Source organism: Chiloscyllium punctatum, chromosome 48, assembly GCF_047496795.1.
Source record: "Chiloscyllium punctatum isolate Juve2018m chromosome 48, sChiPun1.3, whole genome shotgun sequence".
In the NCBI taxonomy this organism is placed as follows: Eukaryota; Metazoa; Chordata; class Chondrichthyes; order Orectolobiformes; family Hemiscylliidae; genus Chiloscyllium; species Chiloscyllium punctatum.
This window is the reverse complement of record NC_092786.1, coordinates 84,018-351,294: the sequence shown is the minus strand read 5'-3', so window position 1 is coordinate 351,294 and position 267,277 is coordinate 84,018.

Here is a 267,277-nt window from a genome sequence, read left to right as displayed (position 1 = left end):
GCCCTCTGATTCAGACCCTCTGTTTCAGCCCCTCTGTTTCAGACCCTCTGTTTCAGACCCTTTGTTTCAGACCCTCTGTTTCTCGCCCTCTGTTTCTCGCCCTCTGTTTCGCGCCCTCTGTTTCCCGCCATCTGTTTCAGACCCTCTGTTTCGCGCCCTCTGTTTCAGCCCCTCTGTTTCAGACCCTCAGTTTCGCGCCCTCTGTTTCAGCCCCTCTGTTTCAGACCGTCTGTTTCAGACCCCCTGTTTCAGACCCTCTGTTTCGCACCCTCTGTTTCAGACCCTCTGTTTCAGACCCTCTGTTTCAGCGCCTCTGTTTTGCGCCCTCTGTTTCGCGCCCTCTGTTTCAGACCCTCTGTTTCGCGCCCTCTGTTTCAGCCCCTCTGTTTCAGACCCTCTGTTTAGCGCCCTCTGTTTCAGACCCTCTGTTTCAGACCCTCTATTTCAGACCCTCTGTTTCTCGCCCTCTGTTTCAGCCCCTCTGTTTCAGACCCTCTGTTTCAGACAGTCTGTTTCAGCCCCTCTGTTTCAGACCCTCTGTTTCGCACCCTCTGTTTCAGCCCCTCTGTTTCAGACCCTCTGTTTCAGCCCCTCTGTTTCAGCCCCTCAGTTTCAGACCCTCTATTTCGCGCCCTCTTTTTCAGACCCTCTGTTTCAGACCCTCTGTTTCTCGCCCTCTGTTTCGCGCCCTATGTTTCAGCCCCTCTGTTTCAGACCCTCTGTTTCAGCCCCTCTGTTTCAGCCCCTCTGTTTCAGACCCTCTGTTTTGCGCCCTCGGTTTCGCGCCCTCTGTTTCAGACCCTCTGTTTCGCGCCGTCTGTTTCGCGCCCTCTGTTTCAGACACTCTGTTTCGCGCCCTCTGTTTCTGACTCTCTGTTTCAGACCCTTTGTTTCAGGCCCACTGTTTCAGACCCTCTGTTTCTCGCCCTCTGTTTCGGCCGCTCTGTTTCAGACCCTCTGTTTCTCACCCTCTGTTTCGGCCCCTCTGTTTCAGACCCTCTGTTTCAGACCCTCTGTTTCAGACCCTCTGTTTCTCGCCCTCTGTTTCGGCCCCTCTGTTTCTCGCCCTCTGTTTCAGACCCTCTGTTTCTCGCCCTCTGTTTCAGCCCCTCTGTTTCAGCCCCTCTGTTTCAGACCCTCTGTTTCTCGCCCTCTGTTTCTCGCCCTCTGTTTCTCACCCTCTGTTTCTCGCCCTCTGTTTCAGCCCCTCTGTTTCAGACCCGCTGTTTCAGACCCTCTGTTTCTCGCCCTCTGTTTCAGCCCCTCTGTATCAGCCCCTCTGTTTCAGACCCTCTGTTTCTCACCCTCTGTTTCTCGCCCTCTGTTTCTCGCCCTGTGTTTCTCGCCCTCTGTTTCAGCCCCTCTGTTTCAGGCCCTCTGTTTCAGACCCTCTGTTTCTCGCCCTCTGTTTCAGACCCTCTGTTTCAGACCGTCTGTTTCAGACCCTGTGTTTCAGGCCCTCTATTTCACGCCCTCTGTTTCAGACCCTCTTTTTCTCGCCCTCTATTTCGCGCCCTCTGTTTCTCGCCCTCTGTTTCAGCCCCTCTGTTTCAGGCCCTCTGTTTCAGACCCTCTGTTTCTCGCCCTCTGTTTCAGACCCTCTGTTTCAGACCCTGTGTTTCAGGCCCACTATTTCACGCCCTCTGTTTCAGACCCTCTGTTTCTCGCCCTCTGATTCAGACCCTCTGTTTCAGCCCCTCTGTTTCAGACCCTCTGTTTCAGACCCTTTGTTTCAGACCCTCTGTTTCTCGCCCTCTGTTTCTCGCCCTCTGTTTCGCGCCCTCTGTTTCCCGCCATCTGTTTCAGACCCTCTGTTTCGCGCCCTCTGTTTCAGCCCCTCTGTTTCAGACCCTCAGTTTCGCGCCCTCTGTTTCAGCCCCTCTGTTTCAGACCCTCTGTTTCAGACCCGCTGTTTCAGACCCTCTGTTTCGCGCCCTCTGTTTCAGAACCTCTGTTTCAGACCCTCTGTTTCAGCCCCTCTGTTTTGCGCCCTCTGTTTCGCGCCCTCTGTTTCGCGCCCTCTGTTTCAGACCCTCTGTTTCGCGCCCTCTGTTTCAGCCCCTCTGTTTCAGACCCTCTGTTTAGCGCCCTCTGTTTCAGACCCTCTGTTACAGACCCTCTATTTCAGACCCTCTGTTTCTCGCCCTCTGTTTCGGCCCCTCTGTTCCAGACACTCTGTTTCAGACCCTTTGTTTCAGACCCTCTGTTTCGCGCCCTCTGTTTCAGCCCCTCTGTTTCGCGCCCTATGTTTCAGCCCCTCTGTTTCAGCCCCTCAGTTTCAGACCCTCTATTTCGCGCCCTCTTCTTCAGACCCTCTGTTTCAGACCCTCTGTTTCTCGCCCTCTGTTTCGCGCCCTATGTTTCAGCCCCTCTGTTTCAGACCCTCTGTTTCAGACCCTCAGTTTCAGACCCTCTGTTTCAGACTCTCTGTTACTCGCCCTCTGTTTCAGCCCCTCTGTTTCTCGCCCTCTGTTTCAGCCCCTCTGTTTCAGCCCCTCTCTTTCAGACCCTCAGTTTCAGACCCTCTGTTTCAGACTCTCTGTTACTCGCCCTCTGTTTCAGCCCCTCTGTTTCGCGCCCTCTGTTTCGCGCCCTCTGTTTCAGACCCTCTGTTTCAGACCCTCTGTTTCAGACCCTCAGTTTCAGACCCTCTGTTTCAGACTCTCTGTTACTCGCCCTCTGTTTCAGCCCCTCTCTTCGCGCCCTCTGTTTCGCGCCCTCTGTTTCAGACCCTCTTTTCCAGACCCTCTGTTTCTCGCCCTCTGTTTCAGCCCCTCTGTTTCGCGCCCTCTCTTTCAGACCCTCTGTTTCAGCCCCTCTGTTTCAGACCCTCTCTTTCAGACCCTCTGTTTCAGACCCTCTGTTTCAGACCCTCTGTTTCAGACGCTCTGTTTCTCGCCCTCTGTTTCAACCCGTCTGTTTCAGACCCTCTGTTTCTCGCCCTCTGTTTCTCGCCGCCTGTTTCGGCCCCTCTGTTTCTCGCCCTCTGTTTCGGCCCCTCTGTTTCGCGCCCTCTGTTTCAGCCCCTCTGTTTCAGACCCTCTGTTTCAGACCCTCTGTTTCAGACCCTCTGTTTCTCGCCCTCTATTTCGGCCCCTCTGTTTCTCGCCGTCTGTTTCAGCCCCTCTGTTTCTCGCCCTCTGTTTCGGCCCCTCTGTTTCTCGCCCTCTGTTTCCGACCCTCTGTTTCGCACACTCTGTTTCAGCCCCGTGTTTCAGCCCCTCTGTTTCAGCTCCTCTGTTTCTCGCCCTCTGTTTCAGACCCTCTGTTTCGTGCCCTCTGTTTCGTGCCCTCTGTTTCAGCCCCTCTGTTTCAGCCCCTCTGTTTCAGCCCCTCTGTTTCTCGCCCTCAGTTTCAGCCCCTCTGTTTCAGCCCCTCTGTTTCAGCCCCTCTGTTTCTCGCCCTCTGTTTCTCACCCTCTGTTTCAGACCCTCTGTTTCAGCCCCTCTGTTTCAGACCCTCTGTTTCAGACCCTCTGTTTCTCGCCCTCTGTTTCAGCCCCTCTGTTTCAGACCCTCTGTTTCAGACCCTCTGTTTCGGCCCCTCTGTTTCTCGCCCTCTGTTTCGTGCCCTCTGTTTCGCGCCCTCTGTTTCAGACACTCTGTTTCGGCCCCTCTGTTAGCCGCCCTCTGTTTTCGCCCCTCTGTTTCGCGCCCTCTGTTTCGCGCCCTCTGTTTCAGAACCTCTGTTTCAGACCCTCTGTTTCTCGCCCTCTGTTTCAGACCTTCTGTTTCGCCCCCACTGTTTCAGCCCCTCTGTTTCAGCCCCTCTGTTTCTCGCACTCTGATTCAGCCCCTCTGTTTCAGCCCCTCTGTTTCAGACCCTCTGTTTCAGACCCTCTGTTTCAGACCCTCTGTTTCTCGCCCTCTGTTTCAGACCCTCTGATTCAGCCCCTCTGTTTCAGCCCCTCTGTTTCAGACCCTCTGTTTCAGACCCTTTGTTTCAGGCCCTCTGTTTCGCGCACTCTGTTTCTCGCCCTCTGTTTCGCGCCCTCTGTTTCCCGCCATCTGTTTCAGACACTCTGTTTCGCGCCCTCTGTTTCAGCCCCTCTGTTTCAGACCCTCTGTTTCAAACCCTCTATTTCAGCCCCTCTGTTTCAGCCCCTCTGTTTCAGACCCTCTGTTTCGCGCCCTCTGTTTCGGCCCCTCTGTTTCAGACCCTCTGTTTCAGACCCTCTGTTTCAGCCCCTCTGTTTCAGACCCTCTGTTTCGCGCCCTCTGTTTCAGCCCCTCTGTTTCAGCCCCTCTGTTTCAGCCCCTCTGTTTCAGACCCTCTATTTTGCGCCCTCTTTTTCAGACCCTCTGTTTCAGACCCTCTGTTTCTCGCCCTCTGTTTCGCGCCCTATGTTTCAGCCCCTCTGTTTCAGACCCTCTGTTTCAACCCCTCTGTTTCAGCCCCTCTGTTTCAGACCCTCTGTTTTGCGCCCTCTGTTTCGCGCCCTCTGTTTCAGACCCTCTGTTTCGCGCCCTCTGTTTCGCGCCCTCTGTTTCAGACCCTCTGTTTCGCGCCCTCTGTTTCAGACCCTCTGTTTCAGACCCTCTGTTTCAGGCCCTCTGTTTCAGACCCTCTGTTTCTCGCCCTCTGTTTCGGCCGCTCTGTTTCAGACCCTCTGTTTCTCACCCTCTGTTTCGGCCCCTCTGTTTCAGACCCTCTGTTTCAGACCCTCTGTTTCCGACCCTCTGTTTCTCGCCCTCTGTTTCGGTCCCTCTGTTTCTCGCACTCTGTTTCAGACCCTCTGTTTCTCGCCCTCTGTTTCAGAACCTCTGTTACAGACCCTCAATTTCAGACCCTCTGTTTCTCGCCCTCTGTTTCGGCCCCTCTGTTTCAGACCCTCTGTTTAGCGCCCTCTGTTTCAGAACCTCTGTTACAGACCCTCAATTTCAGACCCTCTGTTTCTCGCCCTCTGTTTCGGCCCCTCTGTTTCAGACCCTCTGTTTCAGACCCTCTGTTTCAGACCCTCTGTTTCGCGCCCTCTGTTTCAGCCCCTCTGTTTCAGACCCTCTGTTTCAGCCCCTCTGTTTCAGCCCCTCAGTTTCAGACCCTCTATTTCGCGCCCTCTTTTTCAGACCCTCTGTTTCAGACCCTTTGTTTCTCGCCCTCTGTTTCGCGCCCTATGTTTCAGCCCCTCTGTTTCAGCCCCTCAGTTTCAGACCCTCTATTTCGCGCCCTCTTCTTCAGACCCTCTGTTTCAGACCCTCTGTTTCTCGCCCTCTGTTTCGCGCCCTATGTTTCAGCCCCTCTGTTTCAGACCCTCTGTTTCAGACCCTCTGTTTCAGACCCACTGTTTCAGACCCTCTGTTACTCGCCCTCTGTTTCAGCCCCTGTGTTTCTCGCCCTCTGTTTCAGCCCCTCTGTTTCAGCCCCTCTATTTCAGACCCTATGTTTCAGACCCTCTGTTTCGCGCCCTCTGTTTCGCGCCCACTGTTTCAGACCCTCTGTTTCAGACCCTCTATTTCTCGCCCTCTCTTTCAGACCCTCTGTTTCAGCCCCTCTGTTTCGCGCCCTCTGTTTCGCGCCCACTGTTTCAGACCCTCTGTTTCAGCCCCTCTGTTTCGCGCCCTCTCTTTCAGACCCTCTGTTTCAGCCCCTCTGTTTCAGACCCTCTGTTTCAGACCCTCTGTATCTCGCCGTCTGTTTCGGCCCCTCAGTTTCTCGCCCTCTGTTTCGGCCCCTCTGTTTCGCGCCCTCTGTTTCAGAACCTCTGTTTCAGTCCCTCTGTTTCAGACGCTCTGTTTCTCGCCCTCTGTTTCAACCCCTCTGTTTCAGACCCTCTGTTTCTCGCCCTCTGTTTCTTGCCGTCTGTTTCGGCCCCTCTGTTTCCCGCCATCTGTTTCAGACCCTCTGTTTCGCGCCCTCTGTTTCAGCCCCTCTGTTTCAGACACTCAGTTTCGCGCCCTCTGTTTCAGACCCTCTGTTTCAGACCCTCTGTTTCAGACCCGTTGTTTCAGACCCTCTGTTTCGCGCCCTCTGTTTCAGACCCTCTGATTCAGACCCTCTGTTTCAGACCCTCTGTTTTGCGCCCTCTGTTTCGCGCCCTCTGTTTCAGACCATCTGTTTCGCGCCCTCTGTTTCAGCCCCTCTGTTTTAGACCCTCTGTTTAGCGCCCTCTGTTTCAGACCCTCTGTTTCAGACCCTCTATTTCAGACCCTCTGTTTCTCGCCCTCTGTTTCGGCCCCTCTGTTTCAGACCCTCTGTTTCAGACCCTCTGTTTCAGCCCCTCTGTTTCAGACCCTCTGTTTCGCGCCCTCTGTTTCAGCCCCTCTGTTTCAGACCCTCTGTTTCAGCCCCTCTGTTTCAGACCCTGTATTTCGCGCCCTCTTTTTCTGACCCTCTGTTTCAGACCCTCTGTTTCTCGCCCTCTGTTTCGCGCCCTATGTTTCAGCCCCTCTGTTTCAGACCCTCTGTTTCAGCCCCTCTGTTTCAGCCCCTCTGTTTCAGACCCTCTGTTTTGCGCCCTCTGTTTCGCGCCCTCTGTTTCAGACCCTCTGTTTCGCGCCCTCTGTTTCGCGCCCTCTGTTTCAGACCCTCTGTTTCGCGCCCTCTGTTTCAGACCCTCTGTTTCAGACCCTCTGTTTCAGGCCCTCTGTTTCAGACCCTCTGATTCAGACAGTCTGTTTCGGCCGCTCTGTTTCAGACCCTCTGTTTCTCAACCTCTGTTTCGGCCCCTCTGTTTCAGACCCTCTGTTTCAGACCCTCTGTTTCCGACCCTCTGTTTCTCGCCCTCTGTTTCGGCCCCTCTGTTTCTCGCCCTCTGTTTCAGACCCTCTGTTTCTCGCCCTCTGTTTCAGCCCCTCTGTTTCAGCCCCTCTGTTTCAGACCCTCTGTTTCAGACCCTCTGTTTCTCGCCCTCTGTTTCAGACCCTCTGTTTCAGACCGTCTGTTTCAGACCCTGTGTTTCAGGCCCTCTATTTCACGCCCTCTGTTTCAGACCCTCTGTTTCTCGCCCTCTGGTTCGCGCCCTCTTTTTCGCTCCCTCTGTTTCAGACCCACTGTTTCAGACCCTCTGTTTCAGACCCTCTGTTTCTCGCCCTCTGTTTCGGCCACTCTGTTTCTCACCCTCTGTTTCGGCCCCTCTGTTTCTCGCCCTCTGTTTCAGACCCTCTTTTTCCCGCCCTCTGTTTCAGCCCCTCTGTTTCAGACCCTCTGTTTCAGACCCTCTGTTTCTCGCCCTCTGTTTCGCGCCTTCTGTTTCGCGCCCTCTGTTTCGCGCCCTCTGTTTCACCCTCTCTGTTTTATCCCCTCTGTTTCAGACCCTCTGTTTCTCGCCCTCTGTTTCGCCCCCTATGTTTCGCGCCCTCTGTTTCGCGCCCTCTGTTTCAGACCCTCTGTTTCGGCCCGTCTGTTTCTCGCCCTCTGTTTCAGACCCTCTGTTTCGTGCCCTCTGTTTCAGCCCCTCTGTTTCAGCCCCTCTGTTTCAGCCCCTCTGTTTCAGCCCCTCTGTTTCTCGCCCTCAGTTTCAGCCCCTCTGTTTCAGCCCCTCTGTTTCAGCCCCTCTGTTTCTCGCCCTCTGTTTCTCACCCACTGTTTCAGACCCTCTGTTTCAGCCCCGCTGTTTCAGACCCTCTGTTTCTCGCCCTCTGTTTCGGCCCCTCTGTTTCAGACCCTCTGTTTCAGACCCTCTGTTTCAGACCCTCTGTTTCAGACCCTCTGTTTCGCGCCCTCTGTTTCAGCCCCTCTGTTTCAGACCCTCTGTTTCAGCCCCTCTGTTTCAGCCCCTCAGTTTCAGACCCTCTATTTCGCGCCCTCTTTTTCAGACCCTCTGTTTCAGACCCTTTGTTTCTCGCCCTCTGTTTCGCGCCCTATGTTTCAGCCCCTCTGTTTCAGCCCCTCAGTTTCAGACCCTCTATTTCGCGCCCTCTTCTTCAGACCCTCTGTTTCAGACCCTCTGTTTCTCGCCCTCTGTTTCGCGCCCTATGTTTCAGCCCCTCTGTTTCAGACCCTCTGTTTCAGACCCTATGTTTCAGACCCTCTGTTTCAGACCCTCTGTTACTCACCCTCTGTTTCAGCCCCTGTGTTTCTCGCCCTCTGTTTCAGCCCCTCTGTTTCAGCCCCTCTATTTCAGACCCTATGTTTCAGACCCTCTGTTTCGCGCCCTCTGTTTCGCGCCCACTGTTTCAGACCCTCTGTTTCAGACCCTCTATTTCTCGCCCTCTGTTTCAGCCCCTCTGTTTCAGACCCTCTGTTTCTCGCCCTCTGTTTCGCGCCCTATGTTTCAGCCCCTCTGTTTCAGACCCTCTGTTTCAGCCCCTCTGTTTCAGCCCCTCTGTTTCAGACCCTCTGTTTTGCGCCCTCTGTTTCGCGCCCTCTGTTTCAGACCCTCTGTTTCGCGCCCTCTGTTTCGCGCCCTCTGTTTCAGACCCTCTGTTTCGCGCCCTCTGTTTCAGACCCTCTGTTTCAGACCCTCTGTTTCAGGCCCTCTGTTTCAGACCCTCTGTTTCAGACAGTCTGTTTCGGCCGCTCTGTTTCAGACCCTCTGTTTCTCAACCTCTGTTTCGGCCCCTCTGTTTCAGACCCTCTGTTTCAGACCCTCTGTTTCCGACCCTCTGTTTCTCGCCCTCTGTTTCGGCCCCTCTGTTTCTCGCCCTCTGTTTCAGACCCTCTGTTTCTCGCCCTCTGTTTCAGCCCCTCTGTTTCAGCCCCTCTGTTTCAGACCCTCTGTTTCAGACCCTCTGTTTCTCGCCCTCTGTTTCAGACCCTCTGTTTCAGACCGTCTGTTTCAGACCCTGTGTTTCAGGCCCTCTATTTCACGCCCTCTGTTTCAGACCCTCTGTTTCTCGCCCTCTGGTTCGCGCCCTCTTTTTCGCTCCCTCTGTTTCAGACCCACTGTTTCAGACCCTCTGTTTCAGACCCTCTGTTTCTCGCCCTCTGTTTCGGCCACTCTGTTTCTCACCCTCTGTTTCGGCCCCTCTGTTTCTCGCCCTCTGTTTCAGACCCTCTTTTTCCCGCCCTCTGTTTCAGCCCCTCTGTTTCAGACCCTCTGTTTCAGACCCTCTGTTTCTCGCCCTCGGTTTCGCGCCTTCTGTTTCGCGCCCTCTGTTTCGCGCCCTCTGTTTCACCCTCTCTGTTTTATCCCCTCTGTTTCAGACCCTCTGTTTCTCGCCCTCTGTTTCGCCCCCTATGTTTCGCGCCCTCTGTTTCGCGCCCTCTGTTTCAGACCCTCTGTTTCGGCCCGTCTGTTTCTCGCCCTCTGTTTCAGACCCTCTGTTTCGTGCCCTCTGTTTCAGCCCCTCTGTTTCAGCCCCTCTGTTTCAGCCCCTCTGTTTCAGCCCCTCTGTTTCTCGCCCTCAGTTTCAGCCCCTCTGTTTCAGCCCCTCTGTTTCAGCCCCTCTGTTTCTCGCCCTCTGTTTCTCACCCTCTGTTTCAGACCCTCTGTTTCAGCCCCGCTGTTTCAGACCCTCTGTTTCGCGCCCTCTGTTTCAGACCCTCTGTTTCGCGCCCTCTGTTTCGCGCCCTCTGTTTCAGACCCTCTGTTTAGCGCCCTCTGTTTCAGAACCTCTGTTACAGACCCTCAATTTCAGACCCTCTGTTTCTCGCCCTCTGTTTCGGCCCCTCTGTTTCAGACCCTCTGTTTCAGACCCTCTGTTTCAGACCCTCAGTTTCAGACCCTCTGTTTCGCGCCCTCTGTTTCAGCCCCTCTGTTTCAGACCCTCTGTTTCAGCCCCTCTGTTTCAGCCCCTCAGTTTCAGACCCTCTATTTCGCGCCCTCTTTTTCAGACCCTCTGTTTCAGACCCTTTGTTTCTCGCCCTCTGTTTCGCGCCCTATGTTTCAGCCCCTCTGTTTCAGCCCCTCAGTTTCAGACCCTCTATTTCGCGCCCTCTTCTTCAGACCCTCTGTTTCAGACCCTCTGTTACTCGCCCTCTGTTTCAGCCCCTGTGTTTCTCGCCCTCTGTTTCAGCCCCTCTGTTTCAGCCCCTCTATTTCAGACCCTATGTTTCAGACCCTCTGTTTCGCGCCCTCTGTTTCGCGCCCACTGTTTCAGACCCTCTGTTTCAGACCCTCTATTTCTCGCCCTCTGTTTCAGCCCCTCTGTTTCGCGCCCTCTCTTTCAGACCCTCTGTTTCAGCCCCTCTGTTTCAGACCCTCTGTTTCAGACCCTCTGTTTCTCGCCGTCTGTTTCGGCCACTCTGTTTCTCGCCCTCTGTATCGGCCCCTCTGTTTCGCGCCCTCTGTTTCAGACCCTCTGTTTCAGACCCTCTGTTTCAGACGCTCTGTTTCTCGCCCTCTGTTTCAACCCGTCTGTTTCAGACCCTCTGTTTCTCGCCCTCTGTTTCTCGCCGTCTGTTTCGGCCCCTCTGTTTCTCGCCCTCTGTTTCGGCCCCTCTGTTTCGCGCCCTCTGTTTCAGAACCTCTGTTTCAGACCCTCTGTTTCAGACGCTCTGTTTCTCGCCCTCTGTTTCAACCCCTCTGTTTCAGACCCTCTGTTTCTCGCCCTCTGTTTCCTGCCGTCTGTTTCGGCCCCTCTGTTTCCCGCCATCTGTTTCAGACCCACTGTTTCGCGCCCTCTGTTTCAGCCCCTCTGTTTCAGACACTCAGTTTCGCGCCCTCTGTTTCAGACCCTCTGTTTCAGACCCTCTGTTTCAGACCCGCTGTTTCAGACCCTCTGTTTTGCGCCCTCTGTTTCAGACCCTCTGATTCAGACCCTCTGTTTCAGACCCTCTCTTTTGCGACCTCTGTTTCGCGCCCTCTGTTTCAGACCCTCTGTTTCGCGCCCTCTGTTTCAGCCCCTCTGTTTTTGACCCTCTGTTTAGCGCCCTCTGTTTCAGACCCTCTGTTTCAGACCCTCTATTTCAGACCCTCTGTTTCTCGCCCTCTGTTTCGGCCCCTCTGTTTCAGACCCTCTGTTTCAGACCCTCTGTTTCAGCCCCTCTGTTTCAGACCCTCTGTTTCGCGCCCTCTGTTTCAGCCCCTCTGTTTCAGACCCTCTGTTTCAGCCCCTCTGTTTCAGACCCTCTATTTCGCGCCCTCTTTTTCTGACCCTCTGTTTCAGACCCTCTGTTTCTCGCCCTCTGTTTCGCGCCCTATGTTTCAGCCCCTCTGTTTCAGACCCTCTGTTTCAGCCCCTCTGTTTCAGCCCCTCTGTTTCAGACCCTCTGTTTTGCGCCCTCTGTTTCGCGCCCTCTGTTTCAGACCCTCTGTTTCGCGCCCTCTGTTTCGCGCCCTCTGTTTCAGACCCTCTGTTTCGCGCCCTCTGTTTCAGACCCTCTGTTTCAGACCCTCTGTTTCAGGCCCTCTGTTTCAGACCCTCTGTTTCAGACAGTCTGTTTCGGCCGCTCTGTTTCAGACCCTCTGTTTCTCACCCTCTGTTTCGGCCCCTCTGTTTCAGACCCTCTGTTTCAGACCCTCTGTTTCCGACCCTCTGTTTCTCGCCCTCTGTTTCAGACCCTCTTTTTCCCGCCCTCTGTTTCAGCCCCTCTGTTTCAGACCCTCTGTTTCAGACCCTCTGTTTCTCGCCCTCGGTTTCGCGCCTTCTGTTTCGCGCCCTCTGTTTCGCGCCCTCTGTTTCACCCTCTCTGTTTTATCCCCTCTGTTTCAGACCCTCTGTTTCTCGCCCTCTGTTTCGCCCCCTATGTTTCGCGCCCTCTGTTTCGCGCCCTCTGTTTCAGACCCTCTGTTTCGGCCCGTCTGTTTCTCGCCCTCTGTTTCAGACCCTCTGTTTCGTGCCCTCTGTTTCAGCCCCTCTGTTTCAGCCCCTCTGTTTCAGCCCCTCTGTTTCAGCCCCTCTGTTTCTCGCCCTCAGTTTCAGCCCCTCTGTTTCAGCCCCTCTGTTTCAGCCACTCTGTTTCTCGCCCTCTGTTTCTCACCCTCTGTTTCAGACCCTCTGTTTCAGCCCCGCTGTTTCAGACCCTCTGTTTCGCGCCCTCTGTTTCAGACCCTCTGTTTCGCGCCCTCTGTTTCGCGCCCTCTGTTTCAGACCCTCTGTTTAGCGCCCTCTGTTTCAGAACCTCTGTTACAGACCCTCAATTTCAGACCCTCTGTTTCTCGCCCTCTGTTTCGGCCCCTCTGTTTCAGACCCTCTGTTTCAGACCCTCTGTTTCAGACCCTCTGTTTCAGACCCTCTGTTTCGCGCCCTCTGTTTCAGCCCCTCTGTTTCAGACCCTCTGTTTCAGCCCCTCTGTTTCAGCCCCTCAGTTTCAGACCCTCTATTTCGCGCCCTCTTTTTCAGACCCTCTGTTTCAGACCCTTTGTTTCTCGCCCTCTGTTTCGCGCCCTATGTTTCAGCCCCTCTGTTTCAGCCCCTCAGTTTCAGACCCTCTATTTCGCGCCCTCTTCTTCAGACCCTCTGTTTCAGACCCTCTGTTACTCGCCCTCTGTTTCAGCCCCTGTGTTTCTCGCCCTCTGTTTCAGCCCCTCTGTTTCAGCCCCTCTATTTCAGACCCTATGTTTCAGACCCTCTGTTTCGCGCCCTCTGTTTCGCGCCCACTGTTTCAGACCCTCTGTTTCAGACCCTCTATTTCTCGCCCTCTGTTTCAGCCCCTCTGTTTCGCGCCCTCTCTTTCAGACCCTCTGTTTCAGCCCCTCTGTTTCAGACCCTCTGTTTCAGACCCTCTGTTTCTCGCCGTCTGTTTCGGCCACTCTGTTTCTCGCCCTCTGTATCGGCCCCTCTGTTTCGCGCCCTCTGTTTCAGACCCTCTGTTTCAGACCCTCTGTTTCAGACGCTCTGTTTCTCGCCCTCTGTTTCAACCCGTCTGTTTCAGACCCTCTGTTTCTCGCCCTCTGTTTCTCGCCGTCTGTTTCGGCCCCTCTGTTTCTCGCCCTCTGTTTCGGCCCCTCTGTTTCGCGCCCTCTGTTTCAGAACCTCTGTTTCAGACCCTCTGTTTCAGACGCTCTGTTTCTCGCCCTCTGTTTCAACCCCTCTGTTTCAGACCCTCTGTTTCTCGCCCTCTGTTTCCTGCCGTCTGTTTCGGCCCCTCTGTTTCCCGCCATCTGTTTCAGACCCACTGTTTCGCGCCCTCTGTTTCAGCCCCTCTGTTTCAGACACTCAGTTTCGCGCCCTCTGTTTCAGACCCTCTGTTTCAGACCCTCTGTTTCAGACCCGCTGTTTCAGACCCTCTGTTTTGCGCCCTCTGTTTCAGACCCTCTGATTCAGACCCTCTGTTTCAGACCCTCTCTTTTGCGACCTCTGTTTCGCGCCCTCTGTTTCAGACCCTCTGTTTCGCGCCCTCTGTTTCAGCCCCTCTGTTTTTGACCCTCTGTTTGGCGCCCTCTGTTTCAGACCCTCTGTTTCAGACCCTCTATTTCAGACCCTCTGTTTCTCGCCCTCTGTTTCGGCCCCTCTGTTTCAGACCCTCTGTTTCAGACCCTCTGTTTCAGCCCCTCTGTTTCAGACCCTCTGTTTCGCGCCCTCTGTTTCAGCCCCTCTGTTTCAGACCCTCTGTTTCAGCCCCTCTGTTTCAGACCCTCTATTTCGCGCCCTCTTTTTCTGACCCTCTGTTTCAGACCCTCTGTTTCTCGCCCTCTGTTTCGCGCCCTATGTTTCAGCCCCTCTGTTTCAGACCCTCTGTTTCAGCCCCTCTGTTTCAGCCCCTCTGTTTCAGACCCTCTGTTTTGCGCCCTCTGTTTCGCGCCCTCTGTTTCAGACCCTCTGTTTCGCGCCCTCTGTTTCGCGCCCTCTGTTTCAGACCCTCTGTTTCGCGCCCTCTGTTTCAGACCCTCTGTTTCAGACCCTCTGTTTCAGGCCCTCTGTTTCAGACCCTCTGTTTCAGACAGTCTGTTTCGGCCGCTCTGTTTCAGACCCTCTGTTTCTCACCCTCTGTTTCGGCCCCTCTGTTTCAGACCCTCTGTTTCAGACCCTCTGTTTCCGACCCTCTGTTTCTCGCCCTCTGTTTCGGCCCCTCTGTTTCTCGCCCTCTGTTTCAGACCCTCTGTTTCTCGCCCTCTGTTTCAGCCCCTCTGTTTCAGCCCCTCTGTTTCAGACCCTCTGTTTCAGACCCTCTGTTTCTCGCCCTCTGTTTCAGACCCTCTGTTTCAGACCGTCTGTTTCAGACCCTGTGTTTCAGGCCCTCTATTTCACGCCCTCTGTTTCAGACCCGCTGTTTCTCGCCCTCTGGTTCGCGCCCTCTTTTTCGCTCCCTCTGTTTCAGACCCACTGTTTCAGACCCTCTGTTTCAGACCCTCTGTTTCTCGCCCTCTGTTTCGGCCACTCTGTTTCTCACCCTCTGTTTCGGCCCCTCTGTTTCTCGCCCTCTGTTTCAGACCCTCTTTTTCTCGCCCTCTGTTTCAGCCCCTCTGTTTCAGACCCTCTGTTTCAGACCCTCTGTTTCTCGCCCTCTGTTTCGCGCCTTCTGTTTCGCGCCCTCTGTTTCGCGCGCTCTGTTTCACCCTCTCTGTTTTAGCCCCTCTGTTTCAGACCCTCTGTTTCTCGCCCTCTGTTTCGCCCCCTATGTTTCGCGCCCTCTGTTTCGCGCCCTCTGTTTCAGACCCTCTGTTTCGGCCCCTCTGTTTCTCGCCCTCTGTTTCAGACCCTCTGTTTCAGCCCCTCTGTTTCAGCCCCTCTGTTTCTCGCCCTCAGTTTCAGCCCCTCTGTTTCAGCCCCTCTGTTTCAGCCACTCTGTTTCTCGCCCTCTGTTTCTCACCCTCTGTTTCAGACCCTCTGTTTCAGCCCCTCTGTTTCAGACCCTCTGTTTCAGACCCTCTGTTTCTCGCCCTCTGTTTCAGCCCCTCTGTTTCAGACCCACTGTTTCAGACCCTCTGTTTCGGCCCCTCTGTTTCTCGCCCTCTGTTTCGTGCCCTCTGTTTCGCGCCCTCTGTTTCAGACACTCTGTTTCGGCCCCTGTGTTTGCCGCCCTCTGTTTCGGCCCCTCTGTTTCGCGCCCTCTGTTTCGCTCCCTCTGTTTCAGAACCTCTGTTTCAGACCCTCTGTTTCTCGCCCTCTGTTTCTCGCCCTCTGTTTCAGCCCCTCTGTTTCAGACCCATGTTTCAGACCCTCTGTTTCGGCCCCTCTGTTTCTCGCCCTCTGTTTCGTGCCCTCTGTTTCGCGCCCTCTGTTTCAGACACTCTGTTTCGGCCCCTCTGTTTGCCGCCCTCTGTTTCGGCCCCTCTGTTTCGCGCCTCTGTTTCGCTCCCTCTGTTTCAGAACCTCTGTTTCAGACCCTCTGTTTCTCGCCCTCTGTTTCTCGCCCTCTGATTCAGCCCCTCTGTTTCAGCCCCTCTGTTTCAGACCCTCTGTTTCAGACCCTTTGTTTCAGACCCTCTGTTTTGCGCCCTCAGTTTCTCGCCCTCTGTTTCGCGCCCTCTGTTTCCCGCCATCTGTTTCAGACCCTCTGTTTCGCGCCCTCTGTTTCAGCCCCTCTGTTTCAGACCCTCAGTTTCGCGCCCTCTGTTTCAGCCCCTCTGTTTCAGACCCTCTGTTTCAGACCCCCTTGTTTCAGACCCTCTGTTTCGCACCCTCTGTTTCAGACCCTCTGTTTCAGACCCTCTGTTTCAGCCCCTCTGTTTTGCGCCCTCTGTTTCGCGCCCTCTGTTTCAGACCCTCTGTTTCGCGACCTCTGTTTCAGCCCCTCTGTTTCAGACCCTCTGTTTAGCGCCCTCTGTTTCAGACACTCTGTTTCAGACCCTCTATTTCAGACCCTCTGTTTCTCGCCCTCTGTTTCAGCCCCTCTGTTTCAGACCCTCTGTTTCAGACAGTCTGTTTCAGCCCCTCTGTTTCAGACCCTCTGTTTCGCACCCTCTGTTTCAGCCCCTCTGTTTCAGACCCTCTGTTTCAGCCCCTCTGTTTCAGCCCCTCAGTTTCAGACCCTCTATATCGCGCCCTCTTTTTCAGACCCTCTGTTTCAGACCCTCTGTTTCTCGCCCTCTGTTTCGCGCCCTATGTTTCAGCCCCTCTGTTTCAGACCCTCTGTTTCAGCCCCTCTGTTTCAGCCCCTCTGTTTCAGACCCTCTGTTTTGCGCCCTCGGTTTCGCGCCCTCTGTTTCAGACCCTCTGTTTCGCGCCGTCTGTTTCGCGCCCTCTGTTTCAGACACTCTGTTTCGCGCCCTCTGTTTCTGACCCTCTGTTTCAGACCCTCTGTTTCAGGCCCACTGTTTCAGACCCTCTGTTTCTCGCCCTCTGTTTCGGCCCCTCTGTTTCTCGCCCTCTGTTTCAGACCCTCTGTTTCTCGCCCTCTGTTTCAGCCCCTCTGTTTCAGCCCCTCTGTTTCAGACCCTCTGTTTCTCGCCCTCTGTTTCTCGCCCTCTGTTTCTCGCCCTCTGTTTCAGCCCCTCTGTTTCAGACCCTCTGTTTCAGACCCTCTGTTTCTCGCCCTCTGTTTCAGCCCCTCTGTATCAGCCCCTCTGTTTCAGACCCTCTGTTTCTCACCCTCTGTTTCTCGCCCTCTGTTTCTCGCCCTGTGTTTCTCGCCCTCTGTTTCAGCCCCTCTGTTTCAGGCCCTCTGTTTCAGACCCTCTGTTTCTCGCCCTCTGTTTCAGACCCTCTGTTTCAGACCGTCTGTTTCAGACCCTGTGTTTCAGACCCTCTATTTCACGCCCTCTGTTTCAGACCCTCTTTTTCTCACCCTCTATTTCGCGCCCTCTGTTTCTCGCCCTCTGTTTCAGCCCCTCTGTTTCAGGCCCTCTGTTTCAGACCCTCTGTTTCTCGCCCTCTGTTTCAGACCCTCTGTTTCAGACCGTCTGTTTCAGACCCTGTGTTTCAGGCCCGCTAATTCACGCCCTCTGTTTCAGACCCTCTGTTTCTCGCCCTCTGATTCAGACCCTCTGTTTCAGACCCTCTGTTTCAGACCCTCTGTTTCAGACCCTTTGTTTCAGACCCTCTGTTTCTCGCCCTCTGTTTCTCGCCCTCTGTTTCGCGCCCTCTGTTTCCCGCCATCTGTTTCAGACCCTCTGTTTCGCGCCCTCTGTTTCAGCCCCTCTGTTTCAGACCCTCAGTTTCGCGCCCTCTGTTTCAGCCCCTCTGTTTCAGACCCTCTGTTTCAGCCCCGCCGTTTCAGACCCTCTGTTTCGCGCCCTCTGTTTCAGACCCTATGTTTCAGACCCTCTGTTTCAGCCCCTCTGTTTTGCGCCCTCTGTTTCGCGCCCTCTGTTTCAGACCCTCTGTTTCGCGCCCTCTGTTTCAGCCCCTCTGTTTCAGACCCTCTGTTTAGCGCCCTCTGTTTCAGACCCTCTGTTACAGACCCTCTATTTCAGACCCTCTGTTTCTCGCCCTCTCTTTCGGCCCCTCTGTTCCAGACCCTCTGTTTCAGACCCTCTGTTTCAGACCCTCTGTTTCGCGCCCTCTGTTTCAGCCCCTCTGTTTCGCGCCCTATGTTTCAGCCCCTCTGTTTCAGCCCCTCAGTTTCAGACCCTCTATTTCGCGCCCTCTTCTTCAGACCCTCTGTTTCAGACCCTCTGTTTCTCGCCCTCTGTTTTGCGCCCTATGTTTCAGCCCCTCTGTTTCAGACCCTCTGTTTCAGACCCTCAGTTTCAGACCCTCTGTTTCAGACTCTCTGTTACTCGCCCTCTGTTTCAGCCCCTCTGTTTCTCGCCCTCTGTTTCAGCCCCTCTGTTTCAGCCCCTCTCTTTCAGACCCTATGTTTCAGACCCTCTGTTTCGCGCCCTCTGTTTCGCGCCCTCTGTTTCAGACCCTCTTTTCCAGACCCTCTGTTTCTCGCCCTCTGTTTCAGCCCCTCTGTTTCGCGCCCTCTCGTTCAGACCCTCTGTTTCAGCCCCTCTGTTTCAGACCCTCTCTTTCAGACCCTCTGTTTCAGACCCTCTGTTTCAGACCCTCTGTTTCAGACGCTCTGTTTCTCGCCCTCTGTTTCAACCCGTCTGTTTCAGACCCTCTGTTTCTCGCCCTCTGTTTCTCGCCGCCTGTTTCGGCCCCTCTGTTTCTCGCCCTCTGTTTCGGCCCCTCTGTTTCGCGCCCTCTGTTTCAGCCCCTCTGTTTCAGACCCTCTGTTTCAGACCCTCTGTTTCAGACCCTCTGTTTCTCGCCCTCTATTTCGGCCCCTCTGTTTCTCGCCGTCTGTTTCGGCCCCTCTGTTTCTCGCCCTCTGTTTCGGCCCCTCTGTTTCTCGCCCTCTGTTTCCGACCCTCTGTTTCGCCCACTCTGTTTCAGCCCCTGTGTTTCAGCCCCTCTGTTTCAGCTCCTCTGTTTCTCGCCCTCTGTTTCAGACCCTCTGTTTCGTGCCCTCTGTTTCAGCCCCTCTGTTTCAGCCCCTCTGTTTCAGCCCCTCTGTTTCAGCCCCTCTGTTTCTCGCCCTCAGTTTCAGCCCCTCTGTTTCAGCCCCTCTGTTTCAGCCCCCTCTGTTTCTCGCCCTCTGTTTCTCATCCTCTGTTTCAGACCCTCTGTTTCAGCCCCTCTGTTTCAGACCCTCTGTTTCAGACCCTCTGTTTCTCGCCCTCTGTTTCAGCCCCTCTGTTTCAGACCCTCTGTTTCAGACCCTCTGTTTCGGCCCCTCTGTTTCTCGCCCTCTGTTTCGTGCCCTCTGTTTCGCGCCCTCTGTTTCAGACACTCTGTTTCGTCCCCTCTGTTAGCCGCCCTCTGTTTCGGCCCCTCTGTTTCGCGCCCTCTGTTTCGCGCCCTCTGTTTCAGAACCTATGTTTCAGACCCTCTGTTTCTCGCCCTCTGTTTCTCGCCCTCTGTTTCAACCCGTCTGTTTCAGACCCTCTGTTTCTCGCCCTCTGTTTCTCGCCGCCTGTTTCGGCCCCTCTGTTTCTCGCCATCTGTTTCGGCCCCTCTGTTTCGCGCCCTCTGTTTCAGCCCCTCTGTTTCAGACCCTCTGTTTCAGACCCTCTGTTTCAGACCCTCTGTTTCTCGCCCTCTATTTCGGCCCCTCTGTTTCTCGCCGTCTGTTTCGGCCCCTCTGTTTCTCGCCCTCTGTTTCGGCCCCTCTGTTTCTCGCCCTCTGTTTCCGACCCTCTGTTTCGCCCACTCTGTTTCAGCCCCTGTGTTTCAGCCCCTCTGTTTCAGCTCCTCTGTTTCTCGCCCTCTGTTTCAGACCCTCTGTTTCTTGCCCTCTGTTTCAGCCCCTCTGTTTCGCGCCCTATGTTTCAGCCCCTCTGTTTCAGCCCCTCAGTTTCAGACCCTCTATTTCGCGCCCTATGTTTCAGCCCCTCTGTTTCAGACCCTCTGTTTCAGACCCTCTGTTTCAGACCCTCAGTTTCAGACCCTCTGTTTCAGACTCTCTGTTACTCGCCCTCTGTTTCAGCCCCTCTGTTTCTCGCCCTCTGTTTCAGCCCCTCTGTTTCAGCCCCTCTGTTTCAGACCCTATGTTTCAGACCCTCTGTTTCGCGCCCTCTGTTTCGCGCCCTCTGTTTCAGACCCTCTTTTCCAGACCCTCTGTTTCTCGCCCTCTGTTTCAGCCCCTCTGTTTCAGCCCCTCAGTTTCAGACCCTCTATTTCGCGCCCTATGTTTCAGCCCCTCTGTTTCAGACCCTCTGTTTCAGACCCTCTGTTTCAGACCCTCAGTTTCAGACCCTCTGTTTCAGACTCTCTGTTACTCGCCCTCTGTTTCAGCCCCTCTGTTTCTCGCCCTCTGTTTCAGCCCCTCTGTTTCAGCCCCTCTGTTTCAGACCCTATGTTTCAGACCCTCTGTTTCGCGCCCTCTGTTTCGCGCCCTATGTTTCAGCCCCTCTGTTTCAGCCCCTCAGTTTCTCGCCCTCAGTTTCAGCCCCTCTGTTTCAGCCCCTCTGTTTCAGCCCCTCTGTTTCTCACCCTCTGTTTCAGACCCTCTGTTTCAGCCCCTCTGTTTCAGACCCTCTGTTTCAGACCCTCTGTTTCTCGCCCTCTGTTTCAGCCCCTCTGTTTCAGACCCTCTGTTTCAGACCCTCTGTTTCGGCCCCTCTGTTTCTCGCCCTCTGTTTCGTGCCCTCTGTTTCGCGCCCTCTGTTTCAGACACTCTGTTTCGGCCCCTCTGTTAGCCGCCCTCTGTTTTCGCCCCTCTGTTTCGCGCCCTCTGTTTCGCGCCCTCTGTTTCAGAACCTCTGTTTCAGACCCTCTGTTTCTCGCCCTCTGTTTCAGACCTTCTGTTTCGCCCCCTCTGTTTCAGCCCCTCTGTTTCAGCCCCTCTGTTTCTCGCCCTCTGATTCAGCCCCTCTGTTTCAGCCCCTCTGTTTCAGACCCTCTGTTTCAGACCCTCTGTTTCAGACCCTCTGTTTCTCGCCCTCTGTTTCAGACCCTCTGATTCAGCCCCTCTGTTTCAGCCCCTCTGTTTCAGACCCTCTGTTTCGCGCCCTCTGTTTCAGCCCCTCTGTTTCAGACCCTCTGTTTCAGACCCTCTGTTTCTCGCCCTCTGTTTCAGACCCTCTGATTCAGCCCCTCTGTTTCAGCCCCTCTGTTTCAGACCCTCTGTTTCGCGCCCTCTGTTTCAGACCCTTTGTTTCAGGCCCTCTGTTTCGCGCACTCTGTTTCTCGCCCTCTGTTTCGCGCCCTCTGTTTCCCGCCATCTGTTTCAGACACTCTGTTTCGCGCCCTCTGTTTCAGCCCCTCTGTTTCAGACCCTCTGTTTCAGACCCTCTATATCAGACCCTCTGTTTCAGCCCCTCTGTTTCAGACCCTCTGTTTCGCGCCCTCTGTTTCGGCCCCTCTGTTTCAGACCCTCTGTTTCAGACCCTCTGTTTCAGCCCCTCTGTTTCAGACCCTCTGTTTCGCGCCCTCTGTTTCAGCCCCTCTGTTTCAGACCCTCTGTTTCAGCCCCTCTGTTTCAGACCCTCTATTTTGCGCCCTCTTTTTCAGACCCTCTGTTTCAGACCCTCTGTTTCTCGCCCTCTGTTTCGCGCCCTATGTTTCAGCCCCTCTGTTTCAGACCCTCTGTTTCAACCCCTCTGTTTCAGCCCCTCTGTTTCAGACCCTTTGTTTTGCGCCCTCTGTTTCGCGCCCTCTGTTTCAGACCCTCTGTTTCGCGCCCTCTGTTTCGCGCCCTCTGTTTCAGACCCTCTGTTTCGCGCCCTCTGTTTCAGACCCTCTGTTTCAGACCCTCTGTTTCAGGCCCTCTGTTTCAGACCCTCTGTTTCTCGCCGTCTGTTTCGGCCGCTCTGTTTCAGACCCTCTGTTTCTCACCCTCTGTTTCGGCCCCTCTGTTTCAGACCCTCTGTTTCAGACCCTCAGTTTCAGACCCTCTGTTTCAGACTCTCTGTTACTCGCCCTCTGTTTCAGCCCCTCTGTTTCTCGCCCTCTGTTTCAGCCCCTCTGTTTCAGCCCCTCTCTTTCAGACCCTATGTTTCAGACCCTCTGTTTCGCGCCCTCTGTTTCGCGCCCTCTGTTTCAGACCCTCTTTTCCAGACCCTCTGTTTCTCGCCCTCTGTTTCAGCCCCTCTGTTTCGCGCCCTCTCTTTCAGACCCTCTGTTTCAGCCCCTCTGTTTCAGACCCTCTCTTTCAGACCCTCTGTTTCAGACCCTCTGTTTCAGACCCTCTGTTTCAGACGCTCTGTTTCTCGCCCTCTGTTTCAACCCGTCTGTTTCAGACCCTCTGTTTCTCGCCCTCTGTTTCTCGCCGCCTGTTTCGGCCCCTCTGTTTCTCGTCCTCTGTTTCGGGCCTGAAACAGAGGGGCTGAAACAGAGGGCGAGAAACAGAGGGCGCGAAATAGAGGGCGAGAAAAAGAGGGTCTGAAACAGAGGGCGTGAAATAGAGGGCCTGAAACACAGGGTCTGAAACAGACGGTCTGAAACAGAGGGTCTGAAACAGAGGGCGAGAAACAGAGGGTCTGAAACAGAAGGCCTGAAACAGAGGGGCTGAAACAGAGGGCGAGAAACACAGGGCGAGAAACAGAGGGCGAGAAACAGAGGGTGAGAAACAGAGGGTCTGAAACAGAGGGGCTGATACAGAGGGGCTGAAACAGAGGGCGAGAAACAGAGGGTCTGAAACAGAGGGTCTGAAACAGAGGGGCTGAAACAGAGGGCACGAAACAGAGGGCGAGAAACAGAGGGTCTGAAACAGACGGCCTCTGTTTCTCGCCCTCTGTTTCAGACCCTCTGTTTCAGACCGTCTGTTTCAGACCCTGTGTTTCAGGCCCTCAATTTCACGCCCTCTGTTTCAGACCCTCTGTTTCTCGCCCTCTGATTCAGACCCTCTGTTTCAGCCCCTCTGTTTCAGACCCTCTGTTTCAGACCCTTTGTTTCAGACCCTCTGTTTCTCGCCCTCTGTTTCTCGCCCTCTGTTTCGCGCCCTCTGTTTCCCGCCATCTGTTTCAGACCCTCTGTTTCGCGCCCTCTGTTTCAGCCCCTCTGTTTCAGGCCCTCAGTTTCGCGCCCTCTGTTTCAGCCCCTCTGTTTCAGACCCTCTGTTTCAGACCCGCTGTTTCAGACCCTCTGTTTCGCGCCCTCTGTTTCAGACCCTCTGTTTCAGACGCTCTGTTTCAGCCCCTCTGTTTTGCGCCCTCTGTTTCGCGCCCTCTGTTTCAGACCCTCTGTTTCGCGCCCTCTGTTTCAGCCCCTCTGTTTCAGACCCTCTGTTTAGCGCCCTCTGTTTCAGACCCTCTGTTACAGACCCTCTATTTCAGACCCTCTGTTTCTCGCCCTCTGTTTCGGCCCCTCTGTTCCAGACCCTCTGTTTCAGACCCTCTGTTTCAGACCCTCTGTTTCGCGCCCTCTGTTTCAGCCCCTCTGTTTCGCGCCCTATGTTTCAGCCCCTCTGTTTCAGCCCCTCAGTTTCAGACCCTCTATTTCGCGCCCTCTTCTTCAGACCCTCTGTTTCAGACCCTCTGTTTCTCGCCCTCTGTTTTGCGCCCTATGTTTCAGCCCCTCTGTTTCAGACCCTCTGTTTCAGACCCTCAGTTTCAGACCCTCTGTTTCAGACTCTCTGTTACTCGCCCTCTGTTTCAGCCCCTCTGTTTCTCGCCCTCTGTTTCAGCCCCTCTGTTTCAGCCCCTCTCTTTCAGACCCTATGTTTCAGACCCTCTGTTTCGCGCCCTCTGTTTCGCGCCCTCTGTTTCAGACCCTCTTTTCCAGACCCTCTGTTTCTCGCCCTCTGTTTCAGCCCCTCTGTTTCGCGCCCTCTCTTTCAAACCCTCTGTTTCAGCCCCTCTGTTTCAGACCCTCTCTTTCAGACCCTCTGTTTCAGACCCTCTGTTTCAGACCCTCTGTTTCAGACGCTCTGTTTCTCGCCCTCTGTTTCAACCCGTCTGTTTCAGACCCTCTGTTTCTCGCCCTCTGTTTCGTGCCCTCTGTTTCGCGCCCTCTGTTTCAGACACTCTGTTTCGGCCCCTCTGTTTCGCGCCCTCTGTTTCAGCCCCTCTGTTTCAGACCCTCTGTTTCAGACCCTCTGTTTCAGACCCTCTGTTTCTCGCCCTCTATTTCGGCCCCTCTGTTTCTCGCCGTCTGTTTCGGCCCCTCTGTTTCTCGCCCTCTGTTTCGGCCCCTCTGTTTCTCGCCCTCTGTTTCCGACCCTCTGTTTCGCCCACTCTGTTTCAGCCCCTGTGTTTCAGCCCCTCTGTTTCAGCTCCTCTGTTTCTCGCCCTCTGTTTCAGACCCTCTGTTTCGTGCCCTCTGTTTCAGCCCCTCTGTTTCAGCCCCTCTGTTTCAGCCCCTCTGTTTCAGCCCCTCTGTTTCTCGCCCTCAGTTTCAGCCCCTCTGTTTCAGCCCCTCTGTTTCAGCCCCCTCTGTTTCTCGCCCTCTGTTTCTCACCCTCTGTTTCAGACCCTCTGTTTCAGCCCCTCTGTTTCAGACCCTCTGTTTCAGACCCTCTGTTTCTCGCCCTCTGTTTCAGCCCCTCTGTTTCAGACCCTCTGTTTGAGACCCTCTGTTTCGGCCCCTCTGTTTCTCGCCCTCTGTTTCGTGCCCTCTGTTTCGCGCCCTCTGTTTCAGACACTCTGTTTCGGCCCCTCTGTTAGCCGCCCTCTGTTTCGGCCCCTCTGTTTCGCGCCCTCTGTTTCGCGCCCTCTGTTTCAGAACCTATGTTTCAGACCCTCTGTTTCTCGCCCTCTGTTTCTCGCCCTCTGTTTCAACCCGTCTGTTTCAGACCCTCTGTTTCAGACCCTCTATATCAGACCCTCTGTTTCAGCCCCTCTGTTTCAGACCCTCTGTTTCGCGCCCTCTGTTTCGGCCCCTCTGTTTCAGACCCTCTGTTTCAGACCCTCTGTTTCAGCCCCTCTGTTTCAGACCCTCTGTTTCGCGCCCTCTGTTTCAGCCCCTCTGTTTCAGACCCTCTGTTTCAGCCCCTCTGTTTCAGACCCTCTATTTTGCGCCCTCTTTTTCAGACCCTCTGTTTCAGACCCTCTGTTTCTCGCCCTCTGTTTCGCGCCCTATGTTTCAGCCCCTCTGTTTCAGACCCTCTGTTTCAACCCCTCTGTTTCAGCCCCTCTGTTTCAGACCCTTTGTTTTGCGCCCTCTGTTTCGCGCCCTCTGTTTCAGACCCTCTGTTTCGCGCCCTCTGTTTCGCGCCCTCTGTTTCAGACCCTCTGTTTCGCGCCCTCTGTTTCAGACCCTCTGTTTCAGACCCTCTGTTTCAGGCCCTCTGTTTCAGACCCTCTGTTTCTCGCCCTCTGTTTCGGCCGCTCTGTTTCAGACCCTCTGTTTCTCACCCTCTGTTTCTGCCCCTCTGTTTCAGACCCTCTGTTTCAGACCCTCAGTTTCAGACCCTCTGTTTCAGACTCTCTGTTACTCGCCCTCTGTTTCAGCCCCTCTGTTTCTCGCCCTCTGTTTCAGCCCCTCTGTTTCAGCCCCTCTCTTTCAGACCCTATGTTTCAGACCCTCTGTTTCGCGCCCTCTGTTTCGCGCCCTCTGTTTCAGACCCTCTTTTCCAGACCCTCTGTTTCTCGCCCTCTGTTTCAGCCCCTCTGTTTCGCGCCCTCTCTTTCAGACCCTCTGTTTCAGCCCCTCTGTTTCAGACCCTCTCTTTCAGACCCTCTGTTTCAGACCCTCTGTTTCAGACCCTCTGTTTCAGACGCTCTGTTTCTCGCCCTCTGTTTCAACCCGTCTGTTTCAGACCCTCTGTTTCTCGCCCTCTGTTTCTCGCCGCCTGTTTCGGCCCCTCTGTTTCTCGTCCTCTGTTTCGGGCCTGAAACAGAGGGGCTGAAACAGAGGGCGAGAAACAGAGGGCGCGAAATAGAGGGCGAGAAAAAGAGGGTCTGAAACAGAGGGCGTGAAATAGAGGGCCTGAAACACAGGGTCTGAAACAGACGGTCTGAAACAGAGGGTCTGAAACAGAGGGCGAGAAACAGAGGGTCTGAAACAGAGGGCCTGAAACAGAGGGGCTGAAACAGAGGGCGAGAAACACAGGGCGAGAAACAGAGGGCGAGAAACAGAGGGTGAGAAACAGAGGGTCTGAAACAGAGGGGCTGATACAGAGGGGCTGAAACAGAGGGCGAGAAACAGAGGGTCTGAAACAGAGGGTCTGAAACATTGGGGCTGAAACAGAGGGCACGAAACAGAGGGCGAGAAACAGAGGGTCTGAAACAGACGGCCTCTGTTTCTCGCCCTCTGTTTCAGACCCTCTGTTTCAGACCGTCTGTTTCAGACCCTGTGTTTCAGGCCCTCAATTTCACGCCCTCTGTTTCAGACCCTCTGTTTCTCGCCCTCTGATTCAGACCCTCTGTTTCAGCCCCTCTGTTTCAGACCCTCTGTTTCAGACCCTTTGTTTCAGACCCTCTGTTTCTCGCCCTCTGTTTCTCGCCCTCTGTTTCGCGCCCTCTGTTTCCCGCCATCTGTTTCAGACCCTCTGTTTCGCGCCCTCTGTTTCAGCCCCTCTGTTTCAGGCCCTCAGTTTCGCGCCCTCTGTTTCAGCCCCTCTGTTTCAGACCCTCTGTTTCAGACCCGCTGTTTCAGACCCTCTGTTTCGCGCCCTCTGTTTCAGACCCTCTGTTTCAGACGCTCTGTTTCAGCCCCTCTGTTTTGCGCCCTCTGTTTCGCGCCCTCTGTTTCAGACCCTCTGTTTCGCGCCCTCTGTTTCAGCCCCTCTGTTTCAGACCCTCTGTTTAGCGCCCTCTGTTTCAGACCCTCTGTTACAGACCCTCTATTTCAGACCCTCTGTTTCTCGCCCTCTGTTTCGGCCCCTCTGTTCCAGACCCTCTGTTTCAGACCCTCTGTTTCAGACCCTCTGTTTCGCGCCCTCTGTTTCAGCCCCTCTGTTTCGCGCCCTATGTTTCAGCCCCACTGTTTCAGCCCCTCAGTTTCAGACCCTCTATTTCGCGCCCTCTTCTTCAGACCCTCTGTTTCAGACCCTCTGTTTCTCGCCCTCTGTTTTGCGCCCTATGTTTCAGCCCCTCTGTTTCAGACCCTCTGTTTCAGACCCTCAGTTTCAGACCCTCTGTTTCAGACTCTCTGTTACTCGCCCTCTGTTTCAGCCCCTCTGTTTCTCGCCCTCTGTTTCAGCCCCTCTGTTTCAGCCCCTCTCTTTCAGACCCTATGTTTCAGACCCTCTGTTTCGCGCCCTCTGTTTCGCGCCCTCTGTTTCAGACCCTCTTTTCCAGACCCTCTGTTTCTCGCCCTCTGTTTCAGCCCCTCTGTTTCGCGCCCTCTCTTTCAGACCCTCTGTTTCAGCCCCTCTGTTTCAGACCCTCTCTTTCAGACCCTCTGTTTCAGACCCTCTGTTTCAGACCCTCTGTTTCAGACGCTCTGTTTCTCGCCCTCTGTTTCAACCCGTCTGTTTCAGACCCTCTGTTTCTCGCCCTCTGTTTCTCGCCGCCTGTTTCGGCCCCTCTGTTTCTCGCCCTCTGTTTCGGCCCCTCTGTTTCGCGCCCTCTGTTTCAGCCCCTCTGTTTCAGACCCTCTGTTTCAGACCCTCTGTTTCAGACCCTCTGTTTCTCGCCCTCTATTTCGGCCCCTCTGTTTCTCGCCGTCTGTTTCGGCCCCTCTGTTTCTCGCCCTCTGTTTCGGCCCCTCTGTTTCTCGCCCTCTGTTTCCGACCCTCTGTTTCGCCCACTCTGTTTCAGCCCCTGTGTTTCAGCCCCTCTGTTTCAGCTCCTCTGTTTCTCGCCCTCTGTTTCAGACACTCTGTTTCGGCCCCTCTGTTAGCCGCCCTCTGTTTCGGCCCCTCTGTTTCAGCCCCCTCTGTTTCTCGCCCTCTGTTTCTCACCCTCTGTTTCAGACCCTCTGTTTCAGCCCCTCTGTTTCAGACCCTCTGTTTCAGACCCTCTGTTTCTCGCCCTCTGTTTCAGCCCCTCTGTTTCAGACCCTCTGTTTCAGACCCTCTGTTTCGGCCCCTCTGTTTCTCGCCCTCTGTTTCGTGCCCTCTGTTTCGCGCCCTCTGTTTCAGACACTCTGTTTCGGCCCCTCTGTTAGCCGCCCTCTGTTTCGGCCCCTCTGTTTCGCGCCCTCTGTTTCGCGCCCTCTGTTTCAGAACCTATGTTTCAGACCCTCTGTTTCTCGCCCTCTGTTTCTCGCCCTCTGTTTCAACCCGTCTGTTTCAGACCCTCTGTTTCTCGCCCTCTGTTTCTCGCCGCCTGTTTCGGCCCCTCTGTTTCTCGCCCTCTGTTTCGGCCCCTCTGTTTCGCGCCCTCTGTTTCAGCCCCTCTGTTTCAGACCCTCTGTTTCAGACCCTCTGTTTCAGACCCTCTGTTTCTCGCCCTCTATTTCGGCCCCTCTGTTTCTCGCCGTCTGTTTCGGCCCCTCTGTTTCTCGCCCTCTGTTTCGGCCCCTCTGTTTCTCGCCCTCTGTTTCCGACCCTCTGTTTCGCCCACTCTGTTTCAGCCCCTGTGTTTCAGCCCCTCTGTTTCAGCTCCTCTGTTTCTCGCCCTCTGTTTCAGACCCTCTGTTTCTTGCCCTCTGTTTCAGCCCCTCTGTTTCGCGCCCTATGTTTCAGCCCCTCTGTTTCAGCCCCTCAGTTTCAGACCCTCTATTTCGCGCCCTATGTTTCAGCCCCTCTGTTTCAGACCCTCTGTTTCAGACCCTCTGTTTCAGACCCTCAGTTTCAGACCCTCTGTTTCAGACTCTCTGTTACTCGCCCTCTGTTTCAGCCCCTCTGTTTCTCGCCCTCTGTTTCAGCCCCTCTGTTTCAGCCCCTCTCTTTCAGACCCTATGTTTCAGACCCTCTGTTTCGCGCCCTCTGTTTCGCGCCCTCTGTTTCAGACCCTCTTTTCCAGACCCTCTGTTTCTCGCCCTCTGTTTCAGCCCCTCTGTTTCGCGCCCTCTCTTTCAGACCCTCTGTTTCAGCCCCTCTGTTTCAGACCCTCTCTTTCAGACCCTCTGTTTCAGACCCTCTGTTTCAGACCCTCTGTTTCAGACGCTCTGTTTCTCGCCCTCTGTTTCAACCCGTCTGTTTCAGACCCTCTGTTTCTCGCCCTCTGTTTCGTGCCCTCTGTTTCGCGCCCTCTGTTTCAGACACTCTGTTTCGGCCCCACTGTTAGCCGCCCTCTGTTTCGGCCCCTCTGTTTCGCGCCCTCTGTTTCGGCCCCTCTGTTTCGCGCCCTCTGTTTCAGCCCCTCTGTTTCAGACCCTCTGTTTCAGACCCTCTGTTTCAGACCCTCTGTTTCTCGCCCTCTATTTCGGCCCCTCTGTTTCTCGCCGTCTGTTTCGGCCCCTCTGTTTCTCGCCCTCTGTTTCGGCCCCTCTGTTTCTCGCCCTCTGTTTCCACCCTCTGTTTCGCCCACTCTGTTTCAGCCCCTGTGTTTCAGCCCCTCTGTTTCAGCTCCTCTGTTTCTCGCCCTCTGTTTCAGACCCTCTGTTTCGTGCCCTCTGTTTCAGCCCCTCTGTTTCAGCCCCTCTGTTTCAGCCCCTCTGTTTCAGCCCCTCTGTTTCTCGCCCTCAGTTTCAGCCCCTCTGTTTCAGCCCCTCTGTTTCAGCCCCCTCTGTTTCTCGCCCTCTGTTTCTCACCCTCTGTTTCAGACCCTCTGTTTCAGCCCCTCTGTTTCAGACCCTCTGTTTCAGACCCTCTGTTTCTCGCCCTCTGTTTCAGCCCCTCTGTTTCAGACCCTCTGTTTCAGACCCTCTGTTTCGGCCCCTCTGTTTCTCGCCCTCTGTTTCGTGCCCTCTGTTTCGCGCCCTCTGTTTCAGACACTCTGTTTCGGCCCCTCTGTTAGCCGCCCTCTGTTTCGGCCCCTCTGTTTCGCGCCCTCTGTTTCGCGCCCTCTGTTTCAGAACCTATGTTTCAGACCCTCTGTTTCTCGCCCTCTGTTTCTCGCCCTCTGTTTCAACCCGTCTGTTTCAGACCCTCTGTTTCTCGCCCTCTGTTTCTCGCCGCCTGTTTCGGCCCCTCTGTTTCTCGCCCTCTGTTTCGGCCCCTCTGTTTCGCGCCCTCTGTTTCAGCCCCTCTGTTTCAGACCCTCTGTTTCAGACCCTCTGTTTCAGACCCTCTGTTTCTCGCCCTCTATTTCGGCCCCTCTGTTTCTCGCCGTCTGTTTCGGCCCCTCTGTTTCTCGCCCTCTGTTTCGGCCCCTCTGTTTCTCGCCCTCTGTTTCCGACCCTCTGTTTCGCCCACTCTGTTTCAGCCCCTGTGTTTCAGCCCCTCTGTTTCAGCTCCTCTGTTTCTCGCCCTCTGTTTCAGACCCTCTGTTTCTTGCCCTCTGTTTCAGCCCCTCTGTTTCGCGCCCTATGTTTCAGCCCCTCTGTTTCAGCCCCTCAGTTTCAGACCCTCTATTTCGCGCCCTATGTTTCAGCCCCTCTGTTTCAGACCCTCTGTTTCAGACCCTCTGTTTCAGACCCTCAGTTTCAGACCCTCTGTTTCAGACTCTCTGTTACTCGCCCTCTGTTTCAGCCCCTCTGTTTCTCGCCCTCTGTTTCAGCCCCTCTGTTTCAGCCCCTCTCTTTCAGACCCTATGTTTCAGACCCTCTGTTTCGCGCCCTCTGTTTCGCGCCCTCTGTTTCAGACCCTCTTTTCCAGACCCTCTGTTTCTCGCCCTCTGTTTCAGCCCCTCTGTTTCGCGCCCTCTCTTTCAGACCCTCTGTTTCAGCCCCTCTGTTTCAGACCCTCTCTTTCAGACCCTCTGTTTCAGACCCTCTGTTTCAGACCCTCTGTTTCAGACGCTCTGTTTCTCGCCCTCTGTTTCAACCCGTCTGTTTCAGACCCTCTGTTTCTCGCCCTCTGTTTCGTGCCCTCTGTTTCGCGCCCTCTGTTTCAGACACTCTGTTTCGGCCCCACTGTTAGCCGCCCTCTGTTTCGGCCCCTCTGTTTCGCGCCCTCTGTTTCGCGCCCTCTGTTTCAGAACCTCTGTTTCAGACCCTCTGTTTCTCGCCTTCTGTTTCTCGCCCTCTGTTTCAACCCGTCTGTTTCAGACCCTCTGTTTCTCGCCCTCTGTTTCTCGCCGCCTGTTTCGGCCCCTCTGTTTCTCGCCCTCTGTTTCGGCCCCTCTGTTTCGCGCCCTCTGTTTCAGCCCCTCTGTTTCAGACCCTCTGTTTCAGACCCTCTGTTTCAGACCCTCTGTTTCTCGCCCTCTATTTCGGCCCCTCTGTTTCTCGCCGTCTGTTTCGGCCCCTCTGTTTCTCGCCCTCTGTTTCGGCCCCTCTGTTTCTCGCCCTCTGTTTCCGACCCTCTGTTTCGCCCACTCTGTTTCAGCCCCTGTGTTTCAGCCCCTCTGTTTCAGCTCCTCTGTTTCTCGCCCTCTGTTTCAGACCCTCTGTTTCGTGCCCTCTGTTTCAGCCCCTCTGTTTCGCGCCCTATGTTTCAGCCCCTCTGTTTCAGCCCCTCAGTTTCAGACCCTCTATTTCGCGCCCTCTTCTTCAGACCCTCTGTTTCAGACCCTCTGTTTCTCGCCCTCTGTTTCGCGCCCTATGTTTCAGCCCCTCTGTTTCAGACCCTCTGTTTCAGACCCTCAGTTTCAGACCCTCTGTTTCAGACTCTCTGTTACTCGCCCTCTGTTTCAGCCCCTCTGTTTCTCGCCCTCTGTTTCAGCCCCTCTGTTTCAGCCCCTCTGTTTCAGACCCTATGTTTCAGATCCTCTGTTTCGCGCCCTCTGTTTCGCGCCCTCTGTTTCAGACCCTCTTTTCCAGACCCTCTGTTTCTCGCCCTCTGTTTCAGCCCCTCTGTTTCGCGCCCTCTCTTTCAGACCCTCTGTTTCAGCCCCTCTGTTTCAGACCCTCTGTTTCAGACCCTCTGTTTCAGACCCTCTGTTTCAGACCCTCTGTTTCAGACGCTCTGTTTCTCGCCCTCTGTTTCAACCCGTCTGTTTCAGACCCTCTGTTTCTCGCCCTCTGTTTCTCGCCGCCTGTTTCGGCCCCTCTGTTTCTCGTCCTCTGTTTCGGGCCTGAAACAGAGGGGCTGAAACAGAGGGCGAGAAACAGAGGGCGCGAAATAGAGGGCGAGAAAAAGAGGGTCTGAAACAGAGGGCGTGAAATAGAGGGCCTGAAACACAGGGTCTGAAACAGACGGTCTGAAACAGAGGGTCTGAAACAGAGGGCGAGAAACAGAGGGTCTGAAACAGAGGGCCTGAAACAGGGGGGCTGAAACAGAGGGCGAGAAACACAGGGCGAGAAACAGAGGGCGAGAAACAGAGGGTGAGAAACAGAGGGTCTGAAACAGAGGGGCTGATACAGAGGGGCTGAAACAGAGGGCGAGAAACAGAGGGTCTGAAACAGAGGGTCTGAAACAGAGGGGCTGAAACAGAGGGCACGAAACAGAGGGCGAGAAACAGAGGGTCTGAAACAGACGGCCTCTGTTTCTCGCCCTCTGTTTCAGACCGTCTGTTTCAGACCCTGTGTTTCAGGCCCTCAATTTCACGCCCTCTGTTTCAGACCCTCTGTTTCTCGCCCTCTGATTCAGACCCTCTGTTTCAGCCCCTCTGTTTCAGACCCTCTGTTTCAGACCCTTTGTTTCAGACCCTCTGTTTCTCGCCCTCTGTTTCTCGCCCTCTGTTTCGCGCCCTCTGTTTCCCGCCATCTGTTTCAGACCCTCTGTTTCGCGCCCTCTGTTTCAGCCCCTCTGTTTCAGGCCCTCAGTTTCGCGCCCTCTGTTTCAGCCCCTCTGTTTCAGACCCTCTGTTTCAGACCCGCTGTTTCAGACCCTCTGTTTCGCGCCCTCTGTTTCAGACCCTCTGTTTCAGACGCTCTGTTTCAGCCCCTCTGTTTTGCGCCCTCTGTTTCGCGCCCTCTGTTTCAGACCCTCTGTTTCGCGCCCTCTGTTTCAGCCCCTCTGTTTCAGACCCTCTGTTTAGCGCCCTCTGTTTCAGACCCTCTGTTACAGACCCTCTATTTCAGACCCTCTGTTTCTCGCCCTCTGTTTCGGCCCCTCTGTTCCAGACCCTCTGTTTCAGACCCTCTGTTTCAGACCCTCTGTTTCGCGCCCTCTGTTTCAGCCCCTCTGTTTCGCGCCCTATGTTTCAGCCCCTCTGTTTCAGCCCCTCAGTTTCAGACCCTCTATTTCGCGCCCTCTTCTTCAGACCCTCTGTTTCAGACCCTCTGTTTCTCGCCCTCTGTTTTGCGCCCTATGTTTCAGCCCCTCTGTTTCAGACCCTCTGTTTCAGACCCTCAGTTTCAGACCCTCTGTTTCAGACTCTCTGTTACTCGCCCTCTGTTTCAGCCCCTCTGTTTCTCGCCCTCTGTTTCAGCCCCTCTGTTTCAGCCCCTCTCTTTCAGACCCTATGTTTCAGACCCTCTGTTTCGCGCCCTCTGTTTCGCGCCCTCTGTTTCAGACCCTCTTTTCCAGACCCTCTGTTTCTCGCCCTCTGTTTCAGCCCCTCTGTTTCGCGCCCTCTCTTTCAGACCCTCTGTTTCAGCCCCTCTGTTTCAGACCCTCTCTTTCAGACCCTCTGTTTCAGACCCTCTGTTTCAGACCCTCTGTTTCAGACGCTCTGTTTCTCGCCCTCTGTTTCAACCCGTCTGTTTCAGACCCTCTGTTTCTCGCCCTCTGTTTCTCGCCGCCTGTTTCGGCCCCTCTGTTTCTCGCCCTCTGTTTCGGCCCCTCTGTTTCGCGCCCTCTGTTTCAGCCCCTCTGTTTCAGACCCTCTGTTTCAGACCCTCTGTTTCAGACCCTCTGTTTCTCGCCCTCTATTTCGGCCCCTCTGTTTCTCGCCGTCTGTTTCGGCCCCTCTGTTTCTCGCCCTCTGTTTCGGCCCCTCTGTTTCTCGCCCTCTGTTTCCGACCCTCTGTTTCGCCCACTCTGTTTCAGCCCCTGTGTTTCAGCCCCTCTGTTTCAGCTCCTCTGTTTCTCGCCCTCTGTTTCAGACCCTCTGTTTCGTGCCCTCTGTTTCAGCCCCTCTGTTTCAGCCCCTCTGTTTCAGCCCCTCTGTTTCAGCCCCTCTGTTTCTCGCCCTCAGTTTCAGCCCCTCTGTTTCAGCCCCTCTGTTTCAGCCCCCTCTGTTTCTCGCCCTCTGTTTCTCATCCTCTGTTTCAGACCCTCTGTTTCAGCCCCTCTGTTTCAGACCCTCTGTTTCAGACCCTCTGTTTCTCGCCCTCTGTTTCAGCCCCTCTGTTTCAGACCCTCTGTTTCAGACCCTCTGTTTCGGCCCCTCTGTTTCTCGCCCTCTGTTTCGTGCCCTCTGTTTCGCGCCCTCTGTTTCAGACACTCTGTTTCGGCCCCTCTGTTAGCCGCCCTCTGTTTCGGCCCCTCTGTTTCGCGCCCTCTGTTTCGCGCCCTCTGTTTCAGAACCTATGTTTCAGACCCTCTGTTTCTCGCCCTCTGTTTCTCGCCCTCTGTTTCAACCCGTCTGTTTCAGACCCTCTGTTTCTCGCCCTCTGTTTCTCGCCGCCTGTTTCGGCCCCTCTGTTTCTCGCCATCTGTTTCGGCCCCTCTGTTTCGCGCCCTCTGTTTCAGCCCCTCTGTTTCAGACCCTCTGTTTCAGACCCTCTGTTTCAGACCCTCTGTTTCTCGCCCTCTATTTCGGCCCCTCTGTTTCTCGCCGTCTGTTTCGGCCCCTCTGTTTCTCGCCCTCTGTTTCGGCCCCTCTGTTTCTCGCCCTCTGTTTCCGACCCTCTGTTTCGCCCACTCTGTTTCAGCCCCTGTGTTTCAGCCCCTCTGTTTCAGCTCCTCTGTTTCTCGCCCTCTGTTTCAGACCCTCTGTTTCTTGCCCTCTGTTTCAGCCCCTCTGTTTCGCGCCCTATGTTTCAGCCCCTCTGTTTCAGCCCCTCAGTTTCAGACCCTCTATTTCGCGCCCTATGTTTCAGCCCCTCTGTTTCAGACCCTCTGTTTCAGACCCTCTGTTTCAGACCCTCAGTTTCAGACCCTCTGTTTCAGACTCTCTGTTACTCGCCCTCTGTTTCAGCCCCTCTGTTTCTCGCCCTCTGTTTCAGCCCCTCTGTTTCAGCCCCTCTGTTTCAGAACCTATGTTTCAGACCCTCTGTTTCGCGCCCTCTGTTTCGCGCCCTCTGTTTCAGACCCTCTTTTCCAGACCCTCTGTTTCTCGCCCTCTGTTTCAGCCCCTCTGTTTCGCGCCCTCTCTTTCAGACCCTCTGTTTCAGCCCCTCTGTTTCAGACCCTCTCTTTCAGACCCTCTGTTTCAGACCCTCTGTTTCAGACCCTCTGTTTCAGACGCTCTGTTTCTCGCCCTCTGTTTCAACCCGTCTGTTTCAGACCCTCTGTTTCTCGCCCTCTGTTTCGTGCCCTCTGTTGCGCGCCCTCTGTTTCAGACACTCTGTTTCGGCCCCTCTGTTAGCCGCCCTCTGTTTCGGCCCCTCTGTTTCGCGCCCTCTGTTTCGCGCCCTCTGTTTCAGAACCTCTGTTTCAGACCCTCTGTTTCTCGCCTTCTGTTTCTCGCCCTCTGTTTCAACCCGTCTGTTTCAGACCCTCTGTTTCTCGCCCTCTGTTTCTCGCCGCCTGTTTCGGCCCCTCTGTTTCTCGCCCTCTGTTTCGGCCCCTCTGTTTCGCGCCCTCTGTTTCAGCCCCTCTGTTTCAGACCCTCTGTTTCAGACCCTCTGTTTCAGACCCTCTGTTTCTCGCCCTCTATTTCGGCCCCTCTGTTTCTCGCCGTCTGTTTCGGCCCCTCTGTTTCTCGCCCTCTGTTTCGGCCCCTCTGTTTCTCGCCCTCTGTTTCCGACCCTCTGTTTCGCCCACTCTGTTTCAGCCCCTGTGTTTCAGCCCCTCTGTTTCAGCTCCTCTGTTTCTCGCCCTCTGTTTCAGACCCTCTGTTTCGTGCCCTCTGTTTCAGCCCCTCTGTTTCGCGCCCTATGTTTCAGCCCCTCTGTTTCAGCCCCTCAGTTTCAGACCCTCTATTTCGCGCCCTCTTCTTCAGACCCTCTGTTTCAGACCCTCTGTTTCTCGCCCTCTGTTTCGCGCCCTATGTTTCAGCCCCTCTGTTTCAGACCCTCTGTTTCAGACCCTCAGTTTCAGACCCTCTGTTTCAGACTCTCTGTTACTCGCCCTCTGTTTCAGCCCCTCTGTTTCTCGCCCTCTGTTTCAGCCCCTCTGTTTCAGCCCCTCTGTTTCCGACCCTATGTTTCAGATCCTCTGTTTCGCGCCCTCTGTTTCGCGCCCTCTGTTTCAGACCCTCTTTTCCAGACCCTCTGTTTCTCGCCCTCTGTTTCAGCCCCTCTGTTTCGCGCCCTCTCTTTCAGACCCTCTGTTTCAGCCCCTGTGTTTCAGCCCCTCTGTTTCAGCTCCTCTGTTTCTCGCCCTCTGTTTCAGACCCTCTGTTTCGTGCCCTCTGTTTCAGCCCCTCTGTTTCAGCCCCTCTGTTTCAGCCCCTCTGTTTCAGCCCCTCTGTTTCTCGCCCTCAGTTTCAGCCCCTCAGTTTCAGCCCCTCTGTTTCAGCCCCTCTGTTTCTCGCCCTCTGTTTCTCACCCTCTTTTTCAGACCCTCTGTTTCAGCCCCTCTGTTTCAGACCCTCTGTTTCAGACCCTCTGTTTCTCGCCCTCTGTTTCAGCCCCTCTGTTTCAGACCCTCTGTTTCAGACCCTCTGTTTCGGCCCCTCTGTTTCTCGCCCTCTGTTTCGTGCCCTCTGTTTCGCGCCCTCTGTTTCAGACACTCTGTTTCGGCCCCTCTGTTAGCCGACCTCTGTTTCGGCCCCTCTGTTTCGCGCCCTCTGTTTCGCGCCCTCTGTTTCAGAACCTCTGTTTCAGACCCTCTGTTTCTCGCCCTCTGTTTCTCGCCCTCTGTTTCAGACCTTCTGTTTCGCCCCCTCTGTTTCAGCCCCTCTGTTTCAGCCCCTCTGTTTCTCGCCCTCTGATTCAGCCCCTCTGTTTCAGCCCCTCTGTTTCAGACCCTCTGTTTCAGACCCTCTGTTTCAGACCCTCTGTTTCTCGCCCTCTGCTTCAGACCCTCTGATTCAGCCCCTCTGTTTCAGCCCCTCTGTTTCAGACCCTCTGTTTCAGACCCTTTGTTTCAGGCCCTCTGTTTCGCACACTCTGTTTCTCGCCCTCTGTTTCGCGCCCTCTGTTTCCCGCCATCTGTTTCAGCCCCTCTGTTTCAGACCCTCTGTTTCAGACCCTCTATTTCAGACCCTCTGTTTCTCGCCCTCTGTTTCGGCCCCTCTGTTTCAGACCCTCTGTTTCAGACCCTCTGTTTCAGCCCCTCTGTTTCAGACCCTCTGTTTCGCGCCCTCTGTTTCAGCCCCTCTGTTTCAGACCCTCTGTTTCAGTCCCTCTGTTTCAGACCCTCTATTTTGCGCCCTCTTTTTCAGACCCTCTGTTTCAGACCCTCTGTTTCTCGCCCTCTGTTTCGCGCCCTATGTTTCAGCCCCTCTGTTTCAGACCCTCTGTTTCAACCCATCTGTTTCAGCCCCTCTGTTTCAGACCCTCTGTTTTGCGCCCTCTGTTTCGCGCCCTCTGTTTCAGACCCTCTGTTTCGCGCCCTCTGTTTCGCGCCTTCTGTTTCAGACCCTCTGTTTCGCGCCCTCTGTTTCAGACCCTCTGTTTCAGACCCTCTGTTTCAGGCCCTCTGTTTCAGACCCTCTGTTTCTCGCCCTCTGTTTCGGCCGCTCTGTTTCAGACCCTCTGTTTCTCACCCTCTGTTTCGGCCCCTCTGTTTCAGACCCTCTGTTTCAGACCCTCTGTTTCCGACCCTCTGTTTCTCGCCCTCTGTTTCGGTCCCTCTGTTTCTCGCACTCTGTTTCAGACCCTCTGTTTCTCGCCCTCTGTTTCAGCCCCTCTGTTTCAGCCCCACTGTTTCAGACCCTCTGTTTCTCGCCCTCTGTTTCTCGCCCTCTGTTTCTCGCCCTCTGTTTCTCGCCCTCTGTTTCAGCCCCTCTGTTTCAGACCCTCTGTTTCAGACCCTCTGTTTCTCGCCCTCTGTTTCAGCCCCTCTGTTTCAGCCCCTCTGTTTCAGACCCTCTGTTTCTCACCCTCTGTTTCTCGCCCTCTGTTTCTCGCCCTCTGTTTCTCGCCCTCTGTTTCAGCCCCTCTGTTTCAGACCCTCTGTTTCAGACCCTCTGTTTCTCGCCCTCTGTTTCAGACCCTCTGTTTCAGACCGTCTGTTTCAGACCCTGTGTTTCAGGCCCTCTATTTCACGCCCTCTGTTTCAGACCCTCTGTTTCTCGCCCTCTGGTTCGCGCCCTCTTTTTCGCGCCCTCTGTTTCAGACCCACTGTTTCAGAACCTCTGTTTCAGACCCTCTGTTTCTCGCCCTCTGTTTCGGCCACTCTGTTTCTCACCCTCTGTTTCGGCCCCTCTGTTTCTCGCCCTCTGTTTCAGACCCTCTGTTTCTCGCCCTCTGTTTCAGCCCCTCTGTTTCAGACCCTCTGTTTCAGACCCTCTGTTTCTCGCCCTCTGTTTCGCGCCTTCTGTTTCGCGCCCTCTGTTTCGCGCCCTCTGTTTCACCCCCTCTGTTTTAGCCCCTCTGTTTCAGACTCTCTGTTTCTCGCCCTCAGTTTCGCCCCCTATGTTTCGCGCCCTCTGTTTCGCGCCCTCTGTTTCAGACCCTCTGTTTCTCGCCCTCTGTTTCAGACCCTCTGTTTCGTGCCCTCTGTTTCAGCCCCTCTGTTTCAGCCCCTCTGTTTCAGCCCCTCTGTTTCTCGCCCTCAGTTTCAGCCCCTCTGTTTCAGCCCCTCTGTTTCAGCCCCTCTGTTTCTCGCCCTCTGTTTCTCACCCTCTGTTTCAGACCCTCTGTTTCAGCCCCTCTGTTTCAGACCCTCTGTTTCGCGCCCTCTGTTTCGGCCCCTCTGTTTCTCGCCCTCTGTTTCGTGCCCTCTGTTTCGCGCCCTCAGTTTCAGACACTCTGTTTCGGCCCCTCTGTTTGCCGCCCTCTGTTTCGGCCCCTCTGTTCCGCGCCCTCTGTTTCGCTCCCTCTGTTTCAGAACCTCTGTTTCAGACCCTCTGTTTCTCGCCCTCTGTTTCTCGCCCTCTGATTCAGCCCCTCTGTTTCAGCCCCTCTGTTTCAGACCCTCTGTTTCAGACCCTTTGTTTCAGACCCACTGTTTCGCGCCCTCTGTTTCTCGCCCTCTGTTTTGCGCCCTCTGTTTCCCGCCATCTGTTTCAGACCCTCTGTTTCGCGCCCTCTGTTTCAGCCCCTCTGTTTCAGACCCTCAGTTTCGCGCCCTCTGTTTCAGCCCCTCTGTTTCAGACCCTCTGTTTCAGACCCCCTGTTTCAGACCCTCTGTTTCGCGCCCTCTGTTTCAGACCCTCTGTTTCAGACCCTCCTTTTCAGCCCCTCTGTTTTGCGCCCTCTGTTTCGCGCCCTCTGTTTCAGACCCTCTGTTTCGCGCCCTCTGTTTCAGCCCCTCTGTTTCAGCCCCTCTGTTTCTCGCCCTCTGTTTGAGCCCCTCTGTTTCAGACCCTCTGTTTCAGCCCCTCTGTTTCAGCCCCTCTGTTTCAGCCCCTCTGTTTCAGCCCCTCTGTTTCTCGCCCTCTGTTTCTCACCCTCTGCTTCAGACCCTCTGTTTCAGACCCTCTGTTTCAGCCCCTCTGTTTCTCGCCCTCTTTTTGGCCCCTCTGTCTCTCGCCCTCTGTTTCAGACCCTCTGTTTCTCGCCCTCTGTTTCAGCCCCTCTGTTTCAGCCCCTCTGTTTCAGCCCCTCTGTTTCTCGCCCTCAGTTTCAGCCCCTCTGTTTCAGCCCCTCTGTTTCGGCACCTCTGTTTCTCGCCCTCTGTTTCTCACCCTCTGCTTCAGACCCTCTGTTTAAGCCCCTCTGTTTCAGACCCTCTGTTTCAGACCCTCTGTTTCAGACCCTCTGTTTCTCGCCCTCTGTTTCAGCCCCTCTGTTTCAGATCCTCTGTTTCAGACCCTCTGTTTCAGACCCTCTGTTTCTCGCACTCTGTTTCGTGCCCTTTGTTTCGCGCCCTCTGTTTCAGACACTCTGTTTCGGCCCCTCTGTTTGCCGCCCTCTGTTTCGGCCCCTCTGTTTCGCGCCCTCTGTTTCAGAACCTCTGTTTCAGCCCCTCTGTTTCTCGCCCTCTGTTTCAGCCCCTCTGTTTCTCGCCCTCTGTTTCAGCCCTTCTGTTTCAGACCCTCTGTTTCAGACCCTCTGTTTCAGACCCTCTGTTTCGCGCCCTCTGTTTCACGCCATCTGTTTCAGACCCTCTGTTTCAGACCCTGTATTTCTCGCCCTCTGTTTCAGCCCCTCTGTTTCGCGCCCTCTCTTTCAGACGCTCTGTTTCACCCCCTCTGTTTCAGACCCTCTGTTTCAGACCCTCTGTTTCACGCCCTCTGTTTCAGACCCTCTGTTTCAGACCCTCTGTTTCTCGCCCTCTGTTTTGTGCCCTCTGTTTCGCGCCCTCTGTTTCAGCCCCTCTGTTTCAGACCCTCTGTTTCAGACCCTCTGTTTCAGACCCTCTGATTCTTGCCCTCTGATTCGGACCCTCTGTTTCTCACCCTCTGTTTCAGCCCCTCTGTTTCAGCCCCTCTGTTTAAGACCCTCTGTTTGTCGCCCTCTGTGTCGGCCCCTCTGTTTCTCGCCCTCTTTTCGGCCCCTCTGTCTCTCGCCCTCTGTTTCAGACCCTCTGTTTCTCGCCCTCTGTTTCAGACCCTCTGTTTCAGACCCTCTGTTTGAGACCCTCTGTTTCAGCCCCTCTGTTTCAGCCCCTCTGTTTCTCGCCCTCTGTTTCAGCCCCTCTGTTTGAGACCCTCTGTTTCAGCCGCTCTGTTTCAGCCCCTCTGTTTCAGACCCTCTGTTTCTCGCCCTCTGTTTAGCGCCCTCTGTTTCGCGCTCTCTGTTTCAGCCCCTCTGTTTCAGACCCTCTGTTTCAGACCCTCTGTTTCTCGCCCTCTGTTTCAGCCCCTCTGTTTCTCGCCCTCTGTTTCGCGCCCTCTGTTTCGCGCCCTCTGTTTCAGCCCCTCTATTTCAGACCCTCTGTTTCAGACCCTCTGTTTCAGACCCTCTGTTTCAGACCCTATGTTTCTCGCCCTCTGTTTCAGCCCCTCTGTTTCTCGCCCTCTGTTTCAGCCTCTCCGTTTCAGACCCTCTGTTTCAGCCCCTCTGTTTCAGACCCTCTGTTTCAGACCCTCTGTTTCAGCCCCTCTGTTTCTCGCCCTCTGTTTCAGCCCCTCTGTTTCAGACCCTCTGTTTCTCGCCCTCTGTTTCAGCCCCTCTGTTTCAGACCCTCTGTTTCGCAACCTCTGTTTCAGACCCTCTGTTTCAGACCCTCTGTTTCAGACCCTCTGTTTCTCGCCCTCTGTTTCAGCCCCTCTGTTTCTCGCCCTCTGTTTGAGCCCCTCTGTTTCAGACCCTCTGTTTCAGCCCCTCTGTTTCAGCCCCTCTGTTTCAGACCCTCTGTTTCGCAACCTCTGTTTCAGACCCTCTGTTTCAGACCCTCTGTTTCAGACCCTCTGTTTCTCGCCCTCTGTTTCAGCCCCTCTGTTTCTCGCCCTCTGTTTGAGCCCCTCTATTTCAGACACTCTGTTTCAGCCCCTCTGTTTCAGCCCCTTTGTTTCAGACCCTCTGTTTCTCGCCCTCTTTTTCGCGCCCTCTGTTTCAGACCCTCTGTTTCGCGCCCTCTGTTTCAGCCCCTCTGTTTCAGCCCCTCTGATTCAGCCCCTCTGTTTCAGCCCCTCTGTTTCTTGCCCTCTGTTTCGCGCCCTCTATTTCGCGCCCTCTGTTTCAGCCCCTCTGTTTAAGACCCTCTGTTTCAGACCCTCTGTTTCTCGCCCTCTGTTTCGGCCCCTCTGTTTCAGACCTTCTGTTTCGCGCGCTCTGTTTCGCGCCCTCTGTTTCAGCCCCTCTGTTTCAGACCCTCTGTTTCTCGCCCTCTGTTTCAGCCCCTCTGTTTCTCGCCCTCTGTTTCAGCCCCTCTGTTTCAGACCCTCTGTTTCAGCACCTCTGTTTCAGCCCCTCTGTTTCAGACCCTCTGTTTCAGACCCTCTGTTTCTCGCCGTCTGTTTCGGCCCCTCTGTTTCTCGCCCTCTGTTTCGCGCCCTCTGTTTCGCGCCCTCTGTTTCTCGCCCTCTGTTTCAGCCCCTCTGTTTCAGACCCTCTGTTTCAGCCCCTCTGTTTCAGACCCTCTGTTTCTCGCCCTCTGTTTCAGCCCCTCTGTTTCTCGCCCTCTGTTTCAGCCCCTCTGGTTCTTGCCCTCTGTTTCGTGCCCTCTGTTTCGCGCCCTCTGTTTCAGCCCCACTGTTTCAGACCCTCTGTTTCAGACCCTCTGTTTCTCGCCCTCTGTTTCGGCCCCTCTGTTTCAGACCCTCTGTTTCGCGCGCTCTGTTTCGCGCCCTCTGTTTCAGCCCCTCTGTTTCAGACCCTCTGTTTCTCGCCCTCTGTTTCAGCCCCTCTGTTTCTCACCCTCTGTTTCAGCCCCTCTGTTTCAGACCCTCTGTTTCGCGCCCTCTGTTTCAGCCCCTCTGTTTCAGACCCTCTGTTTCAGACCTTCTTTTTCTCGCCGTCTGTTTCGGCCCCTCTGTTTCTCGCCCTCTGTTTCGGCCCCTCAGTTTCGCGCCCTCTGTTTCAGACCCTCTGTTTCAGACCCTCTGTTTCAGACCCTCTGTTTCTCGTCCCCTCTTACAGACCCTCTGTTTCAGACACTCTGTTTCTCGTCCTCTGTTTCAGCCCCTCTGTTTCAGACCCTCTGTTTTGCGCCTCTGTTTCGTGCCCTCTGTTTCAGACCCTCTGTTTCAGACCCTCTGTTTCTCGCCCTCTGTTTCAGCCCCTCTGTTTCTCACCCTCTGTTTCAGCCACTCTGTTTCAGACCCTCTGTTTCAGCCCCTCTGTTTCAGACCCTCTGTTTCAGACCCTCTGTTTCTCGCCCTCTGTTTCGCGCCTTCTGTTTCAGCCCCTCTGTTTCTCGCCCTCTGTTTCAGCCCCTCTGTTTCGCGCCCTCTGTTTCAGACACACTGTTTCAGACCCGCTGTTTCTCGCCCTCTGTTTCAGCCCCTCTGTTTCAGACCCTCTGTTTAAGCCCCTCTGTTTCAGCCCCTCTGTTTCAGCCCCTCTCTTTCTCGCCCTCTGTTTCAGCCCCTCTGTTTCAGACCGTCTGTTTCAGCCCCTCTGTTTCAGCCCCTCTGTTTCAGACCCTCTGTTTCTCGCCCTCTGTTTTGTGCCCTCTGTTTCGCACCCTCTGTTTCAGCCCCTCTGTTTCTCGCCCTCTGTTTCAGCCCCTCTGTTTCAGATCCTCTGTTTCAGACCCTCTGTTTCAGACCCTCTGTTTCTCGCCCTCTGTTTCAGCCCCACTGTTTCTCGCCCTCTGTTTCGGCCCCTCTGTTTCTCGCCCTCTGTTTCAGACCCTCTGTTTCCGACCCTCTGTTTCAGACCCTCTGTTTCTCGCCCTCTGTTTCAGCCTCTCTGTTTCTCGCCCTCTGTTTCAGCCCCTCTGTTTCAGACCCTCTGTTTCAGCCCCTCTGTCTCAGACCCTCTGTTTCAGACCCTCTGTTTCAGATCCTCTGTTTCTCGCCCTCTGTTTCAGACCCTCTGTCTCGCGCCCTCTGTTTCAGCCCCTCTGTTTCAGCCCCTCTGTTTCAGCCCCTCTGTTTCAGCCCCTCTGTTTCTCGCCCTCTCTTTCTCACCCTCTGTTTCAGACCCTCTGTTTCAGCCCCTCTGTTTCAGCCCCTCTGTTTCTCGCCCTCTGTTTCAGCCCCTCTGTTTCAGACCCTCTGTTTCAGCACCTCTGTTTCAGCCCCTCTGTTTCAGCCCCTCTGTTTCTCGCCCTCTGTTTCTCGCCGTCAGTTTCGGCCCCTCTGTTTCTCGCCCTCTGTTTCGCGCCCTCTGTTTCTCGCCCTCTGTTTCGGCCCCTCTGTTTCAGACCCTCCGTTTCGCGCGCTCTGTTTCGCGCCCTCTGTTTCAGACCCTCTGTTTCAGACCCTCTGTTTCTCGCCCAATGTTTCAGCCCCTCTGTTTCTCGCCCTCTGTTTCAGCCCCTCTGGTTCTTGCCCTCTGTTTCGTGCCCTCTGTTTCGCGCCCTCTGTTTCAGCCCCACTGTTTCAGACCCTCTGTTTCTCGCCCTCTGTTTCGGCCCCTCTGTTTCAGACCCTCTGTTTCGCGCGCTCTGATTCGCGCCCTCTGTTTCAGCCCCTCTGTTTCAGACCCTCTGTTTCTCGCCCTCTGTTTCAGCCCCTCTGTTTCTCGCCCTCTGTTTCAGCCCCTCTGTTTCAGACCCTCTGTTTCAGCCCCTCTGTTTCAGTCCCTCTGTTTCAGACCCTCTGTTTCAGACCTTCTGTTTCTCGCCGTCTGTTTCGGCCCCTCTGTTTCTCGCCCTCTGTTTCGGCCCCTCAGTTTCGCACCCTCTGTTTCAGACCCTCTGTTTCAGACCCTCTGTTTCAGACCCTCTGTTTCTCGTCCCCTGTTACAGACCCTCTGTTTCAGACACTCTGTTTCTCGTCCTCTGTTTCAGCCCCTCTGTTTCAGACCCTCTGTTTTGCGCCTCTGTTTCGTGCCCTCTGTTTCAGACCCTCTGTTTCAGACCCTCTGTTTCTCGCCCTCTGTTTCAGCCCCTCTGTTTCTCGCCCTCTGTTTCAGCCCCTCTGTTTCAGACCCTCTGTTTCAGCCCCTCTGTTTCAGACCCTCTGTTTCAGACCCTCTGTTTCTCGCCCTCTGTTTCGCGCCTTCTGTTTCAGCCCCTCTGTTTCTCGTCCACTGTTTCTCGCCCTCTGTTTTGCACCCTCTGTTTCAGCCCCTCTGTTTCTCGCCCTCTGTTTCAGCCCCACTGTTTCAGATCCTCTGTTTCAGACCATCTGTTTCAGACCCTCTGTTTCTCGCCCTCTGTTTCAGCCCCACTGTTTCTCGCCCTCTGTTTCGGCCCCTCTGTTTCTCGCCCTCTGTTTCAGACCCTCTGTTTCCGACCCTCTGTTGCAGACCCTCTGTTTCTCGCCCTCTGTTTCAGCGTCTCTGTTTCTCGCCCTCTGTTTCAGCCCCTCTGTTTCAGACCCTCTGTTTCAGCCCCTCTGTCTCAGACCCTCTGTTTCAGACCCTCTGTTTCAGACCCTCTGTTTCTCGCCCTCTGTTTCAGACCCTCTGTTTCGCGCCCTCTGTTTCAGACCCTCTGTTTCAGACCCTCTGTTTCTCGCCCTCTTTTCGGCCCCTCTGTCTCTCGCCCTCTGTTTCAGACCCTCTGTTTCTCGCCCTCTGTTTCAGCCCCTCTGTTTCAGCCCCTCTGTTTTAGCCCCTCTGTTTCAGCCCCTCTGTTTCTCGCCCTCAGTTTCAGCCCCTCTGTTTCAGCCCCTCTGTTTCAGCCCCTATGTTTCTCGCCCTCTGTTTCTCACCCTCTGCTTCAGACCCTCTGTTTCAGCCCCTCTGTTTCAGACCCTCTGTTTCAGACCCTCTGTTTCTCGCCCTCTGTTTCAGCCCCTCTGTTTCAGATCCTCTGTTTCAGACCCTCTGTTTCAGACCCTCTGTTTCTCGCCCTCTGTTTCGTGCCCTCTGTTTCGCGCCCTCTGTTTCAGACACTCTGTTTCGGCCCCTCTGTTTGCCGCCCTCTGTTTCGGCCCCTCTGTTTCGCGCCCCTGTTTCGCGCCCTCTGTTTCAGAACCTCTGTTACAGCCCCTCTGTTTCTCGCCCTCTGTTTCAGCCCCTCTGTTTCTCGCCCTCTGTTTCAGCCCCTCTGTTTCAGCCCCTCTGTTTCAGCCCCTCTGTTTCAGACCCTCTGTTTCGCGCCCTCTGTTTCGCGCCATCTGGTTCAGACCCTCTGTTTCAGACCCTCTATTTCTCGCCCTCTGTTTCAGCCCCTCTGTTTCGCGCCCTCTCTTTCAGACGCTCTGTTTCACCCCCTCTGTTTCAGACCCTCTGTTTCAGACCCTCTGTTTGTCGACCTCTGTGTCGGCCCCTCTTTTTCTCGCCCTCTTTTCGGCCCCTCTGTCTCTTTCCCTCTGTTTCAGACCCTCTGTTTCTCGCCCTCTGTTTCAGACCCTCTGTTTCAGACCCTCTGTTTCAGACCCTCTGTTTCGCGCCCTCTGTTTCACGCCATCTGTTTCAGACCCTCTGTTTCAGACCCTGTATTTCTCGCCCTCTGTTTCAGCCCCTCTGTTTCGCGCCCTGTCTTTCAGACGCTCTGTTTCAGCCCCTCTGTTTCAGACCCTCTGTTTCAGACCCTCTGTTTCACGCCCTCTGTTTCAGACCCTCTGTTTCAGACCCTCTGTTTCTCGCCCTCTGTTTCGTGCCCTCTGTTTCGCGCCCTCTGTTTCAGCCCCTCTGTTTCAGACCCTCTGTTTCAGACCCTCTGTTTCAGACCCTCTGTTTCTCGCCCTCTGATTCGGACCCTCTGTTTCTCACCCTCTGTTTCAGCCCCTCTGTTTCAGCCCCTCTGTTTAAGACCCTCTGTTTGTCGCCCTCTGTGTCGGCCCCTCTGTTTCTCGCCCTCTTTTCGGCCCCTCTGTCTCTCGCCCTCTGTTTCAGACCCTCTGTTTCTCGCCCTCTGTTTCAGACCCTCTGTTTCAGACCCTCTGTTTGAGACCCTCTGTTTCAGCCCCTCTGTTTCAGCCCATCTGTTTCGCGCCCTCTCTTTCAGACCCTCTGTTTCAGCCCCTCTGTTTCAGACCCTCTCTTTCAGACCCTCTGTTTCAGACCCTCTGTTTCAGACCCTCTGTTTCAGACGCTCTGTTTCTCGCCCTCTGTTTCAACCCGTCTGTTTCAGACCCTCTGTTTCTCGCCCTCTGTTTCGTGCCCTCTGTTTCGCGCCCTCTGTTTCAGACACTCTGTTTCGGCCCCACTGTTAGCCGCCCTCTGTTTCGGCCCCTCTGTTTCGCGCCCTCTGTTTCGCGCCCTCTGTTTCAGAACCTCTGTTTCAGTCCCTCTGTTTCTCGCCTTCTGTTTCTCGCCCTCTGTTTCAACCCGTCTGTTTCAGACCCTCTGTTTCTCGCCCTCTGTTTCTCGCCGCCTGTTTCGGCCCCTCTGTTTCTCGCCCTCTGTTTCGGCCCCTCTGTTTCGCGCCCTCTGTTTCAGCCCCTCTGTTTCAGACCCTCTGTTTCAGACCCTCTGTTTCAGACCCTCTGTTTCTCGCCCTCTATTTCGGCCCCTCTGTTTCTCGCCGTCTGTTTCGGCCCCTCTGTTTCTCGCCCTCTGTTTCGGCCCCTCTGTTTCTCGCCCTCTGTTTCCGACCCTCTGTTTCGCCCACTCTGTTTCAGCCCCTGTGTTTCAGCCCCTCTGTTTCAGCTCCTCTGTTTCTCGCCCTCTGTTTCAGACCCTCTGTTTCGTGCCCTCTGTTTCAGCCCCTCTGTTTCGCGCCCTATGTTTCAGCCCCTCTGTTTCAGCCCCTCAGTTTCAGACCCTCTATTTCGCGCCCTCTTCTTCAGACCCTCTGTTTCTCGCCCTCTGTTTCGCGCCCTATGTTTCAGCCCCTCTGTTTCAGACCCTCTGTTTCAGACCCTCAGTTTCAGACCCTCTGTTTCAGACTCTCTGTTACTCGCCCTCTGTTTCAGCCCCTCTGTTTCTCGCCCTCTGTTTCAGCCCCTCTGTTTCAGCCCCTCTGTTTCAGACCCTATGTTTCAGATCCTCTGTTTCGCGCCCTCTGTTTCGCGCCCTCTGTTTCAGACCCTCTTTTCCAGACCCTCTGTTTCTCGCCCTCTGTTTCAGCCCCTCTGTTTCGCGCCCTCTCTTTCAGACCCTCTGTTTCAGCCCCTGTGTTTCAGCCCCTCTGTTTCAGCTCCTCTGTTTCTCGCCCTCTGTTTCAGACCCTCTGTTTCGTGCCCTCTGTTTCAGCCCCTCTGTTTCAGCCCCTCTGTTTCAGCCCCTCTGTTTCTCGCCCTCAGTTTCAGCCCCTCTGTTTCAGCCCCTCTGTTTCAGCCCCTCTGTTTCTCGCCCTCTGTTTCTCACCCTCTTTTTCAGACCCTCTGTTTCAGCCCCTCTGTTTCAGACCCTCTGTTTCAGACCCTCTGTTTCTCGCCCTCTGTTTCAGCCCCTCTGTTTCAGACCCTCTGTTTCAGACCCTCTGTTTCGGCCCCTCTGTTTCTCGCCCTCTGTTTCGTGCCCTCTGTTTCGCGCCCTCTCTTTCAGACACTCTGTTTCGGCCCCTCTGTTAGCCGACCTCTGTTTCGGCCCCTCTGTTTCGCGCCCTCTGTTTCGCGCCCTCTGTTTCAGAACCTCTGTTTCAGACCCTCTGTTTCTCGCCCTCTGTTTCTCGCCCTCTGTTTCAGACCTTCTGTTTCGCCCCCTCTGTTTCAGCCCCTCTGTTTCAGCCCCTCTGTTTCTCGCCCTCTGATTCAGCCCCTCTGTTTCAGCCCCTCTGTTTCAGACCCTCTGTTTCAGACCCTCTGTTTCAGACCCTCTGTTTCTCGCCCTCTGCTTCAGACCCTCTGATTCAGCCCCTCTGTTTCAGCCCCTCTGTTTCAGACCCTCTGTTTCAGACCCTTTGTTTCAGGCCCTCTGTTTCGCACACTCTGTTTCTCGCCCTCTGTTTCGCGCCCTCTGTTTCCGGCCATCTGTTTCAGCCCCTCTGTTTCAGACCCTCTGTTTCAGACCCTCTATTTCAGACCCTCTGTTTCTCGCCCTCTGTTTCGGCCCCTCTGTTTCAGACCCTCTGTTTCAGACCCTCTGTTTCAGACCCCCTGTTTCTCGCCCTCTGTTTCGTGCCCTCTGTTTCGCGCCCTCTGTTTCAGACACTCTGTTTCAGACCCTCTGTTTCAGCCCCTCTGTTTCTCGCCCTCTGTTTCTCACCCTCTTTTTCAGACCCTCTGTTTCAGCCCCTCTGTTTCAGCCCCTCTGTTTCAGACCCTCTGTTTCTCGCCCTCTGTTTCAGCCCCTCTGTTTCAGACCCTCTGTTTCAGACCCTCTGTTTCGGCCCCTCTGTTTCTCGCCCTCTGTTTCGTGCCCTCTGTTTCGCGCCCTCTGTTTCAGACACTCTGTTTCGGCCCCTCTGTTAGCCGACCTCTGTTTCGGCCCCACTGTTTCGCGCCCTCTGTTTCGGGCCCTCTGTTTCAGAACCTCTGTTTCAGACCCTCTGTTTCTCGCCCTCTGTTTCTCGCCCTCTGTTTCAGACCTTCTGTTTCGCCCCCTCTGTTTCAGCCCCTCTGTTTCAGCCCCTCTGTTTCTCGCCCTCTGATTCAGCCCCTCTGTTTCAGCCCCTCTGTTTCAGACCCTCTGTTTCAGACCCTCTGTTTCAGACCCTCTGTTTCTCGCCCTCTGCTTCAGACCCTCTGATTCAGCCCCTCTGTTTCAGCCCCTCTGTTTCAGACCCTCTGTTTCAGACCCTTTGTTTCAGGCCCTCTGTTTCGCACACTCTGTTTCTCGCCCTCTGTTTCGCGCCCTCTGTTTCCCGCCATCTGTTTCAGCCCCTCTGTTTCAGACCCTCTGTTTCAGACCCTCTATTTCAGACCCTCTGTTTCTCGCCCTCTGTTTCGGCCCCTCTGTTTCAGACCCTCTGTTTCAGACCCTCTGTTTCAGCCCCTCTGTTTCAGCCCCTCTGTTTCGCGCCCTCTGTTTCAGCACCTCTGTTTCAGACCCTCTGTTTCAGTCCCTCTGTTTCAGACCCTCTATTTTGCGCCCTCTTTTTCAGACCCTCTGTTTCAGACCCTCTGTTTCTCGCCCTCTGTTTCGCGCCCTATGTTTCAGCCCCTCTGTTTCAGACCCTCTGTTTCAACCCATCTGTTTCAGCCCCTCTGTTTCAGACCGTCTGTTTTGCGCCCTCTGTTTCGCGCCCTCTGTTTCAGACCCTCTGTTTCGCGCCCTCTGTTTCGCGCCTTCTGTTTCAGACCCTCTGTTTCGCGCCCTCTGTTTCAGACCCTCTGTTTCAGACCCTCTGTTTCAGGCCCTCTGTTTCAGACCCTCTGTTTCTCGCCCTCTGTTTCGGCCGCTCTGTTTCAGACCCTCTGTTTCTCACCCTCTGTTTCGGCCCCTCTGTTTCAGACCCTCTGTTTCAGACCCTCTGTTTCCGACCCTCTGTTTCTCGCCCTCTGTTTCGGTCCCTCTGTTTCTCGCACTCTGTTTCAGACCCTCTGTTTCTCGCCCTCTGTTTCAGCCCCTCTGTTTCAGCCCGTCTGTTTCAGACCCTCTGTTTCTCGCCCTCTGTTTCTCGCCCTCTGTTTCTCGCCCTCTGTTTCTCGCCCTCTGTTTCAGCCCCTCTGTTTCAGACCCTCTGTTTCAGACCCTCTGTTTCTCGCCCTCTGTTTCAGCCCCTCTGTTTCAGCCCCTCTGTTTCAGACCCTCTGTTTCTCACCCTCTGTTTCTCGCCCTCTGTTTCTCGCCCTCTGTTTCTCGCCCTCTGTTTCAGCCCCTCTGTTTCAGACCCTCTGTTTCAGACCCTCTGTTTCTCGCCCTCTGTTTCAGACCCTCTGTTTCAGACCGTCTGTTTCAGACCCTGTGTTTCAGGCCCTCTATTTCACGCCCTCTGTTTCAGACCCTCTGTTTCTCGCCCTCTGGTTCGCGCCCTCTTTTTCGCGCCCTCTGTTTCAGACCCACTGTTTCAGAACCTCTGTTTCAGACCCTCTGTTTCTCGCCCTCTGTTTCGGCCACTCTGTTTCTCACCCTCTGTTTCGGCCCCTCTGTTTCTCGCCCTCTGTTTCAGACCCTCTGTTTCTCGCCCTCTGTTTCAGCCCCTCTGTTTCAGACCCTCTGTTTCAGACCCTCTGTTTCTCGCCCTCTGTTTCGCGCCTTCTGTTTCGCGCCCTCTGTTTCACCCCCTCTGTTTTAGCCCCTCTGTTTCAGACTCTCTGTTTCTCGCCCTCAGTTTCGCCCCCTATGTTTCGCGCCCTCTGTTTCGCGCCCTCTGTTTCAGACCCTCTGTTTCGGCCCCTCTGTTTCTCGCCCTCTGTTTCAGACCCTCTGTTTCGTGCCCTCTGTTTCAGCCCCTCTGTTTCAGCCCCTCTGTTTCAGCCCCTCTGTTTCTCGCCCTCAGTTTCAGCCCCTCTGTTTCAGCCCCTCTGTTTCAGCCCCTCTGTTTCTCGCCCTCTGTTTCTCACCCTCTGTTTCAGACACTCTGTTTCAGGCCCTCTGTTTCAGACCCTCTGTTTCAGACCCTCTGTTTCTCGCCCTCTGTTTCAGCCCCTCTGTTTCAGACCCTCTGTTTCAGACCCTCTGTTTCGGCCCCTCTGTTTCTCGCCCTCTGTTTCGTGCCCTCTGTTTCGCGCCCTCAGTTTCAGACACTCTGTTTCGGCCCTCTGTTTCGGCCCCTCTGTTCCGCGCCCTCTGTTTCGCTCCCTCTGTTTCAGAACCTCTGTTTCAGACCCTCTGTTTCTCGCCCTCTGTTTCTCGCCCTCTGATTCAGCCCCTCTGTTTCAGCCCCTCTGTTTCAGACCCTCTGTTTCAGACCCTTTGTTTCAGACCCTCTGTTTCGCGCCCTCTGTTTCCCGCCATCTGTTTCAGACCCTCTGTTTCGCGCCTCTGTTTCAGCCCCTCTGTTTCAGACCCTCAGTTTCGCGCCCTCTGTTTCAGCCCCACGTTTCAGACCCTCTGTTTCAGACCCCCTGTTTCAGACCCTCTGTTTCGCGCCCTCTGTTTCAGACCCTCTGTTTCAGACCCTCCTTTTCAGCCCCTCTGTTTTGCGCCCTCTGTTTCGCGCCCTCTGTTTCAGACCCTCTGTTTCGCGCCCTCTGTTTCAGCCCCTCTGTTTCAGCCCCTCTGTTTCTCGCCCTCTGTTTGAGCCCCTCTGTTTCAGACCCTCTGTTTCAGCCCCTCTGTTTCAGCCCCTCTGTTTCAGCCCCTCTGTTTCTCGCCCTCTGTTTCTCACCCTCTGCTTCAGACCCTCTGTTTCAGACCCTCTGTTTCAGCCCCTCTGTTTCTCGCCCTCTTTTTGGCACCTCTGTCTCTCGCCCTCTGTTTCAGACCCTCTGTTTCTCGCCCTCTGTTTCAGCCCCTCTGTTTCAGCCCCTCTGTTTCAGCCCCTCTGTTTCTCGCCCTCAGTTTCAGCCCCTCTGTTTCAGCCCCTCTGTTTCAGCACCTCTGTTTCTCGCCCTCTGTTTCTCACCCTCTGCTTCAGACCCTCTGTTTAAGCCCCTCTGTTTCAGACCCTCTGTTTCAGACCCTCTGTTTCAGACCCTCTGTTTCTCGCCCTCTGTTTCAGCCCCTCTGTTTCAGATCCTCTGTTTCAGACCCTCTGTTTCAGACCCTCTGTTTCTCGCCCTCTGTTTCGTGCCCTTTGTTTCGCGCCCTCTGTTTCAGACACTCTGTTTCGGCCCCTCTGTTTGCCGCCCTCTGTTTCGGCCCCTCTGTTTCGCGCCCTCTGTTTCAGAACCTCTGTTTCAGCCCCTCTGTTTCTCGCCCTCTGTTTCAGCCCCTCTGTTTCTCGCCCTCTGTTTCAGCCCTTCTGTTTCAGACCCTCTGTTTCAGACCCTCTGTTTCAGACCCTCTGTTTCGCGCCCTCTGTTTCACGCCATCTGTTTCAGACCCTCTGTTTCAGACCCTGTATTTCTCGCCCTCTGTTTCAGCCCCTCTGTTTCGCGCCCTCTCTTTCAGACGCTCTGTTTCACCCCCTCTGTTTCAGACCCTCTGTTTCAGACCCTCTGTTTCACGCCCTCTGTTTCAGACCCTCTGTTTCAGACCCTCTGTTTCTCGCCCTCTGTTTCGTGCCCTCTGTTTCGCGCCCTCTGTTTCAGCCCCTCTGTTTCAGACCCTCTGTTTCAGACCCTCTGTTTCAGACCCTCAGATTCTTGCCCTCTGATTCGGACCCTCTGTTTCTCACCCTCTGTTTCAGCCCCTCTGTTTCAGCCCCTCTGTTTAAGACCCTCTGTTTGTCGCCCTCTGTGTCGGCCCCTCTGTTTCTCGCCCTCTTTTCGGCCCCTCTGTCTCTCGCCCTCTGTTTCAGACCCTCTGTTTCTCGCCCTCTGTTTCAGACCCTCTGTTTCAGACCCTCTGTTTGAGACCCTCTGTTTCAGCCCCTCTGTTTCAGCCCCTCTGTTTCTCGCCCTCTGTTTCAGCCCCTCTGTTTGAGACCCTCTGTTTCAGCCGCTCTGTTTCAGCCCCTCTGTTTCAGACCCTCTGTTTCTCGCCCTCTGTTTCGCGCCCTCTGTTTCGCGCTCTCTGTTTCAGCCCCTCTGTTTCAGACCCTCTGTTTCAGCCCCTCTGTTTCTCGCCCTCTGTTTCAGCCCCTCTGTTTCTCGCCCTCTGTTTCGCGCCCTCTGTTTCGCGCCCTCTGTTTCAGCCCCTCTATTTCAGACCCTCTGTTTCAGACCCTCTGTTTCAGACCCCCTGTTTCAGACCCTATGTTTCTCGCCCTCTGTTTCAGCCCCTCTGTTTCTCGCCCTCTGTTTCATCCTCTCCGTTTCAGACCCTCTGTTTCAGCCCCTCTGTTTCAGACCCTCTGTTTCAGACCCTCTGTTTCAGCCCCTCTGTTTCTCGCCCTCTGTTTCAGCCCCTCTGTTTCAGACCCTCTGTTTCTCGCCCTCTGTTTCAGCCCCTCTGTTTCAGACCCTCTGTTTCGCAACCTCTGTTTCAGACCCTCTGTTTCAGACCCTCTGTTTCAGACCCTCTGTTTCTCGCCCTCTGTTTCAGCCCCTCTGTTTCTCGCCCTCTGTTTGAGCCCCTCTGTTTCAGACCCTCTGTTTCAGCCCCTCTGTTTCAGCCCCTCTGTTTCAGACCCTCTGTTTCGCAACCTCTGTTTCAGACCCTCTGTTTCAGACCCTCTGTTTCAGACCCTCTGTTTCTCGCCCTCTGTTTCAGCCCCTCTGTTTCTCGCCCTCTGTTTGAGCCCCTCTATTTCAGACACTCTGTTTCAGCCCCTCTGTTTCAAACCCTTTGTTTCAGACCCTCTGTTTCTCGCCCTCTTTTTCGCGCCCTCTGTTTCAGACCCTCTGTTTCGCGCCCTCTGTTTCAGCCCCTCTGTTTCAGACCCTCTGTTTCAGCCCCTCTGTCTCAGACCCTCTGTTTCAGACCCTCTGTTTCAGATCCTCTGTTTCTCGCCCTCTGTTTCAGACCCTCTGTCTCGCGCCCTCTGTTTCAGCCCCTCTGTTTCAGCCCCTCTGTTTCAGCCCCTCTGTTTCAGCCCCTCTGTTTCTCGCCCTCTCTTTCTCACCCTCTGTTTCAGACCCTCTGTTTCAGCCCCTCTGTTTCAGCCCCTCTGTTTCTCGCCCTCTGTTTCAGCCCCTCTGTTTCAGACCCTCTGTTTCAGCACCTCTGTTTCAGCCCCTCTGTTTCAGCCCCTCTGTTTCTCGCCCTCTGTTTCTCGCCGTCAGTTTCGGCCCCTCTGTTTCTCGCCCTCTGTTTCGCGCTCTCTGTTTCTCGCCCTCTGTTTCGGCCCCTCTGTTTCAGACCCTCCGTTTCGCGCGCTCTGTTTCGCGCACTCTGTTTCAGACCCTCTGTTTCAGACCCTCTGTTTCTCGCCCAATGTTTCAGCCCCTCTGGTTCTTGCCCTCTGTTTCGTGCCCTCTGTTTCGCGCCCTCTGTTTCAGCCCCACTGTTTCAGACCCTCTGTTTCAGATCCTCTGTTTCTCGCCCTCTGTTTCGGCCCCTCTGTTTCAGACCCTCTGTTTCGCGCGCTCTGATTCGCGCCCTCTGTTTCAGCCCCTCTGTTTCAGACCCTCTGTTTCTCGCACTCTGTTTCAGCCCCTCTGTTTCTCGCCCTCTGTTTCAGCCCCTCTGTTTCAGACCCTCTGTTTCAGCCCCTCTGTTTCAGTCCCTCTGTTTCAGACCCTCTGTTTCAGACCTTCTGTTTCTCGCCGTCTGTTTCGGCCCCTCTGTTTCTCGCCCTCTGTTTCGGCCCCTCAGTTTCGCACCCTCTGTTTCAGACCCTCTGTTTCAGACCCTCTGTTTCAGACCCTCTGTTTCTCGTCCCCTGTTACAGACCCTCTGTTTCAGACACTCTGTTTCTCGTCCTCTGTTTCAGCCCCTCTGTTTCAGACCCTCTGTTTTGCGCCTCTGTTTCGTGCCCTCTGTTTCAGACCCTCTGTTTCAGACCCTCTGTTTCTCGCCCTCTGTTTCAGCCCCTCTGTTTCTCGCCCTCTGTTTCAGCCCCTCTGTTTCAGACCCTCTGTTTCAGCCCCTCTGTTTCAGACCCTCTGTTTCAGACCCTCTGTTTCTCGCCCTCTGTTTCGCGCCTTCTGTTTCAGCCCCTCTGTTTCTCGTCCACTGTTTCTCGCCCTCTGTTTTGCACCCTCTGTTTCAGCCCCTCTGTTTCTCGCCCTCTGTTTCAGCCCCACTGTTTCAGATCCTCTGTTTCAGACCATCTGTTTCAGACCCTCTGTTTCTCGCCCTCTGTTTCAGCCCCACTGTTTCTCGCCCTCTGTTTCGGCCCCTCTGTTTCTCGCCCTCTGTTTCAGACCCTCTGTTTCCGACCCTCTGTTTCAGACCCTCTGTTTCTCGCCCTCTGTTTCAGCCTCTCTGTTTCTCGCCCTCTGTTTCAGCCCCTCTGTTTCAGACCCTCTGTTTCAGCCCCTCTGTCTCAGACCCTCTGTTTCAGACCCTCTGTTTCAGACCCTCTGTTTCTCGCCCTCTGTTTCAGATCCTCTGTTTCGCGCCCTCTGTTTCAGACCCTCTGTTTCAGACCCTCTGTTTCAGCCCCTCTGTTTCTCGCCCTCTTTTCGGCCCCTCTGTCTCTCGCCCTCTGTTTCAGACCCTCTGTTTCTCGCCCTCTGTTTCAGCCCCTCTGTTTCAGCCCCTCTGTTTCAGCCCCTCTGTTTCAGCCCCTCTGTTTCTCGCCCTCAGTTTCAGCCCCTCTGTTTCAGCCCCTCTGTTTCAGCCCCTATGTTTCTCGCCCTCTGTTTCTCACCCTCTGTTTCAGACCCTCTGTTTCAGCCCCTCTGTTTCAGACCCTCTGTTTCAGACCCTCTGTTTCTCGCCCTCTGTTTCAGCCCCTCTGTTTCAGACCCTCTGTTTCAGACCCTCTGTTTCGGCCCCTCTGTTTCTCGCCCTCTGTTTCGTGCCCTCTGTTTCGCGCCCTCTGTTTCAGACACTCTGTTTCGGCCCCTCTGTTTGCCGCCCTCTGTTTCGGCCCCTCTGTTTCGCGCCCCTGTTTCGCGCCCTCTGTTTCAGAACCTCTGTTACAGCCCCTCTGTTTCTCGCCCTCTGTTTCAGCCCCTCTGTTTCTCGCCCTCTGTTTCAGCCCCTCTGTTTCAGCCCCTCTGTTTCAGCCCCTCTGTTTCAGACCCTCTGTTTCGCGCCCTCTGTTTCGCGCCATCTGGTTCAGACCCTCTGTTTCAGACCCTCTATTTCTCGCCCTCTGTTTCAGCCCCTCTGTTTCGCGCCCTCTCTTTCAGACGCTCTGTTTCACCCCCTCTGTTTCAGACCCTCTGTTTCAGACCCTCTGTTTGTCGCCCTCTGTGTCGGCCCCTCTGTTTCTCGCCCTCTTTTCAGCCCCTCTGTCTCTTTCCCTCTGTTTCAGACCCTCTGTTTCTCGCCCTCTGTTTCAGACCCTCTGTTTCAGACCCTCTGTTTCAGACCCTCTGTTTCGCGCCCTCTGTTTCACGCCATCTGTTTCAGACCCTCTGTTTCAGACCCTCTGTTTCAGACCCTCTGTTTCTCGCCCTCTGTTTCAGATCCTCTGTTTCGCGCCCTCTGTTTCAGACCCTCTGTTTCAGACCCTCTGTTTCAGCCCCTCTGTTTCTCGCCCTCTTTTCGGCCCCTCTGTCTCTCGCCCTCTGTTTCAGACCCTCTGTTTCTCGCCCTCTGTTTCAGCCCCTCTGTTTCAGCCCCTCTGTTTCAGCCCCTCTGTTTCAGCCCCTCTGTTTCTCGCCCTCAGTTTCAGCCCCTCTGTTTCAGCCCCTCTGTTTCAGCCCCTATGTTTCTCGCCCTCTGTTTCTCACCCTCTGCTTCAGACCCTCTGTTTCAGCCCCTCTGTTTCAGACCCTCTGTTTCAGACCCTCTGTTTCTCGCCCTCTGTTTCAGCCCCTCTGTTTCAGATCCTCTGTTTCAGACCCTCTGTTTCAGACCCTCTGTTTCTCGCCCTCTGTTTCGTGCCCTCTGTTTCGCGCCCTCTGTTTCAGACACTCTGTTTCGGCCCCTCTGTTTGCCGCCCTCTGTTTCGGCCCCTCTGTTTCGCGCCCCTGTTTCGCGCCCTCTGTTTCAGAACCTCTGTTACAGCCCCTCTGTTTCTCGCCCTCTGTTTCAGCCCCTCTGTTTCTCGCCCTCTGTTTCAGCCCCTCTGTTTCAGCCCCTCTGTTTCAGCCCCTCTGTTTCAGACCCTCTGTTTCGCGCCCTCTGTTTCGCGCCATCTGGTTCAGACCCTCTGTTTCAGACCCTCTATTTCTCGCCCTCTGTTTCAGCCCCTCTGTTTCGCGCCCTCTCTTTCAGACGCTCTGTTTCACCCCCTCTGTTTCAGACCCTCTGTTTCAGACCCTCTGTTTGTCGCCCTCTGTGTCGGCCCCTCTGTTTCTCGCCCTCTTTTCGGCCCCTCTGTCTCTTTCCCTCTGTTTCAGACCCTCTGTTTCTCGCCCTCTGTTTCAGACCCTCTGTTTCAGACCCTCTGTTTCAGACCCTCTGTTTCGCGCCCTCTGTTTCACGCCATCTGTTTCAGACCCTCTGTTTCAGACCCTGTATTTCTCGCCCTCTGTTTCAGCCCCTCTGTTTCGCGCCCTCTCTTTCAGACGCTCTGTTTCAGCCCCTCTGTTTCAGACCCTCTGTTTCAGACCCTCTGTTTCACGCCCTCTGTTTCAGACCCTCTGTTTCAGACCCTCTGTTTCTCGCCCTCTGTTTCGTGCCCTCTGTTTCGCGCCCTCTGTTTCAGCCCCTCTGTTTCAGACCCTCTGTTTCAGACCCTCTGTTTCAGACCCTCTGTTTCTCGCCCTCTGATTCGGACCCTCTGTTTCTCACCCTCTGTTTCAGCCCCTCTGTTTCAGCCCCTCTGTTTAAGACCCTCTGTTTGTCGCCCTCTGTGTCGGCCCCTCTGTTTCTCGCCCTCTTTTCGGCCCCTCTGTCTCTCGCCCTCTGTTTCAGACCCTCTGTTTCTCGCCCTCTGTTTCAGACCCTCTGTTTCAGACCCTCTGTTTGAGACCCTCTGTTTCAGCCCCTCTGTTTCAGCCCATCTGTTTCGCGCCCTCTCTTTCAGACCCTCTGTTTCAGCCCCTCTGTTTCAGACCCTCTCTTTCAGACCCTCTGTTTCAGACCCTCTGTTTCAGACCCTCTGTTTCAGACGCTCTGTTTCTCGCCCTCTGTTTCAACCCGTCTGTTTCAGACCCTCTGTTTCTCGCCCTCTGTTTCGTGCCCTCTGTTTCGCGCCCTCTGTTTCAGACACTCTGTTTCGGCCCCTCTGTTAGCCGCCCTCTGTTTCGGCCCCTCTGTTTCGCGCCCTCTGTTTCGCGCCCTCTGTTTCAGAACCTCTGTTTCAGTCCCTCTGTTTCTCGCCTTCTGTTTCTCGCCCTCTGTTTCAACCCGTCTGTTTCAGACCCTCTGTTTCTCGCCCTCTGTTTCTCGCCGCCTGTTTCGGCCCCTCTGTTTCTCGCCCTCTGTTTCGGCCCCTCTGTTTCGCGCCCTCTGTTTCAGCCCCTCTGTTTCAGACCCTCTGTTTCAGACCCTCTGTTTCAGACCCTCTGTTTCTCGCCCTCTATTTCGGCCCCTCTGTTTCTCGCCGTCTGTTTCGGCCCCTCTGTTTCTCGCCCTCTGTTTCGGCCCCTCTGTTTCTCGCCCTCTGTTTCCGACCCTCTGTTTCGCCCACTCTGTTTCAGCCCCTGTGTTTCAGCCCCTCTGTTTCAGCTCCTCTGTTTCTCGCCCTCTGTTTCAGACCCTCTGTTTCGTGCCCTCTGTTTCAGCCCCTCTGTTTCGCGCCCTATGTTTCAGCCCCTCTGTTTCAGCCCCTCAGTTTCAGACCCTCTATTTCGCGCCCTCTTCTTCAGACCCTCTGTTTCTCGCCCTCTGTTTCGCGCCCTATGTTTCAGCCCCTCTGTTTCAGACCCTCTGTTTCAGACCCTCAGTTTCAGACCCTCTGTTTCAGACTCTCTGTTACTCGCCCTCTGTTTCAGCCCCTCTGTTTCTCGCCCTCTGTTTCAGCCCCTCTGTTTCAGCCCCTCTGTTTCAGACCCTATGTTTCAGATCCTCTGTTTCGCGCCCTCTGTTTCGCGCCCTCTGTTTCAGACCCTCTTTTCCAGACCCTCTGTTTCTCGCCCTCTGTTTCAGCCCCTCTGTTTCGCGCCCTCTCTTTCAGACCCTCTGTTTCAGCCCCTGTGTTTCAGCCCCTCTGTTTCAGCTCCTCTGTTTCTCGCCCTCTGTTTCAGACCCTCTGTTTCATGCCCTCTGTTTCAGCCCCTCTGTTTCAGCCCCTCTGTTTCAGCCCCTCTGTTTCTCGCCCTCAGTTTCAGCCCCTCTGTTTCAGCCCCTCTGTTTCAGCCCCTCTGTTTCTCGCCCTCTGTTTCTCACCCTCTTTTTCAGACCCTCTGTTTCAGCCCCTCTGTTTCAGACCCTCTGTTTCAGACCCTCTGTTTCTCGCCCTCTGTTTCAGCCCCTCTGTTTCAGACCCTCTGTTTCAGACCCTCTGTTTCGGCCCCTCTGTTTCTCGCCCTCTGTTTCGTGCCCTCTGTTTCGCGCCCTCTGTTTCAGACAATCTGTTTCGGCCCCTCTGTTAGCCGACCTCTGTTTCGGGCCCTCTGTTTCGCGCCCTCTGTTTCGCGCCCTCTGTTTCAGAACCTCTGTTTCAGACCCTCTGTTTCTCGCCCTCTGTTTCTCGCCCTCTGTTTCAGACCTTCTGTTTCGCCCCCTCTGTTTCAGCCCCTCTGTTTCAGCCCCTCTGTTTCTCGCCCTCTGATTCAGCCCCTCTGTTTCAGCCCCTCTGTTTCAGACCCTCTGTTTCAGACCCTCTGTTTCAGACCCTCTGTTTCTCGCCCTCTGCTTCAGACCCTCTGATTCAGCCCCTCTGTTTCAGCCCCTCTGTTTCAGACCCTCTGTTTCAGACCCTTTGTTTCAGGCCCTCTGTTTCGCACACTCTGTTTCTCGCCCTCTGTTTCGCGCCCTCTGTTTCCCGCCATCTGTTTCAGCCCCTCTGTTTCAGACCCTCTGTTTCAGACCCTCTATTTCAGACCCTCTGTTTCTCGCCCTCTGTTTCGGCCCCTCTGTTTCAGACCCTCTGTTTCAGACCCTCTGTTTCAGCCCCTCTGTTTCAGACCCTCTGTTTCGCGCCCTCTGTTTCAGCACCTCTGTTTCAGAACCTCTGTTTCAGTCCCTCTGTTTCAGACCCTCTATTTTGCGCCCTCTTTTTCAGACCCTCTGTTTCAGACCCTCTGTTTCTCGCCCTCTGTTTCGCGCCCTATGTTTCAGCCCCTCTGTTTCAGACCCTCTGTTTCAACCCATCTGTTTCAGCCCCTCTGTTTCAGACCGTCTGTTTTGCGCCCTCTGTTTCGCGCCCTCTGTTTCAGACCCTCTGTTTCGCGCCCTCTGTTTCGCGCCTTCTGTTTCAGACCCTCTGTTTCGCGCCCTCTGTTTCAGACCCTCTGTTTCAGACCCTCTGTTTCAGGCCCTCTGTTTCAGACCCTCTGTTTCTCGCCCTCTGTTTCGGCCGCTCTGTTTCAGACCCTCTGTTTCTCACCCTCTGTTTCGGCCCCTCTGTTTCAGACCCTCTGTTTCAGACCCTCTGTTTCCGACCCTCTGTTTCTCGCCCTCTGTTTCGGTCCCTCTGTTTCTCGCACTCTGTTTCAGACCCTCTGTTTCTCGCCCTCTGTTTCAGCCCCTCTGTTTCAGCCCCTCTGTTTCAGACCCTCTGTTTCTCGCCCTCTGTTTCTCGCCCTCTGTTTCTCGCCCTCTGTTTCTCGCCCTCTGTTTCAGCCCCTCTGTTTCAGACCCTCTGTTTCAGACCCTCTGTTTCTCGCCGTCTGTTTCAGCCCCTCTGTTTCAGCCCCTCTGTTTCAGACCCTCTGTTTCTCACCCTCTGTTTCTCGCCCTCTGTTTCTCGCCCTCTGTTTCTCGCCCTCTGTTTCAGCCCCTCTGTTTCAGCCCCTCTGTTTCAGACCCTCTGTTTCAGACCCTCTGTTTCTCGCCCTCTGTTTCAGACCCTCTGTTTCAGACCGTCTGTTTCAGACCCTGTGTTTCAGGCCCTCTATTTCACGCCCTCTGTTTCAGACCCTCTGTTTCTCGCCCTCTGGTTCGCGCCCTCTTTTTCGCGCCCTCTGTTTCAGACCCACTGTTTCAGAACCTCTGTTTCAGACCCTCTGTTTCTCGCCCTCTGTTTCGGCCACTCTGTTTCTCACCCTCTGTTTCGGCCCCTCTGTTTCTCGCCCTCTGTTTCAGACCCTCTGTTTCTCGCCCTCTGTTTCAGCCCCTCTGTTTCAGACCCTCTGTTTCAGACCCTCTGTTTCTCGCCCTCTGTTTCGCGCCTTCTGTTTCGCGCCCTCTGTTTCGCGCCCTCTGTTTCACCCCCTCTGTTTTAGCCCCTCTGTTTCAGACTCTCTGTTTCTCGCCCTCAGTTTCGCCCCCTATGTTTCGCGCCCTCTGTTTCGCGCCCTCTGTTTCAGACCCTCTGTTTCGGCCCCTCTGTTTCTCGCCCTCTGTTTCAGCCCCTCTGTTTCAGCCCCTCTGTTTCTCGCCCTCTGTTTCTCACCCTCTGTTTCAGACACTCTGTTTCAGGCCCTCTGTTTCAGACCCTCTGTTTCAGACCCTCTGTTTCTCGCCCTCTGTTTCAGCCCCTCTGTTTCAGACCCTCTGTTTCAGACCCTCTGTTTCGGCCCCTCTGTTTCTCGCCCTCTGTTTCGTGCCCTCTGTTTCGCGCCCTCAGTTTCAGACACTCTGTTTCGGCCCTCTGTTTCGGCCCCTCTGTTCCGCGCCCTCTGTTTCGCTCCCTCTGTTTCAGAACCTCTGTTTCAGACCCTCTGTTTCTCGCCCTCTGTTTCTCGCCCTCTGATTCAGCCCCTCTGTTTCAGCCCCTCTGTTTCAGACCCTCTGTTTCAGACCCTTTGTTTCAGACCCTCTGTTTCGCGCCCTCTGTTTCCCGCCATCTGTTTCAGACCCTCTGTTTCGCGCCTCTGTTTCAGCCCCTCTGTTTCAGACCCTCAGTTTCGCGCCCTCTGTTTCAGCCCCTCTGTTTCAGACCCTCTGTTTCAGACCCCCTGTTTCAGACCCTCTGTTTCGCGCCCTCTGTTTCAGACCCTCTGTTTCAGACCCTCCTTTTCAGCCCCTCTGTTTTGCGCCCTCTGTTTCGCGCCCTCTGTTTCAGACCCTCTGTTTCGCGCCCTCTGTTTCAGCCCCTCTGTTTCAGCCCCTCTGTTTCTCGCCCTCTGTTTGAGCCCCTCTGTTTCAGACCCTCTGTTTCAGCCCCTCTGTTTCAGCCCCTCTGTTTCAGCCCCTCTGTTTCTCGCCCTCTGTTTCTCACCCTCTGCTTCAGACCCTCTGTTTCAGACCCTCTGTTTCAGCCCCTCTGTTTCTCGCCCTCTTTTTGGCACCTCTGTCTCTCGCCCTCTGTTTCAGACCCTCTGTTTCTCGCCCTCTGTTTCAGCCCCTCTGTTTCAGCCCCTCTGTTTCAGCCCCTCTGTTTCTCGCCCTCAGTTTCAGCCCCTCTGTTTCAGCCCCTCTGTTTCAGCACCTCTGTTTCTCGCCCTCTGTTTCTCACCCTCTGCTTCAGACCCTCTGTTTAAGCCCCTCTGTTTCAGACCCTCTGTTTCAGACCCTCTGTTTCAGACCCTCTGTTTCTCGCCCTCTGTTTCAGCCCCTCTGTTTCAGATCCTCTGTTTCAGACCCTCTGTTTCAGACCCTCTGTTTCTCGCCCTCTGTTTCGTGCCCTTTGTTTCGCGCCCTCTGTTTCAGACACTCTGTTTCGGCCCCTCTGTTTGCCGCCCTCTGTTTCGGCCCCTCTGTTTCGCGCCCTCTGTTTCAGAACCTCTGTTTCAGCCCCTCTGTTTCTCGCCCTCTGTTTCAGCCCCTCTGTTTCTCGCCCTCTGTTTCAGCCCTTCTGTTTCAGACCCTCTGTTTCAGACCCTCTGTTTCAGACCCTCTGTTTCGCGCCCTCTGTTTCACGCCATCTGTTTCAGACCCTCTGTTTCAGACCCTGTATTTCTCGCCCTCTGTTTCAGCCCCTCTGTTTCGCGCCCTCTCTTTCAGACGCTCTGTTTCACCCCCTCTGTTTCAGACCCTCTGTTTCAGACCCTCTGTTTCACGCCCTCTGTTTCAGACCCTCTGTTTCAGACCCTCTGTTTCTCGCCCTCTGTTTCGTGCCCTCTGTTTCGCGCCCTCTGTTTCAGCCCCTCTGTTTCAGACCCTCTGTTTCAGACCCTCTGTTTCAGACCCTCAGATTCTTGCCCTCTGATTCGGACCCTCTGTTTCTCACCCTCTGTTTCAGCCCCTCTGTTTCAGCCCCTCTGTTTAAGACCCTCTGTTTGTCGCCCTCTGTGTCGGCCCCTCTGTTTCTCGCCCTCTTTTCGGCCCCTCTGTCTCTCGCCCTCTGTTTCAGACCCTCTGTATCTCGCCCTCTGTTTCAGACCCTCTGTTTCAGACCCTCTGTTTGAGACCCTCTGTTTCAGCCCCTCTGTTTCAGCCCCTCTGTTTCTCGCCCTCTGTTTCAGCCCCTCTGTTTGAGACCCTCTGTTTCAGCCGCTCTGTTTCAGCCCCTCTGTTTCAGACCCTCTGTTTCTCGCCCTCTGTTTCGCGCCCTCTGTTTCGCGCTCTCTGTTTCAGCCCCTCTGTTTCAGACCCTCTGTTTCAGACCCTCTGTTTCTCGCCCTCTGTTTCAGCCCCTCTGTTTCTCGCCCTCTGTTTCGCGCCCTCTGTTTCGCGCCCTCTGTTTCAGCCCCTCTATTTCAGACCCTCTGTTTCAGACCCTCTGTTTCAGACCCTCTGTTTCAGACCCTATGTTTCTCGCCCTCTGTTTCAGCCCCTCTGTTTCTCGCCCTCTGTTTCAGCCTCTCCGTTTCAGACCCTCTGTTTCAGCCCCTCTGTTTCAGACCCTCTGTTTCAGACCCTCTGTTTCAGCCCCTCTGTTTCTCGCCCTCTGTTTCAGCCCCTCTGTTTCAGACCCTCTGTTTCTCGCCCTCTGTTTCAGCCCCTCTGTTTCAGACCCTCTGTTTCGCAACCTCTGTTTCAGACCCTCTGTTTCAGACCCTCTGTTTCAGACCCTCTGTTTCTCGCCCTCTGTTTCAGCCCCTCTGTTTCTCGCCCTCTGTTTGAGCCCCTCTGTTTCAGACCCTCTGTTTCAGCCCCTCTGTTTCAGCCCCTCTGTTTCAGACCCTCTGTTTCGCAACCTCTGTTTCAGACCCTCTGTTTCAGACCCTCTGTTTCAGACCCTCTGTTTCTCGCCCTCTGTTTCAGCCCCTCTGTTTCTCGCCCTCTGTTTGAGCCCCTCTATTTCAGACACTCTGTTTCAGCCCCTCTGTTTCAAACCCTTTGTTTCAGACCCTCTGTTTCTCGCCCTCTTTTTCGCGCCCTCTGTTTCAGACCCTCTGTTTCGCGCCCTCTGTTTCAGCCCCTCTGATTCAGCCCCTCTGTTTCAGCCCCTCTGTTTCTTGCCCTCTGTTTCGCCCCCTCTGTTTCGCGCCCTCTGTTTCAGCCCCTCTGTTTCAGACCCTCTGTTTCAGACCCTATGTTTCTCGCCCTCTGTTTCGGCCCCTCTGTTTCAGACCTTCTGTTTCGCGCGCTCTGTTTCGCGCCCTCTGTTTCAGCCCCTCTGTTTCAGACCCTCTGTTTCTCGCCCTCTGTTTCAGCCCCTCTGTTTCTCGCCCTCTGTTTCAGCCCCTCTGTTTCAGACCCTCTGTTTCAGCACCTCTGTTTCAGCACCTCTGTTTCAGACCCTCTGTTTCAGACCCTCTGTTTCTCGCCGTCTGTTTCGGCCCCTCTGTTTCTCGCCCTCTGTTTCGCGCCCTCTGTTTCGCGCCCTCTGTTTCTCGCCCTCTGTTTCAGCCCCTCTGTTTCAGACCCTCTGTTTCAGACCCTCTGTTTCAGACCCTCTGTTTCTCGCCCTCTGTTTCAGCCCCTCTGTTTCAGCCCCTCTGTTTCAGCCCCTCTGGTTCTTGCCCTCTGTTTCGTGCCCTCTGTTTCGCGCCCTCTGTTTCAGCCCCACTGTTTCAGACCCTCTGTTTCAGACCCTCTGTTTCTCGCCCTCTGTTTCGGCCCCTCTGTTTCAGACCCTCTGTTTCGCGCGCTCTGTTTCGCGCCCTCTGTTTCAGCCCCTCTGTTTCAGACCCTCTGTTTCTCGCCCTCTGTTTCAGCCCCTCTGTTTCTCACCCTCTGTTTCAGCCCCTCTGTTTCAGACCCTCTGTTTCGCGCCCTCTGTTTCAGCCCCACTGTTTCAGACCCTCTGTTTCAGACCTTCTGTTTCTCGCCGTCTGTTTCGGCCCCTCTGTTTCTCGCCCTCTGTTTCGGCCCCTCAGTTTCGCGCCCTCTGTTTCAGACCCTCTGTTTCAGACCCTCTGTTTCAGACCCTCTGTTTCTCGTCCCCTGTTACAGACCCTCTGTTTCAGACACTCTGTTTCTCGTCCTCTGTTTCAGCCCCTCTGTTTCAGACCCTCTGTTTTGCGCCTCTGTTTCGTGCCCTCTGTTTCAGACCCTCTGTTTCAGACCCTCTGTTTCTCGCCCTCTGTTTCAGCCCCTCTGTTTCTCGCCCTCTGTTTCAGCCCCTCTGTTTCAGACCCTCTGTTTCAGCCCCTCTGTTTCAGACCCTCTGTTTCAGACCCTCTGTTTCTCGCCCTCTGTTTCGCGCCTTCTGTTTCAGCCCCTCTGTTTCTCGCCCTCTGTTTCAGCCCCTCTGTTTCGCGCCCTCAGTTTCAGACACACTGTTTCAGACCCGCTGTTTCTCGCCCTCTGTTTCAGCCCCTCTGTTTCAGACCCTCTGTTTAAGCCCCTCTGTTTCAGCCCCTCTGTTTCAGCCCCTCTCTTTCTCGCCCTCTGTTTCAGCCCCTCTGTTTCAGACCGTCTGTTTCAGCCCCTCTGTTTCAGCCCCTCTGTTTCAGACCCTCTGTTTCTCGCCCTCTGTTTTGTGCCCTCTGTTTCGCACCCTCTGTTTCAGCCCCTCTGTTTCTCGCCCTCTGTTTCAGCCCCTCTGTTTCAGATCCTCTGTTTCAGACCCTCTGTTTCAGACCCTCTGTTTCTCGCCCTCTGTTTCAGCCCCACTGTTTCTCGCCCTCTGTTTCGGCCCCTCTGTTTCTCGCCCTCTGTTTCAGACCCTCTGTTTCCGACCCTCTGTTTCAGACCCTCTGTTTCTCGCCCTCTGTTTCAGCCTCTCTGTTTCTCGCCCTCTGTTTCAGCCCCTCTGTTTCAGACCCTCTGTTTCAGCCCCTCTGTCTCAGACCCTCTGTTTCAGACCCTCTGTTTCAGACCCTCTGTTTCTCGCCCTCTGTTTCAGACCCTCTGTCTCGCGCCCTCTGTTTCAAACCGTCTGTTTCAGCCCCTCTGTTTCTCGCCCTCTGATTCAGCCCCTCTGTTTCAGCCCCTCTGTTTCAGACCCTCTGTTTCAGACCCTCTGTTTCAGACCCTCTGTTTCTCGCCCTCTGCTTCAGACCCTCTGATTCAGCCCCTCTGTTTCAGACCCTCTGTTTCAGACCCTCTGTTTCAGACCCTTTGTTTCAGGCCCTCTGTTTCGCACACTCTGTTTCTCGCCCTCTGTTTCGGCCCCTCTGTTTCAGACCCTCTGTTTCAGACCCTCTGTTTCAGCCCCTCTGTTTCAGACCCTCTGTTTCGCGCCCTCTGTTTCAGCCCCTCTGTTTCAGACCCTCTGTTTCAGTCCCTCTGTTTCAGACCCTCTATTTTGCGCCCTCTTTTTCAGACCCTCTGTTTCAGACCCTCTGTTTCTCGCCCTCTGTTTCGCGCCATATGTTTCAGCCCCTCTGTTTCAGACCCTCTGTTTCAACCCATCTGTTTCAGCCCCTCTGTTTCAGACCCTCTGTTTTGCGCCCTCTGTTTCGCGCCCTCTGTTTCAGACCCTCTGTTTCGCGCCCGCTGTTTCGCGCCTTCTGTTTCAGACCCTCTGTTTCGCGCCCTCTGTTTCAGACCCTCTGTTTCAGACCCTCTGTTTCAGGCCCTCTGTTTCAGACCCTCTGTTTCTCGCCCTCTGTTTCGGCCGCTCTGTTTCAGACCCTCTGTTTCTCACCCTCTGTTTCGGCCCCTCTGTTTCAGAACCTCTGTTTCAGACCCTCTGTTTCCGACCCTCTGTTTCTCGCCCTCTGTTTCGGTCCCCCTGTTTCTCGCACTCTGTTTCAGACCCTCTGTTTCTCGCCCTCTGTTTCAGCCCCTCTGTTTCAGCCCCTCTGTTTCAGACCCTCTGTTTCTCGCCCTCTGTTTCTCGCCCTCTGTTTCTCGCCCTCTGTTTCTCGCCCTCTGTTTCAGCCCCTCTGTTTCAGACCCTCTGTTTCAGACCCTCTGTTTCTCGCCCTCTGTTTCAGCCCCTCTGTTTCAGCCCCTCTGTTTCAGACCCTCTGTTTCTCACCCTCTGTTTCTCGCCCTCTGTTTCTCGCCCTCTGTTTCTCGCCCTCTGTTTCAGCCCCTCTGTTTCAGACCCTCTGTTTCAGACCCTCTGTTTCTCGCCCTCTGTTTCAGACCCTCTGTTTCAGACCGTCTGTTTCAGACCCTGTGTTTCAGGCCCTCTATTTCACGCCCTCTGTTTCAGACCCTCTGTTTCTCGCCCTCTGGTTCGCGCCCTCTTTTTCGCGCCCTCTGTTTCAGACCCACTGTTTCAGAACCTCTGTTTCAGACCCTCTGTTTCTCGCCCTCTGTTTCGGCCACTCTGTTTCTCACCCTCTGTTTCGGCCCCTCTGTTTCTCGCCCTCTGTTTCAGACCCTCTGTTTCTCGCACTCTGTTTCAGCCCCTCTGTTTCAGACCCTCTGTTTCAGACCCTCTGTTTCTCGCCCTCTGTTTCGCGCCTTCTGTTTCGCGCCCTCTGTTTCGCGCCCTCTGTTTCACCCCCTCTGTTTTAGCCCCTCTGTTTCAGACTCTCTGTTTCTCGCCCTCAGTTTCGCCCCCTATGTTTCGCGCCCTCTGTTTCGCGCCCTCTGTTTCAGACCCTCTGTTTCGGCACCTCTGTTTCTCGCCCTCTGTTTCAGACCCTCTGTTTCGTGCCCTCTTTTTCAGCCCCTCTGTTTCAGCCCCTCTGTTTCAGCCCCTCTGTTTCTCGCCCTCAGTTTCAGCCCCTCTGTTTCAGCCCCTCTGTTTCAGCCCCTCTGTTTCTCGCCCTCTGTTTCTCACCCTCTGTTTCAGACATTCTGTTTCAGGCCCTCTGTTTCAGACCCTCTGTTTCAGACCCTCTGTTTCTCGCCCTCTGTTTCAGCCCCTCTGTTTCAGACCCTCTGTTTCAGACCCTCTGTTTCGGCCCCTCTGTTTCTCGCCCTCTGTTTCGTGCCCTCTGTTTCGCGCCCTCAGTTTCAGACACTCTGTTTCGGCCCTCTGTTTCGGCCCCTCTGTTCCGCGCCCTCTGTTTCGCTCCCTCTGTTTCAGAACCTCTGTTTCAGACCCTCTGTTTCTCGCCCTCTGTTTCTCGCCCTCTGATTCAGCCCCTCTGTTTCAGCCCCTCTGTTTCAGACCCTCTGTTTCAGACCCTTTGTTTCAGACCCTCTGTTTCGCGCCCTCTGTTTCCCGCCATCTGTTTCAGACCCTCTGTTTCGCGCCCTCTGTTTCAGCCCCTCTGTTTCAGACCCTCAGTTTCGCGCCCTCTGTTTCAGCCCCTCTGTTTCAGACCCTCTGTTTCAGACCCCCTGTTTCAGACCCTCTGTTTCGCGCCCTCTGTTTCAGACCCTCTGTTTCAGACCCTCCTTTTCAGACCCTCTGTTTTGCGCCCTCTGTTTCGCGCCCTCTGTTTCAGACCCTCTGTTTCGCGCCCTCTGTTTCAGCCCCTCTGTTTCAGCCCCTCTGTTTCTCGCCCTCTGTTTGAGCCCCTCTGTTTCAGACCCTCTGTTTCAGCCCCTCTGTTTCAGCCCCTCTGTTTCAGCCCCTCTGTTTCAGCACCTCTGTTTCTCGCCCTCTGTTTCTCACCCTCTGCTTCAGACCCTCTGTTTCAGACCCTCTGTTTCAGCCCCTCTGTTTCTCGCCCTCTTTTTGGCCCCTCTGTCTCTCGCCCTCTGTTTCAGACCCTCTGTTTCTCGCCCTCTGTTTCAGCCCCTCTGTTTCAGCCCCTCTGTTTCAGCCCCTCTGTTTCTCGCCCTCAGTTTCAGCCCCTCTGTTTCAGCCCCTCTGTTTCAGCACCTCTGTTTCTCGCCCTCTGTTTCTCACCCTCTGCTTCAGACCCTCTGTTTAAGCCCCTCTGTTTCAGACCCTCTGTTTCAGACCCTCTGATTCAGACCCTCTGTTTCTCGCCCTCTGTTTCAGCCCCTCTGTTTCAGATCCTCTGTTTCAGATCCTCTGTTTCAGACCCTCTGTTTCTCGCCCTCTGTTTCGTGCCCTTTGTTTCGCGCCCTCTGTTTCAGACACTCTGTTTCGGCCCCTCTGTTTGCCGCCCTCTGTTTCGGCCCCTCTGTTTCGCGCCCTCTGTTTCAGAACCTCTGTTTCAGCCCCTCTGTTTCTCGCCCTCTGTTTCAGCCCCTCTGTTTCTCGCCCTCTGTTTCAGCCCTTCTGTTTCAGACCCTCTGTTTCAGACCCTCTGTTTCGCGCCCTCTGTTTCACGCCATCTGTTTCAGACCCTCTGTTTCAGACCCTGTATTTCTCGCCCTCTGTTTCAGCCCCTCTGTTTCGCGCCCTCTCTTTCAGACGCTCTGTTTCACCCCATCTGTTTCAGACCCTCTGTTTCAGACCCTCTGTTTCACGCCCTCTGTTTCAGACCCTCTGTTTCAGACCCTCTGTTTCTCGCCCTCTGTTTCGTGCCCTCTGTTTCGCGCCCTCTGTTTCAGCCCCTCTGTTTCAGACCCTCTGTTTCAGACCCTCTGTTTCAGACCCTCTGATTCTTGCCCTCTGATTCGGACCCTCTGTTTCTCACCCTCTGTTTCAGCCCCTCTGTTTCAGCCCCTCTGTTTAAGACCCTCTGTTTGTCGCCCTCTGTGTCGGCCCCTCTGTTTCTCGCCCTCTTTTCGGCCCCTCTGTCTCTCGCCCTCTGTTTCAGACCCTCTGTTTCTCGCCCTCTGTTTCAGACCCTCTGTTTCAGACCCTCTGTTTGAGACCCTCTGTTACAGCCCCACTGTTTCAGCCCCTCTGTTTCTCGCCCTCTGTTTCAGCCCCTCTGTTTGAGACCCTCTGTTTCAGCCGCTCTGTTTCAGCCCCTCTGTTTCAGACCCTCTGTTTCTCGCCCTCTGTTTCGCGCCCTCTGTTTCGCGCTCTCTGTTTCAGCCCCTCTGTTTCAGACCCTCTGTTTCAGACCCTCTGTTTCTCGCCCTCTGTTTCAGCCCCTCTGTTTCTCGCCCTCTGTTTCGCGCACGGTTTCGCGCCCTCTGCTTCAGCCCCTCTATTTCAGACCCTCTGTTTCAGACCCTCTGTTTCAGACCCTCTGTTTCAGACCCTATGTTTCTCGCCCTCTGTTTCAGCCCCTCTGTTTCTAGCCCTCTGTTTCAGCCTCTCCGTTTCAGACCCTCTGTTTCAGCCCCTCTGTTTCAGACCCTCTGTTTCAGACCCTCTGTTTCAGCCCCTCTGTTTCTCGCCCTCTGTTTCAGCCCCTCTGTTTCAGACCCTCTGTTTCTCGCCCTCTGTTTCAGCCCCTCTGTTTCAGACCCTCTGTTTCGCAACCTCTGTTTCAGACCCTCTGTTTCAGACCCTCTGTTTCAGACCCTCTGTTTCTCGCCCTCTGTTTCAGCCCCTCTGTTTCTCGCCCTCTGTTTGAGCCCCTCTGTTTCAGACCCTCTGTTTCAGCCCCTCTGTTTCAGCCCCTCTGTTTCAGACCCTCTGTTTCGCAACCTCTGTTTCAGACCCTCTGTTTCAGACCCTCTGTTTCAGACCCTCTGTTTCTCGCCCTCTGTTTCAGCCCCTCTGTTTCTCGCCCTCTGTTTGAGCCCCTCTATTTCAGACACTCTGTTTCAGCCCCTCTGTTTCAAACCCTTTGTTTCAGACCCTCTGTTTCTCGCCCTCTTTTTCGCGCCCTCTGTTTCAGACCCTCTGTTTCGCGCCCTCTGTTTCAGCCCCTCTGATTCAGCCCCTCTGTTTCAGCCCCTCTGTTTCTTGCCCTCTGTTTCGCGCCCTCTGTTTCGCGCCCTCTGTTTCAGCCCCTCTGTTTCAGACCCTCTGTTTCAGACCCTCTGTTTCTCGCCCTCTGTTTCGGCCCCTCTGTTTCAGACCTTCTGTTTCGCGCGCTCTGTTTCGCGCCCTCTGTTTCAGCCCCTCTGTTTCAGACCCTCTGTTTCTCGCCCTCTGTTTCAGCCCCTCTGTTTCTCGCCCTCTGTTTCAGCCCCTCTGTTTCAGACCCTCTGTTTCAGCACCTCTGTTTCAGCACCTCTGTTTCAGACCCTCTGTTTCAGACCCTCTGTTTCTCGCCGTCTGTTTCGGCCCCTCTGTTTCTCGCCCTCTGTTTCGCGCCCTCTGTTTCGCGCCCTCTGTTTCTCGCCCTCTGTTTCAGCCCCTCTGTTTCAGACCCTCTGTTTCAGCCCCTCTGTTTCAGACCCTCTGTTTCTCGCCCTCTGTTTCAGCCCCTCTGTTTCAGCACCTCTGTTTCAGCCCCTCTGGTTCTTGCCCTCTGTTTCGTGCCCTCTGTTTCGCGCCCTCTGTTTCAGCCCCACTGTTTCAGACCCTCTGTTTCAGACCCTCTGTTTCTCGCCCTCTGTTTCGGCCCCTCTGTTTCAGACCCTCTGTTTCGCGCGCTCTGTTTCGCGCCCTCTGTTTCAGCCCCTCTGTTTCAGACCCTCTGTTTCTCGCCCTCTGTTTCAGCCCCTCTGTTTCTCACCCTCTGTTTCAGCCCCTCTGTTTCAGACCCTCTGTTTCGCGCCCTCTGTTTCAGCCCCTCTGTTTCAGACCCTCTGTTTCAGACCTTCTGTTTCTCGCCGTCTGTTTCGGCCCCTCTGTTTCTCGCCCTCTGTTTCGGCCCCTCAGTTTCGCGCCCTCTGTTTCAGACCCTCTGTTTCAGACCCTCTGTTTCAGACCCTCTGTTTCTCGTCCCCTGTTACAGACCCTCTGTTTCAGACACTCTGTTTCTCGTCCTCTGTTTCAGCCCCTCTGTTTCAGACCCTCTGTTTTGTGCCTCTGTTTCGTGCCCTCTGTTTCAGACCCTCTGTTTCAGACCCTCTGTTTCTCGCCCTCTGTTTCAGCCCCTCTGTTTCTCGCCCTCTGTTTCAGCCCCTCTGTTTCAGACCCTCTGTTTCAGCCCCTCTGTTTAAGACCCTCTGTTTCAGACCCTCTGTTTCTCGCCCTCTGTTTCGCGCCTTCTGTTTCAGCCCCTCTGTTTCTCGCCCTCTGTTTCAGCCCCTCTGTTTCGCGCCCTCAGTTTCAGACACACTGTTTCAGACCCGCTGTTTCTCGCCCTCTGTTTCAGCCCCTCTGTTTCAGACCCTCTGTTTAAGCCCCTCTGTTTCAGCCCCTCTGTTTCAGCCCCTCTCTTTCTCGCCCTCTGTTTCAGCCCCTCTGTTTCAGACCGTCTGTTTCAGCCCCTCTGTTTCAGCCCCTCTGTTTCAGACCCTCTGTTTCTCGCCCTCTGTTTTGTGCCCTCTGTTTCGCACCCTCTGTTTCAGCCCCTCTGTTTCTCGCCCTCTGTTTCAGCCCCTCTGTTTCAGATCCTCTGTTTCAGACCCTCTGTTTCAGACCCTCTGTTTCTCGCCCTCTGTTTCAGCCCCACTGTTTCTCGCCCTCTGTTTCGGCCCCTCTGTTTCTCGCCCTCTGTTTCAGACCCTCTGTTTCCGACCCTCTGTTTCAGACCCTCTGTTTCTCGCCCTCTGTTTCAGCCTCTCTGTTTCTCGCCCTCTGTTTCAGCCCCTCTGTTTCAGACCCTCTGTTTCAGCCCCTCTGTCTCAGACCCTCTGTTTCAGACCCTCTGTTTCAGACCCTCTGTTTCTCGCCCTCTGTTTCAGACCCTCTGTCTCGCGCCCTCTGTTTCAGCCCCTCTGTTTCAGCCCCTCTGTTTCAGCCCCTCTGTTTCAGCCCCTCTGTTTCTCGCCCTCTCTTTCTCACCCTCTGTTTCAGACCCTCTGTTTCAGCCCCTCTGTTTCAGCCCCTCTGTTTCTCGCCCTCTGTTTCAGCCCCTCTGTTTCAGACCCTCTGTTTCAGCACCTCTGTTTCAGCCCCTCTGTTTCAGACCCTCTGTTTCTCGCCCTCTGTTTCTCGCCGTCAGTTTCGGCCCCTCTGTTTCTCGCCCTCTGTTTCGCGCCCTCTGTTTCTCGCCCTCTGTTTCGGCCCCTCTGTTTCAGACCCTCCGTTTCGCGCGCTCTGTTTCGCGCCCTCTGTTTCAGACCCTCTGTTTCTCGCCCTCTGTTTCAGCCCCTCTGTTTCTCGCCCTCTGTTTCAGCCCCTCTGGTTCTTGCCCTCTGTTTCGTGCCCTCTGTTTCGCGCCCTCTGTTTCAGCCCCACTGTTTCAGACCCTCTGTTTCAGACCCTCTGTTTCTCGCCCTCTGTTTCGGCCCCTCTGTTTCAGACCCTCTGTTTCGCGCGCTCTGTTTCGCGCCCTCTGTTTCAGCCCCTCTGTTTCAGACCCCCTGTTTCTCGCCCTCTGTTTCAGCCCCTCTGTTTCTCGCCCTCTGTTTCAGCCCCTCTGTTTCAGACCCTCTGTTTCAGCCCCTCTGTTTCAGTCCCTCTGTTTCAGACCCTCTGTTTCAGACCTTCTGTTTCTCGACGTCTGTTTCGGCCCCTCTGTTTCGCGCCCTCTGTTTCGGCCCCTCAGTTTCGCGCCCTCTGTTTCAGACCCTCTGTTTCAGACCCTCTGTTTCAGACCCTCTGTTTCTCGTCCCCTGTTACAGACCCTCTGTTTCAGACACTCTGTTTCTCGTCCTCTGTTTCAGCCCCTCTGTTTCAGACCCTCTGTTTTGCGCCTCTGTTTCGTGCCCTCTGTTTCAGACCCTCTGTTTCAGACCCTCTGTTTCTCGCCCTCTGTTTCAGCCCCTCTGTTTCTCGCCCTCTGTTTCAGCCCCTCTGTTTCAGACCCTCTGTTTCAGCCCCTCTGTTTCAGACCCTCTGTTTCAGACCCTCTGTTTCTCGCCCTCTGTTTCGCGCCTTCTGTTTCAGCCCCTCTGTTTCTCGTCCACTGTTTCTCGCCCTCTGTTTTGCACCCTCTGTTTCAGCCCCTCTGTTTCTCGCCCTCTGTTTCAGCCCCACTGTTTCAGATCCTCTGTTTCAGACCATCTGTTTCAGACCCTCTGTTTCTCGCCCTCTGTTTCAGCCCCACTGTTTCTCGCCCTCTGTTTCGGCCCCTCTGTTTCTCGCCCTCTGTTTCAGACCCTCTGTTTCCGACCCTCTGTTTCAGACCCTCTGTTTCTCGCCCTCTGTTTCAGCCTCTCTGTTTCTCGCCCTCTGTTTCAGCCCCTCTGTTTCAGACCCTCTGTTTCAGCCCCTCTGTCTCAGACCCTCTGTTTCAGACCCTCTGTTTCAGACCCTCTGTTTCTCGCCCTCTGTTTCAGACCCTCTGTTTCACGCCCTCTGTTTCAGACCCTCTGTTTCAGACCCTCTGTTTCAGCCCCTCTGTTTCTCGCCCTCTTTTCGGCCCCTCTGTCTCTCGCCCTCTGTTTCAGACCCTCTGTTTCTCGCCCTCTGTTTCAGCCCCTCTGTTTCAGCCCCTCTGTTTCAGCCCCTCTGTTTCAGCCCCTCTGTTTCTCGCCCTCAGTTTCAGCCCCTCTGTTTCAGCCCCTCTGTTTCAGCCCCTATGTTTCTCGCCCTCTGTTTCTCACCCTCTGCTTCAGACCCTCTGTTTCAGCCCCTCTGTTTCAGACCCTCTGTTTCAGACCCTCTGTTTCTCGCCCTCTGTTTCAGCCCCTCTGTTTCAGATCCTCTGTTTCAGACCCTCTGTTTCAGACCCTCTGTTTCTCGCCCTCTGTTTCGTGCCCTCTGTTTCGCGCCCTCTGTTTCAGACACTCTGTTTCGGCCCCTCTGTTTGCCGCCCTCTGTTTCGGCCCCTCTGTTTCGCGCCCCTGTTTCGCGCCCTCTGTTTCAGAACCTCTGTTACAGCCCCTCTGTTTCTCGCCCTCTGTTTCAGCCCCTCTGTTTCTCGCCCTCTGTTTCAGCCCCTCTGTTTCAGCCCCTCTGTTTCAGCCCCTCTGTTTCAGACCCTCTGTTTCGCGCCCTCTGTTTCGCGCCATCTGGTTCAGACCCTCTGTTTCAGACCCTCTATTTCTCGCCCTCTGTTTCAGCCCCTCTGTTTCGCGCCCTCTCTTTCAGACGCTCTGTTTCACCCCCTCTGTTTCAGACCCTCTGTTTCAGACCCTCTGTTTGTCGCCCTCTGTGTCGGCCCCTCTGTTTCTCGCCCTCTTTTCGGCCCCTCTGTCTCTTTCCCTCTGTTTCAGACCCTCTGTTTCTCGCCCTCTGTTTCAGACCCTCTGTTTCAGACCCTCTGTTTCAGACCCTCTGTTTCAGACCCTCTGTTTCGCGCCCTCTGTTTCACGCCATCTGTTTCAGACCCTCTGTTTCAGACCCTGTATTTCTCGCCCTCTGTTTCAGCCCCTCTGTTTCGCGCCCTCTCTTTCAGACGCTCTGTTTCAGCCCCTCTGTTTCAGACCCTCTGTTTCAGACCCTCTGTTTCACGCCCTCTGTTTCAGACCCTCTGTTTCAGACCCTCTGTTTCTCGCCCTCTGTTTCGTGCCCTCTGTTTCGCGCCCTCTGTTTCAGCCCCTCTGTTTCAGACCCTCTGTTTCAGACCCTCTGTTTCAGACCCTCTGTTTCTCGCCCTCTGATTCGGACCCTCTGTTTCTCACCCTCTGTTTCAGCCCCTCTGTTTCAGCCTCTCTGTTTAAGACCCTCTGTTTGTCGCCCTCTGTGTCGGCCCCTCTGTTTCTCGCCGTCTTTTCGGCCCCTTTGTCTCTCGCCCTCTGTTTCAGACCCTCTGTTTCTCGCCCTCTGTTTCAGACCCTCTGTTTCAGACCCTCTGTTTGAGACCCTCTGTTTCAGCCCCTCTGTTTCAGCCCCTCTGTTTCTCGCCCTCTGTTTCAGCCCCTCTGTTTCAGACCCTCTGTTTCTCGCCCTCTGTTTCGCGCCCTCTGTTTCGCGCCCTCTGTTTCAGCCCCTCTGTTTCAGACCCTCTGTTTCAGACCCTCTGTTTCTCGCCCTCTGTTTCAGCCCCTCTGTTTCTCGCCCTCTGTTTCGCGCCCTCTGTTTCGCGCCCTCTGTTTCAGCCCCTCTATTTCAGACCCTCTGTTTCTCGCCCTCTTTTTCAGCCCCTCTGTTTCAGACCCTCTGTTTCAGCCCCTCTGTTTCAGACCCTCTGTTTCAGACCCTCTGTAACAGCCCCTCTGTTTCTCGCCCTCTGTTTCAGCCCCTCTGTTTCAGACCCTCTGTTTCTCGCCCTCTGTTTCAGCCCCTCTGTTTCAGACCCTCTGTTTCGCAACCTCTGTTTCAGACCCTCTGTTTCAGACCCTCTGTTTCAGACCCTCTGTTTCTCGCCCTCTGTTTCAGCCCCTCTGTTTCTCGCCCTCTGTTTGAGCCCCTCTGTTTCAGACCCTCTGTTTCAGCCCCTCTGTTTCAGCCCCTCTGTTTCAGACCCTCTGTTTCGCAACCTCTGTTTCAGACCCTCTGTTTCAGACCCTCTGTTTCAGACCCTCTGTTTCTCGCCCTCTGTTTCAGCCCCTCTGTTTCTCGCCCTCTGTTTGAGCCCCTCTGTTTCAGACCCTCTGTTTCAGCCCCTCTGTTTATAACCCTTTGTTTCAGACCCTCTGTTTCTCGCCCTCTTTTTCGTGCACTCTGTTTCAGACCCTCTGTTTCGCGCCCTCTGTTTCAGCCCCTCTGTTTCAGCCCCTCTGATTCAGCCCCTCTGTTTCATCCCCTCTGTTTCTTGCCCTCTGTTTCGCGCCCTCTGTTTCGCGCCCTCTGTTTCAGCCCCTCTGTTTCAGACCCTCTGTTTCAGACCCTCTGTTTCTCGCCCTCTGTTTCGGCCCCTCTGTTTCAGACCTTCTGTTTCGCGCGCTCTGTTTCGCGCCCTCTGTTTCAGCCCCTCTGTTTCAGACCCTCTGTTTCGCGCCCTCTGTTTCAGCCCCTCTGTTTCTCGCCCTCTGTTTCAGCCCCTCTGTTTCAGACCCTCTGTTTCAGCACCTCTGTTTCAGACCCTCTGTTTAAGCCCCTCTGTTTCAGCCCCTCTGTTTCAGCCCCTCTGCTTCTCGCCCTCTGTTTCAGCCCCTCTGTTTCAGACCGTCTGTTTCAACCCCTCTGTTTCAACCCCTCTGTTTCAGAGCCTCTGTTTCTCGCTCTCTGTTTTGTGCCCTCTGTTTCGCACCCTCTGTTTCAGCCCCTCTGTTTCTCGCCCTCTGTTTCAGCCCCTCTGTTTCAGATCCTCTGTTTCAGACCCTCTGTTTCAGAACCTCTGTTTCTCGCCCTCTGTTTCAGCACCACTGTTTCTCGCCCTCTGTTTCGGCCCCTCTGTTTCTCGCCCTCTGTTTCAAACCCTCTGTTTCCGACCCTCTGTTTCAGACCCTCTGTTTCTCGCCCTCTGTTTCAGCCTCTCTGTTTCTCGCCCTCTGTTTCAGCCCCTCTGTTTCAGACCCTCTGTTTCAGCCCCTCTGTCTCAGACCCTCTGTTTCAGACCCTCTGTTTCAGACCTTCTGTTTCTCGCCCTCTGTTTCAGACCCTCTGTTTTGCGCCCTCTGTTTCAGCCCCTCTGTTTCAGCCCCTCTGTTTCAGCCCCTCTGTTTCAGCCCCTCTGTTTCTCGCCCTCTCTTTCTCACCCTCTGTTTCAGACCCTCTGTTTCAGCCCCTCTGTTTCAGCCCCACTGTTTCTCGCCCTCTGTTTCAGCCCCTCTGTTTCAGACCCTCTGTTTCAGCACCTCTGTTTCAGCCCCTCTGTTTCAGACCCTCTGTTTCAGACCCTCTGTTTCTCGCCGTCAGTTTCGGCCCCTCTGTTTCTCGCCCTCTGTTTCGCGCCCTCTGTTTCGCGCCCTCTGTTTCTCCACCTCTGTATCAGCCCCTCTGTTTCAGACCCTCTGTTTCAGACCCTCTGTTTCAGCTCCTCTGTTTCAGACCCTCTGTTTCAGACCCTCTGTTTCTCGCCGTCTGTTTCGGCCCCTCTGTTTCTCGCCCTCTGTTTCGCGCCCTCTGTTTCTCGCCCTCTGTTTCGGCCCCTCTGTTTCAGACCCTCCGTTTCGCGCGCTCTGTTTCGCGCCCTCTGTTTCAGACCCTCTGTTTCAGACCCTCTGTTTCTCGCCCTCTGTTTCAGCCCCTCTGTTTCTCGCCCTCTGTTTCAGCCCCTCTGGTTCTTGCCCTCTGTTTCGTGCCCTCTGTTTCGCGCCCTCTGTTTCAGCCCCACTGTTTCAGACCCTCTGTTTCAGACCCTCTGTTTCTCGCCCTCTGTTTCGGCCCCTCTGTTTCAGACCCTCTGTTTCGCGCGCTCTGTTTCGCGCCCTCTGTTTCAGCCCCTCTGTTTCAGACCCTCTGTTTCTCGCCCTCTGTTTCAGCCCCTCTGTTTCTCGCCCTCTGTTTCAGCCCCTCTGTTTCAGACCCTCTGTTTCAGCCCCTCTGTTTCAGTCCCTCTGTTTCAGACCCTCTGTTTGAGACCTTCTGTTTCTCGCCGTCTGTTTCGGCCCCTCTGTTTCTCGCCCTCTGTTTCGGCCCCTCAGTTTCGCGCCCTCTGTTTAAAACCCTCTGTTTCAGACCCTCTGTTTCAGACCCTCTTTTTCTCGTCCCCTGTTACAGACCCTCTGTTTCAGACACTCTGTCTCTCGTCCTCTGTTTCAGCCCCTCTGTGTCAGACCCTCTGTTTTGCGCCTCTGTTTCGTGCCCTCTGTTTCAGACCCTCTGTTTCAGACCCTCTTTTTTCTCGCCCTCTGTTTCAGCCCCTCTGTTTCTCGCCCTCTGTTTCAGCCCCTCTGTTTCAGACACTCTGTTTCAGCCCCTCTGTTTCAGACCCTCTGTTTCTGACCCTCTGTTTCTCGCCCTCTGTTTCGCGCCTTCTGTTTCAGCCCCTCTGTTTCTCGTCCACTGTTTCTCGCCCTCTGTTTTGCACCCTCTGTTTCAGCCCCTCTGTTTCTCGCCCTCTGTTTCAGCTCCTCTGTTTCAGATCCTCTGTTTCAGACCCTCTGTTTCAGACCCTCTGTTTCTCGCCCTCTGTTTCAGCCCCACTGTTTCTCGCCCTCTGTTTCGGCCCCTCTGTTTCTCGCCCTCTGTTTCAGACCCTCTGTTTCCGACCCTCTGTTTCAGACCCTCTGTTTCTCACCCTCTGTTTCAGCCTCTCTGTTTCTCGCCCTCAGTTTCAGCCCCTCTGTTTCAGACCCTCTGTTTCAGCCCCTCTGTCTCAGACCCTCTGTTTCAGACCCTCTGTTTCTCGCCCTCTGTTTCAGCCCCTCTGTTTCAGCCCCTCTGTTTCAGCCCCTCTGTTTCAGCCCCTCTGTTTCTCGCCCTCAGTTTCAGCCCCTCTGTTTCAGCCCCTCTGTTTCAGCCCCTATGTTTCTCGCCCTCTGTTTCTCACCCTCTGCTTCAGACCCTCCGTTTCAGCCCCTCTGTTTCAGACCCTCTGTTTCAGCCCCTCTGTCTCAGACCCTCTGTTTCAGACCCTCTGTTTCTCGCCCTCTGTTTCAGCCCCTCTGTTTCAGCCCCTCTGTTTCAGCCCCTCTGTTTCAGCCCCTCTGTTTCTCGCCCTCTGTTTCAGCCCCTCTGTTTCAGCCCCTATGTTTCTCGCCCTCTGTTTCTCACCCTCTGTTTCAGACCCTCTGTTTCTCGCCCTCTGTTTCAGCCTCTCTGTTTCTCGCCCTCTGTTTCAGCCCCTCTGTTTCAGACCCTCTGTTTCAGCCCCTCTGTCTCAGACCCTCTGTTTCAGACCCTCTGTTTCAGACCCTCTGTTTCTGCCCTCTGTTTCAGACCCTCTGTTTCGCGCCCTCTGTTTCAGACCCTCTGTTTCAGACCCTCTGTTTCAGCCCCTCTGTTTCTCGCCCACTTTTCGGCCCCTCTGTCTCTCGCCCTCTGTTTCAGACCCTCTGTTTCTCGCCCTCTGTTTCAGCCCCTCTGTTTCAGCCCCTCTGTTTCAGCCCCTCTGTTTCAGCCCCTCTGTTTCTCGCCCTCAGTTTCAGCCCCTCTGTTTCAGCCCCTCTGTTTCAGCCCCTATGTTTCTCGCCCTCTGTTTCTCACCCTCTGCTTCAGACCCTCCGTTTCAGCCCCTCTGTTTCAGACCCTCTGTTTCAGACCCTCTGTTTCTCGCCCTCTGTTTCAGCCCCTCTGTTTCAGATCCTCTGTTTCAGACCCTCTGTTTCAGACCCTCTGTTTCTCGCCCTCTGTTTCGTGCCCTCTGTTTCGCGCCCTCTGTTTCAGACACTCTGTTTCGGCCCCTCTGTTTGCCGCCCTCTGTTTCGGCCCCTCTGTTTCGCGCCCTCTGTTTCGCGCCCTCTGTTTCAGAACCTCTGTTACAGCCCCTCTGTTTCTCGCCCTCTGTTTCAGCCCCTCTGTTTCTCGCCCTCTGTTTCAGACACTCTGTTTCAGACCCTCTGTTTCTCGCCGTCAGTTTCGGCCCCTCTGTTTCTCGCCCTCTGTTTCGCGCCCTCTGTTTCGCGCCCTCTGTTTCTCCACCTCTGTATCAGCCCCTCTGTTTCAGACCCTCTGTTTCAGACCCTCTGTTTCAGCCCCTCTGTTTCAGACCCTCTGTTTCAGACCCTCTGTTTCAGATCCTCTGTTTCAGACCCTCTGTTTCAGACCCTCTGTTTGTCGCCCTCTGTGTCGGCCCCTCTGTTTCTCGCCCACTTTTCGGCCCCTCTGTCTCTCGCCCTCTGTTTCAGACCCTCTGTTTCTCGCCCTCTGTTTCAGACCCTCTGATTCAGACCCTCTGTTTGAGACCCTCTGTTTCAGCCCCTCTGTTTCAGCCCCTCTGTTTCTCCCCCTCTGTTTCGTGCCCTCTGTTTCGCGCCCTCTGTTTCAGACACTCTGTTTCGGCCCCTCTGTTTGCCGCCCTCTGTTTCGGCCCCTCTGTTTCGCGCCCTCTGTTTCGCGCCCTCTGTTTCAGAACCTCTGTTACAGCCCCTCTGTTTCTCGCCCTCTGTTTCAGCCCCTCTGTTTCTCGCCCTCTGTTTCAGCCCCTCTGTTTCAGCCCCTCTGTTTCAGCCCCTCTGTTTCAGACCCTCTGTTTCGCGCCCTCTGTTTCCCGCCATCTGGTTCAGACCCTCTGTTTCAGACCCTCTATTTCTCGCCCTCTGTTTCAGCCCCTCTGTTTCGCGCCCTCTCTTTCAGACGCTCTGTTTCACCCCCTCTGTTTCAGACCCTCTGTTTCAGACCCTCTGTTTCACGCCCTCTGTTTCAGACCCTCTGTTTCAGACCCTCTGTTTCTCGCCCTCTGTTTCTCGCCCTCTGTTTTGCGCCCTCTGTTTCAGCCCCTCTGTTTCAGACCCTCTGTTTCAGACCCTCTGTTTCAGACCCTCTGTTTCTCGCCCTCTGATTCGGCCTCTCTGTTTCTCACCCTCTGTTTCAGCCCCTCTGTTTCAGCCCCTCTGTTTAAGACCCTCTGTTTGTCGCCCTCTGTGTCGGCCCCTCTGTTTCTCGCCCACTTTTCGGCCCCTCTGTCTCTCGCCCTCTGTTTCAGACCCTCTGTTTCTCGCCCTCTGTTTCAGACCCTCTGATTCAGACCCTCTGTTTGAGACCCTCTGTTTCAGCCCCTCTGTTTCAGACCCTCTGTTTCTCCCCCTCTGTTTCGCGCCCTCTGTTTCGCGCCCTCTGTTTCGCGCCCTCTGTTTCTCGTCCTCTGTTTCGGCCCCTCAGTTTCGCGCCCTCTGTTTAAAACCCTCTGTTTCAGACCCTCTGTTTCAGACCCTCTGTTTCTCGTCCCCTGTTACAGACCCTCTGTTTCAGACACTCTGTTTCTCGTCCTCTGTTTCAGCCCCTCTGTTTCAGACCCTCTGTTTTGCGCCTCTGTTTCGTGCCCTCTGTTTCAGACCCTCTGTTTCAGACCCTCTTTTTTCTCGCCCTCTGTTTCAGCCCCTCTGTTTCTCGCCCTCTGTTTCAGCCCCTCTGTTTCAGACACTCTGTTTCAGCCCCTCTGTTTCAGACCCTCGGTTTCAGACCCTCTGTTTCTCGCCCTCTGCTTCGCGCCTTCTGTTTCAGACCCTCTGTTTCTCGTCCACTGTTTCTCGCCCTCTGTTTTGCACCCTCTGTTTCAGCCCCTCTGTTTCTCGCCCTCTGTTTCAGCTCCTCTGTTTCAGATCCTCTGTTTCAGACCCTCTGTTTCAGACCCTCTGTTTCTCGCCCTCTGTTTCAGCCCCACTGTTTCTCGCCCTCTGTTTCGGCCCCTCTGTTTCTCGCCCTCTGTTTCAGACCCTCTGTTTCCGACCCTCTGTTTCAGACCCTCTGTTTCTCACCCTCTGTTTCAGCCTCTCTGTTTCTCGCCCTCAGTTTCAGCCCCTCTGTTTCAGACCCTCTGTTTCAGCCCCTCTGTCTCAGACCCTCTGTTTCAGACCCTCTGTTTCAGACCCTCTGTTTCTCGCCCTCTGTTTCAGACCCTCTGTTTCGCGCCCTCTGTTTCAGACCCTCTGTTTCAGACCCTCTGTTTCAGCCCCTCTGTTTCTCGCCCACTTTTCGGCCCCTCTGTCTCTCGCCCTCTGTTTCAGACCCTCTGTTTCTCGCCCTCTGTTTCAGCCCCTCTGTTTCAGCCCCTCTGTTTCAGCCCCTCTGTTTCAGCCCCTCTGTTTCTCGCCCTCAGTTTCAGCCCCTCTGTTTCAGCCCCTCTGTTTCAGCCCCTATGTTTCTCGCCCTCTGTTTCTCACCCTCTGCTTCAGACCCTCCGTTTCAGCCCCTCTGTTTCAGACCCTCTGTTTCAGACCCTCTGTTTCTCGCCCTCTGTTTCAGCCCCTCTGTTTCAGATCCTCTGTTTCAGACCCTCTGTTTCAGACCCTCTGTTTCTCGCCCTCTGTTTCGTGCCCTCTGTTTCGCGCCCTCTGTTTCAGACACTCTGTTTCGGCCCCTCTGTTTGCCGCCCTCTGTTTCGGCCCCTCTGTTTCGCGCCCTCTGTTTCGCGCCCTCTGTTTCAGAACCTCTGTTACAGACCCTCTGTTTCTCGCCCTCTGTTTCAGCCCCTCTGTTTCTCGCCCTCTGTTTCAGCCTCTCTGTTTCAGCCCCTCTGTTTCAGCCCCTCTGTTTCAGACCCTCTGTTTCGCGCCCTCTGTTTCCCGCCATCTGGTTCAGACCCTCTGTTTCAGACCCTCTATTTCTCGCCCTCTGTTTCAGCCCCTCTGTTTCGCGCCCTCTCTTTCAGACGCTCTGTTTCACCCCCTCTGTTTCAGACCCTCTGTTTCAGACCCTCTGTTTCACGCCCTCTGTTTCAGACCCTCTGTTTCAGACCCTCTGTTTCTCGCCCTCTGTTTCTCGCCCTCTGTTTTGCGCCCTCTGTTTCAGCCCCTCTGTTTCAGACCCTCTGTTTCAGACCCTCTGTTTCAGACCCTCTGTTTCTCGCCCTCTGATTCGGCCTCTCTGTTTCTCACCCTCTGTTTCAGCCCCTCTGTTTCAGCCCCTCTGTTTAAGACCCTCTGTTTGTCGCCCTCTGTGTCGGCCCCTCTGTTTCTCGCCCTCTGTTTCAGACCCTCTGATTCAGACCCTCTGTTTGAGACCCTCTGTTTCAGCCCCTCTGTTTCAGCCCCTCTGTTTCTCGCCCTCAGTTTCAGCCCCTCTGTTTCAGACCCTCTGTTTCAGCCCCTCTGTTTCAGCCCCTCTGTTTCAGACCCTCTGTTTCTCCCCCTCTGTTTCGCGCCCTCTGTTTCGCGCCCTCTGTTTCAGCCCCTCTGTTTCAGACCCTCTGTTTCAGACCCTCTGTTTCAGACCCTCTGTTTCTCGCCCTCTGTTTCAGCCCCTCTGTTTCTCGCCCTCTGTTTCGCGCCCTCTGTTTCGCGCCCTCTGTTTCAGCCCCACTATTTCAGACCCTCTGTTTCAGACCCTCTGTTTCAGACCCTCTGTTTCAGACCCTATGTTTCTCGCCCTCTGTTTCAGCCACTCTGTTTCTCGCCCTCTGTTTCAGCCCCTCTGTTTCAGACCCTCTGTTTCAGCCCCTCTGTTTCAGACCCTCTGTTTCAGACCCTCTGTTTCAGCCCCTCTGTTTCTCGCCCTCTGTTTCAGCCCCTCTGTTTCAGACCCTCTGTTTCTCGCCCTCTGTTTCAGCCCCTCTGTTTCAGACCCTCTGTTTCGCAACCTCTGTTTCAGACCCTCTGTTTCAGACCCTCTGTTTCAGACCCTCTGTTTCTCGCCCGCTGTTTCAGCCCCTCTGTTTCTCGCCCTCTGTTTCAGCCCCTCTGTTTCAGACCCTCTGTTTCAGCCCCTCTGTTTCAGCCCCTCTGTTTCAGACCCTCTGTTTCGCAACCTCTGTTTCAGACCCTCTGTTTCAGACCCTCTGTTTCAGACCCTCTGTTTCTCGCCCTCTGTTTCAGCCCCTCTGTTTCTCGCCCTCTGTTTCAGCCCCTCTGTTTCAGACCCTCTGTTTCGCAACCTCTGTTTCAGACCCTCTGTTTCAGACCCTCTGTTTCAGACCCTCTGTTTCTCGCCCTCTGTTTCAGACCCTCTGTTTCTCGCCCTCTTTTTCGCGCCCTCTGTTTCAGACCCTCTGTTTCGCGCCCTCTGTTTCAGACCCTCTGTTTCGGCCCCTCTGTTTCAGACCTTCTGTTTCGCGCGCTCTGTTTCGCGCCCTCTGTTTCAGCCCCTCTGTTTCAGACCCTCTGTTTCTCGCCCTCTGTTTCAGACCCTCTGTTTCTCGCCCTCTGTTTCAGCCCCTCTGTTTCAGACCCTCTGTTTCAGCACCTCTGTTTCAGCCCCTCTGTTTCGGCCCCTCTGTTTCTCGCCCTCTGTTTCGCGCCCTCTGTTTCGCGCCCTCTGTTTCTCGCCCTCTGTTTCAGCCCCTCTGTTTCAGACCCTCTGTTTCAGCCCCTCTGTTTCAGACCCTCTGTTTCTCGCCCTCTGTTTCAGCCCCTCTGTTTCTCGCCCTCTGTTTCAGCCCCTCTGGTTCTTGCCCTCTGTTTCGTGCCCTCTGTTTCGCGCCCTCTGTTTCAGCCCCACTGTTTCAGACCCTCTGTTTCTCGCCCTCTGTTTCGGCCCCTCTGTTTCAGACCCTCTGTTTCGCGCGCTCTGTTTCGCGCCCTCTGTTTCAGCCCCTCTGTTTCAGACCCTCTGTTTCTCGCCCTCTGTTTCAGCCCCTCTGTTTCTCACCCTCTGTTTCAGCCCCTCTGTTTCAGACCCTCTGTTTCGCGCCCTCTGTTTCAGCCCCTCTGTTTCAGACCCTCTGTTTCAGACCTTCTGTTTCTCGCCGTCTGTTTCGGCCCCTCTGTTTCTCGCCCTCTGTTTCGGCCCCTCAGTTTCGCGCCCTCTGTTTCAGACCCTGTGTTTCAGACCCTCTGTTTCAGACCCTCTGTTTCTCGTCCCCTGTTACAGACCCTCTGTTTCAGACACTCTGTTTCTCGACCTCTGTTTCAGCCCCTCTGTTTCAGACCCTCTGTTTTGCGCCTCTGTTTCGTGCCCTCTGTTTCAGACCCTCTGTTTTAGACCCTCTGTTTCTCGCCCTCTGTTTCAGCCCCTCTGTTTCTCGCCCTCTGTTTCAGCCCCTCTGTTTCAGACCCTCTGTTTCAGCCCCTCTGTTTCAGACCCTCTGTTTCAGACCCTCTGTTTCTCGCCCTCTGTTTCGCGCCTTCTGTTTCAGCCCCTCTGTTTCTCGCCCTCTGTTTCAGCCCCTCTGTTTCGCGCCCTCTGTTTCAGACACACTGTTTCAGACCCGCTGTTTCTCGCCCTCTGTTTCAGCCCCTCTGTTTCAGACCCTCTGTTTAAGCCCCTCTGTTTCAGCCCCTCTGTTTCAGCCCCTCTGTTTCTCGCCCTCTGTTTCAGCCCCTCTGTTTCAGACCGTCTGTTTCAGCCCCTCTGTTTCAGCCCCTATGTTTCAGACCCTCTGTTTCTCGCCCTCTGTTTTGTGCCCTCTGTTTCGCACCCTCTGTTTCAGCCCCTCTGTTTCTCGCCCTCTGTTTCAGCCCCTCTGTTTCAGATCCTCTGTTTCAGACCCTCTGTTTCAGACCCTCTGTTTCTCGCCCTCTGTTTCAGCCCCACTGTTTCTCGCCCTCTGTTTCGGCCCCTCTGTTTCTCGCCCTCTGTTTCAGACCCTCTGTTTCCGACCCTCTGTTTCAGACCCTCTGTTTCTCGCCCTCTGTTTCAGCCTCTCTGTTTCTCGCCCTCTGTTTCAGCCCCTCTGTTTCAGCCCCTCTGTTTCAGCCCCTCTGTCTCAGACCCTCTGTTTCAGACCCTCTGTTTCAGACCCTCTGTTTCTCGCCCTCTGTTTCAGACCCTCTGTTTCGCGCCCTCTGTTTCAGCCCCTCTGTTTCAGCCCCTCTGTTTCAGCCCCTCTGTTTCAGCCCCTCTGTTTCTCGCCCTCTCTTTCTCACCCTCTGTTTCAGAGCCTCTGTTTCAGCCCCTCTGTTTCAGCCCCTCTGTTTCTCGCCCTCTGTTTCAGCCCCTCTGTTTCAGACCCTCTGTTTCAGCACCTCTGTTTCAGCCCCTCTGTTTCAGCCCCTCTGTTTCAGACCCTCTGTTCCTCGCCGTCAGTTTCGGCCCCTCTGTTTCTCGCCCTCTGTTTCGCGCCCTCTGTTTCTCGCCCTCTGTTTCGGCCCCTCTGTTTCAGACCCTCCGTTTCGCGCGCTCTGTTTCGCGCCCTCTGTTTCAGACCCTCTGTTTCAGACCCTCTGTTTCTCGCCCTCTGTTTCAGCCCCTCTGTTTCTCGCCCTCTGTTTCAGCCACTCTGGTTCTTGCCCTCTGTTTCGTGCCCTCTGTTTCGCGCCCTCTGTTTCAGCCCCACTGTTTCAGACCCTCTGTTTCAGACCCTCTGTTTCTCGCCCTCTGTTTCGGCCCCTCTGTTTCAGACCCTCTGTTTCGCGCGCTCTGTTTCGCGCCCTCTGTTTCAGCCCCTCTGTTTCAGACCCTCTGTTTCTCGCCCTCTGTTTCAGCCCCTCTGTTTCTCGCCCTCTGTTTCAGCCCCTATGTTTCAGACCCTCTGTTTCAGCCCCTCTGTTTCAGTCCCTCTGTTTCAGACCCTCTGTTTCAGACCTTCTGTTTCTCGCCGTCTGTTTCGGCCCCTCTGTTTCTCGCCCTCTGTTTCGGCCCCTCTGTTTCTCGCCCTCTGTTTCGGCCCCTCAGTTTCGCGCCCTCTGTTTCAGACCCTCTGTTTCAGACCCTCTGTTTCAGACCCTCTGTTTCTCGTCCCCTGTTACAGACCCTCTGTTTCAGACACTCTGTTTCTCGTCCTCTGTTTCAGCCCCTCTGTTTCAGACCCTCTGTTTTGCGCCTCTGTTTCGTGCCCTCTGTTTCAGACCCTCTGTTTCAGACCCTCTGTTTCTCGCCCTCTGTTTCAGCCCCTCTGTTTCTCGCCCTCTGTTTCAGCCCCTCTGTTTCAGACCCTCTGTTTCAGCCCCTCTGTTTCAGACCCTCTGTTTCAGACCCTCTGTTTCTCGCCCTCTGTTTCGCGCCTTCTGTTTCAGCCCCTCTGTTTCTCGTCCACTGTTTCTCGCCCTCTGTTTTGCACCCTCTGTTTCAGCCCCTCTGTTTCTCGCCCTCTGTTTCAGCCCCACTGTTTCAGATCCTCTGTTTCAGACCCTCTGTTTCAGACCCTCTGTTTCTCGCCCTCTGTTTCAGCCCCACTGTTTCTCGCCCTCTGTTTCGGCCCCTCTGTTTCTCGCCCTCTGTTTCAGACCCTCTGTTTCCGACCCTCTGTTTCAGACCCTCTGTTTCTCGCCCTCTGTTTCAGCCTCTCTGTTTCTCACCCTCTGTTTCAGCCCCTCTGTTTCAGACCCTCTGTTTCAGCCCCTCTGTCTCAGACCCTCTGTTTCAGACCCTCTGTTTCAGACCCTCTGTTTCTCGCCCTCTGTTTCAGGCCCTCTGTTTCGCGCCCTCTGTTTCAGACCCTCTGTTTCAGACCCTCTGTTTCAGCCCCTCTGTTTCTCGCCCTCTTTTCGGCCCCTCTGTCTCTCGCCCTCTGTTTCAGACCCTCTGTTTCTCGCCCTCTGTTTCAGCCCCTCTGTTTCAGCCCCTCTGTTTCAGCCCCTCTGTTTCTCGCCCTCAGTTTCAGCCCCTCTGTTTCAGCCCCTCTGTTTCAGCCCCTATGTTTCTCGCCCTCTGTTTCTCACCCTCTGCTTCAGACCCTCTGTTTCAGCCCCTCTGTTTCAGACCCTCTGTTTCAGACCCTCTGTTTCTCGCCCTCTGTTTCAGCCCCTCTGTTTCAGATCCTCTGTTTCAGACCCTCTGTTTCAGACCCTCTGTTTCTCGCCCTCTGTTTCGTGCCCTCTGTTTCGCGCCCTCTGTTTCAGACACTCTGTTTCGGCCCCTCTGTTTGCCGCCCTCTGTTTCGGCCCCTCTGTTTCGTGCCCTCTGTTTCGCGCCCTCTGTTTCAGAACCTCTGTTACAGCCCCTCTGTTTCTCGCCCTCTGTTTCAGCCCCTCTGTTTCTCGCCCTCTGTTTCAGCCCCTCTGTTTCAGCCCCTCTGTTTCAGACCCTCTGTTTCGCGCCCTCTGTTTCGCGCCATCTGGTTCAGACCCTCTGTTTCAGACCCTCTATTTCTCGCCCTCTGTTTCAGCCCCTCTGTTTCGCGCCCTCTCTTTCAGACGCTCTGTTTCACCCCCTCTATTTCAGACCCTCTGTTTCAGACCCTCTGTTTGTCGCCCTCTGTGTCGGCCCCTCTCTTTCAGACGCTCTGTTTCACCCCCTCTGTTTCAGACCCTCTGTTTCAGACCCTCTGTTTCTCGCCCTCTGTTTCAGACCCTCTGTTTCAGACCCTCTGTTTCAGACCCTCTGTTTCGCGCCCTCTGTTTCGCGCCATCTGTTTCAGACCCTCTGTTTCAGACCCTGTATTTCTCGCCCTCAGTTTCAGCCCCTCTGTTTCGCGCCCTCTCTTTCAGACGCTCTGTTTCAGCCCCTCTGTTTCAGACCCTCTGTTTCAGACCCTCTGTTTCACGCCCTCTGTTTCAGACCCTCTGTTTCAGACCCTCTGTTTCTCGCCCTCTGTTTCGTGCCCTCTGTTTCGCGCCCTCTGATTCAGCCCCTCTGTTTCAGCCCCTCTGTTTCAGACCCTCTGTTTCTCGCCCTCTGATTCGGACCCTCTGTTTCTCACCCTCTGTTTCAGCCCCTCTGTTTCAGCCCCTCTGTTTAAGACCCTCTGTTTGTCGCCCTCTGTGTCGGCCCCTCTGTTTCTCGCCCTCTTTTCGGCCCCTCTGTCTCTCGCCCTCTGTTTCAGACCCTCTGTTTCTCGCCCTCTGTTTCAGACCCTCTGTTTCAGACCCTCTGTTTGAGACCCTCTGTTTCAGCCCCTCTGTTTCAGCCCCTCTGTTTCTCGCCCTCTGTTTCAGCCCCTCTGTTTCAGACCCTCTGTTTCTCGCCCTCTGTTTCGCGCCCTCTGTTTCGCGCCCTCTGTTTCAGCCCCTCTGTTTCAGACCCTCTGTTTCAGACCCTCTGTTTCTCGCCCTCTGTTTCAGCCCCTCTGTTTCTCGCCCTCTGTTTCGCGCCCTCTGTTTCGCGCCCTCTGTTTCAGCCCCTCTATTTCAGACCCTCTGTTTCAGACCCTCTGTTTCAGACCCTCTGTTTCAGACCCTATGTTTCTCGCCCTCTGTTTCAGCCCCTCTGTTTCTCGCCCTCTGTTTCAGCCCCTCTGTTTCAGACCCTCTGTTTCAGCCCCTCTGTTTCAGACCCTCTGTTTCAGACCCTCTGTAACAGCCCCTCTGTTTCTCGCCCTCTGTTTCAGCCCCTCTGTTTCAGACCCTCTGTTTCTCGCCCTCTGTTTCAGCCCCTCTGTTTCAGACCCTCTGTTTCGCAACCTCTGTTTCAGACCCTCTGTTTCAGACCCTCTGTTTCAGCCCCTCTGTTTCTCGCCCTCTGTTTGAGCCCCTCTGTTTCAGACCCTCTGTTTCAGCCCCTCTGTTTCAGCCCCTCTGTTTCAGACCCTCTGTTTCGCAACCTCTGTTTCAGACCCTCTGTTTCAGACCCTCTGTTTCAGCCCCTCTGTTTCAGACCCTCTGTTTCAGACCCTCTGTAACAGCCCCTCTGTTTCTCGCCCTCTGTTTCAGCCCCTCTGTTTCAGACCCTCTGTTTCTCGCCCTCTGTTTCAGCCCCTCTGTTTCAGACCCTCTGTTTCGCAACCTCTGTTTCAGACCCTCTGTTTCAGACCCTCTGTTTCAGACCCTCTGTTTCTCGCCCTCTGTTTGAGCCCCTCTGTTTCAGACCCTCTGTTTCAGCCCCTCTGTTTCAGCCCCTCTGTTTCAGACCCTCTGTTTCGCAACCTCTGTTTCAGACCCTCTGTTTCAGACCCTCTGTTTCAGACCCTCTGTTTCTCGCCCTCTGATTCAGCCCCTCTGTTTCTCGCCCTCTGTTTGAGCCCCTCTGTTTCAGACCCTCTGTTTCAGCCCCTCTGTTTATAACCCTTTGTTTCAGACCCTCTGTTTCTCGCCCTCTTTTTCGTGCCCTCTGTTTCAGACCCTCTGTTTCGCGCCCTCTGTTTCAGCCCCTCTGTTTCAGCCCCTCTGATTCAGCCCCTCTGTTTCAGCCCCTCTGTTTCTTGCCCTCTGTTTCGCGCCCTCTGTTTCGCGCCCTCTGTTTCAGCCCCTCTGTTTCAGCCCCTCTGTTTCAGACCCTCTGTTTCTCGCCCTCTGTTTCGGCCCCTCTGTTTCAGACCTTCTGTTTCGCGCGCTCTGTTTCGCGCCCTCTGTTTCAGCCCCTCTGTTTCAGGCCCTCTGTTTCTCGCCCTCTGTTTCAGCCCCTCTGTTTCTCGCCCTCTGTTTCAGCCCCTCTGTTTCAGACCCTCTGTTTCAGCACCTCTGTTTCAGACCCTCTGTTTAAGCCCCTCTGTTTCAGCCCCTCTGTTTCAGCCCCTCTGTTTCTCGCCCTCTGTTTCAACCCCTCTGTTTCAGACCGTCTGTTTCAGCCCCTCTGTTTCAACCCCTCTGTTTCAGAGCCTCTGTTTCTCGCTCTCTGTTTTGTGCCCTCTGTTTCGCACCCTCTGTTTCAGCCCCTCTGTTTCTCGCCCTCTGTTTCAGCCCCTCTGTTTCAGATCCTCTGTTTCAGACCCTCTGTTTCAGACCCTCTGTTTCTCGCCCTCTGTTTCAGCCCCACTGTTTCTCGCCCTCTGTTTCGGCCCCTCTGTTTCTCGCCCTCTGTTTCAGACCCTCTGTTCCGACCCTCTGTTTCAGACCCTCTGTTTCTCGCCCTCTGTTTCAGCCTCTCTGTTTCTCGCCCTCTGTTTCAGCCCCTCTGTTTCAGACCCTCTGTTTCGGCCCCTCTGTCTCAGACCCTCTGTTTCAGACCCTCTGTTTCAGACCCTCTGTTTCTCGCCCTCTGTTTCAGACCCTCTGTTTCGCGCCCTCTGTTTCAGCCCCTCTGTTTCAGCCCCTCTGTTTCAGCCCCTCTGTTTCTCGCCCTCTCTTTCTCACCCTCTGTTTCAGACCCTCTGTTTCAGCCCCTCTGTTTCAGCCCCACTGTTTCTCGCCCTCTGTTTCAGCCCCTCTGTTTCAGACCCTCTGTTTCAGCACCTCTGTTTCAGCCCCTCTGTTTCAGACCCTCTGTTTCAGACCCTCTGTTTCTCGCCGTCAGTTTCGGCCCCTCTGTTTCTCGCCCTCTGTTTCGCGCCCTCTGTTTCGCGCCCTCTGTTTCTCCACCTCTGTATCAGCCCCTCTGTTTCAGACCCTCTGTTTCAGACCATCTGTTGCAGCCCCTCTGTTTCAGACCCTCTGTTTCAGACCCTCTGTTTCTCGCCGTCTGTTTCGGCCCCTCTGTTTCTCGCCCTCTGTTTCGCGCCCTCTGTTTCTCGCCCTCTGTTTCGGCCCCTCTGTTTCAGACCCTCCGTTTCGCGCGCTCTGTTTCGCGCCCTCTGTTTCAGACCCTCTGTTTCAGACCCTCTGTTTCTCGCCCTCTGTTTCAGCCCCTCTGTTTCTCGCCCTCTGTTTCAGCCCCTCTGGTTCTTGCCCTCTGTTTCGTGCCCTCTGTTTCGCGCCCTCTGTTTCAGCCCCACTGTTTCAGACCCTCTGTTTCAGACCCTCTGTTTCTCGCCCTCTGTTTCGGCCCCTCTGTTTCAGACCCTCTGTTTCGCGCGCTCTGTTTCGCGCCCTCTGTTTCAGCCCCTCTGTTTCAGACCCTCTGTTTCTCGCCCTCTGTTTCAGCCCCTCTGTTTCTCGCCCTCTGTTTCAGCCCCTCTGTTTCAGACCCTCTGTTTCAGCCCCTCTGTTTCAGTCCCTCTGTTTCAGACCCTCTGTTTCAGACCCTCTGTTTCTCGTCCCCTGTTACAGACCCTCTGTTTCAGACACTCTGTTTCTCGTCCTCTGTTTCAGCCCCTCTGTTTCAGACCCTCTGTTTTGCGCCTCTGTTTCGTGCCCTCTGTTTCAGACCCTCTGTTTCAGCCCCTCTGTTTCTCGCCCTCTGTTTCAGCCCCTCTGTTTCAGACCCTCTGTTTCAGCCCCTCTGTTTCAGACCCTCTGTTTCAGACCCTCTGTTTCTCGCCCTCTGTTTCGCGCCTTCTGTTTCAGCCCCTCTGTTTCTCGTCCACTGTTTCTCGCCCTCTGTTTTGCACCCTCTGTTTCAGCCCCTCTGTTTCTCGCCCTCTGTTTCAGCCCCTCTGTTTCAGATCCTCTGTTTCAGACCCTCTGTTTCAGACCCTCTGTTTCTCGCCCTCTGTTTCAGCCCCACTGTTTCTCGCCCTCTGTTTCGGCCCCTCTGTTTCTCGCCCTCTGTTTCAGACCCTCTGTTTCCGACCCTCTGTTTCAGACCCTCTGTTTCTCACCCTCTGTTTCAGCCTCTCTGTTTCTCGCCCTCTGTTTCAGCCCCTCTGTTTCAGACCCTCTGTTTCAGCCCCTCTGTCTCAGACCCTCTGTTTCAGACCCTCTGTTTCAGACCCTCTGTTTATCGCCCTCTGTTTCAGACCCTCTGTTTCGCGCCCTCTGTTTCAGACCCTCTGTTTCAGACCCTCTGTTTCAGCCCCTCTGTTTCTCGCCCACTTTTCGGCCCCTCTGTCTCTCGCCCTCTGTTTCAGACCCTCTGTTTCTCGCCCTCTGTTTCAGCCCCTCTGTTTCAGCCCCTCTGTTTCAGCCCCTCTGTTTCAGCCCCTCTGTTTCTCGCCCTCAGTTTCAGCCCCTCTGTTTCAGCCCCTCTGTTTCAGCCCCTATGTTTCTCGCCCTCTGTTTCTCACCCTCTGCTTCAGACCCTCCGTTTCAGCCCCTCTGTTTCAGACCCTCTGTTTCAGACCCTCTGTTTCTCGCCCTCTGTTTCAGATCCTCTGTTTCAGACCCTCTGTTTCAGACCCTCTGTTTCTCGCCCTCTGTTTCGTGCCCTCTGTTTCGCGCCCTCTGTTTCAGACACTCTGTTTCGGCCCCTCTGTTTGCCGCCCTCTGTTTCGGCCCCTCTGTTTCGCGCCCTCTGTTTCGCGCCCTCTGTTTCAGAACCTCTGTTACAGCCCCTCTGTTTCTCGCCCTCTGTTTCAGCCCCTCTGTTTCTCGCCCTCTGTTTCAGCCCCTATGTTTCAGCCCCTCTGTTTCAGCCCCTCTGTTTCAGACCCTCTGTTTCGTGCCCTCTGTTTCGCGCCATCTGGTTCAGACCCTCTGTTTCAGACCCTCTATTTCTCGCCCTCTGTTTCAGCCCCTCTGTTTCGCGCCCTCTCTTTCAGACGCTCTGTTTCACCCCCTCTGTTTCAGCCCCTCTGTTTCAGACCCTCTGTTTCAGACCCTCTGTTTCAGACCCTCTGTTTCTCGCACTCTGATTCAGCCCCTCTGTTTCTCACCCTCTGTTTCAGCCCCTCTGTTTAAGACCCTCTGTTTGTCGCCCTCTGTGTCGGCCCCTCTGATCCTCGCTCACTTTTCGGCCCCTCTGTCTCTCGCCCTCTGTTTCAGACCCTCTGTTTCTCGCCCTCTGTTTCAGACCCTCTGATTCAGACCCTCTGTTTGAGACCCTCTGTTTCCGCCCCTCTGTTTCAGCCCCTCTGTTTCTCGCCCTCTGTTTCAGCCCCTCTGTTTCAGACCCTCTGTTTCAGCCCCTCTGTTTCAGCCCCTCTGTTTCAGACCCTCTGTTTCTCGCCCTCTGTTTCGCGCCCTCTGTTTCGCGCCCTCTGTTTCAGCCCCTCTGTTTCAGACCCTCTGTTTCAGACCCTCTGTTTCAGACCCTCTGTTTCTCGCCCTCTGTTTCAGCCCCTCTGTTTCTCGCGCTCTGTTTCGCGCCCTCTGTTTCGCGCCCTCTGTTTCAGCCCCACTATTTCAGACCCTCTGTTTCAGACCCTCTGTTTCAGACCCTCTGTTTCAGACCCTATGTTTCTCGCCCTCTGTTTCAGCCACTCTGTTTCTCGCCCTCTGTTTCAGCCCCTCTGTTTCAGACCCTCTGTTTCAGCCCCTCTGTTTCAGACCCTCTGTTTCAGACCCTCTGTTTCAGCCCCTCTGTTTCTCGCCCTCTGTTTCAGCCCCTCTGTTTCAGACCCACTGTTTCGCAACCTCTGTTTCAGACCCTCTGTTTCAGACCCTCTGTTTCAGACCCTCTGTTTCTCGCCCTCTGTTTCAGCCCCTCTGTTTCTCGCCCTCTGTTTCAGCCCCTCTGTTTCAGCCCCTCTGTTTCAGCCCCTCTGTTTCAGCCCCTCTGTTTCGGACCCTCTGTTTCGCAACCTCTGTTTCAGACCCTCTGTTTCAGACCCTCTGTTTCTCGCCCTCTGTTTCAGCCCCTCTGTTTCTCGCCCTCTGTTTCAGCCCCTCTGTTTCAGACCCTCTGTTTCGCAACCTCTGTTTCAGACCCTCTGTTTCAGACCCTCTGTTTCAGACCCTCTGTTTCTCGCCCTCTGTTTCAGACCCTCTGTTTCTCGCCCTATTTTTCGCGCCCTCTGTTTCAGACCCTCTGTTTCGCGCCCTCTGTTTCAGACCCTCTGTTTCGGCCCCTCTGTTTCAGACCTTCTGTTTCGCGCGCTCTGTTTCGCGCCCTCTGTTTCAGCCCCTCTGTTTCAGACCCTCTGTTTCTCGCCCTCTGTTTCAGCACCTCTGTTTCTCGCCCTCTGTTTCAGCCCCTCTGTTTCAGACCCTCTGTTTCAGCACCTCTGTTTCAGCCCCTCTGTTTCAGACCCTCTGTTTCAGACCCTCTGTTTCTCGCCGTCTGTTTCGGCCCCTCTGTTTCTCGCCCTCTGTTTCGCGCCCTCTGTTTCGCGCCCTCTGTTTCTCGCCCTCTGTTTCAGCCCCTCTGTTTCAGACCCTCTGTTTCAGCCCCTCTGTTTCAGACCCTCTGTTTCTCGCCCTCTGTTTCAGCCCCTCTGTTTCTCGCCCTCTGTTTCAGCCCCTCTGGTTCTTGCCCTCTGTTTCGTGCCCTCTGTTTCGCGCCCTCTGTTTCAGCCCCACTGTTTCAGACCCTCTGTTTCAGACCCTCTGTTTCTCGCCCTCTGTTTCGGCCCCTCTGTTTCAGACCCTCTGTTTCGCGCGCTCTGTTTCGCGCCCTCTGTTTCAGCCCCTCTGTTTCAGACCCTCTGTTTCTCGCCCTCTGTTTCAGCCCCTCTGTTTCTCACCCTCTGTTTCAGCCCCTCTGTTTCAGACCCTCTGTTTCGCGCCCTCTGTTTCAGCCCCTCTGTTTCAGACCCTCTGTTTCAGACCTTCTGTTTCTCGCCGTCTGTTTCGGCCCCTCTGTTTCTCGCCCTCTGTTTCGGCCCCTCAGTTGCGCGCCCTCTGTTTCAGACCCTCTGTTTCAGACCCTCTGTTTCAGACCCTCTGTTTCTCGTCCCCTGTTACAGACCCTCTGTTTCAGACACTCTGTTTCTCGCCCTCTGTTTCAGCCCCTCTGTTTCAGACCCTCTGTTTTGCGCCTCTGTTTCGTGCCCTCTGTTTCAGACCCTCTGTTTCAGACCCTCTGTTTCTCGCCCTCTGTTTCAGCCCCTCTGTTTCTCGCCCTCTGTTTCAGCCCCTCTGTTTCAGACCCTCTGTTTCAGCCCCTCTGTTTCAGACCCTCTGTTTCAGACCCTCTGTTTCTCGCCCTCTGTTTCGCGCCTTCTGTTTCAGCCCCTCTGTTTCTCGCCCTCTGTTTCAGCCCCTCTGTTTCGCGCCCTCTGTTTCAGACACACTGTTTCAGACCCGCTGTTTCTCGCCCTCTGTTTCAGCCCCACTGTTTCAGACCCTCTGTTTAAGCCCCTCTGTTTCAGCCCCTCTGTTTCAGCCCCTCTGTTTCTCGCCCTCTGTTTCAGCCCCTCTGTTTCAGACCGTCTGTTTCAGACCCTCTGTTTCCGACCCTCTGTTTCAGACCCTCTGTTTCTCGCCCTCTGTTTCAGCCTCTCTGTTTCTCGCCCTCTGTTTCAGCCCCTCTGTTTCAGACCCTCTGTTTCAGCCCCTCTGTCTCAGACCCTCTGTTTCAGACCCTCTGTTTCAGACCCTCTGTTTCTCGCCCTCTGTTTCAGACCCTCTGTTTCGCGCCCTCTGTTTCAGACCCTCTGTTTCAGACCCTCTGTTTCAGCCCCTCTGTTTCTCGCCCTCTTTTCGGCCCCTCTGTCTCTCGCCCTCTGTTTCAGACCCTCTGTTTCCTGCCCTCTGTTTCAGCCCCTCTGTTTCAGCCCCTCTGTTTCAGCCCCTCTGTTTCTCGCCCTCAGTTTCAGCCCCTCTGTTTCAGCCCCTCTGTTTCAGCCCCTATGTTTCTCGCCCTCTGTTTCTCACCCTCTGCTTCAGACCCTCTGTTTCAGCCCCTCTGTTTCAGACCCTCTGTTTCAGACCCTCTGTTTCTCGCCCTCTGTTTCAGCCCCTCTGTTTCAGATCCTCTGTTTCAGACCCTCTGTTTCAGACCCTCTGTTTCTCGCCCTCTGTTTCGTGCCCTCTGTTTCGCGCCCTCTGTTTCAGACACTCTGTTTCGGCCCCTCTGTTTGCCGCCCTCTGTTTCGGCCCCTCTGTTTCGCGCCCTCTGTTTCGCACCCTCTGTTTCAGAACCTCTGTTACAGCCCCTCTGTTTCTCGCCCTCTGTTTCAGCCCCTCTGTTTCAGACCCTCTGTTTCAGCCCCTCTGTTTCAGACCCTCTGTTTCAGACCCTCTGTTTCTCGCCCTCTGTTTCGCGCCTTCTGTTTCAGCCCCTCTGTTTCTCGCCCTCTGTTTCAGCCCCTCTGTTTCGCGCCCTCTGTTTCAGACACACTGTTTCAGACCCGCTGTTTCTCGCCCTCTGTTTCAGCCCCACTGTTTCAGACCCTCTGTTTAAGCCCCTCTGTTTCAGCCCCTCTGTTTCAGCCCCTCTGTTTCTCGCCCTCTGTTTCAGCCCCTCTGTTTCAGACCGTCTGTTTCAGACCCTCTGTTTCCGACCCTCTGTTTCAGACCCTCTGTTTCTCGCCCTCTGTTTCAGCCTCTCTGTTTCTCGCCCTCTGTTTCAGCCCCTCTGTTTCAGACCCTCTGTTTCAGCCCCTCTGTCTCAGACCCTCTGTTTCAGACCCTCTGTTTCAGACCCTCTGTTTCTCGCCCTCTGTTTCAGACCCTCTGTTTCGCGCCCTCTGTTTCAGACCCTCTGTTTCAGACCCTCTGTTTCAGCCCCTCTGTTTCTCGCCCTCTTTTCGGCCCCTCTGTCTCTCGCCCTCTGTTTCAGACCCTCTGTTTCTCGCCCTCTGTTTCAGCCCCTCTGTTTCAGCCCCTCTGTTTCTCGCCCTCAGTTTCAGCCCCTCTGTTTCAGCCCCTCTGTTTCAGCCCCTATGTTTCTCGCCCTCTGTTTCTCACCCTCTGCTTCAGACCCTCTGTTTCAGCCCCTCTGTTTCAGACCCTCTGTTTCAGACCCTCTGTTTCTCGCCCTCTGTTTCAGCCCCTCTGTTTCAGATCCTCTGTTTCAGACCCTCTGTTTCAGACCCTCTGTTTCTCGCCCTCTGTTTCGTGCCCTCTGTTTCGCGCCCTCTGTTTCAGACACTCTGTTTCGGCCCCTCTGTTTGCCGCCCTCTGTTTCGGCCCCTCTGTTTCGCGCCCTCTGTTTCGCACCCTCTGTTTCAGAACCTCTGTTACAGCCCCTCTGTTTCTCGCCCTCTGTTTCAGCCCCTCTGTTTCTCGCCCTCTGTTTCAGCCCCTCTGTTTCAGCCCCTCTGTTTCAGCCCCTCTGTTTCAGACCCTCTGTTTCGCGCCCTCTGTTTCGCGCCATCTGGTTCAGACCCTCTGTTTCAGACCCTCTATTTCTCGCCCTCTGTTTCAGCCCCTCTGTTTCGCGCCCTCTCTTTCAGACGCTCTGTTTCACCCCCTCAGTTTCAGACCCTCTGTTTCAGACCCTCTGTTTGTCGCCCTCTGTGTCGGCCCCTCTGTTTCTCGCCCTCTTTTCGGCCCCTCTGTCTCTTTCCCTCTGTTTCAGACCCTCTGTTTCTCGCCCTCTGTTTCAGACCCTCTGTTTCAGACCCTCTGTTTCAGACCCTCTGTTTCAGACCCTCTGTTTCGCGCCCTCTGTTTCACGCCATCTGTTTCAGACCCTCTGTTTCAGACCCTGTATTTCTCGCCCTCTGTTTCAGCCCCTCTGTTTCGCGCCCTCTCTTTCAGACGCTCTGTTTCAGCCCCTCTGTTTCAGACCCTCTGTTTCAGACCCTCTGTTTCACGCCCTCTGTTTCAGACCCTCTGTTTCAGACCCTCTGTTTCTCGCCCTCTGTTTCGTGCCCTCTGTTTCGCGCCCTCTGTTTCAGCCCCTCTGTTTCAGACCCTCTGTTTCAGACCCTCTGTTTCAGACCCTCTGTTTCTCGCCCTCTGATTCGGACCCTCTGTTTATCACCCTCTGTTTCAGCCCCTCTGTTTCAGCCCCTCTGTTTAAGACCCTCTGTTTGTCGCCCTCTGTGTCGGCCCCTCTGTTTCTCGCCCTCTTTTCGGCCCCTCTGTCTCTCGCCCTCTGTTTCAGACCCTCTGTTTCTTGCCCTCTGTTTCAGACCCTCTGTTTCAGACCCTCTGTTTGAGACCCTCTGTTTCAGCCCCTCTGTTTCAGCCCCTCTGTTTCTCGCCCTCTGTTTCAGCCCCTCTGTTTCAGACCCTCTGTTTCTCGCCCTCTGTTTCGCGCCTTCTGTTTCGCGCCCTCTGTTTCAGCCCCTCTGTTTCAGACCCTCTGTTTCAGACCCTCTGTTTCTCGCCCTCTGTTTCAGCCCATCTGTTTCTCGCCCTCTGTTTCGCGCCCTCTGTTTCGCGCCCTCTGTTTCAGCCCCTCTATTTCAGACCCTCTGTTTCAGACCCTCTGTTTCAGACCCTCTGTTTCAGACCTTATGTTTCTCGCCCTCTGTTTCAGCCCCTCTGTTTCTCGCCCTCTGTTTCAGCCCCTCTGTTTCAGACCCTCTGTTTTAGCCCCTCTGTTTCAGACCCTCTGTTTCAGACCCTCTGTAACAGCCCCTCTGTTTCTCGCCCTCTGTTTCAGCCCCTCTGTTTCAGACCCTCTGTTTCTCGCCCTCTGTTTCAGCCCCTCTGTTTCAGACCCTCTGTTTCGCAACCTCTGTTTCAGACCCTCTGTTTCAGACCCTCTGTTTCAGACCCTCTGTTTCTCGCCCTCTGTTTCAGCCCCTCTGTTTCTCGCCCTCTGTTTGAGCCCCTCTGTTTCAGACCCTCTGTTTCAGCCCCTCTGTTTCAGCCCCTCTGTTTCAAACCCTCTGTTTCGCAACCTCTGTTTCAGACCCTCTGTTTCAGACCCTCTGTTTCAGCCCCTCTGTTTCTCGCCCTCTCTTTCTCACCCTCTGTTTCAGACCCTCTGTTTCCGACCCTCTGTTTCAGACCCTCTGTTTCTCACCCTCTGTTTCAGCCTCTCTGTTTCTCGCCCTCTCTTTCTCACCCTCTGTTTCAGACCCTCTGTTTCCGACCCTCTGTTTCAGACCCTCTGTTTCTCGCCCTCTGTTTCAGCCCCTCTGTTTCAGACCCTCTGTTTCAGCACCTCTGTTTCAGACCCTCTGTTTAAGCCCCTCTGTTTCAGCCCCTCTGTTTCAGCCCCTCTGTTTCTCGCCCTCTGTTTCAACCCCTCTGTTTCAGACCGTCTGTTTCAGCCCCTCTGTTTCAACCCCTCTGTTTCAGAGCCTCTGTTTCTCGCTCTCTGTTTTGTGCCCTCTGTTTCGCACCCTCTGTTTCAGCCCCTCTGTTTCTCGCCCTCTGTTTCAGCCCCTCTGTTTCAGATCCTCTGTTTCAGACCCTCTGTTTCAGACCCTCTGTTTCTCGCCCTCTGTTTCAGCCCCACTGTTTCTCGCCCTCTGTTTCGGCCCCTCTGTTTCTCGCCCTCTGTTTCAGACCCTCTGTTCCGACCCTCTGTTTCAGACCCTCTGTTTCTCGCCCTCTGTTTCAGCCTCTCTGTTTCTCGCCCTCTGTTTCAGCCCCTCTGTTTCAGACGCTCTGTTTCGGCCCCTCTGTCTCAGACCCTCTGTTTCAGACCCTCTGTTTCAGACCCTCTGTTTCTCGCCCTCTGTTTCAGACCCTCTGTTTCGCGCCCTCTGTTTCAGCCCCTCTGTTTCAGCCCCTCTGTTTCAGCCCCTCTGTTTCTCGCCCTCTCTTTCTCACCCTCTGTTTCAGACCCTCTGTTTCAGCCCCTCTGTTTCAGCCCCACTGTTTCTCGCCCTCTGTTTCAGCCCCTCTGTTTCAGACCCTCTGTTTCAGCACCTCTGTTTCAGCCCCTCTGTTTCAGACCCTCTGTTTCAGACCCTCTGTTTCTCGCCGTCAGTTTCGGCCCCTCTGTTTCTCGCCCTCTGTTTCGCGCCCTCTGTTTCGCGCCCTCTGTTTCTCCACCTCTGTATCAGCCCCTCTGTTTCAGACCCTCTGTTTCAGACCATCTGTTGCAGCCCCTCTGTTTCAGACCCTCTGTTTCAGACCCTCTGTTTCTCGCTGTCTGTTTCGGCCCCTCTGTTTCTCGCCCTCTGTTTCAGCCCCTCTGTTTCAGACCCTCTGTTTTGCGCCTCTGTTTCGTGCCCTCTGTTTCAGACCCTCTGTTTCAGACCCTCTGTTTCTCGCCCTCTGTTTCAGCCCCTCTGTTTCTCGCCCTCTGTTTCAGCCCCTCTGTTTCAGACCCTCTGTTTCAGCCCCTCTGTTTCAGACCCTCTGTTTCAGACCCTCTGTTTCTCGCCCTCTGTTTCGCGCCTTCTGTTTCAGCCCCTCTGTTTCTCGTCCACTGTTATTCGCCCTCTGTTTTGCACCCTCTGTTTCAGCCCCTCTGTTTCTCGCCCTCTGTTTCAGCCCCTCTGTTTCAGATCCTCTGTTTCAGACCCTCTGTTTCAGACCCTCTGTTTCTCGCCCTCTGTTTCAGCCCCACTGTTTCTCGCCCTCTGTTTCGGCCCCTCTGTTTCTCGCCCTCTGTTTCAGACCCTCTGTTTCCGACCCTCTGTTTCAGACCCTCTGTTTCTCACCCTCTGTTTCAGCCTCTCTGTTTCTCGCCCTCTGTTTCAGCCCCTCTGTTTCAGACCCTCTGTTTCAGCCCCTCTGTCTCAGACCCTCTGTTTCAGACCCTCTGTTTCAGACCCTCTGTTTCTCGCCCTCTGTTTCAGACCCTCTGTTTCGCGCCCTCTGTTTCAGACCCTCTGTTTCAGACCCTCTGTTTCAGCCCCTCTGTTTCTCGCCCACTTTTCGGCCCCTCTGTCTCTCGCCCTCTGTTTCAGCCCCTCTGTCTCAGACCCTCTGTTTCAGCCCCTCTGTTTCAGCCCCTCTGTTTCAGCCCCTCTGTTTCAGCCCCTCTGTTTCTCGCCCTCAGTTTCAGCCCCTCTGTTTCAGCCCCTCTGTTTCAGCCCCTATGTTTCTCGCCCTCTGTTTCTCACCCTCTGCTTCAGACCCTCCGTTTCAGCCCCTCTGTTTCAGACCCTCTGTTTCAGACCCTCTGTTTCTCGCCCTCTGTTTCAGATCCTCTGTTTCAGACCCTCTGTTTCAGACCCTCTGTTTCTCGCCCTCTGTTTCGTGCCCTCTGTTTCGCGCCCTCTGTTTCAGACACTCTGTTTCGGCCCCTCTGTTTGCCGCCCTCTGTTTCGGCCCCTCTGTTTCGCGCCCTCTGTTTCGCGCCCTCTGTTTCAGAACCTCTGTTACAGCCCCTCTGTTTCTCGCCCTCTGTTTCAGCCCCTCTGTTTCTCGCCCTCTGTTTCAGCCCCTATGTTTCAGCCCCTCTGTTTCAGCCCCTCTGTTTCAGACCCTCTGTTTCGTGCCCTCTGTTTCGCGCCATCTGGTTCAGACCCTCTGTTTCAGACCCTCTATTTCTCGCCCTCTGTTTCAGCCCCTCTGTTTCGCGCCCTCTCTTTCAGACGCTCTGTTTCACCCCCTCTGTTTCAGCCCCTCTGTTTCAGACCCTCTGTTTCAGACCCTCTGTTTCACGCCCTCTGTTTCAGACCCTCTGTTTCAGACCCTCTGTTTCTCGCCCTCTGTTTCGTGCCCTCTGTTTCGCGCCCTCTGTTTCAGCCCCTCTGTTTCAGCCCCTCTGTTTCAGACCCTCTGTTTCAGACCCTCTGTTTCTCGCCCTCTGATTCGGACCCTCTGTTTATCACCCTCTGTTTCAGCCCCTCTGTTTCAGCCCCTCTGTTTAAGACCCTCTGTTTGTCGCCCTCTGTGTCGGCCCCTCTGTTTCTCGCCCTCTTTTCGGCCCCTCTGTCTCTCGCCCTCTGTTTCAGACCCTCTGTTTCTTGCCCTCTGTTTCAGACCCTCTGTTTCAGACCCTCTGTTTGAGACCCTCTGTTTCAGCCCCTCTGTTTCAGCCCCTCTGTTTCTCGCCCTCTGTTTCAGCCCCTCTGTTTCAGACCCTCTGTTTCTCGCCCTCTGTTTCGCGCCTTCTGTTTCGCGCCCTCTGTTTCAGCCCCTCTGTTTCAGACCCTCTGTTTCAGACCCTCTGTTTCTCGCCCTCTGTTTCAGCCCATCTGTTTCTCGCCCTCTGTTTCGCGCCCTCTGTTTCGCGCCCTCTGTTTCAGCCCCTCTATTTCAGACCCTCTGTTTCAGACCCTCTGTTTCAGACCCTCTGTTTCAGACCTTATGTTTCTCGCCCTCTGTTTCAGCCCCTCTGTTTCTCGCCCTCTGTTTCAGCCCCTCTGTTTCAGACCCTCTGTTTTAGCCCCTCTGTTTCAGACCCTCTGTTTCAGACCCTCTGTAACAGCCCCTCTGTTTCTCGCCCTCTGTTTCAGCCCCTCTGTTTCAGACCCTCTGTTTCTCGCCCTCTGTTTCAGCCCCTCTGTTTCAGACCCTCTGTTTCGCAACCTCTGTTTCAGACCCTCTGTTTCAGACCCTCTGTTTCAGACCCTCTGTTTCTCGCCCTCTGTTTCAGCCCCTCTGTTTCTCGCCCTCTGTTTGAGCCCCTCTGTTTCAGACCCTCTGTTTCAGCCCCTCTGTTTCAGCCCCTCTGTTTCAAACCCTCTGTTTCGCAACCTCTGTTTCAGACCCTCTGTTTCAGACCCTCTGTTTCAGCCCCTCTGTTTCTCGCCCTCTCTTTCTCACCCTCTGTTTCAGACCCTCTGTTTCCGACCCTCTGTTTCAGACCCTCTGTTTCTCACCCTCTGTTTCAGCCTCTCTGTTTCTCGCCCTCTCTTTCTCACCCTCTGTTTCAGACCCTCTGTTTCCGACCCTCTGTTTCAGACCCTCTGTTTCTCGCCCTCTGTTTCAGCCCCTCTGTTTCAGACCCTCTGTTTCAGCACCTCTGTTTCAGACCCTCTGTTTAAGCCCCTCTGTTTCAGCCCCTCTGTTTCAGCCCCTCTGTTTCTCGCCCTCTGTTTCAACCCCTCTGTTTCAGACCGTCTGTTTCAGCCCCTCTGTTTCAACCCCTCTGTTTCAGAGCCTCTGTTTCTCGCTCTCTGTTTTGTGCCCTCTGTTTCGCACCCTCTGTTTCAGCCCCTCTGTTTCTCGCCCTCTGTTTCAGCCCCTCTGTTTCAGATCCTCTGTTTCAGACCCTCTGTTTCAGACCCTCTGTTTCTCGCCCTCTGTTTCAGCCCCACTGTTTCTCGCCCTCTGTTTCGGCCCCTCTGTTTCTCGCCCTCTGTTTCAGACCCTCTGTTCCGACCCTCTGTTTCAGACCCTCTGTTTCTCGCCCTCTGTTTCAGCCTCTCTGTTTCTCGCCCTCTGTTTCAGCCCCTCTGTTTCAGACGCTCTGTTTCGGCCCCTCTGTCTCAGACCCTCTGTTTCAGACCCTCTGTTTCAGACCCTCTGTTTCTCGCCCTCTGTTTCAGACCCTCTGTTTCGCGCCCTCTGTTTCAGCCCCTCTGTTTCAGCCCCTCTGTTTCAGCCCCTCTGTTTCTCGCCCTCTCTTTCTCACCCTCTGTTTCAGACCCTCTGTTTCAGCCCCTCTGTTTCAGCCCCACTGTTTCTCGCCCTCTGTTTCAGCCCCTCTGTTTCAGACCCTCTGTTTCAGCACCTCTGTTTCAGCCCCTCTGTTTCAGACCCTCTGTTTCAGACCCTCTGTTTCTCGCCGTCAGTTTCGGCCCCTCTGTTTCTCGCCCTCTGTTTCGCGCCCTCTGTTTCGCGCCCTCTGTTTCTCCACCTCTGTATCAGCCCCTCTGTTTCAGACCCTCTGTTTCAGACCATCTGTTGCAGCCCCTCTGTTTCAGACCCTCTGTTTCAGACCCTCTGTTTCTCGCTGTCTGTTTCGGCCCCTCTGTTTCTCGCCCTCTGTTTCAGCCCCTCTGTTTCAGACCCTCTGTTTTGCGCCTCTGTTTCGTGCCCTCTGTTTCAGACCCTCTGTTTCAGACCCTCTGTTTCTCGCCCTCTGTTTCAGCCCCTCTGTTTCTCGCCCTCTGTTTCAGCCCCTCTGTTTCAGACCCTCTGTTTCAGCCCCTCTGTTTCAGACCCTCTGTTTCAGACCCTCTGTTTCTCGCCCTCTGTTTCGCGCCTTCTGTTTCAGCCCCTCTGTTTCTCGTCCACTGTTATTCGCCCTCTGTTTTGCACCCTCTGTTTCAGCCCCTCTGTTTCTCGCCCTCTGTTTCAGCCCCTCTGTTTCAGATCCTCTGTTTCAGACCCTCTGTTTCAGACCCTCTGTTTCTCGCCCTCTGTTTCAGCCCCACTGTTTCTCGCCCTCTGTTTCGGCCCCTCTGTTTCTCGCCCTCTGTTTCAGACCCTCTGTTTCCGACCCTCTGTTTCAGACCCTCTGTTTCTCACCCTCTGTTTCAGCCTCTCTGTTTCTCGCCCTCTGTTTCAGCCCCTCTGTTTCAGACCCTCTGTTTCAGCCCCTCTGTCTCAGACCCTCTGTTTCAGACCCTCTGTTTCAGACCCTCTGTTTCTCGCCCTCTGTTTCAGACCCTCTGTTTCGCGCCCTCTGTTTCAGACCCTCTGTTTCAGACCCTCTGTTTCAGCCCCTCTGTTTCTCGCCCACTTTTCGGCCCCTCTGTCTCTCGCCCTCTGTTTCAGCCCCTCTGTCTCAGACCCTCTGTTTCAGCCCCTCTGTTTCAGCCCCTCTGTTTCAGCCCCTCTGTTTCAGCCCCTCTGTTTCTCGCCCTCAGTTTCAGCCCCTCTGTTTCAGCCCCTCTGTTTCAGCCCCTATGTTTCTCGCCCTCTGTTTCTCACCCTCTGCTTCAGACCCTCCGTTTCAGCCCCTCTGTTTCAGACCCTCTGTTTCAGACCCTCTGTTTCTCGCCCTCTGTTTCAGATCCTCTGTTTCAGACCCTCTGTTTCAGACCCTCTGTTTCTCGCCCTCTGTTTCGTGCCCTCTGTTTCGCGCCCTCTGTTTCAGACACTCTGTTTCGGCCCCTCTGTTTGCCGCCCTCTGTTTCGGCCCCTCTGTTTCGCGCCCTCTGTTTCGCGCCCTCTGTTTCAGAACCTCTGTTACAGCCCCTCTGTTTCTCGCCCTCTGTTTCAGCCCCTCTGTTTCTCGCCCTCTGTTTCAGCCCCTATGTTTCAGCCCCTCTGTTTCAGCCCCTCTGTTTCAGACCCTCTGTTTCGTGCCCTCTGTTTCGCGCCATCTGGTTCAGACCCTCTGTTTCAGACCCTCTATTTCTCGCCCTCTGTTTCAGCCCCTCTGTTTCGCGCCCTCTCTTTCAGACGCTCTGTTTCACCCCCTCTGTTTCAGACCCTCTGTTTCAGACCCTCTGTTTCACGCCCTCTGTTTCAGACCCTCTGTTTCAGACCCTCTGTTTCTCGCCCTCCGTTTCTCGCCCTCTGTTTCGCGCCCTCTGTTTCAGCCCCTCTGTTTCAGACCCTCTGTTTCAGACCCTCTGTTTCAGACCCTCTGTTTCTCGCACTCTGATTCAGCCCCTCTGTTTCTCACCCTCTGTTTCAGCCCCTCTGTTTAAGACCCTCTGTTTGTCGCCCTCTGTGTCGGCCCCTCTGATCCTCGCCCACTTTTCGGCCCCTCTGTCTCTCGCCCTCTGTTTCAGACCCTCTGTTTCTCGCCCTCTGTTTCAGACCCTCTGATTCAGACCCTCTGTTTGAGACCCTCTGTTTCCGCCCCTCTGTTTCAGCCCCTCTGTTTCTCGCCCTCTGTTTCAGCCCCTCTGTTTCAGACCCTCTGTTTCAGCCCCTCTGTTTCAGCCCCTCTGTTTCAGACCCTCTGTTTCTCGCCCTCTGTTTCGCGCCCTCTGTTTCGCGCCCTCTGTTTCAGCCCCTCTGTATCAGACCCTCTGTTTCAGACCCTCTGTTTCAGACCCTCTGTTTCTCGCCCTCTGTTTCAGCCCCTCTGTTTCTCGCGCTCTGTTTCGAGCCCTCTGTTTCGCGCCCTCTGTTTCAGCCCCACTATTTCAGACCCTCTGTTTCAGACCCTCTGTTTCAGACCCTCTGTTTCAGACCCTATGTTTCTCGCCCTCTGTTTCAGCCACTCTGTTTCTCGCCCTCTGTTTCAGCCCCTCTGTTTCAGACCCTCTGTTTCAGCCCCTCTGTTTCAGACCCTCTGTTTCAGACCCTCTGTTTCAGCCCCTCTGTTTCTCGCCCTCTGTTTCAGCCCCTCTGTTTCAGACCCACTGTTTCGCAACCTCTGTTTCAGACCCTCTGTTTCAGACCCTCTGTTTCAGACCCTCAGTTTCTCGCCCTCTGTTTCAGCCCCTCTGTTTCTCGCCCTCTGTTTCAGCCCCTCTGTTTCAGCCCCTCTGTTTCAGCCCCTCTGTTTCAGCCCCTCTGTTTCGGACCCTCTGTTTCGCAACCTCTGTTTCAGACCCTCTGTTTCAGACCCTCTGTTTCAGACCCTCTGTTTCTCGCCCTCTGTTTCAGCCCCTCTGTTTCTCGCCCTCTGTTTCAGCCCCTCTGTTTCAGACCCTCTGTTTCGCAACCTCTGTTTCAGACCCTCTGTTTCAGACCCTCTGTTTCAGACCCTCTGTTTCTCGCCCTCTGTTTCAGACCCTCTGTTTCTCGCCCTCTTTTTCGCGCCCTCTGTTTCAGACCCTCTGTTTCGCGCCCTCTGTTTCAGACCCTCTGTTTCGGCCCCTCTGTTTCAGACCTTCTGTTTCGCGCGCTCTGTTTCGCGCCCTCTGTTTCAGCCCCTCTGTTTCAGACCCTCTGTTTCTCGCCCTCTGTTTCAGCCCCTCTGTTTCTCGCCCTCTGTTTCAGCCCCTCTGTTTCAGACCCTCTGTTTCAGCACCTCTGTTTCAGCCCCTCTGTTTCAGACCCTCTGTTTCAGACCCTCTGTTTCTCGCCGTCTGTTTCGGCCCCTCTGTTTCTCGCCCTCTGTTTCGCGCCCTCTGTTTCGCACCCTCTGTTTCTCGCCCTCTGTTTCAGCCCCTCTGTTTCAGACCCTCTGTTTCAGCCCCTCTGTTTCAGACCCTCTGTTTCTCGCCCTCTGTTTCAGCCCCTCTGTTTCTCGCCCTCTGTTTCAGCCCCTCTGGTTCTTGCCCTCTGTTTCGTGCCCTCTGTTTCGCGCCCTCTGTTTCAGCCCCACTGTTTCAGACCCTCTGTTTCAGACCATCTGTTTCTCGCCCTCTGTTTCGGCCCCTCTGTTTCAGACCCTCTGTTTCGCGCGCTCTGTTTCGCGCCCTCTGTTTCAGCCCCTCTGTTTCAGACCCTCTGTTTCTCGCCCTCTGTTTCAGCCCCTCTGTTTCTCACCCTCTGTTTCAGCCCCTCTGTTTCAGACCCTCTGTTTCGCGCCCTCTGTTTCAGCCCCTCTGTTTCAGACCCTCTGTTTCAGACCTTCTGTTTCTCGCCGTCTGTTTCGGCCCCTCTGTTTCTCGCCCTCTGTTTCGGCCCCTCAGTTGCGCGCCCTCTGTTTCAGACCCTCTGTTTCAGACCCTCTGTTTCAGACCCTCTGTTTCTCGTCCCCTGTTACAGACCCTCTGTTTCAGACACTCTGTTTCTCGCCCTCTGTTTCAGCCCCTCTGTTTCAGACCCTCTGTTTTGCGCCTCTGTTTCGTGCCCTCTGTTTCAGACCCTCTGTTTCAGACCCTCTGTTTCTCGCCCTCTGTTTCAGCCCCTCTGTTTCTCGCCCTCTGTTTCAGCCCCTCTGTTTCAGACCCTCTGTTTCAGCCCCTCTGTTTCAGACCCTCTGTTTCAGACCCTCTGTTTCTCGCCCTCTGTTTCGCGCCTTCTGTTTCAGCCCCTCTGTTTCTCGCCCTCTGTTTCAGCCCCTCTGTTTCGCGCCCTCTGTTTCAGACACACTGTTTCAGACCCGCTGTTTCTCGCCCTCTGTTTCAGCCCCACTGTTTCAGACCCTCTGTTTAAGCCCCTCTGTTTCAGCCCCTCTGTTTCAGCCCCTCTGTTTCTCGCCCTCTGTTTCAGCCCCTCTGTTTCAGACCGTCTGTTTCAGACCCTCTGTTTCCGACCCTCTGTTTCAGACCCTCTGTTTCTCACCCTCTGTTTCAGCCTCTCTGTTTCTCGCCCTCTGTTTCAGCCCCTCTGTTTCAGACCCTCTGTTTCAGCCCCTCTGTCTCAGACCCTCTGTTTCAGACCCTCTGTTTCAGACCCTCTGTTTATCGCCCTCTGTTTCAGACCCTCTGTTTCGCGCCCTCTGTTTCAGACCCTCTGTTTCAGACCCTCTGTTTCAGCCCCTCTGTTTCTCGCCCTCTTTTCGGCCCCTCTGTCTCTCGCCCTCTGTTTCAGACCCTCTGTTTCTCGCCCTCTGTTTCAGCCCCTCTGTTTCAGCCCCTCTGTTTCAGCCCCTCTGTTTCTCGCCCTCAGTTTCAGCCCCTCTGTTTCAGCCCCTCTGTTTCAGCCCCTATGTTTCTCGCCCTCTGTTTCTCACCCTCTGCTTCAGACCCTCTGTTTCAGCCCCTCTGTTTCAGACCCTCTGTTTCAGACCCTCTGTTTCTCGCCCTCTGTTTCAGCCCCTCTGTTTCAGATCCTCTGTTTCAGACCCTCTGTTTCAGACCCTCTGTTTCTCGCCCTCTGTTTCGTGCCCTCTGTTTCGCGCCCTCTGTTTCAGACACTCTGTTTCGGCCCCTCTGTTTGCCGCCCTCTGTTTCGGCCCCTCTGTTTCGCGCCCTCTGTTTCGCACCCTCTGTTTCAGAACCTCTGTTACAGCCCCTCTGTTTCTCGCCCTCTGTTTCAGCCCCTCTGTTTCTCGCCCTCTGTTTCAGCCCCTCTGTTTCAGCCCCTCTGTTTCAGCCCCTCTGTTTCAGACCCTCTGTTTCGCGCCCTCTGTTTCGCGCCATCTGGTTCAGACCCTCTGTTTCAGACCCTCTATTTCTCGCCCTCTGTTTCAGCCCCTCTGTTTCGCGCCCTCTCTTTCAGACGCTCTGTTTCACCCCCTCTGTTTCAGACCCTCTGTTTCAGACCCTCTGTTTGTCGCCCTCTGTGTTGGCCCCTCTGTTTCTCGCCCTCTTTTCGGCCCCTCTGTCTCTTTCCCTCTGTTTCAGACCCTCTGTTTCTCGCCCTCTGTTTCAGACCCTCTGTTTCAGACCCTCTGTTTCAGACCCTCTGTTTCAGACCCTCTGTTTCGCGCCCTCTGTTTCACGCCATCTGTTTCAGACCCTCTGTTTCAGACCCTGTATTTCTCGCCCTCTGTTTCAGCCCCTCTGTTTCGCGCCCTCTCTTTCAGACGCTCTGTTTCAGCCCCTCTGTTTCAGACCCTCTGTTTCAGACCCTCTGTTTCACGCCCTCTGTTTCAGACCCTCTGTTTCAGACCCTCTGTTTCTCGCCCTCTGTTTCGTGCCCTCTGTTTCGCGCCCTCTGTTTCAGCCCCTCTGTTTCAGACCCTCTGTTTCAGACCCTCTGTTTCAGACCCTCTGTTTCTCGCCCTCTGATTCGGACCCTCTGTTTATCACCCTCTGTTTCAGCCCCTCTGTTTCAGTCCCTCTGTTTAAGACCCTCTGTTTGTCGCCCTCTGTGTCGGCCCCTCTGTTTCTCGCCCTCTTTTCGGCCCCTCTGTCTCTCGCCCTCTGTTTCAGACCCTCTGTTTCTTGCCCTCTGTTTCAGACCCTCTGTTTCAGACCCTCTGTTTGAGACCCTCTGTTTCAGCCCCTCTGTTTCAGCCCCTCTGTTTCTCGCCCTCTGTTTCAGCCCCTCTGTTTCAGACCCTCTGTTTCTCGCCCTCTGTTTCGCGCCTTCTGTTTCGCGCCCTCTGTTTCAGCCCCTCTGTTTCAGACCCTCTGTTTCAGACCCTCTGTTTCTCGCCCTCTGTTTCAGCCCCTCTGTTTCTCGCCCTCTGTTTCGCGCCCTCTGTTTCGCGCCCTCTGTTTCAGCCCCTCTATTTCAGACCCTCTGTTTCAGACCCTCTGTTTCAGACCCTCTGTTTCAGACCTTATGTTTCTCGCCCTCTGTTTCAGCCCCTCTGTTTCTCGCCCTCTGTTTCAGCCCCTCTGTTTCAGACCCTCTGTTTTAGCCCCTCTGTTTCAGACCCTCTGTTTCAGACCCTCTGTAACAGCCCCTCTGTTTCTCGCCCTCTGTTTCAGCCCCTCTGTTTCAGACCCTCTGTTTCTCGCCCTCTGTTTCAGCCCCTCTGTTTCAGACCCTCTGTTTCGCAACCTCTGTTTCAGACCCTCTGTTTCAGACCCTCTGTTTCAGACCCTCTGTTTCTCGCCCTCTGTTTCAGCCCCTCTGTTTCTCGCCCTCTGTTTGAGCCCCTCTGTTTCAGACCCTCTGTTTCAGCCCCTCTGTTTCAGCCCCTCTGTTTCAAACCCTCTGTTTCGCAACCTCTGTTTCAGACCCTCTGTTTCAGACCCTCTGTTTCAGCCCCTCTGTTTCTCGCCCTCTCTTTCTCACCCTCTGTTTCAGACCCTCTGTTTCCGACCCTCTGTTTCAGACCCTCTGTTTCTCACCCTCTGTTTCAGCCTCTCTGTTTCTTGCCCTCTGTTTCAGCCCCTCTGTTTCAGACCCTCTGTTTCAGCCCCTCTGTCTCAGACCCTCTGTTTCAGACACTCTGTTTCAGACCCTCTGTTTCTCGCCCTCTGTTTCAGACCCTCTGTTTCGCGCCCTCTGTTTCAGACCCTCTGTTTCAGACCCTCTGTTTCAGCCCCTCTGTTTCTCGCCCACTTTTCGGCCCCTCTGTCTCTCGCCCTCTGTTTCAGACCCTCTGTTTCTCGCCCTCTGTTTCAGCCACTCTGTTTCAGCCCCTCTGTTTCAGCCCCTCTGTTTCAGCCCCTCTGTTTCTCGCCCTCTGTTTCAGCCCCTCAGTTTCAGCCCCTCTGTTTCAGCCCCTCTGTTTCAGCCCCTCTGTCTCAGACCCTCTGTTTCAGCCCCTCTGTTTCAGCCCCTCTGTTTCTCGCCCTCAGTTTCAGCCCCTCTGTTTCAGACCCTCTGTTTCAGACCCTCTGTTTCAGACCCTCTGTTTCAGACCCTCTGTTTCAGCCCCTCTGTTTCTCGCCCACTTTTCGGCCCCTCTGTCTCTCGCCCTCTGTTTCAGACCCTCTGTTTCTCGCCCTCTCTTTCAGACGCTCTGTTTCACCCCCTCTGTTTCAGACCCTCTGTTTCAGACCCTCTGTTTCACGCCCTCTGTTTCAGACCCTCTGTTTCAGCCCCTCTGTTTCTCGCCCTCTGTTTCTCGCCCTCTGTTTCGCGCCCTCTGTTTCAGCCCCTCTGTTTCAGACCCTCTGTTTCAGACCCTCTGTTTCAGACCCTCTGTTTCTCGCCCTCTGATTCGGCCCCTCTGTTTCTCACCCTCTGTTTCAGCCCCTCTGTTTCAGCCCCTCTGTTTCAGCCCCTCTGTTTCAGCCCCTCTGTTTCAGACCCTCTGTTTCGCGCCCTCTGTTTCGCGCCCTCTGTTTCAGCCCCACTATTTCAGACCCTCTGTTTCAGACCCTCTGTTTCAGACCCTCTGTTTCAGACCCTACGTTTCTCGCCCTCTGTTTCAGCCACTCTGTTTCTCGCCCTCTGTTTCAGCCCCTCTGTTTCAGACCCTCTGTTTCAGCCCCTCTGTTTCTCGCCCTCTGTTTCAGACCCTCTGATTCAGACCCTCTGTTTGAGACCCTCTGTTTCAGCCCCTCTGTTTCAGCCCCTCTGTTTCTCGCCCTCTGTTTCAGCCCCTCTGTTTCAGACCCTCTGTTTCAGCCCCTCTGTTTCAGCCCCTCTGTTTCAGACCCTCTGTTTCTCGCCCTCTGTTTCGCGCCCTCTGTTTCGCGCCCTCTGTTTCAGCCACTCTGTTTCAGACCCTCTGTTTCAGACCCTCTGTTTCTCGCCCTCTGTTTCGCGCCCTCTGTTTCGCGCCCTCTGTTTCAGCCCCACTATTTCAGACCCTCTGTTTCAGACCCTCTGTTTCAGACCCTCTGTTTCTGACCCTATGTTTCTCGCCCTCTGTTTCAGCCACTCTGTTTCTCGCCCTCTGTTTCAGACCCTCTGTTTCAGACCCTCTGTTTCTCGCCCTCTGTTTCGCGCCCTCTGTTTCTCGCCCTCTGTTTCTCGCCCTCTGTTTCTGACCCTCTGTTTCTCGCCCTCTGTTTCGCGCCCTCTGTTTCGCGCCCTCTGTATCGTGCCCTCTGTTTCAGACCCTCTGTTTCGGCCCCTCCGTTCCTCGCCCTCTGCTTCGGCCCCTCTGTTTCGCGCCCTCTGTTTCAGCCGCTCTGTTTCAGAACCTCTGTTTCAGACCCTCTGTTTCAGACCCTCTGTTTCTCGCCCTCTGTTTCAGCCCCTCTGTTTCTCGCCCTCTGTTTCAGCCCCTCGGTTTCAGACCCTCTGTTTCAGCCCCTCTGTTTCAGACCCTCTGTTTCAGACCCTCTGTTTCAGACCCTCTGTTTCTCGCCCTCTGTTTCAGCCCCTCTGTTTCAGACCCTCTGTTTCTCGCCCTCTGTTTCAGCCCCTCTGTTTCAGACCCTCTGTTTCGCGCCCTCTGTTTCAGACCCTCTGTTTCAGACCCTCTGTTTCAGACCCTCTGTTTCTCGCCCTCTGTTTCAGCCCCTCTGTTTCTCGCCCTCTGTTTGAGCCCCTCTGTTTCAGACCCTCTGTTTCAGCCCCTCTGTTTCAGACCCTCTGTTTCAGACCCTCTGTTTCAGCCCCTCTGTTTCTCGCCCTCTGTTTCAGCCCCTCTGTTTCAGACCCTCTGTTTCTCGCCCTCTGTTTCAGCCCCTCTGTTTCAGACCCTTTGTTTCGCAACCTCTGTTTCAGACCCTCTGTTTCTGACCCTCTGTTTCAGACCCTCTGTTTCTCGCCCTCTGTTTCAGCCCCTCTGTTTCTCGCCCTCTGTTTCAGCCCCTCTGTTTCAGCCCCTCTGTTTCAGCCCCTCTGTTTCAGACCCTCTGTTTCGCAACCTCTGTTTCAGACCCTCTGTTTCTCGCCCTCTGTTTCAGCCCCTCTGTTTCTCGCCCTCTGTTTCAGCCCCTCTGTTTCAGACCCTCTGTTTCTCGCCCTCTGTTTCAGCCCCTCTGTTTCAGACCCTTTGTTTCGCAACCTCTGTTTCAGAACCTCTGTTTCAGACCCTCTGTTTCAGACCCTCTGTTTCAGACCCTCTGTTTCTCGCCCTCTGTTTCAGCCCCTCTGTTTCTCGCCCTCTGTTTCAGCCCCTCTGTTTCAGCCCCTCTGTTTCAGCCCCTCTGTTTCAGACCCTCTGTTTCGCAACCTCTGTTTCAGACCCTCTGTTTCTCGCCCTCTGTTTCAGCCCCTCTGTTTCTCGCCCTCTGTTTCAGCCCCTCTGTTTCAGACCCTCTGTTTCGCAACCTCTGTTTCAGACCCTCTGTTTCAGACCCTCTGTTTCAGACCCTCTGTTTCTCGCCCTCTGTTTCAGACCCTCGGTTTCTCGCCCTCTTTTTCGCGCCCTCTGTTTCAGACCCTCTGTTTCGCGCCCTCTGTTTCAGCCCCTCTGTTTCAGCCCCTCTGATTCAGCCCCTCTGTTTCAGCCCCTCTGTTTCTTGCCCTCTGTTTCGCGCCCTCTGTTTCGCGCCCTCTGTTTCAGCCCCTCTGTTTCAGACCCTCTGTTTCAGACCCTCTGTTTCTCGCCCTCTGTTTCGGCCCCTCTGTTTCAGACCTTCTGTTTCGCGCGCTCTGTTTCGCGCCCTCTGTTTCAGCCCCTCTGTTTCAGCCCCTCTGTTTCTCGCCCTCTGTTTCGGCCCCTCTGTTTCTCGCCCTCTGTTTCGCGCCCTCTGTTTCTCGCCCTCTGTTTCAGCCCCTCTGTTTCAGACCCTCTGTTTCAGCCCCTCTGTTTCAGCCCCTCTGTTTCAGACCCTCTGTTTCAGACCCTCTGTTTCTCGCCGTCTGTTTCGGCCCCTCTGTTTCTCGCCCTCTGTTTTGCGCCCTCTGTTTCAGCCCCTCTGTTTCAGCCCCTCTGTTTCGCGCCCTCTCTTTCAGACCCTCTGTTTCAGCCCCTCTGTTTCAGACCCTCTGTTTCAGCACCTCTGTTTCAGCCCCTCTGTTTCAGACCCTCTGTTTCAGACCCTCTGTTTCTCGCCGTCTGTTTCGGACCCTCTGTTTCTCGCCCTCTGTTTCGCGCCCTCTGTTTCGCGCCCTCTGTTTCTCGCCCTCTGTTTCAGCCCCTCTGTTTCAGACCCTCTGTTTCAGCCCCTCTGTTTCAGCCCCTCTGTTTCAGACCCTCTGTTTCAGACCCTCTGTTTCTCGCCGTCTGTTTCGGCCCCTCTGTTTCTCGCCCTCTGTTTTGCGCCCTCTGTTTCTCGCCCTATGTATCGGCCCCTCTGTTTCAGACCCTCTGTTTTGCGCCCTCTGTTTCTCGCCCTATGTATCGGCCCCTCTGTTTCAGACCCTCCGTTTCGCGCGCTCTGTTTCGCGCCCTCTATTTCAGCCCCTCTGTTTCAGACCGTCTGTTTCTCGCCCTCTGTTTCAGCCCCTCTGTTTCTAGCCCTCTTTTTCGCGCCCTCTGTTTCAGACCCTCTGTTTCGCGCCCTCTGTTTCAGCCCCTCTGTTTCAGCCCCTCTGATTCAGCCCCTCTGTTTCAGCCCCTCTGGTTCTTGCCCTCTGTTTCGTGCCCTCTGTTTCGCGCCCTCTGTTTCAGCCCCACTGTTTCAGACCCTCTGTTTCAGACCCTCTGTTTCTCGCTCTCTGTTTCGGCCCCTCTGTTTCAGACCCTCTGTTTCGCGCGCTCTGTTTCGCGCCCTCTGTTTCAGCCCCTCTGTTTCAAACCCTCTGTTTCTCGCCCTCTGTTTCAGCCCCTCTGTTTCTCGCCCTCTGTTTCAGCCCCTCTGTTTCAGACCCTCTGTTTCAGCCCCTCTGTTTCAGCCCCTCTGTTTCAGACCCTCTGTTTCAGACCTTCTGTTTCTCGCCGTCTGTTTCGGCCCCTCTGTTTCTCGCCCTCTGTTTCGGCCCCTCAGTTTCGCGACCTCTGTTTCAGACCCTCTGTTTCAGACCCTCTGTTTCAGACCCTCTGTTTCTCGTCCCCTGTTACAGACCCTCTGTTTCAGACCCTCTGTTTTGCGCCCTCTGTTTCGTGCCCTCTGTTTCAGACGCTCTGTTTCAGACCCTCTGTTTCTCGCCCTCTGTTTCAGCCCCTCTGTTTCTCGCTCTCTGTTTCAGCCCCTCTGTTTCAGACCCTCTGTTTCAGACCCTCTGTTTCTCGCCCTCTGTTTCGCGCCTTCTGTTTCAGCCCCTCTGTTTCTCGTCCACTGTTTCTCGCCCTCTGTTTCGCACCCTCTGTTTCAGCCCCTCTGTTTCTCGCCCTCTGTTTCAGCCCCTCTGTTTCAGATCCTCTGTTTCAGACCCTCTGTTTCAGACCCTCTGTTTCTCGCCCTCTGTTTCAGCCCCACTGTTTCTCGCCCTCTGTTTCGGCCCCTCTGTTTCTCGCCCTCTGTTTCAGACCCTCTGTTTCCGACCCTCTCTTTCAGACCCTCTGTTTCTCGCCCTCTGTTTCAGCCTCTCTGTTTCTCGCCCTCTGTTTCAGCCCCTATGTTTCAGACCCTCTGTTTCAGCCCCTCTGTCTCAGACCCTCTGTTTCAGACCCTCTGTTTCAGACCCTCTGTTTCTCGCCCTCTGTTTCAGACCCTCTGTTTCGCGCCCTCTGTTTCAGCCCCTCTGTTTCAGCCCCTCTGTTTCAGCCCCTCTGTTTCTCGCCCTCTCTTTCTCACCGTCTGTTTCAGACCCTCTGTTTCAGCCCCTCTGTTTCAGCCCCTCTGTTTCTCGCCCTCTGTTTCAGCCCCTCTGTTTCAGACCCTCTGTTTCAGCCCCTCTGTTTCAGCCCCTCTGTTTCAGACCCTCTGTTTCTCGCCCTCTGTTTCACGACCTCTGTTTCGCGCCCTCTGTTTCAGACCCTCTGTTTCTCGCCCTCTGCTTCGGCCCCTCTGTTTCTTGCCCTCTGTTTCAGCCCCTCTGTTTCTCGCCCTCTGTATCAGACCCTCTTTTTCAGACCCTCTGTTTCTCACCCTCTGTTTCGGCCCCTCTGTTTCAGCCCCTCTGTTTCAGACCCTCTGTTTGTCGCCCGCTGTGTTGGCCCCTCTGTTTCTCGCCCTCTGTTTCAGCCCCTCTGTTTCTCGCCCTCTGTTTCAGACCCTCTGTTTCTCGCCCTCTGGTTCAGCCCCTCTGTTTCAGCCCCTCTGTTTCAGACCCTCTGCTTCAGTCCCTCCGTTTCGCGCGCTCTGTTTCGCGCCCTCGGTTTCAGCCCCTCTGTTTCAGACCCTCTGTTTCTCGCCCTCTGTTTCAGCCCCTCTGTTTCTCGCCCTCTGTTTCAGCCCCTCTGTTTCTTGCCCTCTGTTTTGCGCCCTCTGTTTCAGCCCCTCTGTTTCAGACCCTCTGTTTCAGACCCTCTGTTTCTCGCTCTCTGTTTCGGCCCCTCTGTTTCAGAACCTCTGTTTCGCGCGCTCTGTTTCAGCCCCTCTGTTTCTCGCCCTCTGTTTCAGCCCCTCTGCTTCAGACCCTCTGTTTCAGCCCCTCTGTTTCAGCCCCTCTGTTTCAGAACCTCTGTTTCAGACCTTCTGTTTCTCGCCGTCTGTTTCGGCCCGTCTGTTTCTCGCCCTCTGTTTCGGCCCCTCAGTTTCACGCCCTCTGTTTCAGACCCTCTGTTTCAGCCCCTCTGTCTCAGACCCTCTGTTTCAGACCCTCTGTTTCAGACCCTCTGTTTCTCGCCCTCTGTTTCAGACCCTCTGTTTCGCGCCCTCTGTTTCAGCCCCTCTGTTTCAGCCCCTCTGTTTCAGCCCCTCTGTTTCAGCCCCTCTGTTTCTCGCCCTCTCTTTCTCACCGTCTGTTTCAGACCCTCTGTTTCAGCCCCTCTGTTTCAGCCCCTCTGTTTCTCGCCCTCTGTTTCAGCCCCTCTGTTTCAGACCCTCTGTTTCAGCCCCTCTGTTTCAGCCCCTCTGTTTCAGACCCTCTGTTTCTCGCCCTCTGTTTCACGACCTCTGTTTCACGCCCTCTGTTTCAGACCCTCTGTTTCTCGCCCTCTGTTTCGGCCCCTCTGTTTCTCGCCCTCTGTTTCGGCCCCTCTGTTTCTCGCCCTCTGTTTCAGACCCTCTTTTTCAGACCCTCTGTTTCTCACCCTCTGTTTCGGCCCCTCTGTTTCAGTCCCTCTGTTTCAGACCCTCTGTTTGTCGCCCGCTGTGTCGGCCCCTCTGTTTCTCGCCCTCTGCTTCGGCCCCTCTGTTTCTCGCCCTCTGTTTCAGACCCTCTGTTTCTCGCCCTCTGGTCCAGCCCCTCTGTTTCAACCCCTCTGTTTCAGACCCTCTGTTTCAGACCCTCAGTTTCGCGCGATCTGTTTCGCGCCCTCTGTTTCAGCCCCTCTGTTTCAGACCCTCTGTTTCTCGCCCTCTGTTTCAGCCCCTCTGTTTCTCGCCCTCTGTTTCAGCCCCTCTGTTTCTTGCCCTCTGTTTTGTGCCCTCTGTTTCAGCACCTCTGTTTCAGACCCTCTGTTTCAGACCCTCTGTTTCTCGCTCTCTGTTTCGGCCTCTCTGTTTCAGACCCTCTGTTTCGCGCGCTCTGTTTCGCGCCCTCTGTTTCAGCCCCTCTGTTTCAGACCCTCTGTTTCTCGCACTCTGTTTCAGCCCCTCTGTTTCTCGCCCTCTGTTTCAGCCCCTCTGTTTCAGACCCTCTGTTTCAGCCCCTCTTTTTCAGCCCCTCTGTTTCAGACCCTCTGTTTCAGACCTTCTGTTTCTCGCCGTCTGTTTCGGCCCCTCTGTTTCTCGCCCTCTGTTTCGGCCCGTCAGTTTCGCGCCCTCTGTTTCAGACCCTCTGTTTCAGAGCCTCTGTTTCAGACCCTCTGTTTCTCGTCCCCTGTTACAGACCCTCTGTTTCAGACACTCTGTTTCTCGTACTCTGTTTCAGCCCCTCTGTTTCAGACCCTCTGTTTCGTGCGCTCTGTTTCGCGCCCTCTGTTTCAGCCCCTCTGTTTCAGACCCTCTGTTTCTCGCCCTCTGTTTCAGCCCCTCTGTTTCAGCCCCTCTGTTTCAGCCCCTCTGTTTAAGACCCTCTGTTTCAGCCCCTCTGTTTCAGACCCTCTGTTTCAGACCCTCTGTTCCTCGCCCTCTGTTTCGCGCCTTCTGTTTCAGCCCCTCTGTTTCTCGTCCACTGTTTCTTGCCCTCTGTTTCGCGCCCTCTGTTTCAGCCACTCTGTTTCTCGCCCTCTGTTTCAGCCCCTCTGTTTCAGACCCTCTGTTTCAGCCCCTCTGTTTCAGCGCCTCGGTTTCAGCCCCTCTGTTTCAGCCCCTCTGTTTCGCGCCCTCTGTTTCAGACCCTCTGTTTCAGACCCTCTGTTTCAGACCCGCTATTTCTCGCCCTCTGTTTCAGACCCTCTGTTTCGCGCCCTCTCTTTCAGACCCTCTGTTTCACCCCTCTGTTTCAGACCCTCTGTTTCAGACCCACTGTTTCACGCCCTCTGTTTCAGACCCTCTGTTTCAGACCCTCTGTTTCTCGCCCTCTGTTTCAGACCCTCTGTTTCAGACCCTCTGTTTCTCGCCCTCTGTTTCGGCCCCTCTGTTTCTCACCCTCTGTTTCAGCCCCTCTGTTTCAGCCCCACTGTTTAAGACTCTCTGTTTGTCGCCCTCTGTGTCGGCACCTCTGTTTCTCGCCCTCTTTTCGGACCCTCTGTCTCTCGCCCTCTGTTTCAGCCCCTCTGTTTCTCGCCCTCTGTTTCAGCCCCTCTGTTTCAGACCCTCTGTTTCAGACCCTCAGTTTCAGCCCCTCTGTTTCAGCCGCTCTGTTTCTCGCCCTCTGTTTCAGCCCCTCTGTTTCAGACCCTCTGTTTCAGCCCCTCTGTTTCAGCCCCTCTGTTTCAGACCCTCTGTTTCTCGCCCTGTGTTTCGCGCCCTCTGTTTCGCGCCCTCTGTTTCAGCCCCTCTGTTTCAGACCCTCTGTTTCAGACCCTCTGTTTCAGACCCTCTGTTTCTCGCCCTCTGTTTCAGCCCCTCTGTTTCTCGCCATATGTTTCGCGCCCTCTGTTTCGCGCCCTCTGTTTCAGCCCCTCTGTTTCAGACCCTCTGTTTCAGACCATCTGTTTCAGACCCTCTGTTTCAGACCCTCTGTTTCTCGCCCGCTGTTTCAGCCCCTCTGTTTCTCGCCCTCTGTTTCAACCCCTCTGTTTCAGACCCTCTGTTTCAGCCACTCTGTTTCAGACCCTCTGTTTCAGACCCTCTGTTTCAGCCCCTCTGTTTCTCGCCCTCTGTTTCATCCCCTCTGTTTCAGACCCTCTGTTTCTCGCCCTCTGTTTCAGACCCTCTGTTTCGCGGCCTCTGTTTCAGACCCTCTGTTTCAGACCCTCTGTTTCTCGCCCTCTGTTTCAGCCCCTCTGTTTCTCGCCCTCTGTTTGAGCCCCTCTGTTTCAGACCCTCTGTTTCAGCCCCTCTGTTTCAATCCCTTTGTTTCAGACCCTCTGTTTCTCGTGCTCTTTTTCGCGCCCTCTGTTTCAGACCCTCTGTTTCGCGCCCTCTTTTTCAGCCCCTCTGTTTCAGACCCTCTGTTTCAGACCCTCTGTTTCTCGCCCTCTGTTTCGGCCCCTCTGTTTCAGACCCTCTGTTTCGCGCGCTCTGTTTCGCGCCCTCTGTTTCAGCCCCTCTGTTTCAGACCCTCTGTTTCTCGCCCTCTGTTTCAGCCCCTCTGTTTCTCGCCCTCTGTTTCAGCCCCTCTGTTTCAGACCCTCTGTTTCAGCCCCTCTGTTTCAGCCCCTCTGTTTCAAACCATCTGTTTCAGACCCTGTGTTTCTCGCCGTCTGTTTCGGCCCCTCTATTTCTCGCCCTCTGTTTCGCGCCCTCTGTTTCGCGCCCTCTGTTTCTCGCCCTCTGTTTCAGCCCCTCTGTTTCAGACCCTCTGTTTCAGCCCCTCTGTTTCAGCCCCTTTGTTTCAGACCATCTGTTTCAGACCCTCTGTTTCTCGCCGTCTGTTTCGGCACCTCTGTATCTCGCCCTCTGTTTCGCGCCCTCTGTTTCTCGCCCTCTGTTTCGGCCCCTCTGTTTCAGACCCTCCGTTTCGCGCGCTCTGTTTCGCGCCCTCTGTTTCAGACCCTCTGTTTCAGACCCTCTGTTTCTCGCCCTCTGTTTCAGCCCCTCTGTTTCTCGCCCTCTGTTTCAGCCCCTCTGTTTCTTGCTCTCTGTTTCGCGCCCTCTGTTTCGCGCCCTCTGTTTCAGCCCCTCTGTTTCAGACCCCCTGTTTCAGACCCTCTGTTTCTCGCCCTCTGTTTCAGCCCCTCTGTTTCAGACGCTCTGTTTTGCGCGCTCTGTTTCGCGCCCTCTGTTTCAGCCCCTCTGTTTCAGACCCTCTGTTTCGCGCGCTCTGTTTCGCGCCCTCTGTTTCAGCCCCTCTGTTTCAGACCCTCTGTTTCTCGCCCTCTGTTTCAGCCCCTCTGTTTCAGCCCCTCTGTTTCAGCCCCTCTGTTTCAGCCCCTCTGTTTCAAACCATCTGTTTCAGATTCTCTGTTTCTCGCCGTCTGTTTCGGCCCCTCTATTTCTCGCCCTCTGTTTCGCGCCCTCTGTTTCGCGCCCTCTGTTTCTCGCCCTCTGTTTCAGCCCCTCTGTTTCAGACCCTCTGTTTCAGCCCCTCTGTTTCAGACCCTCTGTTTCAGCCCCTCTGTTTCAGCCCCTCTGTTTCAGACCCTCTGTTTCAGACCTTCTGTTTCTCGCCGTCTGTTTCGGCCCCTCTGTTTCTCGCCCTCTGTTTCGGCCCCTCTGTTTCTCGCCCTCTGTTTCGGCCCCTCAGTTTCGCGCCCTCTGTTTCAGACCCTCTGTTTCAGACCCTCTGTTTCAGACCCTCTGTTTCTCGTCCCCTGTTACAGACCCTCTCTTTCAGACACTCTGTTTCTCGTCCTCTGTTTCAGCCCCTCTGTTTCAGACCCTCTGTTTCGCGCCCTCTGTTTCGTGCCCTCTGTTTCAGACCCTCTGTTTCAGACCCTCTGTTTCTCGCCCTCTGTTTCAGCCCCTCTGTTTCTCGCCCTCTGTTTCAGACCCTCTGTTTCTCGCCCCCTGTTACAGACCCTCTGTTTCAGAAACTCTGTTTCTCGTCCTCTGTTTCAGCCCCTCTGTTTCAGACCCTCTGTTTCGCGCCCTCTGTTTCGTGCCCTCTGTTTCAGACCCTCTGTTTCAGACCCTCTGTTTCAGACCCTCTGTTTCTCGCCCTCTGTTTCAGCCCCTCTGTTTCTCGCCCTCTGTTTCAGCCCCTCTGTTTCAGACCCTCTGTTTCAGCCCCTCTGTTTCAGACCCTATTTTTTCAGACCCTCTGTTTCTCGCCATCTGTTTCGCGCCTTCTGTTTCAGCCCCTCTGTTGCTCGTCCACTGTTTCTCGCCCTCTGTTTCGCGCCCTCTGTTTCAGACCCTCTGTTTCAGCCACTCTGTTTCAGCCCCTCTGTTTCAGCCCCTCTGTTTCTCGCCCTCTGTTTCAGCCCCTCCGTTTCAGTCCCTCTGTTTCAGCCCCTCTGTTTCAGCCCCTCTGTATCAGACCCTCTATTACTCACCCTCTGTTTCGCGCCCTCTGTTTCGCGCCGTCTGTTTCAGACCCTCTGTTTCAGACCCTCTGTTTCAGCCCCTCTGTTTCTCGCCCTCTGTTTCGGCCCCTCTGTTTCTCGCCCTCTGTTTCAGACCCTCTGTTTCCGACCCTCTGTTTCAGACCCTCTGTTTCTCGCCCTCTGTTTCAGCCCCTCTGTTTCTCGCCCTCTGTTTCAGCCCCTCTGTTTCAGACCCTCTGTTTCAGCCCCTCTGTTTCAGACCCTCTGTTTCAGACCCTCTGTTTCAGACCCTCTGTTTCTCGCCCTCTGTTTCAGACCCTCTGTTTCGCTCCCTCTGTTTCAGCCCCTCTGTTTCAGCCCCTCTGTTTCAGCCCCTCTGTTTCAGCCCCTCTGTTTCTCGCCCTCTGTTTCTCACCCTCTGTTTCAGACCCTCTGTTTCAGCCCCTCTGTTTCAGCCCCTGTGTTTCAGCCCCTCTGTTTCTCGCCCTCTGTTTCGGCCCCTCTGTATCTCGCACTCTGTTTCGGCCCCTCTGTTTCTCGCCCTCTGTTTCCGACCCTCTGTTTCGCCCCCTCTGTTTCCGCCCCCTCTGTTTCAGCCCCTCTGTTTCAGCCCCTCTGTTTCTCGCCCTCTGATTCAGCCCCTCTGTTTCAGCCCCTCTGTTTCAGACCCTCTGTTTCAGACCCTCTGTTTCTCGCCCTCTGTTTCAGACCCTCTGATTCAGCCCCTCTGTTTCAGCCCCTCTGTTTCAGACCCTCTGTTTCAGACCCTTTGTTTCAGACCCTCTGATTCTCGCCCTCTGTTTCTCGCCCTCTGTTTCGCGCCCTCTGTTTCCCGCCATCTGTTTCAGACGCTCTGTTTCGCGCCCTCTGTTTCAGCCCCTCTGTTTCAGACCCTCAGTTTTGCGCCCTCTGTTTCAGCCCCTCTGTTTCAGACCCTCTGTTTCAGACCCGCTGTTTCAGACCATCTGTTTCGCGCCCTCTGTTTCAGACCCTCTGTTTCAGCCCCTCTGTTTTGCGCCCTCTGTTTCGCGCCCTCTGTTTCAGTCCCTCTGTTTCGCGCCCTCCGTTTCAGCGCCTCTGTTTCAGACCCTCTGTTTAGCGCCGTCTGTTTCAGACCCTCTGTTTCAGACCCTCTATTTCAGACCCTCTGTTTCTCGCCCTCTGTTTCGGCCCCTCTGTTTCAGACCCTCTGTTTCAGACCCTCTGTTTCAGACCCTCTGTTTCGCGCCCACTGTTTCAGCCCCTCTGTTTCAGCCCCTCTGTTTCAGCCCCTCAGTTTCAGACCCTCTATTTCGCGCCCTCTTTTTCAGCCCCTCTGTTTCAGACCCTCTGTTTCAGCCCCTCTGTTTCAGCCCCTCTGTTTCATACCCTCTGTTTGGCGCCCTCTGTTTCGCGCCCTCTGTTTCAGACCCTCTGTTTCGTGCCCTCTGTTTCGCGCCTTCTGTTTCAGACCCTCTGTTTCGCGCCCTCTGTTTCAGACCCTCTGTTTCAGACCCTCTGTTTCAGGCCCTCTGTTTCAGCCCCTCTGTTTCTCGCCCTCTGTTTCGGACGCTCTGTTTCAGACCCTCTGTTTCTCACCCTTTGTTTCGGCCCCTCTATTTCAGACCCTCTGTTTCAGACCCTCTGTTTCAGACCCTCTGTTTCTCGCCCTCTGTTTCGGCCCCTCTGTTTCTCGCCCTCTGTTTCAGACCCTCTGTTTCTCGCCCTCTGTTTCAGCCCCTCTGTTTCAGCCCCTCTGTTTCAGACCCTCTGTTTCTCGCCCTCTGTTTCTCGCCCTCTGTTTCTCTCCCTCTGTTTCTCGCCCTCTTTTTCTCGCCCTCTGTTTCAGCCCCTCTGTTTCAGACCCTCTGTTTCAGACCCACTGTTTCTCGCCCTCTGTTTCAGACCCTCTGTTTCTCGCCCTCTGTTTCAGACCCTCTGTTTCAGACCTTCTGTTTCAGACCCTGTGTTTAAGGCCCTCAGTTTCACGCCCTCTGTTTCAGACCCTCTGTTTCTCGCCCTCTGTTTCGCGCCCTCTGTTTCGCGCCCTCTGTTTCAGACCCACTGTTTCAGACCCTCTGTTTCAGACCCTCTGTTTCTCACCCTCTGTTTCGGCCCCTCTGATTCTCGCCCTCTGTTTCAGACCCTCTGTTTCTCGCCCTCTGTTTCAGCCCCTCTGTTTCAGACCCTCTGTTTCAGACCCTCTGTTTCTCGCCCTCTGTTTCGCGCCTTCTGTTTCGCGCCCTCTGTTTCGCGCCCTCTGTTTCAGCCCCTCTGTTTTAGCCCCTCTGTTTCAGACCCTCTGTTTCTCGCCCTCTGTTTCGTCCCCTATGTTTCGCGCCCTCTGTTTCGCGCCCTCTGTTTGAGACCATCTGTTTCGGCCCCTCTGTTTCTCGCCCTCTGTTTCAGACCCTCTGTTTCGTGCCCTCTGTTTCAGCCCCTCTGTTTCAGCCCCTCTGTTTCAGCCCCTCTGTTTCTCGCCCTCAGTTTCAGCCCCTCTGTTTCAGCCCCTCTGTTTCAGCCCCTCTGTTTCTCGCCCTCTGTTTCTCACCCTCTGCTTCAGACCCTCTGTTTCAGCCCCTCTGTTTCAGACCCTCTGTTTCAGACCCTTTGTTTCAGACCCTCTGATTCTCGCCCTCTGTTTCTCGCCCTCTGTTTCGCGCCCTCTGTTTCCCGCCATCTGTTTCAGACCCTCTGTTTCTCGCCCACTGTTTCAGCCCCTCTGTTTCAGACCCTCAGTTTCGCGCCCTCTGTTTCAGCCCCTCTGTTTCAGACCCTCTGTTTCAGACCCTCTGTTTCGCGCCCTCCGTTTCAGCCCCTCTGTTTCAGACCCTCTGTTTAGTGCCCTCTGTTTCAGACCCTCTGTTTCAGACCCTCTATTTCAGACCCTCTGTTGCTCGCCCTCTGTTTCGGCCCCTCTGTTTCAGACCCTCTGTTTCAGACCCTCTGTTTCAGACCCTCTGTTTCAGACCCTCTATTTCGCGCCCTCTTTTTCAGACCCTCTGTTTCAGACCCTCTGTATCTCGCCCTTTGTTTCGCGCCCTATGTTTCAGCCCCTCTGTTTCAGACCCTCTGTTTCAGACCCTCTGTTTCAGCCCCTCTGTTTCAGACCCTCTGTTTTGCGCCCTCTGTTTCGCGCCCTCTGTTTCAGACCCTCTGTTTCGTGCCCTCTGTTTCGCGCCTTCTGTTTCAGACCCTCTGTTTCGCGCCCTCTGTTTCAGACCCTCTGTTTCAGACCCTCTGTTTCAGGCCCTCTGTTTCAGACCCTCTGTTTCTCGCCCTCTGTTTCGGACGCTCTGTTTCAGACCCTCTGTTTCTCACCCTTTGTTTCGGCCCCTCTGTTTCAGACCCTCTGTTTCAGACCCTCTGTTTCAGACCCTCTGTTTCTCGCCCTCTGTTTTGGCCCCTCTGTTTCTCGCCCTCTGTTTCAGACCCTCTGTTTCTCGCCCTCTGTTTCAGCCACTCTGTTTCTGCCCCTCTGTTTCAGACCCTCTGTTTCTCGCCCTCTGTTTCTCGCCCTCTGTTTCTCGCCCTCTGTTTCTCGCCCTCTGTTTCTCGCCCTCTGTTTCAGCCCCTCTGTTTCAGTCCCTCTGTTTCAGCCCCTCTGTTTCAGCCCCTCTGTTTCAGACCCTCTATTACTCACCCTCTGTTTCGCGCCCTCTGTTTCGCGCCGTCTGTTTCAGACCCTCTGTTTCAGACCCTCTGTTTCAGACCCTCTGTTTCAGCCCCTCTGTTTCTCGCGCTCTGTTTCAGCCCCTCTGTTTCTCGCCCTCTGTTTCAGACCCTCTGTTTCCGACCCTCTGTTTCAGACCCTCTGTTTCTCGCCCTCTGTTTCAGCCCCTCTGTTTCTCGCCCTCTGTTTCAGCCCCTCTGTTTCAGACACTCTGTTTCAGCCCCTCTGTTTCAGACCCTCTGTTTCAGACCCTCTGTTTCAGACCCTCTGTTTCTCGCCCTCTGTTTCAGACCCTCTGTTCGGCGCCCTCTGTTTCAGCCCCTCTGTTTCAGCCCCTCTGATTCAGCCCCTCTGTTTCAGCCCCTCTGTTTCTCGCCCTCTGTTTCTCACCCTCTGTTTCAGACCCTCTGATTCAGCCCCTCTGTTTCCGCCCCTCTGTTTCAGCCCCTCTGTTTCTCGCCCTCTGTTTCGGCCCCTCTGTTTCTCGCACTCTGTTTCGGCCCCTCTGTTTCTCGCCCTCTGTTTCCGACCCTCTGTTTCGCCCCCTCTGTTTCAGCCCCTCTGTTTCAGCCCCTCTGTTTCTCGCCCTCTGATTCAGCCCCTCTGTTTCAGCCCCTCTGTTTCAGACCCTCTGTTTCAGACCCTCTGTTTCTCGCCCTCTGTTTCAGACCCTCTGATTCAGCCCCTCTGTTTCAGCCCCTCTGTTTCAGACCCTCTGTTTCAGACCCTTTGTTTCAGACCCTCTGATTCTCGCCCTCTGTTTCTCGCCCTCTGTTTCGCGCCCTCTGTTTCCCGCCATCTGTTTCAGACCCTCTGTTTCGCGCCCTCTGTTTCAGCCCCTCTGTTTCAGACCCTCAGTTTCGCGCCCTCTGTTTCAGCCCCTCTGTTTCAGACTCTCTGTTTCAGACCCGCTGTTTCAGACCATCTGTTTCGCGCCCTCTGTTTCAGACCCTCTGTTTCAGCCCCTCTGTTTTGCGCCCTCTGTTTCGCGCCCTCTGTTTCAGACCCTTTGTTTCGCGCCCTCCGTTTCAGCCCCTCTGTTTCAGACCCTCTGTTTAGCGCCCTCTGTTTCAGACCCTCTGTTTCAGACCCTCTATTTCAGACCCTCTGTTTCGGCCCCTCTGTTTCAGACCCTCTCTTTCAGACCCTCTGTTTCAGACACTCTGTTTCGCGCCCACTGTTTCAGCCCCTCTGTTTCAGCCCCTCTGTTTCAGCCCCTCAGTTTCAGACCCTCTATTTCGCGCCCTCTTTTTCAGACCCTCTGTTTCAGACCCTCTGTTTCTCGCCCATTGTTTCGCGCCCTATGTTTCAGCCCCTCTGTTTCAGACCCTCTGATTCAGCCCCTCTGTTTCAGCCCCTCTGTTTCATACCCTCTGTTTTGCGCCCTCTGTTTCGCGCCCTCTGTTTCAGACCCTCTGTTTCGTGCCCTCTGTTTCGCGCCTTCTGTTTCAGACCCTCTGTTTCGCGCCCTCTGTTTCAGACCCTCTGTTTCTCGCCCTCTGTTTCTCGCCCTCTGTTTCTCGCCCTCTGTTTCTCGCCCTCTGTTTCTCGCCCTCTGTTTCAGCCCCTCTGTTTCGCGCCCTCTGTTTCGCGCCGTCTGTTTCAGACCCTCTGTTTCAGACCCTCTGTTTCAGACCCTCTGTTTCAGCCCCTCTGTTTCTCGCCCTCTGTTTCGGCCCCTCTGTTTCTCGCCCTCTGTTTCAGACCCTCTGTTTCCGACCCTCTGTTTCGGCCCCTCTGTTTCTCGCCCTCTGTTTCAGACCCTCTGTTTCTCGCCCTCTGTTTCAGCCCCTCTGTTTCAGCCCCTCTGTTTCAGCCCCTCTGTTTCTCGCCCTCTGTTTCTCGCCCTCTGTTTCTCGCCCTCTGTTTCTCGCCCTCTGTTTCTCGCCCTCTGTTTCAGCCCCTCTGTTTCAGACCCTCTGTTTCAGCCCCTCTGATTCAGCCCCTCTGTTTCAGACCCTCTGTTTCTCGCCCTCTGTTTCTCACCCTCTGTTTCAGACCCTCTGTTTCAGCCCCTCTGTTTCAGCCCCTCTGTTTCAGCCCCTCTGTTTCTCGCCCTCTGTTTCGGCCCCTCTGTTTCTCGCACTCTGTTTCGGCCCCTCTGTTTCTCGCCCTCTGTTTCCGACCCTCTGTTTCGCCCCCTCTGTTTCAGCCCCTCTGTTTCAGACCCTCTGTTTCAGACCCTCTGTTTCTCGCCCTCTGTTTCAGACCCTCTGTTTCAGCCCCTCTGTTTCAGACTCTCTGTTTCAGACCCTCTGTTTCAGACCCTCTGTTTCTCGCCCTCTGTTTCAGACCCTCTGTTTCTCGCCCTCTGTTTCAGCCCCTCTGTTTCAGCCCCTCTGATTCAGACCCTCTGTTTCAGACCCTCTGTTTCTCGCCCTCTGTTTCAGACCCTCTGTTTCTCGCCCTCTGTTTCAGCCCCTCTGTTTCAGCCCCTCTGATTCAGCCCCTCTGTTTCAGCCCCTCTGTTTCTCGCCCTCTGTTTCTCACCCTCTGTTTCAGACCCTCTGTTTCAGCCCCTCTGTTTCAGCCCCTCTGTTTCAGCCCCTCTGTTTCTCGCCCTCTGTTTCGGCCCCTCTGTTTCTCGCACTCTGTTTCGGCCCCTCTGTTTCTCGCCCTCTGTTTCCGACCCTCTGTTTCGCCCCCTCTGTTTCAGCCCCTCTGTTTCAGCCCCTCTGTTTCTCGCCCTCTGATTCAGACCCTCTGTTTCAGCCCCTCTGTTTCAGACCCTCTGTTTCAGACCCTCTGTTTCTCGCCCTCTGTTTCAGACCCTCTGATTCAGCCCCTCTGTTTCAGCCCCTCTGTTTCAGACCCTCTGTTTCAGACCCTTTGTTTCAGACCCTCTGATTCTCGCCCTCTGTTTCTCGCCCTCTGTTTCGCGCCCTCTGTTTCCCGCCATCTGTTTCAGACCCTCTGTTTCGCGCCCTCTGTTTCAGCCCCTCTGTTTCAGACCCTCAGTTTCGCGCCCTCTGTTTCAGCCCCTCTGTTTCAGACTCTCTGTTTCAGACCCGCTGTTTCAGACCATCTGTTTCGCGCCCTCTGTTTCAGACCCTCTGTTTCAGCCCCTCTGTTTTGCGCCCTCTGTTTCGCGCCCTCTGTTTCAGACCCTCTGTTTCGCGCCCTCCGTTTCAGCCCCTCTGTTTCAGACCCTCTGTTTAGCGCCCCCTGTTTCAGACCCTCTGTTTCAGACCCTCTGTTTCAGACCCTCTGTTTCTCGCCCTCTGTTTCGGCCCCTCTGTATCAGACCCTCTGTTTCAGACCCTCTGTTTCAGACCCTCTGTTTCGCGCCCACTGTTTCAGCCCCTCTGTTTCAGCCCCTCTGTTTCAGCCCCTCAGTTTCAGACCCTCTATTTCGCGCCCTCTTTTTCAGACCCTCTGTTTCAGACCCTCTGTTTCTCGCCCTTTGTTTCGCGCCCTATGTTTCAGCCCCTCTGTTTCAGACCCTCTGTTTCAGCCCCTCTGTTTCAGCCCCTCTGTTTCATACCCTCTGTTTTGCGCCCTCTGTTTCGCGCCCTCTGTTTCAGACCCTCTGTTTCGTGCCCTCTGTTTCGCGCCTTCTGTTTCAGACCCTCTGTTTCGCGCCCTCTGTTTCAGACCCTCTGTTTCAGACCCTCTGTTTCAGGCCCTCAGTTTCAGACCCTCTGTTTCTCGCCCTCTGTTTCGGACGCTCTGTTTCAGACCCTCTGTTTCTCACCCTTTGTTTCGGCCCCTCTGTTTCAGACCCTCTGTTTCAAACCCTCTGTTTCAGACCCTCTGTTTCTCGCCCTCTGTTTTGGCCCCTCTGTTTCTCGACCTCTGTTTCAGACCCTCTGTTTCTCGCCCTCTGTTTCAGCCCCTCTGTTTCAGCCCCTCTGTTTCAGACCCTCTGTTTCTCGCCCTCTGTTTCAGACCCTCTGTTTCTCGCCCTCTGTTTCAGCCCCTCTGTTTCAGCCCCTCTGTTTCAGACCCTCTGTTTCTCGCCCTCTGTTTCTCGCCCTCTGTTTCTGCCCCTCTGTTTCAGACCCTCTGTTTCAGACCCTCTGTTTCTCGCCCTCTGTTTCAGACCCTCTGTTTCAGACCGTCTGTTTCAGACCGTGTGTTTAAGGCCCTCAGTTTCACGCCCTCTGTTTCAGACCCTCTGTTTCTCGCCCTCTGTTTCGCGCCCTCTGTTTCGCGCCCTCTGTTTCAGACCCACTGTTTCAGACCCTCTGTTTCAGACCCTCTGTTTCTCACCCTCTGTTTCGGCCCCTCTGTTTCTCGCCCTCTGTTTCAGCCCCTCTGTTTTAGCCCCTCTGTTTCAGACCCTCTGTTTCTCGCCCTCTGTTTCGTCCCCTATGTTTCGCGCCCTCTGTTTCGCGCCCTCTGTTTGAGACCATCTGTTTCGGCCCCTCTGTTTCTCGCCCTCTGTTTCAGACCCTCTGTTTCGTGCCCTCTGTTTCAGCCCCTCTGTTTCAGCCCCTCTGTTTCAGCCCCTCTGTTTCTCGCCCTCGGTTTCAGCCCCTCTGTTTCAGCCCCTCTGTTTCAGCCCCTCTGTTTCTCGCCCTCTGTTTCTCACCCTCTGCTTCAGACCCTCTGTTTCAGCGCCTCTGTTTCAGACCCTCTGTTTCAGACCCTCTGTTTCTCGCCCTCTGTTTCAGCCCCTCTGTTTCAGATCCTCTGTTTCAGACCCTCTGTTTCAGACCCTCTGTTTCAGACCCTCTGTTTCTCGCCCTCTGTTTCAGACCCTCTGAATCAGCCCCTCTGTTTCAGCCCCTCTGTTTCAGACCCTCTGTTTCAGACCCTTTGTTTCAGACCCTCTGATTCTCGCCCTCTGTTTCTCGCCCTCTGTTTCGCGCCCTCTGTTTCCCGCCATCTGTTTCAGACCCTCTGTTTCGCGCCCACTGTTTCAGCCCCTCTGTTTCAGACCCTCAGTTTCGCGCCCTCTGTTTCAGCCCCTCTGTTTCAGACCCTCTTTTTCAGACCCGCTGTTTCAGACCCTCTGTTTCGCGCCCTCTGTTTCAGACCCTCTGTTTCAGCGCCTCTGTTTTGCGCCCTCTGTTTCGCGCTCTCTGTTTCAGACCCTCTGTTTCGCGCCCTCCGTTTCAGCCCCTCTGTTTCAGACCCTCTGTTTAGTGCCCTCTGTTTCAGACCCTCTGTTTCAGACCCTATATTTCAGACCCTCTGTTTCTCGCCCTCTGTTTCGGCCCCTCTGTTTCAGACCCTCTGTTTCAGACCCTCTGTTTCAGACCCTCTATTTCGCGCCCTCTTTTTCAGACCCTCTTTTTCAGACCCTCTGTTTCAGACCCTCTGTTTCGCGCCCACTGTTTCAGCCCCTCTGTTTCAGCCCCTCTGTTTCAGCCCCTCAGTTTCAGACCCTCTATTTCGCGTCCTCTTTTTCAGACCCTCTGTTTCAGACCCTCTGTTTCTCGCCCTTTGTTTCGCGCCCTATGTTTCAGCCCCTCTGTTTCAGACCCTCTGTTTCAGCCCCTCTGTTTCAGCCCCTCTGTTTCAGACCCTCTGTTTTGCGCCCTCTGTTTCGCGCCCTCTGTTTCAGACCCTCTGTTTCGTGCCCTCTGTTTCGCGCCTTCTGTTTCAGACCCTCTGTTTCGCGCCCTCTTTTTCAGACCCTCTGTTTCAGACCCTCTGTTTCAGGCCCTCTGTTTCAGACCCTCTGTTTCTCGCCCTCTGTTTCGGACGCTCTGTTTCAGACCCTCTGTTTCTCACCCTTTGTTTCGGCCCCTCTGTTTCAGACCCTCTGTTTCAGACCCTCTGTTTCAGACCCTCTGTTTCTCGCCCTCTGTTTCGGCCCCTCTGTTTCTCGCCCTCTGTTTCAGACCCTCTGTTTCTCGCCCTCTGTTTCAGCCACTCTGTTTCAGACCCTCTGTTTCTCGCCCTCTGTTTCTCGCCCTCTGTTTCTCGCCCTCTGTTTCTCGCCCTCTGTTTCAGCCACTCTGTTTCAGACCCTCTGTTTCAGAACCTCTGTTTCGTGCCCTCTGTTTCAGCCCCTCTGTTTCAGCCCCTCTGTTTCAGCCCCTCTGTTTCTCGCCCTCAGTTTCAGCCCCTCTGTTTCAGCCCCTCTGATTCAGCCCCTCTGTTTCTCGCCCTCTGTTTCTCACCCTCTGCTTCAGACCCTCTGATTCAGCCCCTCTGTTTCAACCCCTCTGTTTCAGACCCTCTGTTTCAGACCCTTTGTTTCAGCCCCTCTGTTTCAGCCCCTCTGATTCAGCCCCTCTGTTTCTCGCCCTCTGTTTCTCACCCTCTGCTTCAGACCCTCTGATTCAGCCCCTCTGTTTCAACCCCTCTGTTTCGGCCCCTCTATTTCAGACCCTCTGTTTCAGACCCTCTGTTTCAGACCCTCTGTTTCTCGCCCTCTGTTTCGGCCCCTCTGTTTCTCGCCCTCTGTTTCAGACCCTCTGTTTCTCGCCCTCTGTTTCAGCCCCTCTGTTTCAGCCCCTCTGTTTCAGACCCTCTGTTTCTCGCCCTCTGTTTCTCGCCCTCTGTTTCTCGCCCTCTGTTTCTCGCCCTCTGTTTCTCGCCCTCTGTTTCAGCCCCTCTGTTTCAGACCCTCTGTTTCAGACCCACTGTTTCTCGCCCTCTGTTTCAGACCCTCTGTTTCTCGCCCTCTGTTTCAGACCCTCTGTTTCAGACCTTCTGTTTCAGACCCTGTGTTTAAGGCCCTCAGTTTCACGCCCTCTGTTTCAGACCCTCTGTTTCTCGCCCTCTGTTTCGCGCCCTCTGTTTCGCGCCCTCTGTTTCAGACCCACTGTTTCAGACCCTCTGTTTCAGACCCTCTGTTTCTCACCCTCTGTTTCGGCCCCTCTGTTTCTCGCCCTCTGTTTCAGACCCTCTGTTTCTCGCCCTCTGTTTCAGCCCCTCTGTTTCAGACCCTCTGTTTCAGACCCTCTGTTTCTCGCCCTCTGTTTCGCGCTTTCTGTTTCGCGCCCTCTGTTTCGCGCCCTCTGTTTCAGCCCCTCTGTTTTAGCCCCTCTGTTTCAGACCCTCTGTTTCTCGCCCTCTGTTTCGTCCCCTATGTTTCGCGCCCTCTGTTTCGCGCCCTCTGTTTGAGACCATCTGTTTCGGCCCCTCTGTTTCTCGCCCTCTGTTTCAGACCCTCTGTTTCGTGCCCTCTGTTTCAGCCCCTCTGTTTCAGCCCCTCTGTTTCAGCCCCTCTGTTTCTCGCCCTCAGTTTCAGCCCCTCTGTTTCAGCCCCTCTGTTTCAGCCCCCCTGTTTCTCGCCCTCTGTTTCTCACCCTCTGCTTCAGACCCTCTGTTTCAGCCCCTCTGTTTCAGACCCTCTGTTTCAGACCCTTTGTTTCAGACCCTCTGATTCTCGCCCTCTGTTTCTCGCCCTCTGTTTCGCGCCCTCTGTTTCCCGCCATCTGTTTCAGACCCTCTGTTTCTCGCCCACTGTTTCAGCCCCTCTGTTTCAGACCCTCAGTTTCGCGCCCTCTGTTTCAGCCCCTCTGTTTCAGACCCTCTGTTTCAGACCCTCTGTTTCGCGCCCTCCGTTTCAGCCCCTCTGTTTCAGACCCTCTGTTTAGTGCCCTCTGTTTCAGACCCTCTGTTTCAGACCCTCTATTTCAGACCCTCTGTTGCTCGCCCTCTGTTTCGGCCCCTCTGTTTCAGACCCTCTGTTTCAGACCCTCTGTTTCAGACCCTCTGTTTCAGACCCTCTGTTTCGTGCCCACTGTTTCAGCCCCTCTGTTTCAGCCCCTCTGTTTCAGCCCCTCAGTTTCAGACCCTCTATTTCGCGCCCTCTTTTTCAGACCCTCTGTTTCAGACCCTCTGTATCTCGCCCTTTGTTTCGCGCCCTATGTTTCAGCCCCTCTGTTTCAGACCCTCTGTTTCAGACCCTCTGTTTCAGCCCCTCTGTTTCAGACCCTCTGTTTTGCGCCCTCTGTTTCGCGCCCTCTGTTTCAGACCCTCTGTTTCGTGCCCTCTGTTTCGCGCCTTCTGTTTCAGACCCTCTGTTTCGCGCCCTCTGTTTCAGACCCTCTGTTTCAGACCCTCTGTTTCAGGCCCTCTGTTTCAGACCCTCTGTTTCTCGCCCTCTGTTTCGGACGCTCTGTTTCAGACCCTCTGTTTCTCACCCTTTGTTTCGGCCCCTCTGTTTCAGACCCTCTGTTTCAGACCCTCTGTTTCAGACCCTCTGTTTCTCGCCCTCTGTTTTGGCCCCTCTGTTTCTCGCCCTCTGTTTCAGACCCTCTGTTTCTCGCCCTCTGTTTCAGCCACTCTGTTTCTGCCCCTCTGTTTCAGACCCTCTGTTTCTCGCCCTCTGTTTCTCGCCCTCTGTTTCTCGCCCTCTGTTACTCGCCCTCTGTTTCTCGCCCTCTGTTTCAGCCCCTCTGTTTCAGTCCCTCTGTTTCAGCCCCTCTGTTTCAGCCCCTCTGTTTCAGACCCTCTATTACTCACCCTCTGTTTCGCGCCCTCTGTTTCGCGCCGTCTGTTTCAGACCCTCTGTTTCAGACCCTCTGTTTCAGACCCTCTGTTTCAGCCCCTCTGTTTCTCGCGCTCTGTTTCAGCCCCTCTGTTTCTCGCCCTCTGTTTCAGACCCTCTGTTTCCGACCCTCTGTTTCAGACCCTCTGTTTCTCGCCCTCTGTTTCAGCCCCTCTGTTTCTCGCCCTCTGTTTCAGCCCCTCTGTTTCAGACACTCTGTTTCAGCCCCTCTGTTTCAGACCCTCTGTTTCAGACCCTCTGTTTCAGACCCTCTGTTTCTCGCCCTCTGTTTCAGACCCTCTGTTCGGCGCCCTCTGTTTCAGCCCCTCTGTTTCAGCCCCTCTGATTCAGCCCCTCTGTTTCAGCCCCTCTGTTTCTCGCCCTCTGTTTCTCACCCTCTGTTTCAGACCCTCTGATTCAGCCCCTCTGTTTCAGCCCCTCTGTTTCAGCCCCTCTGTTTCTCGCCCTCTGTTTCGGCCCCTCTGTTTCTCGCACTCTGTTTCGGCCCCTCTGTTTCTCGCCCTCTGTTTCCGACCCTCTGTTTCGCCCCCTCTGTTTCAGCCCCTCTGTTTCAGCCCCTCTGTTTCTCGCCCTCTGATTCAGCCCCTCTGTTTCAGCCCCTCTGTTTCAGACCCTCTGTTTCAGATCCTCTGTTTCTCGCCCTCTGTTTCAGACCCTCTGATTCAGCCCCTCTGTTTCAGCCCCTCTGTTTCAGACCCTCTGTTTCAGACCCTTTGTTTCAGACCCTCTGATTCTCGCCCTCTGTTTCTCGCCCTCTGTTTCGCGCCCTCTGTTTCCCGCCATCTGTTTCAGACCCTCTGTTTCGCGCCCTCTGTTTCAGCCCCTCTGTTTCAGACCCTCAGTTTCGCGCCCTCTGTTTCAGCCCCTCTGTTTCAGACTCTCTGTTTCAGACCCGCTGTTTCAGACCATCTGTTTCGCGCCCTCTGTTTCAGACCCTCTGTTTCAGCCCCTCTGTTTTGCGCCCTCTGTTTCGCGCCCTCTGTTTCAGACCCTTTGTTTCGCGCCCTCCGTTTCAGCCCCTCTGTTTCAGACCCTCTGTTTAGCGCCCTCTGTTTCAGACCCTCTGTTTCAGACCCTCTATTTCAGACCCTCTGTTTCGGCCCCTCTGTTTCAGACCCTCTCTTTCAGACCCTCTGTTTCAGACACTCTGTTTCGCGCCCACTGTTTCAGCCCCTCTGTTTCAGCCCCTCTGTTTCAGCCCCTCAGTTTCAGACCCTCTATTTCGCGCCCTCTTTTTCAGACCCTCTGTTTCAGACCCTCTGTTTCTCGCCCATTGTTTCGCGCCCTATGTTTCAGCCCCTCTGTTTCAGACCCTCTGATTCAGCCCCTCTGTTTCAGCCCCTCTGTTTCATACCCTCTGTTTTGCGCCCTCTGTTTTGCGCCCTCTGTTTCAGACCCTCTGTTTCGTGCCCTCTGTTTCGCGCCTTCTGTTTCAGACCCTCTGTTTCGCGCGATCTGTTTCAGACCCTCTGTTTCTCGCCCTCTGTTTCTCGCCCTCTGTTTCTCGCCCTCTGTTTCTCGCCCTCTGTTTCTCGCCCTCTGTTTCAGCCCCTCTGTTTCGCGCCCTCTGTTTCGCGCCGTCTGTTTCAGACCCTCTGTTTCAGACCCTCTGTTTCAGACCCTCTGTTTCAGCCCCTCTGTTTCTCGCCCTCTGTTTCGGCCCCTCTGTTTCTCGCCCTCTGTTTCAGACCCTCTGTTTCCGACCCTCTGTTTCGGCCCCTCTGTTTCTCGCCCTCTGTTTCAGACCCTCTGTTTCTCGCCCTCTGTTTCAGCCCCTCTGTTTCAGCCCCTCAGTTTGAGCCCCTCTGTTTCTCGCCCTCTGTTTCTCGCCCTCTGTTTCTCGCCCTCTGTTTCTCGCCCACTGTTTCTCGCCCTCTGTTTCAGCCCCTCTGTTTCAGACCCTCTGTTTCAGCCCCTCTGATTCAGCCCCTCTGTTTCAGACCCTCTGTTTCTCGCCCTCTGTTTCTCACCCTCTGTTTCAGACCCTCTGTTTCAGCCCCTCTGTTTCAGCCCCTCTGTTTCAGCCCCTCTGTTTCTCGCCCTCTGTTTCGGCCCCTCTGTTTCTCGCACTCTGTTTCGGCCCCTCTGTTTCTCGCCCTCTGTTTCCGACCCTCTGTTTCGCCCCCTCTGTTTCAGCCCCTCTGTTTCAGACCCTCTGTTTCAGACCCTCTGTTTCTCGCCCTCTGTTTCAGACCCTCTGTTTCAGCCCCTCTGTTTCAGACTCTCTGTTTCAGACCCTCTGTTTCAGACCCTCTGTTTCTCGCCCTCTGTTTCAGACCCTCTGTTTCTCGCCCTCTGTTTCAGCCCCTCTGTTTCAGCCCCTCTGATTCAGACCCTCTGTTTCAGACCCTCTGTTTCTCGCCCTCTGTTTCAGACCCTCTGTTTCTCGCCCTCTGTTTCAGCCCCTCTGTTTCAGCCCCTCTGATTCAGCCCCTCTGTTTCAGCCCCTCTGTTTCTCGCCCTCTGTTTCTCACCCTCTGTTTCAGACCCTCTGTTTCAGCCCCTCTGTTTCAGCCCCTCTGTTTCAGCCCCTCTGTTTCTCGCCCTCTGTTTCGGCCCCTCTGTTTCTCGCACTCTGTTTCGGCCCCTCTGTTTCTCGCCCTCTGTTTCCGACCCTCTGTTTCGCCCCCTCTGTTTCAGCCCCTCTGTTTCAGCCCCTCTGTTTCTCGCCCTCTGATTCAGACCCTCTGTTTCAGCCCCTCTGTTTCAGACCCTCTGTTTCAGACCCTCTGTTTCTCGCCCTCTGTTTCAGACCCTCTGATTCAGCCCCTCTGTTTCAGCCCCTCTGTTTCAGACCCTCTGTTTCAGACCCTTTGTTTCAGACCCTCTGATTCTCGCCCTCTGTTTCTCGCCCTCTGTTTCGCGCCCTCTGTTTCCCGCCATCTGTTTCAGACCCTCTGTTTCGCGCCCTCTGTTTCAGCCCCTCTGTTTCAGACCCTCAGTTTCGCGCCCTCTGTTTCAGCCCCTCTGTTTCAGACTCTCTGTTTCAGACCCGCTGTTTCAGACCATCTGTTTCGCGCCCTCTGTTTCAGACCCTCTGTTTCAGCCCCTCTGTTTTGCGCCCTCTGTTTCGCGCCCTCTGTTTCAGACCCTCTGTTTCGCGCCCTCCGTTTCAGCCCCTCTGTTTCAGACCCTCTGTTTAGCGCCCCCTGTTTCAGACCCTCTGTTTCAGACCCTCTGTTTCAGACCCTCTGTTTCTCGCCCTCTGTTTCGGCCCCTCTGTATCAGACCCTCTGTTTCAGACCCTCTGTTTCAGACCCTCTGTTTCGCGCCCACTGTTTCAGCCCCTCTGTTTCAGCCCCTCTGTTTCAGCCCCTCAGTTTCAGACCCTCTATTTCGCGCCCTCTTTTTCAGACCCTCTGTTTCAGACCCTCTGTTTCTCGCCCTTTGTTTCGCGCCCTATGTTTCAGCCCCTCTGTTTCAGACCCTCTGTTTCAGCCCCTCTGTTTCAGCCCCTCTGTTTCATACCCTCTGTTTTGCGCCCTCTGTTTCGCGCCCTCTGTTTCAGACCCTCTGTTTCGTGCCCTCTGTTTCGCGCCTTCTGTTTCAGACCCTCTGTTTCGCGCCCTCTGTTTCAGACCCTCTGTTTCAGACCCTCTGTTTCAGGCCCTCAGTTTCAGACCCTCTGTTTCTCGCCCTCTGTTTCGGACGCTCTGTTTCAGACCCTCTGTTTCTCACCCTTTGTTTCGGCCCCTCTGTTTCAGACCCTCTGTTTCAGACCCTCTGTTTCAGACCCTCTGTTTCTCGCCCTCTGTTTTGGCCCCTCTGTTTCTCGACCTCTGTTTCAGACCCTCTGTTTCTCGCCCTCTGTTTCAGCCCCTCTGTTTCAGCCCCTCTGTTTCAGACCCTCTGTTTCTCGCCCTCTGTTTCAGACCCTCTGTTTCTCGCCCTCTGTTTCAGCCCCTCTGTTTCAGCCCCTCTGTTTCAGACCCTCTGTTTCTCGCCCTCTGTTTCTCGCCCTCTGTTTCTGCCCCTCTGTTTCAGACCCTCTGTTTCAGACCCTCTGTTTCTCGCCCTCTGTTTCAGACCCTCTGTTTCAGACCGTCTGTTTCAGACCGTGTGTTTAAGGCCCTCAGTTTCACGCCCTCTGTTTCAGACCCTCTGTTTCTCGCCCTCTGTTTCGCGCCCTCTGTTTCGCGCCCTCTGTTTCAGACCCACTGTTTCAGACCCTCTGTTTCAGACCCTCTGTTTCTCACCCTCTGTTTCGGCCCCTCTGTTTCTCGCCCTCTGTTTCAGACCCTCTGTTTCTCGCCCTCTGTTTCAGCCCCTCTGTTTCAGACCCTCTGTTTCAGACCCTCTGTTTCTCGCCCTCTGTTTCGCGCCTTCTGTTTCGCGCCCTCTGTTTCGCGCCCTCTGTTTCAGCCCCTCTGTTTTAGCCCCTCTGTTTCAGACCCTCTGTTTCTCGCCCTCTGTTTCGTCCCCTATGTTTCGCGCCCTCTGTTTCGCGCCCTCTGTTTGAGACCATCTGTTTCGGCCCCTCTGTTTCTCGCCCTCTGTTTCAGACCCTCTGTTTCGTGCCCTCTGTTTCAGCCCCTCTGTTTCAGCCCCTCTGTTTCAGCCCCTCTGTTTCTCGCCCTCGGTTTCAGCCCCTCTGTTTCAGCCCCTCTGTTTCAGCCCCTCTGTTTCTCGCCCTCTGTTTCTCACCCTCTGCTTCAGACCCTCTGTTTCAGCGCCTCTGTTTCAGACCCTCTGTTTCAGACCCTCTGTTTCTCGCCCTCTGTTTCAGCCCCTCTGTTTCAGATCCTCTGTTTCAGACCCTCTGTTTCAGACCCTCTGTTTCAGACCCTCTGTTTCTCGCCCTCTGTTTCAGACCCTCTGATTCAGCACCTCTGTTTCAGCCCCTCTGTTTCAGACCCTCTGTTTCAGACCCTTTGTTTCAGACCCTCTGATTCTCGCCCTCTGTTTCTCGCCCTCTGTTTCGCGCCCTCTGTTTCCCGCCATCTGTTTCAGACCCTCTGTTTCGCGCCCACTGTTTCAGCCCCTCTGTTTCAGACCCTCAGTTTCGCGCCCTCTGTTTCAGCCCCTCTGTTTCAGACCCTCTGTTTCAGACCCGCTGTTTCAGACCCTCTGTTTCGCGCCCTCTGTTTCAGACCCTCTGTTTCAGCGCCTCTGTTTTGCGCCCTCTGTTTCGCGCTCTCTGTTTCAGACCCTCTGTTTCGCGCCCTCCGTTTCAGCCCCTCTGTTTCAGACCCTCTGTTTAGTGCCCTCTGTTTCAGACCCTCTGTTTCAGACCCTATATTTCAGACCCTCTGTTTCTCGCCCTCTGTTTCGGCCCCTCTGTTTCAGACCCTCTGTTTCAGACCCTCTGTTTCAGACCCTCTATTTCGCGCCCTCTTTTTCAGACCCTCTTTTTCAGACCCTCTGTTTCAGACCCTCTGTTTCGCGCCCACTGTTTCAGCCCCTCTGTTTCAGCCCCTCTGTTTCAGCCCCTCAGTTTCAGACCCTCTATTTCGCGTCCTCTTTTTCAGACCCTCTGTTTCAGACCCTCTGTTTCTCGCCCTTTGTTTCGCGCCCTATGTTTCAGCCCCTCTGTTTCAGACCCTCTGTTTCAGCCCCTCTGTTTCAGACCCTCTGTTTCAGACCCTCTGTTTCAGGCCCTCTGTTTCAGACCCTCTGTTTCTCGCCCTCTGTTTCGGACGCTCTGTTTCAGACCCTCTGTTTCTCACCCTTTGTTTCGGCCCCTCTGTTTCAGACCCTCTGTTTCAGACCCTCTGTTTCAGACCCTCTGTTTCTCGCCCTCTGTTTCGGCCCCTCTGTTTCTCGCCCTCTGTTTCAGACCCTCTGTTTCTCGCCCTCTGTTTCAGCCACTCTGTTTCAGACCCTCTGTTTCAGACCCTCTGTTTCTCGCCCTCTGTTTCTCGCCCTCTGTTTCTCGCCCTCTGTTTCTCGCCCTCTGTTTCAGCCACTCTGTTTCAGACCCTCTGTTTCAGACCCTCTGTTTCGTGCCCTCTGTTTCAGCCCCTCTGTTTCAGCCCCTCTGTTTCAGCCCCTCTGTTTCTCGCCCTCAGTTTCAGCCCCTCTGTTTCAGCCCCTCTGATTCAGCCCCTCTGTTTCTCGCCCTCTGTTTCTCACCCTCTGCTTCAGACCCTCTGATTCAGCCCCTCTGTTTCAACCCCTCTGTTTCAGACCCTCTGTTTCAGACCCTTTGTTTCAGACCCTCTGATTCTCGCCCTCTGTATCTCGCCCTCTGTTTCGCGCCCTCTGTTTCCCGCCATCTGTTTCAGAAGCTCTGTTTCGCGCCCACTGTTTCAGCCCCTCTGTTTCAGACCCTCAGTTTCGCGCCCTCTGTTTCAGCCCCTCTGTTTCAGACCCTCTGTTTCAGACCCGCTGTTTCAGACCCTCTGTTTCCCGCCCTCTGTTTCAGACCCTCTGTTTCAGCCCCTCTGTTTTGCGCCCTCTGTTTCGCGCCCTCTGTTTCAGACCCTCTGTTTCTCGCCCTCTGTTTCGGCCCCTCTGTTTCAGACCCTCTGTTTCAGACCCTCTGTTTCAGACCCTCTATTTCGCGCCCTCTTTTTCAGACCCTCTTTTTCAGACCCTCTGTTTCAGACCCTCTGTTTCGCGCCCACTGTTTCAGCCCCTCTGTTTCAGCCCCTCTGTTTCAGCCCCTCAGTTTCAGACCCTCTATTTTGCGCCCTCTTTTTCAGACCCTCTGTTTCAGACCCTCTGTTTCTCGCCCTTTGTTTCGCGCCCTATGTTTCAGCCCCTCTGTTTCAGACCCTCTGTTTCAGCCCCTCTGTTTCAGCCCCTCTGTTTCAGACCCTCTGTTTTGCGCCCTCTGTTTCGCGCCCTCTGTTTCAGACCCTCTGTTTCGTGCCCTCTGTTTCGCGCCTTCTGTTTCAGACCCTCTGTTTCGCGCCCTCTGTTTCAGCCCCTCTGTTTTAGCCCCTCTGTTTCAGACCCTCTGTTTCTCGCCCTCTGTTTCGTCCCCTATGTTTCGCGCCCTCTGTTTCGCGCCCTCTGTTTGAGACCATCTGTTTCGGCCCCTCTGTTTCTCGCCCTCTGTTTCAGACCCTCTGTTTCGTGCCCTCTGTTTCAGCCCCTCTGTTTCAGCCCCTCGGTTTCAGCCCCTCTGTTTCTCGCCCTCAGTTTCAGCCCCTCTGTTTCAGCGCCTCTGTTTCAGCCCCTCTGTTTCTCGCCCTCTGTTTCTCACCCTCTGCTTCAGACCCTCTGTTTCAGCGCCTCTGTTTCAGACCCTCTGTTTCAGACCCTCTGTTTCTCGCCCTCTGTTTCAGCCCCTCTGTTTCAGATCCTCTGTTTCAGACCCTCTGTTTCAGACCCTCTGTTTCAGACCCTCTGTTTCTCGCCCTCTGTTTCAGACCCTCTGAATCAGCCCCTCTGTTTCAGCCCCTCTGTTTCAGACCCTCTGTTTCAGACCCTTTGTTTCAGACCCTCTGATTCTCGCCCTCTGTTTCTCGCCCTCTGTTTCGCGCCCTCTGTTTCCCGCCATCTGTTTCAGACCCTCTGTTTCGCGCCCACTGTTTCAGCCCCTCTGTTTCAGACCCTCAGTTTCAGACCCTCTGTTTCAGACCCGCTGTTTCAGACCCTCTGTTTCGCGCCCTCTGTTTCAGACCCTCTGTTTCAGCCCCTCTGTTTTGCGCCCTCTGTTTCGCGCCCTCTGTTTCAGACCCTCTGTTTCGCGCCCTCCGTTTCAGCCCCTCTGTTTCAGACCCTCTGTTTAGTGCCCTCTGTTTCAGACCCTCTGTTTCAGACCCTCTATTTCAGACCCTCTGTTTCTCACCCTCTGTTTCCGACCCTCTGTTTCAGACCCTCTGTTTCAGACCCTCTGTTTCAGACCCTCTATTTCGCGCCCTCTTTTTCAGACCCTCTTTTTCAGACCCTCTGTTTCAGACCCTCTGTTTCGCGCCCACTGTTTCAGCCCCTCTGTTTCAGCCCCTCTGTTTCAGCCCCTCAGTTTCAGACCCTCTATTTTGCGCCCTCTTTTTCAGACCCTCTGTTTCAGACCCTCTGTTTCTCGCCCTTTTTTTCGCGCCCTATGTTTCAGCCCCTCTGTTTCAGACCCTCTGTTTCAGCCCCTCTGTTTCAGCCCCTGTGTTTCAAACCCTCTGTTTTGCGCCCTCTGTTTCGCGCCCTCTGTTTCAGACCCTCTGTTTCGTGCCCTCTGTTTCGCGCCTTCTGTTTCAGACCCTCTGTTTCGCGCCCTCTTTTTCAGACCCTCTGTTTCAGACCCTCTGTTTCAGGCCCTCTGTTTCAGACCCTCTGTTTCTCGCCCTCTGTTTCGGACGCTCTGTTTCAGACCCTCTGTTTCTCACCCTTTGTTTCGGCCCCTCTGTTTCAGACCCTCTGTTTCAGACCCTCTGTTTCAGACCCTCTGTTTCTCGCCCTCTGTTTCGGCCCCTCTGTTTCTCGCCCTCTGTTTCGGCCCCTCTGTTTCTCGCACTCTGTTTCGGACCCTCTGTTTCTCGCCCTCTGTTTCCGACCCTCTGTTTCGCCCCCTCTGTTTCAGCCCCTCTGTTTCAGCCCCTCTGTTTCTCGCCCTCTGATTCAGCCCCTCTGTTTCAGCCCCTCTGTTTCAGACCCTCTGTTTCAGACCCTCTGTTTCTCGCCCTCTGTTTCAGACCCTCTGATTCAGCCCCTCTGTTTCAGCCCCTCTGTTTCAGACCCTCTGATTCTCGCCCTCTGTTTCTCGCCCTCTGTTTCGCGCCCTCTGTTTCCCGCCATCTGTTTCAGACCCTCTGTTTCGCGCCCTCTGTTTCAGCCCCTCTGTTTCAGACCCTCAGTTTCGCGCCCTCTGTTTCAGCCCCTCTGTTTCAGACTCTCTGTTTCAGACCCGCTGTTTCAGACCATCAGTTTCGCGCCCTCTGTTTCAGACCCTCTGTTTCAGCCCCTCTGTTTTGCGCCCTCTGTTTCGCGCCCTCTGTTTCAGACCCTCTGTTTCGCGCCCTCCGTTTCAGCCCCTCTGTTTCAGACCCTCTGTTTAGCGCCCTCTGTTTCAGACCCTCTGTTTCAGACCCTCTATTTCAGACCCTCTGTTTCGGCCCCTCTGTTTCAGACCCTCTCTTTCAGACCCTCTGTTTCAGACCCTCTGTTTCGCGCCCACTGTTTCAGCCCCTCTGTTTCAGACCCTCTGTTTCAGCCCCTCAGTTTCAGACCCTCTATTTCGCGCCCTCTGTTTCAGCCCCTCTGTTTTGCGCCCTCTGTTTCGCGCCCTCTGTTTCAGACCCTCTGTTTCGCGCCCTCCGTTTCAGCCCCTCTGTTTCAGACCCTCTGTTTAGCGCCCTCTGTTTCAGACCCTCTGTTTCAGACCCTCTATTTCAGACCCTCTGTTTCGGCCCCTCTGTTTCAGACCCTCTCTTTCAGACCCTCTGTTTCAGACCCTCTGTTTCTCGCCCATTGTTTCGCGCCCTATGTTTCAGCCCCTCTGTTTCAGACCCTCTGATTCAGCCCCTCTGTTTCAGCCCCTCTGTTTCATACCCTCTGTTTTGCGCCCTCTGTTTCGCGCCCTCTGTTTCAGACCCTCTGTTTCGTGCCCTCTGTTTCGCGCCTTCTGTTTCAGACCCTCTGTTTCAGACCCTCTGATTCAGCCCCTCTGTTTCAGCCCCTCTGTTTCATACCCTCTGTTTTGCGCCCTCTGTTTCTCGCCCTCTGTTTCTCGCCCTCTGTTTCTCGCCCTCTGTTTCTCGCCCTCTGTTTCAGCCCCTCTGTTTCAGTCCCTCTGTTTCAGCCCCTCTGTTTCAGCCCCTCTGTTTCAGACCCTCTATTACTCACCCTCTGTTTCGCGCCCTCTGTTTCGCGCCGTCTGTTTCAGACCCTCTGTTTCAGACCCTCTGTTTCTCGCCCTCTGTTTCAGCCCCTCTGTTTCTCGCCCTCTGTTTCGGCCCCTCTGTTTCTCGCCCTCTGTTTCAGACCCTCTGTTTCCGACCCTCTGTTTCAGACCCTCTGTTTCTCGCCCTCTGTTTCAGCCCCTCTGTTTCTCGCCCTCTGTTTCAGCCCCTCTGTTTCAGACACTCTGTTTCAGCCCCTCTGTTTCAGACCCTCTGTTTCAGACCCTCTGTTTCAGACCCTCTGTTTCTCGCCCTCTGTTTCAGACCCTCTGTTTCTCGCCCTCTGTTTCAGCCCCTCTGTTTCAGCCCCTCTGATTCAGCCCCTCTGTTTCAGCCCCTCTGTTTCTCGCCCTCTGTTTCTCACCCTCTGTTTCAGACCCTCTGTTTCAGCCCCTCTGTTTCAGCCCCTCTGTTTCAGCCCCTCTGTTTCTCGCCCTCTGTTTCGGCCCCTCTGTTTCTCGCACTCTGTTTCGGCCCCTCTGTTTCTCGCCCTCTGTTTCCGACCCTCTGTTTCGCCCCTTCTGTTTCAGCCCCTCTTTTTCAGACCCTCTGTTTCTCGCCCTCTGATTCAGACCCTCTGTTTCAGCCCCTCTGTTTCAGACCCTCTGTTTCAGACCCTCTGTTTCTCGCCCTCTGTTTCAGACCCTCTGTTTCTCGCCCTCTGTTTCAGACCCTCTGTTTCTCGCCCTCTGTTTCAGCCCCTCTGTTTCAGCCCCTCTGATTCAGACCCTCTGTTTCAGACCCTCTGTTTCTCGCCCTCTGTTTCAGACCCTCTGTTTCTCGCCCTCTGTTTCAGCCCCTCTGTTTCAGCCCCTCTGATTCAGCCCCTCTGTTTCAGCCCCTCTGTTTCTCGCCCTCTGTTTCTCACCCTCTGTTTCAGACCCTCTGTTTCAGCCCCTCTGTTTCAGCCCCTCTGTTTCAGCCCCTCTGTTTCTCGCCCTCTGTTTCGGCCCCTCTGTTTCTCGCACTCTGTTTCGGCCCCTCTGTTTCTCGCCCTCTGTTTCCGACCCTCTGTTTCGCCCCCTCTGTTTCAGCCCCTCTGTTTCAGCCCCTCTGTTTCTCGCCCTCTGATTCAGACCCTCTGTTTCAGCCCCTCTGTTTCAGACCCTCTGTTTCAGACCCTCTGTTTCTCGCCCTCTGTTTCAGACCCTCTGATTCAGCCCCTCTGTTTCAGCCCCTCTGTTTCAGACCCTCTGTTTCAGACCCTTTGTTTCAGACCCTCTGATTCTCGCCCTCTGTTTCTCGCCCTCTGTTTCGCGCCCTCTGTTTCCCGCCATCTGTTTCAGACCCTCTGTTTCGCGCCCTCTGTTTCAGCCCCTCTGTTTCAGACCCTCAGTTTCGCGCCCTCTGTTTCAGCCCCTCTGTTTCAGACTCTCTGTTTCAGACCCGCTGTTTCAGACCATCTGTTTCGCGCCCTCTGTTTCAGACCCTCTGTTTCAGCCCCTCTGTTTTGCGCCCTCTGTTTCGCGCCCTCTGTTTCAGACCCTCTGTTTCGCGCCCTCCGTTTCAGCCCCTCTGTTTCAGACCCTCTGTTTCTCGCCCATTGTTTCGCGCCCTATGTTTCAGCCCCTCTGTTTCAGACCCTCTGATTCAGCCCCTCTGTTTCAGCCCCTCTGTTTCATACCCTCTGTTTTGCGCCCTCTGTTTCAGACCCTCTGTTTCAGACCCTCTGTTTCGTGCCCTCTGTTTCGCGCCTTCTGTTTCAGACCCTCTGTTTCGCGCCCTCTGTTTCAGACCCTCTGTTTCTCGCCCTCTGTTTCTCGCCCTCTGTTTCTCGCCCTCTGTTTCTCGCCCTCTGTTTCTCGCCCTCTGTTTCAGCCCCTCTGTTTCAGTCCCTCTGTTTCAGCCCCTCTGTTTCAGCCCCTCTGTTTCAAACCCTCTATTACTCACCCTCTGTTTCGCGCCCTCTGTTTCGCGCCGTCTGTTTCAGACCCTCTGTTTCAGACCCTCTGTTTCAGACCCTCTGTTTCAGCCCCTCTGTTTCTCGCCCTCTGTTTCGGCCCCTCTGTTTCTCGCCCTCTGTTTCAGACCCTCTGTTTCCGACCCTCTGTTTCAGACCCTCTGTTTCTCGCCCTCTGTTTCAGCCCCTCTGTTTCTCGCCCTCTGTTTCAGCCCCTCTGTTTCAGACACTCTGTTTCAGCCCCTCTGTTTCAGACCCTCTGTTTCAGACCCTCTGTTTCAGACCCTCTGTTTCTCGCCCTCTGTTTCAGACCCTCTGTTTCTCGCCCTCTGTTTCAGCCCCTCTGTTTCAGCCCCTCTGATTCAGCCACTCTGTTTCAGCCCCTCTGTTTCTCGCCCTCTGTTTCTCACCCTCTGTTTCAGACCCTCTGTTTCAGCCCCTCTGTTTCAGCCCCTCTGTTTCTCGCCCTCTGTTTCGGCCCCTCTGTTTCTCGCACTCTGTTTCGGCCCCTCTGTTTCTCGCCCTCTGTTTCCGACCCTCTGTTTCGCCCCTTCTGTTTCAGCCCCTCTGTTTCAGACCCTCTGTTTCAGACCCTCTGTTTCTCGCCCTCTGTTTCAGACCCTCTGTTTCAGCCCCTCTGTTTCAGACCCTCTGTTTCAGACCCTCTGTTTCAGACCCTCTGTTTCTCGCCCTCTGTTTCAGACCCTCTGTTTCTCGCCCTCTGTTTCAGCCCCTCTGTTTCAGCCCCTCTGATTCAGACCCTCTGTTTCAGACCCTCTGTTTCTCGCCCTCTGTTTCAGACCCTCTGTTTCTCGCCCTCTGTTTCAGCCCCTCTGTTTCAGCCCCTCTGATTCAGCCCCTCTGTTTCAGCCCCTCTGTTTCTCGCCCTCTGTTTCTCACCCTCTGTTTCAGACCCTCTGTTTCAGCCCCTCTGTTTCAGCCCCTCTGTTTCAGCCCCTCTGTTTCTCGCCCTCTGTTTCGGCCCCTCTGTTTCTCGCACTCTGTTTCGGCCCCTCTGTTTCTCGCCCTCTGTTTCCGACCCTCTGTTTCGCCCCCTCTGTTTCAGCCCCTCTGTTTCAGCCCCTCTGTTTCTCGCCCTCTGATTCAGACCCTCTGTTTCAGCCCCTCTGTTTCAGACCCTCTGTTTCAGACCCTCTGTTTCTCGCCCTCTGTTTCAGACCCTCTGATTCAGCCCCTCTGTTTCAGCCCCTCTGTTTCAGACCCTCTGTTTCAGACCCTTTGTTTCAGACCCTCTGATTCTCGCCCTCTGTTTCTCGCCCTCTGTTTCGCGCCCTCTGTTTCCCGCCATCTGTTTCAGACCCTCTGTTTCGCGCCCTCTGTTTCAGCCCCTCTGTTTCAGACCCTCAGTTTCGCGCCCTCTGTTTCAGCCCCTCTGTTTCAGACTCTCTGTTTCAGACCCGCTGTTTCAGACCATCTGTTTCGCGCCCTCTGTTTCAGACCCTCTGTTTCAGCCCCTCTGTTTTGCGCCCTCTGTTTCGCGCCCTCTGTTTCAGACCCTCTGTTTCGCGCCCTCCGTTTCAGCCCCTCTGTTTCAGACCCTCTGTTTAGCGCCCTCTGTTTCAGACCCTCTGTTTCAGACCCTCTATTTCAGACCCTCTGTTTCTCGCCCTCTGTTTCGGCCCCTCTGTTTCAGACCCTCTGTTTCAGACCCTCTGTTTCAGACCCTCTGTTTCGCGCCCACTGTTTCAGCCCCTCTGTTTCAGCCACTCTGTTTCAGCCCCTCAGTTTCAGACCCTCTATTTCGCGCCCTCTTTTTCAGACCCTCTGTTTCAGACCCTCTGTTTCTCGCCCTTTGTTTCGCGCCCTATGTTTCAGCCCCTCTGTTTCAGACCCTCTGTTTCAGCCCCTCTGTTTCAGCCCCTCTGTTTCATACCCTCTGTTTTGCGCCCTCTGTTTCGCGCCCTCTGTTTCAGACCCTCTGTTTCGTGCCCTCTGTTTCGCGCCTTCTGTTTCAGACCCTCTGTTTCGCGCCCTCTGTTTCAGACCCTCTGTTTCAGACCCCCTGTTTCAGGCCCTCAGTTTCAGACCCTCTGTTTCTCGCCCTCTGTTTCGGACGCTCTGTTTCAGACCCTCTGTTTCTCACCCTTTGTTTCGGCCCCTCTGTTTCAGACCCTCTGTTTCAGACCCTCTGTTTCAGACCCTCTGTTTCTCGCCCTCTGTTTTGGCCCCTCTGTTTCTCGACCACTGTTTCAGACCCTCTGTTTCTCGCCCTCTGTTTCAGCCCCTCTGTTTCAGCCCCTCTGTTTCAGACCTTCTGTTTCTCGCCCTCTGTTTCAGACCCTCTGTTTCTCGCCCTCTGTTTCAGCCCCTCTGTTTCAGCCCCTCTGTTTCAGACCCTCTGTTTCTCGCCCTCTGTTTCTCGCCCTCTGTTTCAGCCCCTCTGTTTCAGACCCTCTGTTTCAGACCCTCTGTTTCTCGCCCTCTGTTTCAGACCCTCTGTTTCAGACCGTCTGTTTCAGACCGTGTGTTTAAGGCCCTCAGTTTCACGCCCTCTGTTTCAGACCCTCTGTTTCTCGCCCTCTGTTTCGCGCCCTCTGTTTCGCGCCCTCTGTTTCAGACCCACTGTTTCAGACCCTCTGTTTCAGACCCTCTGTTTCTCACCCTCTGTTTCGGCCCCTCTGTTTCTCGCCCTCTGTTTCAGACCCTCTGTTTCTCGCCCTCTGTTTCAGCCCCTCTGTTTCAGACCCTCTGTTTCAGACCCTCTGTTTCTCGCCCTCTGTTTCGCGCCTTCTGTTTCGCGCCCTCTGTTTCGCGCCCTCTGTTTCAGCCCCTCTGTTTTAGCCCCTCTGTTTCAGACCCTCTGTTTCTCGCCCTCTGTTTCGTCCCCTATGTTTCGCGCCCTCTGTTTCGCGCCCTCTGTTTGAGACCATCTGTTTCGGCCCCTCTGTTTCTCGCCCTCTGTTTCAGACCCTCTGTTTCGTGCCCTCTGTTTCAGCCCCTCTGTTTCAGCCCCTCTGTTTCAGCCCCTCTGTTTCTCGCCCTCGGTTTCAGCCCCTCTGTTTCAGCCCCTCTGTTTCAGCCCCTCTGTTTCTCGCCCTCTGTTTCTCACCCTCTGCTTCAGACCCTCTGTTTCAGCGCCTCTGTTTCAGACCCTCTGTTTCAGACCCTCTGTTTCTCGCCCTCTGTTTCAGCCCCTCTGTTTCAGATCCTCTGTTTCAGACCCTCTGTTTCAGACCCTCTGTTTCAGACCCTCTGTTTCTCGCCCTCTGTTTCAGACCCTCTGAATCAGCCCCTCTGTTTCAGCCCCTCTGTTTCAGACCCTCTGTTTCAGACCCTTTGTTTCAGACCCTCTGATTCTCGCCCTCTGTTTCTCGCCCTCTGTTTCGCGCCCTCTGTTTCCCGCCATCTGTTTCAGACCCTCTGTTTCGCGCCCACTGTTTCAGCCCCTCTGTTTCAGACCCTCAGTTTCGCGCCCTCTGTTTCAGCCCCTCTGTTTCAGACCCTCTGTTTCAGACCCGCTGTTTCAGACCCTCTGTTTCGCGCCCTCTGTTTCAGACCCTCTGTTTCAGCGCCTCTGTTTTGCGCCCTCTGTTTCGCGCTCTCTGTTTCAGACCCTCTGTTTCGCGCCCTCCGTTTCAGCCCCTCTGTTTCAGACCCTCTGTTTAGTGCCCTCTGTTTCAGACCCTCTGTTTCAGACCCTATATTTCAGACCCTCTGTTTCTCGCCCTCTGTTTCGGCCCCTCTGTTTCAGACCCTCTGTTTCAGACCCTCTGTTTCAGACCCTCTATTTCGCGCCCTCTTTTTCAGACCCTCTTTTTCAGACCCTCTGTTTCAGACCCTCTGTTTCGCGCCCACTGTTTCAGCCCCTCTGTTTCAGCCCCTCTGTTTCAGCCCCTCAGTTTCAGACCCTCTATTTCGCGTCCTCTTTTTCAGACCCTCTGTTTCAGACCCTCTGTTTCTCGCCCTTTGTTTCGCGCCCTATGTTTCAGCCCCTCTGTTTCAGACCCTCTGTTTCAGCCCCTCTGTTTCAGCCCCTCTGTTTCAGACCCTCTGTTTTGCGCCCTCTGTTTCGCGCCCTCTGTTTCAGACCCTCTGTTTCGTGCCCTCTGTTTCGCGCCTTCTGTTTCAGACCCTCTGTTTCGCGCCCTCTTTTTCAGACCCTCTGTTTCAGACCCTCTGTTTCAGGCCCTCTGTTTCAGACCCTCTGTTTCTCGCCCTCTGTTTCGGACGCTCTGTTTCAGACCCTCTGTTTCTCACCCTTTGTTTCGGCCCCTCTGTTTCAGACCCTCTGTTTCAGACCCTCTGTTTCAGACCCTCTGTTTCTCGCCCTCTGTTTCGGCCCCTCTGTTTCTCGCCCTCTGTTTCAGACCCTATGTTTCTCGCCCTCTGTTTCAGCCACTCTGTTTCAGACCCTCTGTTTCAGAACCTCTGTTTCTCGCCCTCTGTTTCTCGCCCTCTGTTTCTCGCCCTCTGTTTCTCGCCCTCTGTTTCAGCCACTCTGTTTCAGACCCTCTGTTTCAGACCCTCTGTTTCGTGCCCTCTGTTTCAGCCCCTCTGTTTCAGCCCCTCTGTTTCAGCCCCTCTGTTTCTCGCCCTCAGTTTCAGCCCCTCTGTTTCAGCCCCTCTGATTCAGCCCCTCTGTTTCTCGCCCTCTGTTTCTCACCCTCTGCTTCAGACCCTCTGATTCAGCCCCTCTGTTTCAACCCCTCTGTTTCAGACCCTCTGTTTCAGACCCTTTGTTTCAGACCCTCTGATTCTCGCCCTCTGTTTCTCGCCCTCTGTTTCCCGCCCTCTGTTTCCCGCCATCTGTTTCAGAAGCTCTGTTTCGCGCCCACTGTTTCAGCCCCTCTGTTTCAGACCCTCAGTTTCGCGCCCTCTGTTTCAGCCCCTCTGTTTCAGACCCTCTGTTTCAGACCCGCTGTTTCAGACCCTCTGTTTCGCGCCCTCTGTTTCAGACCCTCTGTTTCAGCCCCTCTGTTTTGCGCCCTCTGTTTCGCGCCCTCTGTTTCAGACCCTCTGTTTCGCGCCCTCCGTTTCAGCCCCTCTGTTTCAGACCCTCTGTTTAGTGCCCTCTGTTTCAGACCCTCTGTTTCAGACCCTCTATTTCAGACCCTCTGTTTCTCGCCCTCGGTTTCGGCCCCTCTGTTTCAGACCCTCTGTTTCAGACCCTCTGTTTCAGACCCTCTGTTTCTCGCCCTCTGTTTCAGCCCCTCTGTTTCAGACCCTCTATTTCGCGCCCTCTTTTTCAGACCCTCTTTTTCAGACCCTCTGTTTCAGACCCTCTGTTTCGCGCCCACTGTTTCAGCCCCTCTGTTTCAGCCCCTCTGTTTCAGCCCCTCAGTTTCAGACCCTCTATTTTGCGCCCTCTTTTTCAGACCCTCTGTTTCAGACCCTCTGTTTCTCGCCCTTTGTTTCGCGCCCTATGTTTCAGCCCCTCTGTTTCAGACCCTCTGTTTCAGCCCCTCTGTTTCAGCCCCTCTGTTTCAGACCCTCTGTTTTGCGCCCTCTGTTTCGCGCCCTCTGTTTCAGACCCTCTGTTTCGTGCCCTCTGTTTCGCGCCTTCTGTTTCAGACCCTCTGTTTCGCGCCCTCTGTTTCAGCCCCTCTGTTTTAGCCCCTCTGTTTCAGACCCTCTGTTTCTCGCCCTCTGTTTCGTCCCCTATGTTTCGCGCCCTCTGTTTCGCGCCCTCTGTTTGAGACCATCTGTTTCGGCCCCTCTGTTTCTCGCCCTCTGTTTCAGACCCTCTGTTTCGTGCCCTCTGTTTCAGCCCCTCTGTTTCAGCCCCTCGGTTTCAGCCCCTCTGTTTGTCGCCCTCAGTTTCAGCCCCTCTGTTTCAGCCCCTCTGTTTCAGCCCCTCTGTTTCTCGCCCTCTGTTTCTCACCCTCTGCTTCAGACCCTCTGTTTCAGCGCCTCTGTTTCAGACCCTCTGTTTCAGACCCTCTGTTTCTCGCCCTCTGTTTCAGCCCCTCTGTTTCAGATCCTCTGTTTCAGACCCTCTGTTTCAGACCCTCTGTTTCAGACCCTCTGTTTCTCGCCCTCTGTTTCAGACCCTCTGAATCAGCCCCTCTGTTTCAGCCCCTCTGTTTCAGACCCTCTGTTTCAGACCCTTTGTTTCAGACCCTCTGATTCTCGCCCTCTGTTTCTCGCCCTCTGTTTCGCGCCCTCTGTTTCCCGCCATCTGTTTCAGACCCTCTGTTTCGCGCCCACTGTTTCAGCCCCTCTGTTTCAGACCCTCAGTTTCAGACCCTCTGTTTCAGACCCGCTGTTTCAGACCCTCTGTTTCGCGCCCTCTGTTTCAGACCCTCTGTTTCAGCGCCTCTGTTTTGCGCCCTCTGTTTCGCGCCCTCTGTTTCAGACCCTCTGTTTCGCGCCCTCCGTTTCAGCCCCTCTGTTTCAGACCCTCTGTTTAGTGCCCTCTGTTTCAGACCCTCTGTTTCAGACCCTCTATTTCAGACCCTCTGTTTCTCACCCTCTGTTTCCGACCCTCTGTTTCAGACCCTCTGTTTCAGACCCTCTATTTCGCGCCCTCTTTTTCAGACCCTCTTTTTCAGACCCTCTGTTTCAGACCCTCTGTTTCGCGCCCACTGTTTCGGCCCCTCTGTTTCAGCCCCTCTGTTTCAGCCCCTCAGTTTCAGACCCTCTATTTTGCGCCCTCTTTTTCAGACCCTCTGTTTCAGACCCTCTGTTTCTCGCCCTTTGTTTCGCGCCCTATGTTTCAGCCCCTCTGTTTCAGACCCTCTGTTTCAGCCCCTCTGTTTCAGCCCCTCTGTTTCAGACCCTCTGTTTTGCGCCCTCTGTTTCGCGCACTCTGTTTCAGACCCTCTGTTTCGTGCCCTCTGTTTCGCGCCTTCAGTTTCAGACCCTCTGTTTCGCGCCCTCTTTTTCAGACCCTCTGTTTCAGACCCTCTGTTTCAGGCCCTCTGTTTCAGACCCTCTGTTTCTCGCCCTCTGTTTCGGACGCTCTGTTTCAGACCCTCTGTTTCTCACCCTTTGTTTCGGCCCCTCTGTTTCAGACCCTCTGTTTCAGACCCTCTGTTTCAGACCCTCTGTTTCTCGCCCTCTGTTTCGGCCCCTCTGTTTCTCGCCCTCTGTTTCAGACCCTCTGTTTCTCGCCCTCTGTTTCAGCCACTCTGTTTCAGACCCTCTGTTTCAGACCCTCTGTTTCTCGCCCTCTGTTTCTCGCCCTCTGTTTCTCGCCCTCTGTTTCTCGCCCTCTGTTTCAGCCACTCTGTTTCAGACCCTCTGTTTCAGACCCTCTGTTTCGTGCCAACTGTTTCAGCCCCTCTGTTTCAGCCCCTCTGTTTCAGCCCCTCTGTTTCTCGCCCTCAGTTTCAGCCCCTCTGTTTCAGCCCCTCTGTTTCAGCCCCTCTGTTTCTCGCCCTCTGTTTCTCACCCTCTGCTTCAGACCCTCTGTTTCAGCGCCTCTGTTTCAGACCCTCTGTTTCAGACCCTCTGTTTCTCGCCCTCTGTTTCAGCCCCTCTGTTTCAGATCCTCTGTTTCAGACCCTCTGTTTCAGACCCTCTGTTTCAGACCCTCTGTTTCTCGCCCTCTGTTTCAGACCCTCTGATTCAGCCCCTCTGTTTCAGCCCCTCTGTTTCAGACCCTCTGTTTCAGACCCTTTGTTTCAGACCCTCTGATTCTCGCCCTCTGTTTCTCGCCCGCTGTTTCGCGCCCTCTGTTTCCCGCCATCTGTTTCAGACCCTCTGTTTCGCGCCCACTGTTTCAGCCCCTCTGTTTCAGACCCTCAGTTTCGCGCCCTCTGTTTCAGCCCCTCTGTTTCAGACCCTCTGTTTCAGACCCGCTGTTTCAGACCCTCTGTTTCTCGCCCTCTGTTTCAGACCCTCTGTTTCAGCCCCTCTGTTTTGCGCCCTCTGTTTCGCGCCCTCTGTTTCAGACCCTCTGTTTCGCGCCCTCCGTTTCAGCCCCTCTGTTTCAGACCCTCTGTTTCAGACCCTCTATTTCAGACCCTCTGTTTCTCGCCCTCTGTTTCAGCCCCTCTGTTTCAGCCCCTCTGTTTCAGCCCCTCTGTTTCAGCCCCTCTGTTTCTCGCCCTCTGTTTCAGCCCCTCTGTTTCAGCCCCTCTGTTTCAGACCCTCTGTTTCAGACCCTCTGTTTCTCGCCCTCTGTTTCTCGCCCTCTGTTTCTCGCCCTCTGTTTCTCGCCCTCTGTTTCAGCCACTCTGTTTCAGACCCTCTGTTTCAGACCCTCTGTTTCGTGCCAACTGTTTCAGCCCCTCTGTTTCAGCCCCTCTGTTTCAGCCCCTCTGTTTCTCGCCCTCAGTTTCAGCCCCTCTGTTTCAGCCCCTCTGTTTCAGCCCCTCTGTTTCTCGCCCTCTGTTTCTCACCCTCTGCTTCAGACCCTCTGTTTCAGCGCCTCTGTTTCAGACCCTCTGTTTCAGACCCTCTGTTTCTCGCCCTCTGTTTCAGCCCCTCTGTTTCAGATCCTCTGTTTCAGACCCTCTGTTTCAGACCCTCTGTTTCAGACCCTCTGTTTCTCGCCCTCTGTTTCAGACCCTCTGATTCAGCCCCTCTGTTTCAGCCCCTCTGTTTCAGACCCTCTGTTTCAGACCCTTTGTTTCAGACCCTCTGATTCTCGCCCTCTGTTTCTCGCCCTCTGTTTCGCGCCCTCTGTTTCCCGCCATCTGTTTCAGACCCTCTGTTTCGCGCCCACTGTTTCAGCCCCTCTGTTTCAGACCCTCAGTTTCGCGCCCTCTGTTTCAGCCCCTCTGTTTCAGACCCTCAGTTTCAGACCCGCTGTTTCAGACCCTCTGTTTCTCGCCCTCTGTTTCAGACCCTCTGTTTCAGCCCCTCTGTTTTGCGCCCTCTGTTTCGCGCCCTCTGTTTCAGACCCTCTGTTTCGCGCCCTCCGTTTCAGCCCCTCTGTTTCAGACCCTCTGTTTAGTGCCCTCTGTTTCAGACCCTCTGTTTCAGACCCTCTATTTCAGACCCTCAGTTTCTCGCCCTCTGTTTCGGCCCCTCTGTTTCAGACCCTCTGTTTCAGACCCTCTGTTTCAGACCCTCTATTTCGCGCCCTCTTTTTCAGACCCTCTTTTTCAGACCCTCTGTTTCAGACCCTCTGTTTCGCGCCCACTGTTTCAGCCCCTCTGTTTCAGCCCCTCTGTTTCAGCCCCTCAGTTTCAGACCCTCTATTTCGCGCCCTGTTTTTCAGACTCTCTGTTTCAGACCCTCTGTTTCTCGCCCTTTGTTTCGCGCCCTATGTTTCAGCCCCTCTGTTTCAGACCCTCTGTTTCAGCCCCTCTGTTTCAGCCCCTCTGTTTCAGACCCTCTGTTTTGCGCCCTCTGTTTCGCGCCCTCTGTTTCAGACCCTCTGTTTCGTGCCCTCTGTTTCGCACCTTCTGTTTCAGACCCTCTGTTTCGCGCCCTCTTTTTCAGACCCTCTGTTTCAGACCCTCTGTTTCAGGCCCTCTGTTTCAGACCCTCTGTTTCTCGCCCTCTGTTTCGGACGCTCTGTTTCAGACCCTCTGTTTCTCACCCTTTGTTTCGGCCCCTCTGTTTCAGACCCTCTGTTTCAGACCCTCTGTTTCGGACCCTCTGTTTCTCGCCCTCTGTTTCCGCCCCTCTGTTTCTCGCCCTCTGTTTCAGACCCTCTGTTTCTCGCCCTCTGTTTCAGCCACTCTGTTTCAGACCCTCTGTTTCAGACCCTCTGTTTCTCGCCCTCTGTTTCTCGCCCTCTGTTTCTCGCCCTCTGTTTCTCGCCCTCTGTTTCAGCCCCTCTGTTTCAGACCCTCTGTTTCAGACCCTCTGTTTCTCGCCCTCTGTTTCAGACCCTCTGTTTCTCGCCCTCTGTTTCAGACCCTCTGTTTCAGACCGTCTGTTTCAGACCCTGTGTTTCAGGCCCTCAGTTTCACGCCCTCTGTTTCAGACCCTCTGTTTCTCGCCCTCTGTTTCGCACCCTCTGTTTCGCGCCCTCTGTTTCAGACCCACTTTTCAGACCGTCTGTTTCAGACCCTCTGTTTCTCACGCTCTGTTTCGGCCACTCTGTTTCTCACCCTCTGTTTCGGCCCCTCTGTTTCTCGCCCTCTGTTTCAGACCCTCTGTTTCTAGCCCTCTGTTTCAGCCCCTCTGTTTCAGACCCTCTGTTTCAGACCCTCTGTTTCTCGCCCTCTGTTTCGCGCCTTCTGTTTCGCGCCCTCTGTTTTGCGCCCTCTGTTTCAGCCCCTCTGTTTTAGCCCCTCTGTTTCAGACCCTCTGTTTCTCGCCCTCTGTTTCGTCCCCTATGTTTCGCGCCCTCTGTTTCGCGCCCTCTGTTTGAGACCATCTGTTTCGGCCCCTCTGTTTCTCGCCCTCTGTTTCAGACCCTCTGTTTCGTGCCCTCTGTTTCAGCCCCTCTGTTTCAGCCCCTCTGTTTCAGCCCCTCTGTTTCTCGCCCTCAGTTTCAGCCCCTCTGTTTCAGCCCCTCTGTTTCAGCCCCTCTGTTTCTCGCCCTCTGTTTCTCACCCTCTGCTTCAGACCCTCTGTTTCAGCCCCTCTGTTTCAGACCCTCTGTTTCAGACCCTCTGTTTCTCGCCCTCTGTTTCAGACCCTCTGTTTCAGATCCTCTGTTTCAGACCCTCTGTTTCAGACCCTCTGTTTCTCGCCCGCTGTTTCGTGCCCTCTGTTTCGCGCCCTCTGTTTCAGACACTCTGTTTCGTCCCCTCTGTTTACCGCCCTCTGTTTCGGCCCCTCTGTTTCGCGCCCTCTGTTTCGCGCCCTCTGTTTCAGAACCTCTGTTTCAGACCCTCTGTTTCTCGCCCTCTGTTTCTCGCCCTCTGTTCCAGACCCTCTGTTTCAGACCCTCTGTTTCGCGGCCTCTGTTTCGCGCCCTCTGTTTCAGACCCTCTGTTTCAGACCCTCTGTTTCTCGCCCTCTGTTTCAGCCCCTCTGTTTCTCGCCCTCTGTTTCAGCCCCTCTGTTTCAGCCCCTCTGTTTCAGACCCTCTGTTTCAGACCCTCTATTTCTCGCCCTCTGTTTCAGCCCCTCTGTTTCGCGCCCTCTCTTTCAGACCCTCTGTTTCAGCCCCGCTGTTTCAGACCCTCTGTTTCAGACCCTCTGTTTCACGCCCTCTGTTTCAGACCCTCTGTTTCAGACCCTCTGTTTCTCGCCCTCTGTTTCGTGCCCTCTGTTTCGCGCCCTCTGTTTCAGCCCCTCTGTTTCAGCCCCTCTGTTTAAGACCCTCTGTTTGTCACCCTCTGTGTCGGCCCCTCTGTTTCTCGCCCTCTTTTCGGCCCCTCTGTCTCTCGCCCTCTGTTTCAGACCCTCTGTTTCAGACCCTCTGTTTCTCGCCCTCTGTTTCGCGCCTTCTGTTTCGCGCCCTCTGTTTCGCGCCCTCTGTTTCAGCCCCTCTGTTTTAGCCCCTCTGTTTCAGACCCTCTGTTTCTCGCCCTCTGTTTCGTCCCCTATGTTTCGCGCCCTCTGTTTCGCGCCCTCTGTTTGAGACCATCTGTTTCGGCCCCTCTGTTTCTCGCCCTCTGTTTCAGACCCTCTGTTTCGTGCCCTCTGTTTCAGCCCCTCTGTTTCAGCCCCTCTGTTTCAGCCCCTCTGTTTCTCGCCCTCAGTTTCAGCCCCTCTGTTTCAGCCCCTCTGTTTCAGCCCCTCTGTTTCTCGCCCTCTGTTTCTCACCCTCTGCTTCAGACCCTCTGTTTCAGCCCCTCTGTTTCAGACCCTCTGTTTCAGACCCTCTGTTTCTCGCCCTCTGTTTCAGCCCCTCTGTTTCAGATCCTCTGTTTCAAACCCTCTGTTTCAGACCCTCTGTTTCAGACCCTCTGTTTCTCGCCCTCTGTTTCAGACCCTCTGATTCAGCACCTCTGTTTCAGCCCCTCTGTTTCAGACCCTCTGTTTCAGACCCTTTGTTTCAGACCCTCTGATTCTCGCCCTCTGTTGCTCGCCCTCTGTTTCGCGCCCTCTGTTTCCCGCCCTCTGTTTCAGACCCTCTGTTTCGCGCCCACTGTTTCAGCCCCTCTGTTTCAGCCCCTCTGTTTCAGACCCTCTGTTTCAGACCCTTTGTTTCAGACCCTCTGATTCTCGCCCTCTGTTTCTCGCCCTCTGTTTCGCGCCCTCTGTTTCCCGCCATCTGTTTCAGACCCTCTGTTTCGCGCCCACTGTTTCAGCCCCTCTGTTTCAGCCCCTCTGTTTCAGACCCTCTGTTTCAGACCCGCTGTTTCAGACCCTCTGTTTCGCGCCCTCTGTTTCAGACCCTCTGTTTCAGCCCCTCTGTTTTGCGCCCTCTGTTTCGCGCCCTCTGTTTCAGACCCTCTGTTTCGCGCCCTCCGTTTCAGCCCCTCTGTTTCAGACCCTCTGTTTAGTGCCCTCTGTTTCAGACCCTCTGTTTCAGACCCTCTATTTCAGACCCTCAGTTTCTCGCCCTCTGTTTCGGCCCCTCTGTTTCAGACCCTCTGTTTCAGACCCTCTGTTTCAGACCCTCTATTTCGCGCCCTCTTTTTCAGACCCTCTTTTTCAGACCCTCTGATTCAGACCCTCTGTTTCGCGCCCACTGTTTCAGCCCCTCTGTTTCAGCCCCTCTGTTTCAGCCCCTCAGTTTCAGACCCTCTATTTCGCGCCCTCTTTTTCAGACCCTCTGTTTCAGACCCTCTGTTTCTCGCCCTTTGTTTCGCGCCCTATGTTTCAGCCCCTCTGTTTCAGACCCTCTGTTTCTCGCCCTCTGTTTCGCGCCTTCTGTTTCGCGCCCTCTGTTTCGCGCCCTCTGTTTCAGCCCCTCTGTTTTAGCCCCTCTGTTTCAGACCCTCTGTTTCTCGCCCTCTGTTTCGTCCCCTATGTTTCGCGCCCTCTGTTTCGCGCCCTCTGTTTGAGACCATCTGTTTCGGCCCCTCTGTTTCTCGCCCTCTGTTTCAGACCCTCTGTTTCGTGCCCTCTGTTTCAGCCCCTCTGTTTCAGCCCCTCTGTTTCAGCCCCTCTGTTTCTCGCCCTCAGTTTCAGCCCCTCTGTTTCAGACCCTCTGTTTCAGACCCTCTGTTTCTCGCCCTCTGTTTCGTGCCCTCTGTTTCGCGCCCTCTGTTTCAGACACTCTGTTTCGGCCCCTCTGTTTGCCGCCCTCTGTTTCGGCCCCTCTGTTTCGGGCCCTCTGTTTCGCGCCCTCTGTTTCAGAACCTCTGTTTCAGACCCTCTGTTTCTCGCCCTCTGTTTCTCGCCCTCTGTTCCAGACCCTCTGTTTCGCGGCCTCTGTTTCGCGCCCTCTGTTTCAGACCCTCTGTTTCAGATCCTCTGTTTCTCGCCCTCTGTTTCAGCCCCTCTGTTTCTCGCCCTCTGTTTCAGCCCCTCTGTTTCAGCCCCTCTGTTTCAGACCCTCTGTTTCAGACCCTCTATTTCTCGCCCTCTGTTTCAGCCCCTCTGTTTCGCGCCCTCTCTTTCAGACCCTCTGTTTCAGCCCCGCTGTTTCAGACCCTCTGTTTCAGACCCTCTGTTTCACGCCCTCTGTTTTAGACCCTCTGTTTCAGACCCTCTGTTTCTCGCCCTCTGTTTCGTGCCCTCTGTTTCGCGCCCTCTGTTTCAGCCCCTCTGTTTCAGCCCCTCTGTTTAAGACCCTCTGTTTGTCACCCTCTGTGTCGGCCCCTCTGTCTCTCGCCCTCTGTTTCAGACCCTCTGTTTCAGACCCTCTGTTTCTCGCCCTCTGTTTCGCGCCTTCTGTTTCGCGCCCTCTGTTTCGCGTCCTCTGTTTCAGCCCCTCTGTTTTAGCCCCTCTGTTTCAGACCCTCTGTTTCTCGCCCTCTGTTTCGTCCCCTATGTTTCGCGCCCTCTGTTTCGCGCCCTCTGTTTGAGACCATCTGTTTCGGCCCCTCTGTTTCTCGCCCTCTGTTTCAGACCCTCTGTTTCGTGCCCTCTGTTTCAGCCCCTCTGTTTCAGACCCTCTGTTTCAGCCCCTCTGTTTCTCGCCCTCAGTTTCAGCCCCTCTGTTTCAGCCCCTCTGTTTCAGCCCCTCTGTTTCTCGCCCTCTGTTTCTCACCCTCTGCTTCAGACCCTCTGTTTCAGCCCCTCTGTTTCAGACCCTCTGTTTCAGACCTTCTGTTTCTCGCCCTCTGTTTCAGCCCCTCTGTTTCAGATCCTCTGTTTCAAACCCTCTGTTTCAGACCCTCTGTTTCAGACCCTCTGTTTCTCGCCCTCTGTTTCAGACCCTCTGATTCAGCACCTCTGTTTCAGCCCCTCTGTTTCAGACCCTCTGTTTCAGACCCTTTGTTTCAGACCCTCTGATTCTCGCCCTCTGTTGCTCGCCCTCTGTTTCGCGCCCTCTGTTTCCCGCCATCTGTTTCAGACCCACTGTTTCGCGCCCACTGTTTCAGCCCCTCTGTTTCAGCCCCTCTGTTTCAGACCCTCTGTTTCAGACCCTTTGTTTCAGACCCTCTGATTCTCGCCCTCTGTTTCTCGCCCTCTGTTTCGCGCCCTCTGTTTCCCGCCATCTGTTTCAGACCCTCTGTTTCGCGCCCACTGTTTCAGCCCCTCTGTTTCAGCCCCTCTGTTTCAGACCCTCTGTTTCAGACCCGCTGTTTCAGACCCTCTGTTTCGCGCCCTCTGTTTCAGACCCTCTGTTTCAGCCCCTCTGTTTTGCGCCCTCTGTTTCGCGCCCTCTGTTTCAGACCCTCTGTTTCGCGCCCTCCGTTTCAGCCCCTCTGTTTCAGACCCTCTGTTTAGTGCCCTCTGTTTCAGACCCTCTGTTTCAGACCCTCTATTTCAGACCCTCAGTTTCTCGCCCTCTGTTTCGGCCCCTCTGTTTCAGACCCTCTGTTTCAGACCCTCTGTTTCAGACCCTCTATTTCGCGCCCTCTTTTTCAGACCCTCTTTTTCAGACCCTCTGTTTCAGACCCTCTGTTTCGCGCCCACTGTTTCAGCCCCTCTGTTTCAGCCCCTCTGTTTCAGCCCCTCAGTTTCAGACCCTCTATTTCGCGCCCTCTTTTTCAGACCCTCTGTTTCAGACCCTCTGTTTCTCGCCCTTTGTTTCGCGCCCTATGTTTCAGCCCCTCTGTTTCAGACCCTCTGTTTCAGCCCCTCTGTTTCAGCCCCTCTGTTTCAGACCCTCTGTTTTGCGCCCTCTGTTTCGCGCCCTCTGTTTCAGACCCTCTGTTTCGTGCCCTCTGTTTCGCGCCTTCTGTTTCAGACCCTCTGTTTCGCGCCCTCTTTTTCAGACCCTCTGTTTCAGACCCTCTGTTTCAGGCCCTCTGTTTCAGACCCTCTGTTTCTCGCCCTCTGTTTCGGACGCTCTGTTTCAGACCCTCTGTTTCTCACCCTTTGTTTCGGCCCCTCTGTTTCAGACCCTCTGTTTCAGACCCTCTGTTTCAGACCCTCTGTTTCTCGCCCTCTGTTTCGGCCCCTCTGTTTCTCGCCCTCTGTTTCAGACCCTCTGTTTCAGACCCTCTGTTTCAGACCCTCTGTTTCTCGCCCTCTGTTTCTCGCCCTCTGTTTCTCGCCCTCTGTTTCTCGCCCTCTGTTTCTCGCACTCTGTTTCAGCCCCTCTGTTTCAGACCCTCTGTTTCAGACCCTCTGTTTCTCGCCCTCTGTTTCAGACCCTCTGTTTCTCGCCCTCTGTTTCAGACCCTCTGTTTCAGACCGTCTGTTTCAGACCCTGTGTTTCAGGCCCTCAGTTTCACGCCCTCTGTTTCAGACCCTCTGTTTCTCGCCCTCTGTTTCGCGCCCTCTGTTTCGCGCCCGCTGTTTCAGACCCACTTTTCAGACCGTCTGTTTCAGACCCTCTGTTTCTCGCGCTCTGTTTCGGCCACTCTGTTTCTCACTCTCTGTTTCGGCCCCTCTGTTTCTCGCCCTCTATTTCAGACCCTCTGTTTCTCGCCCTCTGTTTCAGCCCCTCTGTTTCAGACCCTCTGTTTCAGACCCTCTGTTTCTCGCCCTCTGTTTCGCGCCTTCTGTTTCGCGCCCTCTGTTTCGCGCCCTCTGTTTCAGCCCCTCTGTTTTAGCCCCTCTGTTTCAGACCCTCTGTTTCTCGCCCTCTGTTTCGTCCCCTATGTTTCGCGCCCTCTGTTTCGCGCCCTCTGTTTGAGACCATCTGTTTCGGCCCCTCTGTTTCTCGCCCTCTGTTTCAGACCCTCTGTTTCGTGCCCTCTGTTTCAGCCCCTCTGTTTCAGCCCCTCTGTTTCAGCCCCTCTGTTTCTCGCCCTCAGTTTCAGCCCCTCTGTTTCAGCCCCTCTGTTTCAGCCCCTCTGTTTCTCACCCTCTGTTTCTCACCCTCTGCTTCAGACCCTCTGTTTCAGCCCCTCTGTTTCAGCCCCTCTGTTTCAGACCCTCTGTTTCTCGCCCTCTGTTTCAGCCCCTCTGTTTCAGATCCTCTGTTTCAGACCCTCTGTTTCAGACCCTCTGTTTCTCGCCCTCTGTTTCGTGCCCTCTGTTTCGCGCCCTCTGTTTCAGACACTCTGTTTCGGCCCCTCTGTTTGCCGCCCTCTGTTTCGGTCCCTCTGTTTCGCGCCCTCTGTTTCGCGCCCTCTGTTTCAGAACCTCTGTTTCTCGCCCTCTGTTTCTCGCCCTCTGTTCCAGACCCTCTGTTTCAGACCCTCTGTTTCGCGGCCTCTGTTTCGCGCCCTCTGTTTCAGACCCTCTGTTTCAGACCCTCTGTTTCTCGCCCTCTGTTTCAGCCCCTCTGTTTCTCGCCCTCTGTTTCAGCCCCTCTGTTTCAGCCCCTCTGTTTCAGACCCTCTGTTTCAGACCCTCTATTTCTCGCCCTCTGTTTCAGCCCCTCTGTTTCGCGCCCTCTCTTTCAGACCCTCTGTTTCAGCCCCGCTGTTTCAGACCCTCTGTTTCAGACCCTCTGTTTCACGCCCTCTGTTTCAGACCCTCTGTTTCAGACCCTCTGTTTCTCGCCCTCTGTTTCGTGCCCTCTGTTTCGCGCCCTCTGTTTCAGCCCCTCTGTTTCAGCCCCTCTGTTTAAGACCCTCTGTTTGTCACCCTCTGTGTCGGCCCCTCTGTTTCTCGCCCTCTTTTCGGCTCCTCTGTCTCTCGCCCTCTGTTTCAGACCCTCTGATTCAGACCCTCTGTTTCTCGCCCTCTGTTTCGCGCCTTCTGTTTCGCGCCCTCTGTTTCACGCCCTCTGTTTCAGCCCCTCTGTTTTAGCCCCTCTGTTTCAGACCCTCTGTTTCTCGCCCTCTGTTTCGTCCCCTATGTTTCGCGCCCTCTGTTTCGCGCCCTCTGTTTGAGACCATCTGTTTCGGCCCCTCTGTTTCTCGCCCTCTGTTTCAGACCCTCTGTTTCGTGCCCTCTGTTTCAGCCCCTCTGTTTTAGCCCCTCTGTTTCTCTCCCTCAGTTTCAGCCCCTCTGTTTCAGCCCCTCTGTTTAAGACCCTCTGTTTGTCACCCTCTGTGTCGGCCCCTCTGTTTCTCGCCCTCTTTTCGGCCCCTCTGTCTCTCGCCCTCTGTTTCAGACCCTCTGTTTCAGACCCTCTGTTTCTCGCCCTCTGTTTCGCGCCTTCTGTTTCGCGCCCTCTGTTTCGCGCCCTCTGTTTCAGCCCCTCTGTTTTAGCCCCTCTGTTTCAGACCCTCTGTTTCTCGCCCTCTGTTTCGTCCCCTATGTTTCGCGCCCTCTGTTTCGCGCCCTCTGTTTGAGACCATCTGTTTCGGCCCCTCTGTTTCTCGCCCTCTGTTTCAGACCCTCTGTTTCGTGCCCTCTGTTTCAGCCCCTCTGTTTCAGCCCCTCTGTTTCAGCCCCTCTGTTTCTCGCCCTCAGTTTCAGCCCCTCTGTTTCAGCCCCTCTGTTTCAGCCCCTCTGTTTCTCGCCCTCTGTTTCTCACCCTCTGCTTCAGACCCTCTGTTTCAGCCCCTCTGTTTCAGACCCTCTGTTTCAGACCCTCTGTTTCTCGCCCTCTGTTTCAGCCCCTCTGTTTCAGATCCTCTGTTTCAAACCCTCTGTTTCAGACCCTCTGTTTCAGACCCTCTGTTTCTCGCCCTCTGTTTCAGACCCTCTGATTCAGCACCTCTGTTTCAGCCCCTCTGTTTCAGACCCTCTGTTTCAGACCCTTTGTTTCAGACCCTCTGATTCTCGCCCTCTGTTGCTCGCCCTCTGTTTCGCGCCCTCTGTTTCCCGCCCTCTGTTTCAGACCCTCTGTTTCGCGCCCACTGTTTCAGCCCCTCTGTTTCAGCCCCTCTGTTTCAGACCCTCTGTTTCAGACCCTTTGTTTCAGACCCTCTGATTCTCGCCCTCTGTGTCTCGCCCTCTGTTTCGCGCCCTCTGTTTCCCGCCATCTGTTTCAGACCCTCTGTTTCGCGCCCACTGTTTCAGCCCCTCTGTTTCAGCCCCTCTGTTTCAGACCCTCTGTTTCAGACCCGCTGTTTCAGACCCTCTGTTTCGCGCCCTCTGTTTCAGACCCTCTGTTTCAGCCCCTCTGTTTTGCGCCCTCTGTTTCGCGCCCTCTGTTTCAGACCCTCTGTTTCGCGCCCTCCGTTTCAGCCCCTCTGTTTCAGACCCTCTGTTTAGTGCCCTCTGTTTCAGACCCTCTGTTTCAGACCCTCTATTTCAGACCCTCAGTTTCTCGCCCTCTGTTTCGGCCCCTCTGTTTCAGACCCTCTGTTTCAGACCCTCTGTTTCAGACCCTCTATTTCGCGCCCTCTTTTTCAGACCCTCTTTTTCAGACCCTCTGATTCAGACCCTCTGTTTCGCGCCCACTGTTTCAGCCCCTCTGTTTCAGCCCCTCTGTTTCAGCCCCTCAGTTTCAGACCCTCTATTTCGCGCCCTCTTTTTCAGACCCTCTGTTTCAGACCCTCTGTTTCTCGCCCTTTGTTTCGCGCCCTATGTTTCAGCCCCTCTGTTTCAGACCCTCTGTTTCTCGCCCTCTGTTTCGCGCCTTCTGTTTCGCGCCCTCTGTTTCGCGCCCTCTGTTTCAGCCCCTCTGTTTTAGCCCCTCTGTTTCAGACCCTCTGTTTCTCGCCCTCTGTTTCGTCCCCTATGTTTCGCGCCCTCTGTTTCGCGCCCTCTGTTTGAGACCATCTGTTTCGGCCCCTCTGTTTCTCGCCCTCTGTTTCAGACCCTCTGTTTCGTGCCCTCTGTTTCAGCCCCTCTGTTTCAGCCCCTCTGTTTCAGCCCCTCTGTTTCTCGCCCTCAGTTTCAGCCCCTCTGTTTCAGACCCTCTGTTTCAGACCCTCTGTTTCTCGCCCTCTGTTTCGTGCCCTCTGTTTCGCGCCCTCTGTTTCAGACACTCTGTTTCGGCCCCTCTGTTTGCCGCCCTCTGTTTCGGCCCCTCTGTTTCGGGCCCTCTGTTTCGCGCCCTCTGTTTCAGAACCTCTGTTTCAGACCCTCTGTTTCTCGCCCTCTGTTTCTCGCCCTCTGTTCCAGACCCTCTGTTTCAGACCCTCTGTTTCGCGGCCTCTGTTTCGCGCCCTCTGTTTCAGACCCTCTGTTTCAGATCCTCTGTTTCTCGCCCTCTGTTTCAGCCCCTCTGTTTCTCGCCCTCTGTTTCAGCCCCTCTGTTTCAGCCCCTCTGTTTCAGCCCCTCTGTTTCAGACCCTCTATTTCTCGCCATCTGTTTCAGCCCCTCTGTTTCGCGCCCTCTCTTTCAGACCCTCTGTTTCAGCCCCGCTGTTTCAGACCCTCTGTTTCAGACCCTCTGTTTCACGCCCTCTGTTTTAGACCCTCTGTTTCAGACCCTCTGTTTCTCGCCCTCTGTTTCGTGCCCTCTGTTTCGCGCCCTCTGTTTCAGCCCCTCTGTTTCAGCCCCTCTGTTTAAGACCCTCTGTTTGTCACCCTCTGTGTCGGCCCCTCTGTTTCTCGCCCTCTTTTCGGCCCCTCTGTCTCTCGCCCTCTGTTTCAGACCCTCTGTTTCAGACCCTCTGTTTCTCGCCCTCTGTTTCGCGCCTTCTGTTTCGCGCCCTCTGTTTCGCGTCCTCTGTTTCAGCCCCTCTGTTTTAGCCCCTCTGTTTCAGACCCTCTGTTTCTCGCCCTCTGTTTCGTCCCCTATGTTTCGCGCCCTCTGTTTCGCGCCCTCTGTTTGAGACCATCTGTTTCGGCCCCTCTGTTTCTCGCCCTCTGTTTCAGACCCTCTGTTTCGTGCCCTCTGTTTCAGCCCCTCTGTTTCAGACCCTCTGTTTCAGCCCCTCTGTTTCTCGCCCTCAGTTTCAGCCCCTCTGTTTCAGCCCCTCTGTTTCAGCCCCTCTGTTTCTCGCCCTCTGTTTCTCACCCTCTGCTTCAGACCCTCTGTTTCAGCCCCTCTGTTTCAGACCCTCTGTTTCAGACCTTCTGTTTCTCGCCCTCTGTTTCAGCCCCTCTGTTTCAGATCCTCTGTTTCAAACCCTCTGTTTCAGACCCTCTGTTTCAGACCCTCTGTTTCTCGCCCTCTGTTTCAGACCCTCTGATTCAGCACCTCTGTTTCAGCCCCTCTGTTTCAGACCCTCTGTTTCAGACCCTTTGTTTCAGACCCTCTGATTCTCGCCCTCTGTTGCTCGCCCTCTGTTTCGCGCCCTCTGTTTCCCGCCATCTGTTTCAGACCCACTGTTTCGCGCCCACTGTTTCAGCCCCTCTGTTTCAGCCCCTCTGTTTCAGACCCTCTGTTTCAGACCCTTTGTTTCAGACCCTCTGATTCTCGCCCTCTGTTCTCGCCCTCTGTTTCGCGCCCTCTGTTTCCCGCCATCTGTTTCAGACCCTCTGTTTCGCGCCCACTGTTTCAGCCCCTCTGTTTCAGCCCCTCTGTTTCAGACCCTCTGTTTCAGACCCGCTGTTTCAGACCCTCTGTTTCGCGCCCTCTGTTTCAGACCCTCTGTTTCAGCCCCTCTGTTTTGCGCCCTCTGTTTCGCGCCCTCTGTTTCAGACCCTCTGTTTCGCGCCCTCCGTTTCAGCCCCTCTGTTTCAGACCCTCTGTTTAGTGCCCTCTGTTTCAGACCCTCTGTTTCAGACCCTCTATTTCAGACCCTCAGTTTCTCGCCCTCTGTTTCGGCCCCTCTGTTTCAGACCCTCTGTTTCAGACCCTCTGTTTCAGACCCTCTATTTCGCGCCCTCTTTTTCAGACCCTCTGTTTCAGACCCTCTGTTTCGCGCCCACTGTTTCAGCCCCTCTGTTTCAGCCCCTCTGTTTCAGCCCCTCAGTTTCAGACCCTCTATTTCGCGCCCTCTTTTTCAGACCCTCTGTTTCAGACCCTCTGTTTCTCGCCCTTTGTTTCGCGCCCTATGTTTCAGCCCCTCTGTTTCAGACCCTCTGTTTCAGCCCCTCTGTTTCAGCCCCTCTGTTTCAGACCCTCTGTTTTGCGCCCTCTGTTTCGCGCCCTCTGTTTCAGACCCTCTGTTTCGTGCCCTCTGTTTCGCGCCTTCTGTTTCAGACCCTCTGTTTCGCGCCCTCTTTTTCAGACCCTCTGTTTCAGACCCTCTGTTTCAGGCCCTCTGTTTCAGACCCTCTGTTTCTCGCCCTCTGTTTCGGACGCTCTGTTTCAGACCCTCTGTTTCTCACCCTTTGTTTCGGCCCCTCTGTTTCAGACCCTCTGTTTCAGACCCTCTGTTTCAGACCCTCTGTTTCTCGCCCTCTGTTTCGGCCCCTCTGTTTCTCGCCCTCTGTTTCAGACCCTCTGTTTCTCGCCCTCTGTTTCAGCCACTCTGTTTCAGACCCTCTGTTTCAGACCCTCTGTTTCTCGCCCTCTGTTTCTCGCCCTCTGTTTCTCGCCCTCTGTTTCTCGCCCTCTGTTTCTCGCACTCTGTTTCAGCCCCTCTGTTTCAGACCCTCTGTTTCAGACCCTCTGTTTCTCGCCCTCTGTTTCAGACCCTCTGTTTCTCGCCCTCTGTTTCAGACCCTCTGTTTCAGACCGTCTGTTTCAGACCCTGTGTTTCAGGCCCTCAGTTTCACGCCCTCTGTTTCAGACCCTCTGTTTCTCGCCCTCTGTTTCGCGCCCTCTGTTTCGCGCCCGCTGTTTCAGACCCACTTTTCAGACCGTCTGTTTCAGACCCTCTGTTTCTCGCGCTCTGTTTCGGCCACTCTGTTTCTCACCCTCTGTTTCGGCCCCTCTGTTTCTCGCCCTCTATTTCAGACCCTCTGTTTCTCGCCCTCTGTTTCAGCCCCTCTGTTTCAGACCCTCTGTTTCAGACCCTCTGTTTCTCGCCCTCTGTTTCGCGCCTTCTGTTTCGCGCCCTCTGTTTCGCGCCCTCTGTTTCAGCCCCTCTGTTTTAGCCCCTCTGTTTCAGACCCTCTGTTTCTCGCCCTCTGTTTCGTCCCCTATGTTTCGCGCCCTCTGTTTCGCGCCCTCTGTTTGAGACCATCTGTTTCGGCCCCTCTGTTTCTCGCCCTCTGTTTCAGACCCTCTGTTTCGTGCCCTCTGTTTCAGCCCCTCTGTTTCAGCCCCTCTGTTTCAGCCCCTCTGTTTCTCGCCCTCAGTTTCAGCCCCTCTGTTTCAGCCCCTCTGTTTCAGCCCCTCTGTTTCTCGCCCTCTGTTTCTCACCCTCTGCTTCAGACCCTCTGTTTCAGCGCCTCTGTTTCAGCCCCTCTGTTTCAGACCCTCTGTTTCTCGCCCTCTGTTTCAGCCCCTCTGTTTCAGATCCTCTGTTTCAGACCCTCTGTTTCAGACCCTCTGTTTCTCGCCCTCTGTTTCGTGCCCTCTGTTTCGCGCCCTCTGTTTCAGACACTCTGTTTCGGCCCCTCTGTTTGCCGCCCTCTGTTTCGGCCCCTCTGTTTCGCGCCCTCTGTTTCGCGCCCTCTGTTTCAGAACCTCTGTTTCTCGCCCTCTGTTTCTCGCCCTCTGTTCCAGACCCTCTGTTTCAGACCCTCTGTTTCGCGGCCTCTGTTTCGCGCCCTCTGTTTCAGACCCTCTGTTTCAGACCCTCTGTTTCTCGCCCTCTGTTTCAGCCCCTCTGTTTCTCGCCCTCTGTTTCAGCCCCTCTGTTTCAGCCCCTCTGTTTCAGACCCTCTGTTTCAGACCCTCTATTTCTCGCCCTCTGTTTCAGCCCCTCTGTTTCGCGCCCTCTCTTTCAGACCCTCTGTTTCAGCCCCGCTGTTTCAGACCCTCTGTTTCAGACCCTCTGTTTCACGCCCTCTGTTTCAGACCCTCTGTTTCAGACCCTCTGTTTCTCGCCCTCTGTTTCGTGCCCTCTGTTTCGCGCCCTCTGTTTCAGCCCCTCTGTTTCAGCCCCTCTGTTTAAGACCCTCTGTTTGTCACCCTCTGTGTCGGCCCCTCTGTTTCTCGCCCTCTTTTCGGCTCCTCTGTCTCTCGCCCTCTGTTTCAGACCCTCTGATTCAGACCCTCTGTTTCTCGCCCTCTGTTTCGCGCCTTCTGTTTCGCGCCCTCTGTTTCGCGCCCTCTGTTTCAGCCCCTCTGTTTTAGCCCCTCTGAATAAGACCCTCTGTTTCTCGCCCTCTGTTTCGTCCCCTATGTTTCGCGCCCTCTGTTTCGCGCCCTCTGTTTGAGACCATCTGTTTCGGCCCCTCTGTTTCTCGCCCTCTGTTTCAGACCCTCTGTTTCGTGCCCTCTGTTTCAGCCCCTCTGTTTTAGCCCCTCTGTTTCTCTCCCTCAGTTTCAGCCCCTCTGTTTCAGCCCCTCTGTTTCAGCCCCTCTGTTTCTCGCCCTCTGTTTCTCACCATCTGCTTCAGACGCTCTGTTTCAGCCCCTCTGTTTCAGACCCTCTGTTTCAGACCCTCTGTTTCTCGCCCTCTGTTTCAGCCCCTCTGTTTCAGATCCTCTGTTTCAAACCCTCTGTTTCAGACCCTCTGTTTCAGACCCTCTGTTTCTCGCCCTCTGTTTCGCGCCTTCTGTTTCGCGCCCTCTGTTTCGCGCCCTCTGTTTCAGCCCCTCTGTTTTAGCCCCTCTGTTTCAGTCCCTCTGTTTCTCGCCCTCTGTTTCGTCCCCTATGTTTCGCGCCCTCTGTTTCGCGCCCTCTGTTTGAGACCATCTGTTTCGGCCCCTCTGTTTCTCGCCCTCTGTTTCAGACCCTCTGTTTCGTGCCCTCTGTTTCAGCCCCTCTGTTTCAGTCCCTCTGTTTCAGCCCCTCTGTTTCTCGCCCTCAGTTTCAGCCCCTCTGTTTCAGCCCCTCTGTTTCAGCCCCTCTGTTTCAGCCCCTCTGTTTCTCGCCCTCAGTTTCAGCCCCTCTGTTTCAGCCCCTCTGTTTCAGCCCCTCTGTTTCTCGCCCTCTGTTTCTCACCCTCTGCTTCAGACCCTCTGTTTCAGCCCCTCTGTTTCAGACCCTCTGTTTCAGACCCTCTGTTTCTCGCCCTCTGTTTCAGCCCCTCTGTTTCAGATCCTCTGTTTCTCGCCCTCTGTTTCGCGCCTTCTGTTTCGCGCCCTCTGTTTCGCGCCCTCTGTTTCAGCCCCTCTGTTTTAGCCCCTCTGTTTCAGACCCTCTGTTTCTCGCCCTCTGTTTCGTCCCCTATGTTTCGCGCCCTCTGTTTCGCGCCCTCTGTTTGAGACCATCTGTTTCGGCCCCTCTGTTTCTCGCCCTCTGTTTCAGACCCTCTGTTTCGTGCCCTCTGTTTCAGCCCCTCTGTTTCAGCCCCTCTGTTTCAGCCCCTCTGTTTCAGACCCTCTGTTTCTCGCCCTCTGTTACTCGCCCTCTGTTTCAGACCCTCAGTTCCTCGCCCTCTGGTTCTCGCCCTCTGTTTCAGACCCTCTGTTTCAGACCCTCTGTTTCAGACCCTCTGTTTCGCGCCCTCTGTTTCGTGCCCTCTGTTTCGCGCCCTCTGTTTCCGACCCTCTGTTTCAGCCCCTCTGTTTCTCGCCCTCTGCTTCGGCCCCTCTGTTTCGCGCCCTCTGTTTCAGACCCTCTGTTTCAGACCCTCTGTTTCTCGCCCTCTGTTTCAGACACTGTTTCAGACCCTCTGCTTCAGACCATCTGTTTCAGACCCTCTGTTTCTCGCCCTCTGTTTCGCGCTCTCTGTTTCAGACCCTGTATTTCAGACCCTCTGTTTCTCGCCCTCTGTTTCTCGCACTCTGTTTCTGACCGTCTGTTTCTCACCCTCTGTTTTGCGCCCTCTGTTTCGCGCCCTCTGTTTCGCGCCCTCTGTGTCAGACCCTCTGTTTCGGCCCCTCTGTTTCTCGCCCTCTGCTTCGGCCCCTCTGTTTCGCGCCCTCTGTTTCAGACCCTCTCTTTCAGACCCTCTGTTTCTCGCCCTCTGTTTCAGACACTGTTTCAGACCCTCTGTTTCAGACCCTCGGTTTCAGACCCTCTGTTTCTCGCCCTCTGTTTCGTGCCCTCTGTTGCGCGCCCTCTGTTTCGCGCCCTCTGTTTCAGCCCCTCTGTTTCAGACGCTCTGTTTCAGACCCATGTTTCTCGCCCTCTCTTTCGGCCCCTCTGTTTCTCGCCCTCTGTTTCGGCCCCTCTGTTTCTCGCCCTCTGTTTCAGACCCTCTGTTTCTCGCCCTCTGTTTCATGCCCTCTGTGTCAGACCCTCTGTTTCTCGCCCTCTGCTTCGGCCCCTCTGTTTCGCGCCCTCTGTTTCAGACCCTCTGTTTCAGAGCCTCTGTTTCTCGCCCTCTGTTTCAGCCCCTCTGTTTCTCGCCCTCTGTTTCAGCCCCTCTGTTTCAGACCCTCTGTTTCAGACCCTCTGTTTCTCGCCCTCTGTTTCAGACCCTCTGTTTCTCGCCCTCTGTTTCAGACCCTCTGTTTCAGACCGTCTGTTTCAGACCCTGTGTTTCAGGCCCTCAGTTTCACGCCCTCTGTTTCAGACCCTCTGTTTCTCGCCCTCTGTTTCGCGCCCTCTGTTTCGCGCCCGCTGTTTCAGACCCACTTTTCAGACCGTCTGTTTCAGACCCTCTGTTTCTCGCGCTCTGTTTCGGCCACTCTGTTTCTCACCCTCTGTTTCGGCCCCTCTGTTTCTCGCCCTCTGTTTCAGCCCCTCTGTTTCTCGCCCTCTGTTTCTCACCCTCTGCTTCAGACCCTCTGTTTCAGCCCCTCTGTTTCAGACCCTCTGTTTCAGACCCTCTGTTTCTCGCCCTCTGTTTCAGCCCCTCTGTTTCAGATCCTCTGTTTCTCGCCCTCTGTTTCGCGCCTTCTGTTTCGCGCCCTCTGTTTCGCGCCCTCTGTTTCAGCCCCTCTGTTTTAGCCCCTCTGTTTCAGACCCTCTGTTTCTCGCCCTCTGTTTCGTCCCCTATGTTTCGCGCCCTCTGTTTCGCGCCCTCTGTTTGAGACCATCTGTTTCGGCCCCTCTGTTTCTCGCCCTCTGTTTCAGACCCTCTGTTTCGTGCCCTCTGTTTCAGCCCCTCTGTTTCGCGCCCTCTGTTTCAGCCCCTCTGTTTCAGACCCTCTGTTTCTCGCCCTCTGTTCAGCCCCTCTGTTTCTCGCCCTCTGTTTCGCGCCCTCTGTTTCGCGCCCTCTGTTTCAGCCCCTCTGTTTCAGACCCTCTGTTTCAGACCCTCTGTTTCAGACCCTCTGTTTCTCGCCCTCTGTTTCGGCCCCTCTGTTTCTCGCCCTCTGTTTTGGGCACTCTGTTTGGCGCCCTCTGTTTGGCGCCCTCTGTTTCAGACCCTCTGTTTCATACCCTCTGTTTCTCGCCCTCTGTTTCGCGCCCTCTGTTTCGCGCCCTCTGCTTCCGACCCTCTGTTTCGGCCCCTCTGTTTCCCGCCCTCTGTTTCGCGCCCTCTGTTTCGCGCCCTCTGTTTCAGACCCTCTGTTTCGGCCCCTCTGTTTCTCGCCCTCTGTTTGAGCCCCTCTGTTTCAGACCCTCTGTTTCAGCCCCTCTGTTTCAGCCCCTCTGTTTCTTGCCCTCTGTTTCGCGCCCTCTGTTTCGCGCCCTCTGTTTCAGCCCCTCTGTTTCAGACCCTCTGTTTCAGACCCTCTGTTTCTCGCCCTCTGTTTCGGCCCCTCTGTTTCAGACCCTCTGTTTCGCGCGCTCTGTTTCGCGCTCTCTGTTTCAGACCCTGTATTTCAGACCCTCTGTTTCTCGCCCTCTGTTTCTCGCACTCTGTTTCTGACCGTCTGTTTCTCACCCTCTGTTTTGCGCCCTCTGTTTCGCGCCCTCTGTTTCGCGCCCTCTGTGTCAGACCCTCTGTTTCGGCCCCTCTGTTTCTCGCCCTCTGCTTCGGCCCCTCTGTTTCGCGCCCTCTGTTTCGCGCCCTCTGTTTCAGACCCTCTGTTTCTCGCCCTCTGTTTCAGACACTGTTTCAGACCCTCTGTTTCAGACCCTCGGTTTCAGACCCTCTGTTTCTCGCCCTCTGTTTCGTGCCCTCTGTTTCGCGCCCTCTGTTTCGCGCCCTCTGTTTCAGCCCCTCTGTTTCAGACGCTCTGTTTCAGACCCATGTTTCTCGCCCTCTCTTTCGGCCCCTCTGTTTCTCGCCCTCTGTTTCGGCCCCTCTGTTTCTCGCCCTCTGTTTCAGACCCTCTGTTTCTCGCCCTCTGTTTCACGCCCTCTGTGTCAGACCCTCTGTTTCTCGCCCTCTGCTTCGGCCCCTCTGTTTCGCGCCCTCTGTTTCAGACCCTCTGTTTCAGAGCCTCTGTTTCTCGCCCTCTGTTTCAGCCCCTCTGTTTCTCGCCCTCTGTTTCAGCCCCTCTGTTTCAGACCCTCTGTTTCAGCACCTCTGTTTCAGACCCTCTGTTTCAGACCCTCTGTTTCTCGCCATCTGTTTCGCGCCCTCTGTTTCGCGCCCTCTGTTTCGCGCACTCTGTTTCGCGCCCTCTGTTTCGCGCCCTCTGTTTCAGCCCCTCTGTTTCAGACCCTGTGTTTCAGACCCTCTGTTTCAGACCCTCTGTTTCTCGCCCTCTGTTTCGGCCCCTCTGTTTCTCGCCCTCTGATTTGGGCACTCTGTTTGGCGCCCTCTGTTTGGCGCCCTCTGTTTCAGACCCTCTGTTTCAGACCCTCTGTTTCTCGCCCTCTGTTTCGCGCCCTCTGTTTCGCGCCCTCTGCTTCCGACCCTCTGTTTCGGCCCCTCTGTTTCCCGCCCTCTGTTTCGCGCCCTCTGTTTCGCGCCTTCTGTTTCAGACCCTCTGTTTCGGCCCCTCTGTTTCTCGCCCTCTGTTTGAGCCCCTCTGTTTCAGACCCTCTGTTTCAGCCCCTCTGTTTCAGCCCCTCTGTTTCTTGCCCTCTGTTTCGCGCCCTCTGTTTCGCGCCCTCTGTTTCAGCCCCTCTGTTTCAGACCCTCTGTTTCAGACCCTCTGTTTCTCGCCCTCTGTTTCGGCCCCTCTGTTTCAGACCCTCTGTTTCGCGCGCTCTGTTTCGCGCCCTCTGTTTCAGCCCCTCTGTTTCAGACCCTCTGTTTCTCGCCCTCTGTTTCAGCCCCTCTGTTTCTCGCCCTCTGTTTCGGCCCCTCAGTTTCGCGCCCTCTGTTTCAGACCCTCTGTTTCAGACCCTCTGTTTCAGACCCTCTGTTTCTCGCCCCCTGTTTCAGACCCTCTGTTTCAGACCCTCTGTTTCTCGTCCTCTGTTTCAGCCCCTCTGTTTCAGACCCTCTGTTTCGCGCCCTCTGTTTCGTGCCCTCTGTTTCAGACCCTCTATTTCAGACCCTCTGTTTCTCGCCCTCTGTTTCAGACCCTCTGTTTCTCGTCCTCTGTTTCAGCCCCTCTGTTTCAGACCCTCTGTTTCGCGCCCTCTGTTTCGTGCCCTCTGTTTCAGACCCTCTGTTTCAGCCCCTCTGTTTATCGCCCTCTGTTTCAGCCCCTCTGTTTCAGACCCTCTGTTTCAGCCCCTCTTTTTCAGACCCTCTGTTTCAGACCCTCTGTTTCTCGTCCACTGTTTCTCACCCTCTGTTTCGCGCCCTCTGTTTCAGACCCTCTGTTTCTGCCCCTCTGTTTCAGCCCCTCTGTTTCAGCCCCTCTGTTTCTCGCCCTCTGTTTCAGCCCCTCTGTTTCAGACCCTCTGTTTCAGCCCCTCTGTTTCAGACCCTCTGTTTCAGCCCCACTGTTTCAGACCCTCTGTTTCAGACCCTCTGTTTCAGACCCTCTGTTTCTCGCCCTCTGTTTCAGACCCTCTGTTTCGCGCCCTCTGTTTCAGCCCCTCTGTTTCAGCCCCTCTGTTTCAGCCCCTCTGTTTCAGCCCCTCTGTTTCTCGCCCTCTGTTTCTCACCCTCTGTTTCAGACCCTCTGTTTCAGCCCCTCTGTTTCACCCCCTCTGTTTCTCGCCCTCTGTTTCAGCCCCTCTGTTTCAGACCCTCTGTTTCAGCCCCTCTGTTTCAGACCCTCTGTTTCTCACCCTCTGTTTCGCGACCTCTGATTCGCGCCCTCTATTTCAGCCCCTCTGTTTCAGACCCTCTGTTTCTCACCCTCTGTTTCGGCCCCTCTGTTTCTCGCCCTCTGTTTCAGGCACTCGGTTTCAGACCCTCTGTTTCTCACCCTCTGTTTCGGCCCCTCTGTTTCAGCCCCTCTGTTTCAGACCCTCTGTTTGTCGCCCGCTGTGTCGGCCCCTCTGATTCTCGCCCTCTGTTTCGCGCCCTCTATTTCTCGCCCTCTGTTTCAGACCCTCTGTTTCTCGCCCTCTGTTTCAGCCCCTCTGTTTCAGACCCTCTGTTTCAGCCCCTCTGTTTCTCGCCCTCTGTTTCAGACCCTCTGTTTCAGACCCTCTGTTTCAGACCCTCTGTTTCTCGCCCTCTGTTTCAGCCCCTCTGTTTCTCGCCCTCTGTTTTGCGCCCTCTGTTTCGCGCCCTCTGTTTCAGCCCCTCTGTTTCAGACCCTCTGTTTCAGACCCTCTGTTTCTCGCCCTCTGTTTCGCGCCCTCTGTTACTCGCCGTCTGTTTCAGACCCTCTGATCCTCGCCCTCTGGTTCTCGCCCTCTGTTTCAGACCCTCTGTTTCAGACCCTCTGTTTCTCGCCCTCTGTTTCGCGCCCTCTGTTTCTCGCCCTCTGTTTCTCGCCCTCTGTTTCTGACCCTCTGTTTCTCGCCCTCTGTTTCGCGCCCTCTGTTTCGCGCCCTCTGTATCGTGCCCTCTGTTTCAGACCCTCTGTTTCGGCCCCTCCGTTCCTCGCCCTCTGCTTCGGCCCCTCTGTTTCGCGCCCTCTGTTTCAGCCCCTCTGTTTCAGACCCTCTGTTTCAGACCCTCTGTTTCAGACCCTCTGTTTCTCGCCCTCTGTTTCAGCCCCTCTGTTTCTCGCCCTCTGTTTCAGCCCCTCTGTTTCAGACCCTCTGTTTCAGCCCCTCTGTTTCAGACCCTCTGTTTCAGACCCTCTGTTTCAGACCCTCTGTTTCTCGCCCTCTGTTTCAGCCCCTCTGTTTCAGACCCTCTGTTTCTCGCCCTCTGTTTCAGCCCCTCTGTTTCAGACCCTCTGTTTCGCGCCCTCTGTTTCAGACCCTCTGTTTCAGACCCTCTGTTTCAGACCCTCTGTTTCTCGCCCTCTGTTTCAGCCCCTCTGTTTCTCGCCCTCTGTTTGAGCCCCTCTGTTTCAGACCCTCTGTTTCAGCCCCTCTGTTTCAGACCCTCTGTTTCAGACCCTCTGTTTCTCGCCCTCTGTTTCGCGCCCTCTGTTTCAGACCCTCTGTTTCGCGCCCTCTCTTTCAGCCCCTCTGTTTCAGCCCCTCTGATTCAGCCCCTCTGTTTCAGCCCCTCTGTTTCTTGCCCTCTGTTTCGCGCCCTCTGTTTCACGCCCTCTGTTTCAGCCCCTCTGTTTCAGACCCTCTGTTTCAGACCCTCTGTTTCTCGCCCTCTGTTTCGGCCCCTCTGTTTCAGACCCTCTGTTTCACGCGCTCTGTTTCGCGCCCTCTGTTTCAGCCCCTCTGTTTCAGACCCTCTGTTTCTCGCCCTCTGTTTCAGCCCCTCTGTTTCTCGCCCTCTGTTTCGGCCCCTCTGTTTCTCGCCCTCTGTTTCGGCCCCTCAGTTTCGCGCCCTCTGTTTCAGACCCTCTGTTTCAGACCCTCTGTTTCAGACCCTCTGCTTCTCGCCCCCTGTTTCAGACCCTCTGTTTCAGACCCTCTGTTTCTCGTCCTCTGTTTCAGCCCCTCTGTTTCAGACCCTCTGTTTCGCGCCCTCTGTTTCGTGCCCTCTGTTTCAGACCCTCTGTTTCAGACCCTCTGTTTCTCGCCCTCTGTTTCAGACCCTCTGTTTCTCGCCCTCTGTTTCAGCCCCTCTGTTTCAGACCCTCTGTTTCAGCACCTCTGTTTCAGACCCTGTTTCAGACCCTCTGTTTCTCGCCCTCTGTTTTGCGCCCTCTGTTTCGCGCCCTCTGTTTCGCGCACTCTGTTTCGTGCCCTCTGTTTCACGCCCTCTGTTTCAGCCCCACAGTTTCAGACCCTCTATTTCAGACCCTCTGTTTCAGACCCTCTGTTTCTCGCCCTCTGTTTCGGCCCCTCTGTTTCTCGGCCTCTGTTTCGGCCCCTCTGTTTGGCGCCCTCTGTGTCAGACCCTCTGTTTCAGACCCTCTGTTTCAGACCCTCTGTTTCTCGCCCTCTGTTTCGCACCCTCTGTTTCGCGCCCTCTGCTTCAGACCCTCTGTTTCGGCCCCTCTCTTTCCCGCCCTCTGTTTCGCGCCCACTGTTTCGCGCCCTCTGTTTCAGACCCTCTGTTTCGGCCCCTCTGTTTCCCACCCTCTGTTTCAGCCCCTCTGTTTCGGCCCCTCTGTTTGGCGCCCTCTGTGTCAGACCCTCTGTTTCAGACCCTCTGTTTCAGACCCTCTGTTTCTCGCCCTCTGTTTCGCACCCTCTGTTTCGCGCCCTCTGCTTCAGACCCTCTGTTTCGGCCCCTCTCTTTCCCGCCCTCTGTTTCGCGCCCACTGTTTCGCGCCCTCTGTTTCAGACCCTCTGTTTCGGCCCCTCTGTTTCCCAACCTCTGTTTCAGCCCCTCTGTTTCGCGCCCTCTGTTTAGCGCCCTCTGTTTCAGACCCTCTGTTTCAGACCCTCTGTTTCTCGCCCTCTGCTTCTCGCCCTCTGTTTCAGACCGTCTGTTTCAGACCCTCTGTTTCTCGCCCTCTGATCCTCGCCCTCTGGTTCTCGCCCTCTGTTTCAGACCCTCTGTTTCAGACCCTCTGTTTCTCGCCCTCTGTTTCGCGCCCTCTGTTTCTCGCCCTCTGTTTCTCGCCCTCTGTTTCAGACCCTCTGTTTCTCGCCCTCTGTTTCGCGCCCTCTGTTTCGCGCCCTCTGTATCGTGCCCTCTGTTTCGGCCCCTCCGTTCCTCGCCCTCTGCTTCGGCCCCTCTGTTTCGCGCCCTCTGTTTCAGATCCTCTGTTTCAGACCCTCTGTTTCTCGCCCTCTGTTTCAGACCCTCTGTTTCAGACCCTCTCTTTCACACCCTCTGTTTCTTGCCCTCTGTTTCTCGCCCTTTGTTTCAGACCCTCTGTTTCTCGCCCTCTGTTTCACGCCCTCTGTTTCGTGCCCTCTGTTTCGCGCCCTCTGTTTCAGACCCTCTGTTTCGGCCCCTCTGTTTTTCGCCCTCTGCTTCGGCCCCTCTGTTTCGCGCCCTCTGTTTCAGACCCTCTGTTTCAGACCCTCTGTTTCTCGCCCTCTGTTTCAGACACTCTGTTTCAGACCCTCTGTTTCAGACCATCTGTTTCAGACCCTCTGTTTCTCTCTCTCTGTTTCGCGCCCTCTGTTTCAGACCCTCTATTTCAGACCCTCTGTTTCTCGCCCTCTGTTTCTCGCCCGCTGTTTCAGACCCTCAGTTTCTCGCCCTCTGTTTCGCGCCCTCTGTTTCGCGCCCTCTGTGTCAGACCCTCTGTTTCGGCCCCTCTGTTTCTCGCCCTCTGCTTCGGCCCCTCTGTTTCGCGCCCTCTGTATCAGACCCTCTGTTTCAGACCCTCTGTTTCTCGCCCTCTGTTTCAGCCCCTCTGTTTCTCGCCCTCTGTTTCAGACTCTCTGTTTCAGACTCTCTGTTTCAGCACCTCTCTTTCAGACCCTCTGTTTCAGACCCTCTGTTTCTCGCCCTCTGTTTCGGCCCCTCTGTTTCTTGCCCTCTGTTTCGGCCCCTCTGTTTGGCGCCCTCTGTGTCAGACCCTCTGTTTCAGACCCTCTGTTTCAGACCCTCTGTTTCTCGCCCTCTGTTTCGCGCCCTCTGTTTCGCGCCCTCTGCTTCTGACCCTCTGTTTCGGCCCCTCTCTTTCCCGCCCTCTGTTTCGCGCCCACTGTTTCGCGCCCTCTGTTTCAGACCCTCTGTTTCGGCCCCTCTGTTTCCCACCCTCTGTTTCAGCCCCTCTGTTTCGCGCCCTCTGTTAAGCGCTCTCTGTTTCAGACCCTCTGTTTCAGACCCTCTGTTTCTCGCCCTCTGCTTCTCGCCCTCTGTTTCAGACCCTCTGTTTCAGACCCTCTGTTTCTCGCCCTCTGTTTCGCGCCCTCTGTTACTCGCCCTCTGTTTCAGACCCTCTGATCCTTGCCCTCTGGTTCTCGCCCTCTGTTTCAGACCCTCTGTTTCAGACCCTCTGTTTCAGACCCTCTGTTTCTCGCCCTCTGTTTCGCGCCCTCTGTTTCTCGCCCTCTGTTTCAGACCCTCTGTTTCTCGCCCTCTGTTTCGCGCCCTCAGTTTCGCGCCCTCTGTATCGTGCCCTCTGTTTCAGACCCTCTGTTTCGGCCCCTCCGTTTCTCGCCCTCTGCTTCGGCCCCTCTGTTTCGCGCCCTCTGTTTCAGATCCTCTGTTTCAGACCCTCTGTTTCTCGCCCTCTGTTTCAGACCCTCTGTTTCAGACCCTCTCTTTCAGACCCTCTGTTTCTTGCCCTCTGTTTCTCGCCCTTTGTTTCAGACCCTCTGTTTCTCGCCCTCTGTTTCACGCCCTCTGTTTCGTGCCCTCTGTTTCGCGCCCTCTGTTTCAGACCCTCTGTTTCGGCCCCTCTGTTTTTCGCCCTCTGCTTCGGCCCCTCTGTTTCGCGCCCTCTGTTTCAGACCCTCTGTTTCAGACCCTCTGTTTCTCGCCCTCTGTTTCAGACCCTCTGTTTCAGACCCTCTCTTTCAGACCCTCTGTTTCTTGCCCTCTGTTTCTCGCCCTTTGTTTCAGACCCTCTGTTTCTCGCCCTCTGTTTCACGCCCTCTGTTTCGTGCCCTCTGTTTCGCGCCCTCTGTTTCAGACCCTCTGTTTCGGCCCCTCTGTTTTTCGCCCTCTGCTTCGGCCCCTCTGTTTCGCGCCCTCTGTTTCAGACCCTCTGTTTCAGACCCTCTGTTTCTCTCCCTCTGTTTCGCGCCCTCTGTTTCTGACCCTCTATTTCAGACCCTCTGTTTCTCGCCCGCTGTTTCTCGCCCGCTGTTTCAGACACTCTGTTTCTCGCCCTCTGTTTCGCGCCCTCTGTTTCGCGCCCTCTGTGTCAGACCCTCTGTTTCGGCCCCTCTGTTTCTCGCCCTCTGCTTCAGCCCCTCTGTTTCGCGCCCTCTGTTTCAGACCCTCTGTTTCAGACCCTCTGTTTCTCGCCCTCTGTTTCAGCCCCTCTGTTTCTCGCCCTCTGTTTCAGACTCTCTGTTTCAGACTCTCTGTTTCAGCACCTCTGTTTCAGACCCTCTGTTTCAGACCCTCTGTTTCTCGCCCTCTGTATCAGACCCTCTGTTTCGCGCCCTCTGTTTCGCGCACTCTGTTTCGCGCCCTCTGTTTCGCGCCCTCTGTTTCAGCCCCTCTGTTTCAGACCCTCTGTTTCAGACCCTCTGTTTCAGATCCTCTTTTTCTCGCCCTCTGTTTCGTCGCCTCTGTTTCTCGCCCTCTGTTTCGGCCCCTCTGTTTGGCGCCCTCTGATTCAGACCCTCTGTTTCAGACCCTCTGTTTCAGACCCTCTGTTTCTCGCCCTCTGTTTCGCGCCCTCTGTTTCGCGCCCTCTGCTTCAGACCCTCTGTTTCGGCCACTCTGTTTCCCGCCCTCTGTTTCGCGCCCTCTGTTTCGCGCCCACTGTTTCAGACCATCTGTTTCGGCCCCTCTGTTTCCCATCCTCTGTTTCGGCCCCTCTGTTTCACGCCCTCTGTTTCGCGCCCTCTGTTTCAGACCCTCTGTTTCTCGCCCTCTGTTTCTCGCCCTCTGTTTCAGACCCTCTGTTTCAGACCCTCTGTTTCTCGCCCTCTGTTTCGCGCTCTCTGTTACTCGCCCTCTGTTTCAGACCCTCTGTTCCTCGCCCTCTGGTTCTCGCCCTCTGTTTCAGACCCTCTGTTTCAGACCCTCTGTTTCAGACCCTCTGTTTCTCGCCCTCTGTTTCGCGCCCTCTGTTTCTCGCCCTCTGTTTCTCACCCTCGGTTTCAGACCCTCTGTTTTTACTACCCTCTGTTTCGCGCCCTCTGTTTCGCGCCCTCTGTATCGTGCCCTCTGTTTCAGACACTCTGTTTCGGCCCCGCCGTTTCTCGCCCTCTGCTTCGGCCCCTCTGTTTCGCGCCCTCTGTTTCAGATCCTCTGTTTGAGACCCTCTGTTTCTCGCCCTCTGTTTCAGACCCTCTGTTTCAGACCCTCTCTTTCAGACACTCTGTTTCTCGCCCTCTGTTTCTCGCCCTCTGTTTCAGACCCTCTGTTTCTCGCCCTCTGTTTCTCGCCCTCTGTTTCGGCCCCTCTGTTTGGCGCCCTCTGTTTCAGACCCTCTGTTTCGGCCCCTCTCTTTCCCGCCCTCTGTTTCGCGCCCTCTGTTTCGCGCCGTCTGTTTCAGACCCTCTGTTTCGGCCCCTCTGTTTCCCACCCTCTGTTTCGGCCCCTCTGTTTCGCGCCCTCTGTTTCGCGCCCTCTGTTTCAGACCCTCTGTTTCAGACGCACTGTTTCTCGCTCTCTGTTTCTCGCCCTCTGTTTCAGACCCTCTGTTTCAGACCCTCTGTTTCTCGCCCTCTGTTTCGCGCCCTCTGTTACTCGCCCTCTGTTTCAGACCCTCTGTTTTAGACCCTCTGTTTCAGACCCTCTGTTTCAGCCCCTCTGTTTCTCGCCCTCTGTTTCGCGCCCTCTGTTTCTCGCCCTCTGTTTCTCGCCCACTGTTTCAGACCCTCTTTTTCTCGCCCTCTGTTTCTCGCCCTCTGTTTCGCGCCCTCTGTTTCGCGCCCTCTGTGTCAGACCCTCTGTTTCGGCCCCTCTGTTTCTCGCCCTCTGCTTCGGCCCCTCTGTTTCGCGCCCTCTGTATCAGACCCTCTGTTTCAGACCCTCTGTTTCTCGCCCTCTGTTTCAGCCCCTCTGTTTCTCGCCCTCTGTTTCAGACTCTCTGTTTCAGACTCTCTGTTTCAGCACCTCTCTTTCAGACCCTCTGTTTCAGACCCTCTGTTTCTCGCCCTCTGTTTCGGCCCCTCTGTTTCTTGCCCTCTGTTTCGGCCCCTCTGTTTGGCGCCCTCTGTGTCAGACCCTCTGTTTCAGACCCTCTGTTTCAGACCCTCTGTTTCTCGCCCTCTGTTTCGCGCCCTCTGTTTCGCGCCCTCTGCTTCTGACCCTCTGTTTCGGCCCCTCTCTTTCCCGCCCTCTGTTTCGCGCCCACTGTTTCGCGCCCTCTGTTTCAGACCCTCTGTTTCGGCCCCTCTGTTTCCCACCCTCTGTTTCAGCCCCTCTGTTTCGCGCCCTCTGTTAAGCGCCCTCTGTTTCAGACCCTCTGTTTCAGACCCTCTGTTTCTCGCCCTCTGCTTCTCGCCCTCTGTTTCAGACCCTCTGTTTCAGACCCTCTGTTTCTCGCCCTCTGTTTCGCGCCCTCTGTTACTCGCCCTCTGTTTCAGACCCTCTGATCCTTGCCCTCTGGTTCTCGCCCTCTGTTTCAGACCCTCTGTTTCAGACCCTCTGTTTCAGACCCTCTGTTTCTCGCCCTCTGTTTCGCGCCCTCTGTTTCTCGCCCTCTGTTTCAGACCCTCTGTTTCTCGCCCTCTGTTTCGCGCCCTCAGTTTCGCGCCCTCTGTATCGTGCCCTCTGTTTCAGACCCTCTGTTTCGGCCCCTCCGTTTCTCGCCCTCTGCTTCGGCCCCTCTGTTTCGCGCCCTCTGTTTCAGATCCTCTGTTTCAGACCCTCTGTTTCTCGCCCTCTGTTTCAGACCCTCTGTTTCAGACCCTCTCTTTCAGACCCTCTGTTTCTTGCCCTCTGTTTCTCGCCCTTTGTTTCAGACCCTCTGTTTCTCGCCCTCTGTTTCACGCCCTCTGTTTCGTGCCCTCTGTTTCGCGCCCTCTGTTTCAGACCCTCTGTTTCGGCCCCTCTGTTTTTCGCCCTCTGCTTCGGCCCCTCTGTTTCGCGCCCTCTGTTTCAGACCCTCTGTTTCAGACCCTCTGTTTCTCGCCCTCTGTTTCAGACCCTCTGTTTCAGACCCTCTCTTTCAGACCCTCTGTTTCTTGCCCTCTGTTTCTCGCCCTTTGTTTCAGACCCTCTGTTTCTCGCCCTCTGTTTCACGCCCTGTGTTTCGTGCCCTCTGTTTCGCGCCCTCTGTTTCAGACCCTCTGTTTCGGCCCCTCTGTTTTTCGCCCTCTGCTTCGGCCCCTCTGTTTCGCGCCCTCTGTTTCAGACCCTCTGTTTCAGACCCTCTGTTTCTCTCCCTCTGTTTCGCGCCCTCTGTTTCTGACCCTCTATTTCAGACCCTCTGTTTCTCGCCCGCTGTTTCTCGCCCGCTGTTTCAGACACTCTGTTTCTCGCCCTCTGTTTCGCGCCCTCTGTTTCGCGCCCTCTGTGTCAGACCCTCTGTTTCGGCCCCTCTGTTTCTCGCCCTCTGCTTCAGCCCCTCTGTTTCGCGCCCTCTGTTTCAGACCCTCTGTTTCAGACCCTCTGTTTCTCGCCCTCTGTTTCAGCCCCTCTGTTTCTCGCCCTCTGTTTCAGACTCTCTGTTTCAGACTCTCTGTTTCAGCACCTCTGTTTCAGACCCTCTGTTTCAGACCCTCTGTTTCTCGCCCTCTGTATCAGACCCTCTGTTTCGCGCCCTCTGTTTCGCGCACTCTGTTTCGCGCCCTCTGTTTCGCGCCCTCTGTTTCAGCCCCTCTGTTTCAGACCCTCTGTTTCAGACCCTCTGTTTCAGATCCTCTTTTTCTCGCCCTCTGTTTCGTCGCCTCTGTTTCTCGCCCTCTGTTTCGGCCCCTCTGTTTGGCGCCCTCTGATTCAGACCCTCTGTTTCAGACCCTCTGTTTCAGACCCTCTGTTTCTCGCCCTCTGTTTCGCGCCCTCTGTTTCGCGCCCTCTGCTTCAGACCCTCTGTTTCGGCCACTCTGTTTCCCGCCCTCTGTTTCGCGCCCTCTGTTTCGCGCCCACTGTTTCAGACCATCTGTTTCGGCCCCTCTGTTTCCCATCCTCTGTTTCGGCCCCTCTGTTTCACGCCCTCTGTTTCGCGCCCTCTGTTTCAGACCCTCTGTTTCTCGCCCTCTGTTTCTCGCCCTCTGTTTCAGACCCTCTGTTTCAGACCCTCTGTTTCTCGCCCTCTGTTTCGCGCTCTCTGTTACTCGCCCTCTGTTTCAGACCCTCTGTTCCTCGCCCTCTGGTTCTCGCCCTCTGTTTCAGACCCTCTGTTTCAGACCCTCTGTTTCAGACCCTCTGTTTCTCGCCGTCTGTTTCGCGCCCTCTGTTTCTCGCCCTCTGTTTCTCACCCTCGGTTTCAGACCCTCTGTTTTTACTACCCTCTGTTTCGCGCCCTCTGTTTCGCGCCCTCTGTATCGTGCCCTCTGTTTCAGACACTCTGTTTCGGCCCCGCCGTTTCTCGCCCTCTGCTTCGGCCCCTCTGTTTCGCACCCTCTGTTTCAGATCCTCTGTTTGAGACCCTCTGTTTCTCGCCCTCTGTTTCAGACCCTGTGTTTCAGACCCTCTCTTTCAGACACTCTGTTTCTCGCCCTCTGTTTCTCGCCCTCTGTTTCAGACCCTCTGTTTCTCGCCCTCTGTTTCTCGCCCTCTGTTTCGGCCCCTCTGTTTGGCGCCCTCTGTTTCAGACCCTCTGTTTCGGCCCCTCTCTTTCCCGCCCTCTGTTTCGCGCCCTCTGTTTCGCGCCGTCTGTTTCAGACCCTCTGTTTCGGCCCCTCTGTTTCCCACCCTCTGTTTCGGCCCCTCTGTTTCGCGCCCTCTGTTTCGCGCCCTCTGTTTCAGACCCTCTGTTTCAGACGCACTGTTTCTCGCTCTCTGTTTCTCGCCCTCTGTTTCAGACCCTCTGTTTCAGACCCTCTGTTTCTCGCCCTCTGTTTCGCGCCCTCTGTTACTCGCCCTCTGTTTCAGACCCTCTGTTTTAGACCCTCTGTTTCAGACCCTCTGTTTCAGCCCCTCTGTTTCTCGCCCTCTGTTTCGCGCCCTCTGTTTCTCGCCCTCTGTTTCTCGCCCACTGTTTCAGACCCTCTTTTTCTCGCCCTCTGTTTCGCGCCCTCTGTTTCGCGCCCTCTGTATCGTGCCCTCTGTTTCAGACCCTCTGTTGCGGCCCCTCCGTTTCTCGCCCTCTGCTTCGGCCCCACTGTTTCACGCCCTCTGTTTCAGATCCTCTGTTTCAGACCCTCTGTTTCTCGCCCTCTGTTTCAGACCCTCTGTTTAAGACCCTCTCTTTCAGACCCTCTGTTTCTCGCCCTCTGTTTCTCACTCTCTGTTTCAGACCCTCTGTTTCTCGCCCTCTGTTTCGCGCCCTCTGATTCGTGCCCTCTGTTTCGCGCCCTCTGTTTCAGACCCTCTGTTTCGGCCCCTCTGTTTCTCGCCCTCTGCTTCGGCCCCTCTGTTTCGCGCCCTCTGTTTCAGACCCTCTGTTTCAGACCCTCTGTTTCTCGCCCTCTGTTTCAGACACTCTGTTTCTCGCCCTCTGTTTCAGACCATCTGTTTCAGACCCTCTGTTTCTCGCCCTCTGTTTCGCGCCCTCTGTTTCAGACCCTCTATTTCAGAACCTCTGTTTCTCGCCCTCTGTTTCTCGCCCTCTGTTTCAGAACCTCTGTTTCTCGCCCTCTGTTTCGCGCCCACTGTTTCGCGCCCTCTGTTTCGCGCCCTCTGTGTCAAACCCTCTGTTTCGGCCCCTCTGTTTCGCGCCCTCTGCTTCGGCCCCTCTGTTTCGCGCCCGCTGTTTCAGAACCTCTGTTTCAGACCCTCTGTTTCTCGCCCTCTGTTTCAGACCCTCTGTTTCTCGCCCTCTGTTTCAGCCCCTCTGTTTCAGACCCTCTGTTTCAGCACCTCTGTTTCAGACCCTCTGTTTCAGATCCTCTGTTTCTCGCCCTCCGTTTCACGCCCTCTGTTTCGCGCCCTCTGCTTCAGACCCTCTGTTTCGGCCCCTCTGTTTCCCGCCCTCTGTTTCGCGCCCTCTGTTACTCGCCCTCTGTTTCAGACCCTCTGTTTTAGACCCTCTGTTTCAGACCCTCTGTTTCAGCCCCTCTGTTTCTCGCCCTCTGTTTCTCGCCCTCTGTTTCAGACCCTCTGTTTCTCGCCCTCTGTTTCGCGCCCTCTGTTGCGCGCCCTCTGTATCGTGCCCTCTGTTTCAGACCCTCTGTTTCGGCCCCTCCGTTCCTCGCCCTCTGCTTCGGCCCCTCTGTTTCGCGCCCTCTGTTTCAGCCCCTCTGTTTCAGACCCTCTGTTTCAGCCCCTCTGTTTCAGACCCTCTGTTTCTCGCCCTCTGTTTCAGCCCCTCTGTTTCTCGCCCTCTGTTTCAGCCCCTCTGTTTCAGACCCTCTGTTGCAGCCCCTCTGTTTCAGACCCTCTGTTTCAGACCCTCTGTTTCAGACCCTCTGTTTCTCGCCCTCTGTTTCAGCCCCTCTGTTTCAGACCCTCTGTTTCTCGCCCTCTGTTTCAGCCCCTCTGTTTCAGACCCTCTGTTTCGCGCCCTCTGTTTCAGACCCTCTGTTTCAGACCCTCTGTTTCAGACCCTCTGTTTCTCGCCCTCTGTTTCAGCCCCTCTGTTTCTCGCCCTCTGTTTGAGCCCCTCTGTTTCAGACCATCTGTTTCAGCCCCTCTGTTTCAGACCCTCTGTTTCAGACCCTCTGTTTCTCGCCCTCTGTTTCGCGCCCTCTGTTTCAGACCCTCTGTTTCGCGCCCTCTCTTTCAGCCCCTCTGTTTCAGACCCTCTGATTCAGCCCCTCTGTTTCAGCCCCTTTGTTTCTTGCCCTCTGTTTCGCGCCCTCTGTTTCACGCCCTCTGTTTCAGCCCCTCTGTTTCAGACCCTCTGTTTCAGACCCTCTGTTTCTCGCCCTCTGTTTCGGCCCCTCTGTTTCAGACCCTCTGTTTCGCGCGCTCTGTTTCGCGCCCTCTGTTTCAGCCCCTCTGTTTCAGACCCTCTGTTTCTCGCCCTCTGTTTCAGCCCCTCTGTTTCTCGCCCTCTGTTTCAGCCCCTCTGTTTCAGACCCTCTGTTTCAGCCCCTCTGTTTCAGACCCTCTGTTTCAGACCCTCTGTTTCAGACCCTCTGTTTCTCGCCGTCTGTTTCGGCCCCTCTGTTTCTCGCCCTCTGTTTCGGCCCCTCAGTTTCGCGCCCTCTGTTTCAGACCCTCTGTTTCAGACCCTCTGTTTCAGACCATCTGCTTCTCGCCATCTGTTTCAGACCCTCTGTTTCAGACCCTCTGTTTCTCGTCCTCTGTTTCAGCCCCTCTGTTTCAGACCCTCTGTTTCGCGCCCTCTGTTTCGTGCCCTCTGTTTCAGACCCTCTGTTTCAGACCCTCTGTTTCTCGCCCTCTGTTTCAGACCCTCTGTTTCTCGCCCTCTGTTTCAGCCCCTCTGTTTCAGACCCTCTGTTTCAGCACCTCTGGTTCAGACCCTCTGTTTCAGACCCTCTGTTTCTCGCCCTCTGTTTTGCGCCCTCTGTTTCGCGCCCTCTGTTTCGCGCACTCTGTTTCGTGCCCTCTGTTTCACGCCTTCTGTTTCAGCCCCACAGTTTCAGACCCTCTGTTTCAGACCCTCTGTTTCAGACCCTCTGTTTCTCGCCCTCTGTTTCGGCCCCTCTGTTTCTCGGCCTCTGTTTCGGCCCCTCTGTTTGGCGCCCTCTGTGTCAGACCCTCTGTTTCAGACCCTCTGTTTCAGACCCTCTGTTTCTCGCCCTCTGTTTCGCGCCCTCTGTTTCGCGCCCTCTGCTTCAGACCCTCTGTTTCGGCCCCTCTCTTTCCCGCCCTCTGTTTCGCGCCCACTGTTTCGCGCCCTCTGTTTCAGACCCTCTGTTTCGGCCCCTCTGTTTCCCACCCTCTGTTTCAGCCCCTCTGTTTCGCGCCCTCTGTTTAGCGCCCTCTGTTTCAGACCCTCTGTTTCAGACCCTCTGTTTCTCGCCCTCTGCTTCTCGCCCTCTGTTTCAGACCCTCTGTTTCAGACCCTCTATTTCTCGCCCTCTGTTTCGCGCCCTCTGTTACTCGCCGTCTGTTCCAGACCCTCTGATCCTCGCCCTCTGGTTCTCGCCCTCTATTTCAGACCCTCTGTTTCAGACCCTCTGTTTCTCGCCCTCTGTTTCGCGCCCTCTGTTTCTCGCCCTCTGTTTCTCGCCCTCTGTTTCAGACCCTCTGTTTCTCGCCCTCTGTTTCGCGCCCTCTGTTTCGCGCCCTCTGTATCGTGCCCTCTGTTTCAGACCCTCTGTTTCGGCCCCTCCGTTCCTCGCCCTCTGCTTCGGCCCCTCTGTTTCGCGCCCTCTGTTTCAGATCCTCTGTTTCAGACCCTCTGTTTCTCGCCCTCTGTTTCAGACCCTCTGTTTCAGACCCTCTCTTTCAGACCCTCTGTTTCTTGCCCTCTGTTTCTCGCCCTTTGTTTCAGACCCTCTGTTTCTCGCCCTCTGTTTCACGCCCTCTGTTTCGTGCCCTCTGTTTCGCGCCCTCTGTTTCAGACCCTCTGTTTCGGCCCCTCTGTTTTTCGCCCTCTGCTTCGGCCCCTCTGTTTCGCGCCCTCTGTTTCAGACCCTCTGTTTCAGACCCTCTGTTTCTCGCCCTCTGTTTCAGACACTCTGTTTCAGACCCTCTGTTTCAGACCCTCTGTTTCTCTCTCTCTGTTTCGCGCCCTCTGTTTCAGACCCTCTATTTCAGACCCTCTGTTTCTCGCCCTCTGTTTCTCGCCCGCTGTTTCAGACCCTCTGTTTCTCGCCCTCTGTTTCGCGCCCTCTGTTTCGCGCCCTCTGTGTCAGACCCTCTGTTTCGGCCCCTCTGTTTCTCGCCCTCTGCTTCGGCCCCTCTGTTTCGCGCCCTCTGTATCAGACCCTCTGTTTCAGACCCTCTGTTTCTCGCCCTCTGTTTCAGCCCCTCTGTTTCTCGCCCTCTGTTTCAGACTCTCTGTTTCAGACTCTCTGTTTCAGCACCTCTGTTTCAGACCCTCTGTTTCAGACCCCTATTTTCTCGCCCTCTGTTTCGGCCCCTCTGTTTCTTGCCCTCTGTTTCGGCCCCTCTGTTTGGCGCCCTCTGTGTCAGACCCTCTGTTTCAGACCCTCTGTTTCAGACCCTCTGTTTCTCGCCCTCTGTTTCGCGCCCTCTGTTTCGCGCCCTCTGCTTCAGACCCTCTGTTTCGGCCCCTCTCTTTCCCGCCCTCTGTTTCGCGCCCACTGTTTCGCGCCCTCTGTTTCAGACCCTCTGTTTCGGCCCCTCTGTTTCCCACCCTCTGTTTCAGCCCCTCTGTTTCGCGCCCTCTGTTAAGCGCCCTCTGTTTCAGACCCTCTGTTTCAGACCCTCTGTTTCTCGCCCTCTGCTTCTCGCCCTCTGTTTCAGACCCTCTGTTTCAGACCCTCTGTTTCTCGCCCTCTGTTTCGCGCCCTCTGTTACTCGCCCTCTGTTTCAGACCCTCTGATCCTTGCCCTCTGGTTCTCGCCCTCTGTTTCAGACCCTCTGTTTCAGACCCTCTGTTTCAGACCCTCTGTTTCAGACCCTCTGTTTCTCGCTCTCTGTTTCGCGCCCTCTGTTTCTCGCCCTCTGTTTCAGACCCTCTGTTTCTCGCCCTCTGTTTCGCGCCCTCAGTTTCGCGCCCTCTGTATCGTGCCCTCTGTTTCAGACCCTCTGTTTCTCGCCCTCTGTTTCAGACACTCTGTTTCAGACCCTCTGTTTCAGACCATCTGTTTCAGACCCTCTGTTTCTCTCTCTCTGTTTCGCGCCCTCTGTTTCAGACCCTCTATTTCAGACCCTCTGTTTCTCGCCCTCTGTTTCTCGCCCGCTGTTTCAGACCCTCTGTTTCTCGCCCTCTGTTTCGCGAACTCTGTTTCGCGCCCTCTGTGTCAGACCCTCTGTTTCGGCCCCTCTGTTTCTCGCCCTCTGCTTCGGCCCCTCTGTTTCGCGCCCTCTGTATCAGACCCTCTGTTTCAGACCCTCTGTTTCTCGCCCTCTGTTTCAGCCCCTCTGTTTCTCGCCCTCTGTTTCAGACTCTCTGTTTCAGACTCTCTGTTTCAGCACCTCTGTTTCAGACCCTCTGTTTCAGACCCTCTGTTTCTCGCCCTCTGTTTCGGCCCCTCTGTTTCTTGCCCTCTGTTTCGGCCCCTCTGTTTGGCGCCCTCTGTGTAAGACCCTCTGTTTCAGACCCTCTGTTTCAGACCCTCTGTTTCTCGCCCTCTGTTTCGCGCCCTCTGTTTCGCGCCCTCTGCTTCAGACCCTCTGTTTCGGCCCCTCTCTTTCCCGCCCTCTGTTTCGCGCCCACTGTTTCGCGCCCTCTGTTTCAGACCCTCTGTTTCGGCCCCTCTGTTTCCCACCCTCTGTTTCAGCCCCTCTGTTTCGCGCCCTCTGTTAAGCGCCCTCTGTTTCAGACCCTCTGTTTCAGACCCTCTGTTTCTCGCCCTCTGCTTCTCGCCCTCTGTTTCAGACCCTCTGTTTCGGCCCCTCCGTTTCTCGCCCTCTGCTTCGGCCCCTCTGTTTCGCGCCCTCTGTTTCAGATCCTCTGTTTCAGACCCTCTGTTTCTCGCCCTCTGTTTCAGACCCTCTGTTTCAGACCCTCTCTTTCAGACCCTCTGTTTCTTGCCCTCTGTTTCTCGCCCTTTGTTTCAGACCCTCTGTTTCTCGCCCTCTGTTTCACGCCCTCTGTTTCGTGCCCTCTGTTTCGCGCCCTCTGTTTCAGACCCTCTGTTTCGGCCCCTCTGTTTTTCGCCCTCTGCTTCGGCCCCTCTGTTTCGCGCCCTCTGTTTCAGACCCTCTGTTTCAGACCCTCTGTTTCTCGCCCTCTGTTTCAGACCCTCTGTTTCAGACCCTCTCTTTCAGACCCTCTGTTTCTTGCCCTCTGTTTCTCGCCCTTTGTTTCAGACCCTCTGTTTCTCGCCCTCTGTTTCACGCCCTCTGTTTCGTGCCCTCTGTTTCGCGCCCTCTGTTTCAGACCCTCTGTTTTGGCCCCTCTGTTTTTCGCCCTCTGCTTCGGCCCCTCTGTTTCGCGCCCTCTGTTTCAGACCCTCTGTTTCAGACCCTCTGTTTCTCTCCCTCTGTTTCGCGCCCTCTGTTTCTGACCCTCTATTTCAGACCCTCTGTTTCTCGCCCTCTGTTTCTCGCCCGCTGTTTCAGACACTCTGTTTCTCGCCCTCTGTTTCGCGCCCTCTGTTTCGCGCCCTCTGTGTCAGACCCTCTGTTTCGGCCCCTCTGTTTCTCGCCCTCTGCTTCAGCCCCTCTGTTTCGCGCCCTCTGTTTCAGACCCTCTGTTTCAGACCCTCTGTTTCTCGCCCTCTGTTTCAGCCCCTCTGTTTCTCGCCCTCTGTTTCAGACTCTCTGTTTCAGACTCTCTGTTTCAGCACCTCTATTTCAGACCCTCTGTTTCAGACCCTCTGTTTCTCGCCCTCTGTTTCGCGCCCTCTGTTTCGCGCCCTCTGTTTCGCGCACTCTGTTTCGCGCCCTCTGTTTCGCGCCCTCTGTTTCAGCCCCTCTGTTTCAGACCCTCTGTTTCAGACCCTCTGTTTCAGATCCTCTTTTTCTCGCCCTCTGTTTCGTCGCCTCTGTTTCTCGCCCTCTGTTTCGGCCCCTCTGTTTGGCGCCCTCTGATTCAGACCCTCTGTTTCAGACCCTCTGTTTCAGACCCTCTGTTTCTCGCCCTCTGTTTCGCGCCCTCTGTTTCGCGCCCTCTGCTTCAGACCCTCTGATTCGGCCACTCTGTTTCCCGCCCTCTGTTTCGCGCCCTCTGTTTCGCGCCCACTGTTTCAGACCATCTGTTTCGGCCCCTCTGTTTCCCATCCTCTGTTTCGGCCCCTCTGTTTCACGCCCTCTGTTTCGCGCCCTCTGTTTCAGACCCTCTGTTTCTCGCCCTCTGTTTCTCGCCCTCTGTTTCAGACCCTCTGTTTCAGACCCTCTGTTTCTCGCCCTCTGTTTCGCGCTCTCTGTTACTCGCCCTCTGTTTCAGACCCTCTGTTCCTCGCCCTCTGGTTCTCGCCCTCTGTTTCAGACCCTCTGTTTCAGACCCTCTGTTTCAGACCCTCTGTTTCTCGCCCTCTGTTTCGCGCCCTCTGTTTCTCGCCCTCTGTTTCTCACCCTCTGTTTCAGACCCTCTGTTTCTCACCCTCTGTTTTGCGCCCTCTGTTTCGCGCCCTCTGTATCGTGCCCTCTGTTTCAGACACTCTGTTTCGGCCCCGCCGTTTCTCGCCCTCTGCTTCGGCCCCTCTGTTTCGCGCCCTCTGTTTCAGATCCTCTGTTTGAGACCCTCTGTTTCTCGCCCTCTGTTTCAGACCCTCTGTTTCAGACCCTCTCTTTCAGACACTCTGTTTCTCGCCCTCTGTTTCTCGCCCTCTGTTTCAGACCCTCTGTTTCTCGCCCTCTGTTTCTCGCCCTCTGTTTCGGCCCCTCTGTTTGGCGCCCTCTGTTTCAGACCCTCTGTTTCGGCCCCTCTCTTTCCCGCCCTCTGTTTCGCGCCCTCTGTTTCGCGCCGTCTGTTTCAGACCCTCTGTTTCGGCCCCTCTGTTTCCCACCCTCTGTTTCGGCCCCTCTGTTTCGCGCCCTCTGTTTCGCGCCCTCTGTTTCAGACCCTCTGTTTCAGACCCACTGTTTCTCGCCCTCTGTTTCTCGCCCTCTGTTTCAGACCCTCTGTTTCTCGCCCTCTGTTTCGCGCCCTCTGTTACTCGCCCTCTGTTTCAGACCCTCTGTTTTAGACCCTCTGTTTCAGACCCTCTGTTTCAGCCCCTCTGTTTCTCGCCCTCTGTTTCGCGCCCTCTCTTTCGCGCCCTCTGTATCGTGCCCTCTGTTTCAGACCCTCTGTTTCGGCCCCTCCGTTTCTCGCCCTCTGCTTCGGCCCCACTGTTTCACGCCCTCTGTTTCAGATCCTCTGTTTGAGACCCTCTGTTTCTCGCCCTCTGTTTCAGACCCTCTGTTTCAGACCCTCTCTTTCAGACACTCTGTTTCTCGCCCTCTGTTTCTCGCCCTCTGTTTCAGACCCTCTGTTTCTCGCCCTCTGTTTCTCGCCCTCTGTTTCGGCCCCTCTGTTTGGCGCCCTCTGTTTCAGACCCTCTGTTTCGGCCCCTCTCTTTCCCGCCCTCTGTTTCGCGCCCTCTGTTTCGCGCCGTCTGTTTCAGACCCTCTGTTTCGGCCCCTCTGTTTCCCACCCTCTGTTTCGGCCCCTCTGTTTCGCGCCCTCTGTTTCGGGCCCTCTGTTTCAGACCCTCTGTTTCAGACCCACTGTTTCTCGCCCTCTGTTTCTCGCCCTCTGTTTCAGACCCTCTGTTTCAGACCCTCTGTTTCTCGCCCTCTGTTTCGCGCCCTCTGTTACTCGCCCTCTGTTTCAGACCCTCTGTTTTAGACCCTCTGTTTCAGACCCTCTGTTTCAGCCCCTCTGTTTCTCGCCCTCTGTTTCTCGCCCTCTGTTTCAGACCCTCTGTTTCTCGCCCTCTGTTTCGCGCCCTCTGTTTCGCGCCCTCTGTATCGTGCCCTCTGTTTCAGACCCTCTGTTTCGGCCCCTCCGTTCCTCGCCCTCTGCTTCGGCCCCTCTGTTTCGCGCCCTCTGTTTCAGCCCCTCTGTTTCAGACCCTCTGTTTCAGACCCTCTGTTTCTCGCCCTCTGTTTCAGCCCCTCTGTTTCTCGCCCTCTGTTTCAGCCCCTCTGTTTCAGACCCTCTGTTTCAGCCCCTCTGTTTCAGACCCTCTGTTTCGCGCCCTCTGTTTCAGACCCTCTGTTTCTCGCCCTCTGTTTCAGCCCCTCTGTTTCAGACCCTCTGTTTCTCGCCCTCTGTTTCAGCCCCTCTGTTTCAGACCCTCTGTTTCGCGCCCTCTGTTTCAGACCCTCTGTTTCAGACCCTCTGTTTCAGACCCTCTGTTTCTCGCCCTCTGTTTCAGCCCCTCTGTTTCTCGCCCTCTGTTTGAGCCCCTCTGTTTCAGACCATCTGTTTCAGCCCCTCTGTTTCAGACCCTCTGTTTCAGACCCTCTGTTTCTCGCCCTCTGTTTCGCGCCCTCTGTTTCAGACCCTCTGTTTCGCGCCCTCTCTTTCAGCCCCTCTGTTTCAGCCCCTCTGATTCAGACCCTCTGTTTCTCGCCCTCTGTTTCGGCCCCTCTGTTTCAGACCCTCTGTTTCGCGCGCTCTGTTTCGCGCCCTCTGTTTCAGCCCCTCTGTTTCACGCCCTCTGTTTCAGCCCCTCTGTTTCAGACCCTCTGTTTCAGACCCTCTGTTTCTCGCCCTCTGTTTCGGCCCCTCTGTTTCAGACCCTCTGTTTCGCGCGCTCTGTTTCGCGCCCTCTGTTTCAGCCCCTCTGTTTCAGACCCTCTGTTTCTCGCCCTCTGTTTCAGCCCCTCTGTTTCACGCCCTCTGTTTCAGCCCCTCTGTTTCAGACCCTCTGTTTCAGACCCTCTGTTTCTCGCCCTCTGTTTCGGCCCCTCTGTTTCAGACCCTCTGTTTCGCGCGCTCTGTTTCGCGCCCTCTGTTTCAGCCCCTCTGTTTCAGACCCTCTGTTTCTCGCCCTCTGTTTCAGCCCCTCTGTTTCTCGCCCTCTGTTTCAGCCCCTCTGTTTCAGACCCTCTGTTTCAGCCCCTCTGTTTCAGACCCTCTGTTTCAGACCCTCTGTTTCAGACCCTCTGTTTCTCGCCGTCTGTTTCGGCCCCTCTGTTTCTCGCCCTCTGTTTCGGCCCCTCAGTTTCGCGCCCTCTGTTTCAGACCCTCTGTTTCAGACCCTCTGTTTCAGACCATCTGCTTCTCGCCCCCTGTTTCAGACCCTCTGTTTCAGACCCTCTGTTTCTCGTCCTCTGTTTCAGCCCCTCTGTTTCAGACCCTCTGTTTCGCGCCCTCTGTTTCGTGCCCTCTGTTTCAGACCCTCTGTTTCAGACCCTCTGTTTCTCGCCCTCTGTTTCAGAACCTCTGTTTCTCGCCCTCTGTTTCAGCCCCTCTGTTTCAGACCCTCTGTTTCAGCACCTCTGGTTCAGACCCTCTGTTTCAGACCCTCTGTTTCTCGCCCTCTGTTTTGCGCCCTCTGTTTCGCGCCCTCTGTTTCGCGCACTCTGTTTCGTGCCCTCTGTTTCACGCCCTCTGTTTCAGCCCCACAGTTTCAGACCCTCTGTTTCAGACCCTCTGTTTCAGACCCTCTGTTTCTCGCCCTCTGTTTCAGCCCCTCTCTTTCTCGGCCTCTGTTTCGGCCCCTCTGTTTGGCGCCCTCTGTGTCAGACCCTCTGTTTCAGACCCTCTGTTTCAGACCCTCTGTTTCTCGCCCTCTGTTTCGCGCCCTCTGTTTCGCGCCCTCTGCTTCAGACCCTCTGTTTCGGCCCCTCTCTTTCCCGCCCTCTGTTTCGCGCCCACTGTTTCGCGCCCTCTGTTTCGGCCCCTCTGTTTCCCACCCTCTGTTTCAGCCCCTCTTTTTCGCGCCCTCTGTTTAGCGCCCTCTGTTTCAGACCCTCTGTTTCAGACCCTCTGTTTCTCGCCCTCTGCTTCTCGCCCTCTGTTTCAGACCCTCTGTTTCAGACCCTCTGTTTCTCGCCCTCTGTTTCGCGCCCTCTGTTACTCGCCGTCTGTTTCAGACCCTCTGATTCTCGCCCTCTGGTTCTCGCCCTCTATTTCAGACCCTCTGTTTCAGACCCTCTGTTTCTCGCCCTCTGTTTCGCGCCCTCTGTTTCTCGCCCTCTGTTTCTCGCCCTCTGTTTCAGACCCTCTGTTTCTCGCCCTCTGTTTCGCGCCCTCTGTTTCGCGCCCTCTGTATCGTGCCCTCTGTTTCAGACCCTCTGTTTCGGCCCCTCCGTTCCTCGCCCTCTGCTTCGGCCCCTCTGTTTCGCGCCCTCTGTTTCAGATCCTCTGTTTCAGACCCTCTGTTTCTCGCCCTCTGTTTCAGACCCTCTGTTTCAGACCCTCTCTTTCAGACCCTCTGTTTCTTGCCCTCTGTTTCTCGCCCTTTATTTCAGACCCTCTGTTTCTCGCCCTCTGTTTCACGCCCTCTGTTTCGTGCCCTCTGTTTCGCGCCCTCTGTTTCAGACCCTCTGTTTCGGCCCCTCTGTTTTTCGCCCTCTGCTTCGGCCCCTCTGTTTCGCGCCCTCTGTTTCAGACCCTCTGTTTCAGACCCTCTGTTTCTCGCCCTCTGTTTCAGACACTCTGTTTCAGACCCTCTGTTTCAGACCATCTGTTTCAGACCCTCTGTTTCTCTCTCTCTGTTTCGCGCCCTCTGTTTCAGACCCTCTATTTCAGACCCTCTGTTTCTCGCCCTCTGTTTCTCGCCCGCTGTTTCAGACCCTCTGTTTCTCGCCCTCTGTTTCGCGCCCTCTGTTTCGCGCCCTCTGTGTCAGACCCTCTGTTTCGGCCCCTCTGTTTCTCGCCCTCTGCTTCGGCCCCTCTGTTTCGCGCCCTCTGTATCAGACCCTCTGTTTCAGACCCTCTGTTTCTCGCCCTCTGTTTCAGCCCCTCTGTTTCTCGCCCTCTGTTTCAGACTCTCTGTTTCAGACTCTCTGTTTCAGCACCTCTGTTTCAGACCCTCTGTTTCAGACCCTCTGTTTCTCGCCCTCTGTTTCGGCCCCTCTGTTTCTTGCCCTCTGTTTCGGCCCCTCTGTTTGGCGCCCTCTGTGTCAGACCCTCTGTTTCAGACCCTCTGATTCAGACCCTCTGTTTCTCGCCCTCTGTTTCGCGCCCTCTGTTTCGCGCCCTCTGCTTCAGACCCTCTGTTTCGGCCCCTCTCTTTCCCGCCCTCTGTTTCGCGCCCACTGTTTCGCGCCCTCTGTTTCAGACCCTCTGTTTCGGCCCCTCTGTTTCCCACCCTCTGTTTCAGCCCCTCTGTTTCGCGCCCTCTGTTAAGCGCCCTCTGTTTCAGACCCTCTGTTTCTCGCCCTCTGCTTCTCGCCCTCTGTTTCAGACCCTCTGTTTCAGACCCTCTGTTTCTCGCCCTCTGTTTCGCGCCCTCTGTTACTCGCCCTCTGTTTCAGACCCTCTGATCCTTGCCCTCTGGTTCTCGCCCTCTGTTTCAGACCCTCTGTTTCAGACCCTCTGTTTCAGACCCTCTGTTTCAGACCCTCTGTTTCTCGCTCTCTGTTTCGCGCCCTCTGTTTCTCGCCCTCTGTTTCAGACCCTCTGTTTCTCGCCCTCTGTTTCGCGCCCTCAGTTTCGCGCCCTCTGTATCGTGCCCTCTGTTTCAGACCCTCTGTTTCTCGCCCTCTGTTTCAGACACTCTGTTTCAGACCCTCTGTTTCAGACCATCTGTTTCAGACCCTCTGTTTCTCTCTCTCTGTTTCGCGCCCTCTGTTTCAGACCCTCTATTTCAGACCCTCTGTTTCTCGCCCTCTGTTTCTCGCCCGCTGTTTCAGACCCTCTGTTTCTCGCCCTCTGTTTCGCGAACTCTGTTTCGCGCCCTCTGTGTCAGACCCTCTGTTTCGGCCCCTCTGTTTCTCGCCCTCTGCTTCGGCCCCTCTGTTTCGCGCCCTCTGTATCAGACCCTCTGTTTCAGACCCTCTGTTTCTCGCCCTCTGTTTCAGCCCCTCTGTTTCTCGCCCTCTGTTTCAGACTCTCTGTTTCAGACTCTCTGTTTCAGCACCTCTGTTTCAGACCCTCTGTTTCAGCCCCTCTGTTTCTCGCCCTCTGTTTCGGCCCCTCTGTTTCTTGCCCTCTGTTTCGGCCCCTCTGTTTGGCGCCCTCTGTGTCAGACCCTCTGTTTCAGACCCTCTGTTTCAGACCCTCTGTTTCTCGCCCTCTGTTTCGCGCCCTCTGTTTCGCGCCCTCTGCTTCAGACCCTCTGTTTCGGCCCCTCTCTTTCCCGCCCTCTGTTTCGCGCCCACTGTTTCGCGCCCTCTGTTTCAGACCCTCTATTTCGGCCCCTCTGTTTCCCACCCTCTGTTTCAGCCCCTCTGTTTCGCGCCCTCTGTTAAGCGCCCTCTGTTTCAGACCCTCTGTTTCAGACCCTCTGTTTCTCGCCCTCTGCTTCTCGCCCTCTGTTTCAGACCCTCTGTTTCGGCCCCTCCGTTTCTCGCCCTCTGCTTCGGCCCCTCTGTTTCGCGCCCTCTGTTTCAGATCCTCTGTTTCAGACCCTCTGTTTCTCGCCCTTTGTTTCAGACCCTCTGTTTCTCGCCCTCTGTTTCACGCCCTCTGTTTCGTGCCCTCTGTTTCGCGCCCTCTGTTTCAGACCCTCTGTTTCGGCCCCTCTGTTTTTCGCCCTCTGCTTCGGCCCCTCTGTTTCGCGCCCTCTGTTTCAGACCCTCTGTTTCAGACCCTCTGTTTCTCGCCCTCTGTTTCAGACCCTCTGTTTCAGACCCTCTCTTTCACACCCTCTGTTTCTTGCCCTCTGTTTCTCGCCCTTTGTTTCAGACCCTCTGTTTCTCGCCCTCTGTTTCACGCCCTCTGTTTCGTGCCCTCTGTTTCGCGCCCTCTGTTTCAGACCCTCTGTTTCGGCCCCTCTGTTTTTCGCCCTCTGCTTCGGCCCCTCTGTTTCGCGCCCTCTGTTTCAGACCCTCTGTTTCAGACCCTCTGTTTCTCTCCCTCTGTTTCGCGCCCTCTGTTTCTGACCCTCTATTTCAGACCCTCTGTTTCTCGCCCTCTGTTTCTCGCCCGCTGTTTCAGACACTCTGTTTCTCGCCCTCTGTTTCGCGCCCTCTGTTTCGCGCCCTCTGTGTCAGACCCTCTGTTTCGGCCCCTCTGTTTCTCGCCCTCTGCTTCAGCCCCTCTGTTTCGCGCCCTCTGTTTCAGACCCTCTGTTTCAGACCCTCTGTTTCTCGCCCTCTGTTTCAGCCCCTCTGTTTCTCGCCCTCTGTTTCAGACTCTCTGTTTCAGACTCTCTGTTTCAGCACCTCTGTTTCAGACCCTCTGTTTCAGACCCTCTGTTTCTCGCCCTCTGTTTCGCGCCCTCTGTTTCGCGCCCTCTGTTTCGCGCACTCTGTTTCGCGCCCTCTGTTTCGCGCCCTCTGTTTCAGCCCCTCTGTTTCAGACCCTCTGTTTCAGACCCTCTGTTTCAGATCCTCTTTTTCTCGCCCTCTGTTTCGTCGCCTCTGTTTCTCGCCCTCTGTTTCGGCCCCTCTGTTTGGCGCCCTCTGATTCAGACCCTCTGTTTCAGACCCTCTGTTTCAGACCCTCTGTTTCTCGCCCTCTGTTTCGCGCCCTCTGTTTCGCGCCCTCTGCTTCAGACCCTCTGATTCGGCCACTCTGTTTCCCGCCCTCTGTTTCGCGCCCTCTGTTTCGCGCCCACTGTTTCAGACCATCTGTTTCGGCCCCTCTGTTTCCCATCCTCTGTTTCGGCCCCTCTGTTTCACGCCCTCTGTTTCGCGCCCTCTGTTTCAGACCCTCTGTTTCTCGCCCTCTGTTTCTCGCCCTCTGTTTCAGACCCTCTGTTTCAGACCCTCTGTTTCTCGCCCTCTGTTTCGCGCTCTCTGTTACTCGCCCTCTGTTTCAGACCCTCTGTTCCTCGCCCTCTGGTTCTCGCCCTCTGTTTCAGACCCTCTGTTTCTCGCCCTCTGTTTCGCGCCCTCTGTTTCTCGCCCTCTGTTTCTCACCCTCTGTTTCAGACCCTCTGTTTCTCACCCTCTGTTTCGCGCCCTCTGTTTCGCGCCCTCTGTATCGTGCCCTCTGTTTCAGACACTCTGTTTCGGCCTCGCCGTTTCTCGCCCTCTGCTTCGCACCCTCTGTTTCTCGCCCTCTGTTTCAGACCCTCTGTTTCAGACCCTCTCTTTCAGACACTCTGTTTCTCGCCCTCTGTTTCTCGCCCTCTGTTTCAGACCCTCTGTTTCTCGCCCTCTGTTTCTCGCCCTCTGTTTCGGCCCCTCTGTTTGGCGCCCTCTGTTTCAGACCCTCTGTTTCGGCCCCTCTCTTTCCCGCCCTCTGTTTCGCGCCCTCTGTTTCGCGCCGTCTGTTTCAGACCCTCTGTTTCGGCCCCTCTGTTTCCCACCCTCTGTTTCGGCCCCTCTGTTTCGCGCCCTCTGTTTCGCGCCCTCTGTTTCAGACCCTCTGTTTCAGACCCACTGTTTCAGACCCTCTGTTTCAGACCCTCTGTTTCAGATCCTCTTTTTCTCGCCCTCTGTTTCGTCGCCTCTGTTTCTCGCCCTCTGTTTCGGCCCCTCTGTTTGGCGCCCTCTGATTCAGACCCTCTGTTTCAGACCCTCTGTTTCAGACCCTCTGTTTCTCGCCCTCTGTTTCGCGCCCTCTGTTTCGCGCCCTCTGCTTCAGACCCTCTGATTCGGCCACTCTGTTTCCCGCCCTCTGTTTCGCGCCCTCTGTTTCGCGCCCACTGTTTCAGACCATCTGTTTCGGCCCCTCTGTTTCCCATCCTCTGTTTCGGCCCCTCTGTTTCACGCCCTCTGTTTCGCGCCCTCTGTTTCAGACCCTCTGTTTCTCGCCCTCTGTTTCTCGCCCTCTGTTTCAGACCCTCTGTTTCAGACCCTCTGTTTCTCGCCCTCTGTTTCGCGCTCTCTGTTACTCGCCCTCTGTTTCAGACCCTCTGTTCCTCGCCCTCTGGTTCTCGCCCTCTGTTTCAGACCCTCTGTTTCTCGCCCTCTGTTTCGCGCCCTCTGTTTCTCGCCCTCTGTTTCTCACCCTCTGTTTCAGACCCTCTGTTTCTCACCCTCTGTTTCGCGCCCTCTGTTTCGCGCCCTCTGTATCGTGCCCTCTGTTTCAGACACTCTGTTTCGGCCTCGCCGTTTCTCGCCCTCTGCTTCGCACCCTCTGTTTCTCGCCCTCTGTTTCAGACCCTCTGTTTCAGACCCTCTCTTTCAGACACTCTGTTTCTCGCCCTCTGTTTCTCGCCCTCTGTTTCAGACCCTCTGTTTCTCGCCCTCTGTTTCTCGCCCTCTGTTTCGGCCCCTCTGTTTGGCGCCCTCTGTTTCAGACCCTCTGTTTCGGCCCCTCTCTTTCCCGCCCTCTGTTTCGCGCCCTCTGTTTCGCGCCGTCTGTTTCAGACCCTCTGTTTCGGCCCCTCTGTTTCCCACCCTCTGTTTCGGCCCCTCTGTTTCGCGCCCTCTGTTTCGCGCCCTCTGTTTCAGACCCTCTGTTTCAGACCCACTGTTTCTCGCCCTCTGTCTCTCGCCCTCTGTTTCAGACCCTCTGTTTCAGACCCTCTGTTTCTCGCCCTCTGTTTCGCGCCCTCTGTTACTCGCCCTCTGTTTCAGACCCTCTGTTTTAGACCCTCTGTTTCAGACCCTCTGTTTCAGCCCCTCTGTTTCTCGCCCTCTGTTTCGCGCCCTCTCTTTCGCGCCCTCTGTATCGTGCCCTCTGTTTCAGACCCTCTGTTTCGGCCCCTCCGTTTCTCGCCCTCTGCTTCGGCCCCACTGTTTCACGCCCTCTGTTTCAGATCCTCTGTTTCAGACCCTCTGTTTCTCGCCCTCTGGTTCAGACCCTCTGTTTAAGACCCTCTCTTTCAGACCCTCTGTTTCTCGCCCTCTGTTTCTCACCCTCTGTTTCAGACCCTCTGTTTCTCGCCCTCTGTTTCGCGCCCTCTGATTCGTGCCCTCTGTTTCGCGCCCTCTGTTTCAGACCCTCTGTTTCGGCCCCTCTGTTTCTCGCCCTCTGCTTCGGCCCCTCTGTTTCGCGCCCTCTGTTTCAGACCCTCTGTTTCAGACCCTCTGTTTCTCGCCCTCTGTTTCAGACACTCTGTTTCAGACCCTCTGTTTCAGACCATCTGTTTCAGACCCTCTGTTTCTCGCCCTCTGTTTCGCGCCCTCTGTTTCAGACCCTCTATTTCAGAACCTCTGTTTCTCGCCCTCTGTTTCTCGCCCTCTGTTTCAGACCCTCTGTTTCTCGCCCTCTGTTTCGCGCCCACTGTTTCGCGCCCTCTGTTTCGCGCCCTCTGTGTCAAACCCTCTGTTTCGGCCCCTCTGTTTCGCGCCCTCTGCTTCGGCCCCTCTGTTTTGCGCCCTCTGTTTCAGAACCTCTGTTTCAGACCCTCTGTTTCTCGCCCTCTGTTTCAGCCCCTCTGTTTCTCGCCCTCTGTTTCAGCCCCTCTGTTTCAGACCCTCTGTTTCAGCACCTCTGTTTCAGACCCTCTGTTTCAGACCCTCTGTTTCTCGCCCTCCGTTTCACGCCCTCTGTTTCACGCCCTCTGCTTCAGACCCTCTGTTTCGGCCCCTCTGTTTCCCGCCCTCTGTTTCGCGCCCTCTGTTACTCGCCCTCTGTTTCAGACCCTCTGTTTTAGACCCTCTGTTTCAGACCCTCTGTTTCAGTCCCTCTGTTTCTCGCCCTCTGTTTCGCGCCCTCTGTTTCTCGCCCTCTGTTTCTCGCCCTCTGTTTCAGACCCTCTGTTTCTCGCCCTCTGTTTCGCGCCCTCTGTTTCGCGCCCTCTGTATCGTGCCCTCTGTTTCAGACCCTCTGTTTCGGCCCCTCTGTTTCTCGCCCTCTGCTTCGGCCCCTCTGTTTCGCGCCCTCTGTTTCAGACCCTCTGTTTCAGACCCTCTGTTTCTCGCCCTCTGTTTCAGACACTCTGTTTCAGACCCTCTCTTTCAGACCGTCTGTTTCAGACCCTCTGTTTCTCGCCCTCTGTTTCGCGCCCTCTGTTTCAGACCCTCTATTTCAGAACCTCTGTTTCTCGCCCTCTGTTTCTCGCCCTCTGTTTCAGACCCTCTGTTTCTCGCCCTCTGTTTCGCGCCCACTGTTTCGCGCCCTCTGTTTCGCGCCCTCTGTGTCAAACCCTCTGTTTCGGCCCCTCTGTTTCTCGCCCTCTGCTTCGGCCCCTCTGTTTCGCGCCCTCTGTTTCAGAACCTCTGTTTCAGACCCTCTGTTTCTCGCCCTCTGTTTCAGCCCCTCTGTTTCTCGCCCTCTGTTTCAGCCCCTCTGTTTCAGACCCTCTGTTTCAGCACCTCTGTTTCAGACCCTCTGTTTCAGACCCTCTGTTTCTCGCCCTCTGTTTCGCGCCCTCTGTTTCGCGCACTCTGTTTCGCGCCCTCTGTTTCGCGCCCTCTGTTTCAGCCCCTCTGTTTCAGACCGTCTGTTTCAGACCCTCTGTTTCAGAACCTCTGTTTCTCGCCCTCTGTTTCGGCCCCTCTGTTTCTCGCCCTCTGTTTCGGCCCCTCTGTTTGGCGCCCTCTGTTTCAGACCCTCTGTTTCAGACCCTCTGTTTCTCGCCCTCTGTTTCACGCCCTCTGTCACTCGCCCTCTGTTTCAGACCCTCTGTTTCAGACCCTCTGTTTCAGACCCTCTGTTTCTCGCCCTCTGTTTCGCGCCCTCTGTTTCTCGCCCTCTGTTTCTCGCCCTCTGTTTTAGACCCTCTGTTTCTCGCCCTCTGTTTCGCGCCCTCTGTTTCGCGCCCTCTGTATCGTGCCCTCTGTTTCAGACCCTCTGTTTCGGCCCCTCCGTTTCTCGTCCTCTGCTTCAGCCCCTCTGTTTCACGCCCTCTGTTTCAGATCCTCTGTTTCAGACACTCTGTTTCTCGCTCTCTGTTTCAGATCCTCTGTTTCAGACCCTCTCTTTCAGACCCTCTGTTTCTCGCCCTCTGTTTCTCGCCCTCTGTTTCAGACCCTCTGTTTCTCGCCCTCTGTTTCGCGCCCTCTGTTTCGCGCCCTCTGTTACTCGCCCTCTGTTTCAGACCCTCTGTTTCAGACCCTCTGTTTCAGACCCTCTGTTTCAGACCCTCTGTTTCTCGCCCTCTGTTTCGCGCCCTCTGTTACTCGCCCTCTGTTTCAGACCCTCTGTTTCAGACCCTCTGTTTCAGACCCTCTGTTTCTCGCCCTCTGTTTCGCGCCCTCTGTTTCTCGCCCTCTGTTTCTCGCCCTCTGTTTTAGACCCTCTGTTTCTCGCCCTCTGTTTCGCGCCCTCTGTTTCGCGCCCTCTGTATCGTGCCCTCTGTTTCAGACCCTCTGTTTCGGCCCCTCTGTTTCAGACCATCTGTTTCGCGCCCTCTGTTTCAGACCCTCTGTTTCAGACCCTCTGTTTCAGACCATCTGTTTCTCTCCCTCTGTTTCTCCCCCTCTGTTTCAGACACTCTGTTTCAGACCCTCTGTTTCAGACCACCTGTTTCAGACCCTCTGTTTCTCTCCCTCTGTTTCGCGCCCTCTGTTTCAGACCCTCTATTTCAGACCCTCTGTTTCTCGCCCTCTGTTTCTCGCCCGCTGTTTCAGACCCTCTGTTTCTCGCCCTCTGTTTCGCGCCCTCTGTTTCGCGCCCTCTGTGTCAGACCCTCTGTTTCGGCCCCTCTGTTTCTCGCCCTCTGCTTCGGCCCCTCTGTTTCGCGCCCTCCGTTTCAGACCCTCTGTTTCAGACCCTCTGTTTCTCGCCCTCTTTTTCAGCCCCTCTGTTTCTCGCCCTGTTTCAGACTCTCTGTTTCAGACTCTCTGTTTCAGCACCTCTGTTTCAGACCCTCTGTTTCAGACCCTCTGTTTCTCGCCCTCTGTTTCGCGCCCTCTGTTTCGCGCCCTCTGTTTCGCGCACTCTGTTTCGCGCCCTCTGTTTCGCGCCCTCTGTTTCAGCCCCTCTGTTTCAGACCCTCTGTTTCAGACCCTCTGTTTCAGATCCTCTTTTTCTCGCCCTCTGTTTCGTCGCCTCTGTTTCTCGCCATCTGTTTCGGCCCCTCTGATTGGCGCCCTCTGATTCAGACCCTCTGTTTCAGACCCTCTGTTTCAGACCCTCTGTTTCTCGCCCTCTGTTTCGCGCCGTCTGTTTCGCGCCCTCTGCTTCAGACCCTCTGTTTCGGCCCCTCTGTTTCCCGCCCTCTGTTTCGCGCCCTCTGTTTCGCGCCCACTGTTTCAGACCCTCTGTTTCGGCCCCTCTGTTTCCCATCCTCTGTTTCGGCCCCTCTGTTTCACGCCCTCTGTTTCGCGCCCTCTGTTTCAGACCCTCTGTTTCTCGCCCTCTGTTTCTCGCCCTCTGTTTCAGACCCTCTGTTCCTCGCCCTCTGGTTCTCGCCCTCTGTTTCAGACCCTCTGTTTCAGACCCTCTGTTTCAGACCCTCTGTTTCAGACCCTCTGTTTCAGACCCTCTGTTTCTCGCCCTCTGTTTCGCGCCCTCTGTTTCTCGCCCTCTGTTTCTCACCCTCTGTTTCAGACCCTCTGTTTCTCACCCTCTGTTTCGCGCCCTCTGTTTCGCGCCCTCTGTATCGTGCCCTCTATTTCAGACCCTCTGTTTCAGACCCTCTGTTTCAGACCCTCTGTTTCTCGCCCTCTGTTTCACGCCCTCTGTTTCAGCCCCTCTGTTTCAGACCCTCTGTTTCAGACCCTCTGTTTCAGACCCTCTGTTTCTCGCCCTCTGTTTCGCGCCCTCTGTTTCTCGCCCTCTGTTTCTCGCCCTCTGTTTTAGACCCTCTGTTTCTCGCCCTCTGTTTCGCGCCCTCTGTTTCGCGCCCTCTGTATCGTGCCCTCTGTTTCAGACCCTCTGTTTCGGCCCCTCCGTTTCTCGTCCTCTGCTTCGGCCCCTCTGTTTCACGCCCTCTGTTTCAGATCCTCTGTTTCAGACACTCTGTTTCTCGCTCTCTGTTTCAGATCCTCTGTTTCAGACCCTCTCTTTCAGACCCTCTGTTTCTCGCCCTCTGTTTCTCGCCCTCTGTTTCAGACCCTCTGTTTCTCGCCCTCTGTTTCGCGCCCTCTGTTTCGCGCCCTCTGTTACTCGCCCTCTGTTTCAGACCCTCTGTTTCAGACCCTCTGTTTCAGACCCTCTGTTTCTCGCCCTCTGTTTCGCGCCCTCTGTTACTCGCCCTCTGTTTCAGACCCTCTGTTTCAGACCCTCTGTTTCAGACCCTCTGTTTCTCGCCCTCTGTTTCGCGCCCTCTGTTTCTCGCCCTCTGTTTCTCGCCCTCTGTTTTAGACCCTCTGTTTCTCGCCCTCTGTTTCGCGCCCTCTGTTTCGCGCCCTCTGTATCGTGCCCTCTGTTTCAGACCCTCTGTTTCGGCCCCTCTGTTTCAGACCATCTGTTTCGCGCCCTCTGTTTCAGACCCTCTGTTTCAGACCCTCTGTTTCAGACCATCTGTTTCTCTCCCTCTGTTTCTCGCCCTCTGTTTCAGACCCTCTGTTTCGGCCCCTCTGTTTTTCGCCCTCTGCTTCGGCCCCTCTGTTTCGCGCCCTCTGTTTCAGACCCTCTGTTTCAGACCCTCTGTTTCTCTCCCTCTGTTTCGCGCCCTCTGTTTCTGACCCTCTATTTCAGACCCTCTGTTTCTCGCCCTCTGTTTCTCGCCCGCTGTTTCAGACACTCTGTTTCTCGCCCTCTGTTTCGCGCCCTCTGTTTCGCGCCCTCTGTGTCAGACCCTCTGTTTCGGCCCCTCTGTTTCTCGCCCTCTGCTTCAGCCCCTCTGTTTCGCGCCCTCTGTTTCAGACCCTCTGTTTCAGACCCTCTGTTTCTCGCCCTCTGTTTCAGCCCCTCTGTTTCTCGCCCTCTGTTTCAGACTCTCTGTTTCAGACTCTCTGTTTCAGCACCTCTGTTTCAGACCCTCTGTTTCAGACCCTCTGTTTCTCGCCCTCTGTTTCGCGCCCTCTGTTTCGCGCCCTCTGTTTCGCGCACTCTGTTTCGCGCCCTCTGTTTCGCGCCCTCTGTTTCAGCCCCTCTGTTTCAGACCCTCTGTTTCAGACCCTCTGTTTCAGATCCTCTTTTTCTCGCCCTCTGTTTCGTCGCCTCTGTTTCTCGCCCTCTGTTTCGGCCCCTCTGTTTGGCGCCCTCTGATTCAGACCCTCTGTTTCAGACCCTCTGTTTCAGACCCTCTGTTTCTCGCCCTCTGTTTCGCGCCCTCTGTTTCGCGCCCTCTGCTTCAGACCCTCTGATTCGGCCACTCTGTTTCCCGCCCTCTGTTTCGCGCCCTCTGTTTCGCGCCCACTGTTTCAGACCATCTGTTTCGGCCCCTCTGTTTCCCATCCTCTGTTTCGGACCCTCTGTTTCACGCCCTCTGTTTCGCGCCCTCTGTTTCAGACCCTCTGTTTCTCGCCCTCTGTTTCTCGCCCTCTGTTTCAGACCCTCTGTTTCAGACCCTCTGTTTCTCGCCCTCTGTTTCGCGCTCTCTGTTACTCGCCCTCTGTTTCAGACCCTCTGTTCCTCGCCCTCTGGTTCTCGCCCTCTGTTTCAGACCCTCTGTTTCTCGCCCTCTGTTTCGCGCCCTCTGTTTCTCGCCCTCTGTTTCTCACCCTCTGTTTCAGACCCTCTGTTTCTCACCCTCTGTTTCGCGCCCTCTGTTTCGCGCCCTCTGTATCGTGCCCTCTGTTTCAGACACTCTGTTTCGGCCTCGCCGTTTCTCGCCCTCTGCTTCGCACCCTCTGTTTCGCGCCCTCTGTTTCAGATCCTCTGTTTGAGACCCTCTGTTTCTCGCCCTCTGTTTCAGACCCTCTGTTTCAGACCCTCTCTTTCAGACACTCTGTTTCTCGCCCTCTGTTTCTCGCCCTCTGTTTCAGACCCTCTGTTTCTCGCCCTCTGTTTCTCGCCCTCTGTTTCGGCCCCTCTGTTTGGCGCCCTCTGTTTCAGACCCTCTGTTTCGGCCCCTCTCTTTCCCGCCCTCTGTTTCGCGCCCTCTGTTTCGCGCCGTCTGTTTCAGACCCTCTGTTTCGGCCCCTCTGTTTCCCACCCTCTGTTTCGGCCCCTCTGTTTCGCGCCCTCTGTTTCGCGCCCTCTGTTTCAGACCCTCTGTTTCAGACCCACTGTTTCTCGCCCTCTGTCTCTCGCCCTCTGTTTCAGACCCTCTGTTTCAGACCCTCTGTTTCTCGCCCTCTGTTTCGCGCCCTCTGTTACTCGCCCTCTGTTTCAGACCCTCTGTTTTAGACCCTCTGTTTCAGACCCTCTGTTTCAGCCCCTCTGTTTCTCGCCCTCTGTTTCGCGCCCTCTCTTTCGCGCCCTCTGTATCGTGCCCTCTGTTTCAGACCCTCTGTTTCGGCCCCTCCGTTTCTCGCCCTCTGCTTCGGCCCCACTGTTTCACGCCCTCTGTTTCAGATCCTCTGTTTCAGACCCTCTGTTTCTCGCCCTCTGGTTCAGACCCTCTGTTTAAGACCCTCTCTTTCAGACCCTCTGTTTCTCGCCCTCTGTTTCTCACCCTCTGTTTCAGACCCTCTGTTTCTCGCCCTCTGTTTCGCGCCCTCTGATTCGTGCCCTCTGTTTCGCGCCCTCTGTTTCAGACCCTCTGTTTCGGCCCCTCTGTTTCTCGCCCTCTGCTTCGGCCCCTCTGTTTCGCGCCCTCTGTTTCAGACCCTCTGTTTCAGACCCTCTGTTTCTCGCCCTCTGTTTCAGACACTCTGTTTCAGACCCTCTGTTTCAGACCATCTGTTTCAGACCCTCTGTTTCTCGCCCTCTGTTTCGCGCCCTCTGTTTCAGACCCTCTATTTCAGAACCTCTGTTTCTCGCCCTCTGTTTCTCGCCCTCTGTTTCAGACCCTCTGTTTCTCGCCCTCTGTTTCGCGCCCACTGTTTCGCGCCCTCTGTTTCGCGCCCTCTGTGTCAAACCCTCTGTTTCGGCCCCTCTGTTTCGCGCCCTCTGCTTCGGCCCCTCTGTTTTGCGCCCTCTGTTTCAGAACCTCTGTTTCAGACCCTCTGTTTCTCGCCCTCTGTTTCAGCCCCTCTGTTTCTCGCCCTCTGTTTCAGCCCCTCTGTTTCAGACCCTCTGTTTCAGCACCTCTGTTTCAGACCCTCTGTTTCAGACCCTCTGTTTCTCGCCCTCCGTTTCACGCCCTCTGTTTCGCGCCCTCTGCTTCAGACCCTCTGTTTCGGCCCCTCTGTTTCCCGCCCTCTGTTTCGCGCCCTCTGTTACTCGCCCTCTGTTTCAGACCCTCTGTTTTAGACCCTCTGTTTCAGACCCTCTGTTTCAGTCCCTCTGTTTCTCGCCCTCTGTTTCGCGCCCTCTGTTTCTCGCCCTCTGTTTCTCGCCCTCTGTTTCAGACCCTCTGTTTCTCGCCCTCTGTTTCGCGCCCTCTGTTTCGCGCCCTCTGTATCGTGCCCTCTGTTTCAGACCCTCTGTTTCGGCCCCTCTGTTTCTCGCCCTCTGCTTCGGCCCCTCTGTTTCGCGCCCTCTGTTTCAGACCCTCTGTTTCAGACCCTCTGTTTCTCGCCCTCTGTTTCAGACACTCTGTTTCAGACCCTCTCTTTCAGACCGTCTGTTTCAGACCCTCTGTTTCTCGCCCTCTGTTTCGCGCCCTCTGTTTCAGACCCTCTATTTCAGAACCTCTGTTTCTCGCCCTCTGTTTCTCGCCCTCTGTTTCAGACCCTCTGTTTCTCGCCCTCTGTTTCGCGCCCACTGTTTCGCGCCCTCTGTTTCGCGCCCTCTGTGTCAAACCCTCTGTTTCGGCCCCTCTGTTTCTCGCCCTCTGCTTCGGCCCCTCTGTTTCGCGCCCTCTGTTTCAGAACCTCTGTTTCAGACCCTCTGTTTCTCGCCCTCTGTTTCAGCCCCTCTGTTTCTCGCCCTCTGTTTCAGCCCCTCTGTTTCAGACCCTCTGTTTCAGCACCTCTGTTTCAGACCCTCTGTTTCAGACCCTCTGTTTCTCGCCCTCTGTTTCGCGCCCTCTGTTTCGCGCACTCTGTTTCGCGCCCTCTGTTTCGCGCCCTCTGTTTCAGCCCCTCTGTTTCAGACCGTCTGTTTCAGACCCTCTGTTTCAGAACCTCTGTTTCTCGCCCTCTGTTTCGGCCCCTCTGTTTCTCGCCCTCTGTTTCGGCCCCTCTGTTTGGCGCCCTCTGTTTCAGACCCTCTGTTTCAGACCCTCTGTTTCTCGCCCTCTGTTTCACGCCCTCTGTCACTCGCCCTCTGTTTCAGACCCTCTGTTTCAGACCCTCTGTTTCAGACCCTCTGTTTCTCGCCCTCTGTTTCGCGCCCTCTGTTTCTCGCCCTCTGTTTCTCGCCCTCTGTTTTAGACCCTCTGTTTCTCGCCCTCTGTTTCGCGCCCTCTGTTTCGCGCCCTCTGTATCGTGCCCTCTGTTTCAGACCCTCTGTTTCGGCCCCTCCGTTTCTCGTCCTCTGCTTCAGCCCCTCTGTTTCACGCCCTCTGTTTCAGATCCTCTGTTTCAGACACTCTGTTTCTCGCTCTCTGTTTCAGATCCTCTGTTTCAGACCCTCTCTTTCAGACCCTCTGTTTCTCGCCCTCTGTTTCTCGCCCTCTGTTTCAGACCCTCTGTTTCTCGCCCTCTGTTTCGCGCCCTCTGTTTCGCGCCCTCTGTTACTCGCCCTCTGTTTCAGACCCTCTGTTTCAGACCCTCTGTTTCAGACCCTCTGTTTCTCGCCCTCTGTTTCGCGCCCTCTGTTTCTCGCCCTCTGTTTCTCGCCCTCTGTTTTAGACCCTCTGTTTCTCGCCCTCTGTTTCGCGCCCTCTGTTTCGCGCCCTCTGTATCGTGCCCTCTGTTTCAGACCCTCTGTTTCGGCCCCTCTGTTTCAGACCATCTGTTTCGCGCCCTCTGTTTCAGACCCTCTGTTTCAGACCCTCTGTTTCAGACCATCTGTTTCTCTCCCTCTGTTTCTCCCCCTCTGTTTCAGACACTCTGTTTCAGACCCTCTGTTTCAGACCACCTGTTTCAGACCCTCTGTTTCTCTCCCTCTGTTTCGCGCCCTCTGTTTCAGACCCTCTATTTCAGACCCTCTGTTTCTCGCCCTCTGTTTCTCGCCCGCTGTTTCAGACCCTCTGTTTCTCGCCCTCTGTTTCGCGCCCTCTGTTTCGCGCCCTCTGTGTCAGACCCTCTGTTTCGGCCCCTCTGTTTCTCGCCCTCTGCTTCGGCCCCTCTGTTTCGCGCCCTCCGTTTCAGACCCTCTGTTTCAGACCCTCTGTTTCTCGCCCTCTTTTTCAGCCCCTCTGTTTCTCGCCCTGTTTCAGACTCTCTGTTTCAGACTCTCTGTTTCAGCACCTCTGTTTCAGACCCTCTGTTTCAGACCCTCTGTTTCTCGCCCTCTGTTTCGCGCCCTCTGTTTCGCGCCCTCTGTTTCGCGCACTCTGTTTCGCGCCCTCTGTTTCGCGCCCTCTGTTTCAGCCCCTCTGTTTCAGACCCTCTGTTTCAGACCCTCTGTTTCAGATCCTCTTTTTCTCGCCCTCTGTTTCGTCGCCTCTGTTTCTCGCCCTCTGTTTCGGCCCCTCTGATTGGCGCCCTCTGATTCAGACCCTCTGTTTCAGACCCTCTGTTTCAGACCCTCTGTTTCTCGCCCTCTGTTTCGCGCCGTCTGTTTCGCGCCCTCTGCTTCAGACCCTCTGTTTCGGCCCCTCTGTTTCCCGCCCTCTGTTTCGTGCCCTCTGTTTCGCGCCCACTGTTTCAGACCCTCTGTTTCGGCCCCTCTGTTTCCCATCCTCTGTTTCGGCCCCTCTGTTTCACGCCCTCTGTTTCGCGCCCTCTGTTTCAGACCCTCTGTTTCTCGCGCTCTGTTTCTCGCCCTCTGTTTCAGACCCTCTGTTTCAGACCCTCTGTTTCTCGCCCTCTGTTTCGCGCTCTCTGTTACTCGCCCTCTGTTTCAGACCCTCTGTTCCTCGCCCTCTGGTTCTCGCCCTCTGTTTCAGACCCTCTGTTTCAGACCCTCTGTTTCAGACCCTCTGTTTCAGACCCTCTGTTTCTCGCCCTCTGTTTCGCGCCCTCTGTTTCTCGCCCTCTGTTTCTCACCCTCTGTTTCAGACCCTCTGTTTCTCACCCTCTGTTTCGCGCCCTCTGTTTCGCGCCCTCTGTATCGTGCCCTCTGTTTCAGACCCTCTTTTTCAGACCCTCTGTTTCAGACCCTCTGTTTCTCGCCCTCTGTTTCACGCCCTCTGTTTCAGCCCCTCTGTTTCAGACCCTCTGTTTCAGACCCTCTGTTTCAGACCCTCTGTTTCTCGCCCTCTGTTTCGCGCCCTCTGTTTCTCGCCCTCTGTTTCTCGCCCTCTGTTTTAGACCCTCTGTTTCTCGCCCTCTGTTTCGCGCCCTCTGTTTCGCGCCCTCTGTATCGTGCCCTCTGTTTCAGACCCTCTGTTTCGGCCCCTCCGTTTCTCGTCCTCTGCTTCGGCCCCTCTGTTTCACGCCCTCTGTTTCAGATCCTCTGTTTCAGACACTCTGTTTCTCGCTCTCTGTTTCAGATCCTCTGTTTCAGACCCTCTCTTTCAGACCCTCTGTTTCTCGCCCTCTGTTTCTCGCCCTCTGTTTCAGACCCTCTGTTTCTCGCCCTCTGTTTCGCGCCCTCTGTTTCGCGCCCTCTGTTACTCGCCCTCTGTTTCAGACCCTCTGTTTCAGACCCTCTGTTTCAGACCCTCTGTTTCAGACCCTCTGTTTCTCGCCCTCTGTTTCGCGCCCTCTGTTACTCGCCCTCTGTTTCAGACCCTCTGTTTCAGACCCTCTGTTTCAGACCCTCTGTTTCTCGCCCTCTGTTTCGCGCCCTCTGTTTCTCGCCCTCTGTTTCTCGCCCTCTGTTTTAGACCCTCTGTTTCTCGCCCTCTGTTTCGCGCCCTCTGTTTCGCGCCCTCTGTATCGTGCCCTCTGTTTCAGACCCTCTGTTTCGGCCCCTCTGTTTCAGACCATCTGTTTCGCGCCCTCTGTTTCAGACCCTCTGTTTCAGACCCTCTGTTTCAGACCATCTGTTTCTCTCCCTCTGTTTCTCCCCCTCTGTTTCAGACACTCTGTTTCAGACCCTCTGTTTCAGACCACCTGTTTCAGACCCTCTGTTTCTCTCCCTCTGTTTCGCGCCCTCTGTTTCAGACCCTCTATTTCAGACCCTCTGTTTCTCGCCCTCTGTTTCTCGCCCGCTGTTTCAGACCCTCTGTTTCTCGCCCTCTGTTTCGCGCCCTCTGTTTCGCGCCCTCTGTGTCAGACCCTCCGTTTCGGCCCCTCTGTTTCTCGCCCTCTGCTTCGGCCCCTCTGTTTCGCGCCCTCCGTTTCAGACCCTCTGTTTCAGACCCTCTGTTTCTCGTCCTCTTTTTCAGCCCCTCTGTTTCTCGCCCTGTTTCAGACTCTCTGTTTCAGACTCTCTGTTTCAGCACCTCTGTTTCAGACCCTCTGTTTCAGACCCTCTGTTTCTCGCCCTCTGTTTCGCGCCCTCTGTTTCGCGCCCTCTGTTTCGCGCACTCTGTTTCGCGCCCTCTGTTTCGCGCCCTCTGTTTCAGCCCCTCTGTTTCAGACCCTCTGTTTCAGACCCTCTGTTTCAGATCCTCTTTTTCTCGCCCTCTGTTTCGTCGCCTCTGTTTCTCGCCCTCTGTTTCGGCCCCTCTGATTGGCGCCCTCTGATTCAGACCCTCTGTTTCAGACCCTCTGTTTCAGACCCTCTGTTTCTCGCCCTCTGTTTCGCGCCGTCTGTTTCGCGCCCTCTGCTTCAGACCCTCTGTTTCGGCCCCTCTGTTTCCCGCCCTCTGTTTCGCGCCCTCTGTTTCGCGCCCACTGTTTCAGACCCTCTGTTTCGGCCCCTCTGTTTCCCATCCTCTGTTTCGGCCCCTCTGTTTCACGCCCTCTGTTTCGCGCCCTCTGTTTCAGACCCTCTGTTTCTCGCCCTCTGTTTCTCGCCCTCTGTTTCAGACCCTCTGTTTCAGACCCTCTGTTTCTCGCCCTCTGTTTCGCGCTCTCTGTTACTCGCCCTCTGTTTCAGACCCTCTGTTCCTCGCCCTCTGGTTCTCGCCCTCTGTTTCAGACCCTCTGTTTCAGACCCTCTGTTTCAGACCCTCTGTTTCAGACCCTCTGTTTCTCGCCCTCTGTTTCGCGCCCTCTGTTTCTCGCCCTCTGTTTCTCACCATCTGTTTCAGACCCTCTGTTTCTCACCCTCTGTTTCGCGCCCTCTGTTTCGCGCCCTCTGTATCGTGCCCTCTGTTTCAGACCCTCTATTTCGGCCCCGCCGTTTCTCGCCCTCTGATTCGGCCCCTCTGTTTCGCGCCCTCTGTTTCAGATCCTCTGTTTGAGACCCTCTGTTTCTCGCCCTCTGTTTCAGACCCTCTGTTTCAGACCCTCTCTTTCAGACCCTCTGTTTCTCGCCCTCTGTTTCTCGCCCTCTGTTTCAGACCCTCTGTTTCTCGCCCTCTGTTTCTCGCCCTCTGTTTCGGCCCCTCTGTTTGGCGCCCTCTGTTTCAGACCCTCTGTTTCGGCCCCTCTATTTCTCGCCCTCTGTTTCGCGCCCTCTGTTTCGCGCCCTCTGTTTCAGACCCTCTGTTTCAGACCCAGTGTTTCTCGCCCTCTGTTTCTCGCCCTCTGTTTCAGACCCTCTGTTTCAGACCCTCTGTTTATCGCCCTCTGTTTCGCGCCCTCTGTTTCAGACCCTCTGTTTCAGCCCCTCTGTTTCTCGCCCTCTGTTTCGCGCCCTCTGTTTCTCGCCCTCTGTTTCTCGCCCACTGTTTCAGACCCTCTGTTTCGCGCCCTCTGTTTCGCGCCCTCGGTATCGTGCCCTCCGTTTCAGACCCTCTGTTTCGGCCCCTCCGTTTCTCGCCCTCTGCTTCGGCCCCTCTGTTTCACGCCCTCTGTTTCAGATCCTCTGTTTCTGACCCTCTGTTTCTCGCCCTCTGTTTCAGACCCTCTGTTTCAGACCCTCTGTTTCGGCCCCTCCGTTTCTCGCCCTCTGCTTCGGCCCCTCTGTTTCACGCCCTCTGTTTCAGATCCTCTGTTTCGGCCCCTCTGTTTGGCGCCCTCTGTTTCAGACCCTCTGTTTCGGCCCCTCTCTTTCCCACCCTCTGTTTCTCGCCCTCTGTTTCAGCCCCTCTGTTTCTCGCCCTCTGTTTCAGCCCCTCTGTTTCAGACCCTCTGTTTCAGCCCCTCTGTTTCAGACCCTCTGTTTCAGACCCTCTGTTTCAGACCCTCTGTTTCTCGCCGTCTGTTTCGGCCCCTCTGTTTCTCGCCCTCTGTTTCGGCCCCTCAGTTTCACGCCCTCTGTTTCAGACCCTCTGTTTCAGACCCTCTGTTTCAGACCATCTGCTTCTCGCCCCCTGTTTCAGACCTTCTGTTTCAGACCCTCTGTTTCTCGTCCTCTGTTTCAGCCCCTCTGTTTCAGACCCTCTGTTTCGCGCCCTCTGTTTCGTGCCCTCTGTTTCAGACCCTCTGTTTCAGACCCTCTGTTTCTCGCCCTCTGTTTCAGACCCTCTGTTTCTCGCCCTCTGTTTCAGCCCCTCTGTTTCAGACCCTCTGTTTCAGCACCTCTGTTTCAGACCCTCTGTTTCAGACCCTCTGTTTCTCGCCCTCTGTTTTGCGCCCTCTGTTTCGCGCCCTCTGTTTTGCGCACTCTGTTTCGTGCCCTCTGTTTCACGCCCTCTGTTTCAGCCCCACAGTTTCAGACCCTCTGTTTCAGACCCTCTGTTTCAGACCCTCTGTTTCTCGCCCTCTGTTTCGGCCCCTCTGTTTCTCGGCCTCTGTTTCGGCCCCTCTGTTTGGCGCCCTCTGTGTCAGACCCTCTGTTTCAGACCCTCTGTTTCAGACCCTCTGTTTCTCGCCGTCTGTTTCGCGCCCTCTGTTTCGCGCCCTCTGCTTCAGACCCTCTGTTTCGGCCCCTCTCTTTCCCGCCCTCTGTTTCGCGCCCACTGTTTCGCGCCCTCTGTTTCAGACCCTCTGTTTCGGCCCCTCTGTTTCCCACCCTCTGTTTCAGCCCCTCTGTTTCGCGCCCTCTGTTTAGCGCCCTCTGTTTCAGACCCTCTGTTTCAGACCCTCTGTTTCTCGCCCTCTGCTTCTCGCCCTCTGTTTCAGACCCTCTGTTTCAGACCCTCTGTTTCTCGCCCTCTGTTTCGCGCCCTCTGTTACTCGCCGTCTGTTTCAGACCCTCTGATCCTCGCCCTCTGGTTCTCGCCCTCTGTTTCAGACCCTCTGTTTCAGACCCTCTGTTTCTCGCCCTCTGTTTCGCGCCCTCTGTTTCTCGCCCTTTGTTTCTCGCCCTCTGTTTCAGACCCTCTGTTTCTCGCCCTCTGTTTCGCGCCCTCTGTTTCGCGCCCTCTGTATCGTGCCCTCTGTTTCAGACCCTCTGTTTCGGCCCCTCCGTTCCTCGCCCTCTGCTTCGGCCCCTCTGTTTCGCGCCCTCTGTTTCAGATCCTCTGTTTCAGACCCTCTGTTTCTCGCCCTCTGTTTCAGACCCTCTGTTTCAGACCCTCTCTTTCAGACCCTCTGTTTCTTGCCCTCTGTTTCTCGCCCTTTGTTTCAGACCCTCTGTTTCTCGCCCTCTGTTTCACGCCCTCTGTTTCATGCCCTCTGTTTCGCGCCCTCTGTTTCAGACCCTCTGTTTCCGCCCCTCTGTTTTTCGCCCTCTGCTTCGGCCCCTCTGTTTCGCGCCCTCTGTTTCAGACCCTCTGTTTCAGACCCTCTGTTTCTCGCCCTCTGTTTCAGACACTCTGTTTCAGACCCTCTGTTTCAGACCATCTGTTTCAGACCCTCTGTTTCTCTCTCTCTGTTTCGCGCCCTCTGTTTCAGACCCTCTATTTCAGACCCTCTGTTTCTCGCCCTCTGTTTCTCGCCCGCTGTTTCAGACCCTCTGTTTCTCGCCCTCTGTTTCGCGCCCTCTGTTTCGCGCCCTCTGTGTCAGACCCTCTGTTTCGGCCCCTCTGTTTCTCGCCCTCTGCTTCGGCCCCTCTGTTTCGCGCCCTCTGTATCAGACCCTCTGTTTCAGACCCTCTGTTTCTCGCCCTCTGTTTCAGCCCCTCTGTTTCTCGCCCTCTGTTTCAGACTCTCTGTTTCAGACTCTCTGTTTCAGCACCTCTGTTTCAGACCCTCTGTTTCAGACCCTCTGTTTCTCGCCCTCTGTTTCGGCCCCTCTGTTTCTTGCCCTCTGTTTCGGCCCCTCTGTTTGGCGCCCTCTGTGTCAGACCCTCTGTTTCAGACCCTCTGTTTCAGACCCTCTGTTTCTCGCCCTCTGTTTCGCGCCTTCTGTTTCGCGCCCTCTGCTTCAGACCCTATGTTTCGGCCCCTCTCTTTCCCGCCCTCTGTTTCGCGCCCACTGTTTCGCGCCCTCTGTTTCAGACCCTCTGTTTCGGCCCCTCTGTTTCCCACCCTCTGTTTCAGCCCCTCTGTTTCGCGCCCTCTGTTAAGCGCCCTCTGTTTCAGACCCTCTGTTTCTCGCCCTCTGCTTCTCGCCCTCTGTTTCAGACCCTCTGTTTCAGACCCTCTGTTTCTCGCCCTCTGTTTCGCGCCCTCTGTTACTCGCCCTCTGTTTCAGACCCTCTGATCCTTGCCCTCTGGTTCTCGCCCTCTGTTTCAGACCCTCTGTTTCAGACCCTCTGTTTCAGACCCTCTGTTTCAGACCCTCTGTTTCTCGCCCTCTGTTTCGCGCCCTCTGTTTCTCGCCCTCTGTTTCTCACCCTCTGTTTCAGACCCTCTGTTTCTCACCCTCTGTTTCGCGCCCTCTGTTTCGCGCCCTCTGTATCGTGCCCTCTGTTTCAGACCCTCTGTTTCAGACCCTCTGTTTCAGACCCTCTGTTTCTCGCCCTCTGTTTCACGCCCTCTGTTTCAGCCCCTCTGTTTCAGACCCTCTGTTTCAGACACTCTGTTTCAGACCCTCTGTTTCTCGCCCTCTGTTTCGCGCCCTCTGTTTCTCGCCCTCTGTTTCTCGCCCTCTGTTTTAGACCCTCTGTTTCTCGCCCTCTGTTTCGCGCCCTCTGTTTCGCGCCCTCTGTATCGTGCCCTCTGTTTCAGACCCTCTGTTTCGGCCCCTCCGTTTCTCGTCCTCTGCTTCGGCCCCTCTGTTTCACGCCCTCTGTTTCAGATCCTCTGTTTCAGACACTCTGTTTCTCGCTCTCTGTTTCAGATCCTCTGTTTCAGACCCTCTCTTTCAGACCCTCTGTTTCTCTGCCCTCTGTTTCTCGCCCTCTGTTTCAGACCCTCTGTTTCTCGCCCTCTGTTTCGCGCCCTCTGTTTCGCGCCCTCTGTTACTCGCCCTCTGTTTCAGACCCTCTGTTTCAGACCCTCTGTTTCAGACCCTCTGTTTCAGACCCTCTGTTTCTCGCCCTCTGTTTCGCGCCCTCTGTTACTCGCCCTCTGTTTCAGACCCTCTGTTTCAGACCCTCTGTTTCAGACCCTCTGTTTCTCGCCCTCTGTTTCGCGCCCTCTGTTTCTCGCCCTCTGTTTCTCGCCCTCTGTTTTAGACCCTCTGTTTCTCGCCCTCTGTTTCGCGCCCTCTGTTTCGCGCCCTCTGTATCGTGCCCTCTGTTTCAGACCCTCTGTTTCGGCCCCTCTGTTTCAGACCATCTGTTTCGCGCCCTCTGTTTCAGACCCTCTGTTTCAGACCCTCTGTTTCAGACCATCTGTTTCTCTCCCTCTGTTTCTCGCCCTCTGTTTCAGACACTCTGTTTCAGACCCTCTGTTTCAGACCACCTGTTTCAGACCCTCTGTTTCTCTCCCTCTGTTTCGCGCCCTCTGTTTCAGACCCTCTATTTCAGACCCTCTGTTTCTCGCCCTCTGTTTCTCGCCCGCTGTTTCAGACCCTCTGTTTCTCGCCCTCTGTTTCGCGCCCTCTGTTTCGCGCCCTCTGTGTCAGACCCTCCGTTTCGGCCCCTCTGTTTCTCGCCCTCTGCTTCGGCCCCTCTGTTTCGCGCCCTCCGTTTCAGACCCTCTGTTTCAGACCCTCTGTTTCTCGCCCTCTTTTTCAGCCCCTCTGTTTCTCGCCCTGTTTCAGACTCTCTGTTTCAGACTCTCTGTTTCAGCACCTCTGTTTCAGACCCTCTGTTTCAGACCCTCTGTTTCTCGCCCTCTGTTTCGCGCCCTCTGTTTCGCGCCCTCTGTTTCGCGCACTCTGTTTCGCGCCCTCTGTTTCGCGCCCTCTGTTTCAGCCCCTCTGTTTCAGACCCTCTGTTTCAGACCCTCTGTTTCAGATCCTCTTTTTCTCGCCCTCTGTTTCGTCGCCTCTGTTTCTCGCCCTCTGTTTCGGTCCCTCTGATTGGCGCCCTCTGATTCAGACCCTCTGTTTCAGACCCTCTGTTTCAGACCCTCTGTTTCTCGCCCTCTGTTTCGCGCCGTCTGTTTCGCGCCCTCTGCTTCAGACCCTCTGTTTCGGCCCCTCTGTTTCCCGCCCTCTGTTTCGCGCCCTCTGTTTCGCGCCCACTGTTTCAGACCCTCTGTTTCGGCCCCTCTGTTTCCCATCCTCTGTTTCGGCCCCTCTGTTTCACGCCCTCTGTTTCGCGCCCTCTGTTTCAGACCCTCTGTTTCTCGCCCTCTGTTTCTCGCCCTCTGTTTCAGACCCTCTGTTTCAGACCCTCTGTTTCTCGCCCTCTGTTTCGCGCTCTCTGTTACTCGCCCTCTGTTTCAGACCCTCTGTTCCTCGCCCTCTGGTTCTCGCCCTCTGTTTCAGACCCTCTGTTTCAGACCCTCTGTTTCAGACCCTCTGTTTCAGACCCTCTGTTTCTCGCCCTCTGTTTCGCGCCCTCTGTTTCTCGCCCTCTGTTTCTCACCATCTGTTTCAGACCCTCTGTTTCTCACCCTCTGTTTCGCGCCCTCTGTTTCGCGCCCTCTGTATCGTGCCCTCTGTTTCAGACCCTCTATTTCGGCCCCGCCGTTTCTCGCCCTCTGATTCGGCCCCTCTGTTTCGCGCCCTCTGTTTCAGATCCTCTGTTTGAGACCCTCTGTTTCTCGCCCTCTGTTTCAGACCCTCTGTTTCAGACCCTCTCTTTCAGACCCTCTGTTTCTCGCCCTCTGTTTCTCGCCCTCTGTTTCAGACCCTCTGTTTCTCGCCCTCTGTTTCTCGCCCTCTGTTTCGGCCCCTCTGTTTGGCGCCCTCTGTTTCAGACCCTCTGTTTCGGCCCCTCTATTTCCCGCCCTCTGTTTCGCGCCCTCTGTTTCGCGCCCTCTGTTTCAGACCCTCTGTTTCAGACCCAGTGTTTCTCGCCCTCTGTTTCTCGCCCTCTGTTTCAGACCCTCTGTTTCAGACCCTCTGTTTATCGCCCTCTGTTTCGCGCCCTCTGTTTCAGACCCTCTGTTTCAGCCCCTCTGTTTCTCGCCCTCTGTTTCGCGCCCTCTGTTTCTCGCCCTCTGTTTCTCGCCCACTGTTTCAGACCCTCTGTTTCGCGCCCTCTGTTTCGCGCCCTCGGTATCGTGCCCTCCGTTTCAGACCCTCTGTTTCGGCCCCTCCGTTTCTCGCCCTCTGCTTCGGCCCCTCTGTTTCACGCCCTCTGTTTCAGATCCTCTGTTTCTGACCCTCTGTTTCTCGCCCTCTGTTTCAGACCCTCTGTTTCAGACCCTCTGTTTCGGCCCCTCCGTTTCTCGCCCTCTGCTTCGGCCCCTCTGTTTCACGCCCTCTGTTTCAGATCCTCTGTTTCGGCCCCTCTGTTTGGCGCCCTCTGTTTCAGACCCTCTGTTTCGGCCCCTCTCTTTCCCACCCTCTGTTTCTCGCCCTCTGTTTCAGCCCCTCTGTTTCTCGCCCTCTGTTTCAGCCCCTCTGTTTCAGACCCTCTGTTTCAGCCCCTCTGTTTCAGACCCTCTGTTTCAGACCCTCTGTTTCAGACCCTCTGTTTCTCGCCGTCTGTTTCGGCCCCTCTGTTTCTCGCCCTCTGTTTCGGCCCCTCAGTTTCACGCCCTCTGTTTCAGACCCTCTGTTTCAGACCCTCTGTTTCAGACCATCTGCTTCTCGCCCCCTGTTTCAGACCCTCTGTTTCAGACCCTCTGTTTCTCGTCCTCTGTTTCAGCCCCTCTGTTTCAGACCCTCTGTTTCGCGCCCTCTGTTTCGTGCCCTCTGTTTCAGACACTCTGTTTCAGACCCTCTGTTTCTCGCCCTCTGTTTCAGACCCTCTGTTTCTCGCCCTCTGTTTCAGCCCCTCTGTTTCAGACCCTCTGTTTCAGCACCTCTGTTTCAGACCCTCTGTTTCAGACCCTCTGTTTCTCGCCCTCTGTTTTGCGCCCTCTGTTTCGCGCCCTCTGTTTTGCGCACTCTGTTTCGTGCCCTCTGTTTCACGCCCTCTGTTTCAGCCCCACAGTTTCAGACCCTCTGTTTCAGACCCTCTGTTTCAGACCCTCTGTTTCTCGCCCTCTGTTTCGGCCCCTCTGTTTCTCGGCCTCTGTTTCGGCCCCTCTGTTTGGCGCCCTCTGTGTCAGACCCTCTGTTTCAGACCCTCTGTTTCAGACCCTCTGTTTCTCGCCCTCTGTTTCGCGCCCTCTGTTTCGCGCCCTCTGCTTCAGACCCTCTGTTTCGGCCCCTCTCTTTCCCGCCCTCTGTTTCGCGCCCACTGTTTCGCGCCCTCTGTTTCAGACCCTCTGTTTCGGCCCCTCTGTTTCCCACCCTCTGTTTCAGCCCCTCTGTTTCGCGCCCTCTGTTTAGCGCCCTCTGTTTCAGACCCTCTGTTTCAGACCCTCTGTTTCTCGCCCTCTGCTTCTCGCCCTCTGTTTCAGACCCTCTGTTTCAGACCCTCTGTTTCTCGCCCTCTGTTTCGCGCCCTCTGTTACTCGCCGTCTGTTTCAGACCCTCTGATCCTCGCCCTCTGGTTCTCGCCCTCTGTTTCAGACCCTCTGTTTCAGACCCTCTGTTTCTCGCCCTCTGTTTCGCGCCCTCTGTTTCTCGCCCTTTGTTTCTCGCCCTCTGTTTCAGACCCTCTGTTTCTCGCCCTCTGTTTCGCGCCCTCTGTTTCGCGCCCTCTGTATCGTGCCCTCTGTTTCAGACCCTCTGTTTCGGCCCCTCCGTTCCTCGCCCTCTGCTTCGGCCCCTCTGTTTCGCGCCCTCTGTTTCAGATCCTCTGTTTCAGACCCTCTGTTTCTCGCCCTCTGTTTCAGACCCTCTGTTTCAGACCCTCTCTTTCAGACCCTCTGTTTCTTGCCCTCTGTTTCTCGCCCTTTGTTTCAGACCCTCTGTTTCTCGCCCTCTGTTTCACGCCCTCTGTTTCGTGCCCTCTGTTTCGCGCCCTCTGTTTCAGACCCTCTGTTTCCGCCCCTCTGTTTTTCGCCCTCTGCTTCGGCCCCTCTGTTTCGCGCCCTCTGTTTCAGACCCTCTGTTTCAGACCCTCTGTTTCTCGCCCTCTGTTTCAGACACTCTGTTTCAGACCCTCTGTTTCAGACCATCTGTTTCAGACCCTCTGTTTCTCTCTCTCTGTTTCGCGCCCTCTGTTTCAGACCCTCTATTTCAGACCCTCTGTTTCTCGCCCTCTGTTTCTCGCCCGCTGTTTCAGACCCTCTGTTTCTCGCCCTCTGTTTCGCGCCCTCTGTTTCGCGCCCTCTGTGTCAGACCCTCTGTTTTGGCCCCTCTGTTTCTCGCCCTCTGCTTCGGCCCCTCTGTTTCGCGCCCTCTGTATCAGACCCTCTGTTTCAGACCCTCTGTTTCTCGCCCTCTGTTTCAGCCCCTCTGTTTCTCGCCCTCTGTTTCAGACTCTCTGTTTCAGACTCTCTGTTTCAGCACCTCTGTTTCAGACCCTCTGTTTCAGACCCTCTGTTTCTCGCCCTCTGTTTCGGCCCCTCTGTTTCTTGCCCTCTGTTTCGGCCCCTCTGTTTGGCGCCCTCTGTGTCAGACCCTCTGTTTCAGACCCTCTGTTTCAGACCCTCTGTTTCTCGCCCTCTGTTTCGCGCCCTCTGTTTCGCGCCCTCTGCTTCAGACCCTATGTTTCGGCCCCTCTCTTTCCCGCCCTCTGTTTCGCGCCCACTGTTTCGCGCCCTCTGTTTCAGACCCTCTGTTTCGGCCCCTCTGTTTCCCACCCTCTGTTTCAGCCCCTCTGTTTCGCGCCCTCTGTTAAGCGCCCTCTGTTTCAGACCCTCTGTTTCTCGCCCTCTGCTTCTCGCCCTCTGTTTCAGACCCTCTGTTTCAGACCCTCTGTTTCTCGCCCTCTGTTTCGCGCCCTCTGTTACTCGCCCTCTGTTTCAGACCCTCTGATCCTTGCCCTCTGGTTCTCGCCCTCTGTTTCAGACCCTCTGTTTCAGACCCTCTGTTTCAGACCCTCTGTTTCAGACCCTCTGTTTCTCGCCCTCTGTTTCGCGCCCTCTGTTTCTCGCCCTCTGTTTCTCACCCTCTGTTTCAGACCCTCTGTTTCTCACCCTCTGTTTCGCGCCCTCTGTTTCGCGCCCTCTGTATCGTGCCCTCTGTTTCAGACCCTCTGTTTCAGACCCTCTGTTTCTCGCCCTCTGTTTCACGCCCTCTGTTTCAGCCCCTCTGTTTCAGACCCTCTGTTTCAGACACTCTGTTTCAGACCCTCTGTTTCTCGCCCTCTGTTTCGCGCCCTCTGTTTCTCGCCCTCTGTTTCTCGCCCTCTGTTTTAGACCCTCTGTTTCTCACCCTCTGTTTCGCGCCCTCTGTTTCGCGCCCTCTGTATCGTGCCCTCTGTTTCAGACCCTCTGTTTCGGCCCCTCCGTTTCTCGTCCTCTGCTTCGGCCCCTCTGTTTCACGCCCTCTGTTTCAGATCCTCTGTTTCAGACACTCTGTTTCTCGCTCTCTGTTTCAGATCCTCTGTTTCAGACCCTCTCTTTCAGACCCTCTGTTTCTCGCCCTCTGTTTCTCGCCCTCTGTTTCAGACCCTCTGTTTCTCGCCCTCTGTTTCGCGCCCTCTGTTTCGCGCCCTCTGTTACTCGCCCTCTGTTTCAGACCCTCTGTTTCAGACCCTCTGTTTCAGACCCTCTGTTTCAGACCCTCTGTTTCTCGCCCTCTGTTTCGCGCCCTCTGTTACTCGCCCTCTGTTTCAGACCCTCTGTTTCAGACCCTCTGTTTCAGACCCTCTGTTTCTCGCCCTCTGTTTCGCGCCCTCTGTTTCTCGCCCTCTGTTTCTCGCCCTCTGTTTTAGACCCTCTGTTTCGCGCCCTCTGTTTCGCGCCCTCTGTATCGTGCCCTCTGTTTCAGACCCTCTGTTTCGGCCCCTCTGTTTCAGACCATCTGTTTCGCGCCCTCTGTTTCAGACCCTCTGTTTCAGACCCTCTGTTTCAGACCATCTGTTTCTCTCCCTCTGTTTCTCGCCCTCTGTTTCAGACACTCTGTTTCAGACCCTCTGTTTCAGCACCTCTGTTTCAGACCCTCTGTTTCAGACCCTCTGTTTCTCGCCCTCTGTTTTGCGCCCTCTGTTTCGCGCCCTCTGTTTTGCGCACTCTGTTTCGTGCCCTCTGTTTCACGCCCTCTGTTTCAGCCCCACAGTTTCAGACCCTCTGTTTCAGACCCTCTGTTTCAGACCCTCTGTTTCTCGCCCTCTGTTTCGGCCCCTCTGTTTCTCGGCCTCTGTTTCGGCCCCTCTGTTTGGCGCCCTCTGTGTCAGACCCTCTGTTTCAGACCCTCTGTTTCAGACCCTCTGTTTCTCGCCCTCTGTTTCGCGCCCTCTGTTTCGCGCCCTCTGCTTCAGACCCTCTGTTTCGGCCCCTCTCTTTCCCGCCCTCTGTTTCGCGCCCACTGTTTCGCGCCCTCTGTTTCAGACCCTCTGTTTCGGCCCCTCTGTTTCCCACCCTCTGTTTCAGCCCCTCTGTTTCGCGCCCTCTGTTTAGCGCCCTCTGTTTCAGACCCTCTGTTTCAGACCCTCTGTTTCTCGCCCTCTGCTTCTCGCCCTCTGTTTCAGACCCTCTGTTTCAGACCCTCTGTTTCTCGCCCTCTGTTTCGCGCCCTCTGTTACTCGCCGTCTGTTTCAGACCCTCTGATCCTCGCCCTCTGGTTCTCGCCCTCTGTTTCAGACCCTCTGTTTCAGACCCTCTGTTTCTCGCCCTCTGTTTCGCGCCCTCTGTTTCTCGCCCTTTGTTTCTCGCCCTCTGTTTCAGACCCTCTGTTTCTCGCCCTCTGTTTCGCGCCCTCTGTTTCGCGCCCTCTGTATCGTGTCCTCTGTTTCAGACCCTCTGTTTCGGCCCCTCCGTTCCTCGCCCTCTGCTTCGGCCCCTCTGTTTCGCGCCCTCTGTTTCAGATCCTCTGTTTCAGACCCTCTGTTTCTCGCCCTCTGTTTCAGACCCTCTGTTTCAGACCCTCTCTTTCAGACCCTCTGTTTCTTGCCCTCTGTTTCTCGCCCTTTGTTTCAGACCCTCTGTTTCTCGCCCTCTGTTTCACGCCCTCTGTTTCGTGCCCTCTGTTTCGCGCCCTCTGTTTCAGACCCTCTGTTTCCGCCCCTCTGTTTTTCGCCCTCTGCTTCGGCCCCTCTGTTTCGCGCCCTCTGTTTCAGACCCTCTGTTTCAGACCCTCTGTTTCTCGCCCTCTGTTTCAGACACTCTGTTTCAGACCCTCTGTTTCAGACCATCTGTTTCAGACCCTCTGTTTCTCTCTCTCTGTTTCGCGCCCACTGTTTCAGACCCTCTATTTCAGACCCTCTGTTTCTCGCCCTCTGTTTCTCGCCCGCTGTTTCAGACCCTCTGTTTCTCGCCCTCTGTTTCGCGCCCTCTGTTTCGCGCCCTCTGTGTCAGACCCTCTGTTTCGGCCCCTCTGTTTCTCGCCCTCTGCTTCGGCCCCTCTGTTTCGCGCCCTCTGTATCAGACCCTCTGTTTCAGACCCTCTGTTTCTCGCCCTCTGTTTCAGCCCCTCTGTTTCTCGCCCTCTGTTTCAGACTCTCTGTTTCAGACTCTCTGTTTCAGCACCTCTGTTTCAGACCCTCTGTTTCAGACCCTCTGTCTCTCGCCCTCTGTTTCGGCCCCTCTGTTTCTTGCCCTCTGTTTCGGCCCCTCTGTTTGGCGCCCTCTGTGTCAGACCCTCTGTTTCAGACCCTCTGTTTCAGACCCTCTGTTTCTCGCCCTCTGTTTCGCGCCCTCTGTTTCGCGCCCTCTGCTTCAGACCCTATGTTTCGGCCCCTCTCTTTCCCGCCCTCTGTTTCGCGCCCACTGTTTCGCGCCCTCTGTTTCAGACCCTCTGTTTCGGCCCCTCTGTTTCCCACCCTCTGTTTCAGCCCCTCTGTTTCGCGCCCTCTGTTAAGCGCCCTCTGTTTCAGACCCTCTGTTTCTCGCCCTCTGCTTCTCGCCCTCTGTTTCAGACCCTCTGTTTCAGACCCTCTGTTTCTCGCCCTCTGTTTCGCGCCCTCTGTTACTCGCCCTCTGTTTCAGACCCTCTGATCCTTGCCCTCTGGTTCTCGCCCTCTGTTTCAGACCCTCTGTTTCAGACCCTCTGTTTCAGACCCTCTGTTTCAGACCCTCTGTTTCTCGCCCTCTGTTTCGCGCCCTCTGTTTCTCGCCCTCTGTTTCTCACCCTCTGTTTCAGACCCTCTGTTTCTCACCCTCTGTTTCGCGCCCTCTGTTTCGCGCCCTCTGTATCGTGCCCTCTGTTTCAGACCCTCTGTTTCAGACCCTCTGTTTCAGACCCTCTGTTTCTCGCCCTCTGTTTCACGCCCTCTGTTTCAGCCCCTCTGTTTCAGACCCTCTGTTTCAGACACTCTGTTTCAGACCCTCTGTTACTCGCCCTCTGTTTCAGACCCTCTGATCCTTGCCCTCTGTTTCTCGCCCGCTGTTTCAGACCCTCTGTTTCTCGCCCTCTGTTTCGCGCCCTCTGTGTCAGACCCTCTGTTTCGGCCCCTCTGTTTCTCGCCCTCTGCTTCGGCCCCTCTGTTTCGCGCCCTCTGTATCAGACCCTCTGTTTCAGACCCTCTGTTTCTCGCCCTCTGTTTCAGCCCCTCTGTTTCTCGCCCTCTGTTTCAGACTCTCTGTTTCAGACTCTCTGTTTCAGCACCTCTGTTTCAGACCCTCTGTTTCAGACCCTCTGTTTCTCGCCCTCTGTTTCGGCCCCTCTGTTTCTTGCCCTCTGTTTCGGCCCCTCTGTTTGGCGCCCTCTGTGTCAGACCCTCTGTTTCAGACCCTCTGTTTCAGACCCTCTGTTTCTCGCCCTCTGTTTCGCGCCCTCTGTTTCGCGCCCTCTGCTTCAGACCCTCTGTTTCGGCCCCTCTCTTTCCCGCCCTCTGTTTCGCGCCCACTGTTTCGCGCCCTCTGTTTCAGACCCTCTGTTTCGGCCCCTCTGTTTCCCACCCTCTGTTTCAGCCCCTCTGTTTCGCGCCCTCTGTTAAGCGCCCTCTGTTTCAGACCCTCTGTTTCTCGCCCTCTGCTTCTCGCCCTCTGTTTCAGACCCTCTGTTTCAGACCCTCTGTTTCTCGCCCTCTGTTTCGCGCCCTCTGTTACTCGCCCTCTGTTTCAGACCCTCTGATCCTCGCCCTCTGGTTCTCGCCCTCTGTTTCAGACCCTCTGTTTCAGACCCTCTGTTTCAGACCCTCTGTTTCAGACCCTCTGTTTCTCGCCCTCTGTTTCGCGCCCTCTGTTTCTCGCCCTCTGTTTCTCACCCTCTGTTTCAGACCCTCTGTTTCTCACCCTCTGTTTCGCGCCCTCTGTTTCGCGCCCTCTGTATCGTGCCCTCTGTTTCAGACCCTCTGTTTCAGACCCTCTGTTTCAGACCCTCTGTTTCTCGCCCTCTGTTTCACGCCCTCTGTTTCAGCCCCTCTGTTTCAGACCCTCTGTTTCAGACACTCTGTTTCAGACCCTCTGTTTCTCGCCCTCTGTTTCGCGCCCTCTGTTTCTCGCCCTCTGTTTCTCGCCCTCTGTTTTAGACCCTCTGTTTCTCGCCCTCTGTTTCGCGCCCTCTGTTTCGCGCCCTCTGTATCGTGCCCTCTGTTTCAGACCCTCCGTTTCTCGTCCTCTGCTTCGGCCCCTCTGTTTCACGCCCTCTGTTTCAGATCCTCTGTTTCAGACACTCTGTTTCTCGCTCTCTGTTTCAGATCCTCTGTTTCAGACCCTCTCTTTCAGACCCTCTGTTTCTCGCCCTCTGTTTCTCGCCCTCTGTTTCAGACCCTCTGTTTCTCGCCCTCTGTTTCGCGCCCTCTGTTTCGCGCCCTCTGTTACTCGCCCTCTGTTTCAGACCCTCTGTTTCAGACCCTCTGTTTCAGACCCTCTGTTTCAGACCCTCTGTTTCTCGCCCTCTGTTTCGCGCCCTCTGTTACTCGCCCTCTGTTTCAGACCCTCTGTTTCAGACCCTCTGTTTCAGACCCTCTGTTTCTCGCCCTCTGTTTCGCGCCCTCTGTTTCTCGCCCTCTGTTTCTCGCCCTCTGTTTTAGACCCTCTGTTTCTCGCCCTCTGTTTCGCGCCCTCTGTTTCGCGCCCTCTGTATCGTGCCCTCTGTTTCAGACCCTCTGTTTCGGCCCCTCTGTTTCAGACCATCTGTTTCGCGCCCTCTGTTTCAGACCCTCTGTTTCAGACCCTCTGTTTCAGACCATCTGTTTCTCTCCCTCTGTTTCTCGCCCTCTGTTTCAGACACTCTGTTTCAGACCCTCTGTTTCAGACCACCTGTTTCAGACCCTCTGTTTCTCTCCCTCTGTTTCGCGCCCTCTGTTTCAGACCCTCTATTTCAGACTCTCTGTTTCTCGCCCTCTGTTTCTCGCCCGCTGTTTCAGACCCTCTGTTTCTCGCCCTCTGTTTCGCGCCCTCTGTTTCGCGCCCTCTGTGTCAGACCCTCCGTTTCGGCCCCTCTGTTTCTCGCCCTCTGCTTCGGCCCCTCTGTTTCGCGCCCTCCGTTTCAGACCCTCTGTTTCAGACCCTCTGTTTCTCGCCCTCTTTTTCAGCCCCTCTGTTTCTCGCCCTGTTTCAGACTCTCTGTTTCAGACTCTCTGTTTCAGCACCTCTGTTTCAGACCCTCTGTTTCAGACCCTCTGTTTCTCGCCCTCTGTTTCGCGCCCTCTGTTTCGCGCCCTCTGTTTCGCGCACTCTGTTTCGCGCCCTCTGTTTCGCGCCCTCTGTTTCAGCCCCTCTGTTTCAGACCCTCTGTTTCAGACCCTCTGTTTCAGATCCTCTTTTTCTCGCCCTCTGTTTCGTCGCCTCTGTTTCTCGCCCTCTGTTTCGGCCCCTCTGATTGGCGCCCTCTGATTCAGACCCTTTGTTTCAGACCCTCTGTTTCAGACCCTCTGTTTCTCGACCTCTGTTTCGCGCCGTCTGTTTCGCGCCCTCTGCTTCAGACCCTCTGTTTCGGCCCCTCTGTTTCCCGCCCTCTGTTTCGCGCCCTCTGTTTCGCGCCCACTGTTTCAGACCCTCTGTTTCGGCCCCTCTGTTTCCCATCCTCTGTTTCGGCCCCTCTGTTTCACGCCCTCTGTTTCGCGCCCTCTGTTTCAGACCCTCTGTTTCTCGCGCTCTGTTTCTCGCCCTCTGTTTCAGACCCTCTGTTTCAGACCCTCTGTTTCTCGCCCTCTGTTTCGCGCTCTCTGTTACTCGCCCTCTGTTTCAGACCCTCTGTTCCTCGCCCTCTGGTTCTCGCCCTCTGTTTCAGACCCTCTGTTTCAGACCCTCTGTTTCAGACCCTCTGTTTCAGACCCTCTGTTTCTCGCCCTCTGTTTCGCGCCCTCTGTTTCTCGCCCTCTGTTTCTCACCCTCTGTTTCAGACCCTCTGTTTCTCACCCTCTGTTTCGCGCCCTCTGTTTCGCGCCCTCTGTATCGTGCCCTCTGTTTCAGACCCTCTATTTCGGCCCCGCCGTTTCTCGCCCTCTGATTCGGCCCCTCTGTTTCGCGCCCTCTGTTTCAGATCCTCTGTTTGAGACCCTCTGTTTCTCGCCCTCTGTTTCAGACCCTCTGTTTCAGACCCTCTCTTTCAGACCCTCTGTTTCTCGCCCTCTGTTTCTCGCCCTCTGTTTCAGACCCTCTGTTTCTCGCCCTCTGTTTCTCGCCCTCTGTTTCGGCCCCTCTGTTTGGCGCCCTCTGTTTCAGACCCTCTGTTTCGGCCCCTCTATTTCCCGCCCTCTGTTTCGCACCCTCTGTTTCGCGCCCTCTGTTTCAGACCCTCTGTTTCAGACCCAGTGTTTCTCGCCCTCTGTTTCTCGCCCTCTGTTTCAGACCCTCTGTTTCAGACCCTCTGTTTATCGCCCTCTGTTTCGCGCCCTCTGTTTCAGACCCTCTGTTTCAGCCCCTCTGTTTCTCGCCCTCTGTTTCGCGCCCTCTGTTTCTCGCCCTCTGTTTCTCGCCCACTGTTTCAGACCCTCTGTTTCGCGCCCTCTGTTTCGCGCCCTCGGTATCGTGCCCTCCGTTTCAGACCCTCTGTTTCGGCCCCTCCGTTTCTCGCCCTCTGCTTCGGCCCCTCTGTTTCACGCCCTCTGTTTCAGATCCTCTGTTTCTGACCCTCTGTTTCTCGCCCTCTGTTTCAGACCCTCTGTTTCAGACCCTCTGTTTCGGCCCCTCCGTTTCTCGCCCTCTGCTTCGGCCCCTCTGTTTCACGCCCTCTGTTTCAGATCCTCTGTTTCGGCCCCTCTGTTTGGCGCCCTCTGTTTCAGACCCTCTGTTTCGGCCCCTCTCTTTCCCGCCCTCTGTTTCTCGCCCTCTGTTTCAGCCCCTCTGTTTCTCGCCCTCTGTTTCAGCCCCTCTGTTTCAGACCCTCTGTTTCAGCCCCTCTGTTTCAGACCCTCTGTTTCAGACCCTCTGTTTCAGACCCTCTGTTTCTCGCCGTCTGTTTCGGCCCCTCTGTTTCTCGCCCTCTGTTTCGGCCCCTCAGTTTCACGCCCTCTGTTTCAGACCCACTGTTTCAGACCCTCTGTTTCAGACCATCTGCTTCTCGCCCCCTGTTTCAGACCCTCTGTTTCAGACCCTCTGTTTCTCGTCCTCTGTTTCAGCCCCTCTGTTTCAGACCCTCTGTTTCGCGCCCTCTGTTTCGTGCCCTCTGTTTCAGACCCTCTGTTTCAGACCCTCTGTTTCTCGCCCTCTGTTTCAGACCCTCTGTTTCTCGCCCTCTGTTTCAGCCCCTCTGTTTCAGACCCTCTGTTTCAGCACCTCTGTTTCAGACCCTCTGTTTCAGACCCTCTGTTTCTCGCCCTCTGTTTTGCGCCCTCTGTTTCGCGCCCTCTGTTTTGCGCACTCTGTTTCGTGCCCTCTGTTTCACGCCCTCTGTTTCAGCCCCACAGTTTCAGACCCTCTGTTTCAGACCCTCTGTTTCAGACCCTCTGTTTCTCGCCCTCTGTTTCGGCCCCTCTGTTTCTCGGCCTCTGTTTCGGCCCCTCTGTTTGGCGCCCTCTGTGTCAGACCCTCTGTTTCAGACCCTCTGTTTCAGACCCTCTGTTTCTCGCCCTCTGTTTCGCGCCCTCTGTTTCGCGCCCTCTGCTTCAGACCCTCTGTTTCGCCCCCTCTCTTTCCCGCCCTCTGTTTCGCACCCACTGTTTCGCGCCCTCTGTTTCAGACCCTCTGTTTCGGCCCCTCTGTTTCCCACCCTCTGTTTCAGCCCCTCTGTTTCGCGCCCTCTGTTTAGCGCCCTCTGTTTCAGACCCTCTGTTTCAGACCCTCTGTTTCTCGCCCTCTGCTTCTCGCCCTCTGTTTCAGACCCTCTGTTTCAGACCCTCTGTTTCTCGCCCTCTGTTTCGCGCCCTCTGTTACTCACCGTCTGTTTCAGACCCTCTGATCCTCGCCCTCTGGTTCTCGCCCTCTGTTTCAGACCCTCTGTTTCAGACCCTCTGTTTCTCGCCCTCTGTTTCGCGCCCTCTGTTTCTCGCCCTTTGTTTCTCGCCCTCTGTTTCAGACCCTCTGTTTCTCGCCCTCTGTTTCGCGCCCTCTGTTTCGCGCCCTCTGTATCGTGCCCTCTGTTTCAGACCCTCTGTTTCGGCCCCTCCGTTCCTCGCCCTCTGCTTCGGCCCCTCTGTTTCGCGCCCTCTGTTTCAGATCCTCTGTTTCAGACCCTCTGTTTCTCGCCCTCTGTTTCAGACCCTCTGTTTCAGACCCTCTCTTTCAGACCCTCTGTTTCTTGCCCTCTGTTTCTCGCCCTTTGTTTCAGACCCTCTGTTTCTCGCCCTCTGTTTCACGCCCTCTGTTTCGTGCCCACTGTTTCGCGCCCTCTGTTTCAGACCCTCTGTTTCCGCCCCTCTGTTTTTCGCCCTCTGCTTCGGCCCCTCTGTTTCGCGCCCTCTGTTTCAGACCCTCTGTTTCAGACCCTCTGTTTCTCGCCCTCTGTTTCAGACACTCTGTTTCAGACCCTCTGTTTCAGACCATCTGTTTCAGACCCTCTGTTTCTCTCTCTCTGTTTCGCGCCCTCTGTTTCAGACCCTCTATTTCAGACCCTCTGTTTCTCGCCCTCTGTTTCTCGCCCGCTGTTTCAGACCCTCTGTTTCTCGCCCTCTGTTTCGCGCCCTCTGTGTCAGACCCTCTGTTTCGGCCCCTCTGTTTCTCGCCCTCTGCTTCGGCCCCTCTGTTTCGCGCCCTCTGTATCAGACCCTCTGTTTCAGACCCTCTGTTTCTCGCCCTCTGTTTCAGCCCCTCTGTTTCTCGCCCTCTGTTTCAGACTCTCTGTTTCAGACTCTCTGTTTCAGCACCTCTGTTTCAGACCCTCTGTTTCAGACCCTCTGTTTCTCGCCCTCTGTTTCGGCCCCTCTGTTTCTTGCCCTCTGTTTCGGCCCCTCTGTTTGGCGCCCTCTGTGTCAGACCCTCTGTTTCAGACCCTCTGTTTCAGACCCTCTGTTTCTCGCCCTCTGTTTCGCGCCCTCTGTTTCGCGCCCTCTGCTTCAGACCCTCTGTTTCGGCCCCTCTCTTTCCCGCCCTCTGTTTCGCGCCCACTGTTTCGCGCCCTCTGTTTCAGACCCTCTGTTTCGGCCCCTCTGTTTCCCACCCTCTGTTTCAGCCCCTCTGTTTCGCGCCCTCTGTTAAGCGCCCTCTGTTTCAGACCCTCTGTTTCTCGCCCTCTGCTTCTCGCCCTCTGTTTCAGACCCTCTGTTTCAGACCCTCTGTTTCTCGCCCTCTGTTACTCGCCCTCTGTTTCAGACCCTCTGATCCTTGCCCTCTGGTTCTCGCCCTCTGTTTCAGACCCTCTGTTTCAGACCCTCTGTTTCAGACCCTCTGTTTCAGACCCTCTGTTTCTCGCCCTCTGTTTCGCGCCCTCTGTTTCTCGCCCTCTGTTTCAGACCCTCTGTTTCTCGCCCTCTGTTTCGCGCCCTCAGTTTCGCGCCCTCTGTATCGTGCCCTCTGTTTCAGACCCTCTGTTTCGGCCCCTCCGTTTCTCGCCCTCTGCTTCGGCCCCTCTGTTTCGCGCCCTCTGTTTCAGATCCTCTGTTTCAGACCCTCTGTTTCTCGCCCTCTGTTTCAGACCCTCTGTTTCAGACCCTCTCTTTCAGACCCTCTGTTTCTTGCCCTCTGTTTCTCGCCCTTTGTTTCAGACCCTCTGTTTCTCGCCCTCTGTTTCATGCCCTCTGTTTCGTGCCCTCTGTTTCGCGCCCTCTGTTTCAGACCCTCTGTTTCGGCCCCTCTGTTTTTCGCCCTCTGCTTCGGCCCCTCTGTTTCGCGCCCTCTGTTTCAGACCCTCTGTTTCAGACCCTCTGTTTCTCGCCCTCTGTTTCAGAAACCTCTGTTTCAGACCCTCTCTTTCAGAACCTCTGTTTCTTGCCCTCTGTTTCTCGCCCTTTGTTTCAGACCCTCTGTTTCTCGCCCTCTGTTTCACGCCCTCTGTTTCGTGCCCTCTGTTTCGCGCCCTCTGTTTCAGACCCTCTGTTTCGGCCCCTCTGTTTTTCGCCCTCTGCTTCGGCCCCTCTGTTTCGCGCCCTCTGTTTCAGACCCTCTGTTTCAGACCCTCTGTTTCTCTCCCTCTGTTTCGCGCCCTCTGTTTCTGACCCTCTATTTTAGACCCTCTGTTTCTCGCCCTCTGTTTCTCGCCCGCTGTTTCAGACACTCTGTTTCTCGCCCTCTGTTTCGCGCCCTCTGTGTCAGACCCTCTGTTTCGGCCCCTCTGTTTCTCGCCCTCTGCTTCAGCCCCTCTGTTTCGCGCCCTCTGTTTCAGACCCTCTGTTTCAGACCCTCTGTTTCTCGCCCTCTGTTTCAGCCCCTCTGTTTCTCGCCCTCTGTTTCAGACTCTCTGTTTCAGACTCTCTGTTTCAGCACCTCTGTTTCAGACCCTCTGTTTCAGACCCTCTGTTTCTCGCCCTCTGTTTCGCGCCCTCTGTTTCGCGCCCTCTGTTTCGCGTACTCTGTTTCGCGCCCTCTGTTTCGCGCCCTCTGTTTCAGCCCCTCTGTTTCAGACCCTCTGTTTCAGACCCTCTGTTTCAGATCCTCTTTTTCTCGCCCTCTGTTTCGTCGCCTCTGTTTCTCGCCCTCTGTTTCGGCCCCTCTGTTTGGCGCCCTCTGATTCAGACCCTCTGTTTCAGACCCTCTGTTTCAGACCCTCTGTTTCTCGCCCTCTGTTTCGCGCCCTCTGTTTCGCGCCCTCTGCTTCAGACCCTCTGTTTCGGCCACTCTGTTTCCCGCCCTCTGTTTCGCGCCCTCTGTTTCGCGCCCACTGTTTCAGACCATCTGTTTCGGCCCCTCTGTTTCCCATCCTCTGTTTCGGCCCCTCTGTTTCACGCCCTCTGTTTCGCGCCCTCTGTTTCAGACCCTCTGTTTCTCGCCCTCTGTTTCTCGCCCTCTGTTTCAGACCCTCTGTTTCAGACCCTCTGTTTCTCGCCCTCTGTTTCGCGCTCTCTGTTACTCGCCCTCTGTTTCAGACCCTCTGTTCCTCGCCCTCTGGTTCTCGCCCTCTGTTTCAGACCCTCTGTTTCAGACCCTCTGTTTCTCGCCCTCTGTTTCGCGCCCTCTGTTTCTCGCCCTCTGTTTCTCACCCTCTGTTTCAGACCCTCTGTTTCTCACCCTCTGTTTCGCGCCCTCTGTTTCGCGCCCTCTGTATCGTGCCCTCTGTTTCAGACACTCTGTTTCGGCCCCGCCGTTTCTCGCCCTCTGCTTCGGCCCCTCTGTTTCAGATCCTCTGTTTGAGACCCTCTGTTTCTCGCCCTCTGTTTCAGACCCTCTGTTTCAGACCCTCTCTTTCAGACACTCTGTTTCTCGCCCTCTGTTTCTCGCCCTCTGTTTCAGACCCTCTGTTTCTCGCCCTCTGTTTCTCGCCCTCTGATTCGGCCCCTCTGTTTGGCGCCCTCTGTTTCAGACCCTCTGTTTCGGACCCTCTCTTTCCCGCTCTCTGTTTCGCGCCCTCTGTTTCGCGCCGTCTGTTTCAGACCCTCTGTTTCGGACCCTCTGTTTCCCACCCTCTGTTTCGGCCCCTCTGTTTCGCGCCCTCTGTTTCGCGCCCTCTGTTTCAGACCCTCTGTTTCAGACCCACTGTTTCTCGCCCTCTGTTTCTCGCCCTCTGTTTCAGACCCTCTGTTTCAGACCCTCTGTTTCTCGCCCTCTGTTTCGCGCCCTCTGTTACTCGCCCTCTGTTTCAGACCCTCTGTTTTAGACCCTCTGTTTCAGACCCTCTGTTTCAGCCCCTCTGTTTCTCGCCCTCTGTTTCGCGCCCTCTGTTTCTCGCCCTCTGTTTCTCGCCCACTGTTTCAGACCCTCTGTTTCTCGCCCTCTGTTTCGCGCCCTCTGTTTCGCGCCCTCTGTATCGTGCCCTCTGTTTCAGACCCTCTGTTTCGGCCCCTCCGTTTCTCGCCCTCTGTTTCAGCCCCTCTGTTTCTCGCCCTCTGTTTCAGACTCTCTGTTTCAGACTCTCTGTTTCAGCACCTCTGTTTCAGACCCTCTGTTTCAGACCCTCTGTTTCTCGCCCTCTGTTTCGCGCCCTCTGTTTCGCGCCCTCTGTTTCGCGCACTCTGTTTCGCGCCCTCTGTTTCGCGCCCTCTGTTTCAGCCCCTCTGTTTCAGACCCTCTGTTTCAGACCCTCTGTTTCAGATCCTCTTTTTCTCGCCCTCTGTTTCGTCGCCTCTGTTTCTCGCCCTCTGTTTCGGCCCCTCTGTTTGGCGCCCTCTGATTCAGACCCTCTGTTTCAGACCCTCTGTTTCAGACCCTCTGTTTCTCGCCCTCTGTTTCGCGCCCTCTGTTTCGCGCCCTCTGCTTCAGACCCTCTGTTTCGGCCACTCTGTTTCCCGCCCTCTGTTTCGCGCCCTCTGTTTCGCGCCCACTGTTTCAGACCATCTGTTTCGGCCCCTCTGTTTCCCATCCTCTGTTTCGGCCCCTCTGTTTCACGCCCTCTGTTTCGCGCCCTCTGTTTCAGACCCTCTGTTTCTCGCCCTCTGTTTCTCGCCCTCTGTTTCAGACCCTCTGTTTCAGACCCTCTGTTTCTCGCCCTCTGTTTCGCGCTCTCTGTTACTCGCCCTCTGTTTCAGACCCTCTGTTCCTCGCCCTCTGGTTCTCGCCCTCTGTTTCAGACCCTCTGTTTCAGACCCTCTGTTTCTCGCCCTCTGTTTCGCGCCCTCTGTTTCTCGCCCTCTGTTTCTCACCCTCTGTTTCAGACCCTCTGTTTCTCACCCTCTGTTTCGCGCCCTCTGTTTCGCGCCCTCTGTATCGTGCCCTCTGTTTCAGACACTCTGTTTCGGCCCCGCCGTTTCTCGCCCTCTGCTTCGGCCCCTCTGTTTCGCGCCCTCTGTTTCAGATCCTCTGTTTGAGACCCTCTGTTTCTCGCCCTCTGTTTCAGACCCTCTGTTTCAGACCCTCTCTTTCAGACACTCTGTTTCTCGCCCTCTGTTTCTCGCCCTCTGTTTCAGACCCTCTGTTTCTCGCCCTCTGTTTCTCGCCCTCTGATTCGGCCCCTCTGTTTGGCGCCCTCTGTTTCAGACCCTCTGTTTCGGCCCCTCTCTTTCCCGCTCTCTGTTTCGCGCCCTCTGTTTCGCGCCGTCTGTTTCAGACCCTCTGTTTCGGACCCTCTGTTTCCCACCCTCTGTTTCGGCCCCTCTGTTTCGCGCCCTCTGTTTCGCGCCCTCTGTTTCAGACCCTCTGTTTCAGACCCACTGTTTCTCGCCCTCTGTTTCTCGCCCTCTGTTTCAGACCCTCTGTTTCAGACCCTCTGTTTCTCGCCCTCTGTTTCGCGCCCTCTGTTACTCGCCCTCTGTTTCAGACCCTCTGTTTTAGACCCTCTGTTTCAGACCCTCTGTTTCAGCCCCTCTGTTTCTCGCCCTCTGTTTCGCGCCCTCTGTTTCTCGCCCTCTGTTTCTCGCCCACTGTTTCAGACCCTCTGTTTCTCGCCCTCTGTTTCGCGCCCTCTGTTTCGCGCCCTCTGTATCGTGCCCTCTGTTTCAGACCCTCTGTTTCGGCCCCTCCGTTTCTCGCCCTCTGCTTCGGCCCCACTGTTTCACGCCCTCTGTTTCAGATTCTCTGTTTCAGACCCTCTGTTTCTCACCCTCTGTTTCAGACCCTCTGTTTAAGACACTCTCTTTCAGACCCTCTGTTTCTCGCCCTCTGTTTCTCACCCTCTGTTTCAGACCCTCTGTTTCTCGCCCTCTGTTTCGCGCCCTCTGATTCGTGCCCTCTGTTTCGCGCCCTCTGTTTCAGACCCTCTGTTTCGGCCCCTCTGTTTCTCGCCCTCTGCTTCGGCCCCTCTGTTTCGCGCCCTCTGTTTCAGACCCTCTGTTTCAGACCCTCTGTTTCTCGCCCTCTGTTTCAGACACTCTGTTTCAGACCCTCTGTTTCAGACCATCTGTTTCAGACCCTCTGTTTCTCGCCCTCTGTTTCGCGCCCTCTGTTTCAGACCCTCTATTTCAGAACCTCTGTTTCTCGCCCTCTGTTTCTCGCCCTCTGTTTCAGACCCTCTGTTTCTCGCCCTCTGTTTCGCGCCCACTGTTTCGCGCCCTCTGTTTCGCGCCCTCTGTGTCAAACCCTCTGTTTCGGCCCCTCTGTTTCGCGCCCTCTGCTTCGGCCCCTCTGTTTCGCGCCCTCTGTTTCAGAACCTCTGTTTCAGACCCTCTGTTTCTCGCCCTCTGTTTCAGCCCCTCTGTTTCTCGCCCTCTGTTTCAGCCCCTCTGTTTCAGACCCTCTGTTTCAGCACCTCTGTTTCAGACCCTCTGTTTCAGACCCTCTGTTTCTCACCCTCCGTTTCACGCCCTCTGTTTCGCGCCCTCTGCTTCAGACCCTCTGTTTCGGCCCCTCTGTTTCCCGCCCTCTGTTTCGCGCCCTCTGTTACTCGCCCTCTGTTTCAGACCCTCTGTTTTAGACCCTCTGTTTCAGACCCTCTGTTTCAGCCCCTCTGTTTCTCGCCCTCTGTTTCGCGCCCTCTGTTTCTCGCCCTCTGTTTCTCGCCCTCTGTTTCAGACCCTCTGTTTCTCGCCCTCTGTTTCGCGCCCTCTGTTTCGCGCCCTCTGTATCGTGCCCTCTGTTTCAGACCCTCTGTTTCGGCCCCTCTGTTTCTCGCCCTCTGCTTCGGCCCCTCTGTTTCGCGCCCTCTGTTTCAGACCCTCTGTTCCAGACCCTCTGTTTCTCGCCCTCTGTTTCAGACACTCTGTTTCAGACCCTCTCTTTCAGACCATCTGTTTCAGACCCTCTGTTTCTCGCCCTCTGTTTCGCGCCCTCTGTTTCAGACCCTCTATTTCAGAACCTCTGTTTCTCGCCCTCTGTTTCTCGCCCTCTGCTTCAGACCCTCTGTTTCTCGCCCTCTGTTTCGCGCCCACTGTTTCGCGCCCTCTGTTTCGCGCCCTCTGTGTCAAACCCTCTGTTTCGGCCCCTCTGTTTCTCGCCCTCTGCTTCGGCCCCTCTGTTTCGCGCCCTCTGTTTCAGAACCTCTGTTTCAGATCCTCTGTTTCTCGCCCTCTGTTTCAGCCCCTCTGTTTCTCGCCCTCTGTTTCAGCCCCTCTGTTTCAGACCCTCTGTTTCAGCACCTCTGTTTCAGACCCTCTGTTTCAGACCCTCTGTTTCTCGCCCTCTGTTTCGCGCCCTCTGTTTCGCGCACTCTGTTTCGCGCCCTCTGTTTCGCGCCCTCTGTTTCAGCCCCTCTGTTTCAGACCGTCTGTTTCAGACCCTCTGTTTCAGAACCTCTGTTTCTCGCCCTCTGTTTCGGCCCCTCTGTTTCTCGCCCTCTGTTTCGGCCCCTCTGTTTGGCGCCCTCTGTTTCAGACCCTCTGTTTCAGACCCTCTGTTTCAGACCCTCTGTTTCTCGCCCTCTGTTTCACGCCCTCTGTCACTCGCCCTCTGTTTCAGACCCTCTGTTTCAGACCCTCTGTTTCAGACCCTCTGTTTCTCGCCCTCTGTTTCGCGCCCTCTGTTTCTCGCCCTCTGTTTCTCGCCCTCTGTTTTAGACCCTCTGTTTCTCGCCCTCTGTTTCGCGCCCTCTGTTTCGCGCCCTCTGTATCATGCCCACTGTTTCAGACCCTCTGTTTCGGCCCCTCCGTTTCTCGTCCTCTGCTTCGGCCCCTCTGTTTCACGCCCTCTGTTTCAGATCCTCTGTTTCAGACACTCTGTTTCTCGCTCTCTGTTTCAGATCCTCTGTTTCAGACCCTCTCTTTCAGACCCTCTGTTTCTCGCCCTCTGTTTCTCGCCCTCTGTTTCAGACCCTCTGTTTCTCGCCCTCTGTTTCGCGCCCTCTGTTTCGCGCCCTCTGTTACTCGCCCTCTGTTTCAGACCCTCTGTTTCAGACCCTCTGTTTCAGACCCTCTGTTTCAGACCCTCTGTTTCTCGCCCTCTGTTTCGCGCCCTCTGTTACTCGCCCTCTGTTTCAGACCCTCTGTTTCAGACCCTCTGTTTCAGACCCTCTGTTTCTCGCCCTCTGTTTCGCGCCCTCTGTTTCTCGCCCTCTGTTTCTCGCCCTCTGTTTTAGACCCTCTGTTTCTCGCCCTCTGTTTCGCGCCCTCTGTTTCGCGCCCTCTGTATCGTGCCCTCTGTTTCAGACCCTCTGTTTCGGCCCCTCTGTTTCAGACCATCTGTTTCGCGCCCTCTGTTTCAGACCCTCTGTTTCAGACCCTCTGTTTCAGACCATCTGTTTCTCTCCCTCTGTTTCTCGCCCTCTGTTTCAGACACTCTGTTTCAGACCCTCTGTTTCAGACCACCTGTTTCAGACCCTCTGTTTCTCTCCCTCTGTTTCGCGCCCTCTGTTTCAGACCCTCTATTTCAGACCCTCTGTTTCTCGCCCTCTGTTTCTCGCCCGCTGTTTCAGACCCTCTGTTTCTCGCCCTCTGTTTCGCGCCCTCTGTGTCAGACCCTCTGTTTCGGCCCCTCTGTTTCTCGCCCTCTGCTTCGGCCCCTCTGTTTCGCGCCCTCCGTTTCAGACCCTCTGTTTCAGACCCTCTGTTTCTCGCCCTCTTTTTCAGCCCCTCTGTTTCTCGCCCTGTTTCAGACTCTCTGTTTCAGACTCTCTGTTTCAGCACCTCTGTTTCAGACCCTCTGTTTCAGACCCTCTGTTTCTCGCCCTCTGTTTCGCGCCCTCTGTTTCGCGCCCTCTGTTTCGCGCACTCTGTTTCGCGCCCTCTGTTTCGCGCCCTCTGTTTCAGCCCCTCTGTTTCAGACCCTCTGTTTCAGACCCTCTGTTTCAGATCCTCTTTTTCTCGCCCTCTGTTTCGTCGCCTCTGTTTCTCGCCCTCTGTTTCGGCCCCTCTGATTGGCGCCCTCTGATTCAGACCCTCTGTTTCAGACCCTCTGTTTCAGACCCTCTGTTTCTCGCCCTCTGTTTCGCGCCGTCTGTTTCGCGCCCTCTGCTTCAGACCCTCTGTTTCGGCCCCTCTGTTTCCCACCCTCTGTTTCGCGCCCTCTGTTTCGCGCCCACTGTTTCAGACCCTCTGTTTCGGCCCCTCTGTTTCCCATCCTCTGTTTCGGCCCCTCTGTTTCGCGCCCTCTGTTTCAGATCCTCTGTTTGAGACCCTCTGTTTCTCGCCCTCTGTTTCGGCCCCTCTGTTTCCCATCCTCTGTTTCGGCCCCTCTGTTTCACGCCCTCTGTTTCGCGCACTCTGTTTCAGACCTTCTGTTTCTCGCCCTCTGTTTCTCGCCCTCTGTTTCAGACCCTCTGTTTCAGACCCTCTGTTTCTCGCCCTCTGTTTCGCGCTCTCTGTTACTCGCCCTCTGTTTCAGACCCTCTGTTCCTCGCCCTCTGGTTCTCGCCCTCTGTTTCAGACCCTCTGTTTCAGACCCTCTGTTTCAGACCCTCTGTTTCAGACCCTCTGTTTCTCGCCCTCTGCTTCGGCCCCTCTGTTTCGCGCCCTCCGTTTCAGACCCTCTGTTTCAGACCCTCTGTTTCTCGCCCTCTTTTTCAGCCCCTCTGTTTCTCGCCCTGTTTCAGACTCTCTGTTTCAGACTCTCTGTTTCAGCACCTCTGTTTCAGACCCTCTGTTTCAGACCCTCTGTTTCTCGCCCTCTGTTTCGCGCCCTCTGTTTCGCGCCCTCTGTTTCGCGCACTCTGTTTCGAGCCCTCTGTTTCGCGCCCTCTGTTTCAGCCCCTCTGTTTCAGATCCTCTGTTTCAGACCCTCTGTTTCAGATCCTCTTTTTCTCGCCCTCTGTTTCGTCGCCTCTGTTTCTCGCCCTCTGTTTCGGCCCCTCTGATTGGCGCCCTCTGATTCAGACCCTCTGTTTCAGACCCTCTGTTTCAGACCCTCTGTTTCTCGCCCTCTGTTTCGCGCCGTCTGTTTCGCGCCCTCTGCTTCAGACCCTCTGTTTCGGCCCCTCTGTTTCCCGCCCTCTGTTTCGCGCCCTCTGTTTCGCGCCCACTGTTTCAGACCCTCTGTTTCGGCCCCTCTGTTTCCCATCCTCTGTTTCGGCCCCTCTGTTTCGCGCCCTCTGTTTCAGATCCTCTGTTTGAGACCCTCTGTTTCTCGCCCTCTGTTTCGGCCCCTCTGTTTCCCATCCTCTGTTTCGGCCCCTCTGTTTCACGCCCTCTGTTTCGCGCACTCTGTTTCAGAACCTCTGTTTCTCGCCCTCTGTTTCTCGCCCTCTGTTTCAGACCCTCTGTTTCAGACCCTCTGTTTCTCGCCCTCTGTTTCGCGCTCTCTGTTACTCGCCCTCTGTTTCAGACCCTCTGTTCCTCGCCCTCTGGTTCTCGCCCTCTGTTTCAGACCCTCTGTTTCAGACCCTCTGTTTCAGACCCTCTGTTTCAGACCCTCTGTTTCTCGCCCTCTGTTTCGCGCCCTCTGTTTCTCGCCCTCTGTTTCTCACCCTCTGTTTCAGACCCTCTGTTTCTCACCCTCTGTTTCGCGCCCTCTGTTTCGCGCCCTCTGTATCGTGCCCTCTGTTTCAGACCCTCTGTTTCGGCCCCGCCGTTTCTCGCCCTCTGATTCGGCCCCTCTGTTTCGCGCTCTCTGTTTCAGATCCTCTGTTTGAGACCCTCTGTTTCTCGCCCTCTGTTTCAGACCCTCTGTTTCAGACCCTCTCTTTCAGACCCTCTGTTTCTCGCCCTCTGTTTCTCGCCCTCTGTTTCAGACCCTCTGTTTCTCGCCCTCTGTTTCTCGCCCTCTGTTTCGGCCCCTCTGTTTGGCGCCCTCTGTTTCAGACCCTCTGTTTCGGCCCCTCTCTTTCCCGCCCTCTGATTCGCGCCCTCTGTTTCGCGCCCTCTGTTTCAGACCCTCTGTTTCAGACCCACTGTTTCTCGCCCTCTGTTTCTCGCCCTCTGTTTCAGACCCTCTGTTTCAGACCCTCTGTTTATCGCCCTCTGTTTCGCGCCCTCTGTTTCAGACCCTCTGTTTCAGCCCCTCTGTTTCTCGCCCTCTGTTTCGCGCCCTCTGTTTCTCGCCCTCTGTTTCTCGCCCACTGTTTCAGACCCTCTGTTTCTCGCCCTCTGTTTCGCGCCCTCTGTTTCGCGCCCTCGGTATCGTGCCCTCCGTTTCAGACCCTCTGTTTCGGCCCCTCCGTTTCTCGCCCTCTGTTTCGGCCCCTCCGTTTCTCGCCCTCTGCTTCGGCCCCTCTGTTTCACGCCCTCTGTTTCAGATCCTCTGTTTCGGCCCCTCTGTTTGGCGCCCTCTGTTTCAGATCCTCTGTTTCTGACCCTCTGTTTCTCGCCCTCTGTTTCAGACCCTCTGTTTCAGACCCTCTGTTTCGGCCCCTCCGTTTCTCGCCCTCTGCTTCGGCCCCTCGGTTTCACGCCCTCTGTTTCAGATCCTCTGTTTCGGCCCCTCTCTTTCCCGCCCTCTGTTTCGCGCCCTCTGTTTCGGCGCCGTCTGTTTCAGACCCTCTGTTTCGGCCCCTCTGTTTCCCACCCTCTGTTTCGGCCCCTCTGTTTCGCGCCCTCTGTTTCGCGCCCTCTGTTTCAGACCCTCTGTTTCAGACCCACTGTTTCTCGCCCTCTGTTTCTCGCCCTCTGTTTCAGACCCTCTGTTTCAGACCCTCTGTTTCTCGCCCTCTGTTTCGCGCCCTCTGTTACTCGCCCTCTGTTTCAGACCCTCTGTTTTAGACCCTCTGTTTCAGACCCTCTGTTTCAGCCCCTCTGTTTCTCGCCCTCTGTTTCGCGCCCTCTGTTTCTCGCCCTCTGTTTCTCGCCCACTGTTTCAGACCCTCTGTTTCTCGCCCTCTGTTTTGCGCCCTCTGTTTCGCGCCCTCTGTATCGTGCCCTCTGTTTCAGACCCTCTGTTTCGGCCCCTCCGTTTCTCGCCCTCTGCTTCGGCCCCTCTGTTTCACGCCCTCTGTTTCAGATCCTCTGTTTCAGACCCTCTGTTTCTCGCCCTCTGTTTCAGACCCTCTCTTTCAGACCCTCTGTTTCTCGCCCTCTGTTTCTCGCCCTCTGTTTCAGACCCTCTGTTTCTCGCCCTCTGTTTCGCGCTCTCTGTTTCGTGCCCTCTGTTTCGCGCCCTCTGTTTCAGACCCTCTGTTTCGGCCCCTCTGTTTCTCGCCCTCTGCTTCGGCCCCTCTGTTTCGCGCCCTCTGTTTCAGACCCTCTGTTTCAGACCCTCTGTTTCTCGCCCTCTGTTTCAGACACTCTGTTTCAGACCCTCTCTTTCAGACCATCTGTTTCAGACCCTCTGTTTCTCGCCCTCTGTTTCGCGCCCTCTGTTTCAGACCCTCTATTTCAGAACCTCTGTTTCTCGCCCTCTGTTTCTCGCCCTCTGTTTCAGACCCTCTGTTTCTCGCCCTCTGTTTCGCGCCCACTGTTTCGCGCCCTCTTTTTCGCGCCCTCTGTGTCAAACCCTCTGTTTCGGCCCCTCTGTTTCGCGCCCTCTGCTTCGGCCCCTCTGTTTCGCGCCCTCTGTTTCAGAAACTCTGTTTCAGACCCTCTGTTTCACGCCCTCTGTTTCAGCCCCTCTGTTTCTCGCCCTCTGTTTCAGCCCCTCTGTTTCAGACCCTCTGTTTCTCGCCCTCCGTTTCACGCCCTCTGTTTCGCGCCCTCTGCTTCAGACCCTCTGTTTCGGCCCCTCTGTTTCCCGCCCTCTGTTTCGCGCCCTCTGTTACTCGCCCTCTGTTTCAGACCCTCTGTTTTAGACCCTCTGTTTCAGACCCTCTGTTTCAGCCCCTCTGTTTCTCGACCTCGGTTTCACGCCCTCTGTTTCTCGCCCTCTGTTTCTCGCCCTCTGTTTCAGACCCTCTGTTTCTCGCCCTCTGTTTCGCGCCCTCTGTTTCGCGCCCTCTGTATCGTGCCCTCTGTTTCAGACCCTCTGTTTCGGCCCCTCTGTTTCTCGCCCTCTGTTTCAGACACTCTGTTTCAGACCCTCTCTTTCAGACCATCTGTTTCAGACCCTCTGTTTCTCGCCCTCTGTTTCGCGCCCTCTGTTTCAGACCCTCTATTTCAGACCCTCTGTTTCTCGCCCTCTGTTTCGCGCCCACTGTTTCGCGCCCTCTGTTTCAGAACCTCTGTTTCAGACCCTCTGTTTCTCACCCTCTGTTTCAGCCCCTCTGTTTCTCGCCCTTTGTTTCAGCCCCTCTGTTTCAGACCCTCTGTTTCAGCCCCTCTGTTTCAGACCCTCTGTTTCAGACCCTCTGTTTCTCGCCCTCTGTTTCGCGCCCTCTGTTTCGCGCACTCTGTTTCGCGCCCTCTGTTTCGCGCCCTCTGTTTCAGCCCCTCTGTTTCAGACCGCCTGTTTCAGACCCTCTGTTTCAGAACCTCTGTTTCTCGCCCTCTGTTTCGGCCCCTCTGTTTCTCGCCCTCTGTTTCGGCCCCTCTGTTTGGCGCCCTCTGTTTCAGACCCTCTGTTTCAGACCCTCTGTTTCAGACCCTCTGTTTCTCGCCCTCTGTTTCACGCCCTCTGTTACTCGCCCTCTGTTTCAGACCCTCTGTTTCAGACCCTCTGTTTCTTGCCCTCTGTTTCGCGCCCTCTGTTTCTCGCCCTCTGTTTCTCGCCCTCTGTTTTAGACCCTCTGTTTCTCACCCTCTGTTTCGCGCCCTCTGTTTCGCGCCCTCTGTTTCGCGCCCTCTGTATCGTGCCCTCTGTTTCAGACACTCTGTTTCGGCCCCGCCGTTTCTCGCCCTCTGCTTCGGCCCCTCTGTTTCGCGCCCTCTGTTTCAGATCCTCTGTTTGAGACCCTCTGTTTCTCGCCCTCTGTTTCAGACCCTCTGTTTCAGACCCTCTCTTTCAGACACTCTGTTTCTCGCCCTCTGTTTCTCGCCCTCTGTTTCAGACCCTCTGTTTCTCGCCCTCTGTTTCTCGCCCTCTGATTCGGCCCCTCTGTTTGGCGCCCTCTGTTTCAGACCCTCTGTTTCGGCCCCTCTCTTTCCCGCTCTCTGTTTCGCGCCCTCTGTTTCGCGCCGTCTGTTTCAGACCCTCTGTTTCGGACCCTCTGTTTCCCACCCTCTGTTTCGGCCCCTCTGTTTCGCGCCCTCTGTTTCGCGCCCTCTGTTTCAGACCCTCTGTTTCAGACCCACTGTTTCTCGCCCTCTGTTTCTCGCCCTCTGTTTCAGACCCTCTGTTTCAGACCCTCTGTTTCTCGCCCTCTGTTTCGCGCCCTCTGTTACTCGCCCTCTGTTTCAGACCCTCTGTTTTAGACCCTCTGTTTCAGACCCTCTGTTTCAGCCCCTCTGTTTCTCGCCCTCTGTTTCGCGCCCTCTGTTTCTCGCCCTCTGTTTCTCGCCCACTGTTTCAGACCCTCTGTTTCTCGCCCTCTGTTTCGCGCCCTCTGTTTCGCGCCCTCTGTATCGTGCCCTCTGTTTCAGACCCTCTGTTTCGGCCCCTCCGTTTCTCGCCCTCTGCTTCGGCCCCACTGTTTCACGCCCTCTGTTTCAGATCCTCTGTTTCAGACCCTCTGTTTCTCGCCCTCTGTTTCAGACCCTCTGTTTAAGACCCTCTCTTTCAGACCCTCTGTTTCTCGCCCTCTGTTTCTCACCCTCTGTTTCAGACCCTCTGTTTCTCGCCCTCTGTTTCGCGCCCTCTGATTCGTGCCCTCTGTTTCGCGCCCTCTGTTTCAGACCCTCTGTTTCGGCCCCTCTGTTTCTCGCCCTCTGCTTCGGCCCCTCTGTTTCGCGCCCTCTGTTTCAGACCCTCTGTTTCAGACCCTCTGTTTCTCGCCCTCTGTTTCAGACACTCTGTTTCAGACCCTCTGTTTCAGACCATCTGTTTCAGACCCTCTGTTTCTCGCCCTCTGTTTCGCGCCCTCTGTTTCAGACCCTCTATTTCAGAACCTCTGTTTCTCGCCCTCTGTTTCTCGCCCTCTGTTTCAGACCCTCTGTTTCTCGCCCTCTGTTTCGCGCCCACTGTTTCGCGCCCTCTGTTTCGCGCCCTCTGTGTCAAACCCTCTGTTTCGGCCCCTCTGTTTCGCGCCCTCTGCTTCGGCCCCTCTGTTTCGCGCCCTCTGTTTCAGAACCTCTGTTTCAGACCCTCTGTTTCTCGCCCTCTGTTTCAGCCCCTCTGTTTCTCGCCCTCTGTTTCAGCCCCTCTGTTTCAGACCCTCTGTTTCAGCACCTCTGTTTCAGACCCTCTGTTTCAGACCCTCTGTTTCTCACCCTCCGTTTCACGCCCTCTGTTTCGCGCCCTCTGCTTCAGACCCTCTGTTTCGGCCCCTCTGTTTCCCGCCCTCTGTTTCGCGCCCTCTGTTACTCGCCCTCTGTTTCAGACCCTCTGTTTTAGACCCTCTGTTTCAGACCCTCTGTTTCAGCCCCTCTGTTTCTCGCCCTCTGTTTCGCGCCCTCTGTTTCTCGCCCTCTGTTTCTCGCCCTCTGTTTCAGACCCTCTGTTTCTCGCCCTCTGTTTCGCGCCCTCTGTTTCGCGCCCTCTGTATCGTGCCCTCTGTTTCAGACCCTCTGTTTCGGCCCCTCTGTTTCTCGCCCTCTGCTTCGGCCCCTCTGTTTCGCGCCCTCTGTTTCAGACCCTCTGTTCCAGACCCTCTGTTTCTCGCCCTCTGTTTCAGACACTCTGTTTCAGACCCTCTCTTTCAGACCATCTGTTTCAGACCCTCTGTTTCTCGCCCTCTGTTTCGCGCCCTCTGTTTCAGACCCTCTATTTCAGAACCTCTGTTTCTCGCCCTCTGTTTCTCGCCCTCTGCTTCAGACCCTCTGTTTCTCGCCCTCTGTTTCGCGCCCACTGTTTCGCGCCCTCTGTTTCGCGCCCTCTGTGTCAAACCCTCTGTTTCGGCCCCTCTGTTTCTCGCCCTCTGCTTCGGCCCCTCTGTTTCGCGCCCTCTGTTTCAGAACCTCTGTTTCAGATCCTCTGTTTCTCGCCCTCTGTTTCAGCCCCTCTGTTTCTCGCCCTCTGTTTCAGCCCCTCTGTTTCAGACCCTCTGTTTCAGCACCTCTGTTTCAGACCCTCTGTTTCAGACCCTCTGTTTCAGACCCTCTGTTTCAGACCCTCTGTTCCTCGCCCTCTGGTTCTCGCCCTCTGTTTCAGACCCTCTGTTTCAGACCCTCTGTTTCTCGCCCTCTGTTTCGCGCCCTCTGTTTCTCGCCCTCTGTTTCTCACCCTCTGTTTCAGACCCTCTGTTTCTCACCCTCTGTTTCGCGCCCTCTGTTTCGCGCCCTCTGTATCGTGCCCTCTGTTTCAGACACTCTGTTTCGGCCCCGCCGTTTCTCGCCCTCTGCTTCGGCCCCTCTGTTTCGCGCCCTCTGTTTCAGATCCTCTGTTTGAGACCCTCTGTTTCTCGCCCTCTGTTTCAGACCCTCTGTTTCAGACCCTCTCTTTCAGACACTCTGTTTCTCGCCCTCTGTTTCTCGCCCTCTGTTTCAGACCCTCTGTTTCTCGCCCTCTGTTTCTCGCCCTCTGATTCGGCCCCTCTGTTTGGCGCCCTCTGTTTCAGACCCTCTGTTTCGGCCCCTCTCTTTCCCGCTCTCTGTTTCGCGCCCTCTGTTTCGCGCCGTCTGTTTCAGACCCTCTGTTTCGGACCCTCTGTTTCCCACCCTCTGTTTCGGCCCCTCTGTTTCGCGCCCTCTGTTTCGCGCCCTCTGTTTCAGACCCTCTGTTTCAGACCCACTGTTTCTCGCCCTCTGTTTCTCGCCCTCTGTTTCAGACCCTCTGTTTCAGACCCTCTGTTTCTCGCCCTCTGTTTCGCGCCCTCTGTTACTCGCCCTCTGTTTCAGACCCTCTGTTTTAGACCCTCTGTTTCAGACCCTCTGTTTCAGCCCCTCTGTTTCTCGCCCTCTGTTTCGCGCCCTCTGTTTCTCGCCCTCTGTTTCTCGCCCACTGTTTCAGACCCTCTGTTTCTCGCCCTCTGTTTCGCGCCCTCTGTTTCGCGCCCTCTGTATCGTGCCCTCTGTTTCAGACCCTCTGTTTCGGCCCCTCCGTTTCTCGCCCTCTGCTTCGGCCCCACTGTTTCACGCCCTCTGTTTCAGATTCTCTGTTTCAGACCCTCTGTTTCTCACCCTCTGTTTCAGACCCTCTGTTTAAGACACTCTCTTTCAGACCCTCTGTTTCTCGCCCTCTGTTTCTCACCCTCTGTTTCAGACCCTCTGTTTCTCGCCCTCTGTTTCGCGCCCTCTGATTCGTGCCCTCTGTTTCGCGCCCTCTGTTTCAGACCCTCTGTTTCGGCCCCTCTGTTTCTCGCCCTCTGCTTCGGCCCCTCTGTTTCGCGCCCTCTGTTTCAGACCCTCTGTTTCAGACCCTCTGTTTCTCGCCCTCTGTTTCAGACACTCTGTTTCAGACCCTCTGTTTCAGACCATCTGTTTCAGACCCTCTGTTTCTCGCCCTCTGTTTCGCGCCCTCTGTTTCAGACCCTCTATTTCAGAACCTCTGTTTCTCGCCCTCTGTTTCTCGCCCTCTGTTTCAGACCCTCTGTTTCTCGCCCTCTGTTTCGCGCCCACTGTTTCGCGCCCTCTGTTTCGCGCCCTCTGTGTCAAACCCTCTGTTTCGGCCCCTCTGTTTCGCGCCCTCTGCTTCGGCCCCTCTGTTTCGCGCCCTCTGTTTCAGAACCTCTGTTTCAGACCCTCTGTTTCTCGCCCTCTGTTTCAGCCCCTCTGTTTCTCGCCCTCTGTTTCAGCCCCTCTGTTTCAGACCCTCTGTTTCAGCACCTCTGTTTCAGACCCTCTGTTTCAGACCCTCTGTTTCTCACCCTCCGTTTCACGCCCTCTGTTTCGCGCCCTCTGCTTCAGACCCTCTGTTTCGGCCCCTCTGTTTCCCGCCCTCTGTTTCGCGCCCTCTGTTACTCGCCCTCTGTTTCAGACCCTCTGTTTTAGACCCTCTGTTTCAGACCCTCTGTTTCAGCCCCTCTGTTTCTCGCCCTCTGTTTCGCGCCCTCTGTTTCTCGCCCTCTGTTTCTCGCCCTCTGTTTCAGACCCTCTGTTTCTCGCCCTCTGTTTCGCGCCCTCTGTTTCGCGCCCTCTGTATCGTGCCCTCTGTTTCAGACCCTCTGTTTCGGCCCCTCTGTTTCTCGCCCTCTGCTTCGGCCCCTCTGTTTCGCGCCCTCTGTTTCAGACCCTCTGTTCCAGACCCTCTGTTTCTCGCCCTCTGTTTCAGACACTCTGTTTCAGACCCTCTCTTTCAGACCATCTGTTTCAGACCCTCTGTTTCTCGCCCTCTGTTTCGCGCCCTCTGTTTCAGACCCTCTATTTCAGAACCTCTGTTTCTCGCCCTCTGTTTCTCGCCCTCTGCTTCAGACCCTCTGTTTCTCGCCCTCTGTTTCGCGCCCACTGTTTCGCGCCCTCTGTTTCGCGCCCTCTGTGTCAAACCCTCTGTTTCGGCCCCTCTGTTTCTCGCCCTCTGCTTCGGCCCCTCTGTTTCGCGCCCTCTGTTTCAGAACCTCTGTTTCAGATCCTCTGTTTCTCGCCCTCTGTTTCAGCCCCTCTGTTTCTCGCCCTCTGTTTCAGCCCCTCTGTTTCAGACCCTCTGTTTCAGCACCTCTGTTTCAGACCCTCTGTTTCAGACCCTCTGTTTCCCGCCCTCTGTTTCGCGCCCTCTGTTTCGCGCACTCTGTTTCGCGCCCTCTGTTTCGCGCCCTCTGTTTCAGCCCCTCTGTTTCAGACCGTCTGTTTCAGACCCTCTGTTTCAGAACCTCTGTTTCTCGCCCTCTGTTTCGGCCCCTCTGTTTCTCGCCCTCTGTTTCGGCCCCTCTGTTTGGCGCCCTCTGTTTCAGACCCTCTGTTTCAGACCCTCTGTTTCAGACCCTCTGTTTCTCGCCCTCTGTTTCACGCCCTCTGTCACTCGCCCTCTGTTTCAGACCCTCTGTTTCAGACCCTCTGTTTCAGACCCTCTGTTTCTCGCCCTCTGTTTCGCGCCCTCTGTTTCTCGCCCTCTGTTTCTCGCCCTCTGTTTTAGACCCTCTGTTTCTCGCCCTCTGTTTCGCGCCCTCTGTTTCGCGCCCTCTGTATCATGCCCACTGTTTCAGACCCTCTGTTTCGGCCCCTCCGTTTCTCGTCCTCTGCTTCGGCCCCTCTGTTTCACGCCCTCTGTTTCAGATCCTCTGTTTCAGACACTCTGTTTCTCGCTCTCTGTTTCAGATCCTCTGTTTCAGACCCTCTCTTTCAGACCCTCTGTTTCTCGCCCTCTGTTTCTCGCCCTCTGTTTCAGACCCTCTGTTTCTCGCCCTCTGTTTCGCGCCCTCTGTTTCGCGCCCTCTGTTACTCGCCCTCTGTTTCAGACCCTCTGTTTCAGACCCTCTGTTTCAGACCCTCTGTTTCAGACCCTCTGTTTCTCGCCCTCTGTTTCGCGCCCTCTGTTACTCGCCCTCTGTTTCAGACCCTCTGTTTCAGACCCTCTGTTTCAGACCCTCTGTTTCTCGCCCTCTGTTTCGCGCCCTCTGTTTCTCGCCCTCTGTTTCTCGCCCTCTGTTTTAGACCCTCTGTTTCTCGCCCTCTGTTTCGCGCCCTCTGTTTCGCGCCCTCTGTATCGTGCCCTCTGTTTCAGACCCTCTGTTTCGGCCCCTCTGTTTCAGACCATCTGTTTCGCGCCCTCTGTTTCAGACCCTCTGTTTCAGACCCTCTGTTTCAGACCATCTGTTTCTCTCCCTCTGTTTCTCGCCCTCTGTTTCAGACACTCTGTTTCAGACCCTCTGTTTCAGACCACCTGTTTCAGACCCTCTGTTTCTCTCCCTCTGTTTCGCGCCCTCTGTTTCAGACCCTCTATTTCAGACCCTCTGTTTCTCGCCCTCTGTTTCTCGCCCGCTGTTTCAGACCCTCTGTTTCTCGCCCTCTGTTTCGCGCCCTCTGTGTCAGACCCTCTGTTTCGGCCCCTCTGTTTCTCGCCCTCTGCTTCGGCCCCTCTGTTTCGCGCCCTCCGTTTCAGACCCTCTGTTTCAGACCCTCTGTTTCTCGCCCTCTTTTTCAGCCCCTCTGTTTCTCGCCCTGTTTCAGACTCTCTGTTTCAGACTCTCTGTTTCAGCACCTCTGTTTCAGACCCTCTGTTTCAGACCCTCTGTTTCTCGCCCTCTGTTTCGCGCCCTCTGTTTCGCGCCCTCTGTTTCGCGCACTCTGTTTCGCGCCCTCTGTTTCGCGCCCTCTGTTTCAGCCCCTCTGTTTCAGACCCTCTGTTTCAGACCCTCTGTTTCAGATCCTCTTTTTCTCGCCCTCTGTTTCGTCGCCTCTGTTTCTCGCCCTCTGTTTCGGCCCCTCTGATTGGCGCCCTCTGATTCAGACCCTCTGTTTCAGACCCTCTGTTTCAGACCCTCTGTTTCTCGCCCTCTGTTTCGCGCCGTCTGTTTCGCGCCCTCTGCTTCAGACCCTCTGTTTCGGCCCCTCTGTTTCCCACCCTCTGTTTCGCGCCCTCTGTTTCGCGCCCACTGTTTCAGACCCTCTGTTTCGGCCCCTCTGTTTCCCATCCTCTGTTTCGGCCCCTCTGTTTCGCGCCCTCTGTTTCAGATCCTCTGTTTGAGACCCTCTGTTTCTCGCCCTCTGTTTCGGCCCCTCTGTTTCCCATCCTCTGTTTCGGCCCCTCTGTTTCACGCCCTCTGTTTCGCGCACTCTGTTTCAGACCTTCTGTTTCTCGCCCTCTGTTTCTCGCCCTCTGTTTCAGACCCTCTGTTTCAGACCCTCTGTTTCTCGCCCTCTGTTTCGCGCTCTCTGTTACTCGCCCTCTGTTTCAGACCCTCTGTTCCTCGCCCTCTGGTTCTCGCCCTCTGTTTCAGACCCTCTGTTTCAGACCCTCTGTTTCAGACCCTCTGTTTCAGACCCTCTGTTTCTCGCCCTCTGCTTCGGCCCCTCTGTTTCGCGCCCTCCGTTTCAGACCCTCTGTTTCAGACCCTCTGTTTCTCGCCCTCTTTTTCAGCCCCTCTGTTTCTCGCCCTGTTTCAGACTCTCTGTTTCAGACTCTCTGTTTCAGCACCTCTGTTTCAGACCCTCTGTTTCAGACCCTCTGTTTCTCGCCCTCTGTTTCGCGCCCTCTGTTTCGCGCCCTCTGTTTCGCGCACTCTGTTTCGCGCCCTCTGTTTCGCGCCCTCTGTTTCAGCCCCTCTGTTTCAGATCCTCTGTTTCAGACCCTCTGTTTCAGATCCTCTTTTTCTCGCCCTCTGTTTCGTCGCCTCTGTTTCTCGCCCTCTGTTTCGGCCCCTCTGATTGGCGCCCTCTGATTCAGACCCTCTGTTTCAGACCCTCTGTTTCAGACCCTCTGTTTCTCGCCCTCTGTTTCGCGCCGTCTGTTTCGCGCCCTCTGCTTCAGACCCTCTGTTTCGGCCCCTCTGTTTCCCGCCCTCTGTTTCGCGCCCTCTGTTTCGCGCCCACTGTTTCAGACCCTCTGTTTCGGCCCCTCTGTTTCCCATCCTCTGTTTCGGCCCCTCTGTTTCGCGCCCTCTGTTTCAGATCCTCTGTTTGAGACCCTCTGTTTCTCGCCCTCTGTTTCGGCCCCTCTGTTTCCCATCCTCTGTTTCGGCCCCTCTGTTTCACGCCCTCTGTTTCGCGCACTCTGTTTCAGACCCTCTGTTTCTCGCCCTCTGTTTCTCGCCCTCTGTTTCAGACCCTCTGTTTCAGACCCTCTGTTTCTCGCCCTCTGTTTCGCGCTCTCTGTTACTCGCCCTCTGTTTCAGACCCTCTGTTCCTCGCCCTCTGGTTCTCGCCCTCTGTTTCAGACCCTCTGTTTCAGACCCTCTGTTTCAGACCCTCTGTTTCAGACCCTCTGTTTCTCGCCCTCTGTTTCGCGCCCTCTGTTTCTCGCCCTCTGTTTCTCACCCTCTGTTTCAGACCCTCTGTTTCTCACCCTCTGTTTCGCGCCCTCTGTTTCGCGCCCTCTGTATCGTGCCCTCTGTTTCAGACCCTCTGTTTCGGCCCCGCCGTTTCTCGCCCTCTGATTCGGCCCCTCTGTTTCGCGCCCTCTGTTTCAGATCCTCTGTTTGAGACCCTCTGTTTCTCACCCTCTGTTTCAGACCCTCTGTTTCAGACCCTCTCTTTCAGACCCTCTGTTTCTCGCCCTCTGTTTCTCGCCCTCTGTTTCAGACCCTCTGTTTCTCGCCCTCTGTTTCTCGCCCTCTGTTTCGGCCCCTCTGTTTGGCGCCCTCTGTTTCAGACCCTCTGTTTCGGCCCCTCTCTTTCCCGCCCTCTGATTCGCGCCCTCTGTTTCGCGCCCTCTGTTTCAGACCCTCTGTTTCAGACCCACTGTTTCTCGCCCTCTGTTTCTCGCCCTCTGTTTCAGACCCTCTGTTTCAGACCCTCTGTTTATCGCCCTCTGTTTCGCGCCCTCTGTTTCAGACCCTCTGTTTCAGCCCCTCTGTTTCTCGCCCTCTGTTTCGCGCCCTCTGTTTCTCGCCCTCTGTTTCTCGCCCACTGTTTCAGACCCTCTGTTTCTCGCCCTCTGTTTCGCGCCCTCTGTTTCGCGCCCTCGGTATCGTGCCCTCCGTTTCAGACCCTCTGTTTCGGCCCCTCCGTTTCTCGCCCTCTGCTTCGGCCCCTCTGTTTCACGCCCTCTGTTTCAGATCCTCTGTTTCTGACCCTCTGTTTCTCGCCCTCTGTTTCAGACCCTCTGTTTCAGACCCTCTGTTTCGGCCCCTCCGTTTCTCGCCCTCTGCTTCGGCCCCTCTGTTTCACGCCCTCTGTTTCAGATCCTCTGTTTCGGCCCCTCTGTTTGGCGCCCTCTGTTTCAGATCCTCTGTTTCTGACCCTCTGTTTCTCGCCCTCTGTTTCAGACCCTCTGTTTCAGACCCTCTGTTTCGGCCCCTCCGTTTCTCGCCCTCTGCTTCGGCCCCTCTGTTTCGGCGCCGTCTGTTTCAGACCCTCTGTTTCGGCCCCTCTGTTTCCCACCCTCTGTTTCGGCCCCTCTGTTTCGCGCCCTCTGTTTCGCGCCCTCTGTTTCAGACCCTCTGTTTCAGACCCACTGTTTCTCGCCCTCTGTTTCTCGCCCTCTGTTTCAGACCCTCTGTTTCAGACCCTCTGTTTCTCGCCCTCTGTTTCGCGCCCTCTGTTACTCGCCCTCTGTTTCAGACCCTCTGTTTTAGACCCTCTGTTTCAGACCCTCTGTTTCAGCCCCTCTGTTTCTCGCCCTCTGTTTCGCGCCCTCTGTTTCTCGCCCTCTGTTTCTCGCCCACTGTTTCAGACCCTCTGTTTCTCGCCCTCTGTTTTGCGCCCTCTGTTTCGCGCCCTCTGTATCGTGCCCTCTGTTTCAGACCCTCTGTTTCGGCCCCTCCGTTTCTCGCCCTCTGCTTCGGCCCCTCTGTTTCACGCCCTCTGTTTCAGATCCTCTGTTTCAGACCCTCTGTTTCTCGCCCTCTGTTTCAGACCCTCTCTTTCAGACCCTCTGTTTCTCGCCCTCTGTTTCTCGCCCTCTGTTTCAGACCCTCTGTTTCTCGCCCTCTGTTTCGCGCTCTCTGTTTCGTGCCCTCTGTTTCGCGCCCTCTGTTTCAGACCCTCTGTTTCGGCCCCTCTGTTTCTCGCCCTCTGCTTCGGCCCCTCTGTTTCGCGCCCTCTGTTTCAGACCCTCTGTTTCAGACCCTCTGTTTCTCGCCCTCTGTTTCAGACACTCTGTTTCAGACCCTCTCTTTCAGACCATCTGTTTCAGACCCTCTGTTTCTCGCCCTCTGTTTCGCGCCCTCTGTTTCAGACCCTCTATTTCAGAACCTCTGTTTCTCGCCCTCTGTTTCTCGCCCTCTGTTTCAGACCCTCTGTTTCTCGCCCTCTGTTTCGCGCCCACTGTTTCGCGCCCTCTTTTTCGCGCCCTCTGTGTCAAACCCTCTGTTTCGGCCCCTCTGTTTCGCGCCCTCTGCTTCGGCCCCTCTGTTTCGCGCCCTCTGTTTCAGAAACTCTGTTTCAGACCCTCTGTTTCACGCCCTCTGTTTCAGCCCCTCTGTTTCTCGCCCTCTGTTTCAGCCCCTCTGTTTCAGACCCTCTGTTTCAGACCCTCTGTTTCTCGCCCTCCGTTTCACGCCCTCTGTTTCGCGCCCTCTGCTTCAGACCCTCTGTTTCGGCCCCTCTGTTTCCCGCCCTCTGTTTCGCGCCCTCTGTTACTCGCCCTCTGTTTCAGACCCTCTGTTTTAGACCCTCTGTTTCAGACCCTCTGTTTCAGCCCCTCTGTTTCTCGACCTCGGTTTCACGCCCTCTGTTTCTCGCCCTCTGTTTCTCGCCCTCTGTTTCAGACCCTCTGTTTCTCGCCCTCTGTTTCGCGCCCTCTGTTTCGCGCCCTCTGTATCGTGCCCTCTGTTTCAGATCCTCTGTTTCGGCCCCTCTGTTTCTCGCCCTCTGTTTCAGACACTCTGTTTCAGACCCTCTCTTTCAGACCATCTGTTTCAGACCCTCTGTTTCTCGCCCTCTGTTTCGCGCCCTCTGTTTCAGACCCTCTATTTCAGACCATCTGTTTCTCGCCCTCTGTTTCGCGCCCACTGTTTCGCGCCCTCTGTTTCAGAACCTCTGTTTCAGACCCTCTGTTTCTCGCCCTCTGTTTCAGCCCCTCTGTTTCTCGCCCTTTGTTTCAGCCCCTCTGTTTCAGACCCTCTGTTTCAGCCCCTCTGTTTCAGACCCTCTGTTTCAGACCCTCTGTTTCTCGCCCTCTGTTTCGCGCCCTCTGTTTCGCGCACTCTGTTTCGCGCCCTCTGTTTCGCGCCCTCTGTTTCAGCCCCTCTGTTTCAGACCGCCTGTTTCAGACCCTCTGTTTCAGAACCTCTGTTTCTCGCCCTCTGTTTCGGCCCCTCTGTTTCTCGCCCTCTGTTTCGGCCCCTCTGTTTGGCGCCCTCTGTTTCAGACCCTCTGTTTCAGACCCTCTGTTTCAGACCCTCTGTTTCTCGCCCTCTGTTTCACGCCCTCTGTTACTCGCCCTCTGTTTCAGACCCTCTGTTTCAGACCCTCTGTTTCTTGCCCTCTGTTTCGCGCCCTCTGTTTCTCGCCCTCTGTTTCTCGCCCTCTGTTTTAGACCCTCTGTTTCTCACCCTCTGTTTCGCGCCCTCTGTTTCGCGCCCTCTGTATCGTGCCCTCTGTTTCAGACCCTCTGTTTCGGCCCCTCCGTTTCTCGTCCTCTGCTTCGGCCCCTCTGTTTCACGCCCTCTGTTTCAGATCCTCTGTTTCAGACCCTCTGTTTCTCGCTCTCTGTTTCAGATCCTCTGTTTCAGACCCTCTCTTTCAGACCCTCTGTTTCTCGCCCTCTGTTTCTCGCCCTCTGTTTCAGACCCTCTGTTTCTCGCCCTCTGTTTCGCGCCCTCTGTTCCTCGCCCTCTGGTTCTCGCCCTCTGTTTCAGACCCTCTGTTTCAGACCCTCTGTTTCAGACCCTCTGTTTCAGATCCTCTGTTTCTCGCCCTCTGTTTCGCGCCCTCTGTTTCTCGCCCTCTGTTTCTCATCCTCTGTTTCAGACCCTCTGTTTCTCACCCTCTGATTCGGCCCCTCTGTTTCGCGCCCTCTGTTTCAGATCCTCTGTTTGAGACCCTCTGTTTCTCGCCCTCTGTTTCAGACCCTCTGTTTCAGACCCTCTCTTTCAGACCCTCTGTTTCTCGCCCTCTGTTTCTCGCTCTCTGTTTCGGCCCCACTGTTTGGCGCCCTCTGTTTCAGACCCTCTGTTTCGGCCCCTCTCTTTCCCGCCCTCTGTTTCGCGCCCTCTGTTTCGCGCCGTCTGTTTCAGACCCTCTGTTTCGGCCCCTCTGTTTCCCACCCTCTGTTTCGGCCCCTCTGTTTCGCGCCCTCTGTTTCGCGCCCTCTGTTTCAGACCCTCTGTTTCAGACCCACTGTTTCTCGCCCTCTGTTTCGCGCCCTCTGCTTCAGACCCTCTGTTTCAGCCCCTCTGTTTCTCGCCCTCTGTTTCGCGCCCTCTGTTTCTCGCCCTCTGTTTCTCGCCCACTGTTTCAGACCCTCTGTTTCTCGCCCTCTGTTTCGCGCCCTCTGTTTCGCGCCCTCTGTATCGTGCCCTCTGTTTCAGACCCTCTGTTTCGGCCCCTCCGTTTCTCGCCCTCTGCTTCGGCCCCTCTGTTTCACGCCCTCTGTTTCAGATCCTCTGTTTCAGACCCTCTGTTTCTCGCCCTCTGTTTCAGACCCTCTGTTTCAGACCCTCTGTTTCAGACCCTCTGTTTCTCGCCCTCTGTTTCTCGCCCTCTGTTTCAGACCCTCTGTTTCTCGCCCTCTGTTTCGCGCCCTCTGTTTCGTGCCCTCTGTTTCGCGCCCTCTGTTTCAGACCCTCTGTTTCGGACCCTCTGTTTCTCGCCCTCTGCTTCGGCCCCTCTGTTTCGCGCCATCTGTTTCAGGCCCTCTGTTTCAGACCCTCTGTTTCTCGCCCTCTGTTTCAGACGCTCTGTTTCAGACCCTCTGTTTCAGACCATCTGTTTCAGACCCTCTGTTTCTCGCCCTCTGTTTCGCGCCCTCTGTTTCAGACCCTCTATTTCAGAACCTCTGTTTCTCGCCCTCTGTTTCTCGCCCTCTGTTTCAGACCCTCTGTTTCTCGCCCTCTGTTTCGTGCCCATTGTTTCAGCCCCTCTGTTTCAGACCCTCTGTTTCAGACCCTATGTTTCTCGCCCTCTGTTTCTCGCCCTCGGTTTCAGACCCTCTGTTTCTCGCCCTCTGTTTCGCGCCCTCTGTTTCTTGCCCTCTGTTTCGCGCCCTCTGTTTCAGACCCTCTGTTTCGGCCCCTCTGTTTCTCGCCCTCTGCTTCGGCCCCTCTCTTTCGCGCCCTCTGTTTCAGACCCTCTGTTTCAGACCCTCTGTTTCTCGCCTTCTGTTTCAGACACTCTGTTTCAGACCCTCTCTTTCAGACCATCTGTTTCAGACCCTCTGTTTCTCGCCCTCTGTTTCAGACCCTCTATTTCAGACCCTCTGTTTCTCGCCCTCTGTTTCTCGCCCTCTGTTTCAGACCCTCTGTTTCTCGCCCTCTGTTTCGCGCCCTCTGTTTCGCGCCCTCTGTTTCGCGCCATCTGTGTCAGACCCTCTGTTTCGGCCCCTCTGTTTCTCGCCCTCTGCTTCGGCCCCTCTGTTTCACGCCCTCTTTTTCAGACCCTCTGTCTCAGACTCTCTGTTTCTCGCCCTCTGTTTCAGACCCTCTGTTTCATACCCTCTGTTTCTCGCTCTCTGTTTCGGCCCCTCTGTTTCTCGCCCTCTGTTTCGGCCCCTCTGTTTCGCGCCCTCTGCTTCAGACCCTCAGTTTCAGATCCTCTGTTTCAAACCCTCAGTTTCTCGCCCTCTGTTTCGCGCCCTCTGTTTCGCGCCCTCTGTTTCCGACCCTCGGTTTCGGCCCCTCTGTTTCCCGCCCTCTGTTTCGGCCCCTGTGTTTCGCGCCCTCTGTTTCAGACCCTCTGTTTCAAACCCTCTGTTTCTCGCCCTCTGTTTCGCGCCCTCTGTTTCGCACCCTCTGTTTCAGACCCTCTGTTTCGGCCCCTCTGTTTCCTGCCCTCTGTTTCGGCCCCTCTGTTTCACGCCCTCTGTTTCGCGCCCTCTGTTTCAGACTCTCTGTTTCAGACCCTCTGTTTCTCGCCCTCTGTTTCTCGCCCTCTGTTTCAGACCCTCTGTTTCAGACCCTCTGTTTCTCGCCCTCTGTTTCGCGCCCTCTGTTTCAGACCCTCTGTTTCAGACCCTCTATTTCGCGCCCTCTGTTACTCGCCCTCTGTTTCAGACCCTCTGTTTCAGACCCTCTGTTTCAGACCCTCTGTTTCTCGCCCTCTGTTTCGCGCCCTCTGTTTCTCGCCCTCTGTTTCTCGCCCTCTGTTTTAGACCCTCTGTTTCTCGCCCTCTGTTTCGCGCCCTCTGTTTCGCGCCCTCTGTATCGTGCCCTCTGTTTCAGAACCTCTGTTTCGGCCCCTCCGTTTCTCGCCCTCTGCTTCGGCCCCTCTGTTTCACGACCTCTGTTTCAGATCCTTTGTTTCAGACCCTCTGTTTCTCGCCCTCTGTTTCAGATCCTCTGTTTCAGACCCTCTCTTTCAGACCCTCTGTTTCTCGCCCTCTGTTTCTCGCCCTCTGTTTCAGATACTCTGTTTCAGACCCTCTCTTTCAGACCCTCTGTTTCTCGCCCTCTGTTTCTCGCCCTCTGTTTCAGATACTCTGTTTCTCGCCCTCTGTTTCGCGCCCTCTGTTTCGCGCCCTCTGTTTCCTGCCCTCTGTTTCGCTCCCTCTGTTTCAGACCCTCTGTTTCGGCCCCTCTGTTTCTCGCCCTCTGCTTCGGACCCTCTGTTTTGCGCCCTATGTTTCAGACCCTCTGTTTCAGACCCTCTGTTTCTCGCCCTCTGTTTCTCGCCCTCTGTTTCAGATACTCTGTTTCAGACCCTCTCTTTCAGACCCTCTGTTTCGGCCCCTCTGTTTCTCGCCCTCTGTTTCAGACCCTCTGTTTCTCGCCCTCTGTTTCGCGCCCACTGTTTCGCGCCCTCTGTTTCGCGCCCACTGTGTCAAACCCTCTGTTTCGGCCCCTCTGTTTCTCGCCCTCTGCTTCGGCCCCTCTGTTTCGCGCCCTCTGTTTCAGACCCTCTGTTTCAGACCCTCTGTTTCTCGCCCTCTGTTTCAGCCCCTCTGTTTCTCGCCCTCTGTTTCAGCCCCTCTGTTTCAGCCCCTCTGTTTCAGACCCTCTGTTTCAGACCCTCTGTTTCTCGCCCTCTGTTTCAGCCCCTCTGTTTCAGACCCTCTGTTTCAGACCCTCTGTTTCTCGCCCTCTGTTTCTCGCCCTCTGTTTCAGACCCTCTGTTTCTCGCCCTCTGCTTCACGCCCTCTGTTTCTTGCCCTCTGTTTCGCGCCCTCTGTTTCAGACCCTCTGTTTCGGCCCCTCTGTTTCTCGCCCTCTGCTTCGGCCCCTCTGTTTCGCGCCCTCTGTTTCAGACCCTCTGTTTCAGACCCTCTGTTTCTCGCCTTCTGTTTCAGACACTCTGTTTCAGACCCTCTCTTTCAGACCATCTGTTTCAGACCCTCTGTTTCTCGCCCTCTGTTTCAGACCCTCTATTTCAGACCCTCTTTTTCTCGCCCTCTGTTTCTCGCCCTCTGTTTCAGACCCTCTGTTTCTCGCCCTCTGTTTCGCGCCCTCTGTTTCGCGCCCTCTGTTTCGCGCCATCTGTGTCAGACCCTCTGTTTCGGCCCCTCTGTTTCTCGCCCTCTGCTTCGGCCCCTCTGTTTCACGCCCTCTTTTTCAGACCCTCTGTCTCAGACCCTCTGTTTCTCGCCCTCTGTTTCAGACCCTCTGTTTCATACCCTCTGTTTCTCGCTCTCTGTTTCGGCCCCTCTGTTTCTCGCCCTCTGTTTCGGCCCCTCTGTTTCGCACCCTCTGCTTCAGACCCTCAGTTTCAGATCCTCTGTTTCAAACCCTCAGTTTCTCGCCCTCTGTTTCGTGCCCTCTGTTTCGCGCCCTCTGTTTCAGACCCTCGGTTTCGGCCCCTCTGTTTCCCGCCCTCTGTTTCGGCCCCTGTGTTTCGCGCCCTCTGTTTCAGACCCTCTGTTTCAGACCCTCTGTTTCTCGCCCTCTGTTTCGCGCCCTCTGTTTCGCACCCTCTGTTTCAGAACCTCTGTTTCGGCCCCTCTGTTTCCTGCCCTCTGTTTTGGCCCCTCTGTTTCACGCCCTCTGTTTCGCGCCCTCTGTTTCAGACTCTCTGTTTCAGACCCTCTGTTTCTCGCCCTCTGTTTCTCGCCCTCTGTTTCAGACCCTCTGTTTCAGACCCTCTATTTCGCGCCCTCTGTTACTCGCCCTCTGTTTCAGACCCTCTGTTTCAGACCCTCTGTTTCAGACCCTCTGTTTCAGACCCTCTGTTTCTCGCCCTCTGTTTTAGACCCTCTGTTTCTCGCCCTCTGTTTCGCGCCCTCTGTTTCGCGCCCTCTGTATCGTGCCCTCTGTTTCAGAACCTCTGTTTCGGCCCCTCCGTTTCTCGCCCTCTGCTTCGGCCCCTCTGTTTCACGACCTCTGTTTCAGATCCTTTGTTTCAGACCCTCTGTTTCTCGCCCTCTGTTTCAGATCCTCTGTTTCAGACCCTCTCTTTCAGACCCTCTGTTTCTCGCCCTCTGTTTCAGATACTCTGTTTCTCGCCCTCTGTTTCGCGCCCTCTGTTTCGCGCTCTCTGTTTCCTGCCCTCTGTTTCGCGCCCTCTGTTTCAGACCCTCTGTTTCGGCCCCTCTGTTTCTCGCCCTCTGCTTCGGACCCTCTGTTTCGCGCTCTCTGTTTCAGACCCTCTGTTTCAGACCCTCTGTTTCTCGCCCTCTGTTTCAGACACTCAGTTTCAGACCCTCTGTTTCAAACCATCTGTTTCAGACCCTCTGTTTCTCACCCTCTGTTTCGCGCCCTCTGTTCCAGACCCTCTATTTCAGACCCTCTGTTTCTCGCCCTCTGTTTCTCGCCCTCGGTTTCAGACCCTCTGTTTCTCGCCCTCTGTTTCACGCCCACTGTTTCGCGCCCTCTGTTTCGCGCCCACTGTGTCAAACCCTCTGTTTCAGACCCTCTGTTTCTCGCCCTCTGTTTCGCGCCCTCTGTTTCAGACCCTCTGTTTCAGACCCTCTGTTTCTCGCCCTCTGTTTCGCGCCCTCTGTTTCAGACCCTCTGTTTCAGACCCTCTATTTCGCGCCCTCTGTTACTCGCCCTCTGTTTCAGACCCTCTGTTTCAGACCCTCTGTTTCAGACCCTCTGTTTCTCGCCCTCTGTTTCGCGCCCTCTGTTTCTCGCCCTCTGTTTCTCGCCCTCTGTTTTAGACCCTCTGTTTCTCGCCCTCTGTTTCGCGCCCTCTGTTTCGCGCCCTCTGTATCGTGCCCTCTGTTTCAGAACCTCTGTTTCGGCCCCTCCGTTTCTCGCCCTCTGCTTCGGCCCCTCTGTTTCACGACCTCTGTTTCAGATCCTTTGTTTCAGACCCTCTGTTTCTCGCCCTCTGTTTCAGATCCTCTGTTTCAGACCCTCTCTTTCAGACCCTCTGTTTCTCGCCCTCTGTTTCTCGCCCTCTGTTTCAGATACTCTGTTTCAGACCCTCTCTTTCAGACCCTCTGTTTCTCGCCCTCTGTTTCTCGCCCTCTGTTTCAGATACTCTGTTTCTCGCCCTCTGTTTCGCGCCCTCTGTTTCGCGCCCTCTGTTTCCTGCCCTCTGTTTCGCTCCCTCTGTTTCAGACCCTCTGTTTCGGCCCCTCTGTTTCTCGCCCTCTGCTTCGGACCCTCTGTTTTGCGCCCTATGTTTCAGACCCTCTGTTTCAGACCCTCTGTTTCTCGCCCTCTGTTTCTCGCCCTCTGTTTCAGATACTCTGTTTCAGACCCTCTCTTTCAGACCCTCTGTTTCGGCCCCTCTGTTTCTCGCCCTCTGTTTCAGACCCTCTGTTTCTCGCCCTCTGTTTCGCGCCCACTGTTTCGCGCCCTCTGTTTCGCGCCCACTGTGTCAAACCCTCTGTTTCGGCCCCTCTGTTTCTCGCCCTCTGCTTCGGCCCCTCTGTTTCGCGCCCTCTGTTTCAGACCCTCTGTTTCAGACCCTCTGTTTCTCGCCCTCTGTTTCAGCCCCTCTGTTTCTCGCCCTCTGTTTCAGCCCCTCTGTTTCAGCCCCTCTGTTTCAGACCCTCTGTTTCAGACCCTCTGTTTCTCGCCCTCTGTTTCAGCCCCTCTGTTTCAGACCCTCTGTTTCAGACCCTCTGTTTCTCGCCCTCTGTTTCTCGCCCTCTGTTTCAGACCCTCTGTTTCTCGCCCTCTGCTTCACGCCCTCTGTTTCTTGCCCTCTGTTTCGCGCCCTCTGTTTCAGACCCTCTGTTTCGGCCCCTCTGTTTCTCGCCCTCTGCTTCGGCCCCTCTGTTTCGCGCCCTCTGTTTCAGACCCTCTGTTTCAGACCCTCTGTTTCTCGCCTTCTGTTTCAGACACTCTGTTTCAGACCCTCTCTTTCAGACCATCTGTTTCAGACCCTCTGTTTCTCGCCCTCTGTTTCAGACCCTCTATTTCAGACCCTCTTTTTCTCGCCCTCTGTTTCTCGCCCTCTGTTTCAGACCCTCTGTTTCTCGCCCTCTGTTTCGCGCCCTCTGTTTCGCGCCCTCTGTTTCGCGCCATCTGTGTCAGACCCTCTGTTTCGGCCCCTCTGTTTCTCGCCCTCTGCTTCGGCCCCTCTGTTTCACGCCCTCTTTTTCAGACCCTCTGTCTCAGACCCTCTGTTTCTCGCCCTCTGTTTCAGACCCTCTGTTTCATACCCTCTGTTTCTCGCTCTCTGTTTCGGCCCCTCTGTTTCTCGCCCTCTGTTTCGGCCCCTCTGTTTCGCACCCTCTGCTTCAGACCCTCAGTTTCAGATCCTCTGTTTCAAACCCTCAGTTTCTCGCCCTCTGTTTCGTGCCCTCTGTTTCGCGCCCTCTGTTTCAGACCCTCGGTTTCGGCCCCTCTGTTTCCCGCCCTCTGTTTCGGCCCCTGTGTTTCGCGCCCTCTGTTTCAGACCCTCTGTTTCAGACCCTCTGTTTCTCGCCCTCTGTTTCGCGCCCTCTGTTTCGCACCCTCTGTTTCAGAACCTCTGTTTCGGCCCCTCTGTTTCCTGCCCTCTGTTTTGGCCCCTCTGTTTCACGCCCTCTGTTTCGCGCCCTCTGTTTCAGACTCTCTGTTTCAGACCCTCTGTTTCTCGCCCTCTGTTTCTCGCCCTCTGTTTCAGACCCTCTGTTTCAGACCCTCTATTTCGCGCCCTCTGTTACTCGCCCTCTGTTTCAGACCCTCTGTTTCAGACCCTCTGTTTCAGACCCTCTGTTTCAGACCCTCTGTTTCTCGCCCTCTGTTTTAGACCCTCTGTTTCTCGCCCTCTGTTTCGCGCCCTCTGTTTCGCGCCCTCTGTATCGTGCCCTCTGTTTCAGAACCTCTGTTTCGGCCCCTCCGTTTCTCGCCCTCTGCTTCGGCCCCTCTGTTTCACGACCTCTGTTTCAGATCCTTTGTTTCAGACCCTCTGTTTCTCGCCCTCTGTTTCAGATCCTCTGTTTCAGACCCTCTCTTTCAGACCCTCTGTTTCTCGCCCTCTGTTTCAGATACTCTGTTTCTCGCCCTCTGTTTCGCGCCCTCTGTTTCGCGCTCTCTGTTTCCTGCCCTCTGTTTCGCGCCCTCTGTTTCAGACCCTCTGTTTCGGCCCCTCTGTTTCTCGCCCTCTGCTTCGGACCCTCTGTTTCGCGCTCTCTGTTTCAGACCCTCTGTTTCAGACCCTCTGTTTCTCGCCCTCTGTTTCAGACACTCAGTTTCAGACCCTCTGTTTCAAACCATCTGTTTCAGACCCTCTGTTTCTCACCCTCTGTTTCGCGCCCTCTGTTCCAGACCCTCTATTTCAGACCCTCTGTTTCTCGCCCTCTGTTTCTCGCCCTCGGTTTCAGACCCTCTGTTTCTCGCCCTCTGTTTCACGCCCACTGTTTCGCGCCCTCTGTTTCGCGCCCACTGTGTCAAACCCTCTGTTTCGGCCCCTCTGTTTCTCGCCCTCTGCTTCGGCCCCTCTGTTTCGCGCCCTCTGTTTCAGACCCTCTGTTTCAGACCCTCTGTTTCTCGCCCTCTGTTTCAGCCCCTCTGTTTCTCGCCCTCTGTTTCAGCCCCTCTGTTTCAGCCCCTCTGTTTCAGACCCTCTGTTTCAGACCCTCTGTTTCTCGCCCTCTGTTTCTCGCCCTCTGTTTCGCGCCCTCTGTTTCAGACCCTCTGTTTCAGACCCTCTATTTCGCGCCCTCTGTTACTCGCCCACTGTTTCAGACCCTCTGTTTCAGACCCTCTGTTTCAGACCCTCTGTTTCAGACCCTCTGTTTCTCGCCCTCTGTTTCGCGCCCTCTGTTTCTCGCCCTCTGTTTCTCGCCCTCTGTTTTAGACCCTCTGTTTCTCGCCCTCTGTTTCGCGCCCTCTGTTTCGCGCCCTCTGTATCGTGCCCTCTGTTTCAGAACCTCTGTTTCGTCCCCTCCGTTTCTCGCCCTCTGCTTCGGCCCCTCTGTTTCACGCCCTCTGTTTCAGATCCTTTGTTTCAGACCCTCTGTTTCTCGCCCTCTGTTTCCTGCCCTCTGTTTCGCGCCCTCTGTTTCAGACCCTCTGTTTCTCGCCCTCTGTTTCAGACACTCAGTTTCAGACCCTCTGTTTCAAACCATCTGTTTCAGACCCTCTGTTTCTCACCCTCTGTTTCGCGCCCTCTGTTCCAGTCCCTTTATTTCAGACCCTCTGTTTCTCGCCCTCTGTTTCTCGCCCTCTGTTTCAGACCCTCTGTTTCTCGCCCTCTGTGTCAAACCCTCAGTTTCGGCCCCTCTGTTTCTCGCCCTCTGCTTCGGCCCCTCTGTTTCGCGCCCTCTGTTTCAGACCCTCTGTTTCAGACCCTCTGTTTCTCGCCCTCTGTTTCAGCCCCTCTGTTTCTCGCCCTCTGTTTCAGCCCCTCTGTTTCAGACCCTCTGTTTCAGACCCTCTGTTTCAGACCCTCTGTTTCTCGCCCTCTGTTTCAGCCCCTCTGTTTCAGACCCTCTGTTTCAGACCCTCTGTTTCTCGCCCTCTGTTTCTCGCCCTCTGTTTCAGACCCTCTGTTTCTCGCCCTCTGTTTCGCGCCCTCTGTTTCTTGCCCTCTGTTTCGCGCCCTCTGTTTCAGACCCTCTGTTTCGGCCCCTCTGTTTCTCGCCCTCTGCTTCGGCCCCTCTGTTTCGCGCCCTCTGTTTCAGACCCTCTGTTTCAGACCCTCTGTTTCTCGCCTTCTGTTTCAGACACTCTGTTTCAGACCCTCTCTTTCAGACCATCTGTTTCAGACCCTCTGTTTCTCGCCCTCTGTTTCAGACCCTCTATTTCAGACCCTCTGTTTCTCGCCCTCTGTTTCTCGCCCTCTGTTTCAGACACTCTGTTTCTCGCCCTCTGTTTCGCGCCCTCTGTTTCGCGCCCTCTGTTTCGCACCATCTGTGTCAGACCCTCTGTTTCGGCCCCTCTGTTTCTCGCCCGCTGCTTCGGCCCCTCTGTTTCACGCCCTCTTTTTCAGACCCTCTGTCTCAGACCCTCTGTTTCTCGCCCTCTGTTTCAGACCCTCTGTTTCATACCCTCTGTTTCTCGCTCTCTGTTTCGGCCCCTCTGTTTCTCGCCCTCTGTTTCGGCCCCTCTGTTTCGCGCCCTCTGCTTCAGACCCTCAGTTTCAGACCCTCTGTTTCAAACCCTCAGTTTCTCGCCCTCTGTTTTGCGCCCTCTGTTTCGCGCCCTCTGTTTCAGACCCTCGGTTTCGGCCCCTCTGTTTCCCGCCCTCTGTTTCGGCCCCTGTGTTTCGCGCCCTCTGTTTCAGACCCTCTGTTTCAGACCCTCTGTTTCTCGCCCTCTGTTTCGCGCCCTCTGTTTCGCACCCTCTGTTTCAGACCCTCTGTTTCGGCCCCTCTGTTTCCTGCCCTCTGTTTCGGCCCCTCTGTTTCACGCCCTCTGTTTCGCGCCCTCTGTTTCAGACTCTCTGTTTCAGACCCTCTGTTTCTCGCCCTCTGTTTCTCGCCCTCTGTTTCAGACCCTCTGTTTCAGACCCTCTGTTTCTCGCCCTCTGTTTCGCGCCCTCTGTTTCAGACCCTCTGTTTCAGACCCTCTATTTCGCGCCCTCTGTTACTCGCCCACTGTTTCAGACCCTCTGTTTCAGACCCTCTGTTTCAGACCCTCTGTTTCAGACCCTCTGTTTCTCGCCCTCTGTTTCGCACCCTCTGTTTCTCGCCCTCTGTTTCTCGCCCTCTGTTTTAGACCCTCTGTTTCTCGCCCTCTGTTTCGCGCCCTCTGTTTCGCGCCCTCTGTATCATGCCCTCTGTTTCAGAACCTCTGTTTCGGCCCCTCCGTTTCTCGCCCTCTGCTTCGGCCCCTCTGTTTCACGCCCTCTGTTTCAGATCCTTTGTTTCAGACCCTCTGTTTCTCGCCCTCTGTTTCAGATCCTCTGTTTCAGACCCTCTCTTTCAGACCCTCTGTTTCTCGCCCTCTGTTTCTCGCCCTCTGTTTCAGATACTCTGTTTCTCGCCCTCTGTTTCGCGCCCTCTGTTTCGCGCCCTCTGTTTCCTGCCCTCTGTTTCGCGCCCTCTGTTTCAGACCCTCTGTTTCGGCCCCTCTGTTTCTCGCCCTCTGCTTCGGACCCTCTGTTTCGCGCTCTCTGTTTCATATCCTCTGTTTCAGACCCTCTGTTTCTCGCCCTCTGTTTCAGACACTCAGTTTCAGACCCTCTGTTTCAAACCATCTGTTTCAGACCCTCTGTTTCTCACCCTCTGTTTCGCGCCCTCTGTTCCAGACCCTCTATTTCAGACCCTCTGTTTCTCGCCCTCTGTTTCTCGCCCTCTGTTTCTCGCCCTCTGTTTCAGATACTCTGTTTCTCGCCCTCTGTTTCGCGCCCTCTGTTTCGCGCCCTCTGTTTCCTGCCCTCTGTTTCGCTCCCTCTGTTTCAGACCCTCTGTTTCGGCCCCTCTGTTTCTCGCCCTCTGCTTCGGACCCTCTGTTTTGCGCCCTATGTTTCAGACCCTCTGTTTCAGACCCTCTGTTTCTCGCCCTCTGTTTCAGACACTCAGTTTCAGACCCTCTGTTTCAAACCATCTGTTTCAGACCCTCTGTTTCTCACCCTCTGTTTCTCGCCCTCTGTTCCAGACCCTCTATTTCAGACCCTCTGTTTCTCGCCCTCTGTTTCGCGCCCACTGTTTCGCGCCCTCTGTTTCGCGCCCTCTGTGTCAAACCCTCTGTTTCGGCCCCTCTGTTTCTCGCCCTCTGCTTCGGCCCCTCTGTTTCGCGCCCTCTGTTTCAGACCCTCTGTTTCAGACCCTCTGTTTCTCGCCCTCTGTTTCAGCCCCTCTGTTGCTCGCCCTCTGTTTCAGCCCCTCTGTTTCAGCCCCTCTGTTTCAGACCCTCTGTTTCAGACCCTCTGTTTCTCGCCCTCTGTTTCAGCCCCTCTGTTTCAGACCCTCTGTTTCAGACCCTCTGTTTCTCGCCCTCTGTTTCTCGCCCTCTGTTTCAGATACTCTGTTTCTCGCCCTCTGTTTCAGATACTCTGTTTCTCGCCCTCTGTTTCGCGCCCTCTGTTTCGCGCTCTCTGTTTCCTGCCCTCTGTTTCGCGCCCTCTGTTTCAGACCCTCTGTTTCGGCCCCTCTGTTTCTCGCCCTCTGCTTCGGACCCTCTGTTTCGCGCTCTCTGTTCCAGACCCTCTGTTTCAGACCCTCTGTTTCTCGCCCTCTGTTTCAGACACTCAGTTTCAGACCCTCTGTTTCAAACCATCTGTTTCAGACCCTCTGTTTCTCACCCTCTGTTTCGCGCCCTCTGTTCCAGACCCTCTATTTCAGACCCTCTGTTTCTCGCCCTCTGTTTCTCGCCCTCGGTTTCAGACCCTCTGTTTCTCGCCCTCTGTTTCACGCCCACTGTTTCGCGCCCTCTGTTTCGCGCCCACTGTGTCAAACCCTCTGTTTCGGCCCCTCTGTTTCTCGCCCTCTGCTTCGGCCCCTCTGTTTCGCGCCCTCTGTTTCAGACCCTCTGTTTCAGACCCTCTGTTTCTCGCCCTCTGTTTCAGCCCCTCTGTTTCTCGCCCTCTGTTTCAGCCCCTCTGTTTCAGCCCCTCTGTTTCAGACCCTCTGTTTCAGACCCTCTGTTTCTCGCCCTCTGTTTCTCGCCCTCTGTTTCGCGCCCTCTGTTTCAGACCCTCTGTTTCAGACCCTCTATTTCGCGCCCTCTGTTACTCGCCCACTGTTTCAGACCCTCTGTTTCAGACCCTCTGTTTCAGACCCTCTGTTTCAGACCCTCTGTTTCTCGCCCTCTGTTTCGCGCCCTCTGTTTCTCGCCCTCTGTTTCTCGCCCTCTGTTTTAGACCCTCTGTTTCTCGCCCTCTGTTTCGCGCCCTCTGTTTCGCGCCCTCTGTATCGTGCCCTCTGTTTCAGAACCTCTGTTTCGGCCCCTCCGTTTCTCGCCCTCTGCTTCGGCCCCTCTGTTTCACGCCCTCTGTTTCAGATCCTTTGTTTCAGACCCTCTGTTTCTCGCCCTCTGTTTCCTGCCCTCTGTTTCGCGCCCTCTGTTTCAGACCCTCTGTTTCTCGCCCTCTGTTTCAGACACTCAGTTTCAGACCCTCTGTTTCAAACCATCTGTTTCAGACCCTCTGTTTCTCACCCTCTGTTTCGCGCCCTCTGTTCCAGTCCCTTTATTTCAGACCCTCTGTTTCTCGCCCTCTGTTTCTCGCCCTCTGTGTCAGACCCTCTGTTTCTCGCCCTCTGTTTCGCGCCCACTGTTTCGCGCCCTCTGTTTCGCGCCCTCTGTGTCAAACCCTCTGTTTCGGCCCCTCTGTTTCTCGCCCTCTGCTTCGGCCCCTCTGTTTCGCGCCCTCTGTTTCAGACCCTCT